Source organism: Poromitra crassiceps (assembly GCF_964638095.1).
Source record: "Poromitra crassiceps genome assembly, chromosome: 6".
NCBI classification, from domain to species: Eukaryota; Metazoa; Chordata; class Actinopteri; order Beryciformes; family Melamphaidae; genus Poromitra; species Poromitra crassiceps.
The window spans coordinates 25,541,346-25,829,703 of NC_139627.1; the positions used below are offsets into that span (position 1 = coordinate 25,541,346).

General features: G+C 43.4%; 6 protein-coding genes across 10 annotated transcripts in view; 3 read left to right on the forward strand and 3 right to left on the reverse strand.

The window, feature by feature from the left end:
- osbpl6 (oxysterol binding protein-like 6) overlaps window positions 1-4,631 on the reverse strand; it is a gene marked incomplete at its 5' end in the record, with an annotated part of 45,602 nt that extends 40,971 nt beyond the window's left edge. For all 4 annotated transcript variants that reach the window (XM_083638761.1, XM_083638762.1, XM_083638760.1 and 1 more), the window contains one exon: window positions 4,473-4,631. In XM_083638761.1, the coding sequence (XP_083494887.1) occupies window positions 4,473-4,631 (159 nt within the window). The remainder of the gene's footprint in view (window positions 1-4,472) is intronic.
- A 23,769-nt stretch (window positions 4,632-28,400) lies between these two features.
- LOC310778918 (cytochrome c-like) lies at window positions 28,401-31,175 on the forward strand. The gene is made up of 3 exons (XM_083639391.1): window positions 28,401-28,496; window positions 30,114-30,290; window positions 30,384-31,175. Exons 2-3 carry the CDS (start codon window positions 30,119-30,121, stop codon window positions 30,527-30,529), a joined length of 318 nt encoding a protein of 105 aa, XP_083495517.1. The 5' UTR covers window positions 28,401-28,496; window positions 30,114-30,118; the 3' UTR covers window positions 30,530-31,175.
- A 2,035-nt stretch (window positions 31,176-33,210) lies between these two features.
- Window positions 33,211-106,970, forward strand: pde11a (phosphodiesterase 11a; the record flags this gene model as incomplete). Its single annotated transcript, XM_083638170.1, has 21 exons — window positions 33,211-34,038; window positions 35,047-35,205; window positions 51,816-51,905; window positions 53,036-53,176; window positions 53,468-53,532; window positions 59,599-59,731; window positions 61,663-61,738; window positions 68,427-68,494; window positions 68,608-68,700; window positions 71,264-71,314; window positions 74,428-74,574; window positions 77,001-77,108; window positions 80,547-80,656; window positions 82,761-82,851; window positions 88,918-89,018; window positions 89,274-89,351; window positions 89,468-89,531; window positions 90,111-90,185; window positions 92,563-92,646; window positions 104,675-104,872; window positions 106,965-106,970. 21 exons carry the CDS (start codon window positions 33,211-33,213, stop codon window positions 106,968-106,970), a joined length of 2,766 nt encoding a protein of 921 aa, XP_083494296.1.
- Window positions 106,971-108,220: 1,250 nt separating this feature from the next.
- On the reverse strand, window positions 108,221-153,706 carry agps (alkylglycerone phosphate synthase). The gene is made up of 20 exons (XM_083638010.1): window positions 153,513-153,706; window positions 148,989-149,078; window positions 147,534-147,624; window positions 146,417-146,537; window positions 146,128-146,202; window positions 145,058-145,129; window positions 142,601-142,680; window positions 140,938-141,018; window positions 139,351-139,476; window positions 138,906-139,014; window positions 127,877-128,004; window positions 127,066-127,117; window positions 124,975-125,051; window positions 124,776-124,888; window positions 122,715-122,784; window positions 122,315-122,376; window positions 121,298-121,387; window positions 118,928-119,027; window positions 118,720-118,777; window positions 108,221-110,612 (listed from the first exon to the last, which is right to left on the reverse strand). The coding sequence occupies exons 1-20, from the start codon at window positions 153,686-153,688 to the stop codon at window positions 110,491-110,493; spliced, it is 1,893 nt and encodes a 630-aa protein (XP_083494136.1). The 5' UTR covers window positions 153,689-153,706; the 3' UTR covers window positions 108,221-110,490.
- Window positions 153,707-157,689: 3,983 nt separating this feature from the next.
- nfe2l2a (nfe2 like bZIP transcription factor 2a) lies at window positions 157,690-166,761 on the forward strand. Its single transcript, XM_083638579.1, has 5 exons — window positions 157,690-157,864; window positions 161,537-161,803; window positions 162,452-162,547; window positions 162,635-162,823; window positions 165,113-166,761. The coding sequence occupies exons 1-5, from the start codon at window positions 157,826-157,828 to the stop codon at window positions 166,373-166,375; spliced, it is 1,854 nt and encodes a 617-aa protein (XP_083494705.1). The 5' UTR covers window positions 157,690-157,825; the 3' UTR covers window positions 166,376-166,761.
- Window positions 166,762-167,697: 936 nt separating this feature from the next.
- hnrnpa3 (heterogeneous nuclear ribonucleoprotein A3) lies at window positions 167,698-172,829 on the reverse strand. Of its 2 annotated transcripts, none has more exons than XM_083638451.1 (11): window positions 172,801-172,829; window positions 171,949-172,071; window positions 171,693-171,839; window positions 171,391-171,601; window positions 171,205-171,294; window positions 171,014-171,052; window positions 170,825-170,887; window positions 170,515-170,622; window positions 170,188-170,340; window positions 170,048-170,106; window positions 167,698-169,946 (listed from the first exon to the last, which is right to left on the reverse strand). In XM_083638451.1, the coding sequence occupies exons 1-10, from the start codon at window positions 172,804-172,806 to the stop codon at window positions 170,063-170,065; spliced, it is 984 nt and encodes a 327-aa protein (XP_083494577.1). In that variant the 5' UTR covers window positions 172,807-172,829; the 3' UTR covers window positions 167,698-169,946; window positions 170,048-170,062. The 2 variants fall into 2 exon arrangements, with proteins under 2 accessions (XP_083494577.1, XP_083494576.1); XM_083638450.1 differs by having other exon boundaries at window positions 170,978-171,052.
- Window positions 172,830-288,358: the final 115,529 nt, after the last annotated feature.

The window sequence follows — 288,358 nt, forward strand, 5'->3', positions numbered from 1 at the left end:
TGATGTATGGACTTTCTTTGGGCATAGGCTACATGTACCATGACTACATTTTTTAACGATACACCTGCCTCCATATTTGATATGTCAGGTATCTTGTGCTTCCCTGCACTATTTAGCAAACGTAATGCGATCATAACGCAGAACAGCTGCAACACTCAGGAAATAATAGCCAATTGCATTCTTATTGTGTCGCTGACTGTCTCAATTCACTGCTGAATTTGCATGTACAAAACAAAGTGAATCTATTGGACAACAATCTCATTTGTTGCTCTTATGAGCTACCGCTCTAGCTAGTCACTGACTTCATTAAGCACATTAAAAGAGATGAATAGGAAAGGAAGCATACAAGATGGCCTATTGCTTTCAGATTACACTGGCTTTGAGATCAGGGAGCATCTGGGAAATGACATTCTGAACCCCTCTACCCTTAAAGGGATAGTAGCTCTGGAAAGTTGGGCAAAATCAAATGCAAGGTCAATGGGGTCACGTTCCTGTATGTACAAGTTGACAGCGTAACCCCATTGACCTTGCATTAGATTTTGTCCAACTTGGCTACAATGAGAGAGAACTCAACAAATCAACATCATCATTGGTAAGGGCTAGACTTTAAAAAATGTGAACTATCCCTTTAAAGGCCTCATTATCTGAAGCAAGTAGGCAACACAATAGAGAGCCAAAGTCCCTCCCCTTCCTGGCCAGGCCCTATGTGAACCAGCCACGGGGAAAAATAATAATGTGGTAAATGGTGAGAGACAATACTTTTTTTTATCCCGTTTGAATTGTGCCATCATGGCCCATGAGCTACACATACTGTATGATGCTTGTCAATTTAAAAGATAACTTTGCAAGTCAAGAAAGTCACAGTTTGTCATAAAACTGTTGCACTATAAGAAATTCAGAAAGACTACACACAACCTGTACCATACGTAACGTTATAATTTTATCTCCCGCCAGGCCATGTTGGTGTTGGCGTTGGTGATGTAGTTGATTGAGCAGTTTCATACAAAGCTAAACGTTACATTTCAGTTTTACGACAAACTGTGACTTTCTTGACATGCAAAGTAATTGACAAAATTGACATGTGGACTCCATGGCACGTTTCAAACGGGATTAAAAAAAAAAGTACTGTCTCTCACCGTTCACCACCATTCATATTTTCTCCGTGGCTGGTTCGGAGCTGAAACAGGAAGGAGGTGGTCACTTTGGCTCTCTATAAAGGAGTGGTGAAGAGGGGGGTTGGAAGGGTTAACCGTCTGCCTGATAGAGCAGCAGACTTACTACTAACAACAAGAGTGAATTTTACACCTATTTGGGTTAGCCACTAGTTAGGCATGATAGAGGGACTACTGATGTACATGACTGCAGTGAGTTTTCACCAAAACGCATTAACATTAGAATTTTTAAACAATATTTCAAAATGGGCTTATTTTAAAGAAGAGATGAGGAGGGCTACGGCCTTCAAAAAACAGTGAGGCAATAGTCAAACGAAGGTGCTCTTTGGATGAAGCATGGGTGTGGCAGCAGAGAAATCCAAAAAATACAGAATCCAAGGCACTCTTCTTAATAAGTTAAAAGGCTTTAATAATAGTGCTAGTTCATACTGGAACAATAAAAGTATATGACGCTTTTATACTTTTATTGCTCCAGTATGAACTAGCACTATTATTAAAGCCTTTTAACTTATTAAGAAGAGTGCCTTGGATTCTGTATTTTTGGGGCTTATTTTAAAATGTGTTTTTTCAAATATCAACAAGAGTGAATTTTACACATATTTGGGTTCGCCTGCATGACTGCAGTGAGTTTTCGCCAACGCATCAACATTTGAATTTTTGAACAATATTTCAAAATGGGCTCATTTTACTGTTCTGTTGTAATGTGTGCCTCATTGATATGGGCAGACATTTCACAAGCCCATGAGCAGAAGTGGCTACTTTTCACATAACCACATCATCCATTGTGCATATTAATGAGCACCCATACTTGATAATCTCTCCTATTGATGTCTTCCAAGAGGCAAATCAGGTGAGGCAGCTATTGACCAGCGTGAAGTGGTCAGCAGGAGTTTTCTGTACACAGTCACCTTTGTATTTGTTCTGCTGGTCTATTTTCATTCAAACATTAAACTAGAGCTTCATCTTAGTGTTCTTATGTTCATTATGTTGGGTGTCATTATGTACATTTCTACTAAAAATCTAACTTTATCATGCTTTTATTCTGAAGGCAAAAAACTAAACCGGAAGTGAAATTCCTGCTGGCCGGACGTGAAATTCCTGCTCACTTCACGCTCGTTTCGACAACCTCCATTGTTGTGTGTTGTCACTGCCGCTCGCGCACAGACAGTGTCGTCACGTTGACGATGACGTTGCGGATGGTGTAGCTTAAAAAAAAATGATGACGCTATGACGACCAGTTGTGGGCAGGGGCAGATCGAGCAGCGGTGGAAGCAAAACATCCATTCGGGTTGAGACGAGTAGAGCCGAGTGGTGACGAGCTGTGTGCAGGGCTGTAAAATGTGGTGGAAATGAGCCATAAGTGCTTCACACAGGCCCCATCTCCTAGACCACTGAATACAGGCCGGCTCCTCCCGCGCAGCATGCCAGAGCACGCCACATGTTTAGTGGAGCCCCGAGCCTCCGCCTGGCCCTCATGAAATATTCATCAGGACCAACGGAAAAGCTGTGATGTCAGAGATCCCAGTGCGGTGTCCCGTTTCTGTATGGCCCCACGGTGACACAGCAGCCAGCTGAAGTAAGGAGGGCTGGGTGAGGGGGTGGGGGGTGTCTTCAAATGGCCGACTGCAGGGGTTAAGATTTAAACCCTCGCCCTGTAAGCTGCACTGACAGAAGAGCCTATCAAATTCACTGTCCACAGTATCTACACTATGCCTCTGCACGGCTTTCATTACTCAACCAGGGAGTACACTACAACCACACACACAAAAACGTGCTAAGGCTTTTCAGAGAGAATCTCTCAGAATGGTACCTGACTCTGACAGCTGTATTTTGGAGTAATGCATCTGGGGTTATTCCATTGGTTTTAAATCAAAATAAAAAATGAAAGTAATTTAAATGTTGAGGATGGATGATGGCAGCACATTTGCTGAGCGACTAGGTCATCACATCACAACACAACAGTTTTAAATGATTTTTGTGTTTCACACTTGACGCACAACTGCTGACTGACTATTTAGTGATTCATTATTTCCTGGCGGGCCCTGTTCCCTTCTCTCTGTCTGTCTGTCTGTCTGTCTGTCTGTCTGTCTGTCTGTCTGTCTGTCTCTCTGTCTGTCTGTCTGTCTGTCTGTCTGTCTGTCTCTCTGTCTGTCTGTCTGTCTGTCTGTCTGTCTGTCTGTCTGTGTCTGTCTGTCTCTCTGTCTGTCTGTCTGTCTGTCTGTCTGTCTGTGTCTGTCTGTCTCTCTGTCTGTCTGTCTGTCTGTCTCTCTGTCTGTCTCTCTGTCTGTCTGTCTGTCTGTCTGTCTCTCTGTCTGTCTGTCTGTCTGTCTGTCTGTCTGTCTGTCTCTCTGTCTGTCTGTCTGTCTGTCTGTCTCTCTGTCTCTCTGTCTGTCTCTCTGTCTGTCTGTCTGTCTGTCTCTCTGTCTGTCTGTCTGTCTCTCTGTCTGTCTCTCTGTCTGTCTGTCTGTCTCTCTGTCTGTCTGTCTGTCTGTCTGTCTGTCTGTCTCTCTGTCTGTCGCTCTGTCTGTCAGTCTGTCTCTCTGTCTGTCTCTCTGTCTCTCTGTCTGTCTGTATGCCTGTCTGTCTGTTTTTGTGATGCATAAACTGTCTTAGAAGGGCAGAGCTCTGACCGCAGACTGCGGCAACCCAAAATATGATTCTTGATTTTGATACCAGTGGGAAGAGACCCACTGCCCAGTGCCACTACTGTACCGTATTACTATTATTAGTCCTGTTTGTATTATCACTACAGTTGCTATCATTACTACTGTTGTCACTGTGCATTACTATTACTACTGTACTTACTTTGATTACTTTTGTTAATGGTATCATTGTTATTGCTGCCACTACTGTGCAACCCGGTCTCTCGCTCCCCCTCTTCTCAACCCAACCGCTCAAGGTAGAAGAACGCCCACCAAAAGCCAGACCTGCTCAAGTTTTCTTCCCTGTTAAAGGGCTCTTTTTCCCTGCCGCATCGCCAAGCGCATCTTCTTGTTGGGAAATAGTTTCAATTGCCACATGACTTGTGCAGTAAAATGTGAGAATTGTTTCAATTGTTGGATCTAAAACAAAATAGAGTCTTCCACCTGCTCTATTTGTAAAGTGCTGAGATAACTCTTTTTATGATTTGGCGCTATATCAAATTGATTGATTAATTGATTGATTGATAGATAGATAGATAGATAGATAGATAGATAGATAGATAGATAGATAGATAGGTAGATGGATATTCAACATTAATTCCAAGCAATGCTATCCTTTGAAAAAAAAACAGGACGGGCCTGTGGCTGAGGTGCTCACCTGCCGACTGTCGCGCTGCGAGGAGGAGGAGGAGGAGGCGCTCTTGTGGTGAGTTGGGGTGGAGGTCTTGTTGACCGGGGTGGAGCCTCCCCCCTCGGAGCTCATGGTGCGGCCGTGGCCGTGGACTCGCTGGTGGTGGTGTTGGTGGTGGTGAGACATGCTGGATGTTCCGGGCTGCCGTTGGCTCTGCGGTCCTCCCTCAGCAGCACTACGCCGCGCAGGGCCGGAGCATCCTCTGAGGCAGCTCAGCAGCAGACTTCCTCGTGCTCACTCGCTGCTCATCTGAAAAACAGTGGCCAGGCAGTTACACTCTCTCATCAACCTCGCTTTCCTCATTCCATCACAGTGCTGCTGTGCACTATCAACAATCAAACAACGCTAGGTCTGGTTTATCCTAGGGATGTGCACGACTAGTCGGTTAAACGTTTAAACGGGACGACACCACTCCAGAAAATACTAGTTTAAACGTTTCTTTAAACGGCACCGCCTCGCTCCAGAAAATACTAGTCGGTAATATGTACAACACCGGTCTTCAACACCCCCTTCCCGCTAATGCCCGGATGTAAACAAACCAGTGTGGACAGTCACAGAGATGACATCTTGTAAAACCAGCAAGGTTTGGCAGTATTTTGATCTAGTAAATGAAAATCAGGTTGACAGTTTCAAATGGTTCTTAAATACACTATATTTTTCCGTCTGTTTTCACCTTAAATTGTGCTAACTTTTGACTGTTTTCTGAGTGTTTTCTTACTTATAGACTAGTCAAGTACGGTAGTCTACTTTTTTTTTAACTTGTCGACAGGGAAACTAGTGGCTTTGGAGCATCCCTAGTTTACCCCTTTGAGAGATGAGTGGTTAGGCGGCCGCTCCCAGCCATCCAAAGCAAGCCATCCTCGCCCATCTCAATGTGTTACTCTAAGCCGCAGAAGCTCAATCAACAGGCCATTTATAGGCTATTGTTTGAAGCAAAGGTATTTAATAGTCTTCTCATTACAGTGTGCATTACCGAAAAAGCCTTTCATTATGTTTGGCACGAGATCGGTGACCCCAGGCCAGATTAACCAACACACTCCAAACAGCAGAGGACTTTACTGAACGCTTGTTGTCTCCACATCTCAAAACCCAAACTGAACCTATATTGACTCATTGAAGCATGCTGACATTAGCCTCCAGCCAAACGGCCCGCTGTGACAAACACAAGTAAGTGGACCACACACACACACACACACACACACACACACACACACACACACACTGGATGGCTCATGAACAATTCTCCTCCGCTCAACCTTGTTACAGTCAGGCCCTGCTGTGCGGCACATTGCCAATCGGCCGCCATCATCAATTTATGACCACAGTCTTTGTCTCCACTGCAGAAGATTGAGCTCATCCCGAGGGACTGCATTTAGCTTTGTAACATCAATCTTTCAACATCTAATTACCATTATGATAATGATGCCAATTGGGTGAGGATACGAAAATCAATCCAAGCAGCGTCTAGGCCTGTATTTGTAGGGTCTGACTGGGACTCAGACCAGTGCACGCTATGTCTCAGACCCTACACAAATGCTGCACACTAGCTTGTACTAGCTTATACTTATCAGAGAAGAACACCCACGGGTTTAGCCTATAAAATCTAATATTAATGAATAAATACATTCGCTTTCAAACGTCTGATTATAACCTTCTGTCACATGTCATTGGGGAATGCTTGTTGTTGTCATCATCACATCAGTCAATCATATCACAGTGTTTAGCTCCAGAGAGTGACAATCAAAATCTTGCCTGAGTGCAGTGTCATTGTGTGAGCTGTCACTAGCACTGATGCTTTAGGAGACAACAGCAGACTAGGTGAGTCAATATATGGTTTAACCCCAAAAAAATTGAAACAAAAGGTTTCTCAATGGATTCTAGTAGTATTGGGTCTCCTAAATAACATACTAAAAGTCTACCAAAATCTACCTCCCAGAAAGCCGCCGTTTCCAAGATGGCGGCCCAGATGGCGGCGAGGAGCTTAAAATGGCTATATCTCAAATTCAGAAAATGATGCAAAGGATTTTTCAACTGATTCTGTTACCCCTGGACATGCTTACGAACATACTAAAAATCCAGGAAAATACACCTAACAGAAAGGCTTAATTTTCAAGATGGCATCCAAAATGGTGTCCGACCAAGCTTAAAATGGCTATATATCTCAATAGAAAAAATATACAAATAATTTTGTCACTTGATTCTGGTACCCCTAGACATACTTAGGAACATACTAAAGAACTAGGAAAATGCACCTTCCAAAAAGGCTTCATTTTCAAGATAGTGTCCAAAAAGGCGATCGGGGAGCTTAGAATGGCTATATCTCAAATAGAAAAAAATGTTACAAATGATTGTTTTAACTTCTGGTACCTCTATACATTAAGAACAAGCAAACAATCTAGATAAATATATCTGCTAGAAATGTGTCATTTTCAAAATGGCTGCCAGTAGCTTACATTGGCATATATCTTAAAAATGGTTACTATTCAACCTAAAAAGCTGGTTTTGGTGTTGAACACAATAAATTGCACACTTATTGTGGTCTTTATTCATCATCTTCAAGATCCACTGGGTGAAACTTGTTATGTGGATTGTCACATTCCTGAAGTTGACATGGTCCACAGACAGTTGTACAAGGTAGTCCATGTTTCCTGCATGAGCAGCGGAGTGTCTTGCAGGCAGTGGTACAGTTACAATGAATGACCTTCAAGAGGCTGTCTGGAGCAACATTCATTGTTGACATGAGTGGGACAAATCTATTGTCCTGCAGGTTCCACCCCCAGTCTAGGGCATCCATACCATCATCTGTTCCCATCCAGACCATGACTTGGTAGTATGCTCTACGACAGTGAAATATGGTAGCCGACTCAGTTGGTGGTAGACGTTCAGGCGTTACAGTTGATGAAGCTGAGACAACCTTCTTGCTGAAAATGTTATATCGCATTGTCGCAAGCGAATCTGTGCACTTCCCACCAAAGAGGACAGCCATTGCTTGGCACCCAAGGTCATCGATCACATCTGTTGTCTGGTTTGGTACAGTGAATGCATTGGCACAAGCCCGAATGACAGGATCACCTTTTACAAGTTTCTGGAACGCAGTCTTTTTGCCAACTCCGAAGATCCGAGAAGTTGTGTCACAGCCAGTCACAGCGTGGATGAACATCAACTGAGAACACACTTCATATCCGAGTACTTCTTTCAAATGGTTTACGGCATACACTTTAAAACTGCCATCAGCTTTCGACTTGTCTGATCTGAAATAAAGGCCCTTACTATCTCTCTGTGCATAGTAAAGGAGTAAGACGAGGAGATCAGTATCTTCTCCAATCAGCGTAGTGGTGTGAAGAAGAGATGATCCCACTGCGGCCCTTACTATGTCTACATCAGCATCTCCAAGTGAATTGACCACAGTGCAATTCCGTTCTTTCAGTTCATCACTTATCATTTTGATCAGTCTCTGTTTATTCAGATCTCTTGACAGGAACTCCTCTTTCTTACCTGATAACTCTGTCTCAGCAGTGAAGTTGACAATGGGATGAATATTGTTTCCTCTTCTTTGATGTGTGTTGTCTTTAACTCATTGAGTGCCATGGACGAGTATGTTCGTCATTTTGTTTAGTAACGTAGAGTGCCAAGGACGAGTATGTTCGTCAATTGCGTTTTTTGACGGTGGGACGTGGATCAAAGCCTCAGGCATCTCATGTACAAATATGGGAGCTATTGAAGGTGTATAACCTATTTTACGGACTCATTAGGTGGCGACAGTGCTCTCCAGATTACAGAAAGGTCCGGAAAACAGGAGGAAAAAGCCATGGTCAAAGAGAAACCGATGCATGCTGCAGCCAGAGCCATATAGATTGCTCTGTCTGCAGCTGACGTTGTCTGCGAACCGCAGTCAATCCACGCACACAACTGAGCTCCTCTGCCTCTGTCTGTCTGTCTGCATATAGTTTCTCCACATGATTACCCGCCAGAAAGGCAGCACCCGACGTTGAAGGGCCAAACCTTTCCCTGCAGTCCGGTTTGCCATTTCCTTGTCGCGCTGGGAGCCGCCCGGCGCACAAAAACGAAGCGCTCCGAAAATAGACTGGGTGCGTGTAGGCTGTGTGTTAGTGTGGGGAGGAGTTTGCAGCTGAGGGGGGGGAGAGGGGGGTGGGGCACGCAGGCACCACACAACTACACCACGTCACTACATCAGAAAATATTAGCTAGAGTCAGTGAATGTGCTTGAAATGCTTCATTTCACAAAAGGCTGAATATCTCAGCTTATAATTTGAAACCTGTCTTTTTGCTCAAACAGCCTATCTTCTCCGGCTCATAACTAAAGAACGGAAAATGGTATCAATAAACTTTTTTTTGCAGATGATAGAAGAGAGTCTCATCGTTCTTTGTGCGTGTTCGGTGTTTATTTTCGGTGTGGGCCTCGAGAAATCACTGAAAACGCTCTGAAACTCTGGCACTGGGAGCGTTCGTTCTCCAAAAGTGGCTGGCACTCAATGAGTTAATGGATGGCCCTGATGAAAATGACACATTTCTAGCAGATATATTTATCTAGATTGTTTGCTTGTTCTTAATGTATAGAGGTACCAGAAGTTAAAACAATCCTTTGTAACATTTTTTTCTATTTGAGATATAGCCATTCTAAGCTCCCCGATCGCCTTTTTGGACACTATCTTGAAAATGAAGCCTTTCCGGAAGGTGTACTTTCCTAGTTTTTTACTATGTTCATAAGCATGACTAGAGGTACCAGAATCAAGTGAAAAATCATTCGTATAATTCATTTCTATTGCGATATATAGTCATTTTAAGCTTGGTCGGACACCATTTTGGATGCCATCTTGAAAATTAAGCCTGTCTGTTAGGTGTATTTTCCTGGATTTTTAGTATGTTCGTAAGCATGTCCAGGGGTAACAGAATCAGTTGAAAAATCCTTTGCATCATTTTCTGAATTTGAGATATAGCCATTTTAAGCTCCTCGCCGCCATCTGGGGCGCCATCTTGGAAACGGCGGCTTTCTGGGAGGTAGATTTTGGTAGACTTTTAGTATGTTATTTAGGAGACCCAATACTACCAGAATCCATTGAGAAACCTTTTGTTTCAATTTTTTTGGGGTTAAGTGCTTTTTTTTCATAGATTGATTCACCTAGACCCTCTTCAGTTTAATGAGACACCGGGGATCATCACTAGTAACCTCTATAAACGTTTCAATGTTTTTTTCAACCACTAGTTGAAACCAAAGACAAAATCCAAAGACTCGTGGAGAAGAAGAAGATACCCTGGCAGTGAACTGCACAAAACCAGTAGGCTTAATGAGCAACGCGCCACCACAGGCACTACAGTCACCACTCTAGATGTTCACCTCCCAGGCCTCCCTGGCCTTCAATGCAGACTAGTTTGTGTTCATAAGAACAGCTGATTCAGCAGTATGTGGTACCCTCCTGGTTTGACAACAGGATACATCTGTTAAGCTTCCACATGTGTCAGGGAACACATCCTTGAGTCCACGGCATCATGCACACTCTCACATGCAACTATATGCCACACACTAACAATGCAATCTATATCATCCCTGCCTTAAGCCAAGACAAGCTAAGACAAGATGCTAAGTCCATTCAGATTGTGTCTTCCACTTAGCCTATTTAATAGAGCCGCTCTCCTTGACCTAATAAGGAAGAAGACGTGAGGAGTACCTTCACGCATAAACTTTGCTGTTTTACGACAGTAATACGCAGGCTAGTGTTTGGTAACTAGAGATGGGAATTTGTTTCAATGGGAAGTGGTTTCAACGATCTGACTGTAAATAAGGAACATGAAACCAAATAGCAGACGGCAAAAAAAGATTTAGGCTTAAGGAATAGGATGAATTGAACTGAAACTTGGAACCAAATGACTTGCTCAGAATTATACAACTTTCTCACGCTCTCATTCATTGTAGTGTTTGGCCACTTTTCACTGTTAACTGAATATATTATTTTACCATTCGCAATTTAAGTGTTCTTATTCTGCACTCACATTATAAGAGTCAAAACAATTGTGAAAAAGAGGGTTAATTGTAGCGGAGATAAAGGTAAAAGAGCCAGAGAATGTAAAAACAGAGAGAAAAGTTAAAGTAGCACAAATGTCGGCATGCAAATTGAGCAGGTAATATACTGGCGACTTCTTGTGTGCTCAATACTAATCGTTGCTATGTGTGAACAATCCATAGGTTTTTGCTATGTAAACCAATAGTACACTACTGCTCTCTCCTCCCCCACATCCCCCCACTCTCCCTCCCCCTCCCTTCTCCTGCTTTCTCCTCTGCTCTCTCCTATCCACCTTATTTTTGAATGCCCCACTGTAAAAAATAATTGTGGGAACAAGGTCCGGTTTAACGTGACTCATTGTTGCCGCTTGCCATTTCCTTTGTTATACTCGGCTGCAGACCCGAATTATAAACCGGGAAGCTGGAGTCCGTTATAAAAGTTATAAATATAGTCACGTTATAAACAACTAACCAACGCTGCGGGTCCGTATGGAAACAGTGTTACTCGAAATGGTTAAAAGTTAAATCAATTTGGTCATTCAGTTGCGTTTTACTGCCATGTAAAGTAACTATTACGCTAGCCATTAGCATTAGCCACAGTAGCCGACTACCCACAATGCATTACGTTATCCCAGCACCCGAACGACACGGCTGTAGTAGAGCAGAATGGCTCTGCTGTAAAATCCTCAGACGTTTTTTTTTGTTAAGTTAAAACAGTGTAAAAATTACACCGGAAGCGGAAGAAGCACCCATCAAGCATCATGGCAGCTAGAAATAAGGTGGATATTTCTATATTTCTCTATCAATTGTTCAATGTGTTATCATTACTGCTGTAATTTGCTACTGTTGTGTCAGCTAGAATTAGCTAGACATATTCTCTGTGAAGCCCTCTGGGACGGGGACACCTCAGCATTCCGAAATGTCGGCACTCTGAAATACCGGCATTCCGACAAAATTGAGATCTGTCTCGCCATTGCGAAAGAACACTCCCCCAGACCCTAACCCTAAACCTAACCTCTCCCACCCCCCACGCCTAAGCCTAACCTCCCCCAGAACCTAACCTCTCGGCGAAACATTTTTTGGAGATAAAAAGGGCCGCCTCTCCGAAAGCATAGAAGTCAATGATCGGAATGCCGACACTTCGGAATGGCGAGCTGACCCCCTCTGGGACATGCTTGTGAATTAGGGCTATACAAATAAACTTGACTTGACTGACTTGACTACACACCTACACCGTAACAGCCAGACAGGTAACATAGTTCCATAGTCAACTTTCAGTCCACAAGGAAATAAAATGCCACTGAGAGCATTCATCTGAAATGTGATGAGCAGCACAGCCGTGAGAGCAGCGAGTGGTGTGTTTGAAGCCTGTGTATGTATGTGGAGAGCAGTGGTGCTCCTCCATATGATGCCAGTTAGCATGTTGGAGAATGCCTGCTCACGAGCTTAATCTTCTAAATCCAGTCACAGTGATTATGGTCCTAAGCAGGAAGACAAGGCCAGGCCCTGCCATGTGGACGGTACAACAACACAAACACACACTCTACTCACACAACGAACAAACCATCATGTCACCATGATGTCATGACAAACCTGCGCTGGTTAAATGATAGTGTGTTGCAGCGTGAGCAGGCACATGTCTGTACAGTAAGCTGTGTCATTCCATACTATTACAGTGGACTCATTTCAGGGTCACACACTCTTAAGATCAAATGTATGTACAAAAATAAAGAGGTCAGTGCTTTAACATTTAGTCACCTGGGATGAAAGCAGCAGTCTAGTTCAGGCTTGCTTGGCTATGTAGAAGCTAGTCTAACTTTAGGGGGTACTTTTTTAAATTATTATTATTCTTTCTCCAGATTTTATCCCATTTTCTCCCCAATTGTACTTCGCCAAATATTCATCCTGCTGCCCCGGTCGCCCTCTGCAAATCTGGGGAACTTTAGGGGGGTACTTGATCTATATCAAAGAGAAAACACGCACATCCAAAACCAGGTTGGGCAGGTGCAGAGCTCAAAGGTGGCCTTACACAACAATGGTTTCAGTATCTCTCAGTCTGAGGTTATAGAAGCTTCTGTAGACATTATTTGAATGCCTCGGCCCAGAGTGAAATGTCACCCGACAGAACTTGACAGCATTCATCATGACGTACCTTTTTGGCCTTCAAGTCCAGACAATTCCTCAGAGCAGCAGACCCAATATTGAATAGGGGGGAAGGGGGGGGGGGTACTAGGTAAAAGTAGGCTATAGGTTTACAATACAGCAGCATGATAATACATGATGTTTTGATACCTTTGATATCATAATGATAGTGTTTCCCACAGGATTTTGAGTATTTGTGGTGGGGGACCGCAGAGCAGTGTTTCCCAAACTATGGGTCGGGACTCAATTTGGGTCACGGACCCGTGGGGGGTGGGTCGCCAACTGGTCGTCATGGTCATGTCAACTCATTACCGTGTGTTTTTTTGTGACTTTGGGTCCCAGGGAAACACAGAAAGTTTGGGAACCCCTGACCTAGAGGTTAGAGAAGTGGGTTTGTGACTGAAACATCACCAGTTTGAATCGACTTGAATGACCAACAATGTCCTATTCCTCAACCACTACTGCCGAGGTCCCTTTTAGCAAAGCACTGAACCCCCAACTGAACCCTAACAGCGCAGACACACTAGAAGTGGATCCGACGTGGACACGAAGCGCAGGCAGTTTAATTTCGGCGTCCTTGTTAACAGACTAGAGGCAGCGAGAGTTTCTGCATCTGGTCTATTTTTGATGTGAGCCGCGAGCGGCCGCGTTCAACCAGGCATGAAGTCAGTACAAGTTGTGACCGGGCGTGGAGCAAAACAGAGCGCTTCTGGTGTGAATGGCCAGGCTCCTGCTCGATCCTTCCGTGACGTCGCTTCCATTCCCAGGGTGTCTGTGCTGTAACACTGACTGCTCAGTGGCAAACAGCAGAGGACTTTATTTACTGTCTGCATTTACTGTACATCCACTTTTTTATTATTTTGAATCTGACACACACACACACACACACACAAACACAAACACAAACAAAAGATATAATGTGATGTGATATACAGTATGACATAACATGACATGACACATCATATTTGATATGATGTGTCATGAAGAATGAAGATTAGAATGTGCAAAATTTGATCTTTTCCCTCCCTCCCATTTTCTCCCGTTGCACTTGGCCAATTCCCCCTGCTACTCCGGTCATTGCTCCACCTCCTCTAGGGAGAGTTGTAAACTAGCACATGCTTCCTCTGATACATGTGCAGTCACCAGCCGCTTCTTTTCACCTGACAGCGAAGTTTCCCCGGCAGGACGTAACGCGTGGGAGGATCATGCTATTCCCTCCAGTTCCCCTCCCCCCGAACAGGCCAACCAGAGGAGGCACTAGTGCAGCAACCAAGACTCATACCCCACCGGCTTCCAATCCCACCAACAGACACGACCAATTCTGTAAGAACGTCTAACTAAACCAGGCACGTCCAAAGTCCGGCCCAGGGGCCAATTGTGGCCCTCAGACTGATTTTAAGAGGCCTATGGCTTGTCTCTCAAAATATACTACCGTATATGTGGTTCTCCACACAGTACTGGTTAATCAAGCAAGTTCACTTTGCGTTTTTTCCGTTCACCTAAAGATGACAGCACAATCATACAGTTTGTAGACAAGCACCAACTAGAAACAACGCAGGCAGAACTGTTTTCAGATGGTAAACAGGTAAAATTGTATTGTATGTGATTTTTTTATGATGTGAGAAGCAGCTGCGGCCCCCCAGGTATTTTCACATTATCTAATCTGGCCCCCATTCAAACAAGTTTGGACTCCCCTGGACTAAACCATACTGCTGCCTACCCACAGTGGTAGGCGAGTGCTTTTACCTCTACATTACCGAGACACCCCCCACAAAATTAGATCTTGATATTATAAAATGTAATGTAATGTCATGGATGATATGATATATGATATAGAATAGGATAAAGCTCTACTCCATATCCATCCATAATGACCAGCTAAAACAGTAACATGTAGCCTCTCTTTCTTTGGGCTGATGCATTGCAATCTAAGAAATATTAGCATACTATTATACTATACTATACTATACTATACTATACTATACTATACTATACTATACTATACTATACTACTACTACTAATTCTACCATTACTTTATTCATTGATTTGGGGTTGCAAGAAAAAATAATCCTGACAATGACTGCTATATTCGAGTTCAGGGCAGCCCTGACTGCATATTAACTCAAAATCAAGCTTTTTACTGTATCATTTTAGAGAATTTCAAAGTTAAAGTCCCGCATTTGTAGTACCTTGAAATGGCTTCCTTTCTGAAACTGGAGGTGCTTTAAAAACACATTGCTCCATAAGTTCAGTCTTTCTTTACGCAGACCGATCATGATTACTGTCGTGCGTAGTCACCCCCCAAAGGCCCATTCTCAGAGTCATCCGGCATCTCTTCTGCTCCCCCCGACATGCACTCTCAGCTCAATCACACACACAAAACATCTCTTCTGCTCCCCCCGACATGCACTCTCAGCTCAATCACACACAAAACATCTCTTCTGCTCCCCCTGACATGCACTCTCAGCTCAATCACACACAAAACATCTCTTCTGCTCCCCCTGACATGCACTCTCAGCTCAATCACACACACAAAACATCTCTTCTGCTCCCCCCGACATGCACTCTCAGCTCAATCGCACACACAAAACATCTCTTCTGCTCCCCCCGACATGCACTCTCAGCTCAATCACACACAAAACATCTCTTCTGCTCCCCCCGACATGCACTCTCAGCTCAATCACGCACACAAAACATCTCTTCTGCTCACCCCGACATGCACTCTCAGCTCAATCACACAGAAAACATCTCTTCTGCTCCCCCCGACATGCACTCTCAGCTCAATCACACACAAAACATCTCTTCTGCTCCCCCCGACATGCACTCTCAGCTCAATCACACACACAAAACATCTCTTCTGCTCCCCCGACATGCACTCTCAGCTCAATCACGCACAAAACATCTCTTCTGCTCCCCCCGACATGCACTCTCAGCTCAATCACGCACAAAACATCTCTTCTGCTCCCCCTGACATGCACTCTCAGCTCAATCACACACACAAAACATCTCTTCTGCTCCCCCGACATGCACTCTCAGCTCAATCACGCACAAAACATCTCTTCTGCTCCCCCCGACATGCACTCTCAGCTCAATCACGCACAAAACATCTCTTCTGCTCCCCCCGACATGCACTCTCAGCTCAATCACGCACAAAACATCTCTTCTGCTCCCCCTGACATGCACTCTCAGCTCAATCACACACAAAACATCTCTTCTGCTCCCCCCGACATGCACTCTCAGCTCAATCACACACACAAAACATCTCTTCTGCTCCCCCCAACATGCACTCTCAGCTCAATCACACACAAAACATCTCTTCTGCTCACCCCGACATGCACTCTCAGCTCAATCACACACAAAACATCTCTTCTGCTCCCCCCGACATGCACTCTCAGCTCAATCACACACAAAACATCTCTTCTGCTCCCCCTGACATGCACTCTCAGCTCAATCACACACAAAACATCTCTTCTGCTCCCCCTGACATGCACTCTCAGCTCAATCACACACAAAACATCTCTTCTGCTCCCCCTGACATGCACTCTCAGCTCAATCACACACACAAAACATCTCTTCTGCTCCCCCCAACATGCACTCTCAGCTCAATCACACACAAAACATCTCTTCTGCTCACCCCGACATGCACTCTCAGCTCAATCACACACAAAACATCTCTTCTGCTCCCCCCGACATGCACTCTCAGCTCAATCACACACAAAACATCTCTTCTGCTCCCCCTGACATGCACTCTCAGCTCAATCACACACAAAACATCTCTTCTGCTCCCCCTGACATGCACTCTCAGCTCAATCACACACAAAACATCTCTTCTGCTCACCCCGACATGCACTCTCAGCTCAATCACACACACAAAACATCTCTTCTGCTCCCCCCGACATGCACTCTCAGCTCAATCACACAAAAAACATCTCTTCTGCTCACCCCGACATGCACTCTCAGCTCAATCACACACACAAAACATCTCTTCTGTTCCCCCTGACATGCACTCTCAGCTCAATCACACACAAAACATCTCTTCTGCTCCCCCTGACATGCACTCTCAGCTCAATCACACACAAAACATCTCTTCTGCTCCCCCCGACATGCACTCTCAGCTCAATCACACACACAAAACATCTCTTCTGCTCCCCCCGACATGCACTCTCAGCTCAATCACACACAAAACATCTCTTCTGCTCACCCCGACATGCACTCTCAGCTCAATCACACACACAAAACATCTCTTCTGCTCCCCCCGACATGCACTCTCAGCTCAATCACACACAAAACATCTCTTCTGCTCACCCCGACATGCACTCTCAGCTCAATCACACACAAAACATCTCTTCTGCTCACCCCGAAATGCACTAGTCTCAGCTCAATCACACACAAAACAAGCTCAGTCTCTTCTATCATTTCATGCTCCAGAAAAGCAACAGAATTTGAGACTCAAACGGTTTTCCTGAATTCAGAATTAATGTTGCAAACTATCTGATCAGAGATGTATCAGAGAGTGAGGAAATCAAAAACAGACTGGCTCCCTTGATTATTATACAAATACAAAAAATAACAAGTATTGGTATTCTGAACAGCCACACACCATCAAGAACAAAGAGTTCCTTGCACAGTTAAAATAATTAACCCCTTTCTGCAGCATTACAACTAGGTTCATTGAATTGAAATCTGGACTTCAATACTTGTTTTAACACTTGCCATTAAAACGAGCTGAGTAAACAACACTAATGACTAATGATCATCTGGCACAAGCAGTTCACAAATACAGTGCACTCCTCTTATAGTGATCACCTTGGGACGGGTCAAACCATAACCTTAACCGTCCTTAACCAAGTTGTTTTACTTGCCTAAACATAACCAGGAACCGTGGCACGGCCTCGCGCGCCCGGTTACCTCCCCCGCTGTCGTGCCCGGCCAGCCGCAGCACAATTAATGGTCATCCCAAACCCAAAACGTCCCAGCTGAACAAGTGCTCCAATCATGCTTTCAGATTTTGGATTTGGTTATTTTCTCCACAAAGTACCTGTCACATGCTCCTGCTATATGTGCCCTTTGATTCCAGTGAGGAATGCAAATGATGCTAACAAGCCATGTTACAGAAGCTGAGGACATAGTTTTTCCACAATGTCAAGTGTCTGGTGAGGGAAATACACAGCTCAATTCAAAATTCAAATGTTTCCTGCTAAATTCCATTTGTGCATGAGAGTCATGGGGGGCAGCTTAATGATAAAATCAAGTTTGTCAGAATCATTGAAGATCATTTAATGTAATATGTGAGACATGGCCAGGAATTTGTAAATAAACCAAAATATTCCACTGTCCTCATATTAACAGCGCAATAAAGAGTGGACAAAATCATTTGAGATGTGTTAGGTGTTCAGGGCAATGTAGCATTAGTCATGCATGATGCAGCTTGAGCTGAAGCCCACAGGTCCCGCAGGATGTCAGCTCCATTTGTGAGACATTCAGTTCTGTAACGTTGGGGTTGCCGTAAATCTTCTGTTTTTTCCGACAAAAAGCCCAGCAAAGATGCTGGGTTAAAAAAAAAAAAAGCTTCCTGTCCTGGTGACAGTGGATGGGAGAAGACTTGGTGGACACAGCAGCCATCCCTCTATGTGTCTAAGATCATACGAATAACATTTTTGTTTCTCTTGCTTTAAAAGAATGCAGGTGTAAGGGCCTTTTTAAAATGAACAGGTTTGAGCAGGGTGGCACAGCGGCAAGCAGAAAGTTCTGCTTCAATCATCTGCGATCAAACCGTGGTGAGAGTGAAAAGTTCAGATGCCTACAGTACACTGTCTCTGCTGTATGAGATCTGAGAGGAGAGAAAGAAAATTAACTGGAGATTGAAGTGCCCTTACGACCCAATATGACAAGCAGCTTAGTGAGACCCACAGAGCAAAACAAACCGGGGCTTCGATGTCGGTGCAAGAGAATCACACGTACGTTTCTGTTTGGTTAAGGCTTTTGTTGAGTACAATGACATAAATCCTACCCACAGCGGATGCAGAAGTTTCACACAAGTGATAATAATTCATTACACCACTCATTACAAACGTCAGGCCCTATTGTTATTGTGCCTTAGCAGGGGAAGAAAGACATCCATGTTGGTACACACCTGCCAGGTCACAGCCACCCGCAATATCACATTATCGACCAGCGTTGTACACCCAGTTTGCTGATCGCCCCTTTCTGTTGCATAATTTAAGTGGGCCAACAAAAGCAGACTCGTGTCACAAGATTATATTACCGGGTTTTTGTTTCTGTTCGAGGACAGCTATTGTCTGAACTTACACAGCTGTAATGATGCATATCGATTGACATACAGGAGCGGTGTTTTTGACTCTCTAAACTAGGTGTACAGTAGCAGCAGCTTAACTCTATAGATCTTGTGTGACATCTGGAAGCAGTGAGCACATTTCTTTAAACAGGGTATATGCATGAATCCTGAAGTTAAATTCAATACCTTTTTTAAGAACTTTTCAATGTATTTCAACTTAAGACCTCAATGCCACTTTCGTCACTTTTGATAGGGGTGTAAATCACAAGTTTCATCACGATACAATGTTATATAGATTATTTGGACAATGATTAAATATTTCCTGATATCATCACAAAGTCTGCCACAATAGATATCAATTAAATTGATCGATATGAGACTCAATTAACACAATCACCACGATAGCTACAAAATGTAATACCTCTCAAATGGCAATTAATACTTTTTAATACTTTTCAAGGGCCTTAATTTTCCCTAAATTGATTTATCAACTTTTAATACTTTTCAACACCCCGCTGATACTCTGTTTAATTTGACCTGTGTTTTTGCAACACTAACTGGAAAGAGGCAGGCAAACTGCTGTTTTAATAGAAAAACTGAGAAAACAATTTGGGCTGCTTGAAAGGAATTTGGAAATATCTGTATTAGCTTTTGCACACATTACATCTTCCAGGACAGAGATCCTCCCACATGCTACGTCCTGCCAGTGAAGCTCCACGCTGTCAGGTGAAAAGAAGAGGCTGGCAACTGCGCATGTGTCGGAGGAAGCATGGTGCTAGTCTAGGGTTCTCCCCAGATCGGCAAAGGGTGGAGCAGCGACCGGGGCAGCAAGGGGAAATTGGCCAAGTATACAATCGGGGTGAAAATGTGGGAAAAATCAGGAATAAAATAATCTTGCAGGACAGAAAAAGAGAGAAAAGTCTTTATAGATAGTGCATAACATTACAATAACAAGAGAACGAACATGAACAAGTAATGTGCTGGTGATTATTGAGTGCCAATCATTATCAAAGCCAGGGAAAGGGACAGATGCAGATGAGTCATGTAATAATAGGCTATAGTATACAGTGTAGGGCTGCCTGCATTTTGTACTGAACTTTAAGCTTGGTTGATTCATCTAATTAAAGGAGAATGAGTAATCACATTGCCCTGACCTGTAGTATTAATTACTGTAGATATTAATCACATTTAGTTGATAAGAGACAACCTGGATTTAATATTTTGAGCATTAAAGATGGCCTGTCTTCTACTACTGAAGGATGAGGGTGCATGAGCTCTGCAAAGACTTTATCTAGCTAAATGGGACAGGGACACCTTCAGGAGGAGGGCTCCTCAGGCCAAGAAAACATCAGAAAATCAATCACGAGTCATGACTGTTGTCGATCAAAGCAAACGTTTATGCAAGAAAGCAGACTGGAAATGCATCCAGCTTCACAGTCCCCTCTCCTCTTCTTTAATTTGTGTGATCGAGGGCTATTTTTTAACAACTGCAAAGTCACTGACTGACCTTCAGTTGAAAAAGAGGCAGAGTAATATAACGTTAGTTGGCTAACTTTCAATTAGTTGGCATTCTCGACACCACTGACAGCATGATGAGGCGGATACAGAGATACAGAGTGAGCAGCAAACAGGTTCATCGAGATTCATTATTGAGGCAATTATCAAATGTGGCAGGAGCAGATGCGCGTCAAGCTTATCAATTAAGAAGGTGAAAATGTCAGTGACGCATTAAGTGTCTGTCATCGAAGTCAGTGAGGGAGCTGACCCGGCCGGCTAGCTTGCTGTTCCACTACTGCAGCGACACGGCTGCACTACTTCATATCCCCCGTGCTCTTGGTCCTGTCATGGTAGCTAGATGGTCGGAGCCTCGGAGGCTCGTCTCATTCCTCTGGCAGACTAGCACTAGCAGACGAGCTAGCTAGCTAAATTAGCCCCGGAGCTAGCTGGTCGTGTCTGACTGGTCCTCCTCGGTGGTTCAGTGATGCAATACAAAAGGATGAGATGCTGTGATCATCCGGATGAGCAGCTGGAAGGTGCCTCAAAGCATTACATGTACGTTATACCCCCACATTCAATATGGCACGTTTGTTTTCCACCATATCAGCAAAACTGGCGTTTGAGGTTGCCTTGGGGAAAAAGGGCAAGAAAAAGCGTATTGCCTTACCACATATGCGGAGTATTAACCATGCCTTTACTATTCTTGGCGCAGGAAATACCGGTAACAGCCTAGAGGTGGTCTCCCTTGACCGGGCAGATTCCCAGCTATTCACAAACAGACGGCTTTCGGGAAGTCCACGTCGGATATCATTTTGGAGATATTATGTACAACACGAAGACTAGAACATTATGGAGAGTGCAGTGTTTCCTTGAATGCGGGCTGTGATGCTCAGCTCAGCGGCACTCCGCTCCGCTCGCTCCTCCCTGCCTGCAGCAAGATTGGTTTTGAGCGGGAAGAAATCGCCGGACTGGATCAAACACGGCAGAGTCAGACAGACCTGGTTGCTCACAAAACACGGCAATAGAATTTCAAAACCCCTCGGAGTCGGAGTAGCCGATTAGGAGCGCCGGAGCAGTAGTCTCTCCTTGAGAGAGTCAAGTGACGCTAGGTTAACCAGGCAGTAACCACCAGTAGTAGTTAAAGTTGACTTTTATGCAATCTTGTAGTAGTAGGCCAGGCCTACATGAGAGTTATAAGAGTGCATCCCATTCACATGCGGGATGACAACAGTGTAAAGCAAAACAGTGACCCCCATACTATTCTTCACTGTGCTATTTACTAATGAAAGTAGTAGGCTATAGCCTATATATATATATATATATATATATATATATATATATGCCGCCCCACACCATGATATTGTAGCGTTCCAGGTAATCCAGGTATTACCTGTAATGTGAGGTGCAATAGAAGTGTCTCAACTGCACCTAGGAACTAATGTGTGTGGGTGTGTTCCTAGGGGAAACGGGGTATATAGGACCAGCGGCCGTGGGCCGGATGTCAGTCAAGCTATGGAGTGAGCGAGACCGGTTGTTGTGTGTAGAGCTAGCGGTGTGAAGCTAGCTGCTAGGAGCTAAAGGAGCCTGTGAATAAAGACCCTGTACCAACTACAACTCTCCGTTCCTTGGCGTATGAGCGATACGTTACATTGGTGTCAGCAAGTGAAGCGGTAGCGCCTCTGATTCGGTCGAGAGGAGAGAGTGAGGAGGAACGGCGGAGGAAAAGTTGGAGATCAAAGGCTCGAGCGACCTAGCGGTAGCAAGCTAGCTGCGTGAGCTAGCTGCTAAGACCACGTGTGATGGTGCGCGAGGAAGAATGGCCATCGGTGAACGGGAGAAGAGAGGAGCTGACGACGGAGATCAGCTCGATGCTGGCGGGCATGGAAGCCCGTGTGTTGAAAGAAGTTAGACGGCTGGTGGAAGAGACTCCTGCCTGGGCAGTAGAGGTGATGCGGACGCTGCGAGAAGTCATGCAGCGGGTGGATTTGATGAGCGCGGAGGTAATGCAGTGTGGAGAACGGCCGGAGGAACCACAAAATAGACTGTGTTGGAGCTGTGGAGAACCGGGCCACATGGCGAGGTGGTGCCGAGGCGGTCCCGGGAGACGGACCGGGTATGCGGGACAACGACATGGACAGCAGGGAGCCTGCTGGGCATGCGGCGCGATCGGACATTTAGCCAGAGAATGTCAAGAAGCTGTCGGGGACTGGAGAACAGCGGGAGAGGAGAGACGTGCAGGCGGCGGACAGGTGAGACTTTGTTGGACGTGCAGGTCGCCTGAACATTTAGCTAGAGACTGCACTAAGAGTGCGAACGCTGGAAGAGACACACAGCCGGGGGAGCAGCCGGAGCAACAGGCAGAGGAGCAGCGGAGTAGCGGAGAAGGGGAGCAGCCTGAGCTACAAGCAGCGGAGCAACGGGGCAGTACAGAGCCGATTGTTCTGGGCAGGAGAGTAACTGTTGAGCCGGCCCAGGCTAGCTGCTCTGCATACCAGCCGGTAGAGGGGGACATCATCATCAGCGACGAGACCATCAGGAGAGCGGGGATCGTTTTGAACAGCCAGAGGGAAGTGAGCGACATCATCTGCAGAGCTGTTACAGTCGGGGGAGCGGCGCTCGTGTCCCCGAGTGAGCGAGAGGGGCCAACGCTGGAGGAGCCGGCCCAACCAAGCCGCTACACAAACCCCACGGCTGCACTGCAGAAAGTCGAGGTGGAGATCGACGCCGATGGTGTCCGCCCTGCTGTCCTCAACACGCCGCACCCTGGGGGAGCGGGACGGGAGGACGAGCGAGTGCAAGAGGTGGACCTGACAGACGAGGACATAGACGCCATCATGGATGTCGACGAGGAGGAGTGGAAACGCAGACAGATGGAGGACGCGGAGATCGGTCCGGTGTACGGGTGGGTAGCGGCCGGACGCCGGCCCCCTGTGGAGGAGATTCACATGTTTTCCGGTGCCACGAAAGGACTGTGGAACATGTTTACCGACCTGCAACTGGGTGGAGATGGGGTTTTAGAGAGAAAGTGGCACGGGAAGAGCGGGAACCAGTGGGTTGTACCCAGCTACCTGCGGGGGTTGGTGCTACGGGGGAATCACGGGGGCTGCGGCTGGAAGGGTCATTTCGGGCCTGAAGTGACACTCCGCCGGGTTCGTGAACTTTACTACTGGGGCAAACACGAGGAGGATGTGCGGGACTACTGCCTTCGTTGTGTTGACTGTAATGTGCTTCAGGTGGGACAGAAGCTTTGAAAGGGGGGATGGAAATGATGGTGGTTTAAATGAATGTGTAAAGAAGAAAAGAGAAATAAGGTAAATGTTGGGGTCAAATGTTGAACTGAAATGATATGTGGGTTAAATTGAAAATTAGTGTAAAGAAAAGAGGGAAAACGTAAATGGGTTTGAGTTAAATTGAAATGTGTGTAAAAAGAGAATTGAAATGTGGGTTGAATTTAAAGGAATGGGAAAAGAGAAGAAATGCAAATGGTGGTGGTGGAACGGAAATTGAGAAGTGTGCTGAAAAAATAAGAGCCTATTTGGGGAAATGCGAAAAATGTAGTGTTGGTGTGTTTTGGTACAGGGGGATATGTGTGGGTTGTGGGTGTCAACGTGGGCGTTGACTAATGTTGGGTGAGGAGTATGTAGCGTTCCAGGTAATCCAGGTATTACCTGTAATGTGAGGTGCAATAGAAGTGTCTCAACTGCACCTAGGAACTAATGTGTGTGGGTGTGTTCCTAGGGGAAACGGGGTATATAGGACCAGCGGCCGTGGGCCGGATGTCAGTCAAGCTATGGAGTGAGCGAGACCGGTTGTTGTGTGTAGAGCTAGCGGTGTGAAGCTAGCTGCTAGGAGCTAAAGGAGCCTGTGAATAAAGACCCTGTACCAACTACAACTCTCCGTTCCTTGGCGTATGAGCGATACGTTACAATATATATATATATATATATATATATATATATATATATATATATATATATATATATATATATCATGGTGTGGGGCGGCATCTCCATCACTGCAAATCAAGGCTTGTCACCATTGAAGGCTATCCCGATGCAGTAAGATAATCAGAATAAGATTCTGCAGCCAGTGGCGATCCCACATCTCCACAATCTGGGACATAACTCCATCCTCTAAGGTGACAACGCTTGCCCCCACAGAGCCAGTGTTATTATCACTACCTCCAGAATGTGGGAGTGGAGACTGAGAGAATGGAATGGCCTGCCAACAGCGCAGACCTCAACACAATTGAACACTTGTGGGATCAGCTCGGGCATGTTCAGCTAGAGTGACCAATGCAGAGTTTGTAACCAGGCCCAGGGCAACAATAGAGTCAATACCAACAGGAGAATGCACTGTTTGACATTGGCAGGGTAATTTCCCACATTTCACTTGGGACCAATGCACATAATCAGCTGTGCTGCTCATCCCACAAATGCATGATCCATACAAATGGGACATCATTGTAAAGGGAAATGAACACGCTTTCCAATGAGATAAGATACAATGCAGAGGATACAGTAACAGTTAAGCAGCAGAGATATGATAGCCTGGTAAATCAGCAGTCATGTGAACTCACATTTCATTTCTTTCTACCTGGTATATCAGGGGAGAACTTTTCGTTCTACCTGGTATACGAAATTAAATGTGACATTCTGCCTGTTCGACCAGGTAGAACGAAATTAAATGTGAGTTCACATGACTGGCTGATTTACCAGGCTAGAGATATGATAGACCAAAGACAAATTTCCAAACAGTGAAATTAAATCACCCTTGATTTTTCTGAGGACCCCCTGGAGGCCCTTCAAGGACCCCTGGGGGTCACACCCTCTTACCGCATTAACAAAACAAAAAATGACTGCCATCTAGTGGCTGGTTGTGCTGAACCAGCCTCCACCACACCTCTCTGGAAGGCATTTGGAGAGGGGAGAGAATAATGCTGAGTAGTACCTGAATGATTGACATGATTTTTTAGACACCCAGACATAGCCTACCACTAGCAGCTATATCAGTTTGTGAATAAATATATCAGAACAAGTAATCTATTAGACATAATTCGATTTCAAAAGACTATTTCAGGATGAGCAGGTCAGGGAGGGATGCTGAACAGCCTTGGGGACAAAGGTTGCCCTTCTCCTCTGTGTACTGCAGGCCTGGGCGTCCTGAGGAGAGCTACTGAAACACAGGGAACAGGGTGTGTGAGGGATCCTGAGGAGAGCCACTCAAACACAGGGAACAGGACATGTGTGAGGGATCCTGCCAGCTGACCTTAGCATCTGCTGCTCATAGGGTGGAGAGGACAGGGAGGGCCCAACCCCCTACACTCCCCATTGCAGAAAGCCACATGAACCCCAGACTGAAGCTATTTTGCATCAATGATCAAGGAGACCTGAGGAAAATGCATCCTGGGAGAATCAGAGACCTCTGGGACAATTGGGGAAGGGTTGTAGCCATCCGAGAGGGCGAAATAGCGGAATATTTTTGGAAGATAATCAGTTGTGAAGGGGAGGTTTTCCACGTTGTACATAATTCCTGAAGCTGAGAAATTAAATTTCATTCAGACCCATCACAAAGCACTAGGACATTGTGGATTGTCCAATAATTTTGGAGCAGACTTTGACTGTGCTCTGCAGGCAGTTACTGCTCTGAAGGCTGATAGGTTTATGATTATGAACTTATAAGGTCTATGTTGTTTTATTTTGTTTTGTTTTTGTTGTATCTGTGACTTGTGTTGTGCTTTTCTATTGATGTTAAGTTGTTAATAACAAAACATTGTCGCAAAAATATTATGATTTAACTTAATATAGCTCTAATGTTCCACAGGGAATAAGATGTTTAAGAGGGTAACTGGGGTAGCCTATATAATGATGGTAGTGGAAAACATCATTTGCTGTTTGAGGATCTCCCATAAAAGCTAAGTTGGGACCATTATATCACCCTCAGCCTTCTCACTCTGATAAGCTGCACCAAATAGGACACATTCTCGGACTCCTCTGCTGTAGTGGGTTGCCACATCACCGCTATTTAGTGTGTACACACACAGTTGCTGATTTTCAAGTTACCCAGTTCACAAAAACCGATCACTACTGCAGACAATGAGTCATGTGGCCATTTGTTTACAAAGCAGGCATGCAGTTTCTGTCATGAAAGGGCAAAGTGAGTGACCTGAATGCCTTTGGTGTGGGGTTATTATGCTTCTTCCAGCATCTCAGAATCCAATAGGATTTTGGCACATAGTGTCTAGGGCAGGGGTTTTCAAAGTCTGAGACTGTGGGTCTCCCCTCACACAAAGCTTGGAAAAAGGTGACCCCCCCCCCCTCCCAGTTTACATGCTTAGTTTTGCTCAATTCCTGTAGGCCATGTTATTTGATCCCATAGACACTAAACAATTGAGCCAAAATATACTGATATTGCTGTTTGACATACACCAAATAGCAAATACATCTGCCTGAAAGTATTTCAATTCAATTCAAATTTATTAGTCCCGCAAGGGGCAATTTAAGGCATGAATACTGCAAACAAGCTGTACTTTGTACACATCCAAAAACAAAACAAGAAACACACCTGTGGCATGAAAGTCTCATCTGTCTGTGTCTGTCTCAAAAGAGTGGATATCAACTTTAAAGACCAGTGGGCTGGTGCCATTTATACTGACCCATGACCTTCTCTAATTTAAGCTTTTCCCTGTTCCGCAGCTGGTCGTTGTCCTATAATAGCCCTTGACATAATATAAGACTTTCATACTAAAGCTATTCATTCTTTTAAGAAATGGCACCATCTATCTTATAAAATTACTGTTAGACTGGAACCGGGGCTCTCATATTATGGAATAGCCCCTTTCAGGACTGTGTTGTCACTGGCTATGCTGCGTAGCCATAGCCAGTGACAACACATTCCTGAAAGGGGCTAATTATGGAAGATTCTAGGTTCTCAGCTATCTGAAAAACGATGCTTACATTAAAACTTTGTGTAGTATAACCTAAGGTTATCAAATGGAGTGAAAGCTGACAGTTTTCCATAATCTCAAACAAAGATCCAACAACTCCACTGATCTCCTGGTAAACCCCTGCATCGTCAGCAAGGACAATATTATGCATAATGACCTATACATCCCACTATTAACTGATCAGCCAGTGACTATACTTGGCCTTCATTAGAATTTAGAAACAAGCAACAACCAAAAGAAAAATGAAAAATGAAAAAAAAGTAGGCTAATAACTAACAATAACTAACAAGGCATGGAGATCAAAAACATGTCCCAAATCAAATTAACCATAATCTATTCTGCAGAATGCAGTAGTAGTAACATAATAGTGGATGTTATATTTTACTTTGTAACACTCTAGCTCTTTTCTTTTTGTCCATTTTATGTAAAGTACTTTGAATTGCATCTGTGTATGAAATGTGCTATACAAATAATTGCCTTGAGCCTACTCTGGTGGTTTACACCCCCCCCTTCTTATTTAGATACTGACAACAGTAAGGAAATAAATGCTACGATACAATTAATCAATAACATATTTAATTAAACTAGAAAATAAACAAACAGATAGGCAAACAAGGGATACATAATCAAATGATAAGTAGGCAGGGGTCAACATATTAACATAAAATAATAAATACATAGAAAATAACTTAATTGGGGGGGGGGGGATTCAATTGGGAGCACAGTTTTCTTGCAAACACGAAATTAGAAAATTCCATTGCAACATCAGCGCACGCTTCCGCCATTTTGGCCTAAAGGAGACTACCTCTGATTAGCTGTCATTGCGGTTTTTTTCAGGCCAGAATGACGGCAGCGCTGTTGTCAAAAGGCACCACTTCGTCTTTTGCCTTCAATACTCTTTGAGCCTAGTCTGACGTAACCTTACGTGATGAAACGTAACCGGTTCTCACGTGAGTAGGCGGAGACGTCGGGCAGTGACGTCACTTACTGGAGGAAGGAAGTGCTGTTCACTGGTGACCTAACCGGCAGAAGGACGCTCAAAACGGAGGCATCTATTTTCAATAAGTCGTCGAAATATACACAGAAATAAGGTAAGGAGTGTTTATGAAGGGTGTAAACCTAATGGGAAGCTTTGTGTAAGTTGCTGTGGTCTGTGTAACTGCCGCAACGACTTTAATTTAGCTTTACCGGGCGGTTATAGTAACGTTACCACCCGTGCAACGTGGTCTCTCTCAGTTGTTCATGACATATTGTGAAATAAGTCTACATTTTAATGAAATGTTTTGTTGAATTAGCTAGTCCCCTTTCTACCCATCGCGCATAACATGAACATTAATCTGATCACCTAACTTTGGTTAACCTTAGTTACACCGTCACATTAGATTAATTGCCAAAAAAAAACACCCAACGTTACTTCATTTGACGTTATCCAAGCTATTGCCGTCTTTTGTTGGAAATGTTCACAACAAGGCCCGGGTGATCTAAAGGCATTTGTAAAACGAACTCAAATATTAGAAGTGGAATTAAAAGTCAGTTGTAACCGTGCAATGGACAAGCCGGGGCGATCTCCCCCTTGTGGCCAAATGAGGGAATAACCATTTTACGAACATTTGCAAATATTAGAGCAGCCCTAATTTCAGTGGTTCTCAAACTTTTTCATGCCAAGGACCTTTAAACTGACACAAAGGGACCATGGACCCCCATTTGATACGATGTTGTTCTGGGGTCCCCCATCTGATACGATTTTTGCTTTTAGATTTGTTATTACACAAAGTGGATGAAACCCATGACTGAATAGTCATACATTCTGCCATTGTGTTACTTATGGATGAAATTAGTGAAAATAAATTATTCCCCCATTTGCTGAGGGCCCTCTGGAGCCCCCTCAAGGGTCTTTGGCCACCACTTTGAGAACCATTGTCCTATACCAGTTGTATGTGGAAACACCACACACCTGTAACAGGAATTGTCTGATGTCTGTCTTGTTTAGGGCTACAGCTATTGATTATTTTAGTAATTGAGTATTCAACCGATTATTCTATCGAGTATTTGGATACGAAATTATTTTGCTTTATTAAAGAGCAATACTAAAAACTTTTTTTAAATGATCTCTGGTAGCCTATAGTCTACAGCTGTGTGACTAGGCTTGTACACATTGATGCTACAGTGTTATCATTGACGTTTGTATGCAGATAGATAGATAGATAGATCATTAGAGTACTTAATGCATGTATTTATATACGGTATGTAATATTTGTAATAGTTGATGGTTTATTTTATGAAAATGTAAGCAATACTGTTCAGCTAATATTGATTAAGTAGACTGAATTGAACGGAAAGAGAAATACATATTATATCACTAAAATGGAGAGATGGGGGGATTCAGGCTGAACTAAATGTATAGCAGAAGCGGAAATGTTAGACTCCCGACGTAAAAAATTGAATAAAACGGGACAACAGTCCACACCCCAAAGATAATCAGTTTACTGTCATAGAAGACTAAAGAAACCAGAAAATTGTATTAAAAAAAAAAAAAAAAAATTGTCTGTCGATCGATTAATTGTTGCCACTCTAGTCTTGGCACACATGTAAAACCACTATACCTACTGTTCTGTGGTATAGAAATGACCCAATAAAGAGTTAATGTGAGCTGTGCCTGAATAAAACTCCACTTCCCTCTGTATTTATTTATTTACTTCTTTGAGAAGACACCATGCCTGGAGATATTGCCAAAGGAAAGAAAGCATTTGTCCAGAAGTGTGCCCAGTGCCATACAGTGGAGGACGGTGGGAAGCATAAGGTTGGGCCCAACCTGTGGGGTCTGTTCGGACGCAAGACTGGCCAGGCAGCGGGCTACTCCTACACAGATGCCAACAAAAGCAAAGGTAAGTACAGTACATGTGTATGGATGGTCTTGTGATAGGCCTAGAGAGCACGCGGTTTGGTTTGCATCAACTCTGTCCTCGCTTCCGTTCCAGGCATTACCTGGGAAGAGGACACCCTCATGGTTTACTTGGAGAACCCCAAGAAATACATTCCAGGAACAAAGATGATCTTTGCCGGCATCAAGAAGAAGGGCGAGCGAACCGATCTTGTAGCGTATCTGAAGTCTGCAACTTCATAAGGAACTCATCATCTACATGTCTTTGCCATTTTCTTCAACTTCATAAAGAACTCATCATCTACACGTCTTTGCCATTTTTGTGCCTTCTTGATAAACTGTTGGCTGAAGGATTCCCCCCCCCTGAAGGATCCCCCCCCCCCCTCCAAGAATCTAGGACCCTGCATCAATTCATTTCTTTCTTTTAAGGCCTTACATCTGGTGCAACATTGAGATAGTGCAGCTATCCCAATACCAGGCAGAACTGCAGACACTCTGGGTGGTGTAAGCATCATCATAAAGTTGCCATATTTGTCACAGTTGTACCTCAGTTTTTACTATGTCCCTCCATTCTGGTGGAGTAAATGATGTCCCCTGGTTTTATCAGGTTCCTTTTTAATATAATAACTTATTGAACCATATACTGTGTACCGGTATTCAGAATGTGAAAGCTGTGTGTAATATTTGTGTTTTTTTTCCTCTCACAAAATGGTTACTTGGTTGATGATCAAAATGTCTTAATCATTCAGTCCGTGTCTGTTTCAAGAATGCCTTGAAGGTTCTGTCTCCAGATTTGGGTAATGTCTTACTCATGTCATGACTGATACCTCAGCTCTCTTTAACAATGTCTGTTTGACAGTTGAATAAAAGTAATGACGCTAACCACGTCCTCTTGCATTAGTTTGATTGTATGCTTACCCAGAGGTGATATATGGTTAGTTTTGAGACCTGGTTATAATTATGTGCTTGAATTGACAATTAGGTCTAATATGGGAAATTAGACTAATTTCCTACTCTCCCACACTGTAGACTTTGGTTGAACCAAAGTCTACACTGTTACCTTTGTGTTGGTTTTATGTGTGTGTATGAGATATATTTTGGGGTAGTTTACTGAAGAGTAGTTCTACCTTTGAATGAAGAGACTAGAAGTTTGGTTGTGGATTTGGAAGCTGATACATAGTCCACATATGTTGGTTATATTTATACAGGAGGAATTTGTGACCCTACTGTAAATTAACTTAGGACAAGAAAGTGCATACCGTATAAACTAATAGCACCTATAATGAAACCTTAAGAGTAATTTTTGTTGGTTCATTACTTGTGCTACATGATGTAACCCATATAAAAGAGGAGTTTGAAGCAGCATGGTTTTGAATTGTCTTGATATGCTTGTGTCGATGACTAAGAATACTTATATTCATTGCAAGTTGTGGAGTTTACCTCCCTCTAGCGTTCAAAGACTACAATTGCACTCATTTTCTAAACCGTGTAATATGGCTCTGGCATTGCTTATTGTTGCATCAAGGAATTTGACTGTCTGACCTCTTCCCCAGTAACTGTCGATGTTACATACCAACCACTGCAGTTTCTCAGTTTGCCAACGCTCTGAGTTTAGGACATTGTTTTATACATACTGTATATGTGTGTGTGTGTGTGTGTGTATGCAAATTAATATATATACACACATATACACACACATATTATATATATACAACAACGACCAATTTATTTGATTTTTTACACCGTTGTTCAATCATATCAATTGTATTCACAAATAATTTCAGTGTTTTGATTATTACTTTTCAGTAATTGTGTGTGTGTGTGTGTGTGTGTGTATATATATATGCAAATGAATATATTCACATGTGTGTATGTGCATATATTATGTGCTATGATATTTTTCCCTACAGGCGACAGTCTTTCAGGCTGCACTATCATAAAGGTACCAACACGACTGTAGCCTACAATCTACAAGGCCTTGTCAATGAATTCAAATGAGGCCGCTGTGTGCCAAATTTACGCAAGTAAAGTCTAATTTACACCATGTGTAAATTAGACTTTACTGTGTAAGGGGGGGGGGGGGGGGGGGTCAAATAAGTCACATCACATCATGTGATGCTAGTAGTGGGACCACCTTCAGTCATTGATAATCAAGCTAACATCCACCATTATAAGAAACATAATATGATACTAGCCTATATGAACATAATTGGCCCAATAATGATTATCTTAGTCTTATGCATGCTATGAATTTATAAAGATGAAAGTTGGGCAAAAAACTATAAATAAAAAGTCGAATTTATTGTGTTTAGTTGGATTTACCCTCATCTACATCTCTGCTCTCAATAAAGCCCTATTAGTTGATGCTGCTGATGTTAGGTTAATATCATCATTATTATTATGAGGCTATTATGATGGAGTGTCTTGGAGTGCAAACCATTCGATTCAAATGGAATGACTGCTGAAAACAGCTTGAGCTCCTGTGTGACGAGGCGAGCGTCAGCGGGACCGAGCCAACCACAGCCAGTGTCATTTGCACACAAGAAGACCCACACGACGGTGATCCTGCTCGTGGCTCTGCATTCATTTCCAATGCCTGTGATACGTGAGCCTCAGCCCGTACCTGTCATACGTGAGCCTTGCCCGTATTTGCGCCCCCATCGCTTCGCATAGATGTGCTTTGATTTGTTTACAGCCAACAGCGTGGAAATGTGCGCAAAGGGAGTCTCCATCCTTCTCCCCACTGAGTGCACACTGGAGATGTAGCCAGAGCTCCAGGGGGACTCCCCAGCGTATGCGTCTTGGAAGTTGTGGTATTCAAAGGATTCTCTACTTTTCTTTGACCAACATCATAGATAGATGCAATTTTCCCGTTTGACTTCATGGATTCGGTTCACTGAGGAGGACCGCCTGAAGAACAGATAATGGCCGTGTCAAATATGGTCTTCTCTGACGTGGAAAGTTTTCTGGACACGCACCCCGAGTTATTCGAGGACTACCTGAACCGAAAGGGAAAGCATAGCATGGTGGAGAAATGGCTCAAAACCCACCAGGCGGTCAAAACGACTCCGGTGTTAGCGGCCGCTGCTTCCGCGAGTCCCGCCGCGGAGCCCGGCGAGAAGAGCGACACCAAGCAGGCGCAGCAGGACAGCAGCTGGGCGAGCGCGAAAGGGGACGGCGGGCTGCAGCGGCGCGCCTCGCAGAAAGAGCTGCGCAAAACTTTCGCCCGCTCCAAGGCCATCAACGCCAACAGGACCTACGATGAGCAATGCAACTCCCGGGCCCAGGAGCCGCTCACCAGCATGAGGAGGAGAGCGCTGCTGAGGAAAGCCAGCTCTCTGCCTCCCACCACGGCGCACATCCTGAGCGCACTGCTGGAGTCCCGGGTCAACATCCCGCAGTACCCCTCCACCGCGGTGGACTTCAAGTACTACCTGAAGGAGCACAACGAGAGGGAGTTTTTCCTGGAGCTGGTCAAAGATATCTCCAACGACTTGGATATCACGAGTCTGAGCTACAAGATCCTGGTGTTTGTGTGCATTATGGTGGACGCGGACCGCTGTTCGCTGTTTCTGGTGGAGGGCTCGCCCAACAAGAAGACGCTGGTGTCCAAGTTCTTCGACGTGCATGCGGGCATTACGGTGCTGCCCTCGCTGACGAACTCAGATGAGGTGCAGGTGCCCTGGGGCAAGGGCATCATTGGATATGTGGCCGAGCACGGGGAGACCGTCAACATACCTGACGCCTACCAGGTGTGTGTGTGTGTGTGTGTGTGTGTGTGTGTGTGTGTGTGTGTGTGTGTGTGTGTGTGTGTGTGTGTGTGTGTGTGTGTGTGTGTGTGTGTGTGTGTGTGTGTGTGTGTGTGTGTGTGTGTGTGTGTGTGTGTGTGTGTGTGTGTGTGTGTGTGTGTGTGTGTATATGTCTGACTCTGAGTGTGAGTGAGTTGAGTGAGTGAGTGAGAGAGAGAGAGAGATAGAGAGGAAGAGAAAAAATAGACAGAGATGGAGAGAGAGAAATGGACGGAGAGAAAGAAATAGAGAGAGAGACAGATAGAGAGAGATTGTTCAGTCTGTCATTCAATCAGTCAGTCAGTCAAACAAACAAACAAACAAACAGTTAATTGATCATCAATCAAGTGGTGTACCACAGAGAGAAAAACGACAGGACCATTCCAGCAGATGCTGTAGGTCTACAGTGGCTGTGTGTCATGTAGGAGAAAAAATACATTACTGACTGACTGTTAGTTACAGCAAGCTAATGCATTAGAATTCCCATTCCCTTTTCATAGTTGTTACAATTCCACAGTAGGAGGCCTGATAATTATGCATTGGACACAGTACTCCTACAATAAACCATGAAAGATGTTTCATGATGCTCATTGTGAATCAAAGTGACACCAAATGATCCCACTAAAGACACAGGTAGACAAATGAAGTATGTTGCCATTGCTACAGTAAGTAGACACCTTCTTGGTTACATACAGTAGAAATCAAGAGTAAACCAAATGCAGTGACATCACTCCATGCCAGACATGTGTTGCACTTCCCAGGGTTCAGGACATCATTTTACAAAGCAAACCTGTGATAACGTTGTTGTCTTTCATAGCCTTTGCCTCACACTTCTCCATTTGAACAGCTGTGAGTCATTGCATGACTTGAGGTTGTCAATATTTACTGCATTGCCATCTGATAATGAGAACGGATCATTTTCCAAACAACTGCTCACATGGTGTCTTTATGTTACATGCCTGTGGATTGCAGGATCGACGCTTCAGTGACGAAATTGACAAGCTAACAGGCTACAAGACCAAGTCCCTCCTGTGCATGCCCATTCGCAGCAGTGGTGGAGAGATCATTGGAGTTGCCCAGGCCATCAACAAAAGTCCAGGTGGAGCCCTCTTCACTGAGGACGATGAGAAGGTAATGTAGCCCTCTTCAATGAGGATGATTAGAAGACAATGTCAGTGTTACATGGGAATAATGGGGGGAGGGTTACAAGCTGCTCTAATACCTATGCTGCTGCTGGCAACTTGGCATGTGGAGAATAGATCATGGATAATTCTCTTGTCTTTCTTTGTTTCACTTCTATATTACATTGTCTCATCTCACCACTGCTTAGTTATCACCGTAGTCCTCGCCTCATATGTATTTAAAGGTATGAAAGTGTGCCTCCCTCTTTACTGAAAATCCACAGACCTTAAGGGACTGTGGATTTCAGTGTATACAAATTCAGTGTATACAAATTAATTGAAAAACAAAAACATTTTTAAGGTAATTTAGCTCATCAATTTCATAGCCTCTTGAACTGTCCCTGTTTTTGCCTTGAATGATTTGAACGAATGAATGAATTCACACCTTTATAATGCTTACAAGCTAAAGTGTTAGGCAGTAAAGCAAGGTAAGGTGGCAGAGTTTCTCATTTCCCTTTGTGTTAATGTTATAAATTAAAATCGCTATATGGCAGTTTGATCACATTTGGAATGACTGTGGCACAGTAAAGTGTAGCGCAAAGGAAAGAACAGGCCTAAAGTCAAATAAATGCTCATAGACCCGATACATGTGCAGCATTTCAAGGACATTTGCCAATTGTTTTGTAGGCAAACACTTTTTGTGGGGTTAGGAACTTGGGATTCTACAAGCATTGTAAGGCTGGAGTGATGCCACTTTTCATTGCTGTCCATGTTATGTAATACTCTTGAGTTTGCAATAGCTGTGCCTGTGATAATAAACTAAGATGGATGTCACTGAACTACAGTAACTGGTTTTCCTCATAGTTTGCACCCTTAAAGGAACACTCTGCCCATTTTCAACCAGCTTTATATCATTAGAACATCAGTAGTATGTATAACGGTTTTGAAGTCTGTCATTTAATTTGACAGTTATTGAGTGTTAAAGTGTGGACCAGTGACATCACTGGTCCACACTAACTCAAATTAATAACTCATTAATTCAAATCAACTCTCAATAACTGTCAAACTAGATGAATGATGAATAGTTTGACAGTTATTGAGAGTTGATTTGAGTTAATGAGTTATTAATTTGAGTTAGTGTGGACCAGTGATGTCACTGGCCCACACTTTAACACTCAATAACTGTCAAATTAAATGACAGACTTCCAAACCGTTTACAGTTTTCTGATATACTACTGATGTTCTAATGATACAAAGCTGGTTGAAAATGGGCGGAGTGTTCCTTTAACTTTATATCATAAGATTACTGTTTTGACCTGCAAGCAGCTGGTATGTATATGATTTTCAGTGTTGTACTGTAGCTTGTTTTTCTTTTTCTTCGTGCGGGGGGGGGGTTGGGGGAGTGCGTGCGTGACCATGTGTGTTGGCCTATGAGTCCTTAGGGTCCATGAGTATTCCAAAATACAAGTTTGGAAAATGTGTTTAGCACAAACCCCAAACTTAAAATAATGTTTTCTGAGCAGTCCTTCATAAAATCAAATTCCTAATTATAATTCAGGGTTGTTGTTTTTTGGTCACTGTAATGATTGTCTTCCTTTAAAAATATGCAAGTGACGTCACATGCCTTCTCAGCAGGGCAAAGACACATGACTCAGCTAAACAGTGAACAGGTGCTGTGGGGTTGAATGGTCAAACACACTTTCCTGGGACCATGTATGCATTCTCCTTAGAGGTCAAAACACTGTCTGTAGACACTTCAGAGACAGTCTCCATTTTTAAACCACTTCAGAATCTCTGATTGTTTAGCACTGATTGTTTACTGGGACATGTTTCATCATTTCTAGGATTTATGATGGTTGCACTTGCCAAGGCATTAACACCTTGCCTGGGTCCAGACCTTCCAATCCGCCCACTCCACCGAGCTGAGTTTTGGCTAGTCAAGAAAAAAGTCCTTATTTTTCTCCCCAATTGTACTTGTCCAATTTGTCCCCCTGCTTCCCCGGTCGCTGCTCCACCATCTGCTGATCTGGGGAGAGCCGCGATTAGCACCATGCTTCTTCCGACACATGCGCAGTTGCCAGCCGCTTCTTTTCACCTCACAGGGCCAGCTTCACCGGCAGGACGTAGCACGTGGGAGGATCACGCTATTTCCACCAGTTCCCTTCCCTCCGACCAGGCGCCCCGACTGAGCAGACCAGAGGAGGCGCTAGTGCAGCGACCAGGAGACATAACCCCAATCCGGTTTTCCACCCGCAGACACTAGCCAATCACGCCCGACCAAACCGGAGGTAACACGGGGGTGCAAACTTGCAACCCGCTACACTACCCGGGCGCCCCTTTCCCTATCCAATGGCATTCTAACAAGTAGAATGCAAGCCAATTTCCACAGAGGGACCTGAAAACAAAAAATAACAATATTTTTTGTTTTTGCTCCAAGTTAAATGTTTTATGGTCACTCACGATTCAGTCGGTCACGGGTTGGCTTGGTTCCAGCCTTAAAACTGGTTATATAAGGATTTTTTGGAGAAAATGAATGGGGAACTCTCTTCCAGGGCTGGAAACGTCATGGAAAGTCACGTGACTGTTGAGCTCTATTTTTTTTTTCTTCAATTTTTTTAATGGAACAATAAACGAACAAGACAAACAGGCTCAGACACAGGAAAATAAAAATAAAATAAAATACATACATCAATGACATTTGGCATCATTAACGTGGTGCTACCAGCTACAAAAGGTGCTTATGTGCTTGTGAGGGATATTACGCATAGGACCCCACCAAAGGGGTCCACATGAAACAGACCGGGCAAGCTGTCCATCACCCCTAACCTTAGTCACCGCTCACTAATCATTTTTAACCTCGTCAAAGTAGCCCAGAAACGGCTCCCAAATAGTTAAGAACTTTCTAAGCGAGTTGGTTCTCCAGAACCTGAGTCTCTCCATCTGTATAACAGAAACCATGTCCATCAGCCATACTTGAAAAGAAGGTGAAGAGGAGGACTTCCATTCCTTCAGGATGAGTCTTTTGGCGACAGTTGTCCCCAGTGTCAGAGATTGTTGCACAGCTGTAGGGAAGATCAGAGAGGACTCCGAGCAGCCGAAGATGGCGAGTTCCGCCTCTGGCTGCAGGGTTATTTTGTAGGCCTTAGAGTACCAGTCAAATACTTTGGCCCAGAATCCTGTTAGTGAAGGGCAGAACCAGAAGGCATGAGATTGTGTGCCCTCTGACACATGTCACACAGTGGTGAGACAGAAGGGAAGATCCTGTGTAGTTTCACTGTTGAGCTCTATTGAGGGTGTTTTAAACCAACTAAAAGCACCACTTACATGACATATATATTATACTCATATACTTACAGCATATGAGTGTTTTTGCACTCATATGCCCTGTTATATTTGTACTATGTTGTAAACGGAGTCCACAGCACAAGAATTTCACACGTGATACTTGTACCACGGAGTGACAATAAAAATCGTGAATCTTGAATCTTGAATCTACATTGAAATGCGAACAGCACTCTGCTTTGAAGGCATTTATTCAAAGGGGAGGTGTTTTTTGCATTCTCCAGACTGGTTTACATTCAGGCCAATACGTTGGTCTCTAGTGATTGATTATGAAAATGGAATTCCTCGGGGGGATTCCCCTCATGGAAATCAGTTAGAGTGGAGGCAATGTCAGACTAGAAGATGTAAATGGAGTGTAACGAGTTGACAATTCAGTCTGATATCAGCCTAATTAACACCAGCAATATAGGGCCGATTGGTCACAGAAACAGCATGGAATTCATATCATTGACAGACATTTGTCCTGCGATATAGTGTTTGAGCAGAAATCTATCCTTCCATCCATCCTCAACCGCTTATCCGGCATCGGGTCGTGGAGGTAGGTAGGTAGGTAGGGGAGGTAGGTAGCCATTCCAGCAGAAATATTTGGACATAAATGTTTGAGCAGAAATATCAAGCGATATTCAAATTCCTTTAGAGCAGAGTCCAAGTATTTGGACCAGTCGGCTTGTTGTTGCATGCTCTTGGTCGACACGGCATGCCTACCGGTTCAGGATGTTATTGCTTTGTGAATCAGCTCAGCCTGTAAACAGATGAGCACAGTTGACATTTGCAACCAAGACATTGAATGAATATATAATATGTCAAAGCAGTGGGTGCGTGTCTCACATCTAGCATCTGTTTCTAAATTACTCTATATTTGGCTCCTTGCCATGCTCAGCGTGGCAGGAGGAGCGCTGGTGTGACCCATTGGCGATGCCAGGCTGTCTTGTTCTGTCACTGCAGGCTTCAGCCGCTTTTATGTTAGAGACAGTTTTCACTGTGTTATTAGTGTCTGTAGTTTTTTTTTAATTACCAGCCACGACAGCGACACTGGTATTGTTTTCACCACCTTATAGCGTCAAAACCATGCAAGATGCAGTCACAAAACTAGGGGTCGACCGATATGGGTTTTTCAATGGCCGATGCCGATATTTAGGGAGCAGGGTGGCCGATGGCCGATATATAGACCGTTTCACGGTGGATGTCACAGGGTTAGTTGCGCACACATCGCGGTATCCCAAACTCTGCGGAGCTCAAGCCGAAACGAGAGAGATCCCCGGAATACAGGAAAAAGACGTCTTGTGGACATTCCCACTAGGAATATGACGATGTGCGGCACTGCAACTTTGGCGATGCACTGGCTCCTAGACCCTGACCCCTAGACTGACAGTGAGTACAGGTCAAGAAACCTCACCCCATTGAAAGAGTTAGCTTATTTGTGTAAGGTAACCTGTCTGTTGCTGGCAAAGCTTTAAAATACGAGGCGTCGGGACCTTCCATATTTCTATGACAGCTGAACCGCTAGTTGTAACTATTTGCAGCGAGTTCGGCATCGCCCACAAAATACGTCATCGCTGTTTACAAACAGTAAAAAGGTCTATAATGCAGATTCTTTTATTATTTTATTTTATTTCTTTGCATTCGATAAAATACAATGATTTAAATATAATAATGAATAAGTGACTTTGGGTAAAAAAACAAGTAGCCTATAATTCCATTATACATTATTCATTCATGCACATTGAGAAGCTAATATAATAAATACGTCTAATATAAGATGGTTATCTTAGCCATATGCTTTAGATTTATTTTATTTTATTTTATTTTATTTTATTTTATTTTATTTTATTTTATTTTATTTTATTTTATTTTACTTTATTTATTAATTAAATAAAAAATACATTGGGTTATGCAGTAGATTTCAGCAGTGACTGGTAGGCTATTTAAGGGAGAGCACGTATGTCAGAGACCTCATTCAACTGCATTATTCTATTAACTGAGAATAATCTCTCAATATCTCTCAATATTATTACAAAAGAGTGTGGGCCTGAAATTCGGCGCGGGATTGCGGGAATCACGCATATTCCCGCATATTTTGAATTTATAATGCAGGACTAATCCCGCATCTGTTTTACTACATGATCCCATCGCAAGATGGTCTCTAGTTTTTTATAGTATGTTTTTCTCTCCTGCAACTGTACAAACCTCAGGTTAGATCTAGAGTCATATATCCACTGTTTATATGGAGATTATGACTGTTTTTTCCTTCCTGTGTTAGTAGGCTACGCATCACATTGTGTTACCATCACACTAATGCTTTGGATGGCTACAGCTGAATTAGTAATGAAATGCATTGTTTGCATCAGAGAACACAGTCGGCCCCCTGCAGAGAGAATGCTGCTCTGCTTTTATGGGAAGACCTTGTAATAAGAAAATGTATCACACTTTTCAAAGCATTAGATGATACGGCTGCAACAGCAGATGCCATTAGCTGGAGATCTGAGCCTGCTGATATTAAAACAAGCGCTGTTCTCTACATAGTACATACTGAAAGCGTATAGGATCGTTAAACACATTATATGGCGAGTTCTAAATGCCACACTGCCTTAATTATGTTGTGTTGATATACCCTGCAGGATTGGAGTCCTTTGGGGAGCTCAGATAGTGGTTCAACCCATGTATTTATTTATTTATTTATTTATTTATTTATTTATTTATTTATTTATTTATTTATTTATTTATTTATTTATTTATTTATTTATTTATTTATTTCGGTCATAGGCAATTAAAACATTTCATAAAATAAAACAAAAAAAGTACAAACAAAGCAGCACAAGGCTGTTAGACCGAAAAGGTGTAGGCTGAAGCTATAGCTATGTATAATTGCATTGTCTCATTATCTTCTGTGGAAAAATATGCAGATTGAATTAGTTTAAGCTGATAAACTGACCTCATGATGCAATCTCTACATCTTGCATTATTATCTCCATCTTGATTTTCTTTCATGGAGCATGGATTCTTATCATTTTGCAAGTTGCGTATTATGTATTTTAATTTACAGTGAATTTTCCCTCAGTATGACACGAGTTCCTCCATGTGGGCTCCCTGCAATTTAACACCTGTGTGGGTAGATTGACAGACAAATAGCACTCGCACCAATCTCTCATTGCTTTGCTGCTCTCCTTCACTGCCATCTCAAATTGATCTGAAGCAATACTATTATAACCACTTTCACACAATTTCCTAATGTAAATACACAGAAACAAGAGAGAACACAATTTCTGCTTTGTCCTGGGTTTTTAATACATTTCTGCAGGATATCTGCACTTGGGGGGAATAGCATGATCCTCCCATCCGTTACGTTCTGCCGGTGAAACTCCTCAATCATTGTCAGGTGAAGAGAAGCGGCTAGCGACTGCACATGTATCTGAGGAAGCATGTGCTAGTCTACGGCTCTCCCCAGATCTGCAGAGGAGGTGGAACAATGACTGGGACAGTTTGAGGGTTGTTTAATTAATTAATATGCACGATCGTTAATAGCGGGCACTTATCGTATCATGACGTGCTGCTAGACCGCTCTCTCTCTCTCTCCTGCTCTCTCTCTAAAATACAATACAATAATTAAAATTCTTATGCACACTAAACACCCAGCTTGCTGCCATGCACGGCAGACACATGCCCAGTGTAGGTGTATGGTCATGTACTGTAGCATGGTTTTCAGGGGAGCTGTATGGACAGAGGAGAAGTCTTTAAACCTGTGTGTGGACAGAGATAGTTTATTTTGCTCCGTTCATGCAAACACATTAGTGAAGATGTAGCCTCAGTCAGTCAGTCAGTCAGTCAGTCAGTCAGTCAGTCAGTCAGTCAGTCATGGACGTTTAGTGAGTTTAGTTGGACGACCCCACGTTGAAACATTTTCACTTGGCTAACGCAGAAGATTGGACAAGATTGTTTCCGTTCAAACAACAAGCAAGAATGTGTGTGTTTGTGGATATAGGTAAAGGATTGTTATGCAAGTTTAAACTGGTTTTCAATGTTTCACATTACTTCTATAACAGCTGACACACAATACAGGCCACCACTGGTTGTAATGTGTTAGGAGGGCCTTCTTGTCACAAACAAGGCTTCGCAGCCGCTGTCTTTGTCTCTGAATGTGAATGAAATCTAAATGAAAGCTATTGCAATGATTGAGGCTGTCTTGTTGAGCCACGTCTTATTGGAGCCTGAAAGGTGGCCTAATGAAATGACAGCGAGACACAACATAGGCCAGTTTATTTATCTGGCAGATATCAGGAGGCCTGGCCGCCCTCCTCTTCGTACAGCCTTCAGTGACAGAGAGTACCAAATGCTGCTGTGTTCTTTTGATTGGCTGCATTGATGTTGAACTGATTTTGAAGTGATGAACTGTGACTCACTGTCTAGGGAGCAGCTCTTTGAAGAAAATCAGAATAATTAGTGCCAATTTTGGGCTAGAAGTGATCATCATTATGAACGGTTGGGATTTCAGTCATTTTCTCTCTGCCTTGACAGTGAGAAGAGGGCAGTAACGGACATAAATATGTGAAACCCCTGCTTGTTTGTGGGGTATTCCCCCCCTACCAAGTTTGAATAAATGGATATTTAATCTTCACCTGTCATTTCAATTGAACACAGCATTATTTATCCCACGTGGGGCAATGTAAAGGCAATTATAAGGTACAAAAAACATCAACACAGAAAACACACATCACATAAAAAAGACAAGGCAGCACAGATTACCACTTTGTCCATTTGCTTATTTGTGATATTAACGTGCAGTGTATGCAGAGGTCAGCAGTCACATGCATATAATGGAAATTTACTTGACAGTTGAACAGTATTAAAAACCTCACGATTCTGATTTAAAAATGTTTGGGCATTATCAAACTTGTTTGTCACAGAGTCTGTAATTTTCTACATAGCGTTTGTCAGCGTTTCTTTTTTTTCTGCATGGAAAAAGCGCTGCGTGGAGCGCTTTGTGAGGAGAAATAAAAGCAGATGTTAATGTCACCTGCTGCTAGCTTACTAACCAGCTAGTTAGCACATGTTCTTACCAGGTATTTCCAATATACATGTCCGACTCCAGTGTTACACTAATGTAAATATTCAATAATTACAACGTCCTATTTCTCCACCACCAGCACTTTGACTTTCTCCATATTGTTGTTGCTATGGACGATATGAGAAATGTAGCCTGGTAAACCAGCCGGTCACGTGACCTCACATTTCATTTTGTTCTACCAGACCGTCTGGCCCATAGACATATATAAAGGCTAGATGGCTTAAGGCGGAGTCACCAGCGTCGTTGAAGCGCCGCCATCTTGCTACGGCAGGCTTTCTGGTACGTTCTATGGTAGCTGTTGGAGGGTGCACAGACAAAAATACTCATAACTCGCTGAAATCTTGACGGATTTACAAACGGTTTGGTTTATTACAAGCATATTCCGTTCCCGAGATACGGCAACAACAACAACAAAAAACACTAAAAACACTATTTTTTTGATGGGCTCCAAATTACACCAAAATTAAACCGAAGCATCTATGCCATGAGAGGGATTCAGGCACAAAGTTTCATGCAGTTTCATCCATTTCCCTAGGAGTTATGATCATCTGATGTGATAATACTAACCCAACAACAGATGCTCATAGCTCCTAGCAAAATGGATGAAACTGCATGAAACTAGGTGCGTGAATTCATCTCATGATGATGATGCTTCGGTCTAAGTTTGGTGTAATTTGGAGCCAAAAATAATAATAAAATGTTAGCGTTTTTTTAACCCATAGATATATATAAAGCTGTGGTGCCGTAGCAAGATGGCCACCATGCGACGACGTCGCTCTCCATTGACCGGCAGCGCGGGTAAGCCATCTAGCCTTTATATATGTCTATGGTCTGGCCTCCAGCTTTCACCCAGTCTTTGCAGTGGGCGGAAGTTGGGCGGGTGTACTTGCCTTGACAGACAACTCCTTCAGCCAATCAGCGTTGGATCCAGTCAAATCCAAATCCACACGGGAGAACGGCGAAAACATCTTTTCCTTCGAGAAACTCCGCTGTTGCATACTCCTGTACTTCCTTAATTGTTGTTATTGAGTCTATTTCTGCAATAACTGCACTTTATGGCTGTTTGAACTCGACGAACGTTGACATTACTCCTCGAGGCGGACAGGCACGGAGGCAGCCATTACGCTTTTGTCAGCGGCGTTCCTGATTGGCCGGTTACGATGTCAACTCCGAGGCGGGTCGCTGATTGGCTAGTATGCTTTGCAGTTTCTGCAAACTCCGTCCCAGGGCCTGAGGCCAGACGGTCTGTAGAATGAAATGAAATGCGAGCTCGCGTGACAGGCTGGTTTACCAGGCTATGGGAAATGGCTAGCGTCTCCGTCGTTGCAATTGGTTTGCTGGAAAAAGCGGTTCATGTCTCCCGGCGCTTTTCTGAAAAGTTGTACATTTCTGAACCTTTGAAAGCGCTCTGCTCGGGGGAAAACATCTCGGGCTGCAGCACTTTTGCGGCCACCTTTTGCGCACCTTGCGACCGCCTCCCGTTGCTTTTAATGAGGAACGGGCGCTGGCGCTCAGAAAATAACGCTATATGGACACACAGCCTTAGACTTGTTCAGGAGGGAGGGGAACTGGTGGGGAATAGCGTGATCTTCCAATGTGCAACGTCCTGCCGGTGAAAGTCCTCGCTGTCAGGTGAAAAGAAGCGGCTGGTGACTGCACATGTATTGGAGGAAGCATGTGCTAGTCAACGCTCTCCCCAGATCGGCAGAGAGGGTGGAGCAATGACTGGGACAACAGAGCAATTGGCCAAGTACAATTGGGGAGAAAATGGGAGAAAACTTTCAGACCAAAAAAAGCAATATAAACAATTCTGCACACTTAAATCCATGCAAAAAGCTTCACCTTATTGCTTTGCTAAGCTTTCGGTCTATGAGACCTTTGATGAAAGTGATTCATGGATTTACATTAAGTGTGCAGAATCCTTTCTTTTTATTTTGTACTCATACGCTTCCAGCACCTTAACAAAGTTTGAACCGGGTGTCATTTATTCTGCAGAAAAACAAGATATAAAAGAAAATAAATAAAATTCAAGAAAAGATTTTTAAGCCAAGTAGCTTAACTGTACTTTATTCTCCATAGAAGAGCTTATGGGTCTTGTACTTTTGTGCTTGTTTCATGATTGACAGGTATAATCTGTACTTGGAGTATAGCGCTAACTCTGGAAAGATACCCCTGATGTAACCTGTGAAACTTTCACATTTACTATTTTAAACACTGGAACGAAATGAACTTGTTACAGTAGAATGTGATAGCTCAAGAAACTATGATACAGAATAATAATACAAAAAGCTGCTGATATGTAAGTGATCCCTCATTGGTTAAATCTTACATAGACCACATTTTGCTTCCCAAAACTCACAGAGTGGTATACACACTTGAGTTAGTGATTGACTCAAAGTCCAAACAGAGAAGCCCATAACTATCACATTAAGCATAGACACTGTGCTGTATGTTGATAAAGGGCAGTTCATTAATTAGTTAATTCTTAATAATGCTAATTGGGTAGGCTAATTTTCTCAGCCAACAAATTAGCATGGTTGAACAATCTGTTATCAGTGTGTGAAGCATGGTGGCAGGAAGTTTATGTTAATGGACTAACTTGTACTCAGATTCAGCCATCGAACCAGCAAAGTGTTCCAAACATTCTCAAAAGGTTCTCTATTAATGTTTTGATATGAGTAGTACACTATAATGCATTGCAGTCTTGATGAGTTATTTGTCACATAATAATAAAATAACAACAACAACAACAACAATAATAATAATAAAAAACAAAAGATCAACATTTTGTTACAGTTTGTTTTATTACATAATTTGTAAAAATCTGATTCACTGGATGATCATATATTTTTCTCACCACTGCATGCTGCTTTGAGTTGCAAAAACTGAGGTTGTCACATCTGACCATATTTAAATTATATTGAATTTGGAGACTTATGTGTTTGCAAGTAAATGTCACATGAAACATGGCATTAATATAACTGATAGAATTCATAAAGTCTTTATTATTATGCCTTTGTCTCCTTATAACCGATTCCAGTTTATCTTTTGCAAGCAAAGACATATTTCTCCTTGGTTTTAGTGTGCCCCCTTCTCTGAAAAATACAAGAAAACCTCCAAAGAGTCACTACAACGTAACTGTTTTCATCTATCTAGTGGAATTAAGCTCCCAGAATTGTTTATGGCCAAAGCACTTCAGGGAGATTCGTCTGAGGAGCAATAAATGTGCATAAAGACTTGATCTATCTTGACCATACTGCACTGATGCAACAGCCACTGTTGAAAGGTGTCGTGTGACCTCTCTTTGCTCCTGGCATATTTCCATGTACTTGTGAAGCACACAACAATTTAATTATTCATGTATCACTACAATAGCTATAATGCTACCCCCTTGCTATGATAGTGTTTATTCTCTGGTTTCATAGTAGGCGACCCATAAATTAGAGCCAGTCAACTGTGTTTTGGATTATAAAACACACACAAAAAATGCTGTCTCCTATTTCAGGGACTACATCTGTATGAATTGTAATCGACTTACAACCAACTTGTATAATATGGTGGCATTCGAAAGCTTGTTTCATCCGATGAACAGCGGCCTGCGTGAAACTGGGTCCATTCAATGCTGTTACAGTGTTATTGTAGGAAAGTAGGCCACTCAGTGACGCCATGCTGCTCCACCGTCACAGTCAATGAGCCCACATAACAGCTATGGAAGACCCGCACTCAAGGCAGCAACGAAACAGGATCATTCATTCTTTCACCTGATCTGTTAAGTGTCTGGAATTATTCATGTCCTAATTGAATAACCGAGTCAGTTGCATTGTAAAATTTGTCGTGGTGTGGATTCCTCTTGTATAAATATTTGATGTCACTTCCAAAAAAAGAGCAATCATTGGTAAATGTATTTGCAAGAGTGATATGCACTTTGCTGACGCAAGCGAGGGAGTCCCACATGAGAAACTGGAGAGCTTCACTTTATTGCTCGGGAAGAGCGTTGGTGGAACACTGTGGTTTCACCGTATCACACCTTTATGTAAAGTCACAGAAAACACAACGTGTTAACTCCACATAAGTAGAGATGCACCGATATGAACATTTTGCCCGATACCGATAACCGATATTAACATTACTGTTATGGCCAATAACAGATATTTACCGATGTTGATATATGATGTGTATAAAAACAAGTTTATTTTATAATCCAATTTTATACATACTGAAAAACACATGTAAACAATCAATCACCCCCTTTTCTATCATCTATTTTACTCCAATCGGGTGAGTTTGATGACAAATAACCCCCTACAGTTGTTATGAAAAGGTGAAGTTAGCTATAGAGCAAAACCATGTTTTGCCCCTCACTGGAAAGATGTTAATCCCGTTACAAAGGGCATTTTAACATGGGAGGAATGCCTACTGCCCTGACGCCTAGTGGCCATTCGAGGAACTACAGCTTTTCAATTAACTTCCGCATCATCAGAGGGAAGGGGGTGGGCTTGCCCACTGGTAGCACGTGGGAGGATCACGTTATTCCCACCAGTTCCCTTCCACCCCGACCAGGCGCCCCGACCGACCAGAGGAGATGCTAGTGCAGCGACCAGGACACATACCCCCAATCTGGCTTCCCACGCACAGACACCAGCCATTCATGCCTGTATGGACACTCGACCAAGCCGGAGGCAACACGGGGGTGCGAACCTGCGACCCTTGTGTTGGTAGGCAGGGAATCTACCGCTACACTACACGGACGCCATATTTTGAATTTGTGAGTGAGAGCAGAAGAAGTAGCTCAAGGGTCTGATGTATAATATATGTATGTAGTGTTAACGGTTAGGAGTTATGGTTATTTTTGTGTGGATTTAGTAAGAAGCACAGCCGGCTAGAGTGAGACACACTCAAGGCTGGCTCCATAGGGTCAAGGAGAAAAAACACGCATATCCAAGTCCAGAAGTGGGCAGGTTCCGAGCTCAAAGGTGAACCAACAGTGAACAAATGAATAAAAAGCTTTCACACTGCATTTAGTTTAGCACCCAAAGTGACATTTTAAAACGTCACTTTTTGGGTGCTAAAATAAATCACTGGAAACAGGTGCCCATGCAGTGACCACCAATATGAACATTGCTGTTATTTTGCTCATCGGACCGATACCGATATATTTGAAAATGACTGACATCGGCCAATACTGATATGATTGCCGATATATCGTGGATCCCTACTAGGAAGGTAGTTGTTATAGACATGGCGAGTGGAGAAAGAACTGTAATTTTCCTTTGGCTCTCTTCATATGAAATTCCAGCTATGGAGCGTGAAGCCATCGAGGTTAGAGGACAGCATGCTGTGGAGTCCCTGAGGCCTTGGCCAGTTTGTTTCGTTATTAAACCACTCTACTGGTCAACCCTACAGGTCTCAAGGCAAAAACGTCTTGTTTGTAATGCAGCCTTGTATAATAGCCTGCCTGACAGAATGCAATTAGAAAGAGCAGTGCTATTCTCGGGTTTGCCCGTTACTTCCACGGGCAGATCCATAGCCAGGTCCCTAAAGTCCTGCTCACTAATGAATCTGCTCCTGCTGGGGCTATTGATGGCCACAGCCTTTCTGGAAGATCATTATAGAATTCCATAGGACAGCTGAAACAGCCTAATGTACCAGCTTGTTGCTCTGCATCATCTCTTTTCCACGGCTAAAGACAATTGCATAAGGCATTTGATCATAATGACTGAATGAAGTGCCCAAAGTTGCTTTACTCATTATCAATGTTAGTGATTTTGTAATTTGTACTTAACTTGAAGCGCATGTTAAACAGTGTTAATATGCACATCATTGCGATACGCAAGAGCAGAAGAATTTCATTTTTGTTTGAGAAGCACCATTCTTTTGCTTCTTATTAGGGCTGGGGGGGATCGATGCAGTGTAACCAGTGAACTTTTGCATTGTGTCGTGTATATCTTTGTCATCCGATCCGTGTATTCTGACAAGAAAGAAAATAAAGCAACATTTTGCTCCACTCTGCAAAGCTCTCCAACACAATCCTCTTCCATCAAGCCACAGAGTAAAAGGGAAGAGGTGAGGGCAGGAAGTTTAAGGGTTCAGAGAAGGAGGAGTAACATTGCTAGACAGCAGAGGTGGAGGTGGAGGTAAAATAAAACTGTATAAATTAAAATAACAGATTTAGTGTAATTATACATGTCATAACAACTCTGGTTACAACAGCATATATCGCAATATTTTGTGCGGCAATATTTTGTATCGCACAAATGTATCGTGTTATTTTATTATATAAATTGTCAGGTGCATGCAACATTTATGAGTTTATGGTTTTTATAAGTCTGTCTACTTGACAATTTTGCTGTAATAAAAATGATTGATGTTAGATGAACAAACTAGAAAATGTATCTTACATAAAACAGATGTTGACAAAGTTTTCCTTTAGGAACATAATTTGCAGTGGAAAAAAGGTAATAAATTGCAATATATCACAATAGGACGAATCAGCGTTAATCAAACGTTAATATCTCAAAAACTATACATCACATCGCTTATATTTTGACATTCTGAGTGAGAACAGGAAGTAGCTCAACAGTCTGATGTATATGCATGTCGTGTTAAAGTTGTGTGAACTGTCGCAGTTTTTAAAATGAAGTGAATTTAGTAAAAAGCACAGCTGCTAGCGTGAGACACTCAAGGCTGGCTCCATAGGGTCCCATTAAAAGCTGCCCATTGTTTACCAACACTGATCCCTCATATATCGCAATCCCTCGTATATATCTCAATATTGCAAGACTAGCATATCGCAATACTATTGTATTGTGACTTAAGTATCGTGATAATATTGTATCGTGCGGGATCTGGTGATTCCCACCGTCACATTGTCTCATAGGTTTTGCAGTGTACATACTTTATTTTATAAAGTTGTTTATTTATATTTTCTCTCATTTTCTCCCCAATTGTACTTGGCCAATTCCCCCTTCTGTCCCGGTCGTTGCTCCAGCCCCTCTGCCGATCTGGGGAGAGTTGTAGACTAATAGACATGCTTCCTCCAATACATGTGCACTCGCCAGCTCACCAGCCACTTCTTTTCACCTGACAGCGAGGGGTTTCACCGGCAGGACGTAGCGCATGGAGGATCACTCTATTCCCGCCAGTCAGACACCCCCTTGCAGTGCGCATACTTAAAAAGTCTCCTATCATATTCCTCATGTCTTCAATGGTGGTTGATGAGTAACTGATACATTCTAAAGAGATACTCCTGTATCAGGGGCCACAGCTGAGTAACTTCCCATTCATGTATTGTTGTAGTGTCCCTACCCCCAGGTCAGGCCGAGGGCTGGTAAATATGACTAAGCTGCTTGTTGTACTGATTTTATTGTTTACACAGCAGCCAGATGCTAAAGATAGATAAGTAAACAAAGAGGCGGAGTGAGGAAGCAAACAGCCTAAATTCTATGGATTCCTTGTTATGGGGCTGAGTGTCTCTCAGATAAGGCTACATGGTCAGTTGGAATCCTATAGATTTCAGCCTCTTCAGTCTCCAGCACAGTTATCTCTGTTCACACCACAGCTGTCTTAATAGTACACAGTTACATCCACCTCTTAATATCTTTTGTAGTGTGAGCTTGTATACTTTGTAAAAAAAAAGTGCAGCGTGTTATCGATCAACAGTGGTGAGGAAGAAAAGAAATACGGTTCGATTCCAATGATTATGTTACATAAAAGCAATATGAATTAAACAGGAAATATAATATGGAATTCATGTTATGAGCCAGAGGCACTGTGGGTCAGACTATTCAGTCAAATGGTAAAATGTCAGCTGAATTGATTTATTTGTTGCAGCAAGTAATGATGCCGATGAAAGGCCATTTCTTATTTGTTCCAATTCAAAAGCGAAGTTTTTCATGGATGGAAACATTACTTCACTCACATTTATTGTTTTTGCTTTCCCAAATAGCTTTAATGTTATATATAGCCAGTCATAAAATTGACTACAACATTAAGCCTATTTGGAAAAAATAGCTACACATTACACAAATTTAAATGATTGCTGTACAGAAAAGAAAGATATCACATCCTTTTTTTAGTTGTAGCTGTTTGGATACCTCAAAACAAATTTGTCTGTACAATAACAGTTATATTTAGCGCCAAGGACAGTGATTTGTGTATGTAGGTCAGTGATGTTAGATGTCTACAAAGTTGACGACGAGGGTTCGATGTGTCCACAGGTGCTGCAGATGTATCTGCCCTTCTGTGGCATCGCAATCTCCAACGCTCAGCTCTTTGCGGCTTCCAGGAAGGAATACGACAGGAGCCGGGTAAGAACTACAGGGCCAACCGCAATACCCCCCCCCCCCCCTATTGATCAGCAGCGGCCCACTTGCTGCCACAGGAGATCAGCGAGCAGCCCCGCCTAGACGTTTCCTCTGGTCCTCCAGAGGGGGAGGGGCCAGGATCCGGGGGGTGGTGGGAGGGGGGGTTGGGTCGCCGTCTAAAGGCTCTGTCTAGAGATGCACTAATGCATGTCACACACATTGATCCCTGATGGAGGAGAATATAATGAGAGCAGGGATCAGTGAAAGGAGGAGAGAAATGAGTAGAGCCTTTACACCATAAGATTTTCATGTACTTGGGTATTTAATTAGATTGGCATCGCCTAAGTATCTAGTTTCCGTCAAGCCTTAGATGACAGACCTAATTTACTTTTATTGGGAAAAGCTATCATGTTATATTATATATATGTTTATGCTTTAAGAAGTGTTGGGGGTAACTCATTACAAAAGTAACATATTACATGTAATATATTACTTTTAGCAGTAACTCAGTAATATAACTTATTACTTATAGGATTTCAGTAATATTATACCAGTTACTTTGTCAAGTAACTCAAGTTACAAATTGAGTTACATTTTATTAAATCAAAGCACATATTTAAAAAAGATACAATCATTTCCTAATCAAACTGTGTTTTTATGCAAACAACCACTATAGATGACAATAACAAAGGAAAAGAATAACATTTAGAATTTTGGACGGTTTACACTGACTTCAAGGCGGTTGAAATAATTTTTCGGGATGGTTCCGGCCGGGGCAGCGATGTCATTCTGCTACTGCTGTTATTTTGCTGAAAGTAATGCAAAAGTAGTGTAATAAGTAACGAGTTACTCTACACAGAAAGTAATATTGTAAAGTAACTTATTACTTTCAAATGAAAGTAACTAGTAATATGTAGTATATTACATTTTGAAAGTAACTTGCACAACACTGTTTAAGAATAATAACAATCATGTTCTAATAGCTTAGCGAGGCCAAACATCTTTATTTAAAGGGCCTTGAGTAGTCCTTGCTGACAGATGGCTTATTCATTGGTTCTTGCAGAAAGCTTGTGGCTCAGGTAGGCAGGAGTGTTGCCATTGCCAATGGTTTCTTGTTTGTTGCCGGCTTGCAGGCTCTCCTGGAGGTGGTGAATGATCTGTTTGAGGAACAAACTGATCTGGAGAAGATTGTCAGGAAGATCATGCACCGAGCGCAGACGCTGCTCAAGTGCGAGCGTTGCTCCGTGCAACTGCTGGAGGACATTGAGTCACCGGTACAGTACCTTTCGTCCTCTTGACTGAGAGGAAGTGCTGCTGCTGCTGCTGCTGCTGTGTGTGTGTGTGTATGTGTGTGTGTGTGTGTGTGTGTGTGTGTGTGTGTGTGTGTGTGTGTGTGTGTGTGTGTGTGTGTGTGTGTGTGTGTCTGTCTGTCTGTCTGTCTGTCTGTCTGTCTGTCTGTCTGTCTGTCTCTCTCTCTCTCTCTCTTTTTATGTCTGCCGGTGTGTGTGACTGTACACTATGTACTATGTACGTTTTAGTGATTTTACCCCTTTCGAACCTCACAGGTGGTGAAGTTCACCAAGTCATTTGAGCTACTGTCGCCCAAGTGCAGTGCAGACACTGAAAACAGGTATGTATGGTGTGCAGGTGTTCAAATCTACCCTTAAGATGCTATAGGTAGGATTATCTCACTACTATAATTAGGCAGAGAGTTACGCGGTGCATGCACAGTTGAGCGCTAATGAGCACGCAAAGCTAGAAGCTAGAAATGAGCGGCTATTTCTAGTCACACTAATATGTCACTTTAATAAGTAGACACAATTCTAAATGGGCTACCTTTAATAACCATGTGACTTGGCTTTGAAGGGTACTGCACATATCTATGTATGGGTAATGTGCGATGTATATATTTTATATTGGTTATGCACATGCGCACAGACACACACACACACGCACACACACATATTCAGCTCTTTGAGAACGTCATCTGTCCTTCCATTTTCCCTCTGCTGCTGACGTGAACCCTTTCACTGAATAGTCATATCTCTATGTATATTCTCTTCGCCTTTGTCACCACTGACTACACCTGTAAATTCCGCACAGAGCCTTGGCTTGGTTGAATATTTAGAGCCTCCATCAAAGACAAATTCTCTGAAGGTTTTTGTCTGTGAAACCTCGGAAAAAAGAAAGAGAGTAAAAGTGAATATTCTGGAGCGCTGTGGAAGTAATATGTGCTGATTCTGAATGGAAGGCGTACTGTAGCAGCCCTCCTTAATTGGGTTTGCGTGCGTCCCTCTACTGCTAGGCATGGTTGAGTGGAGAAAGAGAGGCTTAATATTGTGTGGGTTGTTTCTGGATGAAAAACAGCACCAAAAGGAAGACAAATGATCCTGTGCTCGCCATCACTGACGTGGACACAGTCATTAAAAAAAGCATCATAACAGAAGAAATAGCAGATGTAAGAAATAAGTAGCGATCAAGGAAATGTCTGGCCAGTTTACTCTCTCTGACTGGACACACTCACTGCTGATTTGTGTTGCAATTGTCAGACGAAATCCACACCGTTTTATAATAGCAAATACATACAGTTTTATAACGACAAATAAATAGCCACATTGTAATTCCAACGTAAAGTACACAACAGAGCTGTGAGTGTGTGATGACTAGTCTTCTTAAAGGTTCACATCTGAATAGCAGGGACGGCTGTGCAAGATTTATGTGTGTAATTATGTGAATACATTTGATGTCAAAAGCCGAGCGTACTGTAGGATTTCTAATGCACCTCCGAATCCCCACCCGCCCCCATGGGGAGAATAATGTTGAGCTGCTACATGCTGCTGCTAGTGTGTCTGTGGAGAATAATGTTGAGCTGCTACATGCTGCTGCTAATGTGTCTGTGGAGAATAATGTTGAGCTGTTACATGCTGCTGCTAATGTGTCTGTGGAGAATAATGTTGAGCTGTTACATGCTGCTGCTAGTGTGTCTGTGGAGAATAATGTTGAGCTGTTACATGCTGCTGCTAATGTGTCTGTGGAGAATAATGTTGAGCTGCTACATGCTGCTGCTAGTGTGTCTGTGGAGAATAATGTTGAGCTGCTACATGCTGCTGCTAGTGTGTCTGTGGAGAATAATGTTGAGCTGCTTCATGCTGCTGCTAGTGTGTCTGTGGAGAATAATGTTGAGCTGCTGCTAATGTGTCTGTGGAGAATAATGTTGAGCTGCTACATGCTGTTGCTAGTGTGTCTGGGGAGAATAATGTTGAGCTGCTACATGCTGCTGCTAGTGTGTCTGTGGAGAATAATGTTGAGCTGCTACATGCTGTTGCTAGTGTGTCTGTGGAGAATAATGTTGAGCTGCTACATGCTGTTGCTAGTGTGTCTGGGGAGAATAATGTTGAGCTGCTACATGCTGCTGCTAATGTGTCTGTGGAGAATAATGTTGAGCTGCTACATGCTGCTGCTAGTGTGTCTGTGGAGAATAATGTTGAGCTGCTACATGCTGCTGCTAGTGTGTCTGTGGAGAATAATGTTGAGCTGCTACATGCTGCTGCTAGTGTGTGTGGAGAATAATGTTGAGCTGTTACATGCTGCTGCTAATGTGTCTGTGGAGAATAATGTTGAGCTGCTACATGCTGTTGCTAGTGTGTCTGTGGAGAATAATGTTGAGCTGCTACATGCTGCTGCTAGTGTGTCTGTGGAGAATAATGTTGAGCTGCTACATGCTGTTGCTAGTGTGTCTGTGGAGAATAATGTTGAGCTGCTACATGCTGCTGCTAGTGTGTCTGGGGAGAATAATGTTGAGCTGTTACATGCTGCTGCTAGTGTGTCTGTGGAGAATAATGTTGAGCTGTTACATGCTGCTGCTAGTGTGTCTGGGGAGAATAATGTTGAGCTGTTACATGCTGCTGCTAGTGTGTCTGGGGAGAATAATGTTGAGCTGTTACATGCTGCTGCTAGTGTGTCTGGGGAGAATAATGTTGAGCTGTTACATGCTGCTGCTAGTGTGTCTGTGGAGAATAATGTTGAGCTGTTACATGCTGCTGCTAGTGTGTCTGTGGAGAATAATGTTGAGCTGCTACATGCTGTTGCTAGTGTGTCTGGGGAGAATAATGTTGAGCTGTTACATGCTGCTGCTAGTGTGTCTGTGGAGAATAATGTTGAGCTGCTACATGCTGCTGCTAGTGTGTCTGGGGAGAATAATGTTGAGCTGTTACATGCTGCTGCTAGTGTGTCTGTGGAGAATAATGTTGAGCTGTTACATGCTGCTGCTAGTGTGTCTGTGGAGAATAATGTTGAGCTGCTACATGCTGCTGCTAATGTGTCTGGGGAGAATAATGTTGAGCTGCTACATGCTGCTGCTAATGTGTCTGGGGAGAATAATGTTGAGCTGTTACATGCTGCTGCTAATGTGTCTGGGGAGAATAATGTTGAGCTGCTACATGCTGCTGCTAATGTGTCTGGGGAGAATAATGTTGAGCTGTTACATGCTGCTGCTAATGTGTCTGTGGAGAATAATGTTGAGCTGCTACATGCTGCTGCTAGTGTGTCTGTGGAGAATAATGTTGAGCTGTTACATGCTGCTGCTAGTGTGTCTGTGGAGAATAATGTTGAGCTGTTACATGCTGCTGCTAGTGTGTCTGTGGAGAATAATGTTGAGCTGTTACATGCTGCTGCTAATGTGTCTGTGGAGAATAATGTTGAGCTGCTACATGCTGCTGCTAATGTGTCTGGGGAGAATAATGTTGAGCTGTTACATGCTGCTGCTAATGTGTCTGTGGAGAATAATGTTGAGCTGCTACATGCTGCTGCTAGTGTGTCTGTGGAGAATAATGTTGAGCTGTTACATGCTGCTGCTAGTGTGTCTGTGGAGAATAATGTTGAGCTGTTACATGCTGTTGCTAGTGTGTCTGTGGAGAATAATGTTGAGCTGCTACATGCTGCTGCTAGTGTGTCTGGGGAGAATAATGTTGAGCTGTTACATGCTGCTGCTAGTGTGTCTGTGGAGAATAATGTTGAGCTGTTACATGTTGCTGCTAGTGTGTCTGTGGAGAATAATGTTGAGCTGCTACATGCTGTTGCTAGTGTGTCTGTGGAGAATAATGTTGAGCTGCTACATGCTGCTGCTAGTGTGTCTGTGGAGAATAATGTTGAGCTGCTACATGCTGCTGCTAGTGTGTCTGTGGAGAATAATGTTGAGCTGCTACATGCTGTTGCTAGTGTGTCTGTGGAGAATAATGTCGAGCTGCTACATGCTGCTGCTAGTGTGTCTGTGGAGAATAATGTTGAGCTGCTACATGCTGCTGCTAGTGTGTCTGTGGAGAATAATGTTGAGCTGCTACATGCTGCTGCTAGTGTGTCTGTGGAGAATAATGTTGAGCTGCTACATGCTGCTGCTAGTGTGTCTGTGGAGAATAATGTTGAGCTGCTACATGCTGCTGCTAGTGTGTCTGTGGAGAATAATGTTGAGCTGCTACATGCTGCTGCTAGTGTGTCTGTGGAGAATAATGTTGAGCTGCTTCATGCTGCTGCTAGTGTGTCTGGGGAGAATAATGTTGAGCTGCTACATGCTGTTGCTAGTGTGTCTGTGGAGAATAATGTTGAGCTGTTACATGCTGCTGCTAGTGTGTCTGTGGAGAATAATGTTGAGCTGTTACATGCTGCTGCTAGTGTGTCTGGGGAGAATAATGTTGAGCTGTTACATGCTGTTGCTAGTGTGTCTGTGGAGAATAATGTTGAGCTGTTACATGCTGCTGCTAGTGTGTCTGGGGAGAATAATGTTGAGCTGTTACATGCTGCTGCTAGTGTGTCTGTGGAGAATAATGTTGAGCTGCTACATGCTGTTGCTAGTGTGTCTGTGGAGAATAATGTTGAGCTGCTACATGTTGCTGCTAATGTGTCTGTGGAGAATAATGTTGAGCTGCTACATGCTGCTGCTAGTGTGTCTGTGGAGAATAATGTTGAGCTGCTACATGCTGCTGCTAATGTGTCTGTGGAGAATAATGTTGAGCTGTTACATGCTGCTGCTAGTGTGTCTGTGGAGAATAATGTTGAGCTGTTACATGCTGCTGCTAATGTGTCTGTGGAGAATAATGTTGAGCTGTTACATGCTGCTGCTAGTGTGTCTGTGGAGAATAATGTTGAGCTGTTACATGCTGCTGCTAATGTGTCTGTGGAGAATAATGTTGAGCTGCTACATGCTGCTGCTAATGTGTCTGTGGAGAATAATGTTGAGCTGTTACATGCTGCTGCTAGTGTGTCTGTGGAGAATAATGTTGAGCTGTTACATGCTGCTGCTAGTGTGTCTGTGGAGAATAATGTTGAGCTGCTACATGCTGCTGCTAGTGTGTCTGTGGAGAATAATGTTGAGCTGCTACATGCTGCTGCTAGTGTGTCTGTGGAGAATAATGTTGAGCTGCTACATGCTGCTGCTAGTGTGTCTGTGGAGAATAATGTTGAGCTGTTACATGCTGCTGCTAGTGTGTCTGTGGAGAATAATGTTGAGCTGCTACATGCTGCTGCTAGTGTGTCTGTGGAGAATAATGTTGAGCTGCTACATGCTGCTGCTAGTGTGTCTGTGGAGAATAATGTTGAGCTGCTACATGCTGCTGCTAGTGTGTCTGTGGAGAATAATGTTGAGCTGCTTCATGCTGCTGCTAGTGTGTCTGTGGAGAATAATGTTGAGCTGCTGCTAATGTGTCTGTGGAGAATAATGTTGAGCTGCTACATGCTGTTGCTAGTGTGTCTGTGGAGAATAATGTTGAGCTGCTACATGCTGCTGCTAGTGTGTCTGGGGAGAATAATGTTGAGCTGCTACATGCTGCTGCTAGTGTGTCTGTGGAGAATAATGTTGAGCTGCTACATGCTGCTGCTAGTGTGTCTGTGGAGAATAATGTTGAGCTGCTACATGCTGCTGCTAGTGTGTCTGGGGAGAATAATGTTGAGCTGCTACATGCTGCTGCTAGTGTGTCTGGGGAGAATAATGTTGAGCTGCTACATGTTGCTGCTAGTGTGTCTGTTGCAGCAAAATTACAGACCAGAGAGAGGGAGAAGAGAGACCTATCAGGCTTATTCCCCTCTACACTATGTGGGTTTCACATGCACACAGACACATCACAGTAGATCAAAGAGATTCAAAAGTGTCTCTCCACCTATGTTCTAAACTTGAAAGATGGAATAAAACAAGCGTTTGAAGGTTAAATAAGCAAAAAGTAAATGACAGCCTACTGCAGTGAATGTGAATGGGGAGGGTCGGAGCAGGGATGCAGGTGTTTCTGTGCCAGAGTGTGGGGAGCTGGGGGCGTTTGTTTGGTGAGGAGGCAGACACTCAGACTATTAACTTTTCATTACTTCATGAGCTGCTGGAGAAGCTCACTGATATCTACTGTATGAGAAGTTCATTAAATGCACATCAAGGTAAAACAGAGTCCACAAGGAGAAATACCAATAGCTTTTTGCAAGCTTGCATTTCAGAATCAGAATCACTTTTAAGGTGTGAAAAAGGAATGAAACCACTTTTTTATGTAATTATAATAAAAAAAAAGATTTGCTTTACATTTACATAAAGTTATCGTTTGAGAAAGATTTTGGCAGAATCCAACGTCTCCCGAGAAATGGCAAGTGGAGACATTTGGTAGAGTGCTATATCGCTTCCTTTCTGTTCCTTCTGTCATCCTATCCTCTTCTTCTACATCCCCAGTTTCAAAGACAGCATGGAGAAATCTTCGTACTCAGACTGGCTCATCAACAACAGTATCGCGGAGCTGGTAGCATCCACAGGTCTGCCTGTGAACATTAGCGATGCCTACCAGGATCCTCGCTTTGATGCTGAGGTAACCACTGATACAATCTCACTGAAACAATACATAGGCTACCTTACAGAACTGACAAAACTGGTATTTTTTCCCCCGATTGAATTACCATATCCCAATTTTGGAGGGCTGTGTATGAAGTGTATGTTGGTCTTTTATTGTGAAGGTGTAAAATACGTAAAATATTGTTGTAGCGTCCTCTATGGGTGCACTTTCTTTTTTCGTGTGACCAAAGTCATGCTAGACCCCTGAACAGTGTTTTGGCAAATTTTGGAGGTGATGGGAGCAACGGTGCACCTTGCAACTCCAGACAGACAGACAGACAGACAGACAGACAGACAGACAGACAGACAGACAGACAGACACACAGACAGACAGACAGACAGACAGACAGACAGACAGACAGACAGACAGACACACACACACACACACACACACACACACACACACACACACACACAGACAGACAGACAGACAGACAGACAGACACACAGACACACAGACAGACAGACAGACAGACAGACAGACAGACAGACAGACAGACAGACAATGCTGCCAATTCTAGTAGTAGGATTCCTAGATTCTAATGCTGCTATTGCCTTTACACCACAGATGAGGTCGGTATGCATAATTATACCATGGTCTGTGTGAATACTCGATTCTGATTGGCTGCAGGGTGTCCATTATTTTGTGATAATGTACACCTAGCTAAGTAGTTCCAGGCAAATGGTCTGTTCATCGTTCATATCAATGCGCCATGGTCTCGACAGAGCCATTTGAGCTCTATACCACCGTTAAGGGTTAATATGGCACTTTTATAAAAATTGAGTCGGTCAAAGTAACTATTTAGATTACCCCTGTGTGCTCAGTTTATCAAAAATAACGGCTATTTAGAAATCTGTCATTTTTGGAGATCATATGTTTATGTTAGTCAGCTGACAGAAACCGGCTCTCAGCTGTCAACTGTCAAACCCTCTGTTTACAACTTTTGCAGCAAGCCAGTCAGGCGCGCACTGTCTTTATCAGCGATACAAATCAAATCGAAGAGGGAAAAGATGAGATCAACACAAACAAAACAACGAAATGGACAGTTAACAGCAACACACTGAGAGACTTCCTTGTACAAAACATACCTGGACTCCAACATAGAAAGCTTCAGATGGTTTTCAGTCTCCTCCGAGCGTGGCGCGCACCACTTATATCTTAAGACCTGCAGACGTTAACGTAATTCCCTGGAATACGAGTTTACGAGCCAGTTACATGGCGTTGTATTCTTAGACATTGCCATTTGCTTTATTTTGTATGTTACATACAATTGGCCAAAGTATTACCGGTAGTTCATTTATGGGCTAGAAATTCCGCCAGGTGCAGGCACTAAGCGGCCATTTTCTCCAATGATAATCTTCAGCAGCCGAGGGGACTATTTTGTCTCGCCGGTTCTCAACTCATATCCAAGGTTATGAAAACTAGATTTTGATTGCCAAAATGCATGAAAATATAAATGAATGGTCTTGTTTTGTTTCTTTGGCAAGTGACCACGTTATAAGTGGGTTAATACATTTCGAGGTGTCCATTATCAGAAAATGATCTATTATCAGACTTCATGGAGGCAACATCTTCAACTCATATCCAAGGTTATGAAAACTAGATTTTGATTGCAAAATGCATGAAAATATAAATGAATGGCCTTGTTTTGTTTCTTTGGCAAGTGACCACGGTATAAGCGGGTTAATGCACTTCGAGGTATCCATTATCAGAAAATTATCCATTATCAGACTTTGCGGATGCACATTATTTTCTGATAATGGACACCTCATCATGCATTAACCTTTACTTAATACTTTCTGGTTGTGAACATATAATGTGAATTATGCATAGTTTAATAAGCTACTTACCTCTGTGCATGAATCACAGCATCCCTTCTCTTATGTTTACACTCCCCTGGTTTTTAGGCAGACCAGTTCTCAGGCTTCCACATCCGCTCTGTGCTATGTGTCCCTATATGGAACAGCAACCACCAAATCATTGGTAAGTCAACATATAGGACTTCTCCTGGACTTACTTGATCTATGGGCTTGGGTGTGTGATGATGAATGTTTTGGACATATATCAAATGAAAACATGAAGGACTTGGCAAGAGTAGTGTCATAAATATGTGCTGTGCAGTTCTTTGATAACTACGATACACACAGCCCAGCACATTCTACAAAACTATACATTACGTTGCAGTTCATAATACAACATAATACTTTTACCACTGACATCATGTAGCACTTGGTTTCTTTTTCTTCTTTTTTTACATTTCCAATGCATTGTAGAGATTCAGCATGTTGACCGGAGTGTGAGTTTGCATGTGTATCTAATTAGAGCCATGCTGCACCATCACTCCCCACTCAGAGGAGGAGTTCCATGGCTTCTCCTGGCTGCTGTGTGCTCTGTGCTCCAGAAATCAGCCCCAGGCCAACACCACTCTGACACTGATAAATCATTGATCTCTCTAGCCTGGTGTTGGCGCTGGATATTGCAGGAAGAGGCAGCGCTAGCAGCTCGAGTCGGCCCACTGAGATCTGACGCGGGAAGTCATTACTTTTGTTTGAGCGCAAAATGATCAGTATAGCCACCGCAGATGGTCAATTAAAACCTGTGTGTGTGTGTTTGTGTGTGTGTGTGTGTGTGTGTGTGTGTGTGTGTGTGTGTGTGTGTGTGTGTGTGTGTGTGTGTGTGTGTGTGTGCGTGCATGCAGGGTTGTGTGTACGTGCATATTTTTTGCGTAGGTGGGTGTGAGTGCATTTGTCGGGGAAGGGAGAGAGAAAGGAGAAGAGAAAGAGCGAGGGGAGGAGAAATGTTCTGTGTGGGTGTGTGGGTGGCACCTGAGGACCAGAGTTAAAACCATTATCTACACAAAGCAGCAGCAGAAAAAACTCTCCAGTCAACAATACATTCAATCAGAAAAGTGATATCCCTGTGTCATCCACCAAGGTTAAATCTAGTAGCCAGCCGTAGATGCATCTCGCTGGAAGCTTGCTGACGTAAGACGACGGGTCCAGACTCATCCAATCCAGCTCATGCAAAGTCTTCTCTCCTGCTATCACAAGAAATCCTGTAGTTTCAATCCTATTGTTTTGAAACAGATTTCAAGTTAATTAACAAATGCCAGTGAAATTCACATGACTGTTGCTTGACTTCATGTGATTTGACCAAAAAATGAATGTTCCTGCCGCCTCTTTAAATCCTGTTCAGTTAACATCAGTAATGATCAGTAATGACGCTTATAAACTCTGAATGTGTTTGGGTTAGGGTTGTGATTTGACGACTCCCAGGTCAAAAGAAGCGCCTGACAATACAAATGCAAATACCTTGAAGCTCACGATCCAGTGGTGTGGCCATTCAGCCTCATGGCACTTTAAGCAATGTTTTGGGGGTACCTCAACAACACAGCTAATCATTTTCAATATGGAGAATGCTGGTCCTATCCCTAATCTTACGCATAACTCCCCCACATCCCCTCAGCTACTCAACCTACCCACCACTTGAACCCCGACTCTCTATGACCTTCTTATCCGAAGCTACGACCCCTTTGCCCTAGCCCCGACCCTCTTCCTTGACCAAGCATCCAAGCCTATAAGCCTATATTGTATTTCAAACCAAGGCATCTGTCAGACTGAACAATGGTTTTAGGTACATGATTAATTCTATTTTAGCATTATGGATTTGTAGATATATATCATAGCGAGGCATAAATATTGTAATGTACTCTCTGGGGACATTTCTTGTTAGCATAATTTCTCTGTGACAATAAATACATGTCTGCTCTCTATAAACAGTTGGCTTTAACCACAAAGTCCTCTCTCTCTTTTACTTTTATTAGGAGATAAACTAAGATGAGATAATCCTGTGTTTGTAAATCCAAACCAGGGAAGATAAATGAAAGGCACGCCCACATCAGTGTTGTGGACAATAACTGGATCTCCTGTCACATATAACAACATTAACCAGATAGTTTGGATATCACCACTGCTACATTTCCTTCATTTTCGTGCAATCTTTTTTTTTATACTTTATTTTTCAAGATTTTGTGTAAACAAGATACATAAAACAATAAAGTGACATGTGTACATCAAAGGCAAAGATACAATATAAACAGCAAGTACAAAATAAACTGAGTAATAGATACACACCAGCACACAAAAAAGGAGGAGGGGGGGAAGTATGGGAGAGGGGAGTGTGAGTAGGTCGCCGGAGAGACTATAGCAGTATTATATAATTATTTCCTTTCATTAATTTATTAAATATCAGACAAGTTGTCACCTCTTTGTGTGAGGTATGTTTCCCACATTTCCCAAAGAGCATCACCTTTGTCCTTTTGCAGCCTTAGACTGAAGTTAACTGACTGATAATTAATGATGTCCATCCATTGGTTGACAATAGGAGGTTCCCAACAGAGCTACCGCCTTGTTATGGCCTTTTTGCTCGCCACCATAAAGACTTTCAAGAGATATCTGTCACCTATGGATAATTCCAGGTCGTCTATGTTCCCTAGGTACAGTAGAAGGATAAACAAGTAAATTCAATATCATAACATAATAGGCTACTTCTCTGATAGTACTGTGCACAGCACCCCAAAAAGCTTTAAGAACAGGACACCCCCAAATATATGTGTGTGACCTGCCATACTGTCACCACATTTTGTTTTGGTGTGACACAAAAATCTAACACAGTTCTGGCTGTAGTGTAGAGGCTGTAGTGGTGATTTGTGTGTTGATGATGTTCAACCATACATCAGAATCAATAACAACTCCCAGTTCTTCTTCCCACTTTGTCTTCACATAATCGGTTGTATGACCTCTTAGTTCAAGTATGTGTATTTAGGCCTATAACTCACCAATAATCCCTTTTGACAATTTTGAGTCATAAGCCCTAATAAACATTGGAGTATAATGTTTGACATATTCCCTATAGATCCCTTAACACACTTATCAAAGTAGTGTCGGACTTGGAAATATCTATATAGGTCATGTTGGGTAATCTCTCTGGCATTGTCTGAAAGTCTGTAAATTCCTACTTATCAACCTGGACCAACAGACATAGTGCTGTGATTCCTTTCTCGTCACGTCGGGGGTCCCTCAGGGGGGAGTGGTCTCACCATATTTCTTTCTCCTGTACATGTCCACTCGGAAGACCAACTTTGAAAACACACTGGACATTGGGTATGCAGATGACATAGGACTGTCCCGAGCCTTCCCCGTAACAAACGTCCACAGCGACACTTCAATGAAAATAACATGCTCCTCAACGGAGAAAAATCAGTGGAGCTGAGGATCTGTTTCTCCAGAAACCCACCACAACCTGCTCCTCTGTTTCTGGGTGGACAGGAGGTCCTGGTTGTGACCACCACCAAATTCCTTGGCTTCCATCTGGACTCTGACCTCAGCGGGAACACTCACACTGAACAGATGGTGAAGCAAGCCTCTAAGCGGCTCCACTACCTGACTGTTCTAGCCAGGCATGGCCTACCACGTGAAGATCTTGTCACCATCTATACTACTCTGGTTAGGCCATGTCTGGAATATGCTAGTGTTCTTCTGGTGGGATGCAATAAACATCAGGCTGCCCTGCTGGATAGGGTGCAGAAGAGGGCCCTCAGGATCATCTCCAGAGGCTCTACCACACTGCCACAACTCCCGTCGCTTCAGAGCAGGAGGGAACAAGCAGCTACTCAGCTGGTCAGAGACATGACACATGAACAGCATCCACTTCATGACATGCTCCCACAAACAACAAGAGCAGAAAGCACACAGAGACTGCTACAGAACAGAGGCAACATCACAGACTTTCAGTGCAGAACAAACAGGCTGAAAGCAGCAACTCTGCCCACAGCTGTAAGACTGTATAACACAGTCAAATGGATAGCTAAAGTCCTTTAGAGTCTGCTTTGTCTTTGTGCCTTTGTGTGTGGGTGTGTGTCTGTCTCTGTGTGTTTGTGGGTGTGTATGTGTGCGTGTATGTTTTTTGGCTGTATTTGTTCTTTTAATTTTTAGAATTTTTTATGGCTTTTATGGCTTTAGAGTTTAGGTTTTATTAGAGATATTTCTTGTAAATTCTGCCTTCAATTCAGTTTAATACTGTGAGCATGAGTGAAATAAACTCGAACTCAAACTCCACCCATTGAATAAATATTCTGTCATTTACAGCTGGCTCAAAATCTGGATCATAGCTTGGCCACATCAATATTCTGATTTAGTTTTGAATGTTGTGTTGTCTCACTAAACGGGACCAGATATCAATAGAAAACTACCACCCAAGGTGACCACATGATTTGGTGTATGTCGATCTTGTAGCTTATTGATAGTTATCACTCTGTAAACAAACCTACTCCCATAAAATATAAATGACAAAACCCGGATTTCTGTGTATTAGTCCAGATGATATGTGAAAATGATGTTCACTTTTTCATAAAAGCATGAAACTTGGTACACTTATAGTTTAGGGCTCTGAACATTTTCTGAAATTGCGACATCGCAAAAATGCCTTCTGGCAGCCATTTTAATTCTCCCATAAGCAAATGTACTTTGCATCATATCTCCTGAACCACACATGATAATACACAAGAGGTGATGTCTACCCCTACATTTTCATGGTCAAGGATTACAATGATACTCTATAGAACATCATAAACCGTTCAGGTGAAAAATCAATGGTGAAGTCAATGACGTGAGAAGGAAATCATAGTATCTGATGCTATAACTTAAATTCCATGACCCTTCTCTGGCTAAGATTTTTTGATGAGTGATTTGACTTCTATGGCCCCTTTGTTAAAATAGTCGCCAGGTCCCTCCCCTTTTTGGCAGATGACCACATCCAAGATGGCCACTGCCGCCATCTTGACAATTTGACTTTTGAACCAGAGCACCTAGAATAATGTATATGAAGAAACTTTTCGGTGTAAGTCAACCACAAATAATCTGATTCTGACATCAGTTTGACATTTTGTCATAATTTTGACCCAGAATTCTAAGATGGCTGCCATCCAGTATCGGGGAAACGTAACTTTTGATTGGGAAGGTCATATGTGGTCAGTGGCGTGCCTGACCAAGTTGGTGCCCTAGGCAAGATTTTTGCTGGTGCCCCTACCTCCCCCCTCCCCCAAAGAAAATATAATAAAAATTATATCGCAGCTAATTCCACCACTGCAGTGCAGGCTCAGAATCGCCCTTCCCCAGTGAAGCTGGAAGTACATTTAGGTGGCGGGTGCTGTAAGGAATGGACTCTCGGTGCTGCCCGCGAGGGAAGCGGCGAAGAAAATTTGACGTTTTTTGGACTTTCATCCATATTTAGAAGAATATTTAATTTTAAATTAACATTAGGATTATACTGTTGTGATGTCATTATTCAGTATCTTCTCCTTTTCTCACTCACTTTCATGTAAGCACCTGCTCTCCCTTTAGTCGTTTTACACTACAACAGACAGCAACACAGGCATAAACACTGAACTTATTATTATTATTATGGAAAACCAGATTATGATGAAAATCACTTTTGAAGAGAGAGCGTATGAAATAAGATTAGAGCTGGGAAGCACAAACTTTTTTTTTTTTTTTTTTTTTTTTTTTTTAATGTTTTTTTTCCCGATTTTTTATCCCATTTTTATCCCCCGTTTAGTGCTCATTTGAATTACTCAATCCTGGTTGCTACTCCATCCTCTGCCGATCTGGGGAGAGCCGAGACTGATTCCATGCATCCTCCGAGACATGGGCAGTCAAGTCAGCCGCTTCTTTTCACCTGCCCGAGGAAACTTCACCGGTAGGACATAGCACGTGGGAGGTTCACGCTATTCCAACCAGTTCCCCTCCCTCTGAACAGGCGCCCTTAACGATCAGAGGAGGAACCATATAAGCAACCAGGATGTTGCATGTTTTTGTGAAGGGGGTTCCTATATGAAGGAGACCCCCGGGAGGCACGGGGAGAACATGCAAACTCCACACAGAAAGGCCATTTTGCCGACCCCCACCCGGGTGGTGGGCACTCGAGGACATGCGGACGGGCACGCATTCCTTCAGTGTTCACATCGGCCCAGGTGGGAATCGAACCCACGACCTTCGAGCTGTGAGGCGATAGTGCTTACCACTGCACCACCGTACCTCCCGCACAAACTGTTTTTTAATGCATCTTGTTGGTGGTGGTATAAACACAAGACAGCCAAATCCAACAATTTCAAAAATCCCATTTCTTGCCACCAATAAAATAACTAATGAATGTATGAGAATATAACTACCGGTAATTATACTTCATATCTAGCAGTCACATTTCAATGGCTTTCCATTTTGCAAAGTAGTCATGGTTACACCAGAGTAGAATCTTATTCTAGGTGCATTTTCATGATGCAATCTTGTGTCGTTATATTAAATGTAAAATATCACTCTACAGTATATAGCCCTTTTCATCAAGTCCATTGAGAAAGATTTTTTTTTATCGATGTAAAAGACCATCACTGTTGTGGCATGTACTACTATCTATGTAAAAGGGAGGCGTGTCTCTCCTTTATTGACATTAATAATGTATTTCGATCAATGACTTGGAGTGTGTGGGTTTGATCCTCTGTTAATTATAGCGGTGGCTTTGGTGCACCAGAGCCCAGCCAATATCAAGCTTGACAACCCCCACATCAGCATTTACGGCTAAGTCCTCATTGTGTGGATAAACTGACTTTGTGTAACAGGCGTCGCTCAAGTGCTGAACAGGCTGGACGGGAAACCATTTGCCGACGCAGACCAGCGCCTTTTTGAGGTATACATTTTTGTTTTGCATATGGTCTCTGGGTATAGTGGAAAGCACTGGGCTGAGCTTTGCTGTTTGTGCACAGCTTAATCAGTGTGTTTCATGCCCCTCCCCATTCCCAGGCATTTGTGATCTTCTGCGGGCTGGGCATCAACAACACCATCATGTACGACCAGGTGAAGAAGTCTTGGGCCAAACAGTCGGTGGCTCTGGATGTAAGAATCAAAAATCACATTCAATTTCCTGCCTCTTATCAGATGTTGAAAGAATATAATCAACCCTTATTAGATCTATGCACAGAAATGTAAAACCTTTTTATTATATACACAATTTAATATTTGATATTTTGGTGGGCTGACGTCAGGTGACTACCTTTCTGTTTACTTTCTTTGTGCCTGCGTCTTCCTTGCATCCATGTCTCTTTGTGTGATTGTGTGTATAGACCAGGGGTCGGCAACCTTTTTGATATGAAGTGCCATTTTCAATTTTGCTTGTCAATCAGTGTGCCCACACCAAGATTAATGAATCGCACATCAACATTTAACGTTATTCCTTCCAAAATCAGGACATTGAAGTATACACAGCACGAGCACGGTCCTTCTCTGTCTTGCTCGCTGGCATTTTTCATCTGCTTTCTGCTGCCGGCAGAGCAATCTTGTAAGAGAGTGGCGTCTTACTGCTCTGCTGCTGCCATGGAAGGCAACCGATCAGAGGCAGAGAGTGAGTCACTCCGGTAAATATCCTAAATAACATGCTGCGCAATTGCAAATGGCTGTGAAGTAGGTAATTTGACAGGGCACTTCAACATTTCTACGAAAAATCTCAATTGCGCACTTATTGCTGCTGTGCGCTGCCGTGCCAGTGGTTAACCCTTCGCGTGCCAGAGGTGGCACCCGTGCCATAGGTTGCTGACCCCTGGTATAGACTATAGTGTGCCTTCTTCCGGGTTCGCCATGAGACAAGGGATTTCATTCCCCATTCATTTTTCCATAGATGTTTAGCAATATGCTTATGAAAAGACCCAAAAATGAAAACATAAATAATAATAATATTATTATTATTAATAATAATAATAATATGAATGAATGAATGAATGAATGAATTTATTTGGTGATAAAAAGAACACAACAGTATATAATAGTAAAAACAAAAAAAACAGACAATATATCAATCACCGAGGATAAAAACACAAAAAAGGCTTATTTCCATTGTGGAAATAAGCCTTCGGGCTTTTTTGTGTTGTCTTGTGTTGTTGTGATTTTTTTTTTTTGTCTGAGTGAAATGTTCTATGGGCTCCCGTGACTCTGAATATAGCTGAATCGCTTGGTTTGTCCAAGTAAAACTCTTTTTATAAGGAGTTTTCAATGTCTATGGGGAAATGAATAGAGTACTCACTTCCTCGGGTCCCATGGTCAATCTTGTGATGGCGAGACTAGGCACTATTGTGTGATTGTTTGTATATCTTCTGTTAGCTTCATCCCTTCAGTCCTCTCCACCTGTCCTCCTCTCCCATTAGCTATAATAGCATTTTACTTCATTCTTCTACTACCCTCGTATGCGGTGTTGAAACAACTAGCCAGAAGTCACAAAAAGCAATGACTGCTGCATGGCTAACACAAACCCTGTTTTTATTACTGATTCCAGCCCAGGGGTATTTGTGGGCTTTTTGTTTTTAGCTCCTTTTTTTAGTAGACTATCATATTTCTACAGTAGTGTACGTATAAAAAAAGTGTTGATCTCTCTTTGGAGATAACCTTCTCACAAAGGTTTTATTGATAATTAATGAGAGGCAGTGAAAAGCAATGCTTCATCCTTGCTGCAGTAGTATGCAGCCATTCAGCGTGCAGCCTTTGCACTATGTACTTAAACGACTGTAGGGAGCTTCCAGGTGCATTGTATTGTGTAGAGCCCGACCGATACTGGATTTTTGAGGCCGATGCCGATACAGATATTAGGGAGTAAAAAAATTCCGATATCGATATATCGGCTGATATTCTCCCCCCCCCCCCAATTTTTTATCCAATTTTTATCCCCCATTAGTGCTAATTTTTTATTTATTTATCCTGGTTGCTGCTCCACAAGAACACAAGAAATAGAACAAATAGTTAAGAAAAAATATCAAATATACACAACATGCCATAACTTAAAAAAAAAAAAAAAAATCGGCAATATCGGCCAAAATATCGGCCGATACGATATATTGGTGATCGGCAAATATCGGCCGATAATATCGGCGAACCGATATGTGTAGTAGTTAGTGCCGCTCAGTTTCAGGGTAGGAGAAGTAGAAAAACGGAGAGATAGCCATGGAAGCATGGAATGAACTAGTATGTGGATGCATTGCTCCTGGCAGCGTTGAATAAACATGAGTGTTTCTGCTCAAATAAGCCACTGCAGGTCTGTGCAAGGTATTTCTCCCAGGGAATGAGGGAAACACAGGGATGGAATCGGGGCTGACATCTCTGTTCTGTAGAGTGTTATAGAGCTGTGTGTGTGTGTGTGTGTGTGTGTGTGTGTGTGTGTGTGTGTGTGTGAGAGAGAGAGAGAGAGAGAGAGAGAGAGAGGGAGAGAGAGAGAACCACTTCCTCATCTGGTGGATACACTCCATTGAAATGCAGTGGTAGTGGTGATGTGCTGTATTTTCAACTGTAGTCTGCAGTTGTGCTTCTGTTGGAGCCCCACTGGTTGTTTCTGTAAGTGTAAATGATTATTTTTTTTGGGGGGTGGGGGTGGGGTATAGCCTACCTTGAGCAAAAACATTTGCTTTTGTCTGTGCAGGTTCTGTCTTACCATGCCACTTGCTCCAAGACTGAAGTCGACAAATTCAAGGTAACAGATATTTACCGCTCAGATCATTACATTTTATCTAAAAAATCTGTCCGCTTCAGTAGTCGGACACAGATATTAAAGTGACAGCTCATTGGGGGTGTCCTGGTGGCTCACCTGGTAGAGCACGTACCACGGGGGCTTAGTCCTTTGCCGGCCAACTTGGGTTCGAGTCCGGCCCTTCCTTTACCGCATCTCATCCTCTCTCTCTCTCTCTCTCTCCCTGCCTCTCCTCTCTGCCTGCTGTCCTATCAAATAAAGGCAGAATGCTCCAAAAATAAAAAAAATAAAAGGAAGAAGTGACAATTCGTTGTAAAAATCGCTCGTTATTCCAGTGGTCTTGTATTGACTCATTAATATTTGTGAATACTGTTGTCTCATGATCAGTTTTAAATGATGTATTCGTAATTCCATTTTGAAATACACTGTTTAAATGATGTTTTAAATGATGTATTCGTAATTCCATTTTGAAATACACTGTTTAATGGATGTTTTTGAACTTCCTTTTCCAAATACGACTTTTTAATGATGTATTAATACGTCATTTGTGAATTCTTTTTGAAATTACTCTTTTTAATTGTACGATTAGATAATTATTAAAGGAACACTCTATTCATTAGCTTAAGACTCTCCAGGGCCTACAAGGTATGTCAAATTTAAAATTAAAGTACATGTCTAATTTGCATTGTTTTACACAGTTTTTCTAGGCTAAGGCCAAAAGTGTCATGCAATGGGTAAATGGCATTTCCAATCGTTATTTCGAATCAGGGATTTAATATAGTGACTTCAAATACAATTCCAAATGGTTATTTCGAATAGGAATAAGGAAACAATGTATTAAATGATGTTTTAAATGATGTATTCGTAATTCCATTTTGAAATACACTGTTTAATGGATGTTTTTGAAGTTCCTTTTCCAAATACGACTTTTTAATGATGTATTAATACGTCATTTGTGAATCCTTTTTGAAATTACTCTTTTTAATTGTATGATTGGATAATTATTAAGGGGACACTCTATTCATTAGCGTAAGACTCTCCTGGTCCTCCATAGATCAGTTCATGTAATCAGTTCCCAGTAAAGTTAGCTCTTAAATATACCCGTAACCCCCACATATCCCCCTGTGTAATGCCAGTGTCCACAAAGACAGTGTCCACTGCTGTTAATATAAACCTGCAAACCAGACCAAAATCATAGGAATGACACGTTGATTCTGTTTTGATGTCGATTTTAATAGAAAGACACAAAGGCCAGTTTCAGCTCTGAATAACACTAAAATCTGGAATTATTTCACAATCTAGGAGAAATGATCCAGAGCCATTTCTTACCCCCTAGTTGCCTGGAATATTCATTAGACTTTTCAGCCTCATGCACTGTACACACTCATTTCTCATTGCTGACTGCAATTTGTGGTGATCAGGTTTGCTACGGCGGTGGAGGTAATTGCCATAATATAATTTTGTTGTTTGCCCACTTCACTACACCTGTTCCTTAGTATCTAAGCTTTATATTCTGTTGTGATTGTGCTGATCCCCTCTATCTAACAATATGATGTAAGGCAACAATTACACCCTGATATACTGTGGCAAAGTAGAGTAAGATGTGTACTGTATGCTTCTGAATTCTGATACAGAAAGTGTAGCCAATGGTTCACAATGAGATAAAAAAAAAGATCTTGGATATTTAGTTCAGAATGCAGCTGGTTTGCTGATTGGCCCTTTAATTAAGAGATCTAATTAAAGCACCGGCTCTCATTAACTTTAAATGGGAAAGGGGGGGAAAATCTATGGAACTGCAGTAGTATACAGTAGATATGGGTCGAAAATTCCCAGGTGGAAATCAATTAATTGCATTATTTGAAATGGATTACTCTACTCAATAGGCAATCAATTTTCATTGCATTATTTATAAAGTTGAGGAAATGAAAATATCTACATTCCTAATTGATGTGACATTTCTGAAATGTAGATATGACCTATTTTCCTGCACTTTCATGTGTGAGGTTTTCCCCTGTGGCCGTTAGCACAAAGCAGGAAGCAGGAGTGTGCTGGTGCCGATCTCTCAGCGGCCTCATCGCTCTCTGCCTTTTCCCACTTCTTTCATAATCCCTCTACATATGACTGGAATCCCACCCAATTGTAAATGTCAGTGGCAAACAAACCTGGTGAATTGAGAGACGAGAATACCTGCTGACCTGGCAGGCAAACATTTGGGCTCTGCTGGCTTTCATGAGGAGAGGAAGGGGAGAAACACTCTTTCAGCAGGGCTGGGCGATAATTCAATATTATTATTATTATTATTATTATTATTATTATTATTATTATTATTATTTTTATTATTATTATTATTGTTTATCGTCTTTCAGTTGAATCGTATCATGATGATATGCTATCGTGACACACAATTTTGCTGTAGAAATTGATGATAGCAAGCACATTTGACTCACTTTACTTACTTTAGGCTACTTGACAAAATTAAGTATGAAGCATTTTTTTAAAGAATATTATTTGAATATTTCAATTTTGTTTGACACCACACCTCACATTACCATTCAATTCAACTGGATTGAAGAAGATTTAGCGTGTGTGAGCCATATATCGATACAGGAAAAAAATCGTTGTGATGATTGTAGGCCTAATATTGCTTTGAACCATATTGCCCAGCCCTAGACGGTATCACCGACTTGTGGCGCACTTTGAGATGCGAGTTAAGACTGCATTAAAACGTACCATACCATACTGTACATGCTGACTGGAGGCAGAAACAACATGCTACAGTACAAATCCCCTCATGTGTTTGCTCAGATAGGACCTGAGCTCATTAGACCATATCAAACATAGCGCTACTGCACAGTATGTTTCATCATCTGTGTCATGTGTTTCCGTGTTTGAGTAATTGTTAGGAAAAGACGCTGATGACTACAACTAAGTTTGTCAATGAGCTCAGAGAGAGTAAACAACAGTCAATTCCTTTGGTAAAGCTCCCCTCATTAATCTTAACCCTCTCCGGATGAGTCCTCAGAGTCTTAATTAGAATGTTTCCATATTTTCTGCCCTTTTCTGACCTCTCTCCTCCTTTGCTCTCTGAACACCTGCCCCCCACCCCTCTGTAACAGGCTGCTAACATTCCCCTTGTTGGCGAGCTGGGCATCGATAAGCTCTCCTTTGATGATTTCTCTCTGGACGTGGACGCCATGATCACGGCGGCTCTGAGGATGTTCATGGAGCTGGGGATGGTGCAGAAATTTAAGATCGACTATGAGGTGAGACTTCGTCTGTCTGTCTGACCGACCTGACTATCCGGTAACTAGGGCATTCATCACGACTACTGCATTTTAGTAGTCATCAACTACTCCCAAAAAATAGTCGACTAGTCACGGGAACGGCACAGGCGAGGCTGGTATCGAACCCGGGTCTGTCAAGCGCAACACCTTAACCATCAGACTAAAGGGACAATCCCATTGGCCAAGGGCCAACGTGCACACTTTATACCTCGAGACCGGATCGATACACTACCTCCACCTGTGGGAAGCGCAGCCCCTGCGCTTCAGCGTACTCCGCAACCAACCAACCACAGTGGCGCCCTTCCGGTCCCTCATGCATCCAGGGGGCCTGCGCCTCCGATGACCTTGCGGCCACCCCATCCCACATCTGACACTAGTCATGGGAAATACAGTATATCATATTGTAACGGCACAGGCGAGGCTGGTATCGAACCCGGGTCTGTCATTCCAAATTCCGTTAAGCATCCGACTAAAGGGACAATCCGGTTGGTCAAGGATCAACATGCGCACTTTATACCTCAAGACCGGGTCGCTATAATATTTTTTTCACCCAATAAAAATGATTTTGTTTTTCTCCGAAACATCTCAAATGCAGCCAGTAAAGGGTTAACTAATGTAGGCGGGACCAACCTGGGGGTGTGTGAAATGGCAGACTCCTCCATTGGCTCTGAGAAGCTGATTACAAATGAGCCGCTAAAGCCCAGTGACTTGTCTGAGCTGGAGATAGCGACTGTTTGACTGCAGTAAGCAGTCTTTCCCTCTCTAAATACCTTCAATTCTGCTTATTTAACATGGCATCATGTAGAAAATGATTGTTCAAACAAATCTATGTTCATTTTTTGTCATTCTTTATTTTAGTACAACAGCATGTAACTAAGCAATAGATCACACACCTAAGGGTCGTGGTTCTCTGAGATTTGTTCAAATTATATTTTATGCTATATTAAAATCGCTACACTTCTTCTATGACCCGATTTATAGGATGAGTAATACACCTTTGAGATGCCCATTCTTTTTGTTTTGTTTTTCATGTTCTGAAGGAGTGAGGTGTCCCCTGCAGGAACACAACCCCAGCACTTTTTCTTTTTCATTTTTGACGGCATTTGACTTCTCTTAGCTGGGTTTAAAATCCTATTCACTTTAAGTGAATAGACTTGCTTATTCATCGTCTCCTACAACAATTATCACAAATCAAACCTCTCCCTATGTCTCTGCTGGTATCAAATTTGTACATTAAACGTATCTCTCCCAAGAAACGAACATAAAACAAGAACCAAATTGAAACAATTTTGAACAAAACACCCAAAACAGTTAGGCACAGTTGTTTCCAGTGCTGAGGCTCATTTCAAAAGAGCCTTGTGGGCCTTTGTAATGTCAAAGCCCCCAAAAATGGTAAGTCCCATATTGCGACAGAGGTGTGGCCCTTAGATATGGCCACATGCTAGCCAAAGTAATTAGGATGGAAATAATATAACAAAGAAAAAAAAAAAAAAAATACAAATAAAACAAAAATAAGTTGTGGATAACTTGCCAGTTAACAAGTCCCAACTCCTTTAACTCCACTTGAATAGAGAGTAGAACTATAGAGACACTGCATGAAATAGGCCACACCCATCACGGGGAAAGCCCTCCATTCACTCCCATACACCAGCGTCATTTTCCTTGAATTAAACATAGCTAAAAGCTGTTGTGTGGTGGGCTGTGCAGACAACAAATGTAAAAAATCACCAATTAAAGTTTTTTTGTATACTCCTGACCAAAACAAGGAAGCCGTTGAGAATTTGCAAGAAGAAAAATGTGGATCTAGCTGTCAAGGAAGTAAGTTGGAGTGTTCATCTTCCGGATATATGATCTTTGTGTGTAACAAGCGACCATGCACGCAACATAGGAGAACGGCAGGATTGGGGGTGAGTTTTTGTTTCCCCCCATTTTGGGCGTGGTTTCTGAATGATAACGCACTCCGCAGTGTCTCTATAGGATTTTATACTAGAGATATTAGAACACAGAGACAGCCCAACCCCGACACTTCCTGTATGTTTTGCCATTGCTACTCCCCCTGGCCAATGGAGATCCATAACACTGAACGGACCGCCAATCACAAGCCGCCATTTAGAGAGGGCAATTTATTTATTTATTTAAATTGTTTATTTCTAAAACCAAAGATGAACGATTAGTCGAATATGATGCAGTGTCGACTAGTGGTTTTGATAGTCGACTAGCGTAGTTGACTAGTCGACTAGTCTGTGAAACTACCGGTAACTTCGCTCCTGAGTTTTGGATTGTGCCACTTCCCACAGTATCTCGATGGCAATCTCAGACCGTTTAATTTCAGATGCTTTGTTTTTCCGTTAGTAGCCACTTCCCACAGAGTACCGCGATGACAATCTCTGACCGTTTCATTTCAGACACTGTGCAGATGGCTGCTGACTGTCAGAAAAAACTACCGGATGGTCCTCTACCACAACTGGAGACATGCCTTCAACGTCTGCCAGTGCATGTTTGCCATGCTGACGGTGAATACACACTCACTCTACACACTGTTATTCAATGCAAATACTACATCAGTGGTTCTCAACGTGGGGTCAGTAGACCACCAGGGGTCCTCGAGAGATTCCAGGAGGTCCCCAGCAAATTGATGAATTGTTAAACTTCACCATTATTTCATTTACAATAAGTTAACATAAATTTAGAGAATGTAGAAGAATGACTACTATTGTGATCATATTTTTACTGTTTTCTCTCTGCCTACAATCCAGATAGTTATGGAATTCTGGGCAAACAATAACAACTAGAATATGCTAAATTTCCTAACAAAAATTGAATTGTGCTTGCTGTCCTCGCAACGCCCCGTCCCCTTGCAACGGCCTTGCCCATCCAGCCCCAATCAGCAATGTGTAGCTAGCTAGGACGTCTCTAGGTGGTTGCACTAAGTAGGCCCATAACTAAGTAGTTATGGGCCATAACTATTCATTCATATCTATGTGAATAGAAGCAGGAGGAGCCAAGGAATTCAGGGGCGAAATTATTTTGATTGTAGACGGTAGTAAAGTTCAAAAGTTATGGACCAAAACGTAAAGAGGGCTGTTGTAGTGCCACCATCAGGTCAATAGGTGTAATTTTTTAGATCACAGCAATGAGTAAAAGTGGGGCGAGCCAAGGAAACCTGGGAAAAAAATATTTTGATTGTAGAAGCTACAGTTCCAAAGTTATGGACCAAAATGTAAAGATGGCTGTTATAGTGCCACCGTCTGGCCAGTGTAGAAGAGTACTCTATCAACCTATGGACCCAATTTGGGAACAGTCACTCTTAAGCCCTTTTCCCACATGCGCTTTGTACCGCAAAATGACCGGAACATGGTCTAATGCCTGCATGTGAGAAAGGCGCCGTGCCGGTATAAGCGCGACCCCGTCGTCCCCGACATTTCACCAGTTTCGATCCAGTCAGAAGAGCGGTATGCTCTTAAGGGGACGCAAGTGGAAACGGTTCCAGTCATTTTCCGCGACAGCGGTCCTTCAATCATGGGCGAGGAGTAGCCTACACACGTTGCTTAATGTTCCAGCGGGCATAATCTAATCATTCGCGCACATTAAAGCAAACTGGCGAAATGATCTTGTGATAGCCTAATAAGAGCAGTATGTCAGCTTGCTGATCTAATCATTCGCGCACATCAAAGCAAACTACTTCCACATTTCGCTTGTGCATTTGCTTTCTCTACATACATACAAGCGTTGAGCAGCTTGCAAGCCTTTCTCGCTGTGTCTGTCCGTGGCTGCTGCTCTCGAGCAGAGAGGGGAGGGGGGAAATCGGCTGTGTTGATTACGCTGGCGGCTTGACGCTGCTCTTAAGTCAAACGAGTGTGATTTATTGTGTGACAACTGACAAGCGAACTTATTTCGAGTTTTGCCGACCCCCCAAATAAGCTCCCCCCTCCCCCCGCCCCCCCAACATACAGGAAAATTCGCTGATAGATTCCCACATGCGCGAGCCGAAGTGTGAAGGGAAATGTCCGATATTGACTTACAGGTAATTTTCCGGTACGCATGTGGGAAAACGGCTTTATGGTTTGCGAGTGGGTACTTGATGTAGCTATAGCGCCCCCTATAGGCGAAATGACACAATATTTTTCCTATCAGCTCAGAGTAGATCGCTACACACCTGTACCAAGTTTGGTTAGGATCTGATGATGCGTTCCGGAGTTAGGGCGATTTTTGTGAAATAGACCCCACCTACAGAAGTTTGGAAGTGGATTATATCGCAACAGTGCAGTCTTTTCAAAAACCGCAAAATCAGTGTTGTGCACGACAGTCCCCACATGATGTGTGCTTTGGTTTGGTGAAGATCGGACAAAATTTGAAGGAGGAATCTAAAAAAAACAAAAAACTTTTTGGACAAAATTCAAAACGGCGGAAAATCTAGTTTGACGGAAATGGTCGTGTCTATATCACTAGATGCGGAAGGACCCAAGGAATCCAGGGAATCCAGAATTTTGATTGTGGACCCTACGGTTCAAAAGTTATGGACCAAAATGTAAAGAGGGCTGTTATAGTGCCACCATCAGGTCAATTGGTGTAATTCTCTTCTTGGATAGTAAAAGGCCCATCTGTGAGTCATATGGTTTCTGAGATACAGCTAATTTAATGCAAGATTTTTCGAAATCCCATTCAAGTGAATGGGAAAACTCGCGCTTAATTGCGAACAGCGCTCAAACCGCTTGACACAACTCTTAGCAAATTCATAGCACACCCGTCATCAATGAGCCGCACGTTTTGAGTTATTACGTCCCAAATTTTGTGGCAGATAGAATAATAATAAGTTTGGGGGACTTTATAGATTGTGCCTTGGTTTCAGCAAGCACAATAATAAAAATGCTCTCAGATTTGGGTCTGAGAGGCAAGATCTCATCAAATGGGGTTTATGGCCCTAATGTGGACTAAATTAGGGGTCTTTGATATGAAAAGGTTGAGAATCATTGAGCTACATTGTGCATGTATGGCTTGCCCTTGCTCGCACTTGTTTATTAGTCTAATTTCTTCCTCTTTGACTTATGTTCATTGTTCACATCACTGAGGTTCAAGTTAGAAATTCCCACACAGGCCTGATAGGTCAAGTGATTTGGGTGCCTTGAAAAGCGCTATAAAAATCCAATCAATTATTATTATTATTATTAACTCTGTGTCTTACTAACTATACCAACAGCAAACTCGGTGCAAAGCCAAAACCAGTGATGTTTGTTTGAATCATTGGTTTGAATAGAGACCCCAGAGAATTACCTCACATGGTCCCTGAAGCCTTTTACTTTATCAGGTCCTCAGGGCAACACGCACGCACGCACGCACACACACAAACACACACACAAACACACACACACACACACACACACACACACACACACACACACACACACACACACACACACACACTTATACAAACACCACAGCATAGTTCATTTAATCAAGCACAGCATTAATGCACGGTGTCCCCTCTGAATTGATTATTGGCAGAGGGAAATGAAAGAGTTGTGTGTAAGCTCACCTGTTTTGGGCACATCCACTCCCCTGCCATGTGTTTTAATGAGTGGGCTGAGGAGTGCCTTATCTTTTGCTGCTATCCCCACAGTGACCTATAGTGACTCACTCAGCACATGGCCTCTAGCACCCATTCATCCAAGCCATAAATCTCCCCGATGTGCCTGCGTTACTGCAGTCCCAATGGCCTTTCAGCGAGATACAATGACACGCTGGTTTCTTAGGACCATGCTATTGTTACCGCAGCAATGTTTTCCAATATATTTGAATGTGGTCCTCGTTGCATCATAGAATAGGGATGCTGTTACGGCCCTCATAGTGTTTGTGTGTGTGTGTGTGTGTGTGTGTGTGTGTGTGTGTGTGTGTGCGTGTGCGTGCACCTGTTTTTTTCTCTCGTTGGCATTGCAATGTCCTCGGCCAATCAGACGGCCGGCTTCCAGGAGACACTGACAGAGGTGGAGATCTTGGCGCTCATTGTGGGCTGCGTGTGTCATGACCTAGACCACCGAGGCACCAACAACGCGTTTCAGGCCAAGTAGGTGTTCCTGTTCTCTCTCTCTCTATCTCTCTCTCTCTCTCTTACAGTATCTCCCTCGCATGCACGCACACACACATACTGTAAACACACTAATTCCCTTCTACACATCCTTTATAGTATGTTTCCCCACCTGCAGCAGTCTGCAGTAGTCCAGCCCAGATCAGCAAGACTCAAGCCGCAAGGTGCATAAGCCTTATACTGTGTAAGTCTGTTTAACGAAGAGACTGTAAACACTGCTGACTCAGAGCACACTTAACTGTACAGCAGCAGGTCAAATTGCTGTTGTACTTCTTGAGGTTAGTGTTATCTGTCCACACCAAGCTTGTTATTGTAAAATAAAACTGAGACAAAAACTAGGCATTAAGGAGCATACCCTTTTATTTTATTTTGACAAGTTCCACGCACTCAATTCCCAATTGTACTTGGCCAATTCCGTGTCCCGGTCGTTGCTCCACCCCCCCGGTAGAGGGGGTTGTAGACGGGAGAGTTGTAGACTAGCGCATGCTTCCTCCAATACATGTGTCAGGAGTTTCACCGGCAGGACGTAGCACATGGGAGGATCATGCTATCCCCCCAGTCCACCCTCCCCCCCCCGACCAGAGGAGGCACTAGTGCAGTGATCAGGGCACATGCGATTTCCCACCCGCAGACACGGCCAACTGCAACTGCACTACCTGGACACCCAGAACATTGTCATTACTGAAATAAAAAATAAAAACCACAACCAGTCTACGTGTAAACCGTATATAGAATACATTTTTGGTGTGTCATTGTGTCTATTTTTGCTGAATGCTAACTGCATCACTGCTCTCTGTAGACCACACTGTTCAGGCCCTTGAGCCCCTCTTGCTCTCAGACGAGGTGCCAGTGTTGTCAACACAATGTGTTGAGTCCCCTTTGGGATTATTTTGACCTAATGCTATTGCTATTGCTATTACATTTCTATTGAATATGCTAATGCAATTCACTTGTGTAGCATCAACGCAATTGCTTCCAGCTTTAAGTTGGTTGAGGATTTATTGAAAAAATTATCCTTTATATAAAAGGGAGCAAGTGGGCAATATCTGTTTGTTTAAATTTTTGTCCCACTGATGATGTCACAATGTCTATGACATCATCAGTGATGTCATCAGTGACATCATTATTGACCAAAATCATCTTATTACATCACTGATGATGTCATAGGCACTGAAGATGTCATAGGCATTGTGACATCATCAGTGACAGGCGAGGCCACACAGCAGCCGAGCTGCGGGCGAGCCCGGAGGCCGGATGGATGGATGGATGAATGAATGGTTGGAACATGCTTCAGACTGGAGGAAGTTCGATGCAGGCGATTGGAGAAATATGAGCGGATGTCCCGCCTTTAGGTGGGGCATTCTTTCTTTCTCCAATCGCCTGCCTTTAGGCGGGACATCTGGGACATCCTCCCTCTATCATCGCTCATTCTTTTCCCTGAGTTTGCCTTTCCGTTTTCACCAAGTTTTCTGAGCTCGAAGTACAGATGTTTTAGGCTGAAGCATTTGAAAACTGCGGGAGACAACCGTCTGTTTTAAGAGACTACTTTATGGATCCATGATGTGCTTTGCATCTAAAAAACACACCCCTATCAAAACCAGAATGTACATAAGAAAAACTAAACTACTAACTAACTTAACATTTCTAAAGTTAAAAACTAACTAAGCTACACTGAAAAGTGACTAAAACTAAACTGAGATTTAAATAAAAATGTAAAACTAGATATAAAAATAAAGACAAATAAACTCAAAGCTCTAATAACCCCAATACACTGAGCTTAGTTCTCCTGTGTGTTTTCCCCTACATTGAAAGATGTGGATATTCAGTGTTGAACACCAACATTTGAGCTGTAGTTTACATGATGCCTCCCTAGCTTCTTTCTTATTGAGCCATAAGTCGGCAACAGAGCACAGAGTGATTTGGTGAGGGAATTAGAAAGGGGCTCAATGGCAGACTTTCCTTTTCAGATTGTGTTGAATGCTGATTATGTTATCCCTCTTCTTGATCCCTGTTTGTGTGTGTGTGTGTGTGTGTGTGTGTGTGTGTGTGTGTGTGTGTGTGTGTGTGTGTGTGTGTGTGTCAGGACGGGCTCAGCCCTCTCTCTGCTTTATGGGACCTCTGCTACGCTGGAGCACCACCACTTCAACCACGCCGTGATGATCCTGCAGAGCGAGGTGCGATGTTCCACTATCTGCTGCAATGCAGTTGCCAGTTGCCTGGGGGTCCTGCTTGACCCAACCCTCTCCTTCCAATCTCACATAAAATCTGTCACTAAATCTGCATTCTTCCACCTCAAAAACATCTCACGCCTCCGTCCCTCTCTCTCTGACACCTCCGCCGAAACCCTGATTCACGCCTTTGTCACCACACGCCTGGACTACTGCAACGGAGTGTTGTTCGGGGTCCCCGCCAAGACCCTTGCCCGGCTGCAGTATGTGCAGAACTCCGCTGCCAGGATCCTCACACGGACCAAACCCTGGAACCACATCACCCCCACCCTGCAGCAACTCCACTGGCTTCCCATAAAACACCGTATCACATTCAAAATTCTCCTCCTCACTTATAAATCCCTGCATGGTCTGGCCCCCTCATACCTATCTGACCTCCTCCACCCATACACCCCTCTACGTAGTCTCCGTTCCTCCGACACTGGACTTCTCACCATCCCCCGCACAAATAGATCCACCATTGGTGACAGAGCTTTTTCTGCTGCTGCACCTAAACTCTGGAACTCCCTCCCACTTCCCATCCGCGACTCCGGTTCTATAACCATTTTCAAAAGCAAACTCAAAACCCATCTTTTTCGTCTCGCTTTCCCTGAGCATAGCCTGGGCTCAGCATAGCTCTACTGCTCCCTTTTAGCCCCTTTTTCTTTCTCCTTTTTCTTTTGTTCTTATTGTACAGTGTCCTTGAGTCTGAGAAAGGCGCTTTTAAAATTGAATTTATTATTATTATTATTATTATTATTATATTATTAAGGCGTCATTAATGCCTATAATATGGCTTGCGTGTTATATTTGTGTAAAACCTCTAATTACACGTTATTGCCGCTTTCCAAACCTATTATAGTTAGGGAGATAGAGTTCCTAGGTCACACCCTCTTCCGGGTTCAGCATGGTGTCTAAGAGATTTCATTCTTTATTCATTTTCCCATAGACATTTCTTAAAATCCTTATAAAAAGAGTTGTAGGCTACTTGGACAAAAAAAAGTGATTGCGCTAGATTCAGAAACATGAGAGAGCATAGAACATTTCCCCCGGAAAAAAAAGAAGAATAAAAAAGAAAAAAGGTCTTTATTTTTGGTCTGAGTGAATGTGAATATAACTGAATTTGCCCCCCCCCCAAGTACAAGTACAACTCAAAAGTTCAAGTACAACAAAAAAGGATTTTATGAAACGTCAATGGGAAAATGAAAGGGGAATCTCTTAGGCCACATGCTGAACCCAGAAGGGCGTGTGACTTAGGCACTCTTGTCGAGAGGTACAGAGTCCCGCCTCTGGAGCCATGCATGCTCCTGCTGGCCCCAAATCAAGCTTTTCCCTGACTCCCTCTCTACTTTCCAGTCTAAATAAATAAAACATGCTAAAAGCAAGTGGACTGCCCACATAAAGAAAGCACAGAGGTTGGTGAAACTCTAACCTCTGCTGACGAAATCAGCCCAGAAAAAAGCATGGAGGTTGGTGAAACCCACACCTCTGCTGACGATATCACCCATATATTATGCTAAGAACAGAAGGCAACTACTTGGACAGCTTACCTTGTGCCCAACTGCAACCATCTGGTGACTTCACATCTACTATACTGTAGGTCAGTGGTTCTCAAACATTTTTGGCTTCAGTACCCCCTTTCCCTGATTTCTGAATCCAAGTACCCCCCCCCCCCCCCCCCCCCCCCCGACTACAACATTTTGATTAGAAAATTGCGAGAGAAAACTATTGCATATGATGCAATGAATGAATGAAACCCACCTTTTGAAGAATATACCATTACAAAATAAGAAATGGAGTGGAAGAGTTGCATTCAGTGCATCCTGAGCAGATTTGTTTCAATGTTTCTTTTATTGAAATGAAAGATGTGACGTAAGATTTATGTGACGTCAAAGTAGGGTCACAAGCCAAAAAAGGTTGTGAACCCCTGCTCTAGAGCCTTGGGTTGACACTGCCCTAGGGGTACGCGTACCCCAGTTTAGGAACCACTGCTGTAGGTGAACAAGTATAAACAAATAGCTTGTGCTCAAGGCCGGATTAAAGTAGCCATGGGCCCCGGGCCTACGACTTTTTCAAGGGCCCCCCCTTACTACTTTTTCACCCCACCCCCACCCCCCGACACCATCACGACTCAACAATTACCACATCCGACCTGCACAAACATCAGCCATGCTTAATTTGCATACAATAATGCTATAGTGCGTTCTCCCTAGGTTTGTGGAGGACTTAGGTGCATTTGGGTCCTCCCCCATGAAAATTTCATATTTTTCAATTAAAAACAAACGTGCAATTTCACATACTTTTGGATTATTGTTATTACCATATCTGTGTTAAAAAAATGGAAATCTAGAGCAGATGATAAATAAACAACACCCAAAAAGCTTAAAGACAAATCTTGCTAAAGAAGACCACTGGGAGTGGGAACCAACTATAACCATCAGATCTGGGAAAATACATTTAGTTTGTTTTGATGCTCTCCACATTGATTGGACATTCAGCAGAGGCTCACTGTAGGCCAATATCCATCTCTCTCACACATATTCACCTTATGTCCAGACGCGGGGGTGGGACAAATTCTTCATCGTGTTAACACTTCCGGCGGTCACGGCGCCAAATATGAAAGAACGTCATGAAGAGAGTTGTTTTTGTAGCGGACAGTGAAGGGGTAAAATAAAGAACGTAGCCTACTACTTTGAGCTCGGTACACAGCAAGCAAGCGAGTATCCACTGTTAGCCAGGTCAGATAACGTTATCATCGACAATGAGGAGCACTTTCTTGTAAAACATACCTGGACTCCAACAAAGAAAGCTTCAGATAGTTTTCTCTCCTCCGAGCGCACGTTAACGTAATTCCCTGGAATGCGAGACTTAACGAGCCAGTTACATGGCGTTGCATTCTTAGACATTGCCGTTTGCTTTTATTTGGTATGTTACATACAATTGGCTAGATTATTAGTTAATTCAGAGTTAGATGATATTGGAGCAGCCAGCCATTTTATTTTTATTTTTTTCTAGCCGGAAGTCATCACACGACCACACAACCGGGTCAAATGGGCGTGGCTATATAAGGTGAATAGCACGCATATGAGAGTGTGCATGCGTGCACGTGCGTGCACACACACACACACACACACACACACACACACACACACACACACACACACACAGACACACAGACACACACACACACACACACACACACACACACACACACAGACACACACACACACACACACACACACACACACACACAGAAAAACACAAAGAATAATAATCATTTGCACTTCTGGTTTCCACTTTAGAGCAGAGATAATAAACAGGAAGACAATGTCCCACTCCACTCTGAATCCAGACACCACAACTGCACAAGGGGCCCACAAAAACATTCAAACGAGGCAGGATTTAGATCGAAGTGGAACATCTGTCCTCCTGAATGTTATCTCTGACTGCTCCAAATTGAAAGAAGTCACACCTCGCTCCAGAGACCACAACCAGACGGGGCCCACGAAAACATACAAACGAGGCATTTCCACAGATTTTTTTTCCCCCTCCGAGCCTCGGGCCCCTTCACCTCCTGGGCCCTGGTGCTTAGCCCCTGTAAGCCCGTGCATTAAACCAAGGCTGCTTGTGCTGCCCTCAAATCAATGTCCTTATAGAGCCAATAGATTTGTCGGTAATTGGTTGAGAGAGACATTTTACCAGGCGACTGGCTTTGCATAAGGCTGTAATTAAAGATGTTTGAGGGAGCAGCTGAGACAAGGCTTAGTAGGGTAGGTTCCATTAGCTTCATTATCATGGTGCTGACAACACAGTAAGCAGACAAATGTTTGCTTGGAATATCATAACGGTTTCTGTTGATACTGAGGTTGAACTACCGTGGTCCCATTAGCATATAAATGAATAGTGTGGCTAATTCAAGGAGAAAAGAAAGCTCACGATTCAGTCCAACCTGCAGCAGCCATTAATTAAAAGTTAAACTTCTCAACAGCACTCCCTCCTTCTATCTCAGGGCTGTCAAACAGACCAACAGCACTCCCTCCCTCTATGTCAGGGCTGTCAAACAGACTGGCCCGCCAGAGGGTCCAATCCGGCCCACAGGATGACTTTGCACTGTGAAAGTTTGAAGTGTGAAAATTGCACTGAGAATCCAATTTGATGCACTTGTGAAGGCTAAGAGGTACCAGGTTTCAGGAGCAAGTTAAATATTAAGTAGCTTATTCATATTTTCTGTATTCATCACTAATGGTAAACTATTTTCATTACCCTTGAATATAGAGAATTGCACTGTGCCGTCAATTGTAATGACCAGTTACGGTAGATTTGATCATTTGTTTGATAGCCCTATATATGGTAGCTGAAATAACCCTACAGTATGTGAAAACGCGTTCTTAAAATGTAACGTTACCTGTAATTCTTTACACTAAAAGAAACAGGAAAATGTGGAGGTGTTGTTATTTATAGGTTATTATGCATTGATTTTCTTTGCCTGGCCCACTTGAGACCAGATTTGGTCGCATGTGACCCGTGAACTAAAACTAGTTTGACACCCCTGCTCTATCTTTCCACTTCCCCTCGTCGTCCTCGCTTCCAACAGTATTTATCTCGCTCTCTTTCTTCATCTGCTCCAATTAAGAGCGAATGAGAGAAAGTCCTATATGTCTCCGTCATTAACGCTGTTCAATATTTCATCATGGGAACACATGAGCCGATGGCTGCTCTCCCACAAGGCTCGCTGAGGAAAGGGAAAACCGGAGCTCTGTATTCTCCCCTGTCCTTTTCTCTCCTATCTCCTCTACAGTACATCTTCCATTTCTCCTCCCAGCCTCCATAGACATCCAACCCCCCACTCCCATCCCTTCCCATCATCCTCGAGAGTAGGGTGACTAAGTGGTGGATGAATATATAATACATGATAGAGATAGGGCTGCTTTAATGATAGGAGAGCTTCAAGTGAGAGATGGTGCTTACTTATTAAGAGCTGCTCCTCTGATCTCTTGATGGTTCATCTTATTGAGCCAATGGCAGTGTTGCTCACACTCCTCGTTCCTCAATCTGATGTGACACACAAGGAATCCCTCCACCCAGAGACTGAATGTGCTGACATCTCATCTTGCAAGCTGGAGGAGCTCCGCTGATAAGGCTGGCTGTTACTGTAAGCAGTGCAGTGTGGATCTATCTGGCCAAATAACTGCTTAATCGTAACATAAAGATCAGAGGGAAACAGAATGTACAACTCATTATCCCTATTGTACTTTTAACTGATCTCTAATTTGCACCCAATATATAGCGCAAACCCTTAGACAACGTTGTCTAAGGCTGTGCAACATTGTCTAAGGCTTAGACAACGCTGTCTAAGGCTTAGACAACGTTGTCTAAGGCTGTGCAACATTGTCTAAGGCTTAGACAACGCTGTCTAAGGCTTAGACAACGTTGTCTAAGGCTTAGACAACGTTGTCTAAGGCTGTGCAACATTGTCTAAGGCTTAGACAGCGTTGTCTAAGGCTTAGACAGCGTTGTCTAAGCCTTAGACAGCGTTGTCTAAGGCTTAGACAACGCTGTCTAAGGCTTAGACAACGTTGCACAACGTAAATTCATTGCTTTCTTTATTCAAAATTGAGTTGGAGGTACATTTGTCGTTGATACAGCAAGTAGTTAATTTGATTGACTGAGACCAGAGTCCACCATAACTATAGTGGGCTGAGTTACAGTATACATTACCAGGCAAGTTTGGACAGTGACACATGCATACAAAATAACAATAAAAATATTAGGCAACAACTTCACTATTTATATTTGTATATTTAAATCAAGCATTTAATCATAGGAATTTAGATCAAAATGCTACATTCAATGCAGATGTGTCCAAACCTGTGACTGGTAGTGTACAGCTATGGTAAAGGCAGATGCTACCCAAATGATTCAGTGCCTATTAGTGCTAAATGGGTTTCTGTATGAAGTTGGAGGGGTTACATGATGTGTTTAAATGGTGTCATCTGCTTGACGATCATGTCTCCTCTGCTTGTGTCTCCACAGGGTCATAATATCTTCTCCAACCTCTCCTCCAGGGAGTATGGCGACCTCATGCAGCTGCTGAAACAGTCCATCCTGGCCACCGACCTCACGCTTTACTTTGAGTATGTTCTGCTACACACACTTTAGAAAAGCTGTGAAGTCAACTGAAACTGATTTGCTCACGGAGCTTGGCTGACTCTCACACACTGACTTATTTATAATGTAGCATACTGACTCCTACTGATCCTACTGAACCCATGCACTGTTTACAGTAGGTTTGTAGGCTGCCTGCACACAAATCTTCTAGGTAATACCGCCCCCTTGTGGATTTGCTATTGTTTACACCTACTTATACAGCTATCCGTCTTTCCCTCTAGGAACAGGAACACCTTCTTTGAGCTGGTCAACAAAGGAGAGTACAACTGGAACGTGAAGGCTCATAGAGACATGTGCAGGTAATACAGCTCTTTCTTTGTCTGCTTACCTTGCAATAAATACCAAATGCAGACTTTAATTGAAATCGGTGCTGTGTCTTTAATACATAACAAATGACTGTCTGAACTCATGTTAGATCCATGTTGATGACGGCCTGTGATCTGGGAGCTGTCACTAAGCCTTGGGAAATATCACGCAAGGTGAGAGATGCCGGGTAAACAAGTCATTCTCTTGGTTGCAAAATCTATACTGAAACCTGTCAATTTATTTATTTAGTTAGTTATTTAGTTATTCATTTAGTTATTTTTTTCTGATTCCCCCCCACACACTTTCTCCCCAATTGTACTTGGCCAATTCCCCTGCACCCACCCCCCACCCCCCTCTGCCGATCTGGGGAGAGCCGTATACACACACATACCTCCTCCGATACATGTGCAGTTGCCAGCGGCTTCTTTTCACCTGACAGTGTGAAGCTTCATCGCCAGGATGTAACACATGGGAGGATCACGCTATTCCCACCAGTTCCCTTCCGCCCCGAACAGGCCCCCCGACCGAGCAGAGGAGGCGCTAATACAGCGACCATACCCTCGACATACCCTCATTCCGGCTTCCCATGCGCAGACACAGCCAATCGTGCCTGTATGGACGCCCGACCAAGCCAGAAACCTGCGGGAACCTGCGACCCTCGTGTTGGTAGGCAGGGAATCTACCGCTACACTACCTGGACGCAAAGCCTGTCACTTTATTTCAAACCTCATTGATCTTTTGTCTCTGCTCAGGTGGCAGAGTTGGTGACCAATGAGTTCTTTGAGCAGGGGGACAGAGAGAGATCAGAGCTGAAGCTTACCCCCTCTGTGAGTACACTGGGTTACATCTGAGGCTGTGGTGACCTTCATGAGCCATCTGACTTCTGTATTTGTGACAGGGACTGGTGTTTTGGTACTGTGTAGGCCAAGGTCATTTTTCAGTTTTGTACAGATTATGAAAGTGCAGATTGTAAGCTTTGAAATTATGTCATACATTGAAATCTGAAAATAGTTGAAGAAGATAATGCTTATTTGAATGTTCGTACTCCTAAGCAACATTCAGAGAAAATCACCCTGAAAATTGCAGGGTTCCTATGCAAGTATGGAAAAGTATGGAATTTGATTTTAGTATTTTCCAGGTCTGGAAAAGTATGGAAAAATGAAAAAAGAGTATGGAAAAATATTTGTTTCCAGACTATTGTCTATTGTGACTATATCTGACTATTCATTTGTCTAAATAATAAAATTCTGAATTTAGACAAAATAAATTGATAATACAAGCAAGTGTTTTATCATGGCATCAGAATGTAACATACTGTACATGTTAACAGTTGGATTTTAAAAACATTTAAAACAGCAAGATGTTTATTAGTTACATAATAAACATCTTGCTGTATTCCCAACCCGGTCTCACTCCCGGGGAGTCAAAATACACCGATTTGTCACGCCCCCTCGGCGTCATTATTGCCGACGTGAAAGGTAATATGCCGAAGGACCGTCTGGAGGTCGCCTTGCGGTGACCCCCAGTGGTCTTGACATAACAGTCTGAAGTTTAAGTAGGTTAAAGTTGCACTAGGCAGAAGGGGTGGACCCACTCGAGACCTGGTTCGAATCCCGACCCAAACCCTAACCCCAACCAAGTTGCTTTGTTGCCTAAACCTAACTGTTGTTTTATTTAACCTACATAAACCTAGAACTTGGCAATAATTAAATATTATCATTCATCATCTTTAAGTGGAATCATATTGTGATTATATGAAGATATTTTGTTGCTGGCATCTGTAAGATGCCAGCAGTGATGCTTCTTTATCATCAGTAGTTTGAACACTGATAGAAATGATGAAGGAGACTGGCCAGTCCCTGGCTCTAGCTCAGTGAGATAAACAGCTGCTTGTTGTGTACTTGTTGACTGGTTAAAATCCCACCTGTCTCACTCTTTACGATTTCAAATCATGCCAAAGTCGACAGTCTTAATGTGTTTGGTGTTGTTTTATGCCTGGCGGCCGCATACGTTTTTGTAAGATACGATTTTTTTTTCTTTATTTAGCACAAAAAGGTAAAAAATATTTCCATAAAATACACAACAACATGAAATGTATGTGCTAGGAAGACCAGGGAAACCCCAAGGGGCTTATAAAATGTCTCCCTGAAAAACTTAGTAAATGATACAATATAGTGTTAAGATAAGATAAGATAAGATATACTTTTAATGTCCCACCGTGGTGGCGATAAAATGCATTCCCACTTGGGAGTAAAAATAACATAGAATAATCGCAGGGAAAGACTTTGGTCTTAATGAAGATGTTTGTCTTAATTCAGAACATATTGACATTGTCCTCAAAGCCATGGCAGCATTAGATGAATACTGTGTGTTTGGTTGTAGAGCTTTGACGGCCAAACGTCTTAAAGGGAGAAACCACAGCATTGTGTGTGCACTAATGGAGCCTGGCCACATTGCCTCCCCTCTGAAGTAACTCATGCAGTAGCCTCAGGTGTGCCGTTTGTGTCAGACCTTTACCACTCTGCGTGGGTGTTGGGAATTATTCAACTTGTACATCGTAGCCAAGTAACTATCTCTGAAGCACAGCCTCTGTGGAGCCTCTGAAGTTCAGGCTGCAGAAGACTGAGGCAGAAAGGAAAATATAACGGAAATAAACTTTGTATGTCTTGAAAGTAGAGGGGGAATAATCTTTACTCCATGCAGTCGCACATTGACAAACCCAGCGGTTTGCACTGTAAGCCTGACTGTAGCCAGATTATAAGCATGATCATATTTTATGTAATACAAGGGATCAGCCGAGCAGCATTTTGGTAAACAAACCACGTCACTGGGTGGCAACGGCCACCGAGTTTGAGCGTCTGACTCTAGCCGGCTGACCCTGTATACATTTAAAAAACTGCGACAGTTCACACAACTTTAAGACGACATGCATATATTATACATCAAACTCTTGAGCTAATTCTGCTCTCACTCAGAATGTCAAAATATAAGCGATGTGATGTATAGTTTTTGAGATATTAGCGTTTGTTTGGCACAACTCATACTAGTTAACTGCCGCGGGGTTCCGTATTTCTGGGTGGTAGTGATGTCACACTGATTCGTCCTATACCCGTGTTTCTTGTGTTTTTCCAGTAGGAACACGTGTCGGCGTAAAAACAGAAAAATTGAGGAATCATGAGGCTTATTCTAATGTTTGTGTTTCAGGCCATCTTTGATCGAAACCGGAAGGACGAGTTGCCGGGGCTTCAGCTGGAGTGGATTGATGGAATCTGCACGCCGCTATATGAGGTAATCCACTGCCTATATAAGATAATATACATACAGTCTATATGAGGTAATATACAGTCTATATGAGGTAGTATACAGTCTAGGACAGGGGTGTCAGACTCATATTAGGTAGAGGGCCGGATTTGTTCAACTGAGACCTCATGGGGGCCAGATTTTTTTTTTTTACTAAAATCAATTCGGCTCATTTACCCATTTACTTCACAAAATAAATACTGCTCTTTTCATTTCTCTTGAAACTGCCTGCATTCCGTGTCAACCTTTCTCTTTTTCGACAGCATCTTGTTCAGGGGCGGACTGGGATCATAATTCAGGCTGGGCATTAGATACCAAGCAGGCCAGGCCGATACGGGCCGACGCGCGTGCCGGCGTCCGAAAAATTTGGGCCGTTTGAAGCCAGATTTGGGCCGTTTGAAGCCCAATTTGGGTCGTTTAAAGCCAGATTTGGGCCGTTTGAAGCCCGATTTGGGCCATTTAAAGCCCAATTTGGGCCAAGTCCAATTTTACAATGAGATGCACCCACTTTAACCCTGAATAAAGTAATAAAACCACTAGTAAACCAGTAGGCGGCGCCTGGCCTGCTGTTCAGTGAGTGGCCTGACTGCGGGCACAATTCTTTTTTTTTTTTTTTTTTGCAGGCCAGGCCAGGCCAGGCCACCGGGCATTTGCCCGACGTGCCCGATTATGCAGTCCGCGCCTGATCTTGTTGATTCTTTTGTTTTTTGGTAGGTAGCTGAATGCGCGATTCAATTCCAGCGTGGCATCATGGCGGCTTTGTTTACACCTGATGACCTACTGACATACTTCCTTGTAGTGCAGGTTAATTAACTTATGAATTAACTCTTAGCTTGCTTATTAGCCACACGTAGTTCATGATAATGTTTTTTTTTTTTTTTTTTATATTCCAAAACATCTCGCGGGCCGGATGAAACCTGCCTGCGGGCCGTATCTCTGACATCCCTGGTCTAGGAGGTCATATACAGTCTATATGAGGTAATATACAGTCTAGGAGGTAATATACAGTCTAGGAGGTAATATACAGTCTATATGAGGTAATATACAGTATATGAGGTAATATACAGTCTATATGAGATAATATACAGTCTATATGAGGTAATATACAGTCTAGGAGGTAATATACAGTCTAGGAGGTAATATACAGTCTATATGAGGTAATATACAGTATATGAGGTAATATACAGTCTATATGAGATAATATACAGTCTATATGAGGTAATATACAGTCTATGAGGTATTATACAGTCTATATATTGTAATATACAGTCTATATGAGGTAATATACAGTCTATATGAGGTAGTTCACTGCCTATATGAGATAGTATACAGTCTATATGAGGTAATATACAGTCTATGAGGTAATATCCAGTCTATATGAGGTAATATACAGCCTATATGAGATAATATACAGTCTATATGAGGTAATATACAGTCCATGAGGTAATATACAGTCTACAGTATATGAGGTAATATACAGTCTATATGAGGTAATATACAGCCTACAGTATATGAGATAATATACAGCCTATATGAGGTAATATACAGTCTATGAGGTAATATACAGTCTATATGAGGTAATATAAAGTCTATATGAGGTAATATACAGCCTATATGAGATAATATACAGTCTATATGAGGTAATATACAGTGTATATGAGATAATATACAGTCTATATGAGGTAGTTCACTGCCTATATGAGATAGTATACAGTCTACAGTATATGAGGTAATATACAGTCTATATGAGGTAATATACAGTCTATATGAGGTAGTTCACTGCCTATATGAGATAGTATACAGTCTACAGTATATGAGGTAATATACAGTCTATATGAGGTAATATACAGCCTACAGTATATGAGATAATATACAGCCTATATGAGGTAATATACAGTCTATGAGGTAATATACAGTCTATATGAGGTAATATAAAGTCTATATGAGGTAGTTCACTGCCTATATGAGATAGTATACAGTCTACAGTATATGAGGTAATATACAGTCTATATGAGGTAATATACAGCCTACAGTATATGAGATAATATACAGCCTATATGAGGTAATATACAGTCTATGAGGTAATATACAGTCTATATGAGGTAATATAAAGTCTATATGAGGTAATATACAGCCTATATGAGATAATATACAGTCTATATGAGGTAATATACAGTGTATATGAGATAATATACAGTCTATATGAGGTAATATACAGTCTATGAGGTATACAGTCTACAGTATATGAGGTAATATACAGCCTATATGAGGTAATATACAGTCTATATGAGGTAATCCACTGCTTATATGAGGTAATCTATTACCTATATGAGGAAACCACTATTACCTATATGAGGAAACTGTTGTTGAATGGAATTTCACTACTCCTCATCCGCTATATGATATTTATAACAGCTTATATAAACCAAATTGAATGAAGCCAAGAGCCAGAAAGATGCCTTATAAAAGTGTATTAAAGCCATAACAAACTTCTGCTAACTGCATAGCATATATTCACTTCTCAATGAACACATGATGTATGTAATACAGAGGTTACAGAATGCAGTAAAGATCTCACAATTGTCATGTACTCTTATACAGTAGGCAGAGAGGAGAGAGAAGGGAGAGAATCTGACTGAGCACACAGATTGTGTGCGTGTGTATCTGTGTCAGAACACGATGCACTGTTCAATGCCACAGAGAACAGATAAGCTGTCTGTATGTGTCTCTGCATGTGTCTGTATATTGCGTCTGTCCATATGACGTGCATTTATGCGATAACTCATACCAATTAATTATGCGTATGCGATTACAGTTTATTGAATATGAAATGACATTTTTATCTGTCATCAACCTTCAAGGCTCCTGTGGCCTTTCACTCCACAGCGTGCGTCGCACATCTGCCTCCCACATCAGTTTCAGTTTCATTTATTAAAATTTGACTAGGCAGGGTACAACGGTATAAAAAAACAGTTTTTAAACAGTGATCGTGAAATGCATCAAAACTTTACAGTGATCAATCATCATAGATAATAGCTATGAATTTAGCAACATAAAGCCTGAAGGGCAATGTAAATAAGTGAAATAAGATACAATCATTTATAAAACAGTTTAAGGGGACATTCACACCAAAAGCATTTTTTTAGTCAGAACGCTATGAAAATCATGTTGAGAGTGCTTCCATTGTGCACAAAACACAGCGCACGGATCGTTTTTTTGTGCACCGTTTTGTTTCCCCCTGCAGTCACGTGCAGTACAGATCAGAACACAACGACCACACGGACGGTAGCCAGCTAGTTTTGTCTGTTTGATGTTGTTCACTGTCAACATGAAAGCCAGATTATTGCCAATTCTGGCAGCAGCGGAGGTTGAGGATCCCTCGGGAGGAGAAAAGGTAGGAGGAGTGGAAAAGACGAGCAGCGCGCTTTTCCTCTAATATTCAACTTTTTTCAGCTTAAAAACGCCCATAGCGCTCCTCCAAAAACAAAAGACGCCACCAGACGCCGCCACCAACTTAACTTAACTAACTTTTGGTTCTGCTTGTGGGCACAACGTATTCTCTACGCTGACGGAGAGAGTAAGTAGAAGTTGAGGCTGGATGGAGGAAACCATGCAGGAGTGAGGAACTATCCTTGAGTATGTTGGTGAGGGCACGCGGGGTGGTCTCATCACGCCTTTCACTCAAAGATGGAAGAGAAGAAGACAGAATTCCAATGATCCTGCAGCATCATTTCTGTACTATCTCTAGCTCCTCAGAGAGGCCTTTTGTCAACCCACCGCAGACTGAGCTGGCATACTCGAGGATTGGGCGAATGAAGGTCAGCTACATTTGTTTTAAAACATCACATGGAAGACCAGCTCTTTCGGCAACACTGAGGTAATGGATCCTTGGCCGTGCCTTGTGTTGGTACATTTTTGGCTAGTGCAGTGTAATTTTCTGTGTTCGCATTGTTATAAATGTGATATAAATGGTCAAATGGCGATGAATTTTGAAATTGGGTGGGGGATTGGGGCATATATCAAGGATTTTCACACTTCAGTGCCTCAGCTCATTTTTGGCCCCGGGAATCAAAAATGTTTACTGCATTTTTGTTATATCCAGAAATGAATAGATAATTCCCCATTGAAAACCACTATAAAGTGCAAAAAAGTGCTATTTTTGAGCTCCAAGACACTTTTTACAAAAAAGCATTTTTTTTATGACTTCCTCCAGATATTTTGGACATAAGGCTTCAAAATTATGGTTTTTAATATTTTTCAGCAGATTGCAACATTTTCTCAAGTATGGCATGCATCTATTGCAATCAATTTAGCTGGTTTCTGTTTGTGCTGCATTATGGACCACTACAGCCCAATGGAATAAATAATTTCAGCTAAAATGGTGTTCATATGGATGTGTGTGTGTGTGTGTGTGTGTGTGTGTGTGTGTGTGTGTGTGTGTGTGTGTGTGTGTGTGTGTGTGTGTGTGTGTGTGTGTGTGTGTGTACACACACACACATCCATATGAACACCATTTTAGGGATGGGGTTTTGGGGGGAGGGAGGGACAAAAAAAACATGCCTATATTGAAGTCAGCTCAAGTTGTGTGTGTGTGTGTGTGTGTGTGTGTGTGCGCACACACACACACACACACACACACACACACACAAGCAACTTGAGCTGTCCCCCCACCCCCCCACCAAAGCCCCATCCCGATGTGTCCTGATCATGCACATACTAGGCTAGACAGAGTCTGTTTATGACCTGCATCAGAATGACAGAATGCACCCTTGGCCGGTCAAGGAAATGGTCAATTACTAAAAACTGGCATTGAAAGGGTTGAAATTCTGAAAAGTAATGAACATTGAGACATGAGATTGAGCAAACATGAGATTGAGCAAAAAAGGAAAAAAAGATTCTCCCTCTATTTTTGTTGTTGGCCAAAAATGGTTAGTACTTGCCCAGAAGGACTCACTCTAATTGCCCAAAAATGGTCAATTAGATGGTCTAAAAAAGTATACAGTGCATTTGTTTTTTAAATTGTCACTGAATAAAAAGTAAGAATGGAACAAAATAAATATTGGTAATAATCTTTTACATAGACCCCACTGTGATAATCCCACCCAAAAACATTCCCTTTGGATTATATTTTGTGCAGAGATTGTGGAAATCTGAAAAAGCAGCAAGTGAAACTGTTTATAGTCAAGACAAACTGGCTTATAGAGGGTTACATTTCTGAAAATGAATAAATATTTTTGGTATGTATAGCTTCATCTGAAGGTAAAATGTTTGGGAAAAAAAAGAAAAGAAAAAAAAGATTTTTTTTTACCTTTCTTATCATTAGAAAAATAATTGACCAAAACTGGACAATGGGAGGGGCATAAGATTGAGGGGTAAGTATTAGTTAACAGTGTACAAGGGTTAATGTGGGCGTCCTATGACAAGTCAGATGATATCTGAACTCCAAGCAGTTTAAAGGTGGAGACTCTGCTGATGTTTTGCCCAGAGATTGTTGGGGGCGGTGAACAGGGGATGTTGCCCTCTCTCCTGGCACTGATTACCATATCCATGGTTTTATCTCCATCCATTGCCAGTGAAAACTCCTGACCCCATTCAGCCACAGAGTCCAAAGCCTTCTGAGACAGGTCAGGTAAGACCCCATCAGAAGATCTGTCATTGTGAGGTCAGCTGCATATTTTACAGGGATGACAGAAGGAGGCAGATATAAATCCAGGCTGTTAATGCAGATGACAAAGAGCACTGTGGATAGTAGCCCCCCCCCTGGGGGACACCGGCTGGGATTGCACAGGGATCAGACACACAGGAACCCCACTGCACCCTTTTCTCTCTGTTACTAAGAATAAGCCAAAGGGGGCGTCTGACCGACATGTCAGCCACTGCATGAAGCAATTGACTATGTTTTGTTGTGTCAAAAGCACAGGAAAAATCAAGAAAAAGAGCATGCCAGCATTGCAGGATCTGAATGAGAGCAGTGACAGTTGATCTTTTAGCCATAAAACCATGTTGTGATGGGGCAATTTTGTAATTTGTATCCTCCAGAAGGGCATCCCTCAGGACCCCTTCAAACACTTTGCCAACACAACTGACTGATGGAATTTGACGGTAGTCGGCAGTAAAGCTGGGCTTTGGTTTTTTGGGAACAGCTTTGACCAAGGCTTCTTTCCATTGATTTCGAAAGATATTGTGTTGGATACATGAATTAAAAACATCGCACAACACAGGTGCCAATTCTTCATGAAAAGTTTTTAATACCCAAGAGGGAATGCAGTCAGGTCCGGCTGCCTTCCTCGCATTAACTTTACTGAGTCTAGGTTTGACCTGCCCAATGCTCAGGAGAGGAATGACACCATCTGCCAGCTTGTGATTAACATCTACCTCAGTTGGGATAGAATTGGTAACTGAGACTCTCTTTAGTGGAATAGCTTTATCCAGGATGGACCCAATAGTGGAGGTGAACACTATGTGAATGCTTTGACCTATGACGTGATCAGAGGACACTGTTCTCACACAGTTTGATTGTCCCTACTGACGAACGCCAGCAGTGAACATTTCACCTACAGCCTTTCTCTCCTCCTTCCTAGAGATTCTTCGCTGAGAAGAACAACATGCTTCTTATTGAAATCTCTGAAATAGCTTGATTCGCCTAACACCGCGGAGACGGGCTCGCTCCCCCTCACCATTAAAAAGGAAGAAAAAAGGTGGCCTTCTGTGTGTAGCAGAATGGGTCTTCATTTTCTGATGGAGAGAAAGCTCGGCAAACAAGTGGTGCTGTGTGAATAGAGACGTGATGTTAGTTCAGTCAGACACTGCACTCTGGGCTTCACATGCATTCAAATGCCAGTTGGTGATGTCAAGGCTCACCTGCAGCAGTTTGTGTGGGAGACAGAGGAAGGCTGGCTTCCTGAGGAGATCAGGGCCAGTGAGAGATGAGGCGTGCTGAAGATGGATGGATGAAAGGAAACAAGAATCAAGGACAAGATATTTCATTCTTAAATAAGACCAGCTTGGTGATTCTCCTTTTGTACTGTTAAAGCGTGTTCCTTTATTGTCATATATATATATATATATATATATTCTTAATCATAAGAATATGGTGGGGAAAGACACTAATAGATAATCAAATCTGTTGAACTATTGCAAACTATTGCAGCCGGATCAGTGTCAAAATCTTTGTTGCCCGTTGTTATTGCCTGTGCAGTACAGATGAAAAGCATCAAAGGCGTTTGTCTCTATGCTGCCCCCTTGTGGCATCATGTAAATATCACGTTTTCAGAATGCAGACCATGCTGCTGCCAATTAAAGTAGAAAGGGGGGAGAGTCGAGGAAGTTCAGAGGCGGCAGGATTTGTGTCTGTGGGCGGAAAAGATCTGCTTCTTGATCTCGCTGAATCTCCTGCTCCTGGTGGCTCGCTACTGTGTGGAATATTAATCCCCCTATTGTGTAACCTTCCATCTTCAAAGCCCACCAGACGACAAAGTCTCTCTCTCTTCTTCTCGCTCGGCCTCAGTGGAATAGCAATACAGTGGAAACCAATGAGAGAGCTCAGTCCCACGGTGAGGGGAGAGAGGGAGGAAAATGGTTCTCCTTTTAGAAAATCCTCCTCTGTGTTAACCTGGAGACTAGGAGTGAATTCTCCATTCATTTCTCCATAGAGTTTCACTTGGACAAACCAAGCGATTCAGCTGTATTCAGAGTCACAATACCCCATAGTGCATTTCACTTGGGGGTGGGGGGGATCACCCTAGTTTTGGTCCGAGTGAAATGTTCCATGGTCTCTCTCATGAGTCGTAAATAGAAAAAAGGAGCTTCTTGATGCTTATAGAAGGATTTAATAAAGAAGTAATGTACAGTTATACTTATTCAGTTAATACAAAGTACATCTTCGAGAATCGAGATAGGACAAGGGCACAAGGGACGCAACGCGTTTCAACCTCTGGTCTTCGTCAGGCTGTAGAACGAAGACGAAGACCAGAGGTTGAAACGCGTTGCGTCCCTTGTGCCCTTGTCCTATCTCGAAGATGTACTTTGTATTAACTGAATAAGTATAACTGTACAATACTTCTTTATTAAATCCTTCTATAAGCATCAAGAAGCTCCTTTTTTCTATTTACTGTTTATATTGGCCTGCTGAGCTATCTTGTCGGCACTTTTTTGACTTTTCCTCTCTCATGAGTCTGAATAATATAGATGAATCGCTTTAAGGGAAAATAACTAGACAACACAAACTACAAAAGAACAGAACAGCAAGTGCATCGGTGAGGAGGGAGAGAGAGACTGAATGTTCTCTGAAGGTCTTAAGCCCAATGGGCCTTTTTCACCAGCCGCCATTTTCTGTCTAAAATTCAGGAAGTAACAAGCAAACATTAAGGGAGTGTCCGATATGCGATATTTTTTTCCGGATGATGGCGAAGGCTGGAGGCACCCTCTCTGCCTGTGATTGGCCTAGCGTCAAACGTTCATCCAATCACATTCGCTTGGCTATCCTGCGTCTCTTTCTACAGTCTGTGGTCAGACAGACAGCAGTTTCGCTTGCTAGCATGCATGAAAAAAGACGCCACTGTGTTTATGTTTTTGATATAGTCTGGTCTCTGGTTTAGAATGCTGCCGCTACTCTTGGCAGTGCACATATGTAGCCTACAGACAAATAAAAAAGAAAAGATAAAAGATTCATGAGAATTGATCAAGGGTTATATAAAAACAGTGTCAATGCCCATTTACTCATTCTAACGCAAGAGTGACATGTATTTGAATTGAAATATGTATCAGTATGTGGTGTTTGCCCAGCCCTTCATTGGGAAATCAGCTTTATGGAGTGGGATCACGTGGAGATGGTCTTCAGAAACTTTGATGAGATTGACAGTAAGTAAACATTGTTTCAGATACATGGTGTAGTTGTGGAAAAGTGTGTGTGAGTTTGGAAGAGGGGTGCACCACTAGGTGGAGACATGCATCCATAGCAGTGTTGATTTCGTAGACGAAAACTATGAGGAAAAATGTTAGTCGACTACCTATTTTTCACTGGTGAAAACTAGACAAAAAATGTTAGGGAGGGATGAATTGGGAAGAGATCCAATCAGAAGAGAAGAAGTTAAACATCTGTGTCTGTATTGCACATTCAAACCTTAAAACAATTTCAGAATAACAGATTAATATATTTACAATAAGTTTGGAAATTCTAATGAATAGTTACGGTTTTCTTTGACTAAGATGAGATGAAAATACTTAGACACTTAGTTGATGAAAACTTGATTAAATAAAATCAGGATGAGGTTGACTAAATATGATAAGAGCTTAAGAGAAACTGGATTATAGCTCACTCAGATAAACATGTGAATGTTGTGTGATATGCAAAGGTTGTTGGTTCAATCCCAGCCTCAGGCAATTTCTTAAAAGGTATAAGCTGCAGCAGTGATCCTTCTTTATCATCACCAGTAGTTTGAACACTGATAGAAATAAGCTGATGAAGGAGACTAGTCAGTCCCTGACTCTAGCTCAACTCACTGGTACAAATCTCACCTGTCTCACTCTTTATGCTCTGTGTTATTGTCAGTGTGAATACAGTGTGTAGAAATCAGAAGCTTAACTCCCAACAGCTCATAGCTCAGTCGGCTGAGTGGCTCTGTCACTGTCTCTGTCTGACAGGTAGACTGTTGGTTCGATTCCCGATGGAGGAGACATATTACAGCACTGCCCTGTCTTTAACATCACCAGCGTAGCGCCTCCTACAGGCAGATACACAGAGCGACACAGCGCCTCCTACAAATCCACAGAAAAGGACACTGTGGACAGACTGCAAAGAGATCCAGACATGTCATATACACTGAGTCTAGAGCAGTTTTTCAAAAATATTTTTTTACGCCTAGGGGCAGCCTGCAAGCAGCAATACAAACAGAACACATATTTCCAATATCAGTAAAATTTCAGCTCTCTGTGGTTTTCTGTCTCATAACCCTCAGCTCATGTCTCTGCAGAGGTCGGGGGGGGGAGACAGCCCTCCCCCTTAGCTCCAGGTAGTGGCAGCGGAGCGGGAATCAAACCCACAACCTCTGGCCCCAGTGTCTCTGTGTGTATTATTCCTTCACACCACCAGCTGCCCTTCACACTCACAGCTCTTCTCCGGGCGCTCTTGTCTCTTCCCTTTGCCTGTCACCATTCAAAACTGACTGAGGCTCGAACCCACGACCGCAAAAGTGGCTGAGGTCTCAATATTGCCAGGCAGCAAGCCTACTCTCTGTGCCACCAAGTCAGACTGATTGAATGAGGTTTTCAAAGGGCTTTAAATGACTCTTTCCTCTGGCTGTCGCCATTCAAAACTGACTGAGGATCGAACCCACAACCTCAAAAGTCACTGAGGCTCAAACCCACAAGCTCCAAACTGCTAGACAGCAATCCAACTCTCTGAGCTAGTGGGTCATAGTGATTAAGACTAGAAGATTAAAGTATAGTCTTTATGCATCTTAAAATATGTTTTGAAGGGACCTTTTAAGTTGAATAGTATTTGAATTATATTAATATGACGAAGGAGATAAGAGAGGAATATGAGTATGTGATTTGAAAAAGAAAGTTACGCTTCACAATTAGGAAGTTCTTTACCGGACTTAAGAGCCTGAAAATCTTCAGTAAATATCCTGCAGTCTTCTTTTTTTTAAGATTGTTTTTTTGGGGGCATTTCTGCCTTTATTTAGATAGGACAGTAGGCAGACAGGAAAGATGAGGATAGAGAGAGAGGGGATGACATGCGACAAAAGGACCTCGGGTCAGATTCGGACCTGAGCCTCCGTCGTATGTGCTACTAGGCGAGCCACGCACGGTATTCTGCAGTCTTTGATATGTCACCTGACCAGATCTTTCCAGGTACTAAATCGGCTGGGATCCAGTAGATCTGGATGCTGATTGATCTGTGTGAGGCTATCAAACAGGTTTCCTCAAGTCAGGGAGTGGTGGGTGTGTGTGGTGAACACGCTATTGTTCAGAGGGCATAACGAGTAAAGCTCTGTTCCATCTGTGAGCTTCTGTCAGCTGTTTTTACTCTGATGGGTTTGGCTCCAGTTTGGATCTCATTATCAGTTTATCATCTTGCTGCTGATTCCTCTGATCCATGTCCACTGCCAAGGCTATAAAGACCATGTACTAAACTGAGGGACTGCTGGTTACACTTCAAGCCTTGGCAAGTGGCACACCCATCAAAGTCTGAGGACCCAGAGGGGTATGTTTCAAGGGTGTAGTTGATGTGCAGATGATTCAATGGCAAATGATGACAGTGTCATCGTCATATCGTCACAGACACCAGCTGAATGTATTGCACTACCATTAGACTTGTGTGCTATGTTAGGATGTGGAGTGTACTAAAGAATGAAAGATTTCCAGTTTTGTATGATGATGATTATTACTATTATGATTATGATGATGATTATTGTAGTACTGTATTATATATTTTTTAAGAATGTCCACATATTCCACATGTAGGAATACATTAAAGTGTACACTTATTTTGTGAGTGCATTTTCTATCTATTTCCATATGAAACGGAGTTAATGAAACACTAACTAATTACACAGAGCGCCAATAGGTGCAGTGGAGCTATAGGGAATAGTATAGGGAATGTGGAGAGAATAGAAGGAGCTGAATCCCCTTGTCTCTGAGGTCATTCATTAAACGGTGCGTGAAAGCTTGTATGTCAACGTGACTAAACTGCCATTTATAGCTCAACACAGCAAAACGACAAAGGCAACTAATCACAGTCATACATGTGCTTCTAATCTTTCAAGAGCAGCCATTTCAGGGCCTGCAACTATCAGGGGAGGTTGCTGCTGTTGTAGTCAGCTGTTCTTTGCATTGTTTCATTTGTCTTGTCCATACTGCGTTTGATGAATAATGCCCTGCTTTTCATGCTAATGCTGTTTGTTTGTCATTGTACACCATATGTATTTTTCATTATCATGTATTCTCACTGTTCCTCTCTCTCTCTCTCTCTCTCTCTCTCTCTCTCTCTCTCTCTACCCTCCCCACCCTTTAGAGTCTAGTCAAGTTGAATCCCAAACTCCAGCCGATCACCGACATGATCCAAGCCAACAGGGCCAAATGGGAGGAACTGAACCAGGAGAGACAACGCGGGCAGAGTGTGTGTGCGCCGTCGAGCCCCTGCGCCGCTGATAGCACAGAAACAAGTGGTTGCACACCTTGCTGTAGCGCTGACGGTGACCCATCCAAACCGGTTAGCTAGCTTCTGCTGCCCGTCTCCAAGCTGATCTGTTAGCTTCTTTCCTCTTAAATGCAGCCTGCAAAATAGGCAGTGCAGTGCATGCAGAGGTTCTTGGGCTCTGCTCTTCGCTTTTGCTACTACTAGAGACGAGCTTTAGGACTGGAGTGCGGCGCTACCTTAGGGGTTTCTCTGCATCTCCTGTGCTGGAGGCTGAGAGAACTGTGATTGAGCAGCTTGTCGGAGCAGCTCCAAACCATCTGATGACAACATGTCTGAACGAAAACTCAAACCACTGTCAACATGTCAGCCAGTGAGCGAACACAAACTGTTTGGGGCATTGCAGCAGTTTGGAATCTGCAGTCTCACAACAAGGCATGGAGACATTTGGACTGGAGGAATGTTGTTTGTCTCTGCTGTGATTCTTTTTGCTCTTGGGGTTTGTACCTATTTGTTGCTAGCATTTTGTCTGGGGGAACGGGGTTATTTTTCTGTAAATCTGTACATAAGCTATTGAATTTGAAAAAGATGTTATATGCAAAGTGCTGTTTAAAAATGTAAGCCCTTAACCTGTGTAGAGTTTCTGAAGGTTCAAGAGGTGCAGGAACAGCAAGACCTGTGGCAATGCTCGCAATGCAAATTCAGTGCTCCTCTCCCTCCCTTCCTGTGCCTTGTTTAGGAAAACGCATGGCATCCTCCCCCAATTCCTTAGATAGTATGGGAACCCATGTTGAACCATGTTCTGTTTTGCTGTTATTAAAACCAACTAATGCAGTATGTCTTAAAGGAACACTGCCCATTTTCAACCAGCTTTGTATCATTAGAACATCAGCAGTATATCAGAAAACTGTAAACTGTTTTGAAGTCTGTCATTTAATTTGACAGTTATTGAGTGTTAAAATATGGACCAGTGACATCACTGGTCCAGACTAACTCAAAATAACTGTCAAACTAGATGAATGACTTCAAAACCATCATCTAGTTTGACAGTTATTGAGAGTTGATTTGAGTTAATGAGTTATTAATTTGAGTTAGTGTGGACCAGTGATGTCACTGGTCCACACTTTAACACTCAATAACTGTCAAATTAAATGACAGACTTCAAAACAGTTTACAGTTTTCTGATATACTACTGATGTTCTAATGATACAAAGCTGGTTGAAAATGGGCGGGGTGTTCCTTTAACCCCATTCTAGCCATAGAGCATTCAAGTTATATCCACATTATGCCCCATGCAGCATCTCACGTGTTGTCTCCACAAACACAGTTACACACACACACACACACACACACACACACACACACACACACACACACACACACACACACACACACACACACACACACACACACACACACACACACACACAATGTGCCTTGACAAACTTTTTCTGATAATATCACACTTCTAAATGATTTTCTAAGGAATGCCAGCATTCGTAGTTTGCCATTTTCTTTGGTTTGTCAGACAGCTAAGAATTTTATGCAGAAAACTCCCTTTTGTCCATAATTGATATCGGAAAATTGGCTAAGAGAACCTAATGTAAAGCTAATTTACATGCCTTTTCTCATCGCTCACAAATGGTAGCCTACTTGTAACCCTTTTTATTTCAAAACACAAAGACATTGTAACACTGATACTGGTATTACCGAAGTTCCCATGTTGTCAAAAGCTTTTATTTCTAACGTTTGTTTGGGGTAGCTACAACTGATGACTTGTGTTGTAGCTTTGTTAATTGGAGTTCAAAATGTGACTGTGCACATTGTGTGGCATGGATCTGTGTGCTACTGTATTTTGGTTGAAGAGCTAATTGAAGCCGACTACAAATTTGAAATGCATGTTTTCTGCAGTATTGAATTCAACCAACTGCTTTGGATGTAGCCAACGTGAGTCAACAAATACCTCGTATTTTGAATTGTATTGGTAAACACGGATTATTTTCATTAAAATGCATGATTTAAATTCTATTGCATCATGTTAAGTGAATTTATTAATATTAACGTTATATTTTTCTATTAGGTTTCCAATGTGGCCAACTTCTACTTGGTACTGTCGTTTTTGCAATGTAATGTGCTTCTTGTGTTTCTTCATTCTTCTCCCTGTCAGGAATAGTTTGTTTATGGTTTATTTTATTCAAATTGGTTAAATTGAAGGAAACCCAAGGCATGCACTGGCAAATGTGCAATGTTTCTGTTTCTGACTTTAAATAAAAATATGCTGCTAAATGTCTTCTGATTTATTCATAGGCTATATGAAGTGTTGGGCAAAATGTTACTTTCAAAATGTAATATACTACATATTACTAGTTACTTTCATTTGAAAGTAATAAGTTACTTTACAATAGTATTGTCTGTGTAGAGAAATTGTTACTTATTGTGCTACTTTTGCATTACTTTCACACACAAAAAACTGCAGTAGCAGCATGTTGTCCTTTTCCTTTGTTATTGTCATCTATAGTGGTTATTTGCATAAAAACAGTTTGATTAGGAAATTATTGTATCTTTATTTAAATATGTGCTTTGATTACAAAATAACTCAATTTGTAACTTGTGTTACTTGACAAAGTAACTGGTACATTACTGAAGTCTTATTGGTAATAAGTTATATTACTGAGTTACTGCTAAAAGTAATATATTACATGTAAAATGTTACTTTTGTAATGAGTTACCCCCAACACTGTATGTGAAACGCCACAATGGATTATGTTGATCCATTTTCACTCACAATTGAGTTTTCCCGATACAGTGCTGACCTCTTGTGGACAAATGTGATTCTGCAAAGACTATCTCAACAGAGAAATACAATGTGCATTTCATTCAGACATGTTTGAAGTCAGATCCTAATTCATAGAGGAAATGAAGGGAGAGCCACACAAGACTTCCATAGGAATTTGCTGGCTGGCAGTATATCAATAACCAGCATTATACTGTTATACAGTATATAACATTATTCTCCCAAACAGTCCCCATTAGAGATACGGTTTCAATTAGTCCTGAATCCTCCATGCTGTTTCTAGACGATTCATGTAATCTGCAGTATTAAAATCTGAGGCACATTATAGCTGTATTTCATAGTGCAAGGCTGAGCTCCACTGCTGTTGATGGGTGGTGGTGACATCAGCAGCAGTGCGTGGGTGGCTGTGTGGGTGAAGAAGCCTCCCAAGGGAGCCTGTGTGTAGAAAAGCCTCTGACAGAGGCAAAGACAGACGGTTTAAAACTCCTTTGTACTGGATTACATTGAGTTCAGTTTAGTGAGGGGGAGAGAGTGAATTGACAATTGCCACGTTTTTATTTCAATTTATTGCACAAACAGCTTTGACAAAATGTACTTGAATGTTAGTACATTATTAATAGGAGTGGAAAATAAAATGTACTGTACAACCATAACATTCAGATTTCAAGCTCTCACACAAGGTTTTTTGACACAAGGGTAAAATGTTACGAAACTGTTCAGATTGAGAGGCGGCAGGTTCCAGAGCAGTTCCTTCTCTGGAGCTTCCTTGAGGAAATATCATGAATGAATCGTAGACACTTGAGAAGGAAAAGGACACAGCGGTCCAGGAAAGAGGAGGGGAAAAATGCAATGAAGTTCAGGTTAAATAACCTGTGTGTTAAAGTAGTTTACCCAACAAATGGCTCTCGAAGCTGAAGACCTTGCTTGAAAATCGACCATTAATAGTGTCAAATGGTACAAGTCTGGTATCAAACAAATCGTAGTACAGAAGTATCCATTCCAAAAATACGTACACAATACAGGTAGGCCTACACTTTTTTTTCTTTTGTGCTGAGGAATTTCTGGGCAACTTCAATTCTGCAAAACTTCAAAGCAGAAATAATTCAATACAGTGCATTGAAAATGAGCAACATAATATGTTTTAGTACATGTAATAGTAACAGTCACAAATATCAATATATTGTATAGCTCTCAAGAGGGTGTCTTTGCATTATGCTGATTAAAAAAAATACAATTTAGCTGTGCATGTATTGTGTGTGCAGATAGTACTTATATAGAGCGCATGTACAAACCACTGAACTATATTAAATAGGTACAAACACTAGAAAACTCACGCACTCGATTACTAGGCTCGGCCACTGTGTGGGCTCACCTGCTCTATTGACATGTGCAGTGCACAATTTGCTCAACTTCGCATCACTGATGACATCACAAATGCTCTTATGACATCACTGATGATGTCATAATGCCTATGGCATCATCGGTGATGTCACAATGCACAATTGCTCAAGTGACATCACTGATGACATCACAAATGCTCTTATGACATCACTGATGATGTCATAATGCCTATGGCATCATCACACCCGCAGCTCGGCTGCTGCATGGCCTCGCCTGCTCTATTGGCATGTACACTTGCCCAACTTCGCATCACTGATGACACAATTCTCTTATGACATCACTGATGTCACTCGCTCATGACATCATCCAATGATAACTTCACATCACTGATAACATCACATTTACTCTTATGACATCAATGATGTCACAATGCCTATGACATCATCAGTGATGTCATGAGATGATTTGGTATATACTGTAAATCATCGATAATGATATCACTGATGTCATAGGAACACAAATTGAAACGGACAAACAGAGCCCACTCTTGCTCCCTTTTATATGATGTTAAGTTCTGTATAGGTCATGATCAATAGGTTGTGTCTTCTTGAGTCTTTGGTCCAACGTGAGCACCGGGATCCAAAGGCCTTTGCAAACGTGGTCACACTTAAGCAGGCATGATCTAAACACGATGGCTTCTGTCCGCTAAACGTTCTCACTAACAAACCATGCAAGGTCAAAGCTTTCAATACAAAAACTACATGGAATTTATTTGTTGCCATATTATTCTCACTCACTCAGACAAATTTGTTGTTTTTTTATCAAGGTTTTGGGGGAGAGAGGGGGAAGGGGCTTTAGTACAACAACAAGGTACCTTTTTCAGTAGAGGCACGCACAGTCCAGAAAAAATATATATCTCTTGTGGCAATAGGTCAGTAAAACAAAAAAAACCATGGCATTTTGGGTTTACAGACACTGGATGTGGTGAAGTGAGTCAGAGGAAGGCAGACATATAGCTTTAGAAAGGCACAGAGCTTTAGAAAGCACATTCATCTAGAACTTACTGCTAAAGTAGTGCCATTATACACAGAAGAAGAAACAATAGGAGATTCCACAAAAAAATACATACAAAATAATCAAGTTAATCAAGTTGGCAAGGATTTTCTTTTTTAGGAAACCGTTAATATTAAGCAAACATGACAAGATCAAAGTAATACTGCATCATGTCCAGTGTGTGGCGGTCATGAATATATAGCGTTTATACAGAGACAGAAAAGAACTACAGTAAACATTGACCGTATTCTGACCATTTCACTTTCGACCACAGACCGAGGCCATGCCGCAATGGCAAACATGAGCTTCAAAAAGAATGACACTGATTGTTATAGCATATTAAGTGCAATATTATGTAAAGGAAATGTGGTAAGTTTAGGTGAATCAATAAATGGCACCAAATGACACTTTCACAAAAAAGAAGACAAGATTTGTGTCCGTTTTGAATTCACATTTAGTAACCATTAATCCAGAAAAGGTGAGAAAGATGGAAAAGAGCAGGAATTTAGAGGAGATTCCTGTTGCCAAAGATGTTATTGGGATCCACGTATTCCTTGACAGACCTGAGCATCCCAATGCCCACATTAGAGATGGCCTCTCTCATCCACTGCTTCCGAAGTTTCCCCACTGAAAGACAGAGAAAAGAAAAATAAATAAATAAAACGCAAGGAAGAAGAGCGGGGGGGGGGGGGGGGGGATAGGGGAATCGGCACGGCTGATTGCTCAGCAGGCTGCTGGGAGCCAATCAATCTTGTGAGAGTGAGTGAATAAACAGAGGGTGATAAATGCTTTTATTCAGAGAGGAGAAATGTTTTGCATGGCATGATTTATGGAGCTCAGCAGACTATCAAACTCATTAGGCCCTGTGTGTTCCCAGAGGAGGGGCCGGCTGGCGGCTGTAGCGGGCCGTCCCAGGCTCCCTCTCCCTTTTCAAGCCACCACTCCCCTCCAATCCCCTACCTCCTAAGCCACAGAGAGCCACTGAGCATGCTCGTCCAGCTGACCTCCAAGGTTGCCGTGCTTGCTTGCCCTGAACACTGCTCTGTCCCCCCTGACACTGGCCTGATCACCGACAGGGTGCCACGGCCAACAGAGTGGGGACACAATGGCCCCCTCTGTCACCGTGACTTTGGCTTCCAGCCACTCTTCCACGCCCGCCTCCAACCTGCGGAGCTAGTGTGGTTATGGCATGGTGAGGGTGCCCGGTGCTTTGCCAGCTGTCCAGCCAGACACACTCCAGAGCCTCTGTACCTGACAGGTTCTTAGCAGAGGGTCTGGAGCCAGCGAGCGGTCTGGAGACTATGGAGGCTGCAGGGCAGAGGACTGGTGAAACTGATAGGAGAGTCAAACTCTGCCATAGAACTTCAACTAACACAGAAACGTACATTTACAAAATAGCTGCAGCATTTTATGACAGAGTTTAAACCGAGGGGGCAGGTATTCTTGGTCGCATTGACTCAAATGCGGTAGTACTAAAAACTGTAGTTCCTTGAATGGCCACTTGAGACTGGCTGCAGAAGCGAGTCAGTCCCCATTTACCCCTGTGTTAAAATGCCAGGGTTTACTGCATAAATAAACATGTTTACAGCCTGGTTCAAAAACCAGTTTTGATCTATATAGCCCATTTCACATTTCATGACAACTGTAGGGGGGAGGGGGTTAAGCAGTGCAGCTGCAGCCACTTCTATTATGTGACATGTGTCTGTCTGTGCGACCCTTCTCCCCTGAGGGGAGTATGAAATGCAGCTTAGGCCCCTCCCCCGGCTCAACAAGGAAATGAGAACGGAGACAGAAAGTGGCTCAAAGCCGGTGAAACACGCACGCATACACACAGGCACACATATGAACACATACACACGTGCGTGCACGCACAGTGCCAGAGAGGGGGGAGAGGGGGATGGGGAGAAGGGTCCGATCTGCGCAAACCTGCACTGCGTACTTCCGACACGTGGGTGTGATTCTTATATAACTCACCCGTTTAGAGTAAAATAGTGATTGACAGGTCGCCTGTCCAGTGATCACGCAGCTCGTCGATCAAGGACCAATAGCAGGCGGAACTGCGGCTTTGTGAGAAACCCCTGGTCTCGCACGAGCTGTACGAAAACCAAGATGACAGCGGCCAAAACACCACACTTTTTACAGTCTATGGTTTAAACCCAGGAACAATCCATATGACAGATTGTTGAGTTAACTCAATTGTCAATAAAACAATGGAGGAGCATGCCAGCTGAATGCAGCATCCTGAAGTTTGAATAAGCAAATATTATTATAAGCAAATATCAACAAGAGAGTTCTCAATAGATGCAAGGTGCTTCAGTCAAGTCAAATTTGTTTGTATAATCGTTAATCAGTCTCAAGGGCTTCCAAAGCCCAGATTATAGAACAATAAATGAAAACGGTCAAAGGGATAGTTCGGATTTTTTGACATGGGGTTGTATGAGGTACTTATCAATAGTCAGTGGCCTACCCACAGTAGAAGGGTCGGCGGCCATGTTTGGAAAGTTTTTTCCTTCCAAAAAGAACAATTATGTGCATTTTTGATTAATATTTCATCGTGTGGTGAGTACCCGAAGTACAACATGTATTTTGGCGCCGTGAGATGTGTGTTTTGGCAGATTTTTAATAGCTGTACCATTAGCCTCCATTCTATGGCGATAATTACTAACTTCACGACTGTAGCTCACTGTAAACTGAGCGGACAGTGCGAGACTTGGAGCTAGACTTCTCCTTGAGCGAGACTTGGTTACACACAACAACAAACAGAGTGGATCCAGCGAAAGGTAAAGAAAAACATTTTATCTCTATGTAGGGTCCTGAGGATCTGAGCCAGTCAGTGGCAAAAACAAGCACTTTCAGTCGACGTACATTGATGGTTCGCACATGCTCTGTCGCATTACATGTACATGTAATTCAATTTACAATGCAGCCTGTTTCATGGCTGCCGACTGAAGTCATTTTTTTGTCCCGATTAGTCACTTAGAACTTAGTCACAAAAGGTTGGGAAAATAGGGCCATATTACAGAAACTTCCTAACTTCAAATCCTATTTTAACGGTTTAGTAACCATGATAATTAGTTAGGACCTCATTTAGGAAAATAGCCATTACAGATTAAGAGTTCCAAAATCAATGTTCTTATCCTAATTTAAGATAGGAAAAGTGTATTACAGATTGAAGCATCCCATCTTCCCAAAATCTTAAAAATACCAGTACTCGCTTTGATGAGTTTCTTAGAGCTTAACACCACTAAAAAATACTTTAAGCATGCTGTTTCACCAAATTCTCCGAACTGAACAGCAACTATCTGAGCAGCCAAATAAACTTCAAGAACTTTAAACTTGCTAACTAACAACGGCTAACAACAAAGTCACCCTTTGGTAAGTTAGGTAGCACAAGATAACCGCATCAAGTACAAGTAGCTAGCAAAGTTATCAATGCAGGCAATGACAATAGGCTATACTATATTTGAACTCCTATATTTTTCTCTTTTATTCCAGATAGTTTAACTGTCTCTCATTGAAACTATATGGCATGATAAAACACATATTTTTGCCCTGTTATGTGTATGAGATGTCTCTATTGTAGGTTATTATTCACAAATATAGCTCCACCAGTTGAGAAAAATAGTGTTGGTTGAAGTTGATAAGAGAGTATTTAGGATTTCCTAACCAGATATAAAATTGGATTTGGTAAGATAAAATAGTTTTCCTAAAGTTAGTTAGGGTTAGGATTTGCTTCTGTAATACGAAATCAGGAAAAATCCTGTCTTAGACTTGTCCTAACTTAACTTAAGAGAGGAAGTTTCTGTAATATGGCCCCAGGTTGAAAAATACTGAAGTTACCCTTTCAGATAAAAGTCAATCTGAAAGGGGCAGCATGCCCCTGAAGGGAAGAATGGAGATGATCTTGGCTCAGCTCTGTGTGTCTGGATACACATTCACTTTTAGAGGTCATGATAACTTGGGGGGGGGGGGGGGGGGCACACACAGCTATCTATATTCCAAGACTCAAAGATAGACCTGAGAATAGAGCCCTCTAGAGCAGGTGCCGCTGACTGAGTAAACACACTTTGTTTTAAAACCAGTGGTCTAATCGCCTCCCTGAGATTAGATAGAGAGGCAGGTACAGTAAGGTGTGAGCTGGGAGTGTTCACACACCACTCACTGTCCCATGTGGATGTGCTCACACCTCTTTAGAGAGGCAGGTACAGTAAGGTGTGAGATGTGGATGTGCTCACACCTCTTTAGAGAGGCAGGTACAGTAAGGTGAGAGATGGGAGTGTTCACACCTCTTTAGAGAGGCAGGTACAGTAAGGTGAGAGATGGGAGTGTTCACACCTCTTTAGAGAGGCAGGTACAGTAAGGTGTGCGATGTGGATGTGCTCACACCTCTTTAGAGAGGCAGGTACAGTAAGGTGAGAGATGGGAGTGTTCACACCTCTTTAGAGAGGCAGGTACAGTAAGGTGAGAGATGGGAGTGTTCACACCTCTTTAGAGAGGCAGGTACAGTAAGGTGTGCGATGTGGATGTGCTCACACCTCTTTAGAGAGGCAGGTACAGTAAGGTGAGAGATGTGGATGTGCTCACACCTCTTTAGAGAGGCAGGTACAGTAAGGTGAGAGATGTGGATGTGCTCACACCTCTTTAGAGAGGCAGGTACAGTAAGGTGAGAGATGGGAGTGTTCACACCTCTTTAGAGAGGCAGGTACAGTAAGGTGAGAGATGGGAGTGTTCACACCTCTTTAGAGAGGCAGGTACAGTAAGGTGAGAGATGGGAGTGTTCACACCTCTTTAGAGAGGCAGGTACAGTAAGGTGTGCGATGTGGATGTGCTCACACCTCTTTAGAGAGGCAGGTACAGTAAGGTGAGAGATGGGAGTGTTCACACCTCTTTAGAGAGGCAGGTACAGTAAGGTGAGAGATGGGAGTGTTCACACCTCTTTAGAGAGGCAGGTACAGTAAGGTGTGCGATGTGGATGTGCTCACACCTCTTTAGAGAGGCAGGTACAGTAAGGTGAGAGATGTGGATGTGCTCACACCTCTTTAGAGAGGCAGGTACAGTAAGGTGTGAGATGTGGATGTGCTCACACCTCTTTAGAGAGGCAGGTACAGTAAGGTGAGAGATGGGAGTGTTCACACCTCTTTAGAGAGGCAGGTACAGTAAGGTGAGAGATGGGAGTGTTCACACCTCTTTAGAGAGGCAGGTACAGTAAGGTGTGAGTGGGAGTGTTCACACACCACTCCCTGCCCCATGTGGATGTGCTCACACCTCTTTAGAGAGGCAGGTACAGTAAGGTGAGAGATGGGAGTGTTCACACGCCTCTCCCTGTCCCATGTGGATGTGCTCACACCTCTTTAGAGAGGCAGGTACAGTAAGGTGAGAGATGTGGATGTGCTCACACCTCTTTAGAGAGGCAGGTACAGTAAGGTGTGAGATGTGGATGTGCTCACACCTCTTTGCATCAGCGGTAGGGGAAGCCCAGCACGCCCCCATGTTAATAGGACATGTTGAAGGTGGGGGCAGTGCTGAAGCATAAGAGCACCATGTTACCAGTGACAGTGAGTCCAGCCAGGGAACACAGATGGGGATCAGCCATGGGGGCTAGCGAGACCCATCTCCTGACAAAACAGGACAGACAGGGGGTCACCAGGGACCCTGGCACCACACACATCCAGATGGTGACGGAGAGACCAGTCATTCACCCAATCAGCAGCTACCCAATAACTAAAAAAGTCTTGTGTTCTTCTAGCACCTCCTCCTCCTCACTGGCTTCCCCTTGTCCCACCTCGATCCCTCCCTCCACTCAGGGAGAAGAGAGAAAACAGAAGGTGCTGGGGCTGCATCATTGCCTCCATCACACTGATAATTTACACATCTATCTTGTCATATTCTCTCTTTTTTGCCTGCTATTGCAATCAATCTCACCGGGCTTGGTCTGTGCAGCTGAGACATGCAAAGAAGAGCAGGTAGTTATTTCAGAAATGACAGATACAGAGAAAAAAAGAAACTGGTTTTCAAGTGGTGGCAGATTTCTCTTGTGTACACGAGTGGGCAAGTGCAGGGCGAAGAGAGGTAAGGTGAATGAGTAGAGAGGTAAGGTGAATGAGTAGAGAGGTAAGGTGAATGAGTAGAGAGGTAAGGTGAATGAGTAGAGAGGTAAGGTGAATGAGTAGAGAGGTAAGGTGAATGAGTAGAGAGGTAAGGTGAATGAGTAGAGAGGTAAGGTGAATGAGTAGAGAGGTAAGGTGAATGAGTAGAGAGGTAAGGTGAATGAGAAGAGAGGTAAGGTGAATGAGTAGAGAGGTAAGGTGAATGAGAAGAGAGGTAAGGCTAATGAGTAGAGAGGTAAGGTGAATGAGTAGAGAGGTAAGGTGAATGAGTAGAGAGGTAAGGTGAATGAGAAGAGAGGTAAGGCTAATGAGTAGAGAGGTAAGGCTAATGAGTAGAGAGGTAAGGTGAATGAGAAGAGAGGTAAGGTGAATGAGTAGAGAGGTAAGGTGAATGAGAAGAGAGGTAAGGTGAATGAGTAGAGAGGTAAGGCTAATGAGTAGAGAGGTAAGGCTAATGAGTAGAGAGGTAAGGCGAATGAGTAGAGAGGTAAGGTGAATGAGTAGAGAGGTAAGGTGAATGAGTAGAGAGGTAAGGTGAATGAGTAGAGAGGTAAGGTGAATGAGTAGAGAGGTAAGGTGAATGAGTAGAGAGGTAAGGTGAATGAGAAGAGAGGTAAGGTGAATGAGTAGAGAGGTAAGGTGAATGAGTAGAGAGGTAAGGCTAATGAGTAGAGAGGTAAGGTGAATGAGTAGAGAGGTAAGGTGAATGAGTAGAGAGGTAAGGTGAATGAGTAGAGAGGTAAGGTGAATGAGAAGAGAGGTAAGGTGAATGAGTAGAGAGGTAAGGTGAATGAGAAGAGAGGTAAGGCTAATGAGTAGAGAGGTAAGGCTAATGAGTAGAGAGGTAAGGTGAATGAGTAGAGAGGTAAGGTGAATGAGAAGAGAGGTAAGGCTAATGAGTAGAGAGGTAAGGTGAATGAGTAGAGAGGTAAGGTGAATGAGTAGAGAGGTAAGGTGAATGAGTAGAGAGGTAAGGTGAATGAGTAGAGAGGTAAGGTGAATGAGTAGAGAGGTAAGGTGAATGAGTAGGGGCCAAAAACAACAAAACACACTGAATCAAGTGATTTTTCTATCTCCTAAGTGCAGTGACCTGTGTGCCGGGGCAGCTGGCTGAGTGTGCTGGAGTGACGCTTGGAGGAGCCACAAGGTCAGGTGGAGACGCGGGGTGGCGCTCATACAGAGGAGGCGGTAGAGAGCTTCAACCCCTTTGAAACGCTGCTCGTGCTCTCCCTGGGCCGCTTTGACAAATGGGGGTCAGGACATGAAAGACGGGCTAAGGTAGTGGCCCTGCGCTCCTGTGATATGGCAGAGCCAGAGTGTTGGCTGAGACGCCGCGGTGCAGCGCTGATGGATGGATGACTCTCCCAGTGATGGATGTTCAACAACTCTCCACTGCTGCAACACCACTGACCTGGTTAAAGAGGACATCTCTTCCAATGTTCTGGCTTTCAGCTAACAGCCAGTGAAGAACCAAACACCTAACAAAGCCCTTGCCTCTAAATATTTGTGATGAATATGACCCCTTTCAAAAGTTAAAATCACAATCGTTCGTGTCATTGAAAGCAGTCAACACAATGTGTTAGTTTGAGTATTATGTACAGTGGAGAGAAGGTTGAGTCTTCCACATAGCCAGCTTCCCTTCCCCACGCCCACGCAGCATAAAGCTGACCTGCTGTAAACACAGGGCCACAAAAATGTATATTTCCTCCGGTGCCCTCCCACCTCACCATCCTTGACTACATCTGTTTTCTTTGATACACAAAACCCAGTGAAACTAGCCCCATTTGTCAAGCGCTGATTGTGGGCAGACAAACCGGCCTGTCTGCGCCCAGATAGCGAGCCCCACTGTTATTAATCACAATTACAGAGTGGGCCTCGCACACAGGAGCTGCATCAATATCCCCTCCTCTCCCCCCCGTGTCACCTCCCCACGCTGCACAGGGTGGCCAGGCCACCGTTTGGAGGTCAGTATACACCCGGCGATAACGGCAGCATCATTTACCCTGGCCCACCGCCTCCTTTTTATTAGTAATCTTTTAATTTTGAACCCTTCCCCGCCTTCAGGAGAAATTGTGATTTAATATCGCAGCTGATTCACTGCATGCTGTTTTTGACAGGTGTGATGAATAGCCTGAAGTGATGTATGAAAACAGCGAGGCGGATGGCAATATAGATAAGGCAGCCATTTCGGTTAGCCCTGATGGGGCCCAGAGAGTTGTTTTGCCTCCCCTCCCCTGCTCACGTTTCATTTGGTCACCGTTGAAATGAACAAATAGCCAAGTCAGAGCCATTCATCTGTGCTGCGGCAACATATTCTAGACGTGTGAAGGAAGCAATGAAAGATCTCCCACCAAATAGGCATTTACAAGACGACTGGGCGCCCACTGCCTAACATGGAACAGCACGTTGAAACAGCTTGCCATGCTACTTTGGCAACTCGGTACGAAATGTCTTTTCAGAAATTAGAAGTGAGGAGAGGGGGAAAAATTTAGATTTACCGGTTTTAAGGCTGTCACCCAAATCTGTGCATAGCTCATGAATCAATTGCACACGTTTTTCAGCAGAAAGTTGAAAAAGAAAAGTTTGGTTATCAGACCCAAAGTTGATGTGTCAGGTTTTAGTAGTACCTCCATGGTGATGTGACAAGCTCCCTCCATTGGCAAGGATCTCATCTCTAGCTGAGTGCTGGGAAAGAAAATAAACAGTCATTATTATAGAATAATTATCTTATCTTAAATTATTTGTCTGACATACTAAAATCACCATCTCAGGTGTAATCTTTACGAGGAATGCTGTAGATATCATTTTTTTTAAACCAAATTAAACTGAGTTTACCTCCACTTGTTCATACACGTGCACCGGATCACTGAGTCCCCGGTAGTTGAAGGCAAAGTAAAAGTAGACACAGGCACCAGCATCATATGTCTGAGTCACCCTGTGAAACACCACAGATGATTAAGCAAAGCAGAGAAGACCATTTTGGCCCATGGTTCCTCAATGTTTCTCCTTCATCTGTCCCTCTGAAGATCAATTCTACATGAATCCAAAGAGCGTCGTTTTATCAAGGCACTCCATTTTATTTTTGTCCTTTGTAATTGGAAGGCAGAGTGAAGTGGGAGGCTGGGCTTTCCCTGTGAACCCCTGACCTCAATTCCGCTCATGTTTTCCAGAAAGCAGAGGCAGCGACGAGGCCGTGTCAACTTGAATAACATCACATTATCGGGACATTAAATGGCCATTGCACGCTTTCACTGAATCCTCTGAGCCGCATTTGCAGCTGCTCAGTATGTTAAGATGATGACTCAAAGATGTCACTTCCAAAATAAGGGGTGGGCGATATGGCCCTAAAATAATAATATGATATCTCATGGCATTTATGCAATAACGATATTCTTTAACGATAAGACAAAAAAAAAAAAAAATATATATATATATATATATATATACCGTATATATATATACATATATATTAGGGGTGTCACGATACACTCAGTTCACGATACGATACACGATATTGGGTTCACGATAACGATACGATGTTTTAACAATATTTTTTTGCGATCGATTTCTAAGTTGAGGGGGCATCCTCCACGCTAATTTGAGTAATTTAACCATTTTCATCCTCCGTGTCTGTAACGTCCCTCGTCTGTTCAAACAAAGCAATGAAAAGGAGAGCGACCATGCAATCAGATGCAGATCAGTGCCACCATGTTCAGCTTCTTTTTCTCGCGATATGAGATTTCATCTCAATGATACATATTGTCACGTTTTGATATCGCGATATATCGTGGGACGATATATTGTGACATCCCTAATATATATATATATATATATATATACAGATCCTTTCCAAAAAATTTGAATATCATGGAAATACCATGGATAACCGTGGGCTTCAGCGGATTGTCAAGCAAAGATGATTCAAACATTTGGCGGAGATTCAGCGGGAGTGGACTGAGGCTGGAGTCAGTCATAACTCAGAAGTAACTGCTGATTTTCACACTATTCTAATTTCTTGAAATACTGTTTTGGGGGTTTTCTGGAGCTGTAGGCCAAAATTATGAAAAATGAAACAAATAAAGGGAAGAAATATTTCACTTTGTGTAATTAATCTATAATCTATGAAAGTTTCAGGAAAGGAAAGGAATTATGGAAAAAAAAACGTGTGTGTGTGTGTGTGTGTGTGTGTATCTATATACCGGTATATATATATATATATACCGTATATATATATAAATTACTATTTTCAAGAACATACAACTGCAACAAAAGACATTTTATAGTTTTATATGTGAGCGTAAACATAACGGTTTGCCTTCAAATGTTCAAATATGCCTCCAAATATTACCGTGGTGTGTGCTCTTTTGTGACCAATCCACTTCCACACTATTGAAGCCACTCCCCTTCTTGGAATTAACCCCTCCACTGTGGAGCCACTTTCATCCATGCTTGTTGTTGCTGTGCGTACGTTATGCCGTTACGCAGCGCAACGGTGTGACATCATGACGTCAACAAGTCGGAATATTGCCATTATCACGAAATGAATTTTTGACCATATGATGTACCGGTATTATGAACAATACGATACGGCACACCCCTAAACAAAATATCTGCACTGGTCATGAGGCAATGCCGTGCTTCTAATCAAATGTATGGAATTTATACATAGGCTCGTCAAATCATGATCAAGCTGAATCCAACATTATGTGTAAAAAACCTGGAAAAACAAACAAACAAACAAGATGACAGCCTCTCCAGTTTGTATTGTCTCTCTCTGGCCTCTTTCCCTTTGGAGGAACTGAGTGCAGAGCTCTTGTTCATTTGACATGGCCCATCACCTAGCACACTGACTGTTCTAGAGGTTAAATGGACAGATCCATCATGTGACAGACTGCAGCCGGGAAATGAATGGCTGTAGCATAATCAGGCTGAGGCCTAATCTGTCCTCAATGAGCAAGCAGCAGCCTGGTGCTGCTCACTGCCTCGCCTTCTGTCTGTCTGTCTGTCTGTCTGCTGGCCGACTGTCTGTCTGTCTGTCTGTCTGTCTGTCTGTCCGTCCGTCTGTCTGGGGCTAGGTAACTCACAAGGGGTCGGGAGAGTTGGGGGGTTTGTCTACGATCAGGCTTCGTTTAATAATGGAATCAAATTTGAATGCTTCCAAATAGTAATAGTAATTGCGATTGTACTGCGATGTGCAAACATTACCTGCATGTGGCGAATGGTGGAAACTGCACTCCTCTCTCTTTACTCTCTCTAATGATGCGCTCTTTGACATTGCGGCAAAGGTCCAACACCCTGGATATGCAACAAATGGGGGACAAAAAAAGAGAGAGAGTCATTTATGAACTTGATCAGTTCTGAACAGGATAAAACAGGATGACAAAAGGACTTGTCACAACATTGTTTTCTCAGAGCGGCTTTGAGGGAGCTGGCCAAATTGGGTGCGAGTCAGCCCTAAGCCAGATGCAATCGATTTATTTAAAACATGATACCCATATGTATACGGATACTACTTTAAATTGAATTAAAAAGTTGTGTGAAATGCAAAATGCAAAATAAAAAGAATGGAGGAAAGCGAGAGGCCAAGAAAGAGGGGGAGGAGAGACTGAATAACATGAAGACCATTGCGGGAGAGGTTCCCACTGGTGTGGAAATGGCCGCCAGTCCTAGGCATGTGCAGCCGAGTGTGGAGGATGGGGAGGAGGACGGGTAATGAGCCAGGCACATATGCTCGCCTCAGTGCCTGATCTCTTGGTCTCCCCCGTCAGGCATCTTACACAGCGAGGAGCTCTGCGTGTGTGCGTGTGCAAAAATATTTGGTGAAGAAGATGACGTGAAGATACATGAATTTGCCCGACATGCCGAAAGTGGATGCGAGATAAATGTGCCGCTCACATTGTGTGCTCCCCCCACACCAAACACGGGCCTCTCCCTGTGTCTGTGTGTGTCGCTAGCAGCAGGCTGGAGGCTGAGAAGACAAGCTTCCACCAACGCTGCTGAGACGCTTAATGGGGGGAGAAGGCAGGCATGAAGGTGAATGTCAAAGACAGAGGGGAAAAAGAAAGAGGAAGAGGAGCGAGAGGGAGGAAGGCAGGGAAAGGCTGAACTGTCTTTCCTCGGGTCTCTTCACACGGACCGCGTGGGAAGCCAGTAAGAGGAAACGCTTGCAGCTATTCAAATTCAACTGAGAAAAAAGGCTACAGCCAATATTGATGCATTTACCTGTCCCAAGGCACGGAGGTTTCAAACGACTCCCCGATCACATAGTAGTCCATCCCCAAGTCCTGTTCAGAATGCAAGATTGATAAACGGCCAATGTTCATGGGTTTCTATAGCAATGGTGTGATTAGCAGACGGGTCTGTGAGACGGTGACAGGACTGATCTAAAACAAAGCAGCACTGTCCATTGTGATTGTGACGGCCAACACTGTGCACTCTTCACGGTGTAAATACCTCGTTCTCCCCGACAACATCTGTGACTAGATCAAACCCCGGAGACCCTCGGAGGTCACATTCTACGGCCTTTTTGTGTTGCGCGCTATCCTATCTGCTGTCAGAGGTCCCCTCGCCACCCCACCCCACCCCACCCGCCCAGGGAGAAATAGGGAGAGGAGTGACCCACCCGGAGGTAAGCGATGACGAAGGTCATCATGTAGCCCCTCTGCCCATTGTCCTCTCCAGCTGCCAGGCCCCTGGAAGCAGATAACAGGGTTAATATTTAACAGCTCTTTCTTTGGGCTCTGTTGGCCCGAGCGCTTCCCCTCACAACAGCTGCCTGGGAGCTGCGGTGCGCCTGTCAATCCAACAATGTACAGATCAATGAAGCTGTGCTCCATGCATCGGCCCAGGTCAGCCACACATCCATCACCTGCAGTGGCTAATCAAATTTTCATCTACTACCCAAACTAATCAGGACACGCTCATTAGGAAATCACTATATTGATTTCCTAAGTCTTTCCCCCCACTGCCTGTTTCCTAACACCAAAAGCAAATATTCCTCACAGAACCACCACAATCCATCACTGGCACTTCATTTGATAGGTGACCACAATTTATTTGAAATAATGCAATAAAGCATAGGATGCCACGTGTAACTGACAAGTTTCTTATGATTGAACTGCTGTATATTACGAGGGTAGTACTGCAGTGACCTGCAGATCTGGGCACCGAGCCAAACAGTTACACTCATATATAATCCATGGGGTTACCCAGGAAGGAATCACTGATATCTACACCCCCCTTCCCCCCACAAAACTTGTGTTGTATTGTGTTCGAATGCTTGTTCTTCTGACTGGTGCGTGTTACATTCCACAGGGTGACTGGTTGAAATATACACTGAACGGAATGGACATACCACATTCAAATCAATACACATTCAAAACCTTCATTTGGCGAGCCATGTTGCTGGGAAATTTCTTTTCACTAAATTTCTATTTAGTGAACTATTTCACTAAAACGGAACTGTTGCAGGGGTTTTCAAAGTCTGAGGCTGTAGGCCTCCCCTCAGACAAAGCCCACCCCCCTTTAGTTGACTTGCTTAGTTTCACTCAGTTCCTGGATGCCTATGGGATGATTGTGTTATTTGATCCCAGGCACTCAACAATTGAGCCAAGATACAGTAGCCTGATTGCTGTTTGACATACTTCAGACTACATGAAATACAATAAAAAATGTCTATCCGAAGGACTTTATTTGTTTCTGACTCTGGGGAAGTGGGAAAACAGTATATTTCTGAACTATCTCTTTAACCAAATCATACACATTTAGGATATTTTGATACGGTAACTCAAGTAATATTTTTTCACTTCCACTCACTGAGCCTCCCCTGAAACTGTTTGGAGCCCCCCTGGGGAGGAGCACCTCCAACTTTGAAAACCTCTGTACTATTGCGTTCATGTAAACACAAACAAAACTTTTTGGAAGAAGAAGAAGAAAAAAGCAAACCTAAAGAATAAGGAAATGTGTCAATAAACTACAAATGACTATTACCTGTTAAGCATGCAAAAATATTTTCACGTTTTTTTTTCTCACGCTGACAGTGTGCCATTTTAGAATTAAGTTCAAGTTTATTAATTTGACGCATGAATACTAATCTCTCTTATATTATCCAGGTGGATTTGACATGAAGGTTGTTGGGGGTTAAAAACAGGCTGAGGGTGGAGATAGCATCCTTCTCAGGCTGATAGATAACTTATTTCCACCAAAGTCCTCATCGATCTGTTTCATGATCAATCACCGCAGCAAAGCACTCCCAGGCTCTGTCCTATCAGCTTGTCCTGAGGGGAGCCGTGCCCTACTATCAACCGCCCACACCCCACCCACTTTAGCACAAAAGCTGGCCTGACAGGCGGACATCCACAGGTGATCCATCACTCCGCACTGAGACAAGACTACTGAGTGGAAGACCAGGTCTGAGGAGCAGAACAGCGCGTCTCCATTCTCCCCACCGCTGCCACAGACCGCTTGGTTGGCTGATTGAATGGAGTAACATCACGGCCTCCGGCGGCTCCCCTTCATGTTCAACGTCCCACCGGAAAAAAAAAGTGCTTTGTCATTTGTGCTCGACATGGCCGGTGATCTGTGAGTGATCTGTGTGACGTGCAGGTCCTCGTCCTGCCACTGGATTCATGCTACGGTATGAACCAGAGAGAAATGAGAGAGAGGGGGGGGGGGGGCTTCTTACCCAAATTTAGCAGCAATGTCATAAACTTGCTTCTCGTGCTGCAAGACCTTCTCACGGTCCCCCTCGAACAGCAGGGTGGCCACACACAAGCACTGGGGGTCGAACCCTTTGAACTGAGGAGAAAAGAGGAGAATTCATTTTTCCTCTGAAAAACACTCTGGCAGGAAATCTGGTGATCCTCACCTCTAATAAACTTTACCTTGGTGATGTAAAATTTCTTCAAGCCATCCCAGAAGGATGTGAAAATTGAAGACACTTGAGGCTTCAGGGCATGACCTGTAAAAACATCCGCAAGACTCAACTCTCCTTTATTCACCAATAAGTGGCCCTCTTGAACACTTTGGAGTGACAATAGTTATGATCTTTTTTTCTCCACACATTAGCCACGCCCCTCCTTCTGCTCGCTTCCTCCAGCGTTCTGAGAGGGCAAAGCAGTCACATTTATTTGGGGTTTCAAACAAAAGGAGGAAAAATAAATGGTAACATTTGAATAACTTTACAACTGGCCAGTGGCTGCCAGCGACAGGGCCTATAAATCAGGGGCTTTCCGAAGGGAAGTGGGGTTGACACGGCGATATCCGTCTTCCTCAGCCACACTTTTTGATTTATTCCTGATCGGACGCACAAAAGCGCCCGTGGACAAGTGAAAATGAGGGGCTGGGGCCAATGGGATGGTTATCAATCACAGCAGGAAAGTCACGGGTGATGTCGCCGAGACTTAACAGTTCATTTATTTCCCCCCATGCTCAAGTCTCTTCATCACTTAGTGTTCTAATTGTTTCCATTCCAAAATTTGATTGCAGGTCTTTAGGTCTCTCGCTGCCATCATACTCGTTAATTAAATACTCAACATCCAGAGAAAGAAAATTACACCTACACTGTACGTCATTTTACTTTAACCCCCCCCCCCTGTGGTTTCAGTTTGCTCATGTTTCCCCCGCATATCAATAGGCACTACTACAAACTACAACATTCTCATTTTTCATCTTGTGTATCATCAAGACAGGCGCTGCTAAATTGTAGTCGTCGTCCCAATCTGAACAGGAGGTGTGAATACATCAACTCTCCTTACACAAGAGCCAGCGTGATTAAAAGCGAGGACAGGCCACTAATAAGCCCAAGAAGGCATCATAGAGCCGTGAGTTTTAGTTATTAGTGAAAAAGCCGCTCGCTTCATCTTCCCTACTTAATGCTAAGAAGTGCCGACTCTGTGAAAAGTGGAAATCTAGGGGAGCTAATGAGACCCCTGGAGACTGGGGAACTTTACACAGATCTCTGGCAAATGCCCCATGCATTCCCCTAGACCTGAAGAAACAATATCATAAAACGTCAATGTAACAACTACTTCATTTTTGCCACGGTCATTTTTCATCTCGCCTCAATTCTTTGGGTGTGTGTGTGTGTGTTGGGGAAGGGGGCTATTATGCTGGTGAAATAATGATCAATTTAACAATTCAACAATGCTGTAGATTGTAAATGGTAAAATCATCGCATGCTGTACCATCGCCAGTCATTGTTCTTTTCTCAAAAGGTATACAGCAATAAAAAGGCCCATTGTACATCTAGCCAAATGGGTTATTGTGTGTGTGTGTGTGTGTGTGTGTGTGTGTGTGTGTGTGTGTGTGTGTGTGTGTGTGTGCGTGTGCGTGTGCATTTTTTTTAAAGAATAAATTGTGAGGTAGAATTAGTCTAAGATGATGACTACTGTGCTACTGGTTAAAAACAAGCAGTGTGCCACATGTTGCCAACCCCTCCCATCAAAGCCAGAAGTTACAGCGGGGGTCTAAAGGGAATAACGGTTTCCTGAAAATGGAAACCAGGTCATATAGGCCTACTTGTACAGTCAAGGGTAGCACAAAGTACTCAGAGGGCTTGTATGAGAGCACTGCTCCGTAACAATCCGTAATTTTCCACAAGAAGGTATGGTGTGTGTTTGTTTGTGTGTTTGTTTGTTTGTTTGTTTGTTTGTGTGTGTAATATACAGATCCTCAGATAATAGGACTTGCTAGAACATAATCTCTTCAGAGCGGTGAGATCCCACCATGACTTAAAATATAAAGCCATGTTGCTTCACAGCTTATAAATCAGAAAAGAATGAATAAAATATTAAAAGCTTTCACATAGTTATTTTTTTTTTAGTTTCTAAAGTTTTAACAACAAGAATGAAACAATATCTTCAAACCAATGACACACATAAACAGATCAATAATGGCAGCGGTAGTGACGCAATACTTAACTTCCAGCCTGGGCTGTGTTTGGATTGGTAATAATAATATATAGTCAAACTTACCAAACTGAAACTGTTTATTATCCATGAGACGTATAGATGCTGGTGCACATCTCTGGAAAAAAGATAATTGACCAATATTATATTTGTCTTTATCTACATGGCATTATTAAACTTTATCATTTGCCCTTATAAACCTGCCAAATGATTATCACACACTGAACAAAATCAACAAATATTCATCAATGTCAATGATAATAACTGCAATTGTTGGAGGTTTGGCTCTGCAGCGTTTGCCCTCTTGTTCAATCATAGTGTGTGTGTATAGGCTTTACAAGGAGGCACTTCTGTTCTGTGGGTGAAGAAACTGGAGTCTCACACACTCGTCAATAACAGTTGCATCAGCACTAGAAACAGCCCCAGACAGCAGAGGAGGCAGGCCAGTAATCTCCATTGCCTTTATCATCCACAGTCATTCCTTCTCATTAACTGTGCAACTGCCAATCCCACTTGAGCACTACAGTAGCATTGATCTGAACAGCAAATATCTACAAAGTTTGTAACCTGCTCTGTGATTATGATTAACCTCCTGACAACTACATGGTCAGCATTTGCCAAGATGTGTGGATCGGACACAAGTGTTTTTAAGAGATTTGAACATGTAGCAGAACGTGGTACGAGGAGTGACATTTACAGTAGGAATTTTTATTACACAAAAGTCAAATATTCGTAATTCATTAAAGGTAAGAAAATAAAACCAGAGGAAGTGGAATATACAGGGCAAACAACTCCAGGGGTGTCATCACGCTACCAGAACGGTCCCTTTACTGTTTAGGGAGGTCAGGATATGTCGAAAGATGCATTAACATGTTACCTGTTTGGCAATCTCTCGTAAGCAGGCGACTCCCTGCTCAAAGTCTGGGAAGACCACCGAGCCGTACTTCTGATACTCTGGCAGGGGACGGATCTTCATGGTCACCTCGGTGACCACACCCAGCGTTCCTGCAGAAGATCACAGAGGAGGATTTGAGCAGGTCAGAAGAGAAGCAGCATGCCAGTTCCCACAATCTATACGAGCGAGCCCCCTCTCTCAGAGCGGAACTTCAGAGCGTTTTACAGGCCTCTGCTACACGTCCCCAGGGCCCTTTGGCTGACCTTTGTCTCACGTTTCACCTTGGAGATCTGGTTTTCCCCAACACACTGGGGGACAAGCAAGATTTATCAGCCAAGAGCATGGAGAAATAAAGCAGGGCTCTCTCAAAGGCAGAGCGAGGTGCCACATATACAGGTATACAGAGAGCTCCAGCTGGCCTCGTGACCCCGGAAACTGTCGGCTATTAGCTTCTGCTGCTGAAGGAGTGGAGCAGCATGTTGCAAAAAGCTGAGCGGAACACAAACTAGTAGAGTGGCTTACAATCATCTGCTTTTTGCTCTCTCGCACATCGGCTACGCCTGGGACTAACAGGAAGTGTAAACACAATCCTGTTTACACTTCCTGTGACTCATAAACTTAGTCTGACTCATATGTGAGTCAAACTAGGTTTGGCCAGGTGAGTCAAGACTAGTTTGAGCAGGTAAAACAGCCGGCATTTTGAACAGGAAGTCGTGACACAATGGGTTAAGTGGGCGGGGCTACATATTAAGGTGAATACAGATATCTAAGTTCACAGTAAACTACTTCACTGGTAGCTAGAGAATGCTGCTAAGTTTCAGTTCAATTTTGGGCATTAATGCGATACCCTTGGGGCGCGGGTGCAATATGAATTTCTGCCATTTTCAAATAGGAAAGGCTGCAATTAACTGCTTAAAGTCGAGGTGAACCGGAACGGAATGCACTAGCGTGAGCGTCGGAGACTGAAAACAAATTTGGTCAATCATGGTGTGTTCCACCCCCAAATCGAGTGGGATTCAGCGTGTTGTCGTGCTACGCGAGTGGGATCCGCAGAGTACCAGGCAGCCACCTGCTTCGTGCGGAGCGAGCGGACAATCCGATGCATGGGTGCTGCCCGCCCGCCTGGAATCTCCGACTGGCGACCCCTGTCAACCACGCGCCATTTACGCTATTTCTGTAAATACGATATTCCTGGAATGCGCGTTTTAACGAGCCAGTTACATTTCTTTGCATTCTTAGAGATGATAGATTTTGTTTTTTGTTCATGTTTCATACAATTGGCCAAGTTAGTAGTTAGTTAATGGGATAGGAATTCTGCCAGATGACAGGCACTAGGCGCCATTTTCTACTTCATTTGGAAGAGAAAATTATCCTGAAATGAAGATTTGATTGACAGCTGCATGTCGTGATATGATTGGTTGAAATGGGGTAGAAATTTGATAGTACTGGGTGACGTCAGCAAACTGTAAATTACTGTTATCAATGAAATCTTGAAAAATTAACTTTTGATGTGAAGAAGTGTGAAAAACTAACGAAATGAGATTTTTGTGATTTTTTGCATACATTACTAAATAGGTGCACTGCATACCCAGGTATTTGAATTAAAAGAAAAGAAAAGTCATTTTTGGGTTCAGCTCGACTTTAAGGGAGAGGGCCAGCAGACATGGTTTTCTACACAAGGTGTTTTAGAGCTCCAGGTAATCTTTTGGTCCATGAATCAAGTAAACTGTGTGTGTGTGTGTGTGTGTGTGTGTGTGTGTGTGTGTGTGTGTGTGTGTGTGTGTGTGTGTGTGTGTGTGTGTGTGTGTGTGTGTGTGTGTGTGTGTGTGTGTGGTGTGTGTGTGTGTGTGTGTGTGTGTGTGTGTGTGTGTGTGTGTGAGTGAGTGTGTGTGTGTGTTGTCCATATCTTTCAGCCCTAATTCAGGGTCTTCCCAATCGCCCAAAGAGTCGAATATTTTTCAGCTTATCTTGTGAAAAGTAAAAGCTATTAATGAGCTATTAATAACCCTGCTTGCAGGCCCAGGGGCTGACCATGTAACCCTGCTGGCAGGCCCAGGGGCTGACCCTGCTGGCAGGCCCAGGGGGCGGGGCTGACCTTTGGGGGAAACTGGGCAGCCATTGACATAAGTTACATGTTAAACAACCAAGCATTCATCCTCTCACAGGACAGAGCTGCACAGACAGCTGGGACAAACTGGCACAATAAAAGCCCGACAGAGGCAGGGATTACACTGATGCTTCTGTCTTAAAGGGATAGTTTGGTTTGTTTGAAATTGGGTCCTATCAGCTAGTTCGATACACTAACTGAAATAGGTACAGTGTTCTGGACGCTGAGCGCACCGTCTATCGAGACCCAGCACTCTGAGCAACAGCCTCCACAGCTCTGTCTCTCTAGTACAGGGGGCCAAGAACTAAAACGTAATTTAGCCACCTAAAACAACGCCCACCTAAACAAATCAATATCAGTGTACATGCACACTCTATTTTGACAATTTTCAGCACTTTACTTTACCATCAAACAGCCCTCTCATTCGGCACTATTTCCTCCCAACCGTACAACTACCGTATTCCTCCGCTAAACGCATGCACAGAGCCGCGGCGCTGGATTACTTCGCAGATCAGCAGTTATTTTGTGTTATTTCTCCCGGCTTGTTAGTGAAGACAACAAATAGAATACACGAACGAAAATATGAGTGATTTTGATAGCGAGGACAATATGCCATTCACCTTGGTGACAAGAGGATACAATTATCAACCAGAGAGAGTAATATACAGAAGAGGAACTTTTGCAGAGTGAACAGGCAGAAAGAGAGATACGAGGAACTGCCATAATATGCTGCCTAAATGCCGGGGTGTCCTGCAGACCTTTTTCACCATTCCCAGGATAAATTGTGGAAAACATCCCAGACCAGAGAGGCCAGGTGACTTGTTGTCTCTAAAGTAAGTCAGTGTTTTGTCTCTCTTCTAAGCCTTCCTGTTTTGTAAACCGCGGCTCTGTGCTCTGTGCTGGCTTTTAGCGGAGGAATACGGTAGTTGTACGGTTGGGAGGAAATAGTGCTGAATGAGAGGGCTGTTTGACGGTAAAGTAAAGCGCTGAAAATTGTAAAAATAGAGCGTGCATGTACACCAGTGTTGGGCAAGTTACTTCCAAAATGTAATATACTACATATTACTAGTTACTTTCATTTGAAAGTAATAAGTTACTTTACAATATTACTGTCTGTGTAGAGTAACTCATTACTTATTACACTACTTAAATTCAACCGTCTTGAAGTCAGTGGAAACTGTCCAAAATTCTAAATGTTATCCTTTTCCTTTGTTATTGTCATCTATAGTGGTTATTTGCATAAAACACACAGTTTGATTAGGCAATGATTGTATTTTTTTTTAAATATGTGCTTGGATAAAAAAAATATATATAACTCAATTTGTAACTTGAGTTACTTGACAAAGTAACTGGTATAATATTACTGAATTCCTATAAGTAATCAGTTATATTAGTGAGTTACTGCTAAAAGTAATATATTACATGTAATATGTTACTTTTGTAATGAGTTACCCCCAACACTGATGTACACTGATATTGATTTGTTTAGGTGGGCGTTCTTTTAGGTGGCTAAATTATGTTGTAGTTCTTGGCCCCCTGTACTAAAGAGACAGAGCTGTGGAGGCTGTTGCTTCAGAGTGCTGGGTCTCGATAGACGGTGCGCTCAGCGTCCAGAACACTGTACCTATTGCAGTTAGTGTATCGAACTAGCTGATAGGACCCCACTTCAAACAAACCAAACTATCCCTTTAAGGAGATAACAGTAAAGAGTGATAACCTATGTCGTCAATTGCTTTCATAATTCTGTCACCAGTTCATTATTCCAAACAACAATCTTTTTTCTTCTTCTCTTTTCTTTACATCCAACACAACTATAATTACTGCTTCCACTAAAAAACACAGATGTCTGGCAAATCGCTGTATGAATGTTTATGAATCATGGCTAATGAGCGATAACATCAAACATAATCAGGAAATGACAGACCTTAGTTTAAGCATATTTTCTATATGATAGTGATTGATAACATTCATTGATAACATTACATTACGGTCATTTAATGTTTCTGACTTTCTGAAAGGTCCCCCCCCCCCCTCCCTCCACACACACACAACTAAATCTTATGTGCGTTAGTGAAGTTAGACACTTCCTATTTCGGGATACATCTATCCAGAACATAGCCAGTTCCATTAGCAGGGTTCCTCAGCCTGCCACGGCTGTTAATGAGCCCTCTAACGTGACACTACATGCCACATGCTGCTCCCTAGTGGCCCAATGATAGCATGCGACTCCATTACGCCTCTGCAAATATCCCCAGGCCCCTCCCACCCCCCATGCTATGGAGGAGGAGCCTTAGAGATAGAGAGAGAGAGATAGATGCCACGAAACAGGGAGGAGGAGCTGGATTGATGGAGCTTGAGAGAGAGAGAGAGACAGAGAGAGAGAGCAATATGGCTGCAAGGAGGTAAGAACAGCAAGGTCAGAGAAAACACTCCTGAGAAAGAACAAAATACTAGAGGGCAGCTTAAGTCATTTTTAAGTTACAGTAACCTCTTGTTAAGGAGAATTATCCAGGGAGATGGACTGGACTGCTCACCATGAAGAGTCCCCTTGCCTTTTATATCAAATAACCTTCTTTCTGACAAATATAGCAGAGAACAACGTCATACTTGGCGGCGGCCAGGCCGCACTTTTGGAATCAAAGCATTAACTCGGCACCACATTAGATTAGCATTGGTGGGCTTCACATACCTACATTACATTCTCCACGGTTGAGAGGCCTTTGAAAGAGAAAGTGATTATTATTGATTATTCCAATCATTCCCTTTTTTACAGCGGTTGCTGCGAGGTGGAGGAGAAATACTTTGCATTCCGGCTATTTCAAGGTCAGAGAGATAGGGAGACCTGGTTGCTGTGCGGTGAATGAGAAGCTAGCAGTAATTTTCTAATAAAATGGATGTGTTCCACTTAACATGCAGAGCGTGGTTGAGGGCTTTGGTGCTGGGCTTTGTTGTTGTGGCCTGGTGTCAGACTGCAGGGTGGGGGGAAGGCTGGGGTGAGGAGGCAGATAGCTCTAATGAGACCAAGCAGCAACCTGACCTCTTCCTTCCAGCATTAGGCCTCCCGGAAGTGCACGCACTCCCAGAGACGTGTGGTCCTGTCCCATCTCTCCTTCACCACACAACTCTTTCTAGTACAAGCAGCGGGCTCACCTTCAGCCTTTTTTACATTTCAAGCTATCTGTATTATAGAAATATTGTTAAGAATAACAGCAATCTTCATTATTATAATTAATAGCCTCCAATCCACTGCAAAATTTGTCCATTAGCTGCTCTATGAAATGAGAATGTAAACTTGCACTGTCCCAGTGTATACCGTGCATTGGTGTTGGAAAATATATTGTTGGCTGGAAGGGAGCCAACTCCCACAACTGTAATAGTTAAAATAATAAAACATGCTGCCGTTTTAGGCTAATACACCCAGGGGTCTGTAAGCTTGTTGTATTTGTGCTTGTTTTTTTTTTTACATGAAACTAAATTTCTTCTGATATGGACATGCTACAGAAATGCTATTTTACACAAAGATAGAAGACACCTCCTGGATTCTACAGCAACATGACCCCAATTGGCCTGATGGGGGCACTATTATTAAAGCCCCAATCAGTAACTTTTTCACCGTAATATAACAGCTTTTTAGTCATTGAGGATGGTAGAGTGACTTGTAACAGGGAGAATGTCACCTCTATTGGTCACACACCGCCCTCCAAAGGCCTCTCCTGGGACTAAGCAGTTTGGTGCCTGCGTCCAAGATGCGCACATGTGCTGTACAGCGGGAGCGTTGTGTTCATGAAAACAGGGAAGTAACTCAGTGTGGATTTGCTACGAAAATGACGTTTCACGTAACTATGGATTATTATTTCATCACGTGGTGAGTACCCGATGTCACAACATGTACATAGAGCTTTCTGCCGCTGTGTTTTGTTGACTTTGAACTGCGATATCGATATCGATAATATTGCACGCAGAGGGCGCAGTTGCCGGTGCTGCGGCTCTAAACTACAGGTTTGGGGATTCTAGAGCAGAACACAAGACGTCTGCTCAGATGTTCGTTTACTGCGGTGGTTAAATCCCCAATCGTGTCTGCCTGGGCTGGGCTATCAGCTAAATTCTAACTTTGCTGAATGGATAGAACAGGGTTTTTTACCCCACCCTGACCACGCCCCCAGCCAGGCTGAGCCAGCTAAACCAGCGTGTATGACGAGACGTGGCCTCAACCTATAGCAAAACTTGCAAAAGTTGCTGAATGGGGCTTTAAATGTTCACTTTAGCAAGTCATATCTTTCAGACTGGGGGTCATGTTGACAAGAACCTCTTGGCTCTAGAGCTGCACTGATTAGTCAATTATTCGATCGACAGAACATTAATCGCAAACAAAGAAATAATAATAATCGATTTGTGTGTGTGTGTATATATACACACATACATACATACACACGCACACACACACTACATACTACTAAAATTCTCTCGTTTCAGCTTCTTAAATGTGAATATTTTCTGGTTTCTTTAGTCTTCTAAGACAGTAAACTGAGTATATATTTGGGTTGTGGACTGTTGGTCAGGACAAAAGATGCAACTTAGGGTGCTTTCACACTCGGGACCTGGGACTGTTTCTGAGCACACTTGTCCCCAAATTGACGCCAGGTGTGGTTTGTTTCACGAGTGTGAACGTTGCGTTCCGTGGCCGGGTGCGGAACAGTGTACCGTGACAGCGTTAGTCTCTCAAGCCAGACTGTCTCTTCTACATTCTGCGAATGCATCATACTTCTCGCTCACAGAGCCTGGTCAAAGGAAGTTTCAGACTGGAGGAAGTTCTAATCGATGCAGGTGATTGGAGAAATCACCTCCAATCACCTGCCTTTAGGTGGGCCATCCCCTATCATCGCTCATTATTTTCCCTGAGTTTCCCTTTCCGTTTTGACCAAGTTTTCCCAGCTTGAAGTACAGACGTGTAGGCAGAAGCATTTGAAAATTGCGGGAGCCAACTCGTCTGTTTTAGGAGACTATATGACACTATGACAGGGTCCACTTGAAAAGGTGGTCTGGGGAACGCTTGGGCGTGCCCGGGCACGGAACACTTGTGAATGTCAACGCCAACCGTACCGAACCACATTGACAACACACCGGCGAGGATACACTCCAGGCAGGCGTAGTTGATGACGCAAGTGTACTCTGCAACTTGCAAGTGTTCCGTTCCGGTCCTGAGCGCGGAAGACATTTTGTAATGTGAAAGCTGACCAGCGTGGGAGAGGGGAGGGGGTGGCAATTGTATGCGGGCATGGAAAGGAATGGAACGGAATGAAAGCAATCGTTCCCAGTGAGAAAGCACCCTTAGTCTCCATGCCTGGATTTAAAAGTCCCAGCATTACCTCTGAAAAGCAGAGAGCCTGTGAGAAAAGTGGATCCTAACCTCATATTGTCTTGGTTGGCAAGGACAAAACACCAGATTACAGTCCAAAGCCAGTGACGGTGAGGCTACACAAGCCAAGAAAGGGACGAAACTGTGAATAAGAGATATGGGGAAGTGGAAATAAAAAAAAAAACACACTTGCAGAATTAATTCACAATAGTGCATAATTTAAGATATACCGTTAAGTATGCAGTATGAATTAATTCACAAAGTAAACAAATTACCGTATGCTAATTAATTTGCACTGAGACCTTTTGGATCTTATATTTTACCTTGTAACTATGCTCTTTTATTTTTATCAATTTTTTTTACGTTTTTTTTTTATATTACCGTAATTTCCGCACTATAAGCCGCACCGGAGTATAAGCCGCAGCAGCAAAATTGCCTGTTTGTTACATATATAAGCCGCAGGTGTTTTAATGTTTTTTTTTTTTTTTTTTTAATTGTGTTTTAATGTTTAATTACCATATGTAAGGGTTCATGCACAGAGGGGATTGTCGGGAAAGAGATGGCTGTTTGAGGAAGCTCCCATTTATTAACATTTCAACAAAACAACATAACACAACACCACCTTTGTTTTTTTTTACAGTGCACACAGTGTCCGCGGTGTGGTGAAAAGAGGGCAAGAGAGGAAATTAAAACAGAAGTGGATTTATAGTTAGAAAGAGTGCTAAAGAAGAGAGATTTTTTTTTTTTTTTTCTGAAAAAATCCATAGATAAGCCGCACCGTTATATAAGCCGCAGGGCCAAAAAACGGGGGAAAAGCCGCGGCTTATAGTCCGAAATTTACGGTATATATAAAGCACTTTGAATTGCCTGTGTGTATAAAATGTGCCATACAAATAAACTCGCCTTGGATTTGGAAGCCTGGTGTTTAACATGTTGAGTGCCAAGGACGAGATATCTCGTCTTACATAATCCAACCGTTGAGTGCCAAAGACGAGATATCTCGTCTTACATAAACATTTTTTTTTTTTGACGGTGGGACATCAATCAACCCCTTTTACGTCTTCTATACCAATATTGGAGGAAGAGAATGTGTATAATCTATTTTACCGACAACTAAGTGGCGACAGTTCTCTCCAGACAGAGAGAAAGCCGAGCAAAAAACAGCCACACGTCCGCTGGAGAAAGCCATTCTAATTTTCAAGGAAATAGCTGGGCGAAAACTCTTTCGATTTCACACACACACAAACACACACACACACACACACACACACACACACACACACACGCGCGCACACACACACACTCGAGTACCTTTGCGCATAAATAAGACCAGAATCGCAAAAGCTTCTTCAAAGCTCTCAGCCGACACCTCAAGAAACGAACGAGCCCGTTTTACAGTAAGCCAGACTGCCCGAGAGCCGCCAGCAGCACCAGCCCAGAGGAGCAGCAGCAGCAGCAGCAGCAGCAGAGCGGAGTAGGCTGCCTCAAGATTGGAAGAAGGGGATCGCGAAGGAATTTCTCTCCCGTGTCTAACCCCCCCCCCTCGCCTCTCCTCTCCTCTTCCCCGCTCCTGCGATTCCCTTCTCTTTTTTTGGGATCTGTGAGGCAACAGAAACTCGCCTGTGACAAAACACTGCAAAGCCACACCTACGGAGGGAGGAGTTTGGGGAGACACACACACACACACACACACACACACACACACACACACACACACACACACACAAAACAGTATACAGACTTGCCCAAGGGCACCCATAATCACAGGCACGTGAGGTGGTTCTAAAAATCCATTTATCTCAAAACTCTCTGAAAATCTCTGAAACCATGCTGTACTCAACGGCTAATATCTACATAACTACTAACTCTACAAACGAACTCTTTTAGACAGAGAAAGCACACATTCTATTAGTTCTTTTTAGATGATTGGTGTTCACGAAGTCTTAACAGAAAAGAATCCTCGGCTCTTGTAAAATGAGCCAGAATCCTCAAAAAAAAAACTGGCACAACTTACCTACAGCATTGAAAAAACGGCTGGCACTCAATGTGTTAACAGAGTATGCAGAGGGTTTATTGGTATTTAGTAGAAAAAAATAAAAAAAAAAAAAAAACATTTGTCGTCTTTACAATTTCCATAATAGCCTGAAACTTAGATTTGCACTGGCGACTATATTTTGAATATATCTGATTAGGAACTTATTGACAGATGTGCATTTGCTATCCGCCGAAATCAGTTCTAATGAGTACAAATGGAGATCTCTGCAGTGATCCTGGACTAGCCAGCGAGCAGATTGCAGAGCCTTGTAGGGCGAATATACAGTTTGTATCCACAGCTGTTTAACATAGCGATGCCAAGAGTCTCTGCACCTCCTCATTATGTAGGGGGGAACCTGGCATATGGCAGTATTCTCTGTGGGCACTCACAAGGACAGGGCACTGCAGAGGGGGCGGAGAGGACACTTGCTGGTTCCTAACTAAGGGGCCCTTTACACGAGGACAGTTTCTGAAAGAAACGACACAATAGCGTTTCCTTCACACCTTTTCCTTCACACCTTCTCCCCGTTTACATGAGCGCTGTTGAATTTTTAAAACGCCGTAATGTACATGCCAGGTCACTAGGTGGCAGTGTGATCACCTTATTCTTTGCCCATACAAGGACGCTTACTGCATGACGTAATTTCGTACTCGTCTTTCCGGTTTTAAACGCGGAAATAGAGTACGCTTTCCGCAGTCATTTAGACTTGCCAAAAAGCTTTTTTCAAGCTAAAAAAACCCAAACTGTTTTAAAGTTTTAATATTTGTCGGGTGAGAATGTAACATATATGTGACCAGTTTATCAGAATAACGCCTATTGGAAATCCTTAACGAGCAGCGAGGACCGGGAGCGCTGACTGTGATCTGTCAAACCCTACTGCTACTGGCAGTGAGAAAACACTGTCGACGTGCTTTTGTAACTAACGTTAAATGCCGACCGGGTACAGCCATCGGCTCCTCGCAGCAGTAAAGTTATGAACATGTAACTGAAGTTGGCCGCAGTGTAGCTTAATTCTGAATGTTGCCAAACTTCATTCATACTGACGTTGTATTTGGTTGTCAACTCGCGCACGGCTATGGCGTAATCGTGTGTGTCGCGTGTGCAGGCACGTCAGAGTTTCTGAAATGTGCCGTTCCAAAGCGATTACATGGAGCCCTCAGCGGGAAGCGTATCAAACAATTCCACTCTGGAGGGTGGTTCCAAAATGTCTCGTTTCCTAAGCGCGATTCCGCCGTCGCCGTCTAAAAGGGAGGCACTAACGATAAAATAATTCCCCGTTTCCATAGGAAACCGTCCTCGTGTAAAGTGCCCCTAAGACCCCTCTAGATCACTTTCCCACCAAAGCTGCTTAATGTTTAACAGGCCTGCAGCCTGAGAACTGCCCTGGTGTTGCCACTCTATCAGTCGCCAACACACATTGACACACATTGACACACGTGCCCGGCCTGCACACCTTGGCCTGCACACCTTGGCATATCAAAGTCACAAGAGAAAGTCAGTGCAGTTAGCAAACCTTCTGAGCCCATGATGAAGTGGTGAATGTCTGGCCCGGTGGACATGCGTGGGCCCTGGCAGCTCTTCTCTATCACCCCTCTAGGGGTCACCATCTTTACATGGACGACCTGATCAGAGAGAAAAGAGCCACATGACACGCCGCAATTAGAAACTCACAGGACACAGAGATAAACAGCAAGTCTGCCGTCAAAGATTAACCAATTTTAACCCAAATTACTAAACTGTAACATTCGCCCACGCCATGCCACACATACTGTATGAACATATATCACAATTGATACTTTGACCACTGCATTTTAGGCCTGATGGGTAAACTCCACTAAGTGTTGCTAATCATTTCCTTCCTAATGACTATGCAGTAACTCTGTTATGTCCCGAGTCAACTGTTACGCCTTGTTCTGAACAAACACAAGCAGGAGGGGGAGAGGGGGGGGGGGACCCACCAGGTCCTCAATGTTTCCATAGACGTTCTTCTTCATGCCCGATGCTCTGGTGGCCACCCAGCCCCCCAGGGAGCTGAACTCCATGGAGTCGGGTTCATGTCCCGTACAGTAGCCGCTCTCATTGAGCTGAGGAGAATCAAAACAAAACACAAGTTTGATTTTGCATTTGAAAGTAAGCCTAGACGGTTTGCAAAACAATGAAGCTGTAAACGCACAAGAATGTTTTTATGACAAGCAAGAAGAATAAGGCAGTGAAGGCCAGGAAAACAAAAAAACACAAATTGCAGCTCTGCTGGGGAATTTCACTGCACTCGTTATGCTGTAATGCTCAAACTCAGCTTTTATGGCATCATAGATTTTTACAACAGCCTCAAATAAAGCAAGTGGAAAGAGCAGGAGAAGAAGAAAAAGAGGCATGATGGGAGAGATCAGAGCATTGTGTGGACTGTGCCAAATTCCACTGCTTGGCTGGAGCACTTGTGTCATGTGCAAAATAATGGCTATACTCCTCCAGGTGACGTGCTTTAGCCTTCCTCCATGAATACTAGTAAAATACAGAGAGAAATCCTAGCTCCTACACACTAAAACACACTACACACCACTACATACTTGAATCTGTGCTTGTGCTCTGTCTCAGAGAGACTGCTGGACATTCAGATTCCGCCACACCCCTACCCACACTTCAAAATAAGTGACTTCTTGTCTTGAACTTCTTGCCCCATGGCTGGCCTGGCACACTGGGCCAATGTACTTTGCGTTTTTTAATTTTCTGTGGCACACAAACAAGAGCCCTGGAGCACCTCAGTAACCCCGATCAGACTGCAGACCACTGCTTTGCCCTCAGAAGCCTGCTCACTCTCCTGAAGACACCCAAGGCCCTGAAGGCCCAGAATGCCTGCATCTCCAGGACGCACATGTATTAGTAAAAGAAAAAAAGAGCCCCAGTACCTCAGCGACTCCCAGCAGAGTCACTGATCACAAGACGAGGGTAAAGTCAGGCCTTGTTTTATTACAGCACGCCCCTGGAAGGCAGCTTTTAATGCAGACCCATCTGCTCCATCAAAATGGCCCAGACTAAATGCAGAGGTAGAGTCTGTTTTAGATGCAGCTCACGCATTCCTCTGCATCACACGCCCGCTCCTTCTCCATTTTTCTGAATTAGCTTGATGGTGCCATCTGCTCATAGCCGGTGCCGGACTCTCTAATCTCTACCCTACAGCACTCTGCTCCTCGGTGGAACTCCTCACTAAGCACCCACAGACCCACCATGCACAGAGAAGACACCCACAGACCCACCATGCACAGAGTAGACACCCACAGACCCACCATGCACAGAGTAGACACCCACAGACCCACCATGCACAGAGTAGACACCCACAGACCCACCATGCACAGAGAAGACACCCACAGACCCACCATGCACAGAGTAGACACCCACAGACCCACCATGCACAGAGAAGACAAGGTGATTGAGCATGGCAACCTGCATGTCATGTGAATGGTCAAACACAGCATAGCAATTTGCACACAGTAAAGTATGCATTGTGGATGAGTATGGATATGGATGGATGGATGAATGGCACTTACTGATCTCTCTAATTCCTGACCAACGATGCCAGCTTCAACATGGGCCGTTAAATTTTTCTCATCAATCCACAGTATGCGATTCTGCAGATGAAAAACAAACAACAGCAGCAACGTGAACGATGAGGATTTAAACATTTCTAGTAAAGGCGTTGGCCTGCATAGTTTAATACACGGAGCATAAAGAAAATCCTCTGAAATGCTTTTAGAGTTTCGCTAAAAGGAAAAGGCACGATTGATTGACGTTTTCTGTCAACTTGATTTGCACAGATTGAAAATATTTTAGTCAGGCATTATTTTGAATCCTTCCTTTAGACATTTTAACTTCACACGTGGAGTTAGAGTCAGTTTGTTGAAGAGGCACTATGCAGTGTGCACCCTAATGTACCGGTACATCGTTTCATGTCAATTCTGTGAATAATTATTCACATTCTTTTTTCCGCTCCAGTTACACAGATATCGTGATGTATCGTAGATTACATTTCTTGCAATGTATCTGTTATCGCAGAATCGCTGACGCTGTAGCATGATAAAGTATGGTGATAGTATTGTATCATGAGTTACTCTGCGTTGCCCACCCCTAATTCTAAGCATCTGTGTGAATCATTTTAATTTTGTTTAAAGAGGAAAAGCTGCTCATGAGGAAAGTCCCTCGGCAGTCTGTTGCTAACAATGGGAGCATTGCACCAGCATGTCCTTCAGGCCTGACAAACACGTGTCGCAGACAACTGAACTGTGTGCAGAGGGAACAGTTAGGTTCCTCAAGGTTAACCTCAATTTCACATTCAATCCTACAAATACGCCTCTTATTTGAGCCCCTGCACTGCAGGAGCTACCTTCACACCTGCAATCAATTATTCTCCAGAGGTAATAAAGATTATGTTCCTACCATACTGCTCCTTTCATGTGCTTCCTTTGGAGTGGCCTCAGCCCTGACCCTTGACCCTTGACACGGCACACTGGCCACTGGTGTCTATGTCACCAACTCCCTGACTCGTAGTTTGGCAGTGTCCAGACGGCTTATATATCACCTCCACGTGGGCCTGGATCAAAGGGCCGTACTGTACTGGTAACGGCACGCACCGTTTTCTACCATATCTAACAAACTTGAGTCTTATCATTTTTATGCCGAGAGCTACTGGCTTCCGTCAAGATTACCAGCCGATGCCAAAGGAGCGTATTTGTTACATTATATGAAATATTTACATTTTTACAAACAAATAAAAATAATAATATCACAAATAATATAATCAAAAACAAGAAAACCATCACAATGCTTGATTTGTGAGTGCATACAATCCACAGCAACAAATTCAAAATCTGACTTCACATATTTCTGTTTTGACAAACGTATAATGCACAAACCATCATAAAGATTTACACAGAAGGCTACACAGAAACAAATAAGAATGATTTATTTCCCCGATTTTTGAGTCATAACAACAAAATGTTTAAGTATGATTCATTCAGTCTGAATAGACTTCTCGCTTCAAGCTGAGGTGCACTTTAGGCTGGCAGGAGATCATTTCATATGGGCAAGCAGCGCCTGGTGTCTCTGAGTAAGAGCACCAATATAGAATTAGTGTCACCCTTCAGACCATAATGCATTGTGTGATTGTAGAAAAATGCATCCGATATGTGCAGACACAGGTCTTTCATTACGTACCATCTGTGAGGTATCCAGAGAGACGATGGTGCGGGTCTCCTCTGGGGGGCACTCTAGGGCACTGGAGACACTCGTCCCTCCTGGGAGAAAGAACCAGGAGTTGCAGTACAATAGTAAAATATTCAAAATGAGAAATGACCCATGTGAATATAGTAGACAGTTTCCCGGTTTCCAGTTTTTGCAAGTCTCCACACCCCCATGTCCGTCGCTTAGTGCAAAACTTTCTGTGATTTCAAAAAGCACTGTGGAGGAGCTGCTGCAGAATGTTATATAAAGTATACTAGAAAGATTGCATGCTCATTTCTACCCTCACACACTCACTCACACTCACACACACACACACACACACACACACACACACACACACACAAATAAACAGACATTGCAATATACAGTATTTTGTTTCTGCGATATATAATTGCGATGTGGAAAAATACAGAAATGTTCACCAAATGGCTTGAATAGCTCAGCTCTATCATGTCTTGCCCATTTAAAGGGGGACTGACACCCCCCCCCCAGATTTCTTGCAAAATGGTATTCTACTTGAGTTGAAAACTCTGCAGGCAAGATGGCCACCTATACTCCCTTCTTTACCCTGGCAGAAGAAACTATCATAACTTGGCCAATAAGTATGTAAGATACAAAATAAAACAAATTGTAATGTCTTTATTTATTGTAGAATGCAGAGGACATGTAACCGTTTAGTTAAACTCGCATTCCAGGAATATTGTATTTACTGCGCTGCTCTAAAGATAACGTAGTTGGCTCGAGCCTGTTTCGTCCTGGAACCCACTCGCTTTGCGCCAGAACACAATCGATTTGGGGGTGGAACACGCCAGGATTGGCCAACGCCAACGCCAGTGTCCAGAACTGTCAAATCAAATCATCGACAGAGACGCTATGGCCCGCCTCCCAGTATTTTCAGTGTATCGGAGATAGAGAACGATAAATGATAAATATAGCCACGTTATAAACAACAAACTAAAGCTGGAGATCCGTATGGAAACAGTGTTACTCGAAATGGTTAAAAGTTATATCAATTTGGTCATTCAGTGGCGTTTAACTGCCATGTAACATAACTAGCTAGTCGCTAACATTAGCCACAGTAGGCGATTACACATGATGCATTGCTCTTAAAGGGCTCGCGCCGCTTGAACTACAGTAATAATCACATGGGGAAATAAAACATTTTTCACATGAGTGGGGCATGCGCAAATACCACCGTGACGTAACGATGTACCAAATCGGCCATTCATTTGAGGGCACAAAAAAAAGCAGGTTTGAACCCATAGAGGGCACTTATGCTGCTGAAATGATAGGGGTTTGTAAAATTGTAACAGATTGGTCTCAAATGTGGAGATTTTGACCAGAATCCTTCACATACCACCCCAAAAGCCATATTGGTTAAAAGCTGAAAAAAAGGTGTTTTGGGGGTATGTTACACTTTAAGAAGGTGGGTAATCTGCACAGGTGATGTAGTAGGAAGGGCAGGAGTGTGTAGCCCACAGCCAGGGTGAGTTGCAGGAGGGTAATGTTACCATAGTTAGCGTGAAAAGACTAAGAGCTTAGAACGTCACTGAGAGGCCATGCATTATCTTTGCTGCTGTAGTGGAATAAAGTGACAGTTCTCCACTGCAGAGTTGGTCCCGACTCTTAAAGCTTGTTACCAGCTATGAGCCAGGCTAAGCTAAAATAGACTAGCACAACACCGGAGGCTTCTCACCTACGGTTCGGAGCCGCGAAAGCTGGGAAGATAACATACGCACACTACTCTTAACAAATCCTTAAATCAGAGTAAATTATGTTACCGTAGATCAGACAGACCTCTCTTGTAGATTAGCCATAGAAAATTAGAACTGTTTTCCTTTTGTATCAAGCAGCAAAACAGTTTTGAGGTGTTTGACCTCCATTTACCTTGTCATTGCACGTCCTGCGATGTGACTACTGCACATGTGCACATTGCAATGACGATGCTGAAACGCTATATTGTGAAGCCCTATATTAAAGCATAATAGGCTAGGCTTCAGCAGTGAAAATAGCTCTTCCTCAGACCATGACATGGTAGCCTGGGGGTTTAATTGCATAAATAGCGAACTGAGTTTACTTCATAATTGCATTTTCCATATGAACCTGTTCATAAATCGCTCTAATATTATAATATTAGAGTACACATCCAAGACATGAAATTGTGCAGGGGGTGCACCGCACTGTGGGATGATCAAATAAAGCCCAACTTGACATCATCAAGGCAGCCGCCATGTTTTACGAAAACAGCTCATTCATTAACAATGTGGCTTGAGGCTTCAGGAATAAAAAAATAAATAAAAAAATCAGCATGGGATAAGAATAGCTCATATATTATATAATGTGCATAACGGCATTAAAACAATGTCAAGGCACATCTAATGGCTTGTACATACATAACCACTTATTATGCCGATTAGAACCTAGACTCACCTCCATATGGTATCAAACAAACATTATGCTTGCTTGCCAGTTCCACAATTTTCTCAACATCATTGTGGCAGTCTGTAAACACAAGAAACATCATTTGAGTGACTAGACAGCATCACGTAGGTACCCATTAACCATCCTCTACTGCGATCATAAATTAAGTGGGCCCACAATTACAAGAGAACACATGTTACAAGGTGGGACATAACACTAGGCGTCTATAGAAGACAATACATAAATTCATAGGGCCTGAGCCGTTAGAGCAGGGAGACAAGCAGAGAGGAAGGGCGGGCGGTGATTTGCCTGATGGCGGTGATTTGCCTGGGGCATTCCTGAGATGGAGTCAGAGAGCATGAAGCTATGCTCTCTGGGGTGGGATGTGCTGGATCAATATGACGGCGCTCTGGCCAATCACAGGTCCCACGTCCATTCACACCGGAGCGGGAAGAGCGGTAATATCCACCTACATGGCTCTGCTTGACTGGCCTCAAGTGCTTTGTGGGCCAGAGAGAAATGCCTCCGCTCCAACACGTTCTGCCATCCAATTAAACACACAGCTTTGGCCTGTGGATTACAGCTCCAACAAACTAACCCTCCACTTAAAAGACACAACCGGACTTGGAGTGACTACTGTGAAATGCAAATTATGAGTTAAAAAAAATCTATTGGATACACATTGAGTGAGATTGCATTTGCGGGGTTCGAAAAATAAAAATTAGGGACTGCTGCTTATAGTTGCTTGGTGATTTGCTGCCCATTTGGGAGGCTGCTAATCAAGTTTCAACCATCAGTCAACACTCATTTGCATGATAAAATAGTGCCAGCCATAACAGCAGCAAACCAATCTCAGGCTCATAATTCATGGGTGTACAGGGCCAGACCGTGGAGTATTGGGTGTCAACCGTCCTCCCCCTGACACCTCTTATTAAGCTTCCACTCATACATATTAATATCCCTTCGCCTCTGCAGAGATTAACCCTTTAAATCACCTAAGCCAGGGGGGGGCAGCTATGCAATGTGGGAGGAGAAAAACAGACCAATGAAAACAGTGACGACACCGTTTCTGAACTCACTTGGCCATACCACCAGATCTGGCACACGCCCAAATTTCCCTTCTCGTAGAGGAAAGATCTCATGGATGCAATGGCCTGGAAGAAAATTCAGAATCAATCAAATGAAATCAAACACACAGAAATGTAAAAGATGGTCATCGCAAAGAAACACGCTGCTGTTGTATTATTAGGCTCGCAAATCAGACTGTACACAGGTTTATAAACATGACAGAATATATGGGGGAGGACGGGGTTGCGGATTTAGAAGTTTGTTTCAGTATGTTTGACGCTCTCAAAAAGCACGCCTCACCATGGCCACGGAACGCCCGGTCTTCTGCGTCGTGAGAGAAGGGGATGCCGGTGGATTTCAGATCGTCCACGAAGGCCTCGTTGAGCATGGGAGGCTGCACAGCACTGCTATTCAGGAGCGGCTGAAACAAAAGAAGGCATTGTGATATCGTAGGTAACTGTGATTTAGTAGCCTACTGAGGTTTATAGTAAGTAACTGTGATTTAGTAGCCTACTGAGGTTTATAGTAAGTAACTGTGATTTAGTCGCCTACTGAGGTTTATAGTAAGTAACTGTGATTTAGTAGCCTACTGAGGTTTATAGTAACTGTGATTTAGTAGCCTACTGAGGTTTATAGTAACTGTGATTTAGTAGCCTACTGAGGTTTATAGTAAGTAACTGTGATTTAGTAGCCTACTGAGGTTTATAGTAGGTAACTGTATGTAGTAGCCTACTGAGGTTTATAGTAAGTAACCGTGATTTAGTAGCCTACTGAGGTTTATAGTAGGTAACTGTGATTTAGTAGCCTACTGAGGTTTATAGTAAGTAACTGTGATTTAGTAGCCTACTGAGGTTTATAGTAAGTAACTGTGATTTAGTAGCCTACTGAGGTTTATAGTAGGTAACTGTATTTAGTAGCCTACTGAGGTTTATAGTAAGTAACTGTGATTTAGTAGCCTACTGGGGTTTATAGTAGGTAACTGTGATTTAGTAGCCTACTGAGGTTTATAGTAACTGTGATTTAGTAGCCTACTGAGGTTTATAGTAACTGTGATTTAGTAGCCTACTGAGGTTTATAGTAGGTAACTGTATTTAGTAGCCTACTGAGGTTTATAGTAAGTAACTGTGATTTAGTAGCCTACTGAGGTTTATAGTAGGTAACTGTGATTTAGTAGCCTACTGAGTTTTATAGTAGGTAACTGTGATTTAGTAGCCTACTGAGGTTTATAGTAACTGTGATTTAGTAGCCTACTGAGGTTTATAGTAGGTAACTGTGATTTAGTAGCCTACTGAGATTTATAGTAGGTAACTGTGATTTAGTAGCCTACTGAGGTTTATAGTAGGTAACTGTGATTTAGTAGCCTACTGAGGTTTGCCATTTGCAGAAGATGCAACAAATAAATATGAATCACACTCACTGTTGCTGGACTTTTATTTTGTACGCTGATTCCAAATGTGCCTTCAAACCAGTCTTTCAGACTAGGGAGGATCAGACCACTTAGCCTATACCTGGAATGTATAAAACAAGATAAAGCCAAAACAGCCAACAACAACAACAACAACAACAGCAGCAACAACAAAAATCAACAAAGTTAAGTAAGCATTATGTGTCGGTTATTTCCATTACTAGGATTAAACCAAGTCTTCTAAATCGTATCTAAATGCACAAGTGGGTTTATTCAGCTGGAAAGCAAGCCCTGTGGCTAATATGAATGGAGTGTGGGATTGGAGTGCAGGGAGGTTATTAGGCGAGCAGAGCTGCAGTGACAGTGCTGTCCGTGCCATCGCCCCAGCCAAGCCTGGCATCATTGAGCTGCTGGCAGAGGCTGGGCCAGCACATCAGGGGACTGTGCTCCGCCTTTGTCCAAGAGACCATGAAACACAGTCTGTAATGAAAAAGCCTCTGTCACAGTGAGCTCAGAGGCAGGAGAGGAGAATATCCTCTTTGACTTCCATTCAACTGTGCCCCCACCTGGCCTACTGTATGCTGTCCAGGTAGCTGTTCAGCTGAGAGGGCACAGCCCTACAGCCATGCAGTTTAAAAGAGGAAGCCGTTTGCTGCGCAACATCCTGTGTTCAGTTTGACCCATTACTCAAAATCCAGCTCCTCATACACCCTGCAGCAGTCCCCTCTGTTTACAGTGTGGCAGCCAAGGCTGTCTGTTCTAAAGCCATACATCATGATTACAAAAGCAAGGCCCATCTCTACCTCCGCTTTGTCACAGGAGACGAAAGATAAAGGTGTAGAGAACAGATGACACCAAATAAAAGAGCTATTCATTCTGGTGCCAGTGTAAACTGAGGCCATGTTCAGTCACTTCACATGGGAGACAATAGGCTTTGCTATTGTACACCCACACAAATTCAGACTAAAAAATGTCCCCCTCAGCAATCTGTGAAACCACATGTTTAACCACAACCCCCAGAGACATTATGAACAATTAGTAACATAATATGTTTTTTATTTATGAGCAGTGTGACTGTGTGAATGGGAGGTGTGGAAACGGTTCTTCCTATTAATGAGCAACAGAGCTTCAGAAAGCTGAAAATCACAACCAGTGACCTTCTCGGGTGTCAATGAACAATTCAAATGCCAACCACTAGATGGCAGTAGCACCACATTCTTGTGAGTGTAGGAGAAGGCAGATTTCGAGCTGGAAGGATGGGCTGTGAAAATGTTAAGTTCATAACCTGATGATATTTTAGTATATATATGTTTTTTTCCTGCAATAAGCCTAAAGTCAAACAAAAACGAGTATGCCGAAGCCAACAAATGTGCCAAACTAAACTTGATTAGCATCTATAAAGAAGTGCTCGTGTTAATCTCCTCATAAATCACTAAAAAAGAGCAGTAATGTGAAATCATACCATACCTTTTTCCAGTAAATTCTGCTTGACCTTTTTTGTTGAAGAGGAATTTAGAATCGCTGTATCCCCATCCATTCCATTTCATAATCTCCTGCCTAAGGAAAAACAAACATGGGCTTTGGTTAAGTTAGCGACTCATAGTATGCATGGTCTGAAGTCAAGACAGGACATGCAAAAATATCAGAAGCAGTTGCAGAGACACATGTGAAGGTGCTTTTTGGGGGTGGATGATATTATCAAATTGTTACCGCAGCTCCTTCTGTCTGTTATACAGGCTATGCAATTCCTATTCAAAATATAGGTCATGTAAGGATTGGAATATCAGCCAAGACCAAGAAAATAATGCTTGCTGAGATCATCTGATACATTGCAGTGATACTTGAACATTGCTGATTTATTTTTATTTTTACAACTAACCAGACCTACATTATTTCACTACGGAAAATGTCCTGCTTTTCTCATTTGACCAATCAGTCATTCCATAACCTTTCCATTCATTCAAGGCAGGGCTGGATATCAGTTGGCAAATTTACAGTATGGGAGGGTGCAGGCAGTAACACCTACAATATCCCCTGGGTGCTATCCACTGCACAGCCCTCTGCACACAGTCAGGGCAACCGCAGCTTGTTGTCATGGTGATGTTAGAGAGCAGGAGCGACACATTCAAACAACATACCCATCAACAGAGGCAGCTAGCCTGATCCAACAGAGTCCCTTTGCTCTCAGCTGTTTCCCGGCATGCCCCCAAAATGGCTGTGTTTACCATTAGGGGCTATGATACTCAAAGCTCAAATAATGGCTTAATGAGTATTCCATTATTATCACCACTGGTTTCACATCTAAAGACGACACTAAATAGCATATGGACCATTGCTGTCCAAGAGCTCATGCGCTCTACTTACACTTCTTGTGGAAACACCACTCAGACAGCGACCATAACTCATGGGTCACTTGGGATGGGATGCTGCCCCCATAGTGGAGTAAAAGCCATAATAAAGATTAATACCTGCCAAAGTGGAGTTTCTCATCAATTAGGTGCATGAGCGGAAACGAGACACACTTTGAATGAATCCTCGCCACTCAGATGTCATAGCTGGTGATGTCCTGTCATAGCTGGTGAACGTACTGACGGAAAATGTATCAACAACAAGAGAAAACTGTGCTAGGTGAATAGAGTAGAGACTGCGGTTATCAGCAGACAATTTAGTGAGCGAGGGCCTATTCAGAAGAGGCAGGTCCTGTTGAAAGGAGCTACTGTAGGTCCTGGGTGCCCTGGTGGTGACTCAGTGGCCCAAGGGGCATACCATGTAACTGTGACATCCTCCTGGGCTCAAATCCGGTCTGGGACCTTTGCTGCATGATGTCACAACCCCCTTCTGCAAATTCTTTCCTGTTTCTCTTCACTAAGCATGCTATCTAAGGCAAAACAGCCCCTGCCAAAAAACAACAAAAATACTATTGTGTAGATGCTATTGAAACTCTAATTGTTTTGATAAATGGAGGTTCCTAAACCTGCCAAAGTGTGTGTGTCTGTGTGTGTGTGTGTGTGTGTGTGTGTGTGTGTGTGTGTGTGTGTGTGTGGCGATCACACAAAACAAGACTTCACTTTGTGAATTTGAGTCTGAGAGGCATTGCAGCTCCTTTAGACACTGAACTCAACAATTGCAATAATGCTGAAAATGTTGTCGGTGTACATTTTCCCAGTGAATGTTTCTTTAACAGCTGTTGTCCATCATACTGAAAAACACAGTGGTCACACAGTGAAAATAGAAGAACAGGGCCACTTCAAGTTCTCACTGTAGACAACGTACTATCTTTTGCCTACTAAGTAATCTCCCAATTTGTGTACAAGTTCTTACATCATCGTTGTAACGTAATTAGTTATGCCGATGATGGCTCAAGGCTGAAACGCGTATGTTGCTACATTTGCCCTAAATAGATAAAAACGGTTGACTCGTGAGTACCGGCTTTTTGTTCTTCTTCTGTGTATTGCCGAAACCGCACACCTGACACAATCTTTAAACTTGGAGCGGTGTGCGCTGCAACCTTCTACAGCAATATAGAGCTCACAAGTTGTATCCGTAGTTTAGGGTTGTGCGAGGTCACCCAAATAGCCATCGCGATGGCTCCACAGCAGAACATCACGATGGGCGATGGCATCGCCGTTGATGGGGGTTAAGTCGGTAAAGTCGTTGCGGTGCCGTTTGGCTGTGCCGCTGTAATGCACGTTCACGTTTACAACAGGACAGCTGAGCGACCAGCAGCCTTGGATAGGCTATCGACAGCACAGAGCCAGGTGACAAGCAGTAGGCTATCACTACCAGCAATATTGAAAGGTGCAAAAGAAACATTAACGTCACAGATCCTGACCAACAGTGTGTGTTGAATTTAACTAGCTGGCAGAAAACGGGCAGAATTACTGGCGGCTATTCGGCTAACGTTAGATTCGTGTGGGCTCAGTTTTGAAAATAACTATGTTAAGGAGAGATAGAAACACAGCAGCAGGCAGCCTATGTAATGGAGTGACTTCATGGAAACAGGCGGGTTGAATTCACAGTTGAAGACTTGTAAGTTGTAACATTACTCACATTGGGTTGAAAACAGGAAAAAACCACGTAAAGCTTCTTCTTTGTCTCAACATTTTCACAACAACACAAATGACCTCTGCTTATCCTCCCCTCCCGCTCTCCACTCTACCGCTTCTCTGAACTGGGGATAGGGTACACTTGTTTAATGGCGCCCACGCATCCCACGCTTAGAGGTCGATGCCATCGTCCATCGTGCCAACTGCCAACCCTACCGTAGTTTTACATTCTAGTAATATATATCACCAATTCAAATTATCAACAAACTGTCCAAAGAAATGCTGGTTTTCCAAGACACTTGCATATTTGACGGTGACTACTGTTTCAAAAAACAGGTTGAAACTTTGAAAACCTAATAATAACCATAGAGTGACTGAATCTCCAACATGTAACAGAGCTGCATATATTGATACAGTGACCACAGGTTCAAAACAGGGTGAATGAGATTTGGTCACATTAATATATGTAATTGTTTTAGCATTTCAAGAGTTCTTGGCACAGAAAATTTGTTGTGGGTACTTTTAATCATGGCCACAGTCTGTGAGCTGAAATATGATTACTGTAACCTAAGAGGGCAAGTACTGTACATCTGAACTCTATTTTTCACTACAGACTAGAGCACTTATGAATGATTATGGCAAATGCTCAGGGAGTTGCAGACAAATCTATAAATGACTTTCTCCAGATCACACAAGAATATAGAGATATAGTTATACAAGGGGCTCTCCACTGATAAAACATGACTGGATATATCCCCTTTTGACAGATGGATGAGAAAAGAAAACCAATGATTTGTTTGTCCCTCCTTTGGTTAATTTTGTATCCATACCAGTTTCTTGTTGTACCATGGAATTATGTATTACTTACATCTGATATGTATGGGACCAGACATAATGTTGACGTAACCTTGTAATGCTGTTGTATTTTTGTTAACTATACAAACTGGGTTGCAGAATCAGCTGAAACAGAAAAAATGCAAAGATTAAATGTTCAGACTGCTGAACATAACCTTGGATGGATAAAAAGGCTGCAAGACAAAACATTTAATAGCGGGGGAATTCCAATGTGGTATCTGGGACTGACACTAGATGTCAGTACAGCGTGGTGGCATTTCCTCAAAAGGAGTTGAGCTCCTCATAGGTTGAAAGTCAGGCCACCACTAGTCCTGACCAATCAGATCAAAATACAAGACGGAAAAGTTCTACTTTCTCCTCTGTCAACTGAATTGTTACAAATTACATGGGAATCCTGTGCATAAAAATCTAAATAAAGAAACATACGGGCTTCTCCGGATAAGCCAATGCTTTACTGAACATAGTATGTAAATGTCATATCAAATCGACTCAAGTACAGTTATAAATCAAAATGGGTCACATTGGCTAAACTACTAACTGTTTGAACGACCAATTCAGGATGCAGTAAAGAAAGGGGGTCACAAGTTGAATTGAGAAATCACACTTGTCAAATCTAATCAACCTCAGTAACGTTAATGAGTTAAGATGCAACCTCAGTAACGTTAATGAGTTAAGATGCAACAGAATATGCCAAAAGATAAGCTAACGTTAGCTCTAACGTTAACCTTACACAAACGTCACTGACTTGACTGAGACTGCCAAATGACAGTCATATCACCAAATTATCTGCAATGTCCCACAAAGAGAGCTGTATTTGAACAAAGTTAAGCAAACACTGACTGAATGTGAATACAGCCGCACCCACTCCAGAGTGAATTGCTACTTTGAGCAAACTAACGTTAGTTAGCAAGCTAACTAAAAATCTACCCGATTTGGCAATGTCTTCCTAACGCTACGTTATTCAAGCTTGAAGGAGAGGGGTGATGCGATGTATCAGTGCATGACACTCCAGTGATTCGTGTTTAGCTAGTACTTTCAGCTAGTCTCTGCAACCACTGTGAGTCTGTGACTGACTGAGGATGGAGCCTACCTCCTCCTCGGCATGGTCCTCTCCGTAGTTGAGACATTTGGCTTGTTCTCCTGAGCTTTGCATTCAACGGCTAGAATGGCCGACTCGTCGTGCACAGGCTTCTGTAAATGTCCGGCAATTATCCTCAGTCTTTGCTGTGCAATCCGCTGCCTATCGGAGCTGCTGTTGGACGCCATGCTGCTTCCGTGTTTGTGAAGAGAGGCTGGGAGCGGCGGCTGTCAGAGGTCAGCACCATGAGCGCAGGGAAAGTATGCAGTCTTCACGGACTGTCGGAAATATCGGAATTAAAACTTAAACACATGCAACGCAGACGAACCACCTGGGAACATTACAGTGTAACATGATATAAGTGGCGGAGAGCATCAGAAGGCGTGTCAGCAACTAATGGTAAAAAGCGATGTGATGTGTCATTAATATATCTATATCTATTTGGTTGGTGGTGTTCTGTGTAATTAATTAATTTGTATTAGTATAAGTTTTTATTGGCACTCTTTAGACGATTTTGTTAAAAGAATGAATAAAAAATCAATTGCATACCTGTTGCATAGGCTATTTATTTACCCACTTGCCTCTGGAACTGCAGCACAATTTCCAAAATAAAGCCCCTCCCCCTTTCTTCTTCTTCTTTTGGCTTAATATGTCATCAGTTATTCTCACGTGACCGAACTGAACAGAACTTGAGTGCACGAACTGACTGTTCCATAGTCGTATACGACTTTGGACATCAGAAATAGTAGCTTACAAGGAGCAAGTGAAGGCAGCATTTCACGTACGTCCCATCATGCATTGCGATATATGACTAGTATGATCTCCTGATGATCTCTAGGGAGCCTGGTAGAATCAAAGTAAGCTTTCATTGTTTTTAAAAGATATCTCCGATAATTCAGCTCTCCAACTATAATCACTTGCTGATTAAATGGGCTGCACATTTACAGGGACAATGGGATTGTAATATAGTTATATTAAACGGAATTGTATGTCATGTTTCCTTTATCAACAGCTATCTCCATGAATCCTAAAATGATGATGCATGGGCAAATCTGAGGCAATGGAAATTAGCAATGCCTTCAGCTGGAATGGGAACAGGATAATGGAATAAAATAAAAATAGTGTGCCATATGGAACCAAAGAAAAATGAGAACAATACAATTGGTCAAAACTGTCAGCAAAATAGCACATCTAACCGTTCTTCAAAGATCACTTTCATATAAATTGTAGCCTATGTGTGTGAGTGTGTGTGTGTGTGTGTGTGTGTGTGTGTGTGTGAAACTGATGTGATAAAACTCCATTCTTTGAGTTGCATTGACTGTCTGCCACCTTGATAAACACAATCTCATCCATCATCATTTCATCATCACTGACTTTGACTGAGGTTAATGCATGCTTAAAATGTTTCCATTGGACTGTCTTTGTGACAGTTTGAAATTGAGGATAGCCTGAAACCATTTCAGTTTACAGCTGTTTACCTTTTTACCTCACCTCCACTGAGTTGCACGACCAGCACGACTACTCTTTCCATATGGTATTGCTCGTTTTAATGGTGTAACACACTGAGCACAAGCAACCGCTATTTTTGCAATATAACCATGGTTATATTATCAAAAAGATAGAGCCTGAAAGAAACACTTAATAAACAACCAAACTTTATTTGAGAAAACAATCATTTAAGCAAAAATACGCTGTGAGCTGAATGTCCAGATGTTTGAAGATTTGTGTCCCACAGGCCAAAGTATTAACTCCCAAAACAAAGTTCTGTAATGCACTGACTGCAAACAATAAAGAGTCTAAGTGTATCACAGAACTTTATTTGGAAAGCCACGGTGCCACCTCATACGTTTGTCCTTTGAGCAGCCACCTCACCACTGAGTGATCCTTTAACCTGCAACAAGGCAGAGAAGACAAGGCACAATAATACATTTCAACTGCCTAACAAGGTATTGAGTTTCAATGAAAACCTTTAATAATGTTTGAGCAATCCCCCTCCCCAGTATGAAACGTGTGTCATTCAACCTTCACACTTGGTAAGAGTAAAGCATAACAAGTGGCCAACACTTGAATGCTTTGAGATCCGGGCCTTTGCTGTGAGATGAGGCCCGAAGCCACAATAAGATATATAGGCCTATGGAGATTCTTATATTGTCAGCTCTCTTCACCAATGATCGAATGACTAAATATCATTTAGGCCTGGATAGCAGTTGACCAATGACCCTTAAATGTGTTTACTCTCCACTTCAACTTTGACCATAGGCTATTGCAGGTTTGTAAAGTTAACATTTTGGGCAGTCTGTGTATCAGCTGACATGTTTGAAGACTCCAAATTTGGAGACACGTTTACCTTTATTAGAAGTAGCCTATTTCACTCCAGGGGCTAAACGCCCTTTGGGTGTAATGATCCTCCTACCTGTTGAGCTTGAACAACTTTCTGAATTGAATAGTGGAGAATTATGTCCAATAAACAATGCAGGCAATGGTGGTAATGAAGAAAATGCAGTAGACCAGCTGAGCTCTCAGGAGGATTGAGTTCTATATTAGTTTGAAGGTAGTTGGGACACTTGCCACTTCAACAGCAGTTAATTGGCAGTAACTTCCAAAGTGCAAAAAGATAACGACAAAAACAATCAATCATATCGTCACCATATTTTCTACGACAAGAAATAATGTAAAAAGCAAAGTAAGTTCTGCAAGTAATACTGTACCTGATAGAGGTAGACGCAAGGGGCCAGCTGCAATCCAACACGAGGGGCAAATCTAGATCATAAAATGCAAAAGCAGAAAGCGATCTGAAAACATTGCAGGCCACGGCCAGATTAACAATGCAGAAGATTATTCTCACTGCGGTTGAGGTCCGTCTGCGGACTTGCAGTACACTAATCGTATAAGGTGCCTTATGCCGCTTTTACCTTTTCTTCCTCAGTCCTGTGCAGTTCACTATCTGCAGCTGGAAGAATGTCGACGTGGAGCTGCCAAACGTGAACGCGTGTTCATGAACGCGCTTGAGGGAGGGAAAAAAAACCTAGGCTTTTTAGTGTAATTTCACACAGTGGGCTGCACTATAGTGTGAGCTTCTTTACAGATAGGTGCTAGACCGAGTAGGTAAAGTAAGACTAGTCTACCTTATTACCTTGACATCTTTCAGACGGGCCTTAACTTAACTACATCGCCATCCAACTTCTTGCTTAGGCTGAGGTGTCAGAATGCTTATGGATTTCAGCTCTGTAGACAACTTTTTTAAATAGTCTTGGTTTCACCAACTAAAATACATGAGACCATACATTGACATTAAGCACGGACATCAAGCTATTAGATAGATCTGAAATAAGAAATGAATAGCCTACAAAAACAATAATAACATTGTTATAACACCATATAGCGACAATATAGCCTATGCGACCTTATCATGAGTGTTTTTAATCTCCCATGGTATCTATTTATATTAGATAGACCTGTCATATTATGACAGTCATAATATAGTTTAGCTGTGATATGTCTACAGTTTGCTATCCTTCTCAAATGCATAGGATTTTGTAGTATATACTATAGGCTATAGGCCAGTTCAAATAGAGCTTCAAGTGTTCTTTCCCCGGCCTAAGGACACCCGCCTGCCCTGGGCAGCTCTGTGTCCGGATCCTCCGGTGGGAGTGGGTGCAGTGTCTCCACGGGACACTGGGGCCCCAGGGCCTCCATCTCCACACCAGGCACAGCAACCAGCGGGGGGCGCTCTGCACCAGACAAAACTCCTCTGATGTTGGCTTTATGAGAGGAGAAGTGGACTTTTATAATACTAGTCTGAGGCTGCCTTATTAACGTAGAATGAGTGGAAGGCTAGAAAAAAACAACTCAGACTGTATCCAGGCCTTATAATTCCTCGTCTGTCGTCGCCTTGTTGTTTGAGGCTCTGGCATGCAGGTGCCAGTTTTATTAATCTATCAAGTGTATTCTAACTTTTAGACTAGCACATTAACATATTAACTTTGAATTTGACGCAGATCGAAAGTATGTGTTGTGTAATCTTTCTGGTGTGGTATCAGCAGTGGCAGACAGGGGGCTCCTGCATGCACAGCTCTTATCAGGCCGGTGAGGGGAGGGCGGGGCTGGGGGCCGTGCTGTGTCGCAGCTTGTGGGCAGGGCCAGCGTGCTGTTTGGGGCTTTCCGTAATATTCAATAGAATAGAGGAAGCAATATTTTTCCCTCGCCGTCAAACGGTGTCGCGACGGACTCCTCGCCTCCGGGTGGCAAAGCCTTTCTAATCTGAGGAATACATTACACGCATTCGCATCATACGGCGTTTCTTTACGCGAAGGAAGAGCTCCATAATGATGGAAATGGAGGTGCCCGGACATGCCAGTCAACAGGTAAATATTTATTGCCTATCGAAAGTGAGTCATTGGCACAAATAAACCGTCTCGTCTGGCATTGACTGTTGTTCTGCCTTTAACGTTACCCGATTTGACAAGAAGACAGTAGAGTGTTCAGTTTGGCAAACTTTTGATGTTTATTGGTTATTTTTGTTCCACTATCTAATCGATACGCAGTTATTACATGTGTATAAGCTACCCAACAGTTCCGATGTGGCCTAGGCCATCATAGGAAATGCGTGGGCACTGGGCAGCTTCATTAAAATGTATATTTCATGTATCCCCTGTATCTTTCAATTCTGCAAGTCATTGGCGTCTGTACCGTCTGGTTTAGGCTACTCGACAGGGGGGAACTTAATATGAAAACCCGGCTGGACTTCGAGCTTTGGGCTGATTAAAGAATTACAATAAAATTATATTATTACCTACATCCGGATAAGCTGCTAAACATAAAACTGGTGGTCTCTTAAGCCTGTCCCCCTCGTATAGAGTCTGTCAGTCAGCCCTCCTCCCCTTCCTCCCCATGCATGTGATCCCATGTCTGTCATGACCTATCTCCTAACCATTCAAAATTATATCTTTAGGCTACTTCGGAGGGGCTTATGCTAACGTTGAAGCCTGAATTGTTTCCCAGTGTATACCGGTAGCCTCCAAATTGTGCTAACTTCTTCTCAAACACAGGGTAGACATACGATTTCCAGTAATCTTAATAAGAGAAGAGTGTGTGTGTGTGTGTGTGTGTACATAGGCTATATTAAAAAAAGTTGAGGCCTTAGATCTTCAGTTGTTTAGAGGAGGTTGTCATAAGAAAAGGGTCAGTGGAAAATACACCGTTGATGTATGTGGGCCTATAGAGCTGTTTAGGAAAATGTGCAGCTGTTTCATCATCCTTGGTCAAGGGTGGATGTACACTGAAGTCTGATGCAAGGAGGCATAATAAACTACAACATGGCTCTTGCCTGTACTCTGAAGAGTCAGGTCAATGAACAACCCGTACTAACCAGACACCGCGTTGTATCACACTGTCAAGGTTGTTGGCCTGAATCTCTTTTATTTTTGAATTTTCTCTGGATGAAAGATGCCTTTTGACTGCTCGCTGTACTCTTGTTATGGGGAAACTCAAAATATGTTGTTTGTTCATGTAGGTCAAGGTGTTTTTGTTTGTCTATCAGTGAGACCCAGGAAATTGAAAGTTATTTTGTGAGCCAGTTTCCTTGTTCTGATGCCAGCTCTGAACTTGTGACTTACTGACACCCGCCATGTTCACAGACAATGCAGTGTTTATGGCGTTAGGCCTACTACTATTTGCTTTCATTACAGAATATGAGCGGTTTGTCAGGCTATTAGGGATTCTAGCACAGCAGGCTACATATAACAGCTTAATAGATCAGTCCTTCTCACTAACACACATTCATTTTCCATCAGTGACAATAAAGCAGCAAGCTGGTTGAACCTCTCTTATGTAACTGACAGGCCTTTTCTTTTAGATTGGATTGTTTGTAAGATAGCTTGTCTGACGAGCCTGTAAGGTGTGACCAATGGATACAATGTGGTTTTTGAATTTGGAAAACATGGATGACCTCAAGAGGTGTTCTGCCTGCCCACTGAGACATTTTAGGCCACTTCCTCATTCCTCTGGCAGCCAAAATGTCTGGTTGTGTGCTTATACCTCTTACCTCTAACCCGGTGTGTGTGCTTATACCTCTTACCCGGTGTGTAGGCAGTCTCACTGACGTCTAATCCTGCGGTGCTCATGGACTGTTACAGCCTCTGATGCAATACTGAGGCAAAAGAGAGGCTTTAGTGGGATTATTTTGCAGTGCCACTGTTTGTAGTCAGACAAACTCCATGTCAACACTTCCTTAAATATGTACAGGTTTGTTTGACGCACTGCCTGTTTTGCTTGATATTTTAATCAAAGGACAGTAAAAACATGTATTTTTTTTCATGATATTGAAGAATGCTTTCTGGTACTTTGTTCCCGTATAATGTTAACGAGTACATCTTCTCAATTTCACATCCTCTTCCTTCTGTTCTGCTTTGTGCTTTAAATGGTTTTCCTTCGGATCCCTCTCTACTTCCTCTGTTCTGGCCATATGACCTGGTAGCTTTAAGCAGCCTAGGCTATAGGTCTGAGTACCAAACAGTCACATGCTCTGAGGTTTTCTTGTGATCTTGGGTTTATGCAACCACCAAGGGCCTTGTGAAAGGTTTGCTTCTGTAAACAAGTTCTGTGTAGATGCTAAGAGGCCCAAGGGAGAGAGTAACAGTTTATCTCTGGGCATTCCTTTGGTAAACAAAGGCAACTAATAACATTCAGCCAGTGAGGAGATCTACAGGAAATGGTATAGCTGTTACATACTGGATACACTGTGTCTTACATAGCATACTGTCATCAGCACTCTGCTTTAATTAGTCAGCCACACTACCAAGTCAACTTCCTGTGTAAATGTTAGGGAGGAGTTAAAATCTGTTGAGTGTAATATTATGATATTCAATTTCAATTCAAACTTTATTTCAGACCCAGGGAGATCCATAATATAATAAAAAGAAAAACAATAAAAAGGCAGTACAATAAATAGTAAGTGTTGATAACAGCACACAGGATACGAAGATACTCAGGGTCTAGTATACAGACATTTTCGCCAGTGGTTCCACAGTCTGGAAAAGAACTTGCCCGAGCTGCGTTCATGATTGGTCAGTACAGCAATAATGTCATTCACAGATTCAGATGCCCTGCACATAAATCTATACATTAAATTTCTGAGAACGGCAGAGCAAGTCGGTACCCCGATACTGACAAACATAATGCTTGCACTAGAGCTCCTCTGAACTTTTAGCAGCAGCCTCATGCAGTCATTATAAGCCACAGTAAGTTTTCTCATTGCCAGATACTCTGGCAATATGCTGAAATCAGTTATCAGTCTTATTTACTGTGAAAAGTAGACTAAATAAAAGACGTTATATTCTATTGAATGCTGTTACTGAAAATGAAAAAAGGAAAGAAAGGTCTGGCAGTAAATTTACAGCTTTGTATTCCTAATTTTAATTGACTAACATTTTATCGACCTTAGGGATATCATTCTTTTGATTGTTGTATGAAAGGGAAATACATTGCCTAGTAATGTTATATAATGTCAGGATTTCTGTCAATTGTCACAACTAGAAAAATAAATGTATATACTTCAGACATCCTGATTGTGTACATAAACGAGTGGGATCTGAGTTTAAATCTGTTGGAGAACTGACAATTTGAAGCTGTAAAATCACATCAAGCTAAGCTGATAAATCAGCTGTATTTGTGAGTTTAATTGTAAGAAATTATTTTACAGCTCAGTGTCTAACCTCAATGTCCCCATGTATTTGGATGGAAAATGATCAATTCCCGTGGCGTGGAAAGAGTATCAAATGATCTTCTACTGGTGTGTGCTGGTAATAGGGGAAATGGAGAAGTACATCTATTATTCATGCTTCTTCCCCATGGCATTATTGCCAACGTTGTCGCCAATGAACAGATGATAAGGGACAGGGTGTGGCAGGTGCAGCAGGCAGCAGCCACGCACCACAGCAGAGCAGGGACAGTAGACTTCCTCGTTGCCGGGCTGATCACAGGATAGCATGGCTACGGCTCACGTCTCTCACCCATCGCATCTGCGCGTCTCTTTTCAGGACATGGAGCTGATCGACATCCTGTGGAGGCAGGACATCGACCTGGGTGCCAGGCGCGAGGTGTTTGACTACAGCCATCGGCAGAAGGAGCACGAGCTGCAGAGGCAGCGGGAGCTGGCGGAGGAGAAGCGGTTGCAGCTGCTCAGGGAGCAGGAGAAAGCCCTGCTGGCACAGCTCCAGCTGGACGAGGAGACGGGCGAGTACATCCCCCGTCCTGCACCCAGCGCCCCGCTGCGGGCGGCCGCCACACCCCTAGAGGTGACACAGGTACGTCCTGCACACCGCCATCATTACTCATGTCAGGGGCGGGACACTCCCCCCCTCCTCTCTTCATTGGCTGCAGCTGTGTTGTAGCTAGGTAACCACCTCATCCTGTGTAATTAGGGAAACAGGTGGGTCTGTAGTTTGCATTGGTGTATTTGACTCTTTAGAAATTACTCTGCAAAGACCTTTAGAGAAGCTCTATACATACCAAATCATGCTGTTTCGTTTAGTAGATTGTGTGCCACAAAGGATGCTAGTGTATACATAAGATAGTAGGGGTGTCACGATACACTCAGTTCACGATATTGGGTTCACGATAACGATACGATATTTTAACAATATTTTTTTGCGATCGATTTGTAAGTTGAGGGGGCATCCTCCACGCTGATTTGAGTCATTTCACCATTTTCATCCTCCGTGTCTGTAACGTCCCTCGTCTGTTCAAACAAAGCAATGAAAAGGAGAGCGAGCATGCAATCAGATGCAGATCAGTGCCACCATGTTCAGCTTCTTTTTCTCGCGATATGAGATTTCATCTCAACGATACATATTGTCACGTTTTGATATCGCGATATATCGTGGGACAATATATTGTGACATCCCTATAAGATAGCATTCATTTGAATCAATGTATCTGAACCTTTCTTGCAGAATGTCAGCTTCACTGAAGCAGATGGAGATGGCATGTCATTTGATGAATGTTTGCAGCTGCTGGCAGAGACATTTCCCCTCGTCGAGGCGACTGAGGTAACAATTGACTAAATTAATACCATACATGTGATATTACACCTTCAACGACATTGTTTCATTGTAAACTGTACATTTGTGTTGTAGAGCACCTCTGTTTGCCTGGACACTGCTGCTGTTCCAGCCCCCAGCAGCACCCACATCATGATGTCCCCTGAGCAGCCACCTTTGCCCCAGACCGCCACCCCTCTTCCCCCAGCTCCACTACGACCACAGAGGACCTCCGCAGATTTGGAGCAGGCCTGGATGGAGCTTTTGTCCCTCCCTGAGCTGCAGGTATAATACATGGATTCTCAATAGCCCGATGGCCTGTGTGACGGAACAAACAGCCAAAGAATGCATCAGGGGCAGGACTCGGGCATTAGAGGACAAACACACTTGTGTTTGCCCGATGTGAATGGGCTCTCATATTATGTGCAGACAGGTGTGCCCGGCTCATTCCACTGTGATTGGGTTTGAGTGTTGAGAGAGGAGACTCGGAGCAGTAGGGGGCGCGTTAAGGTGTGATGTCGTTTTTTAGCATAGGTAGCCTCTAGCCTCGTCTGGCTGAACAGCAGGGTCTTGTTTAGTGATTGCGGGCGGCGCTCTGACACAGTTGCTTTCTGGCAGGAGCGTTTGGATTTGTGCTCAATAGCTGTAGAATTAGCAGTCTCATCGGTTTTATTAATAATAATACATTTTATTTTGAGGCGCCTTTTAAAACACCCAAGGTCGCCGTACAGTGCATAAAAGAAGATAACATACTAAAAGATCATACTCGGATAAAAACAAGCCTGGCAAACACCAGCATAGATAAATCAACACAAGCATAGATGAAAAGACAGGAGATGCTTTCTGGCAGGAGCTTTTGGATTTGTGCTCAATAGCTGTAGAGTTAGCAGCCTTATCAGTTTCATTTGAAGGCAGCCGATGGAGGGAATTGCAATCCTTTTTGTTTGCATTAGCTTTTGTGTGGCATTCGTTGCCTCGCCCTCACATCTCAGAGCAGGCGGGACTACAGTCCCCTCCAGGAAACCATACCCTCAAGCAGCTTCTCATTGGATGCTGACATTACCTTGTTAAAATGACTGTTGCTTTCAATTGTGCATATTTTTTGTTACACTGTGGTAGGGAGTAGATTTGTGTGGTTGTGGTTTTCCTTTGAGTCCCTGTTGATATGGAAGGAAGGGCTCACAGGCAGTTTGTGAAGAGTCTCTGGTCCATTTCCCTTTTAACCAAAGATAAAAGCTGTCTTGGAGAATCCTGAGCTTTCTCCAATTTGTCTTGGAGTTTTATTCTGTGAACCCACAGCTCCTTTGGTAAAGTCCAGAACTCTCCTGGTACTTCATCAATGTTAGGTGCAGGGAAAACCTTTCATTTGGAGTTCTTGCCTTTTTTTAATACTGTATACAGCCTTTCTTTTTAATACATGGCAGTGCAGTGAGTTCATGGGCATTATAGCATCTATAAGAGGATTCTTTTCTTTTTACATAATCTAATTTACTTTCAATCTCATGTATGGATGGTGGCAGCAACCTTTTTTCAAATTTATTTCAGAAGATTTATGTTCACCCAAAACTGAAAATTCACTCATTATCTACTCACCCCCATGCCAGTGGAAGGTTTTTTAGTCCACAAAACAGCTGAAACTTCCCAGCGAAACAGCTTTGCAGTATCCTCCTAACAACTGAAGTGAATGGTGACCAACTTTCAAATGTACAAACATAAAATGGCTCCATCCTGCTCCCCAGGCATAATCCAAGTGTTCAAAAGCCCCGACATGCCAAGTAGACTTGGAAAAAATGTCCTTTCCCCCAACTTTTTAGCCAAAATCCTCACTGCATCCAGGTAGCTCCCAGCTACGTTCAAGCCTGTCTGAATTGGGCGCATGAGCGCAAATGCTCGCCATGCGCCACATGCACTCTTCATCTGGATATCAACTGCTCCGTTGAATCCCTCCGTGCAGCCCAGGAAAAGCTTTTCACCAGAGGACGACCGTTCAAAAATCCACGACAGAAAACCGGAAATACTTCTAGTGGCACATGTACATGCCTAGCTCGTGCACGGTGGTGCACCCACTTCAGTGTGCCGGGCTGCATCTGGACGTGTACGCGGTTGAGAGCCAAGCGCTTACAGTGAAGATTTAGGCTTAAGAATTGGGTAAATTATCGCTTTTTGAGTCAATTTTGCATGTTGTGGCTCTCGAAGACTCGGACTACACCTGATGATCAGTGGAGGCTTTTTTTTTTTCTTCTCCAGGGTTTTGTTAATGTTTGAAAGTTGGTCACCATTCACTTGAGTTATTTTGGAGAATGCTATAACTCTGTTTCCCTGGGAAAGTCCAGTTTGTTTTTTTACTATAAAAAACATCTGACCTTCTACCAACATTTTGGCTGAGTAGATGACAGAATTTTCATTTTTGGGAGAACTTATCCCTTTAAGTAATCAGACACAGAAATGTTGGTATCTTAGTTTCTGATGTTTAAACTATATATATATATATATATATATATATATATATATATACACTGGTATCAAGCTGTGTTGATTGTATTTTTGAATAAATATTTTTTCCCTTCCTTCTAGCAATGCCTGAACATGCAGATGGAAGACACTCTGGAGACTACGACATATCCTCTCACAAACAGCCCCGAAGTGCAGGATCCAAACTACACTTTTTACCCACTGTCTACTCTCCCAGACGTGGGGGCAAACAATGTAGATGTTTGCCCCCCTGAATTTATTAATGCGTTTGACGCCACCTTTCCCAATATGGCCCCACAAGACGGCCTCAGTCAAATGACGGCAAAAGCCCCTCAATTAACTACTAACTTTGGTGCAGAGAGCTTCTGTGACGTATTTTACCCCAACCCCATTCTCAGTCCAGAAGACAGCAGAGGGGGTCAACCTGGCCTTGAGGGGAATGGAAGCACTGAGATACCAAACAAGCTTCCCTTCAAACCAATGGACATTCACAGCCTCTCACCGACAGAAACATTTCAAAGATGCAAACAAGAAGTGAAGGCAGAACTGCCAGACTCTGATTCGGGAATATCTCTGAACACAAGTCCAATTGCTAGTTCACCCGAGAAGTCTGTATATGGTGACGGGTCCTTTGGTTTTAGTGATTCAGACATGGAGGAGACAGACCTCAACCCTGGGAGCGCAGAATCTGATTACTCCGAAATGTTCTGCTTGAATTTCCAACCTGATGATTTCCAGCAAACAGCGTTTCTGTTGGGACCGATCGGTCAGACACAGCAGCAGCAGGAAAAGAAACCCAAGCAACACAAGACAGAGCCAGCAGAGGAGACTGGCCACGACGACGCCCCCTTCACTAAAGACAAGAAGAAACGCTCGGAGCTGCGTCTCTCCAGAGACGAGCAGAGGGCTAGGGCCCTCAAAATCCCTTTCACTGTGGACATGATAATCAACCTGCCTGTGGATGACTTCAACGAGCTGATGTCAAAGCACCAACTTGGCGAGGCCCAGCTGGCCCTGGTCCGAGATATCAGACGCCGCGGGAAGAACAAGGTAGCTGCCCAGAACTGCCGCAAACGCAAGATGGAGAACATCGTGGGGCTGGAGTATGACCTGGACTCGCTGAAGGAAGACAAGGAGCGCCTCCTGAGAGAAAAGAGCCAGAACAGCAGCAACCTGCGGCAGATGAAGCAGCAGCTCAGCAGCCTGTACCTGGAGGTGTTCAGTACGCTGAGAGATGAGAAGGGGAACCCCTACTCCCCCTCTGACTACTCCCTCCAGCAGACAACCGATGGCAACATCTTCCTTGTCCCTCGCATCAAAAAGACACACATCAAGAGCAAAGACAAGCACTTATCTTCTTTGTAATATGGTACTGCATTATCATAGTAATACTACTATGCAATAACTTTGTAGTTGCTCAGCTTTAAGCCTATGTAGATCAGCAGAACTATTATATAGTTTTTGCTTACTCCTCATGAATGTTGTAATATTTTTGATATTTTACTTATTTTGTACTGCTTTCTAATACCCTTTGAGATTATTTTATCAATATCATTTGTAAATATAAACATTATTTGCTATTGAGACTAAGAAAGTGTATTTTACTGTATATAATGTTTCCTTATGCTAATGATTTTTGTTTTGATTGTTACTTTACTTATGTCTGTTTTATAACTACCTTTTGATTTGCTGCCCGTTTCTTTTTTTAAATCCCCACTTCTGTGCTTTTCAATAAACTATCCGTATAGCCATTCGGTCTCCTATTTTCTGAAAACTGAACATTGTGTGGTATACTGTGGTTACAGCCACAGCTTGTAGTAGATCGATGCCAGATGGACATATAGTCTGAGGAATGATTATATAACTTGCCACATGCTCATTTTGGCAGGCTCTGCCATGAGGCATGTAAAGTAGCAGAAACCTCTATAGAATCTTGCACAGAAACAAAGTAGCAACGTTAAAGCCTTGATCCCCTTTCACAATCACCTTCCTTTATCAGGTGAACAAAGTTGTATTTATAGGGAGCTAAATCTGGTCTGTGACCCAAATCTTGTAATACTGTAAAACTCCAGTATATCCAGTAAGTCTTACATCCCCCCCCCCCCCACACACACAAAAAAAAGAAAAAAGAAATCACACAAACTGCATTCATTGTTACACAACAGTGAACACAATTGTTTAGCTAGTGCTGTACACTCATGTGAACCATGCATGACAACTTCACAATGGTCCACCGGGCAAACTCGTTCAAAGGCAAAGCCCTGCACAATCAGTATTTGCTCTTTGTGCACTTTCACGCAAACACTACCTTTGATCACAAGCCCATTTTCTACTCCCAGATCAAACTTCAGAAGGCGTATCGCAAACAAAACCCGTTACAGTGTACAGTAACACACTTTAGAAGGATTTCTGTGAGCCACGAGTAAATCAAACAATAAAACCTTATGAGATCTTTTGACATTGTTACAGTTGTAGTGTGCATTGGGATGCGAGACAAATACTTTACTGCTCAGTTACATCTGGGTGCAATTTCCAAACACTTTATTTGCAATTCAGAAATAAATCACTCACTTTATGAAAGATATTTTTTATTTAAGAACTCAAGGTCACATTTATACTTGCATAACTTTCTGTTAAGCCAATGAAGTTCACCCAGACGGTGGTCCCTTTGTCAAGCCCAGGTTTATTATGTGAAATGAAGTTGGGCAAACACTCCCCTCGTAGAAATACTATTCCTCAGCTGATTGTGAAACATTTACATAATATGTTAGCAGGCGCAGGCAGGGCCTTTTGAGTTTAAGGGTGGGTAGAGTGTGAGACTTGCGTGAGTGACTTTCATGCTATGTAGAAATAATTGAAAGTAATTTAATCTGTAGTAGGTGATCTTGTGGGTTATTTTGAATTCATATCCTTGGTATGATGCATAGTGAGCATAGAATAGCAATGTCCCTTCTGTCTGCTGTTGCCACTGCTGTGGCCTCACTACCCAGAAGTGTGGTATGTATAACACTTCAAGGTATAATGATCCAAAATGTATTGTAAATGAAGCATTTTTTTTTATGAAAATTACATTTTGATGTACCGGTACCCATACTTAGCTTATTTGATCTCGTTCTTTTGAACTTGCGTCTAGTGACTTGAGAGAAAGACCCCCAAGGTTCTAATCTCTGTAACCATTCATACATGTCCGTGTTTTTATATTCCATGACTTAAATGTAGCCTTGGAATTGTAGTCTTTATATAAATACAGATTTTTCCAGGGCTGGGAACCCTGTAGCTGGGGTGTTAATTAGTAACAAATATGAAAAGTAACAACATACAGTATATTTTTCCTTCAAGGTATACCAAGCAGTGATAATATAGTAGTAGGTTGCTTCTTGTCAAAGTGGAGCAATATTAGATCATCCTGCTCAGTCTACCTTAAAAGGACCCTTGAACCTCTTAAACTCACTTTCAGGGGTGAGGGTGAGGTTACAATGTGAGAGCAGCCTGCAATAATATTTTGAAAAACAAGTCTTACCCATCCAGAACCTTCCATGTTATCAGGTCTTTACAGATTTCAGCAAGAAGAGAATGCCTCTTTCCAAATCTGCAAATCAAGAAAAGTGGTTACTCTTACCTGTTCCATCTTCTCAAGTATGCTTTTGTGAAATACTCACTCCCTTTTCCTGTTACGTCTGAAAGCTAGTATTTGCGGGTAAACTGCAGTATCTCTGACTCAACAGGATCTCCAGCATTGTGTCCAGGAACTAGTCTTTCTTCGCTAGCACCAGCTGCTGGGAGGTTGTTTAGCTAGCCTGGAGAGAGAGACGCTCACTACCAGGCACGACACTGCAAGCTTTCTTCCATGGGGCGTTGTGCTCGATGCTGCCTTGTCTTTTCACTCTCAACATGCTGACTGGTCCACTGTGCTGGGGCTGGAGACGTCCTGTCTGACAGTCATGTGCAATCCTCCACACTAGCGACGCAGAGGGCCCAACTGCAGGAGTTGGCGGCTGTTATAATCCTACTTGCTCAACACTGGCATAGGTGGGGTACGGGCCCTTGCCCTAGGTCTACCCAAAACTCCCTTGTCATTGAGCCAGGCAGGTTAAAAAGGAAAATTATTTAAAAAAATACTTGCAAAAAATTGAGGGGGGGGGGGGTCTTCAGGAGAGGCTGATTTGCTCAACTTCATAGTTACAACAAGCAGGCAGAAGAGAAATTAATGACTCTTTTAATCTTTTTTTCTGAACCAATGACGCACTGAACCTCAGAGCACTTTACTACACAATTTTATTCCGTCGTTTTCTTCTACTCAAAATATTTGAACAATCTAGAAATTACTAGAATTAGAAGCATTCCCTTAATTTTAATCCTGACTGCTAATAATTGTTGACACTAGTACTATGAAGGAATTACATCATACTGTGCTTCAAATACAAAATCAATACAATTGACACTTGCAATTTTGCAATCAGAATATTTGAAAAGAAAAAATATTAATTCTAGCTCCTCTGAGGGCCTGATATATCTACACCATTTGACAAAACCAGGTGAAAAGACAAAAGATGAAAAGACTAGCAGAAATCTAAACCACAGGAACAAAAATAAAGAAAAAGTTTATATTAAGAACTGACTTCAGGTAAAAAAAAAAAAAAAAAAAGTTTAACCTTACCCCTGATAACAGGCACAATACACACACTTTAGATGCACAAAACGAAAATTGTTTTAGCAGGGAAACATCTATCACAAGTAACGAAATGTATCATCTGCACTCATGATTTGCGTGAACACTTTTGGACAGTCCTTTTTATTCCAAAAACATCTCCGATTTAGCTGCAGTAAACATCTGCCTTCTGTGTTCATCTAATGCTCTCAGAGCCTCAAAGTAACCTGCAGCTTTCCTGACAATTCCTTTGCTCACCTCCTCGCCTCTCCTGCTAAGAACTGAAGCCTGTTGAATGGATACAGGATAGAACAAATAGTTATTCTACACTTTTATGTGCTCACTCTGTACTGTGCCACTAGGGTGGTGTGAAATTGAATTTAACTTACCAAAACATCAAATAATTAATATCGTCGTGAGCCATAGCCACCTCCGCCACCACTGCCACCTGCAATGAACAAAATGACATTAGTACCCTGATGTCACTCTTGAAAGTAGTGCAGTTTTGAAGTCTCGCCGTGACACTCACCACCATATGGTCCACCCGAGCTTCTGCCACTGCCTCCGCCACCGCCACCAAAGTTGTTTCCCTTCATGGGGCCATAACTGGACTGCTGTCCACCATAGTTTCCAAAGTCATTGTAATTCCCGCCCCCTCCACCTCCGCCTCCACCAAAGTTTCCTGAAGTCACAATTAACTGATTTCAAGACAGCGTTCCATTTCAGGTGTAAAATACTGCACTTTTGCTATGGATTAAAGCTAGCACTTGATTGTCTTAAATACAGAAGAATTAGTATACAACCATCTTATTCTTATTCTGGTGAAAATAGAGTGGGGAAACAATGAAAGCAGTACCTCCATCGTTGTAGTTGTTATAGCCACCAAATCCACCACCCTGGTTCCCATATCCTTGACCGCCACCTCCATAGTTCCCTCGGCCTCCTCCGTAACTGGGTCCTCCACCTGGAGACAAAAATACATGCAACTCTTATGCTGTGATAATACAAACATACAAAAGAAACTCATTCATTACATAACTGAGTGGGCAATGCATACTTGATACCATTGCATGAATGCAATGTTTTGTAAATGTGTAAAAAAACAAAATAGTGAGAAGTTTAATCCATTACACTTGTTAAAATGTTGATTCACAACAGCAGCTCACCATCTCCTCCATATCCATCAGAGCTATCACCACCATAGCCGCCTCGTCCTCCACCATAGCCACCTGCAAAACAAGGGGGTAAAGTACATTATGTCTTCAAACTCACCTGCTTTTTAAATCCTGCAGCTCCCACCCTGTCCAAATGACATTCACCTCGGAAATTACCACCACCACCACCACCATAGTTACCCCCTCTGCCCATGAAGTTTCCGGATCCTCCACCACTGTCTGAAATGAAGAAAAACACTATGTTTAATGGCATTTCCAACACAGCAGTGCACTGCTTTTATGCCTTAAAAAAAACAAAAACAAAAAATCAGCCAAGTGTAGAATAATTAACCACTGTGTAACTCTTTTCAGTCTATTCTAATGATGCTTACTCCTCTGACTGGATGCAGCCATCATTTCCTGTTTGGAGAGAGCTTTCCTGACCTCACAATTGTGGGAGTTGATTGTGTGGTATTTCTGAGCTGTAAAGTAAACAAGGGAAAACATTTAGTCTTCATTGATATTCCCTGGTGTTTAATAGCAGCTGATCTAACCCTGAACTGTAAGCAACCACATACCAACAATTTTATCCACAGTGTCATGGTCATCAAAGGTGACAAAGCAGAACCCCCTCTTTTTCCCAGTTGAGCGTTCCTCCATGATATCAATGCAGTCAATCCTTCCATACGGCTCAAAATACTCTCGAATGTGGTACTCCTCTGTGTCCTCCTTGATGCCGCCAACAAAGATCTTCTTTACAGTCAGATGCGCACCCGGTCTGGAAGAGTCCTGAAACAAACAATAGCGGTGAGTGCACAACAAACAAGAGAAAGTTATTAACTTGCTAATAATTTCTGCCTACTTCTCTGGGTTTGTTTACCTCTCTGGATACGGCCCTCTTGGGTTCAACGACACGGCCATCCACCTTATGAGGCCTTGCTGTCATGCAATCATCCACCTCTATTGCAGAGGAATATGTTACAAAGCCAAACCCTCTTGAACGCTTGCTGTTGGGATCTCTCATCACCTTAAAAAAATAAAAATAAAAAAAAGTTTGGCAATGGGGGTTGGGATAGAGTTAGCAACAATTAACTTTTTTTTGCCTCCACTTTGTGGAAACTCAAACAAATACATACCACACAGTCCGTGAGTGACCCCCATTGTTCAAAATGAGCCCTTAAACTCTCCTCAGTTGTTTCAAAACTCAGACCCCCAATAAACAGCTTTCTGAGCTGTTCAGGTTCTTTAGATTCACGACTCTGTAGGAACAACATGAGAAACGTTATTCAAACACAACTGTGAATTCAGTAAGCTTAGACTAAAATAGTAAAACTAATAAAACATGCCTATACACCAGCCGACCAGCGTATTTTTTTTTATGGCTGTATCCCTGTTGTGTCAGCAGGCAGAGGCAACAATGACAACGATTTTACGTTGATTGACAAGTGATTCAAGAGCACAAACTATTACAAATAGCATGTTGTTCAAGTAAGTAAACGTTGTTAAACCGGTTCAAGCCGACAGAGGCCCGCGGCAGCAGGAAGCGTTAGCGCTGGGCAGATTTCAGCTAGCGTTAGCATTAAGCTAATGTCAGGGGTCTCGCAGGTTGACCAGTGTGCTGTTAACTATTGCTACTTGTATTAAACCAACAGCTATCAAACCCAAATCTATTTACGCCAGCGTCAATGTTGCTTTTAGCCTCAAACCAAACATGACCCCCAGCAGAGGCTGTCAGCTAATATATCCAGTGTTGTTAGCTCGTTTTGATTAACTAGCGTTGTTAGCCTAGCTGTCTGCGACGTGACTAGCATTAACTGAATAGCTGACGTTCTCCGTTAACTCCAGTCCAGCCACATAAAAGCGGCAAATTACAATGCAGTGCTATGCACATTTACACACTCGTATCACCGGTATTCTTAGATAACGCCCACCGCATTACTAAGTGGTATGTATGTATATTTACATCGCAACATGATAACACACATCACCTCCATTTTGCAGTTGTCCCAGTTGTCCACAGGCGCAGAACGGAATTGACCACGTGATGCGGAAACTCCCGTTCTGCCTAGTCTGGGCACCTTTCACCCCGCTTTTTGTCATGGGGGCGTAAACCAAGGAACTGGAAACAACACCGGAAATAAGTGCGCCAAAAAACGTCTTTGTTGCCGTTAGCTTGACGCGGCGAGGTTACGTTAGCTAGAGCCTGAAAAGAACAACAACAAAAGTTGTATAGTAGCGTTAGCACATTTCTAGTAACTGCCGAGGAAGGTTTCTGGAGAGCCAAAGACAATGGAGTACTCGCCATGTGAAATCTTATGATCAATGTCCATGTCTTTCCCAGCACAGGCAGCAGAGATGCTTCAACTGTTGTACTCTATCCTCCATTATGATAACAGCGGACAGACAACTAGCGTTATAGCGTTAACTATTCCATCAACTGGCCATTTGTTTGAAAAGTAAAGCTTCTGCATTGGCTTAAATGTGTGAGCTTGTGAATCCGCAATGTTTCTACAATAACTTCTTCAAAAACTTCGTTCGGTACGTCCATCTTTTGTTTTGTCGTTTGCCGTTTTATTTTCTGATTCGTTGTGTCTAATTGTCAAGTTAACGAGCTATTTCCGCTGTTGTTTCCTGTCTAGGGCGGGCTCTAGTCCGGAAACAGGCAGGGTGACAAAATCACTTGTGAACGGAGGCCAGGCTCTTTCTCGCCGAGAAGAGCCTGGTGACGCGAGGTTAGTTCTGCCACTGCCATTGAGTTTGGGATTTATTTGTCAAAAACTAAAACTGTAGACATTACAATATAGCCACTAAGACATCTCTATGGAAATAAACAGGACCACCACTGTTTAAAATGTCAGATGATAATGGCATTCTCGCTATGCTTCTTGCAATGAAATTTAAACATGATCCTTCGCGCCATCTATTGGTTAAAGTGGAATACCACTCAATTTAGAATAGACCAAATCACCGTGACGTCACCATGTAAACAAATTTACTTCCGGGTACCACTTGGGGAAGGCGGCAAGTTTAAATGTGCGTGTTGTCAAATAAATGCTGTCAAACCCTCTCGTTGTTTTCGGCCGACTACTTTCAATTTAAATGGTTAAACGGTTGGTAAACATGCTTGTCCGACGTATCTAGCCTTTCTTCTGTGTTTGTTTTATGTAGTGTTAGCTAGCTAATAACGTTTGTTTGTCTGTCAAACTCGCTGTTTTTTTACGTTACAGACAGAGTAACCTCGCGTCACCAGGCTCTGGTACAGACAGAGCTACTGACGCCACGTCAATTTAATTTAGCTTCAAGTCTACTCTAGTCTGGTCCAACAGGTAAATTAGCTAGTCTGGTCTCCACTAACGTTAGTGAAAGTGTTGTTATGAATGATATTAAACAACAACACAACACGGACGAACCATTTTTGTCTTCTTTGTCTGTTTTTGTCTTCAACACGTCAGTTTGTGCCGTCCACCGCCATTATAATGTGTGGACCTCAGGGGTACCCGGAAGTAAATGTAAACATCCCGCTGATGCGTGATTTCTAACCCCACATAGGATAAGCAATAACCACGCCCTGTGGCGCCGGGATTGGCCAGGAGCAACACTGGAGGGCACGCAGCCCAGCGATTTCATGAACCAACTGAATAGCTCTTGAGAACGGACAGCGATTTCGAGAGCGGACATTGAGAGCGGACATTGAAATGAATTATGGTCACCTACCTTCCTTAGCATAGTAATAATAATAATAAGTAGCCTATAATAATTGTAATCTACACAATGTACACAATCTACAAAAACATGCAATAATATAAACGGTGTTGTGTTCACGTTCATAGTCATATAATATAATGTATCATATCGTTAATTTCAAGCTCAATTCTTACCCAGAGAAAAGGTACAGCACTGAAAATGTAACAAGCAATAGTTTTTTAAACATCTTTATTTTAAAAGATGAAAAAACCCAGGTGCTTTAGTCCCAAGCTTCAATGCTCCTGGCCAATCCCAGCGCCACAGGGCGTGGTTATTGCTTATCATAATTATGTGGGGTTAGAAATCACGCCCCGCGGATTTGGTCTATACCCATTCATGTCCATTGTCCACAGCTGCGAATGCTGCACAGCAAATCCGCCATGTTGGCCTGAAGCAGACGATTGGCTGTCATGTTCTGTGCTGTTGTCCCATTGGCCAATGAAGCGGGGTTTCTTTTCAGGCCAAAATGGCGGCAGCGCTTTCATCACATTTCTAAAGAACGAGTTGTGACAACCGTTGCCTTCAATACTCTTTGTTAAAACTGCAGTCAGTAGAAGATAGTTACTTTAAGACATCTCTCTATGGAAACAAACAGGGCCACCACTGTTTAAAATACCAGGTTATGTTATTTGGTCAGTTTGCCCCCTCTTACCTTCTTGCCGTCTAAAAAAAATCTTGCCGTCTTGCAATGGAAAAAGGATCATTCGCCCCATCTACTGGTTAAAGAGGAATACCATTCAATTTAGAATACCGATTCATGTCCACCACAGCTGGTGCCTGGTGCAGTCCAGGAAATTACTGAGAATGAAAAATCTTCAGCCAGCCCCTTAAATTATTATTGGGTAGAGTCTGAGTCTACTACAATGAGTGGGATAGTGAATTTAAATGAGTTCTACTGTAGCATTGTTAGCTTCAAAACATAAAATAATATTCTGTGCCATAACCTCACCGTGGTCAGCTTTCAAATGTTTTTTTTCTTTTCTTTCTTTTTTAATTCTCATTCTCTATGGTAGATACATTAATGGTGCTTTAATGGCAAATCAAGGAGCAATTATACTATTCTGTTTTCTGGATATGGGGATACTTAACTTCAGCGGAAATTTTCTCATAACATGAATTACATTATGACAATATTACAAGGCTTATGTTCAGAGGTATTCGGGGGCATATCATTGCCTACCTACAGCCTATGTTTTCTGTTCAAGTTAGACCTTTCTCACTATAGGCCTCTTTGCTTGGCGAGTAGGCTAGCCTATGATCTATGTGCCAGACACTGTTGAACCTTGTTGAAGCTGACCAGCATCTCCAAATTTATGACTGTTTTATGGTTTTAGACAATGTCTGTCATTAACTTTATTGTAGTGTGTGAGAAAATACAGCCCCAATAAAAAGGCTAATGTTTTTCTGACACCATTAATGATGAGTATTTATTATCAATCCATAGTTCAAATTCAAGGGACTGTCTGTGGCTCTACAGTTACTGTATTTGCTTAGGAGAAATGAATACATTTAATATTCAACGTTGGCAAAGATAATGAGTAAATGTTCTATTCATCTTTGCTCACAATGTTGAATGAATGGAAAATCTAGCAATAACTGAATCACAGTAAAATCATGTATATTAGGCTATCATTTCAATAAATTTAGCAATTACATTTGTTACAGCACATTTATTCCTTAATTAAATTATTAATGAGGGTGAGGACCTGGTGATATTATTTCTGCTTCAGGGCGTACTCTTAATTAGGGAACACTGTAGCATGCAGTACCATGAAAATCCAAATGTCTTGTTTTTAGAGAAGTTTGATCATCCTGCAACATGTGAGCATGCATGAAACAACCAACATTTATTGTTTATGGAAATATGCTTGGAGATACAGTAGTATAACATTTCTTATCAGCGCTTTAGCTAAATATGTTATTGAATGGACAAAAACCTCAGATCCCACATCACTGTTGGACCATTTGAGGCTGGTATTGGAATCGTTTATGCATATTACAGAGTTATATTCTCTACTCATTGAACAGTGCCTGTTCAGCATTGGAAAGAAGTTGAGTCTTTTTCTTTATCCCAGCTGAAGCCTGTGTGAGGCACTGTTGTTTGAGTAGAGCAGATTGAAAGGACCTACCAGCATATTTCACTTCATTTGATGGCTCTGCGATGGCCATTACACTTTGCATCTTTGTTCTTATATTTCTTCAGAATTTTCTAGCCATTTAAAAAAATGCTATTATTTATTACCATACTGTAAACTAGCTATAGTCTACCGACTAATATTTGCTTTCATCACTTCCTTACATAACAAAGTTTTGCTTGCAATAAGATTTTGCTTCTTCACTGCCTATATCAGTTTTTAGTAATGACACATATGGCTGCTGTTGTAATGCAGAATGCTAGACATTTGTTTGTCAGTTTGCTCTAGAGAACAGTATTTGTTTGTTTAAAAAAGCGGGAACAGGACCTTTTATGCATTTACCAAATCTCTGTTTCTGATGAGTCTCCGCATGTCAGAAGTGCAAGTATGTTTACATCAGCCTGGTCCCAGGGAAAGTAAATGTGTGTCTTGCATGTTGCTGCACTATAAAGCATGCAGAACAACGTTGCTGTCGATGTGAAACCTCAGCGTCTGCCTTATTTTGTAACCAGAAAAAGAAAACAATGAACCAAAGCCTATCACAACTGTGGGGATTGATAAATAATCTCATAATTGAATGCCAAAATGTGAGATTTGTAGGGAGGAGCTGAGCTGAGTGCAGAGGTGTGAGTGAACGCTACAGTATCAGTCTCCCACAGATGTAGTTTGATTGATGCTCTGTGTACATCTCCTTGCCCCAACCTCTGGACAACATGTTTGTTTGGTTGTTGATCACACCCCTTAGTCTTTGGACGTAACTGCCCCCCTGACACAACAATATATCACAAGCCCCACACTGCCACCTGCTAGGGACATTTCTTTTCTGTGTTCTGTGGAGACTACTTTGTCCTTTTTATATGGCATTTTGGGAAATCAACATTTGATGCAAAAAAAAATGTTTTTATTACACAGCCAAGCCTCAGCTTCTTTTCACCACATCAAAGTTATGCCAGTAGGGATAACATGCTCCAATGCTAGAGCACAGGAATTTAAATGCAATTAGCAGTTCATTTACATCAACTGTAATAAAAAATTAAAACTTGGAGAAAAAACATATATATTTAATGACACTCGTAAAAAAGTCTTGGTTTGATCTGATTTACCATACAACTAATCTTGGTCTTGATTATAATTTTGGCTGAGACAAATGAATGATGTAACCATCTCCTGAAATAGAGGGGGATGACATCCTTGTATGGTCTAAAAGGCAGCACTTAGTTAGGACAGTGATTAAATAATTAATACAAGTTTTATACCCATTTTAAACCTCAAAATTATGGTTTGCCATATATCTGAGGGTGAGTCACTGAAGAGCACCCTGTCAGCAAAAATTTCATGTACAGTAAATCTTTGTGAGGGAGGAGCCAACAGCTGCAAATCATCTGTGAGGTGAGGGATGGCATACATATAACCTTTTCTCCCTCTATTCTTTTCAGGTATAGGCTAATGCTTGAGCAGAACACCACTGAAAACTGAAAATGTGCTGCGCTGAAAAGGCAAACAACAAAATCTTTTCAGCTCAGGGATGACTTTAATTTGTGGAGGATTATATCAACACAGAGCACTAATCGTCTTTTTCAGTGCTGAGGTCAGCTTGAGAGATGCAATAATAGGTGGCACCATAACCCTTTAAACAATGTGCCAGTCAGGATCATGCCCCAAACAACCAATTTCTGAGCCGGGTTTTCTGGTTTTGTCCATTGTGCAGAACAAGCTATGCAGTGACATGCTAATCAAACCTGACTGTTACATAATGGCCTTTTCCTTGGAGCTATATGGACCCATAAACGCCTAAACATAAGCCTTGTTATCTGCATAAAGCAAAAATGATGATTACATTAAGAATAACTTTAACTGATCACACAATGACTTTGTTGCTATTAAAGCATAACCTTCCCATATCCACAAAATATTGCACACATGCCAAGGATCATCTTTTGACCAGCTGAGTCTAAACTGGTTTTCAGTCACCTCTAGATGGCGCTATTGTCCATGAAAAGCTGGGCCTTTTATTTTCAAAATCCACATCACCTTGTAAATGTCAAACAATAGTCCTAGATGCTAAATTATAATCCCCCCCCCCCTGTGTCTCACCATTTGATGAGCTGCAATCATCTCAACCCCCTGATTCTATTTGTGTCTATTTGTTTCTTTAATTAATGTAATTGTGAGGATTTTTTTTTAATTATTGGTCTACTGGCTACAGTACTTTATTAGTGGGGCGATGACAAAATGAATGATCTGTTTAGAGGGTTTACTCACTAACTTTTTGAGTATTTATGTTGGATAGACGCCGTATATGAATCAAGTGCATATTTGCAAGAGGAAATACAGTAGTATATTGCATCTGCTTTTGTTGCTTATTTTTTTGTTAGCAACCCCTGAGCATTCTGTGTTTGGCTCATCATGTGTCATTGAAATATTTTGATGACCTCTCTGTTCTTCACACCCATTGCCTGTGGTGCAGCGGGTGTTCAGGTTGACCTTGTCCTGAGAACGCGTAGGCTCGGCTCTGTAACTCCATGAGGGAAGCGTGCCTGTCATGACACAACCTGGGCTTGGGCAGACGGACTTACGCAAGTGGAAACTGTGAGGAAATGGACATTCAGAGCTGGAAACCAGGGAGTCAATTTAGTCACTGTCTACCACGTTTTTCACATGCAAGTACAAAGCCAATCTCACACATCAGTGTTGAGCAGAATCTCTCTCAGAGGAATTCAGGGAAAGAACAATTCGTAGCATCTGTTTCCTGCTCACTTGCATAGAGGAAACGGTGTGTAAATCACACCAAATATAAATAGAATCAGCATTCAATTTACAGGAGCTAAAGTTGGTTACTGTGGCCTTGCCTTTTGCTCTCTCTCTCTCTCTCACACACACACTCACACACACACACACACACACACACACACACACACACACACACACACACACACACACACACACACACACACACACACACTTCTGTGTGTGTGTCCCTCTCTCTCTCTCTCCACATACCAATGAATTAGTTGCGTCACAAGGCACACGTGTTTTTTTATGCATAGGCTACTAAATGCACAAGGCAAGGCTATGTTATTATTCTTATTGCATAAACACTACAACATGTTTCGCAGGAAAATACTGAAATTGTAGGCTACTGGAAATAAATGGCACAAAATAGCTATTGTCAAAAATATACATACAAGTGCTCCAAATGTATGCAGAGGATTTTACAGAGGTCCTGCAAGATTATAGTTTAATAACAAAAACATATATGAGGCAATAAAAAAACTGATAAAACATAAATATATTTCACTGGACATAGTGACTCAATTGATCAACACTGCATTCATTACTATTACTATTAGTATTACTGTATATATGGAAATATGTATGCATAAATATTTGTTTTCTGAGTAAAAGCAAATCATTGACAATAATGCTTGACCCTGCAATGAAAAATAGCGAAAACTCAAATCACTGAACATTGTTGCTTGACGAGAGTCATAAACATCTCAGCATGCTCTTCCCTCCAAGGCTACTAGACACTAGAGAGATGGACTCGTATCAGATATTCAGAGCTATTAGGTTTCACATGAACACACAGTGTTCATGGCCTTGAACAAAGTATTCAACCAAAGGAAGCCGCATTTTTTCTTTTTATGTGTCAGTCAGTCTCCTGCATACCAAAAATTGATACTTCCCTTCAAGCCTGTATGTTAACATGGAGTTGCATCTTATTATAGATGCATTTCACATTGATCTACAGTATGTCACTGTAATTGTTAATTATACAGATTAACCCCTGTCTTTGTCTCAGTGGAGTATTTTGGGTGTTTATATGAATTAGCAGTACTAAAATACCTTATTCTGCAGACATGATTGTTGAATCTGGTCCCCCATATCCACCCTTCCTCATGTATGTGTTTTGCTTGGATTTGCGTCCATAAGGATTCAAGAACAACAGTTCTCATAACTCTAAACATGAATCAATGCACTTGGTTTGATTTTTTCATATTGACCGGTCCTTTTAGGCTGATACATGGTGGCAATCACACTGCATATTGATACTGTCAGACAGGCTTTTTAATGAGCCAGAGGCCACGCTTGAGCTTGGAGTATTTTTCTCCTTCTCCTAATATGGACAGGTAACAGCAGGCTTCCTCCTAATGCTCTCTGGGAGCAATAAGGCACTTTAGGTTGTTTGTTTCAGCTTGTCAAAGACACGTATAATAATGTTCCAGAGGAACAATAATAATTTCAGAATGATTTTTTTTCAAGGCATTTTGTGTGAGGGTAGAAAGCAAGATGGTAGGGAAAATAGAATATATACATAAAAGCAGTGCAGTTGGTGTCACCTTTTTCTTTTCATTTTTAAGCAGTGACCGTGACCTTTTTGTCTTGCTTCTTCTTGAAAAATAGCAGGAGGACGGGTGATTACACTAGGAAACAATCCAATGCATCGGCCTATTGACGTCCAGAGAAGAGAAGCAGATAGTAGTGAGCTGTAATAAAACCCTTTATTTACAGCTCCTCAGCAGACAGCTCTGTCTCCCTCTGGCTAATTGACTGGTTGCAGCAGGAGAAACATAGACTCTCACCCTTTGCTGGCGCACCTCTCTCAGATGTAATAATAACCACACTAGCCTACTACGCCTTCTATTAATGTACTTCTGAAGCCATCCTGCTCTACAGCTATCATAAAAGACCATTCACTTTGAAAACCTATGGATTGTGTAATGAAATGAGGATTTGGGGACTGTATTTATATGGCGTGGAGCCTATGGTGATGCAGGCAGCTCTGAGGCAGTTGTGTGCGGTCCATTCAGTGCGTTTCCCTTCTTCCTGGGCGAGAAACAAGGGAGGGGGAGGGGGGGGGGCAGGTGTGGGAGGCGAGGGAAAACCATCTCTCCCTTCCCTAATTTTTGTGTACAGGCGACAAACGAGCAGAAAAGTGCTGCTTTCACAGTTTTCTGCGGCCCGACGTTGAGCTCCCGGCAGAAGCAGACAAAGGAATGGCGGGATGATGAAGTCCCGAGCAGTGCAGGGCAGGTGTTTCCTCCGTCTCCGGGGAGCCGGGGACTACACCTGCCCACTACTAACCCACGGTGATGGATCGATGAAGCAGTCACTGACTCAGCACTTGGGCAGCTCTACCTGGGATTAGAGCACAGAGGACCTGATTGAAACACACTGTCATCGCACAAACAATAACACACATCCATCTTTGGAGGGCCGGCTCTTCTCCCCTCCCCTGTGCTTTACTATCACTGAGAATGATTGCACTGTTGATGATGAGAGGAGCAATCTACTGGGCGAGAGGCAACAGCCAAATTTCAGCGGACATGAGATGTCTAATGGCACCGCTTGGATACAGTAAACACTAAACACTATCTGCATCACTAGCAAGAGGCTGAATAACGACCTTCACACCTGGTGGTACAATATTGGTTTACACACCCACACCCACCCACCCACCCACCCACCCACACACACACACACACACACACACACACACACGCATACACGCATACACGCACACACACACGCGCACCCACACCCACCCACACACACATACGCGCGCACACACACACACACACACACACACACACACCCACACGGATGCACGCATGCACGCAGTCAGATAGATAACATTTCTGTAATATTTTGAATGAGGTGATCCTCCATTTAGAGAAGAATACCCATACAACCATAAGGCCTGCATGGTCCCAGGAGGCACTGACTAATGTAGTGTAATAGCCAATGCTGGCACGGGTCATTTTGCAAGTCGACCCAGGCAAATCCTCAATGGTCTTTTATCCAGTTAGAGAAATTATGACTATCAAAGCATTTCAATCAATTTGTAGACTTTATAGCTATCCATTTTCATCTCTCAATGCCCACAGTAAACATACTGCATCTTGGGCTAATATTTTAATGAGAGGTAAAAGGCTGGAAATATAAAATAGTATAGTATTTCACCTCAAACAGTTAGTAGCTAATGTGCAAAAAAATGATCATGCAAACATTTTTTATTAATTAAGTGATAACTGGCTTGCTTGAAGAATGAAATTATCACAAATATTCCTTTGACCAACTCTCCTCCTGAGGATACCTCTTTATTCAACTTTAGGCTACACAACTGCAAGATAATTTGCAAAAATATAACATAACATATCTTTGCTGAACTGACTGTGACATCCCTTTTTTGTATGTTATTAATTGCTAAGGTAATTCATTCATATATCACTTCTATAACCCAGTTCAATTGCAGAAAGGGCTGGGAGATTGATGCCATTTATGACACATGTCATGGTGTGTGGATGTTATAGTAAAGTGTAGATTCCTGAGATTCAGGGGAAAAACATAAACTACATGCAATGCTTAAAAACAACTTAGGAGGGAGCCTTAAGCATGAGGTTGGAGCTTATCTGAAAGCCTCCTTACCATCAGCCCTTTTCTCTCCCCCTATACTAACTATACATGTTCAATACAAATACCCAGGAAAGTGTAGAGCTCTCCCTCTCGATATTATTTGTGCTATATGAAGCTATAATTATAGCTTCATATAGCACAAATACTCCTTAAGGAGTTTAATTCAACAAAGGAAATATTGATGCTACTGATAAAACACAACACGCTCTATATAATATAATTGTTGATTTGGAAAGTGACAAGAACTCCTCTGTTGCCACTTGCCACAGTTGATAGCCTCTCTCATTAGTATCTTAATTGGATTTTTCCAACAACAAAACATGTTTTGGGAAAAGCAGAGCGATTCAGCTATATTCATTTTCCCTGCACTGATCAGAATGGAGCAAGATGGGGAAGGATTATGAAAATAGTGTTTCTAGAGGTGAACAACAGAGCAAATATTTAAAAAAAAATAGAGTGAACGCTGTTTCATCTGGTGGTGCCATCAGAATATCTGGCTGCACTTTGCTGCAGCCAGCAATGTTTCCTTATCTTGTCCTGTTGTGCTTATCTGGCCGGTACAGAGTTTGGCTCTGTAAGGAGTGTTGTGCCTACACCCCAGAACCATGTGGATGGAGCGAGCGCTGTCCCACACATCCGTCCTCACATAAACTGGGGGGGGGGGGGGGACTGTGAGGGTGTACTTGTGTAACTCCCTCCACATGTGCCACCCCACACGCACGCACTTCACGCTGCAGCAGGGTGGCTTGGCTGAATGGGACCCTGGCCTATAGGTGGCAATGACAGATTTAGAGGATGTTGTGGACGGAGCGGCACACAGGCCGGGCCTATATGGAGGATACGTGTGACATGTGACATGCAGCGGTGGCGTGGAGTGATGACATCCTCTGTTTAATGAGCAGAGTTAACGCTGCCCACGTTACAGCGAGCTGCCTGCCACAGAGAGCGGTAAATCTGCCTGCTATCACTGTTGCCCCCACTAATACAGGAAGTATTATCTAATAACTGCAACTAGAAGGACTAATTTTCTATTGAGCCGATACCCCCCATGCACAAGCACGATCCAAAAGCTCCTCGTGGGCGGAGACGATAACCCAGATAGAAAGTTTGATCATTCGGAAGTCTGGAGTTAGTTTAGCGAACAAGACAGTGTGGGACAGGTACTGACCAGACACATCTCTCCCTTTGGAGTTATTGTCTTGATGTTGGGGTTAGAAAATCAAATAGGGTGCCAGACAAATCCCAGACGTCTGGCTGTTCTGCCCCAGCTGCCTTGGGTCTGCCACATTCCTGGGGCACACTGGAGCTCTGAAGGCCCTCTGTGTCAGTGCCCCCTCCCTGGCCTGTCCTTCAGCCCTGATTTGTTGAGTGCTGGTGTCAAAGGGGACTACTTTGTAGATGGTGTGCTCTGCTTACCTGTTTCCTCACAGCAGAAGCAGTAAATGTCACTCTATGACACTCTCTGGACTGTCTCAGGCTGACCGTTACAAGGCTTGCGGGATGATAGACACACATGCACACACGCACGCACGCACACACGTCCGCACTACGCACGCATGCACACAAACACAAATGTCAAACATGAAAGTAAAATTAAACTAGTTAACAAAACCCATCTCCTTTCACCAAAGTAGCAGTTCTGTGGCTCCTTCTATTCTGTGAGAGTAAGAGATGGCCATTTTCTCGTGGTGTCTGGCATGTTTCTGCAGCTGTAATGCGATTGTGTTTCTGAGTTTTCCTCTACTGAGCAGGGGGTAATTGCTGACTAGTCTCTTAACCTTATTAAATCATCCAGAGGCAGTGTTGCATTGTGTTGGAGTGAAGATGGAGTTGATGATACTGCACCTCTCCTCCTTTTAGGAAAAGGAAAGATGCTGACTACACTTCGTCCAGGGGATTATACACTGAATTCAAGCAAAACTGCTATAGGTAATTAGAGAGTAGACGCAGCAATGTGACTATCACCAAGAGATGAGCCTCAGGCATAGTGCTGTAGTTTTCACCATACCTTTTTTGTACAATGTACAAGTCAGCCTGGTGGCCAGAATAAGATGTTGCCGTACATTTCTGCAGGGCCGGCCCTATCCATCTGGCAAGATACAGGATATAGATTAGGGGCCCCCTCCCAGGGGTGGGGGTTTGGGGGCATCCGTGCTGGAGGTACTTTTAAGTAGGGGGTGCTGTAAGGAGGGGACTCTCGGGCAGCGCCGAAGAAAATTTGAAGTTTTTTGGACTTTTAGCCATATTTAGAGGAATATTTAAAACAAACAAACGTGACGATGATGACGCTCGTTTGTAGCCCTATCAGTGTCAAGCAAGCGTGTAGAACCCAGCAGCCATAGGGGTTTCCAGGTCAGTTAAACCAGGGGTTCCCGACCTTTTTTGTGCCAAGGACCGGTAGATACATGCAGGACTGGTTGTAAATTTTAATGGTTTTAGTTACATATATATTTACTCACCAGGTGGCGACAAAGGGTAAATAACAGCCTTTTGTGTTGTACTGTATGTAGCCTACAGTATTTATGTTTTTGTTTAAACTACAAACATAAATAAACGTCAACCTATGTTTTAACTACCACACACAGCCTATAATATTATCAATCCACGGATATGTAGAATATGAACTTTTCTGAACCATATCACACATATCACGTTTCGAGATACGTGAATATTAACGCTAATGAGTCTGCTATTCAAAGAGCGCAAGGGCGAGGGTGTTTTGGCCGGGTTGGATGGAGGGCGTAGACACTTGCTTTTCAATTTCCAGTCATGGTCACAGTGTTTTACCAAAGTCTACATTTCAACCGTGAATCACATTTAACCTTTTTGTTATTTAATTCTAACCTAAACATATTTTAGGCATAACCAAATATTAGGCATATTTGGTTATGCCTAAGCATAACCAAAGATGTTTTACTCGCCTAAACCAGAGCAATTTAGAGAGAGAGTGGCGTCAGCAGAGGACCAAAATGCGTGACTCATTAGCCAATGAACAGCTAAGAAGGGGTCTTGCGCTACTTTTGAATGCTAAAATAAAGCTGATAATGTACAATTTGATTAAAAAAAAAAAAAAAAACGTTCAAAGTGCAACACAAACTGTCCATTTTTCTGCAACTCAACAGTGCTGCTTAATCCAGAACCTTACTTCCTGGAACTCTTGAGAGTAAAAAACTGGTCCATTGGAGTGAATGGAGATGTCGCGACTCTTCTATATACACAGCTCTAGCCTAAACATAGTCTCAATGCCAGACCCATAAGAGTTCTTACGGTGATGCAATACGTTAGCATTCTGCAGATCTCTCTGTGGGTCTGGGACACTTTAGGCTCCAAACTGGTGTTGGAATCCTGGCCAGTGATTGGTTCCCCCGGAATCGTGGATCGTGGATCGTGGAGAATAGCCTAAACATAACCAAAGTTGTTTTACTTGGGTAAACATAACCCAAGTTGTTAAAGGCAGCAATTGTTTTCAAATTAACCAGCGTTTTGTTTGAAATTTACATTAATTATAGGTTTGCAGAGACTTAAAATGCCACATTTTAGAAACTTATTTTGCCAATGTTTTGTTTCAAATTCCTGTTGAGATACATATCCCTGGTTTGCAGACACACGTAAAATGCCAATGTTTTCTTCTGCCGATTGGGTTGTGCAAGTTTACTGGCAGAACCATTATTGTGACTGTTTAATACACATTGCATTTGTTGTCATTAAATGTATACAGCCCCTTATGCATAACAATGCTTTATTTTTATTACTATATATTTGACAGACATTATTATACCACTGATATGGGTCCATAAAACACACGTCCATGATCGCTCATGGTAATTTCTCAAAGGCTGACATTCACAATATGGCAGCAAAAACTCCAAAGGGGTTTGGTTCTGAGCCAAAGGAGTTTGGGTCTGAGCTTAATTAGATTTCATGGAACTAAATCAAATCAGTCTAAACGAGAGCAGAGAGCCAAACCCTCTCCGTACAAACCTGTGTGTGTTTTCTGATCTGTGTGGCTCCTGATCGCTAGCTCAACTGGACTGTGTGTTTGAAGGGTGGAGCTGGGTTGCTTCAGCACTGCCACCCCTCTCTCTCTCTCTCTCTTCACCCTCTTCTCCTCCCTCCCTCCCCCGCATCTTTTCAGTAGTCAAGGAAAGAGGGAGTGAGAAGGATGGAGAGTTTTTGCCTCCCACTCCTCCCCCTGCTCACACTGCTTAACCTTGACAAGTCAATATGATACAGGCTCAATTTGCTTATCTCCTCCTGACATTACCACTGTTCTCCCTGCTGCGGGGGCATGGGGCCTGTTCCATTAGCATAGCTTACAAACACATCACTCTCTCTCTCTCTCCCTCCCTCTCTCTCTCTCTCTGAGGAGTCACGCTCATCTCCGGATGCTCACTGTATAGGCCAGTGGTTTTCAAAGTGGGGGCCGGGGCCCCCTGTGGGGCCTCCAGGGGTCACTAGGGGGGCCTCAGCAAATTAATGAAAATGCTTAAAAAACATATTCGTGGGGAAGGAAATATTTCAGTTATATTTGTTAATACTACAGTATAATAAAGAATATATTGTATAGTTATATTTAGTGTAGTGTTAATATAATTGAATCCTTCCACATAAAAATCATATTTGCCATGCCCATCTGTCTAATTGCCTGCCAGTCATTCTTGTCATTTCCCCCTGGTGTGGCTACTGGGTAATACAGTAGTCTGACTCTGGAACAATGTTTATAATGGAAAACAGACAAGAAAAGATTTGAGATACAAATGTAATGATTAGGTTATTACATTAATACAAGTAAGGAAATATATTCTGAGGTTTTTTGATGGCCAAAGGCTAATGCTATTTGGGGGGTCTTTGCATGGAAAAGTTTGGGAACCCCTGGTATAGGCCACAACGCAAACACAAAATGTTGTCTAACTTTGGAGGGTTATTTAGCCCCTTTCCCGACAAGCTAGCACGACATGGTTGATGCCAATGGATGCTTTAGGCTTAGGTCTTCTAGTTTTATATGATACCAGGATCTTCACTCTTGCAAATCTGATCCCGCTACAGCCTCTGAAAGACAGTAATGTCGGCCACGAATGCCGGCGTCCTCAAGGACTCACTCACTATTCTATCCACTTTTGGGTCGCGACCCACCAGTTGAGAACCACTGGTTTAAGAGAATGCTGCAACTCTGTTTCCCTGGAAAACTCCACAAATGTTTTGTGGACTAAAAAAAATTCACCTGTCCTTCCATCGGCATGGGGGTGAGTAGATGATGACAGAATCTTCATTTTTGGGTGAACGTATCCTTTAATATAAATATCTCTGATATCTCACTCAGATCTTTCAATCAAGCCTCTTCTTAAGCAATGCCTTTCTATCTGACACAAAAACAAATGGATAATGATACTGCGGCAGTCTGAATCCACGGCTAGGGTGACAAAGTCTTATTCCTCCTCAGTCTCTGACTAAATGACCATCCAGCTCCAGAGTGCACAGTCAAATGTGTTGTGCAGGTATATGTCAGGCCAGTGAACTAAGCCCCCCAGCATCTGGCTGCTGCTCCCCTGCCAGAGAAGCAGGCATCTCCCTGGTCTGCAGCTGCAGGGTGGATCCAACCCAGGTCCATTAGTCAGCAGACCCGGGACACCTCTCGCTCATCCCACCACATAAGGTAGCGTAATTGATACCCATCAGCCATGGCTGTACCCTCCTTGGTGGGCAGCAGTGCGGGTGTGGGATGTGCACCTTTTGTTTGGGTAAGAAGGTGCCGAGCGGGGTCCAGGACTCCGGGCCTGTCTCTCTGCCATCACTCCACTTGAAGGTGAGATGATTTAGAGGCCGGGGAGAAAGTTAATTTCTCTTGATCATTGTGTGCAACCTGGAGCCTTAATGGCGGGCGTAATTAATTCTGCTGATGTTAATCACCAGGGCTGGTCCCCACAATTATCAGCCCTGTGCAGATGGGGCGCGGCGCAGACATGAAAAATTAGGAAAAATGAATCTGTAATGGGGTGGCAGATCTAATCTGCGTCAGAGAAAACAAAGTTAGGAAGAGCAAGGAGCCCCAGGATTCCAGGTGAGAGCCACCAATACACACAAAACCTGTGTGACAGAGCTGAAAAATGTTGCCGCGTCCAAAGTGTTTGGTAATTACTGGGGCATTGAATTGTTCTATTGTTAATTCATCACTGTAGCAGAGGTTAGGTTCAACATCTCCTTCCATGGGCTTTGGGTTGGAGAGGAGGGGAAGCAATGGTGGTCACATGCTTCTGGAGTCACTGTAAGGTTAATCAGGTTCCACTCTTAGTTGTGTGGGCTTTGCCATCAACTTCCATACACTCCTCCAGAAGAAAAGACGATGACGCAAAAGATGAATGAGAGACTGCCGTGCACATATATGTACAGTGCATAATATTAGTGCATGTAAATGCTCTCATGTGCATGCACACTCCCATCTGCAAATTACAACCACACACACACACACACACACACACACACACACACACACACACACGCGCACACACACACACACACACTTGATTGTTTCAATCATGGTCTTACTGATGGGAGAATTACTAAGGCATTAGTGGTCAAAGGACAGATACTCCCAGAGGACGTTTCCTTTGCCAACGTCAAACAAAATTAAGCAAAATACAACTGATTAATTGAAATTGCAGAGGAGCCATTTTTCAAGCTCTTACTTGGCTCTGGCAGTTGGGCCTGCCGTCATTCCTATTTGCTCTGCTTAATTAGTCTTCTACCTATTTTGTCTTTAATAAGGCATGCCATAGGTTCTCAGAAAATCTACAAGGTTGGAATGAATCATTATTCATCATCATTGTTGCATTTGAATGGTGAAAACTGAGCAATAGACTGAACTGCTGGCTATGATTTAGTTAGTGTGTTATTAATGAGTTGAATAACCAGCTCTGTTACATTGTTGTTACTCATGCAATTGGTGCTCCTCTTGAATATCAAACCAATTTAAATATCAGACTTAATGGTGAGCAAGAGAACACATCTAATGGACTAGTGTAATGCTATGTGTTTTCTGTGTTGCAATTTATTATGTCTCAATATACATCTTTCAAACAGCAGAACCACCCACCGCTGGATTGTCAAGGTATTTAGTAGTAATTACTATCACAATCAATACACACATATTGACAGTATTATACTTCACTCCAAGTTTTTTCCAATATACATCAAAGGTCAAAGTCTCATTTTCTCGTAATTACTCACAGGGGGCAAAAGCAATTCTTGAGGTGAACCTCAACAAACAATAATAGATGGACCAGCTGGCTGTGTTCATTGTTCTGTGGTCAGAAGATCCACAGCAGCGGTGGTCAGGTGTTTACATAGGGCAGGGCAACACCACCTCCAGGAGAGCTGCAAAGGTCTCGGATCACAAGAAATACATATAGCTATAGGCTAACACACATGTACAGGGATGAAAGACATATAGCTATAGGCTAACAAACATGTACATATAGCTATAGGCTACCACACATGTACAGGGATGAAAGACATATAGCTATAGGCTACCACACATGTACAGGGATGAAAGACATATAGCTATAGGCTAACACACATGTACATATAGCTATAAGCTAATACACATGTACAGGGATGAAAGACATATACTGTAGCTATAAGCTAACACATGTACAGGGATGAAAGACATATAGCTATAAACCAACACACATTTACAGGGATGAAAGACATATAGCTATAGGCTAACACACATTTACAGGAATGAAAGACATATAGGCTAACACACATTTACAGGAATGAAAGACATATAGCTCTAGGCCAACACACATTTACAGGGATGAAAGACATATAGCTATAGGCTAACACACATTTACAGGAATGAAAGACATATAGCTATAGGCTAACACACATTTACAGGGATGAAAGACATAATAGCTATAGGCTAACACACATTTACAGGGATGAAAGACATATAGCTATAGGCTAACACACATTTACAGGAATGAAAGACATATAGCTATAGGCTAACACACATTACAGGAATGAAAGACATATAGCTATAGGCTAACACACATTTACAGGGATGAAAGACATATAGCTATAGGCTAACACACATATACAGGAATGAAAGACATATAGCTATAGGCTAACACACATTTACAGGGATGAAAGACATATAGCTATAGGCTAACACACATATACAGGGATGAAAGACATATAGCTATAGGCTAACACACATATACAGGAATGAAAGACATATAGCTATAGGCTAACACACATTTACAGGGATGAAAGACATATAGCTATAGGCTAACACACATTTACAGGGATGAAAGACATATAGCTATGGGTAGTGTCCTCTAGTAAGAGAGTGGCGTCAGCGGAGGACCAAAATGCGACTCATTAGCCAATGAACAGCCAGGAATGGGTCTCGCGCTACTTTTGCATGCTAAAATAAAGCTGATCATGTACAATTTGATTCAAGGGATGAAAAACCCTTTCAAAGTACAACACAAACTGTCTATTTTGCTGCAACTCGACAGTGCAGCTTTTTTTACTCAAGAGTTCCACTTTCTACTTCCTGGAAAAAAACTGGTCCATTAGAGTGAATGGAGATGTCGGAACTCTTCTATTATACGGCTCTGGCTATGGGCTAACACACATTTACAGGGATGAAAAACATATAGCTATAGGCTAACACACATTTACAGGGATGAAAGACATATAGCTATAGGCTAACACACATGTACAGGGACGAAAGACATATAGCTATAGGCTAACACATTTACAGGGATGAAAGACATATAGCTATAGGCTAACACACATGTACAGGGATGAAAGACATATAGCTATAGGCTAACACACATGTACAGGGATGAAAGACATATAGCTAAAGGCTAACACACATTTCAATCATGAGAGACTTGTAAGACATTTTAACAATCTTTATTGAATCAGAATAGACAGTTTGAGTATGGCGTATGACTCCATGATGTGACGCTCCTCTTGCTATGAGAGAGGGGGGCGTCAGTGCTGTATGAGATAGAAAATCCCCCTTAAGGGGATTTGTTTCCAACAGGAGTCATGACATTGGTGGTGATCTGGGGAGGTGGTGGGGTGAAGCTTTTGCTCTGGAGATGCTGGATGAATGCGGGATGCTGGCACGAGGTGAGTGATGACTGCACAAGTGTGATTTAAGCTGTGGTGATGGGGGCTTTATATAGTACCAGGAGAAGGGCATTTATGATGTCATAACTGATGTCATTTGGGAGAAGGGCATTTATGATGTCATAACTGATGTCATTTGGGAGAAGGGCATTTATGATGTCATAACTGATGTCATTTGGGAGAAGGGTATTTATGATGTCATAACTGATGTCATTTGGGCAACTGACGTCACCCTGCAAAGGTGACGTCATAGAGATGGTGACGTCATTTAGTGACGTCATTTGGGCTGAGGGGTATGACAGCATGGGGTGTCTACCTATGCCTTTTGGTCTTCCATGATTGAAATTCAGTCTAAGACTACACATACAGTACAGGGATGGGTATCGTTTTGTATTTTTCCGATACCTGTGATAAAATGATATTTTTAAAATGGTCCCAGTGCCTAAATGGTGCCTGAACCGATACTTTTTCAAATTTAAAGTGAATTTAAAGCAGATTTTTTTGTATTTAAAGATGATTTCAACTACAGTACAAATGATAATGTTACTGAAGGTGCATGTGGCGCCGGGTTCGGAGCACCAGAGGGCAGATATTTCACTCAGCAGCTCCGAAATGAGACACCTAAATCTGCATTACAATTCAGTGGTACTGGGTTTCGGTACCCAACCCTACACATGTATGATCCACAGTGGAAGAAATACTACTACTTTTTAGAAGTGACCAGCAGCTCTACGTCACGTCTGTCAGTCGGGCGATCCACAAAAGGTTCACCACCTTTTAGCAAGCCCAGTTTTCGCCATAAGAGACTGAAATTTGGCATGGAGGTCAAGTGTGTGTGTGTGTGTGTGTGTGTGTGCGTGTGTGTGTGTGTGTGTGTGTGTGTGTGTGTAAAGGTGTGTGTTTGCATACATGTCAATTGACTAAAAGGGGGGCGGGGGGCAAATTTCAAAATGCAGAATGGCAGAGGGAGAAGGCTGAAATTTGGCATGGAGGTCAAGTGTGTTAGTGTGTGTGTGTGTGTGTGTGTGTGTGTGTGTGTGTGTGTGTGTGTGTGTGTGTGTGTGTGTGTGTGAGAGAGAGAGAGAGAGCATACTAACTGGCTAAAAGGGGGCGGCAAATTTCGAAATGCAGGGTGGCAGGGGCAGGAGGCTGAAATTTGGCATGGGGGTCAAGTGTGTGTGTGTGTGTGTGTGTGTGTGTGTGTGTGTGTGTGTGTGTGTGTGTGTGTGTGTGTGTGTGTGTGTGTGTGTGTGTGTGTGTGTGTGTGTAACGGTGTGTTTGTGTTCATGCCAATTGGCTATGGGCAGTGGGGGATTTCAAAATGCAGGGTGGAAGAGACAAAGTATCGGGTAGGCTGCCCCTGCCATCCTGCATTTCAGAAATTCACATATGTGGTCGTAGCTATTGCAAATTCGCGCTTGTTTTGATCATAGAGTAATAACTGGGTTACTAATACCCTGCTTGGAAAACGGAAAACCTCCTGTCCTTGAATCGTTGTTTTACTCAATTTTCCTCCGCATTCGGTAACATTTTCTTTTTTACAAATGCACCTCCAGAATTCCTCCAAGAGGGCACAGTGGTGGAGATTAGCACATTCATAATTCCAGGGGATTATATGCTAATGTGCTCTCGCCTGTTTGTCTGAGAAAATTGCATTGTGGTTATTAGTGTGACACCAGAGCTCAGAGATGCTGCTTGGCAAACGTCCTCATCGGCTCCCGGATGCCCTCCACGGATTTACATTTTTATTACAACCAGAGAGGGAAGCCGAAGTGAAATAACGGCACACGCACAGACCAAACGCCCTCGTCTTGAAAGATTTAATTGAATGTATTCAAATGTGATTCATAGAACAATTACACTCTCATTCCGCAAGCACACATCAGTGCAATTGTTTTGCCTATACTGGGCTCTCCGCCCCTTTCCTCATCCTCTTGCGAACACTCCCACTCCCTTTAAATTAGAAATCGGACTGGCCTTTGTAGGAGACACTGAGGGGGAATCAATAGGTGCATTAATTACAGCAATTCATTACCCAAATAAACATGGGACTCAACCTTTGCTGGATACAGATTCGGGGGACGTAAGCGTTTGGCTGGAGACAAAGGCCTGGACCAGGAATCCCTATTGCATTAATCTGTGGGATCAAACTCCACTGAGTGCCAGGGATCCTCCAGGGAGTGTCCAGCCTGGGATCAATCTCCACGCACAGGCAGTGAGTTATGGCTACCGAATACAAAGGTGGTCATGTGACATGCAGCACCAGCACTGCTCTGCTGTTGCTGTGTGTGTGTGTGTGTGTGTGTGTGTGTGTGTGTGTGTGTGTGTGTGTGTGTGTGTGTGTGTGTGTGTGTGTGTGTGTGTGTGTGTGTGTGTGTGTGTGTGTGTGTGTCTCTCTCTCTCCTTCTCTCTCTCTCCTCTCTCTGGCACTTAATGGGAGTCATGCTGGCCCACAATGCAGTGCAGGGCGAACAGGGGCAGGCTCCAGCTCCCCAGATCCCCAGCTTCCCTGCCTATTCCAGCGCTGCTCTCTTGAATACAGGGCCACAGAGGCTCCTGGAAGCTCCTGGCAGAGGACGGAGGTAAAGGACATCCCTCTCCCTCACTGTCATCTCTACAGAGTGTGCCTATTTGTGAATTATATCTCCAACGGTGGCCATAATAAAACATGATAATGATGGATCGCACCAATAAATTACCGTTGAGTGGATTGTTAGGTCAGATGTGTTAGTGTGTGTGTGAGCTGCAGCGGCTGTGTGACACCGCTGGACACCCAGGAAAGTATAAACAACCCCCCGAGCAAGGTAGGTAGACACACACACACACACACACACACACACACACACACACACACACACACACACACGGACACGGACAACAAAAACAGAAACAGAAACAGAAACAGATGTGTTTACATTGCAATGAAAACTGATGATTCCATACAATACTGTATTATTCATCATCATCGCAATCAATTTCCAGTGAACCAAACACATTTCCTTGCTAAAACTTGAATATAAACAGGCCAATCTAACTATGGTATCCCACTAAATTTACAGCAGGACTGTGTTTGTGTGTGTGTGTGTTTGTGTGTGTGTGTGTGTGTGCGTGTGTGTGTGTGTGTGTGTGTGTGTGTGTGTGTGTGTGTGCGTGCGTGCATGCGTGCGTGCGTGTGTACGTGCGTGTGTGTGTGTAGGTTGTGTGAAAGTTATAATGCAGTAAGTGAAGTTCTCTTCTCAGCAGAGCGTTACAATAAAATGTGTGTGTGGAATGTGTGTTGGCCATGTTCCCCCTGAGGTCCTCTGGATTTATGCGCCCGCTGCACATACATGCCTTCACGTCAGGCGTGTTTCACTCCCTGTCCTTCCCATCTCTCTCTGCACATTCTGACACATTTTCACATTTAGCAGAACGTTTACCACACCTCATACTGTAGATGACATCAGCGAGGCTTGGAAACCTGGAAACAAAGTGGAAGTATTACTGTACTATAGGCAGTGTTGGGCAACTTACTGAAAATGGGTAATTACAGTTACTAGTTAGTTCTCTCAAAAAGTAATTTAATTACTTTAAAGTTACTAGTTACTTCAAAGTAATGAGTTACTAGGGAAAGTAACTTTTGTGTTACAAAATTGTACCTGCATGGGATATGTGAACATTCGCTTATTGGGGAGGCTTGTAGCCTGCCCAAGGCCATTAGCCTCTGGGGCTTATAGCCTACTCAAGGTCGTCAGCCTCTGGGGCTTATAGCCTACTCAAGGTCATTAGCCTCTGGGGCTTATAGCCTACTCAAGGTCGTCAGCCTCTGGGGCTTATAGCCTACTCAAGGTCGTCAGCCTCTGGGGCTTATAGCCTACTCAAGGTCATTAGCCTCTGGGGCTTATAGCCTACTCAAGGTCATTAGCCTCTGGGGTTCTGGAGCTGTGGCGTGTGGAGCATTTTGGCCAGGCAGGGAGGCGGCGTCTCTCCCTGGACTAGGTCTGATGTCGACCAGAAACCGGATAATGATCTGACGTTGTCTGCTATTTTCATGTCCTAAAATAACTACGGTAGTAACAGTTACTATTTCAGTAACTGTAATTGAGTTACTAAATTTGAAAAAGCAATCAGTTAGATACTAGTTAGTTACTGCAAAAAGTAGTTAAGTTACAGTAACTTGTTACTTGGTAACTAGTTACTCCCAACACTGACTATAGGCTATATAAATATGTATTAACAGCAACATATTTCCTGACAACATTCTCACAAAACAAAAACAAGAAAGTTTACGTACATTGTGGAATTGCTATTCACTACAGTGCAGATCCAGAATGATAGCAAACACCAACATACCTTTTACAAGGTATGTCGGGCCGACTTTAGCGTAGAACACGGTGGGGAAAATGGCATTAGCAAACATGCCAAACACAGACCAGCCGTGGAAGCACAGAGGGGAACTGCTAATATAGGCACGCACGTTCCTCATGAGAGATGTCAGGCTGATCAAGTCAGCAAGGCAGAGGTGAAAATGGTGAAAATGTAGATTTTTATCACATCTTTTGTAATTTTGTATATTTATTTCATTATTATTTATTTGACTGTGAGCTGCAAGTCATTTACTTTACATCCTTGTATTTATTCTATAATTTGTAGTGTAGCATTATGGGGTAGGGGGACGTTGAGGGTAGGCCAGTCACCGATAGATACTCCAGAAAATACTCCCTCTTTTTCACAGCCCAATGTTGGCAGGTATGTGGTTAGCTCATGTTAGCTCCTATTAGCTTTTCCTCTGTCAGGCAGCAATATATTTGCAGGAGTGGGAGAAATGTTGCGCTACTGTTTATGTCCAGTGTGATGATGGAGACACTGTTGCTGTGTCGCATGTACTTTGCCAGCCAACCAGCTAGGGGTAGGACAATACATCAATATATCGATACATCGTCGATATTGTATTGCGTATCGATGTGAAAACATGGATACATAGCATCATCATATCGCTGTACACCTTGTAAAATGTGATGAAGCATAGATGTGCATGGCTTATGTTCACAATTGAAAAATCATCCGCATTTAAACATGAGAAATGTGGCACTTTATAGTGAACAACAGGTCTATTTTTATAATTTTTATTAAACCACATAAATAGTTTTTAATTTAAATGTCTGAAAGCGCTCAGAAATAAAATTGTCAAATCATGTTTTAGTTGCTTTTGTGAGTTGATATAAATGTAACTTGTGTTAAATGGGCATACGATAGTCTCTCTGAAAGCAGCACTTGCATACTCCAAAGCACACCAGGTGAACTAAGCTGGTAGTTAATAATCTTATATGTAAATCACACTCCAGTCCTGTTCTTCCTTTTCTGATTGTAACTAGGAGCTGTTGCTAGGTAGTCTCGCTTGCCAGACTATCTCCCTGCACCGGGAGAGTCTGGCTGATAATACCTCCACTCTGGGCTAGCAGGAACAAAGGCTCAGTTTACCTTTACAACCATCCACCAAAAGTACCAAGCAGGCGTGCTTTATTTGTATTTTTTTCAAAGTATTAATTATTTGTGAATCATTAATACTTTTTTGCATGTTTTTAGCAGGGGGTTCCTATCAGGTGAGCACGGGGAGAACATGCAAACTCCACACAGAAATTGCCCTTTTTGACGACCCCACCTGGGCCATAGGCACTGAGGACATGAGAATGGGGACACACCCTCAGCGGGTTCGATTCCGATTCCCAGGCGGGAATCGAACCCAGGACCTTCTTGCTGTGAGGCCCCCCTTATATATTGCACAATCCAAATCTTCCAATTTTCAGTGTGTAGCAATACATTCAGGCGGTGCCTCGTCATAGACGCGTGGTCAATGGGTCAGCTAGAGATATTACATGTACTTGCTTATACTAATGTGCAGGAAATAGCATTGGTGATTCAGAGCATCACATTGTAGTCATGGATGCTAGCTGTTAAAGAGAGAGACCACATAATAAATATGACATCTTACAGAGCCTGTTGCGACCAAGAATATAACAGTAAGAACAACGATAGCAACAGCAACAACAACCACTATAATACTAATAATGATACTAATAGTAATAATTAGGCATGTGTAAAAATGAATCCCTAAAATTACTTCAAATAGCCTACAACTTCAAGAACCTATGACACCACTGTAAGGCTTCATTCCTGAAGCTCCTTTCATAGTGTAGCCTAATTTGTGGGAGTGCCACATTAATCAGAGTGTGCACATGTGGTTCGAGTGTGCACATGTGGTTCGATTGTGTACATGTGGTTAGTGTGCACATGTGGTTAGAGTGTGCACATGTGGTTAGAGTGTGCACATGTGGTTAGTGTGCACATGTGGTTAGAGTGTGCACATGTGGTTAGAGTGTGCACATGTGGTTCGAGTGTGCACATGTGGTTAGAGTGTGCACATGTGGTTAGTGTGCACATGTGGTTAGAGTGTGCACATGTAGTTCGAGTGTGCACATGTGGTTAGTGTGCACATGTGGTTAGAGTGTGCACATGTAGTTCGAGTGTGCACATGTGGTTAGTGTGCACATGTAGTTCGAGTGTGCACATGTGGTTAGTGTGCACATGTGGTTAGAGTGTGCACATGTAGTTCGAGTGTGCACATGTGGTTCGAGTGTGCACATGTGATTACAGTGTGCACAATGTGGGTTTAAAAGGTTGCAAATGTTGCTTGTGAGTGTCTCTTTCCACCATTATAGCATCAGAAATACTGGCCCAGTTTATCAGGCCTGGGTACAGTTAGATAATGACCTTATGCCAGATTAACTCGCTGGGCACAACATTTGTTTCTTTTCTTACAGAGGTCCCTTCTGACCTGCTTGTTTAATGTGGACTGACACTTCATTGGCCCAAAATATTCAGCAACCCTGAGACGATATCTGACCTGACCCACTTCTCATCTCAGTAGCTCCTCTACAGCAGTCCTCCCAGCATGGAACTTGAAAAGCTCTAAGGTCATCCTTGTGCTCTGTTTGCCGATAAACACATTTTCTCCTTGAAGTAATCAGGCTGCCGGTGTAAACCACACAAACATGAGCTTGTGCGTGAATAAGGCTTTGTCGCTTTCTTTTCTTGTAAAAATCCGAGCGTTGTTAAAGCTGCAGACCATCCACTTATAGACGAGACCTTTCTGCACCTAAAACTAAAAGGTGATTAGTTATTCATAAAAGTCCATTTGAGTTGGCCACCATCCAAAAGTGTTACTAATTAAAAATCAATCTGTGGGCCATTAGCGCGAAGGTGTGTGCCAAGGTTGTGTGTATCAGAGGATCATTTGTAATGAGGCTGGCTTTAGATCTGGGTGGAGGAGGGATGGGAGAGCGAGGTAGAGGAGCGATGGGAGAGCGAGGGGGAGGTACAGATCCGAGATAATCTGGGGACCTGCTGTTGCTCAACTTAACAATTGATACTATGTGTAAAGATGCTGAACTTGTAGTCTTCACTAATTGATCCACTTACCCTCGTCGGGAGAAAGCAGAGAAATAAATGTGGGTGTTCATTGCATGCGAGAGACTCCATAGATAACTATTAAAGCTGGATTTGTTGCCCTGATTCTGATGGCTCACGGAAGGGCTTCCAGAGCAGGAAGGCATTTGTCTGCTTTAGCAGGAGTGGTGTTAGATGTTTATGTGATAAATGTTAGCTAACTCAGACCAGCACCTTGGGAGCAGCAACCCGGAGCCCAGCACTCTGGAACTTATTAAAGTTGCAGGGGTGTATTTCATAGCACCTCTCTAAAATCTGCCCAATTACAGAGGTGTAGCTGGTACTGATGCCTATACCAACTTGGCACCTGAGTCCAACCTGTAAAGTACTATTGTCAAGGTGGCAGGACAACAGCACAGTTTACTGCGTTATAATATTGAAACTATGTTTGAACAGAACCAATAATGTGAGAGGCTTGGAGGGCTATGAGCCTTGCTTCTGTGTCATTATGTCAAATAAAAAGGCTCTACTCAGTGCGTATGTTGGTGGCCATTTCCATCGCCTGCATCGTTCTTTATGGCAGAGCAGTGGCTAATGTGGCATAAAACGGTGCCCTCTAGATCATTTCTGGCAGTAAAAAAGAACTGACTTTATTATGGCGGTAATTGTTGAAATTACTTTGGAGGTGGTTGGTTTAGCCTCTCTCTCTACATCATATTATGTACTCTCTACATTTATACTTTTATAAGGCTCTAGGATATATTCCAAGTCTTCAACAAGCCAGAAAATCTCCATTATTTTAACTTGCAATGTATGTTTGATTATGAATAATAATAATGTAAAAAAAAAACTCATTGTCAGCGTGTTCTCTTTGTGTGTGTGTGGTGGTTGCCATGTTTGACTGTGCATTTGCATGTGAGTGTCAGGCAAAGAGAGAGAGAGAGAGAGAGAGGGGGAGAGAGAGAGAGAGAGAGAGAGAGAGAGAGAGCGAGGGAGAGAGATGCTGTGCTTTTGATAATACACGAGTCTTGAGAGAGATCCGTGGCTGCTGTGACAGAGGAAGCTCAAGGAGAGCTCAATAACAGAGCTGTCAATGTATTCCCTATTTGAGTGTATTTTTAGTGCAGGCATCACGGGCCTCATGCATATTTCAATAGATCTTTTGTATATTAGGTGCGAGAGCACACACAAACTGGAGTGAGGACTAGCACAACATGACTCCAAGAAATATGGGCTTGATTCTTAGATTTGACAGAACAGCTCAGAGTGGCCCTAGATAGGGTTTGACTTTCAATGGATAGGGTAGGAAGACCTTCATTGATTGCATTTGGAGACAACAAAGAGATGACATTCAACCAAGAATGAGACCGAAAGATCTACAACATATTAAAGTTGCGGCGTCAGTCTAATGTGTAATAATAATACTACACAAAACAGAAGCAAATTAATTGATGCCCCGACAGACAGACATCCACATGCACACACGCACACATGGTTATGTGATATAGATTCTTTTGGAACTGCTTCCTAGATTGGATTCCCAGGATTCTAGGCAAAGGAATGAATTCTAATCAGAGCCGTCGTGCATCACGTCCGAGATATATCATCACAGAGTTGTAGATTATCTCATATAATGGTTCAATTTCCCCTGTCTGATTAAATCAAAGTTTATGAAGCTGTCATTGCCGTGCTGATGATGGGACCATAATTTTGCGGCTATATATGTATTTGGTGACATCAGCCCCCCCCCCCCCCCACACACACACACACACACACACACAGAGGGAGGGTACGAGTGCCCCTGTCCCCCTGTGACCACAGCCAGACAAAGAGCAGCAGTGAGCCGCCTCTTCAGATTCCACATGAGAGCTGGGAAGATCAGGCCTGCAGTTTTTCCATGACATCGAGGTCTTGGAATTTGCTCTTGATGATGGCTGGATTCTATTAAAGAAGCAGTGAGGCTTTACTTTTATATGCATATATCACATTATGGAGAACGTCTTCTATAAATGATTCCTGTGATGAGACAAGTGGCTGACATCTCCTAGGTCTGTGCAATGTAAAGGAGACAGCTCTATCTTTTGGAGCGCAGACATCTCCCTTGCAACATGGCGGAAATTTGGCTACAATGAGCCCTCCTGGGTTAAACGTCCTCAGATGTCAGGGGGTGTTACCTCACACTATGGGTTGTACTACAGAGGGCTGCCAGGAGAGGGAGTTTTTTTTTTCTGTCAAGCATCTGATTGGTTCCATAAAGTCCATGGTGCATTACCTCTCAATAACTTCAAGGTTGTCCAACAAGCTAAGATTCAGATGTTGGAATGTCCACGAACACACTGCAAAAGAAACAAGCGGTTATACTTTCAACCACCAGGTGACTAGATATGACTATGGTAAATCACAGGGTTCAACAACTGCATCGTCCCTTCATCATTTAAAAAAGTATATTTATGCAGTTCTGCTAAAGCAGACATTATGGTTTGTTTGGTCTGTTGCAGTGTCACAGAAATGAGGCTGATTTTTGTTAGACCAAATCTCTCTATTGGGAGGCAAGATGACTCTTTGCCTGGCTGGTAGATATTTGGGGTGTCCTATATGAGAGTCCCAGTTTCTCATGCATGATTACAAAACTACCTCCATACCTTATTTGACAATTTACATTTACAATTTCTAACAATTAATTAAGGATCATAAATAATTTAAAGTGCCAGAGGCCACTTACTTGGACAGTTTGGTGGTCTCAGGCGCAACCAAGGCGACACTCGTTGAGGGAGGTACCTCCCTCAACGAGTGTCGCCTTGGTTGCGCCTGAGACCACCAAACTGTCCAAGTAAGTGGCCTCTGGCACTTTATTTTATAAGTGTTCCCTTACCAAGAGCACCTCAAACAAACAAACAAACAAACAGACACACATACGACAGAGCACGCCAGCTCCCCCATTTTTCATCATAAATAATTATTTGAATTTTTGCAGTGATGACTTCACACTGACCTCCAACGTTACACCCATTGCCTCATCAGAAATGTTTCCAACTTACCTTAAAGATGCTACCTCCTAAGTTTTAATTAGATAAATATGAAAATAATGTTGTTGCTCTGTCAAAAACGTATTTGGAAGTTGTATTGTTGTGTCATTGTAGAATTCAACTTAGAATTCGGTCACGCCCCTGGAGCTCAGTTTTGCTGTCTCTGCTAATGCAATCCATGCAAGCTGAAGTTGATCCAATATGATCCTTTCCTGCTGGTAGCTCCATAACCTCCCAGTACCTCCATGGACATGAACATAATGTACAAACAATGCTGTGCAGTGCCAACAGCAAAAGTATTTGCAATGATGGAATACCCATGTAGACATAAACTGAAGGCTCTTAATGCATAAACTGAAGATGCTATTTGAGAGGCATTTTAAATCATACTTGTGTCAGCGGGAGCTGAGCGCTAAACACAGCCTGACACTTAAATATTGACTTGTAAATGAGCTGAAACAGTCAACAGTTTGTATTCATGTAACGAGATGGACAAGTATGATGAGATGAGGATTAAACATGTCAAATGTACCTGACGAAACCTTTAAAGAAGACTGCAAAGGACAGGTCCTGGTTTACGGCTGCAACCTTACTGAGAGGTGTAATTACACAGACAATACCAAAGTCAAAATATCCCTGCACCATTGGAAATCTATGGTGTCTATGGATTGGCCTAGAACTTTCAAGGTGCTCTAACGAGAGAGAGAAGCGGTCACATTGATGGCAGAGGGGGCATCAGATTTCCATTATTGACTGCTGCAGATATTGCACTGTAGCGGTGTGTAAATTGGTTCCTGAGGGGTTTTCAGCTCTCTGAGCTGGGGCGGAGTGTGCAGGTTCACCCCCACCCCCATCCTCTGTAAATCGTAGTGGCGGATCGCTTCCAGTCCCTCACTGGCGCCGGGCCCCCTCCTCTGATCAATACCTAATTCCACCCTGTGCAATCAGCTGGCGTTGCCGGGGCAACGCTGATGTCACGCAAGTTGAGTGCTGGCTGTTACAACAAATCATTTCCTTTAAGCAAGCATAATTGAGTATTTGTACAGTAGGCTGTCAAGTGAGACTATTTACATCAAGCCTGAACCTGCAGGACATTAGTTATGCCTGTTCTCTGAGGCCGGGGCTCACCAGAGCTGGTGACCTTACAAAATAGCCAGGAGGAGGTAACTATGGCAACCAAGGCTACTTTGGAGCAGAGGAACTCCGAAGAGGATAGGGGTCACAGAGGTGCAGAGGATGGGCTGGGGCTTCTCTCTTTTTGGGAGGGGTAAGCTAGGACACTTGTGAGGAAAATTAGTCCCTTGTCCTCATTCCTATCCAGAAGATACAGGTACAGAAAATGAGTGATGTACAGTCAGGCTTAGTATGGGAAACGAGAGGACTTCTTTTAAATCAACTTGTTTTATTGTCCCCGCAGAGCCTAAGACAGTTTAATTTAACAAATTAGCATATTAGGAAGCAGTTTTAATAAGTTATATTTTCAGATAGATACATTACTGCTCATAACATGTAATGCCCAATTGGCCAATATAATAAAAACGAAAATCTACAACTAATTTAATTGGATTGCAACATCACTCAGAATTAAAACAAAGCGACTGCCTGATTTACTGTGTCACAATGAAATGATTTAGCATACATGCCATCTCACAATGTTTTGAATTCACAGCAAAGCATCAACAAAAGCATCCTTGCCATTATAGGGGCAGAAACTGAGAAAGCATTCAGCGATATGAATGATCCTTGCAAGCATGTGATATGAATGATCCTTGGGCATGTATAAAAAACTTAGGAGCATGTGCTATTTGTGTGTGTAAATCAATGCATGTATGTATCCATGTGTATGCATATGTACTGCATATGTTTACATATAACGTAAAGGAATAAGGGTAAGGGCATTTAATAAGCTAGCTAGCTTCAGCCCTAAAACCCTTTCGGTCAGCCTTATGTATCTTTTTTTTTTTTCTGTGTTTTTTTTATATTCTGTGAATATTCTTTTCTTTCTGATCGAAATAAATAAACTAACTAACTAAAAGAGATAATGATAATACTGTTATTCAACATTCTGTCACATACTGTGTGGCAAGTCCATATATGTTTGCTTTATTGTAGTGCTGCCATAAATATTTACATTGTCTTTTTGTACAACAAGCACCTGTCTTTTTTCATGTTGTATTTTATACCGTATATTATATTGTCAAAAGGACAGTGCTAATTGCTGCATGCGCTTGATTGGCTGCACTTCATATCAGAAGTGGTATGCACCATCCACTGACATCTTTCATTTCTTTAAGTAGCTGTCAGGATCCTTCTCCATATAGATATAGCCCTAACTCATTCATCCTATGTGTCCAAGACCTTTAACAATCATTCATCAAGGATAGAGATGAAATGATCAGCCCAACATGATTTTCACCAGCAGTGCTGAGCGGGTCATTTCTCAACTCATCTCAAGTATTCCAACGGTCCAAATGCCAGCAGCCTATATTGATAAAAGAATAAATTAATTTGCAATATTTACAAATGATAATCCTTTATTAACCTCGCGTCACCAGGCTCTTCTCGGCGAGAAAGAGCCTGGCTTCCGCTCACAATTGATTTTGTCACCCTACCTGGTTCCGGCCTAGAGCCCGCCCTAGACCGGATGGGCAGCGTTTCTAGCTCGTCAACTTTTACATTAACTTGACAATTTGACCCAAGTATCAGAACGGCAAACAACAAAACAAAAGATGGACATACCGAACGAAGTTTTTGAAGAAGTTATTTTAGAAACATTGCGGATTCACAATCTCACATCTTTTAAGCCAATACAGGAGCTTTGCATCAGACAATTAATCGAGGCAAGAGACGTCAAGCTAACGGCAACAAAGACGTTTTTTGGCGCACCGCCTTCCGGTGTTCATTCTGGTTCCGTGGTTTACGCCCCATGACAAAAAGCGGGGTGAAAGGTGCCCAGACTAATCCTTTATAGAAAAGGGAGTTAAGCTGCGTTCACACCGACCTATTAAAGTTTGTTGCTGGCGTCGAGTTTACATACAAAGTCAATGCAAACGAGCGATTGAGCGTATATTCGCCTGGGAGAATAATCGCTGGGCGTCCGAGCGGCAGAGACAGAGCGACAGGGAGAAAATACGCTCGTCGCTCAAGATGAAATATTCCAACTCGAGCGAAAATACGCTGGCATCAGTCGCTCGCTGTTCAATGCTGATTGGCTGCCGTGTGAGAGCGAGTCAAGGATCACACTGGCTTGGAACAAACCGCTGGTTTATTGTGTGGCAACAAACCACATTGACAGGCTGACAGCTGACATGAAGTGAAGTCTGTACTACCGGTATGCAGCTCGCATTAGGAGCACGCTGATAGGCTTAGCTTGTAAACAATGACGGTGGCTCGTAGTGGACAAACAGCATGACATTGCGTAACGTTATATCCCCCACATGTCCGTCATTTCATGTGCCTGTTGATGAGCGATTTAAACAGAGCGACAGAGCGATTCCAAAGGGTTGACTTGAGCGACAGAGCGAAAAATAAATATCTCGGTGTGAACGCCCCTTAAGTGGGATTGTGGTCACCTTTTTGGTTACATTCGAGCAATTGTGATGTCACTTATGACCTCATCAGTGATGTCACTCACTGATTATGTCACAATGTCTATGACATCATAGGTGATGTCACTCAAGCAATTCATCATGTCTATGATGTCATCAGTGATGGTAAGTGGGCTGTGTCTGCGATTGGTCCGCGACCTCGAGCAATTGTGATGTCACTGATGATGTCACAATGTCTGGTCACTCGAGCAATTGTGATGTCATCAGTGATGTGAAGTTGGCCATTGTGTGCTGCGCAAGCCAATAGAGCAGGTGAGCCTACACAACACCTGAGCTGTGAGCGAGGCCACACAGCAGCTGAGCTGCGTATGCGAGCTGCAGGGCGGGCGAGGCCGCACAGCAGCCGAGCCTAGGAATCGAGCGCGCGTAGCGTGTGAGATGCCTAGTTCTCTATAATTCCTATTCCTGACATTGTCACTAATAGACCCTTCTCACGGGGGCCATTTTGTGTCAAAAAGGCAGGGTAAACACAGGTGCAAGCAAAACACTAATGAGGGCTTCCAACTTCAATGATTGGAATTTGGAAACCCTCATTAGTGTTTTGCTTGCACCTGTGTTTACCCTGCCTTTTCGACACAAAATGGCCCCCGTGAAAAGGGTCTATACTGCTACAGTTGGTGATTCTTCTTTGCCAGCTGATGGCGGGTCAGTCGTGACGGATGAAGCCCTCGATGTTTAGATGTACACAGATAAGACTCCCACTCATATCACCCTAATTACATTTCCACCCATTATCTTGCAACATAAACATGCAAGCAATGTTAATTCCAGGGGAAATTATTTTTCAATTGCATTTTTATGGATTTGTCACCTCACCCTACATTCAGGAGCTTTTGTCCAAAAGTAGAAAATGTGTGATGGGAAAAATGACATAAGCTGATTAATTATTGTATTTTGACTTTCAAGATTTAGTTTCATAACTTTCAAGGCAGCTGAATCCAAATACCGTCAAGTTCCACAACCTTGAATGATAGTATTATCGAGTATCAGTGTAATTTTCATTATAATTCTGAAAATCTGATTTGTACTAGCTCTATCTTAAATGCTATTACAGATCCATCTATCTCAGGTATTGGTCATTTATCCTGGAGGTAAAACATTTGTTTTTGTACAGTAAGACGTATCACAGTTGTTGAATACTTCATAAAGACACTGAAGAACAGAGCGACGGCCATAACTACCTTATTGGTTATCCACCCCCAGAAATTAAATTATAGTCTCTTCATTTTTATATCAAATATCTATTTTGAGCCATTGGAGTGAGCAGCAATGCATTTACTGCTGGCTTTAAACTTGCCCTGCATAGCCAAGTCCATGAATGTCAAAGAATGCATTTTATATGCTTCATTTAAAATGCTGCATGCTTTATGCACTAGTAGTTGCAGAAAACACTTTGTTAAACTTAAGTGGCCCTCTAGCTTCACCATAAATTACTGCAGGTCTAAAGCCAACACAGATTTGCTATTGTTTAGTCTGGCATTACCAGCAAACCACATTTGATGTGGATTTACTTAAAAAATAAATCCTGATCGTCTCCTCATGTTCTTCGTCAGAAAGAAGTTGAATGAATGACCTTGACGTCCTTAAACATCGTTAGAGCAGACGTAGTCAGGGAAGGGGGGGGGCGCAGTATCCGGCGTGTGTTTGCTGCTTTAGATGGAGGCAGCCTGCTGGCTTGGTATAGATGAACCCTCCCCAGAGCCTCCATGGCCCCTGATTCAATCAGTGCGTCTCCACGTCCACTGCTCCCTGGCACTGATGTATTACAGGGTACAAGCGCTGGTGTGCTGCCGTCACTGCGTGGATCAACTTATGTCACAGCCATTTCACAGCTGCTGTGATTTTATTCAGTGGGCGTTCAGAGACGCTGAGGGGTGAAGACATTAGTTTGATCTGCCCGGTGTGATCCCTTTATCGGAATGTGGATTGAGTAAGGCGAGATGAAGGTCGCCTGGATTTCTGAGTGCGCACACAGAGACAAAGAGGGCAGACTGAGGGACTGTAGCAAGCATAGAGTGAGTGAATGGAGAAAAAGACAAATGGCTTTCCTCTTAATTTCTACATGTGTTATACAGTGTTGGGCAGTAACTTACTGTAATTGTATTACTTTTCCCAGTAACTGGCAATGTAAGGGATTACAATTTCCAAAAAGTAATTATATTACTGTTACTAATCCAAGCAACTTCAAGTGACTGCATCTTTCTCCATCACTGGCACAGCGCTACAACACAGTGTGGAGATACTGTAGTAGGCTTTGCTATGCGAGACTACTGCGTTGCCAGAACGCAATTAAGTGGATTCAGTTCTAAAAGGAAGGGGCATAGCAAAAGGAATATTGTAATGTAACAAGTGAAGTAACCTAACTAAATACTCTTGAAACCAAGTAATAAGTAAAGTAATTGTACTTTTTAAATGAGTAATTAGGAATAAGTAACCAATTACACTTAAGTAACTTGCCATAACAGTTAGTTGAGCAGCTTGCCCAACACTGGTGTTATAGTAGACAAAAGCTTTATTTAATCAGCCAAACTAAGCACACATTCTGATGACCCACATGCAAACACACACCTGGGACCTGCCCAGCGTAACACTGTGTTGGCAGCTGGCCGCCTCCATACTTCAGCATTAAGTGCCTTGCTCAAAGTGCACGTTGGAAGAAGTTGTGGAGGGAAGAGAGATCGTCTTGTCTCGACTCTGAACTTCTGATCTCTCCAAGCCCCACATGATGCTTGGAGGATCATTAATGGTCAGTGGATTTTAATTTGAAATGTCTGAGCAGGATTATTATCTCATTGAGTCAACTCAACTTGTCCAGAGGAGGTGGAAGTAGTTGTTTTCACATGTGTTTTCAGCATTACTGTACTTTTGATTTGACAGATGTCAGAGCTACTCCTTCTTTCAAATATTATAACTTCATATTAGGGAAACTGGGACAAGAAGTGGACACAAAACATATCATCTGATGGAGTTTGAAAGGCAAGCCGACTGAACGTGTTTCAACCTTAACACAACTTAACGCTCTCTATCAGCAACTATGAAGCCACTTTGATTCAAATATCACATCATTCTCAGAAAGGGAGTCATCCTCAGAATCTGAGCAGGACCAGTGTATGGTTATTAATATCATATACACAAACCTCACCTGAGACGAGAGCGTAAGTTTTTGTGACAAATGCAGGTCTTTCTTGTGGCTACTTCTCCTCAGTGTTACTCACTGGCATCTACGCCCTCTGACTAACGCAGAAAACATGAATTGTCCCTCCTGAGAGGGTTGGGTTTTGTGGCTCTGATTGTTACTTTGTTCAGTGGATGTTGAAAGTGTGAACTTTCACCAGAGCGTTCGTGACACAGATGGCAATCATCGTTTAAAGACAGTCATGTTATACTTCCCATGCAGTCCCAATAAGAATCTGGCTCCATATTTCTAATAAGGAGCTGCGTAAACAAAGAAATCTGATTTAAAATAGTTTATATTCCTGCTTTGTTGCACACCACAATGGTTATTTATAGTGTTCTTGTTACATGTTACTCATGTTACACAAATCTCAAGGAACAAGTTAGGTGGCACTCAAACAAAATGAAAGAACTTGTGATAGCCTATGTGAAATAATGGTAACATGCCCACTGAGATGTTGTTGCTTCTGTGAATATTGTGGCAGCCACACTGTGACAGAACTTGCCAGAATGGGGTGCTCTAGATGCCCGCATGTCATGTGCTACACAGCGACTACGCCAGGAGCTCCTGTTAGGGGTTATTTTTACCCAGGCACCTGGAGGTGTTACAGACTTGCTCTGGCCTGCACATTCTTTTCCCTCAGCACAATCAGGTGTGAGACCAAAGCCATCTTCGTTCACTGCAATTAAGATTCTGCCTTCATCTTCTCCTGGTACACAATTACTGCTCTGCTGCTGTTTGCTCTAATTGCTCTTTCTGCAGGGAGTGGTGGGAAGCCGGTGATTGTGATGGGTAGGGGATTATCTCCTTTCCTTTACTCTGGCCCCTTAAAAAAAATCATTTGTAAACTCCCCGGTGTAATTACGCAGCCTCATGATTAATTGTCCATTGAAATTAGCCCGGGTCTAGCTTTCATTTTTACTGCGACGAATATTAATTAATGTTAGCTCTCCCCCTTTCTTTTTTTCCACCACCCTTTCCTAAAGCACACATCTTTTGAATATTCATTGTGCTCTTGAAAAATGGACACAGCCCAGTACCTTGAATCGGTGTGCTGACACTTGGCTATCACTAAAAATACATATCTGGAATTAAAAGATGTGTTTTAAGGCCATAAATAATATTTACAGGGGGTCGACAGGTGAAGAAAGCAAGCTCTTATTTAAATCACGTCTCATCTGTTAGTCTGGAGGTGTCAGGGAATATGCAAAGCAGGGCCTCAGCTTTTGTTTTCCTTTAGAGAGGGAAGAATAGTCACATTTAATTCAGTTTGTATTTATTTAACCCTTGTGATAAATGACAAGTTGAATAAGTGCTATATAATCACATTCAGCATATTGTCATACTATAATGTATAGAACGCAATGTCACCTTGAATAAAGCATCCACCAAAAGAATACATTTGGGTAATAATATGGAAATTTACACTAAGGTCTGAATCAGATTAACATTAGAATATCTCCATATTCCATCAAGCAGCAAACCATTTCATTGGCCGCCGAGGGCTGTGGTTCCCTGGACCACAGAGCATGGAACGTGATTGGTGGATACAGTTCAAAAGAATTTCCACATTTTCGCAGAGAGGCGTTTACAGTAGCTTTAATACATCTTTAAAGTTGTACAGTATCAAGTGTGTAGCAAAGCTAGTTTTAGCCGATGATCATGATTAAAGTGTGAACTGTTCGCTGACTCCAGATCAGCACTCATACTCTAGAATGCAGAAATAAGTCCAGGTCCAGTTTGCACAGAGCCATGCAGAGTGTGTTTATGGTGAATCACAGTAGTGAGTCATAAGGAGAATTAAGCCAGGTCACTCTTAGATGGCGTTGAAATAGAGTGCTGTCAGCACATTACCACATCACCTCCCGACATGAAATTGGGACATACAGTACAAGGCCTAACCTGTTACCACAGTGTTGTTGCTGGCTCCCTCCCCACTCTGACCAGGACCAGCACTGAGCTGAAGCCATCCAAGAGAAAACACTTAGCGATTATTTTAACTGCACTACTTCTTAATAAATACATAATGTGTTATTTTTTATCATAATATTCATTGGTCTATTTATCAAAGCAATGATCCACATACAGTCAACAGCTTAGTCAATATTGAGAAAGTCTTAGGTTTCATCTGCTTGGAGTTTAACCAAAGCTCAAATCCCAGTGCTCACAAGCTTTGACCTCTGCCATTTAAAGTCTGAACAGAAATATATCTTTAAATGTTGCGTTTGAAGTATATGACAGTTTTGCTTTAGAGTCTTCCAGTAAAAGTAGTGATTGACACATATCGGCACGCAACATGACAGCTGGATTACTGTGTACCTGTTAGTAAAATACTGTGGGGCTCTGGAGTGAAACCCCACTTGAAATGTCTCAAACCCAGAGCGTAATGCCTTGTTTAACACACATTTACCATGAGGCGCAATTTACAGTAATCTAGTAGTGAACTGTGAAAAGTATTTGACATTCAACAATATTGTGTTTGAACTTACAGTTCCTTGTTTTGTGTCTGCACCTGCTTTATTAGTTGTGAGGAAAAAGTGACATGATTAACACATTCACTGCCAGCCGTTTTTCAAAACTGTAGTTAGCTTCTGCCAGAGGGTTTTTTTGAGGATTCTGGCTCATCTTTCAAGAGCCGAGGATTTGTTTCTGTTAGGATTTTGTGAACACACAATATCTCAAAAGAACTAATAGAATGTGTGCTTTCTCTGTCTAAAAGAGTTAGTTTGTAGAGTTAGTAGTTATGTAAGCATTAGCAGTTGAATACAGCATGGTTTCAGCGTCTGTAAATTTATTCTGAGATAAACGGCTTTTTGTGAAATTCGATAGAACAGTCACTTTAACCATTCATTTTTGGCATCAGTAAGACGTCAGACATCTAAACAATAGTTTTGAACAGTAATTTCCTCCATAACAGCAGGAAACACCCCTTTCCTTCAAACTCCTCCCTCCGTGTGTGTTCTTCTTGGCTGCAGCGAGCGTGTCACAAGCTCGTTGCTGCTGCTGCTGTAACCTCGCGTCACCAGCTCACTGCTTTGCTGCTGCTGTGCCTGTCTGCCTGTCTGCCTGGCGGCCGCTGGGCAAGTCTGGATGGATGGGCTCGCTCGTTTCTTGGGGTTCTGAGAGCTTTGATGAAGCTTTTGCGATTTTGGTCTTATTTATGCTGCGTGTTTCAAAGTGTGTTCCACCCGTAATCTATTATGCAAATTTGCAAAACCCCACCGCCAGCTCCCAAGCGCGAAAGCGTTTTCGCCAATCCATTTTCATGAGAATGGCTTCCTGACACTGCTTTTTGCTTGCCTTCCTCTAGAATGGAGAGCACTGTCGCCACTTAGTGGGTCGGTGGAATGGGTTGTACACGTTCGGTCGCTCCAATATTTTTATAGGAGACGTGGGGGGCATTGATCCACGTAGCACCGTCAAAAAAACGTCTCAACTCGTCATTGGCAGTGAACCGTTGGAATTTTTTTGACGAGTCAACTCGCCATTGGCAGTGAACGTGTTAACTGCACATCAAGTTGACATTACTTTAGATGTTAATGGCAACTTAAATTGTTTATTGACTGTGATATCAAAGAAACCAACTTTCATGCAGCTTCATTTCTAGTCCAGTTGACATAAGAGAGTGGTAAGAAAGTACTCCACTTGATAATAACTCACAGTGCTATCCACCTTATTTTTGACTGCCCCACTGTACAAATAATTGTGGGTACAAGTTCCCGTTTAACGTGACTTATTGTTGCAGCTTGCCATTTCCTTTGTTATACTCTGGCTGCAGACCCAAATTATAAACCGGAAACTGGAGTACGTTATAAAAGTTATAAATATAGTCACGTTATAAACAACTAACCAACGCTGAGGGTCCGTATGGAAACAGTGTTACTCGAAATGGTTAAAAGTTAAATCAATTTGGTCATTTAGTGGCGTTTTACTGCCATGTAACATAGCTAGCTAGCCGCTAACATTAGCCACAGTAGGGTGGGGTCTTAAAGGGATATTTATCGACGAGATTTCTGCCAAGCTGGACCTGATTAGTGATTTGCTCCGTTGACCCAGACGGGTGTCAAGCTGTCAGCAACAAGGCTGGGAGGATCACACCGGAAGAAAAACGCATAGGCATCATGGCCGCTAGAAAGACGGTGGATAGGACGAATCAGCGTGACGTCACTGCCACCCAGAAATGCGGAACCCCGTGGCAGTTAATAGTATGAGTTGTGCAAACAAATGTTAATATCTCAAAAACTATACATACATCACTTATATTTTGACATTCTGAGTGAGAGCAGAAATAGCACGAGAGTTTGATGTATAATATATGCATGTTGTGTTAAAGTTGTGTGAACTGTCGCAGTTTTTAAAATGTAAACAGAGTCAAGCTGGCTAGAGCAGACACTCACGCTTCGCGCCACTTGGGCTCCATAGGGTTCCATTGCCGTTGACACCCAGTGACGTGGCTTGTTTACCAAAATGCTGCTCGGCTGATCCCTCGTATTTTGTGATACTGCTTTGTGTCTAACATTCACACAAACATACGCAACAGCTCCTTTAATACAAATAGATCATTTACACATTTACCCAAAATACATCCAAATTCCTTTTTGCAAACAAGTATATTTATTAGCTAGCTACTCACAAGATCATCAATAGATTTATAATAATCATTGATTCTCCAACAGGTATATTGTTAGAAAGAGCTTTCCAAAGCTTATCTGGCACTCGATAGATGGAAAATTCACAACATGCACAGTCACTGTGATCACAGTTCATCATGCCATGTCTATTGAGTTAGTGGACAGAGATAGTCAAGTTAATTGCACACACAGCTGAGGATGCTAATCAATGGTAACTAATAAAGCTGGACACATGAGGATGTCTAACAGGGATTTCTTGTGATTATACGTTATACTTTGTCTCATAGACATAGCAGATTATCGGGAAGTGATCTATTTCGAGAAGTGTGTCCAATACAGGAGAGCATGATAATCGTTAAGAAACGAGTTATACCTGCAGTGAGTGATCAGTGCTGCCCGTGATTTCAGGGTCAGGCCTCCTGCTTTAACCCCAGCTTCCTGTGTAACAGTATAGCATTTCTGTTTCACTTTATAATCAGGCCTTTATTAATGCGATGCTTTTCTTCCGCCTAATAATGCAACAACACAAATAAAATAAATTGTGATCAATGGAGGTGAGTAGAGACAGATGAGGAGTCTGTCACACTGGGGATGATACCAATTTATCTCTTTAATGCATCTCCATGGGGTTCTCTCACTAAAGGATACAGATTACTGAAGCCCTTGTCTCAGAGGGAAATGCGTGAGAAGAATCCATATAATATACCAAGATGGAGAGCCCGCCTTTCAGCTTGTATCATTCATGCTTCTTGGCCACTCTCTACATCAAATGCAAGAATGTCCGACAACCATGTGTATGCATATTCGGAGAAAAGAGAATGCTTTCTTGTAAAGCCTGGGGTTTAAATCAATATAAAACTGCAGTGATGTAGCGTAATTTAGCAGCATGTGATTGTGTTTACTATTAACTATTAGCGTTTATCGTACCATACGCTTTCCGTGTAATACCCACAATATGTGTACAGCATGCCGCCACACGCCACTACAAAGAAGTTCATCATGGAGGCTCCTTGTGTAAATATTCTCATTAGTTTCAGTTTTGAGCTCAATAAAGCAATATTTTTCTTCAAAGCAAAATGCTTGTTTTTGCTGTGAAATAATATTCTATAATGTAATATTTTGGTAGTGTACCATACCGTATCATACTGTGAAATTGAATATTGTTATATCCCTAATTGACAAACTGTAGCTTTGGGTTTTTCATTTCCCATGTTATGAAATTGATGATTGTTGAGTGAGAGACTTAAGTGAGAAATTTAAAATGGGAAAAGTGAACGAGGCAGGGTGGGGCACAGCCCTGCAGTAAATAAGGAATTCCCTCCAGCTCTCCTCACAAACCAGAAGGCAAAAGTCATGCAGGTCACTGTGTTCCTGCACTAACAGCACTAATAAAAAGCCAACGACCAGAGAAATCCTCCATTTGAAGTCAGACAGTGAAAACAGTCAGTACCTGCCTGAGGCCCGCGGGACAGTACAATCATCTCTAACCTGGGAGCTTTTATCCTCAAATTCCATCGTACATACAGGCATGAAGACGGGCATGTAGAAAACGGATCCATCACAGAGCGAGTTGGGGGGAAAACACATTATGTGAGCACAACGCTCTGTTCTCATTTAACGCCGCGGCCGTGTATTCACATTAGAGATCAAGAAAGCGGCTCATGTCTTTAGGTATACTTATATATCTTTTCATTCATAGGCTTTCTCCATTCGCCGAGGGCAATTGTCTGGCATTTCAAGAGGCCCAAGGTCAAATTTAGACGAGGCCATAAATTGTTTTGTTTGATGGCCTACATTTGCCTCAATAGCAGGGGGAAGGCCAAGCCCATAAAACCGTAAAAGACAGGCCGGCCGACTCTGGGCTCGGCTGCCAGCATTGTTGTCCTGGGGACTAGGAGATGCTCCCAGTGGAGGTTTCATGGTGAATAAAGACTGTTATGGCCCACCATTGGCACACACAGAGGGCTCATAGAGATCATTACTGCCAGCGCTCTGTCTGTGAGGAAGCCACAATGGCAAACTCAAAGCTGAGCCATTCTATTGTCAGCAGCCAAAGGGGCTCGTCACTAACCAAGGGCTGTATTGCTCTTTACGGACGGCTTCAGGGGAGGCATTCAGGGGCAACTCGACAGCCAGCCGCATGATAGTTGTATGAAACGATGTGTCCCTCATATATCGAGGTGCTCATAAGTGATTTCGCACTTTTGATTGAAATTGTTCCCTCATCTGTGGCGGTTATGGTTTGACTTCAAAACCTTAAGTTGAGCAGATTGATGTCTTTGTGTTATATCCATTAGCCACTTTTAATTAAAGCCAGCTACTTAGTGAAGGACGGGCTAATAATCGTATAAGATCAAATGTGCAAAAGATTGGTAAAGCTCGCTTTCCTGTCTAAAGACTAATCAGATCGCTCCCAAAAGCCCCAACAACCTTATTCAAATACAACTTAACTCCAGCTCCAAGGTTCCTCGCAGTTTTGCATCGTTTACGACCACAGTAATATCCCCATAACCCATCAGCGTAGCCAAGGATGAGAGGGGGCTTTGTAAATCACTGCGGTAGGCAGTTTTCAGTGTTTGCTAATAGCACTTGCTGAGTAGATATTAACAGACCCAGTGCAGGTCTGCTGGTTCCGGTGAGAGGGGGATACGGGGGGTATCCCTGGACAGGACCTCCGTGTAGGCCTGCCCTGGACAGGCCACACCTTGCACCCCCCACCCCCACGTCCTTCCCGCACCCCCATCCCCCCTTTCACTCAGCTACATCTGCTCCTCATTAACACCATTATAATGAGCCATGCACCTGAGGTAAATAAAACTCTGGTCTGGCTCAGGGTCTGGGTCTGCTCCCTCAACCCTTTCTCATACGCATCAACAGATCCAACACTGGTACTCTGTGTGCGAGCCGAGGGCTGCTGGTGTCAGAGAGGCTTGGATGCATGTGCCCTCGCCCCCCCCCCCCCCTTCTTCTTCTTCTTCTTCTGAGAGGACATTAAATGTGGTCAGCGGAGGAGCTACTGGCTACGCATAAAACCCCCACAGGTTCTCCATTCACAGCCACGGCCACAAAGCGGATAATGAGTTCCATAAAACTGTCAGGAGGAAAGAATAAATGTGCATCGGATACACCAACCGTAATTCAGATGTGGCTCTAAGTAGCTGGAAGAATGATAAGAAATGGTTTTCTCTGGCATTGATCAGACACTGCAGAAATATTAACGTGTTAAAAACCTGGTAAGACGCAGCAGTAACTCTTTGGCCTGGGAGCGGCCATGGCCTCTGGGGGTTTGGACTCAGGCCAAGCCCAGCTCTCTTTATGTAAGGAGGTTAAATGCTCTTTAAAAATTCAGGCAACATAGTTTTGATTGTAATAATCTTTTCCTTTGCCTTCACAGTGAACAGGGCTGTAATTGTTACATTTTGGCAAGCGATTCATATTTCGTAAAGGCCGAGGATATACAGTATGTGCAGTAGCCGTTTCTTCAAAATGATGTATTCTGGGGACTGATTACATAACTACTGACTGAAGGATTCAACTGTTCATTCTCACTTTACAAATCCAGTCATTAGTCCAAATATTTCCTTAAATACATTAAGACTTCGATAAATGGCATTTAGAATTTTGCAAAATTTTATTATTCTAACATTACCATAAATATAACATCCAAATAAAAATCCCTCCAAATCTGATTTAGTTAGGACGTGAAGCAGTAGGCAACTTTGAACAACGCTGTTTTGACAAATGCACATGACATGCAGGGGGGAAATAATTTGACAGGTGACAAATGTTGAGCAGTGATACAATCTGAAAAACAGGCCACCTGAAATATGACTCACTCTATTAAAATCATTCATGGAGGATATTGAATAGTTCTTTAAAGACCTCAAATATCTGATAGGATTTACTTTCATTTGATTAAGTGTTTTATGATGATTACATTTAAGACAAAAGGGACAGGCATATGTTCACTAAGGCTGCATTTAGCTATTAATTTGCTGTATTATGAGTTTGTTTGTGGAAGAACATAAATCTCTTTGTGGAATTATGTGTGCATCACTTGATATTAATGTAGCAATACTATAAGTCAAAAGCTGTGCAATCTAAACAGTAAACAAATTATTATGATGTTGAGCTACACTGTCATCGACCTTGTGTTCTACACATTCAGGTTCTTTGTGTTGGTGTTGGTTCAAACTTGCCATTTAATCAAGAAGCTGCTCAACATGTTGGAATTGGCTCTTGTTGTGGAAACTTAGGTTTAGTTTCCTTCCTTCAAGGGATAGTAACATCTTGTCCTGTGTTTTAATTAATAATAATGAAATCCCATCATGCAGAGAGTAGATGAGACTCTTTGGGTGAATGCAGAGGCATTTTGTGTTTTAGTATCCTAATTACCACAACATGTTTGCTCTGCCAGGCTGGGACTTTCCAGCAGCTGCTGCCTGTCCACCAGCCCTGGACCCAGTAAGCACTGCCTGTCCACCAGCCCTGTGACCCAGTAATCACTGCCTGTCCACCAGCCCTGGACCCAGTAATCACTGCCTGTCCACCCTGGACCCAGAAAGCACTGCCTGTCCACCAGTCCTGTGACCCAGTAAGCACTGCCTGTCCACCAGTCCTGGACCCAGTAAACACTGCCTGTCCACCCTGGACCCAGAAAGCACTGCCTGTCCACCAGTCCTGTGACCCAGTAAGCACTGCCTGTCCACCAGTCCTGTGACCCAGTAAGCACTGCTTGTCCACCAGCCCTGGGACCCAGTAAGCACTGCCTGTCCACCAGTCCTGGGACCCAGTAAGGACTGCCTGTCCACCAGCCCTGGGACCCAGTAAGCACTGCCTGTCCACCAGTCCTGGGACCCAGTAAGCACTGCCTGTCCACCAGCCCTGGTACCCAGTAAGCACTGCCTGTCCACCAGCCCTGTGACCCATTAAGCACTGCCTGTCCACCAGCCCTGGTACCCAGTAAGCACTGCCTGTCCACCAGTCCTAGGACCCAGTAAGCACTGCCTGTCCACCAGCCCTGGGACCCAGTAAGCACTGCCTGTCCACCAGTCCTGGGACCCATTAAGCACTGCCTGTCCACCAGCCCTGGTACCCATTAAGCACTGCCTGTCCACCAGCCCTGTTACCCAGTAAGCACTGCCTGTCCACCAGCCCTGGGACCCATTAAGCACTGCCTGTCCACCAGCCCTGGTACCCAGTAAGCACTGCCTGTCCACCAGCCCTGTGACCCATTAAGCACTGCCTGTCCACCAGCCCTGGTACCCAGTAAGCACTGCCTGTCCACCAGTCCTGGGACCCAGTAAGCACTGCCTGTCCACCAGCCCTGGGACCCAGTAAGCACTGTCCGTCCACCAGCCCTGGGACCCAGTAAGCACTGCCTGTGCACCAGCCCTGGGACCCAGTAAGCACTGCCTGTCCACCAGTCCTGGGACCCAGTAAGCACTGCCTGTCCACCAGCCCTGTGACCCATTAAGCACTGCCTGACCACCAGCCCTGGGACCCAGTAAGCACTGCCTGTCCACCAGCCCTGGTAGCCAGTAAGCACTGCCTGTCCACCAGCCCTGGGACCCACGACCCAGTAGGCAAACCTTGAGGCGAGGAGGAAAAGATAAAGAACACAGTCAAACACTCAGTTTACACTTTTCAAGCTTAAACACAATCCATGGCACTGTGGATTGTTGAGTGTACAGTAAAATATATTGTGTCTTCCTTGAACCACACTGCATCATCACAGCAAGGCTGAAGTATAACATCAGTGTTTATTTGACTTCAACACTGGTATTTTATTTCTAATAATCGTGAGATGACTCACTTTCTGGGCCCTATAGACAGAAGTACATTTATTATTTCTACACCAAATGTCCCATATTTGGGGTCGGAGGAATAACATTTCCCTCCCTCCACCGCTAGGGGCACTATAGCCTGGTCCTATATAGAGAGCCAAAGTGGAACGTCACTTCCTGTTTCAACACTGTACCAGAGATTTTCCCATAGACATTTCATAAAATGCTTATAAAAATAGTTTTACTTGTTCAAACCAAACGGTCCAGATATATTGATAAACAGGAGATATCACATAACATTTCACTTAGACCAAAACATTAAAAAAAATGCGGGTTTAAAGGAAAAAAAATCTATGTTGTTTTTTTAAGTTCTGAGTGAAATGTTCTATGGTGTCTCCCGATTCTAAATGTAGTTCTAAATGTAGCTGAACCGTTTGGTTTGACCAAGTAAAACTATTTTTATAGGCATTTTATAAAATGTCTATGGGAAAATAAATTGCGGAAGAAAATCTCTGGTAGAGTGCTGAAGCAGGAAGTGACGTTCACTTTGCCTCTCTGTAGAGATAGCCAAACTGGACGTCACTTCCTGCCTCACTCTGCGTACCAAGGTCTTAAAAAAATATGAATGGTGGTGAACGGCGAGAGACGATACTTTTTTGATCCCGTTTGAATTGTGCATGAGGTCCACATGTACATTTTGTCAATTTAAAAGATAACTATACGGGTATGTCAAGAAAGTCGCAGTTTGTCCTGAAACTGAAATGTAACATTTAGTTTTGTATGAAACCGCTCAATTAACTACATCTCTTGTGTCGCACAATATACGTCACACCAATAACAACATGGCCTGGCTGGAGAGACATCACTTACGTGACTGGTTGTGCGCATGGTCTTTCTGATTTATAACTTATAGTGCAACAGTTTTACCACAAACTGTGACTTTCTTGACTTGCAAAGTTATCTTTTAAATTGATAAACATGTGTTTACCCCGTGGCACAATTCAAACAGGATTTTAAAAAGTATCGTCTCTCTCCCTTCACCACCATTCACATTTTTTTAAGACGCCGATACGCATGGGGTCTGACCGGAAGGGCATTCTTCTCACCCATGAAGGAGCACATCAGCCCTGCTGCTAGATAGCTTAACTGTTCAAAGTGGTTTAGCACCGTGCCAAGCATTAGTTAGTGACAGAGCCGACACCGCTCTTAACGTTACAGAAACTATCCCTCGATGAAAAGGAAGACACTTTTCGTCACTCGACTTCAGCCCGAGTCACCCAGTGACAGTAACAAGCCAGTCACCATTGTTGGAAAGTGTCCAGTGCTATCAAGCCTGATTTCACAGACACTATGGCTAGCACCCACATGATCCAAAACAGAGAGTCCCCCCCGGGATCCTCCGTGCCCCGCTCGTGCCTGTGTGTGGAGGATATCTGGCCAGGACCCTCATCCCCTCTGAATATAGTGCCTCAGCGGGAGTGTTGACTCGTTATACTGGATGCGCTCTGTAGTCGCGGCTATTGGTAGCTGACATAGCAGCTAACATGGTAAGCCATGCTAAACTAGCTTTCTCCCCCGGCGGTGCTTCACAGAGACCACAGTAGGAGGACTGTTTATACTCGTCACACTTCCTTGCTAACGCTATGGCTAACGAGAGCTACCGTACTGGTAATTACAGTATGGCGTGCTCCTATATAATGACAAAACAGGTGCTCCCCTCTCTTACCTATCGGAAAAACAGGGAAAGCTACAGGCTGACAACAGTTGAATAGCACCTCTCTCTACTGCCCCTCAGTGCCCCAGGCTGTGGGTTTAACCATTCTAGCCTATGGCTCCCCTCAGGTTTGCTTTCAGGGGGAAATGTTATCAATATTGCGTACGCCCATTCAGCCTCTTGCTATTAGCCCGAGGGTGTTTGTCCGTTGTACGGAGGCAGCAATAGCCCCGCTCAGGCTCTTGGGCATCCGCTTGGCGACCTGTTTGGACAACTGGCTGTTTTTTGCACAGTCGGAACAGGAGGCGGGAGCGCACACCAACATTGTTGTGATGCACCTAACCAAGTTAGGCTTTGTGTTGAATGAGGAAAAAAGCGAGCTCCCCACCCAGAACATAGATTTGATTGGTCTGTCTCTGTGGTCAGCCAGCTTCACAGCTCACCTATCGGCGGAGCGGGTGGAGTCTGCCTCGCCCTCTTTCATGGGGCAGGACGTCCCATTCAGAACGTGCCTCCGGCTACTGGGCCTTATGGCATCAGTAATCCTTCACATGAAAGAGTTCCAATGCTGGCACTCAGGTTGTGCCTTATGCATCATGGCGCACGGAGAGTGAGGGGTAGACACTGGTTAGCCCCATCCTTTCTGACCCAGGGAATGCCTTTGGGCACAGTCCAGTCCAGGAAGGTGATCACCACAGATGTGAGTCTGATGTGAGACCTTGGAGCCAAGCGCACCAGGGCCCCCACATCAATATCCTGCAACTCATGGCAGTCTTTCTCTCTCTGAAACCCTTCCTCCCATCCCTCCAGGGACACCACATTCTGGTGAGGTCGGACAACACAATAATGGTGGCGTACATAAACCACCAAGCTGGCCTGCGCTCACTGAAGTTGCACATGTTGACTCGCAAACTCATCCTTTGGAACAGTGTGCATTTCCTCTCCCTGAGGGCAACACACGTATGTACCGGGGACCCTGATGTCCAGGGGTGGGCCGATTTACAGTACGGGGGATGGCATCGCCACCCCCAAGTCATGGAGTAGATATGGTCACGCTACGGTAGGGCCACGGTGGACCTGTTTGCGACGAGGGAGAACACTCAGTGCAAGTTGTTCTTCTCAATCAGAAGCATGGATGTGCCCCTGGCCACACAAGCTGCTTTACGCATTCCCCCCACTGTCGCTGATTCTTCCCACTCTGTCCAGAGTGAGAGAGAACGGGCACAAACTCATTCTCATAGCCCCGCTATGGCCAGCAATGCACTGGCTGGTGGAAATGTATCTGATGCTGTGCACCCCGGCGTGGAGACTCCCGATGCACAGCAACCTGCTGTCTCAGGGGGGGGGGGGGGGGGACTGTGTTCCACCCATCTCCAGAGAGGGGCCTGGCCTCTGAGTGGCTAGATCTCCCTCCTAGGGTGCTGGCCACTATCCGGAACCAAAGGGCTCCTTCCACCAGAACCTTATATGGAAGCTGTTCCCAAATTGATGCCAAAAAGAGGGCCACAATCCTTATCTCTGTTCTGAGAAAGCCACTGTGGTTTTATTTCGGGACTTAATTGATAAGGGCAGATCCTTTTCCACATTAAAGGTCTACCTGGCAGCCTTATCGGCAGGCCATTTGGGCTTTGGAGGTAAAATCATCAGCCAGAATGATCTGGTGCACACTTACTGTATATGGACAAGACGAGGGGGCTCAGGAGGAGTGATCAGCTGTTCATCTCCTGTGCTACTCCATGTTTGGAGCAGGCCCATCTCTAAGCAACACCTCTCACATTGGGTTGTGGACGCTATTACCTTGGCTTATACGAGTCAGGATGCACAACCTCCTCCAGGGCTCCATGCGCACTCTACTCGTGGGATGTCTTCATCCTGGGGCCTCTTTAGGGGAGTGCCTATTCAGACCATTTGTACGGTGGCAGGTTGGACCTCGCCCGTCTCTTTAGTTGGGTTCTATAGACTGGATGTGTCAGCCCTGTGCGTGGCACAGGCTGTCTGTCTTGGGACACAGTTAAGGAACCTAGCAACTTCCCTTCGGGTCAGGGCAATGAGCTGTCTGGCATATGGGAGCTCCCATAGTGAGTCATCTCATGATTATTAGAACTAAATCTTAAGGTTCTGAATATAACCCCTTTTTACAAATAATATGAGTGAGATGACTCATCAGACAACCCTTCTTGCCAGGGTGGGCGAGAAGAATGCTCATCAAGAATGGTATTATCCTGCTCCTTGCTCCTATATATAGGGTGGGGCTAGTGCCTCTAGCTGTGGAGGGAGGAAAAATGTATTCCTCCGACCCCTATATGCAATATTTGGTGTAGAAATAATACATGTGCTTCTGTCTAGGGCCCAGATAGCATCTGGTCCCATAGTGAGTCATCTCACTCATATTATTGATAAAACCAGGATTATATTCATAACCTTACATTTTTTTCTATGTTCTCAAACACCTACATTTATCGGGTTACGGTAGACATGTCATCACACTGTTTTTTTATTTGAAAAAAAAGAAGAAGAAAAAAGCTAATGCTGCATTGCTGGCCATAAGCTATTACTTGGGTTTATTTTTCAATACTTGTCTCACGCTTTGGCAGTGCTTATCAAAATGAATAATCTGCAATGCAGAATCGCAAAATAGCAGTAAGTCAAAGGTTTTCTGATTTTACGGTTTTGTATATTTCCATAAGAATGCATTTTAACATTTTATATGTCCACAGCTTTAACGTTTTGTATTGAGTATTGAAATCGAATCCATGATTTATGTTTGAATATGTGGAAGTTGGGTTCCACAGACTCTGTATTGCTTTGATTAAACTATGATACACATTCCAACACAAACAGGGTTGAGCGTATGGTGAAGACCATTCTCTCAGGATGAATATCAGATGTTTCCTTTCTCTGCATGTTAGGATGTTGCCACAAACAATCTCTTTACTTAAATTACAACAAACACATTGCATATAAATGGTCAGTTGTTAGGTATGAAATCTGTTTGCATGTTGTTTGTTGTTGTTTCGTCTCTGCAATCACTTATATTGTGGGTAAAAATAACTAAACTCGTACAAAAATGTTGATTGGTTACATATGTTCACAGCCTAATTATCTTTATGCATTGCTTTCTTTTTCCTGTTTTTTATTTATTCTTCAGAACCCAATAATATACTGTTCATGAATTTATGCAACAGGGATAAAGCAGCCAGTCCTGGGGGCCATAACTCATAGGCTAAAAGTTGGCCTTATTTACATTGTTTACAATACAGACCTGATTTCTCATTGTGTCTTAAGCCTGCTGTGTAAATCTTCAAGGGAGTACATGGGGCCCATAATACTGCACAACTTTTCTTTGCACAAGAATCACAGTCAACAAGTAACCAAGTAAAGTAACACAGTATATCGGGTCAGTCGTCCTTGCTTCTGCTTTTACTAAGAGATGATAAGATGGCTCCCTGTGTTTGTTACAGTGGTGACGATCAATGATCAATTAACTGGACATTCATAGTGGCATTTCACGTGAAATAAATGACTCTGAATATGGATTTTGGCTGCATGGCACAGGTTTGACAATGGCTTGATCATCAACATAAATAGCAAAATGTATTTGTCTAAGTATGAAGTGATGCAATTGAGTTGCTTTGGTTTTATTACTGTAGTCCAGTGTGCGTTTCAGGGGGAATGCATTGGCACTGCGGGTCTGACCGTGTGGGAGTAACAGTGAAGACTCTTTTCGGAGGTTAATGGATAAGCTTAAGGTCTCTCTCACCCAAATGTTATTTTTATGGCTGGCTTTGGCAGGGCGCCTTTTGTTTCATTAGACCACATCTTAATCATTTATGCATTGATGGGAACACAAGGTTTTGGGGTTAGAGACACTTTTCTCTAAATGGCATTTCGCACATTCAGCCACAGGGCAAGGCTAATGGAATCTGCTGATCCCTACTGTTTTAAATGGCTTCGGAAAAGAAGTCAGCAACCCAAATTCTGCTTGAGATTCTGGGCACAAGTATTGCCAGAAGTAATACATTAAGCATTGCACATTCAAAATATTTGATGGTTGTCAATAAACTTAATAACAGTTTTCATAGATCTATAAAACTATCTTTCTGTTTGTTTGCATTTTCATTTGCAATGAAATCCCCATTTCCACAGGCTATGAAGGAGCATGGTGGATGTGTTATGTATTTCCTATTGATTGGGTGGGCTTACTTAATTCAATTGCTGCATATCCTTACTTGGAGGGCCAGTGAAAATCGTTTGAGAATCAATGTGCGGAAGCAAGCAAGACAAAAATAATTGACTGTTTTCAAACTCCTGCAGGCAGAAAAATAACTAACCAAAACAGCTCCCAGGGATGTTTGAAAATTGGGTTTGCAAATCCTCCAGCCACATACTGCATGCCTATCTGAACCGAGAAAATGGTAATCCACATATCCATTTTAAAATCTAGTGTACATGAAGTTTATCTTCAGATTTCACGCTTGGATGCTAATGGTCAGTGAGGTCTGCCTCGGCCATAGGGGAGCGGCAGGGTACTGTCGTTTCATCTTGACTGTTAAGGAACCTACAGAGCAGATGCAGTGAGGTGCAGCTCTCCCCCATGGAGCTGCCTCCCTAGGTGCCTGGAGGTCCACTTCCAATCTATTTGCTGTAATTGCCGTCAGAGTGTACACCTTGGAGTCCTCTAATTCCCTCTTTTATTTCAGCCACCATGAGGGAGACCATCTGTCCTCCTGCCTGCACCTCCCCCACCCTTTGGCGTCAGGTCTCTAGACTACACGCACACACACACACACACACACACACACACACACACACACACACACACACACACACACACACACACGCCAAGATTCCTTGCCTTTGTCTGAGACACTGGGGCTTTGGTACATCACACCTTAGCCCAACCAGTGTCTCGTGACTGCAGCGGCGGGCATTAGCCTGCTTTTACGAGGTGCCAGTGAGGATGGCCACGAGGCTGGAACATAAAAGGTGGAAGTTGTCAGGAAAAGTAAAGTAAAGTGACACACTCCCCCATCTGCTGCTACGTGTCTTTTTTTCTATTCATTCCGTTTTCCAGAAAGTCTGAAGGAATCTGTACCTGATCAAACATAGTGGCAAAATGAACACACGCACAGCCACACATTATATACACACACACTCTATAAGCTACACTGCTGAGTACACACACACGCACAGCCACACACATTATATACCCACACACACTCTATAAGCTACACTGCTGAGCACAGACTGGCCTTATTCTCCTTCAAGGTTTAGCTTTTATTAATGCTAGCCTACAGTATACCCTGCTACATTTCCCCAGTCCTGCCCCCTGGGAGAGCAGACTCAAGCTGTTGTTTGCAGCCAACACAGCTGAGTGTTTCCTCCTGAGGTGGCCACATTTTGTGACTACAGACTGCAGCTTTGTTCCAGACCACTGACGACAGGCAGGGCGCGACCCCGGCGCCTTGGCAGGACAGGTGCTGTGCAGGTGCACATCTTTACCTCAGCTTTATATCTGGCTTTGGTCCACACAGGTACTCTCTGAGCCCTCAGCATCTCCTGGCTGCAAGCTTCAGCCTCCTCGGCATCAATCTCCATTATTTCAATCAAAAGTAATTCAAGGGTGCAGCGGCAAATATATTGTGCTGCGTAAACAAAGCAAACAAACAAACAAATAAAACAATAAAAAAAGGGATGCAGCTCTGGCAGTGGTTCCTTAAAACAGAATAATATGTGACATTTTCTGTATCTATCTCGCTGCCTCTGTGCTCTCTCACTGCGTCTTTGTTTGTGGTTTTCTAGACTGCAGCCACGGCGTCTGGGGTGCGACTGATTTAAATACCATCCCATCTCATTAACATGCACAGATAGAGCTGCGAGGGCCAATTACATTCATCTTGTCATGTGGCCGGGCTTCCGAGTCGTTAATATTTTATGGCAACGTGCTCCCCCAGCCGCGGCAGCAACACACCAGTGCGCTTACATTATTCCACAGCTCAGGACATGAGATCAGAAACATCCCCCTGAAAACACATGCTTCTGGGGCATGACAACGTGAGCATGAAAAATGAATGGAGCAGGAAACTGATGGAAATTCTCATATGGATATGCCGCTTCTATGATAACTGATGATTATTATCAGACAACAAATTCCTTAAGCAATAACGCCGATCTAAACATGCATTTATTTCAACCATTTTTCCAGTCAGTAAAAGCTATGCATCACAACAGGAAGATACAACAAATGCGTAGGCGGTAAATTCAAATGGTGTTTTGGAGATATTCTAATAATTAAAACATGAGTGAACTGATATAGCATGATAATTACACTGAGCAGTCAACAGAGGAATTAGGGGTCCTCCAGAAATTATGAATGCATCAATGCAACTGCATCACCAGGTTCGAGAGGGAATCTGTGTCAACAAAGCAAAACAGTAAAGCAGAGAACATTTCTACCAGTAGGTAGAGGAGCCTGAGCTACAGAGACAATAATAAATAAATAAATAAATTTCATAGCACACATCTGTCAATTTATGACATCGTACCAATCAAGAGACAACGATTAAATCCCCCCATGCATTTCTCTGTCATTGTGTTGCATCTCTTTCCAGTAGCACGCGTATAAAACAGCTGGGATGACACAGACTTGATTGTTGGGAGGTGAAGGTTTTAGTCTAAATTATGTTTCTTAGTCAGTGTCATCTCATTGGATGGGCTAATGCAGTGGTTCTCAAAGTGGGGTCTGGGGACCCCAGGGGTCCTTGAGGGGGTTACAGGGGGTCCCCAGAAAAAAGGGTAATCATTTATTTTCACTATATTCCAACCATAAGTAACACAATGACAGAATGTATGACTATTTTGGTCATGGGTTTCATACACTTTCTGTAGTAAAACATCTAAAAGTGTGACGTCCCTCCCACCCTGTCTTGACAAACAAACAGAACAAAAGGTGCATCAGTGAGGAGGGAGAGAGACTGGTCTTCTTAAGCCCAATGAGTGCACCTGCCCAGGTGCACCCAATCAGCACCATGCTCCTGCAAGATAGGGTCAGGAGAGTGGGAGGGTCGTCACAAAAGCTAAAATCTTATCAGATGGGGGACCCTGGGACAAAACCTTATCAAATAGGATCTTATGTCAGTTTATGAATCTGTGACTTGACCAAGTTTGAGAAGAACCACTAGGAATGATACTGAAACTAAACCTAATCTCTCACGTTTTCTTATAAAATGACAAGACAGGAAGAAGAAAACAATCTTTTCCAAAAAGCTGCGTCAAATCATTTCAGCATTGCTTGAACTTAAACAAGTCTCATCTTCCTAATTGTCTATATAAAAATAACTAATGTTTTAACAAACATTCAGTACTCACTTCATTTGCTGCTATACCACCTTGTTTACACAAATGGCTTGCCCCTCCAGACAGTGAGCCAGCCAAGTATAAATAAAGCGCAAGTATAAAGAATGTAGACAGTTCATCATGGGCATGGTATGATTGTCGGTGCCAGACACAAAATGACTGTCGTCCTGGGATGTTCAGGAGTTTACCTGGAACGGTGTGATAAACAAAAAGCATCCAGTCAGGATGAAAAGCTTGTTGATGAGAGAGACAGAATCAGGAGGTCAGGGGAGAACATTGGGCAACCTAACAAGCAAGCCACAAATATGCAAATAACAGCTCAGTACATCCGTAGCATGCAGAAGGGTGTCTCAGAACACACAGAAGGGTGTCTCAGAACACAGAGGAAGGACCACACCGGAAGAAGACCATGCTTCATTACACTCCTGTCAGCTAAGAACAGGAAGATGAGGCTGCAGTGGGCATGCGATTCCCCAAAATTGATAACTAAAGAGTGGAAAAACTGGTCAGATGGCTCCTGGCTTTTGGTACATGTAGCAGGGTCAGAATTTGGCATAAAGAACGTGGATCGATGTGTTCATGCTCCCTGCTGTCAATAGTACAGACTGTATTGGTGTGGGCACGCATTGGGCCCCTTAGCATGAATGGAAAATCATTTGAACATCACGGTGTGAACCTAAACATTGTGGCTGACTATATGTGCATCACTTCATGGTCGCAGTCTATATTTGCAGAAGGATATTGTGCCATCATCTCAAGATGGTTCCAGGAACAAGATCTACAGACCTGTCGCCTTGACCTCTGTGGTCATGAAGTCCTTCGAGCACCTTGTTCTATCCTACCTAAAATCCATCTTGGACCCACTCTTTGACCCCCTGCAGTTCGCCTACAGGTATGTAGATGACGCAATAAACATGGCCCTCCACTACATTCTCGTGCACCTGGAACCTATGCCAGGATACTGTTTGTGGACTTTAGCTGTGCCTTCGACACGACCATCCTGGCCCTGCTGCATGAGAAGCTCTCCCAACTGGGTGTGCCGGAGTCCATCTGCAGATGGTCCACAGACTTCCTAACAAACAGGAAGCAGCTGGGGAGCATATCACGGACTCCCCGACCATCAGCACCGGAGCTGCCCAGGGCGGCGTCTTTTCTCCATACTTCATCTACCTGTACACAAACAGCTGCACCTACAGCCATCAGTCCGTCAACCTCCTGAAATTCACAGATGACACCATCGTCAAAGGGCTCATCGCTAATGGAGACAAGTCTACGTACAGGCAGGAGATCGAACACCTGATGACCTGGTGTAGTCGAAACAACCTGGAGCTCAATGCCCAAAAGACAGTGGAGATGGTTGTGGACTACAGGTGGAACTCAGCCCCACCCTCCCCATCACCCTAGGTGACTCTCCAGTCAACACTGTGGAGTCCTTTTGCTTCCTGGGCTCAACAATCAGCCGGGACCTGAAATGGGAGTCGAACATCAAAGCTCTCACTAATGGCCCATTTCCACCGCTGGTATCAACGCGGCCCCGCCCAGCTCGTCTCGCTTTTTTGTCTCATTCCACCGATCAAAAACGGGGACAGCCCAGGTTGAGTCGGGGTTGAGTCATGCTAGTTTTGGTCCCTGCTCTGTTGAGGTTCCAGCGCTGTGAACCCGGGTTCATACGGTGACGTGAAAACACTGCAGACGACTGATTGGTCAGGCAGAATCGTGTTTAATCTACTGACTGAAGCTGCATACCAGTTTAGTGGGGCAGGGGGCTTACCTTCTTCTGTTATGTTATTCCATCAGTCTTTTGTGTTGCTGCCTTCGGCTCTGGTGAAATAAAAGCGATCTCCTTACTCAGCTTAACATGACAGTGGTTTTCAATTGTTTTGAGAGAAAAAAAAATCCGCTCCTCAGGAAGCCCTTTGTAGCTGTGTGCAGCGTCGGCTCCGCTAAGCCGCAGGCGGGGCTTTGGTGAAGCCGCGCTCTTGCCTGGTGAGAGGCCGCCGGGGTAGAGGCTTCACTCTGTAGCGCAACCCCCGTCCCTCGTGCAGCGCATGCATGTGAGTTTGACTAACAACAAAGTGATATCCATTCTCCTGGCCGATTGTCACATTTGTACACTGTAGGTCGTTTAGAGGCACGAGTATCTCATAAACAGTTTAAAAGTTCTGTGTATGGATTTAATTTTAACGTTATATGTTATTCATAGCTTTCAAGGGGCGTTACGTGCTGCCGGGAACGCCCACCTGGCGGTCAAAAAACAAACTTGTTCATTCGCTGCCAGCCAAGTCGACTAGTTTCTCACGCAGTGTTTGTTCAGCCGTTTGTACACACGTCTTTGCAGCCAACATTTCCTCAAAGGTAAGCTCAAGTAACGTTACAATAATGATTAAAATACCCCGTTAACGTTACTTGAGCTTACCTTTGATGAAATGTTGGCGTGTGACGTGTGTACTTTGATGGTGTGTGTGAGTTTTCTTTCTCCGACGGCATTCTGTAAAAGCACAAGCCAGGCGAAAATGCCGGATACCTGTTGTGCTATCGGTTGCACTAACCGACGAGGAGACACGCCTGGCTTGTGCTTTTACAGAATGCCGTCGGAGAAAGAAAACTCAGACACACACACCCACACCCACACCAGTCCCCTTACGAGGGAACTGCTTTTTACTGGCAGAGCTGTGCTGCGCGTTTCCAATATGAAGCAGACACTGGAGTCACGGTGCAAAGTGAATCGATTCACCGTGTCAGTATGTCACTAATGAAACAGAGCTGTGCTGTGTTTAAATATTCCTGACTGGAAACTGGAGGAAAAAAGACCGCTTTTTGCTGCGTCTGGTCAGTGTTCAGCGCCATTGTTGTTTTGAGTTTTGACCGCCAGAAGGGGCGTTCCTTGTACTTACGTAACGCCCCTTGAAAGCTATGAATAGCCTACTTTGGCTATAGGCGGAGGGAAGATATGCGGTCCCTATGATGACCAGGTGTGGGCGGGGGCAGATGACCAGCGGTGGAAGCAAAACGTCCATCGGGTTGAAACAAGTAGAGCCGAGTGGTGACGAGCTGTGCAGGGCTGTAAAACGTGGTGGAAATGAGCCATAAGAATGCACAACAGAGGATGTACTTTTTTCAGCAGCTAAGGAAGTTCAAAGTGCCAAAGGCAGCACTGGCACTCTTCTACACCTCCACCGTCGAGTCCATCCTCACCTCCTCCATCAGCGTCTGGTATGCTGCTGCTGCCTGCAAGGACATCTGCAGACTGCAGCGCATCATCCGCCCTGCTGAAAAGGTGGTTGGGTGTAGCCTGCCATCCATTCAGGACATACACACTGCCAGGATGCCAAACCACCTACTGGCAACACAAAAAGCGCTTTATCTCCATAGCCATTCATCTGATCGACTTCAAACTCTGGGAGTGCGTTTAGGGGGACTCAACGGAGTGCAGGGAGCTGAATTCCGTGCAATTTGGCATAGCGCCACCTACTGGCAACACAAAAAGCGGGTTATTTTGATAGCCATTCATCTGATCGACTTCAAACTTGGGGAGTGTGCTGCTGGGAACCTGACATAGAGGATTCCCGAATTTTGTTCAATTCGGCACAGCGCCACCTACTGACAACACAAAAAGTGGTTTATCTTGAGAACCGTTCATCCGATTGACTTCAAACTTGGGGAGTGTGCCCCTGGGAACTCGATGTAGTGCGGCGCTGCATTTCTTGCAAATCTTGCAATTTCCCATGCCACCTACTGGCAACACAAAAAGCAGTTTATCTCGAGAAACATTTGTCCGATTGACTTGGGGAGCGCGCTGCTCGGCCCCCGATGGAGTGTGGTGCCGCATTTCATGCAATTTGGACTTATTCCAGGACTGTCTGTATGTCTGTCCTTCACGTATCTAGAGAACCATTTGTCGGATCAACTTCAAACTTGGGGAGTGCGCTTAGGGGGACCTGACAGAGTGCAGTGTGTGCGGGGGGGGAGCGCCCACGGGGTGGTGCATGGGGGAACGGGCACTGCACTAGTAAATTATAATTTGAACATTGTCTTTCTGTCTGCTCCATGTTTTGTATTGCTGTGATCGCTGTGCTGCATACTGCACAAAGACACATTGCTCATTTGTAACATGCTTTCTTACTATGGCCATTAAAATAATCTTGAATCTTTAATGACAGTGAATTTAGTTTAGCCCATAGCCTGTAGAGTCCCCAGATCTCAACCCAATCGAGCATATTTGTGGTGAGGTGGAAAATGTGGAGGAACTGCAGCACACACCTTGTTGAATCCATGGCTTGAAAAATCCAGGCTGTTCTGAAGGGAAAGGGAGGTCCTACTAGCTTTGTGTACCTACCTACATTACATTACATTATGTCATAGCAGATGCTTGTGTCCAAAGCGACTTACAATATCACATCTCGTCAAAACCACAGAGAACAAACATGCAACACAATCAATGACAGTCAGACATCTAGAATAGCACTTGTAAAAAGTAGTCTTGGGCAGAACAAGCAACATGTAACATTAGTAACTAGGCTGAGAAGTAACAAGTACGTTAGTTTTTTTTTGTTTTTTTAAGAAACGGTGACAGTTCCAGAAGGGTCCAAGTGTAGCCCGAACATGTGAGTTTTTAGTCTACGACGAAAAATAGGTAGCGATTCAGCCGTTCTGACCGAGAGGGGGAGTTCATTCCACCATTGTGGCGATAGGGAGGCGAAGAGTTGCGATCGGGATGAGTGACCTTTGAGACCACGTAGCGGTGGAGGGGCGAGGCGATCTGGACGGGTGGAGGAGCGGAGGGAGCGATGCGATGATTGGAACCTGACCATAGATTGCAGATACAGAGGGGCTGACCGGTGGTCTGCCCTGCAGGCCAGTAAATGGTAAAATGGTAAATGGACTGCATTTATATAGCGCTTTTATCCAAAGCGCTTTACAATGTGCCTAAATTCACCCATTCACACACCGAAGGCGGCCAGCTGCCACGCAGGGTGCTGGCACAGCCATCGGGAGCAATTTGAGGTTCAGTGTCTTGCCCAAGGACACTTCGACATGGGGACTGGAGGAGCTGGGGATCGAACCACCGACCTTCTGGTTAGTGGACGACATGCTCTACCTCCTGAGCCACAGCCGCCCAGTACCAGTGCAGCCGCCCAGTACGTGTCCTGAGTTTGATGCGTGCCAGGATGGGAAGCCAGTGAAGGTCGTGGAACAGGGGAGTGACATGAGAGAATTTAGGTTGGTTGACGGGTTGCAGCATTTTGGTGAAGAGGTCGGATGGCTGAGGCAGGTAGTTGCAGTAGTCCAGGCGGACTCGACCAGGAGTGCCTGGACCAGGAGTTGAGTCGCGTCCTTCGTGAGACGGATTTTGCGGATGTTATACAGGGAGAACCTAAGTGGTTATTGAGTATAGAATCAATTTATTAATACTTTTCCTCTATTGAATTGGGGACATTATGTACATTGCATATCATATTGTATATGTTAAGTTAAGTTATCCTTTATTAACATGGGGAAATTCATCCTCTGCATTTGACCCATCCTCTACTAGGAACCTTCCTAGAACTAGGAGCAGTGGGCAGCAGCAGTGCAGCGCCCGGGGACCAACTCCAGTTCAACTGCCAGTGCCTTGATCAGGCACTGACAGGAGTATTAACCATAGCGATGGTGGGAGGAAACCGATGCACCCAGCGGAAACCCACACGAACACAGGGAGAACATGCAAACTCCATGCAGAAAGGACCTGGGACGGACCATGGTTCGAACCCGGGACCTTCTTGCTATGAGGCAACAGTGCTAACCACTGAGCCACCGTGCCATATTGAGGGATAGCACAAGGAAATATGCCAAGGGGTGTAGAAAAGTCAGAACAAACTTAACACATTCCGACATACCGTACAATAAAATAATAAAATGCTTTCTCTCTGCTGCCATCTGTGGCTTTATCTACTGTATCAGGGTCTGTCTCTATTTCTTTCTCACTCTCTCATTCTCTCTCTCTCCCTCACTCTCACACACACACACACACACACACACACACACCTTTGCAACAATCATTGCAGCATTTCAGTTATCATGCTTGATGAATTGAGCTAAATCCAAGTACAATAATCGGAGAAAAATCTATGGCTGGGCTCCTGTAATGCCTTTAATGACTTCTCTAATGAAAGTGACCAGTCTTCAGAACGCTGGCTGCAGCTATGTGCCTCTACTGTACAGAGCGGGGACAGCCTGAGGTAGACAAGCTCAGTGCAATTCTGACTGGTAGCAGCAGCCTACATTGGCTCGCCTTCTGGCTCTGTGGCGATACACACACTAAGATTGATGTGTGTTCCTGACAAATAGCCGGGATGGCCATTTATATGGAGAGATGCTGCTTGGCAAAGTGAAAGGCAGAGTCACTTAGCAGAACAATTTCCTCACACAGCATGCTCCTTTCACTTCATCTTGCCAGCAGACATTATATTCAGAGGAAGGGCCTTGCTTTCAAGGTACACCGTTTTTGTACCTTGTAATGTATTGCAGGTCTGATTTGAGAGGGGGGGAATGATCTGTTTCGTTGGCTAATTAATTCCTATGAGATGAGATGAGATGATTCATTGGGGAAATTAGAAGTATATAGGTGAGGTAGCAACTAGCAAGGTTCTCATTTGCCATGTCTGTCATATCTAAGTATACAAGTTATAGCCTAGGACAAATGCTATCAGTTTTACAAATTCCTTCACCTAAAATATGATCTGGTCTTGTCAACATCACATTGAGAATTCTAAAGCATGAACATTTGAAGGTATTCGGTTAAATACGTTACACATCAAATTGGAAATTAATAGCTTTTGAAATCAAGAAACAATAAACAGAGTACTGTGAAATTAATCTTATTGTGTGCATGATGGCGTTAGATTAATTTAATTTCGATGGAATTATATGACACCTTGAATATACTGACATTTGGGTTTACAATGACATTGCATGGCAGGCAGTAATGGTAGGAATGGTGCAGATTTGTGATAAATAATTGTTCATTAATATTGTGGCTGAATGCTGCAAATTAATTCATACTCCAGTGAGCACCGCAATAAACATTCCCCATTGCAATTTAGCAGGCTCCCCTTCTCATTTCATTGTAATTTTGAGATTATTATTTTTCTATGAACAAAATAGATCCATAATTTGATAAACTACTGCAGCTGAACAACATTAGCAAATGCAAAAAGAAATCCTCTATAAGAAAAAAGGTTTTGGAGAATAAGTTTGATCCATTATTATTCTCATAGGATCTCTTTTTAAGCACAAGGACTGCTTTTACAATGAAAACATCTATCTAATCACTATTAGAGTACAGTGTTTTCTCCCCATTGACATCATTCTTTGAAACATACTCAGGTACAAATAAAAAATACAATAAAGAGTAACAACGGCAAAATCTTCTGAACATTACTCATTTGTCTTATCTGCCATGTCGTAGCAGGGCAATCCTCATATCTCATTTCTCAAACAGCCAGGATTGCTAAAGCGTGAGCTCCAAATTTTGCATATCAACCATCTTCCTGCTGACAAATGTTAGCTTTAATAAAAGCACAGAGCGAAGACATGGCTGGGGAGGGAAGCCCACCAGGACAGGACTGAAACTGAGACAATTCACCAGGAAATGAAAAAGTAGAATTGTCTGTGGGAAATATCATAATCATCATAATCATTTGTCAAACCATGATCTATATCTTTACGGTACCGGAGATTGTATAGGCTAGTTGTCGCAACGAGGACTTGCACAGTTTCAAAACTTTTTAGATGTTACCAGCCTGCATCCTTCCAGAGACGTGGTCCTGTATGCACCAAACGGCCGGGCCCTCTGGACCATGTGTTGATGTACTCATTATATTCTGAATCAGAAGTGAAAAGTAACAAATATCTGAGGTGTATCTGCTTTTTTAGAGCTGGTGACAGAATATTAAAATACTCCAATAAATACTTTGGGATGATGACTCAGTAAACAGTGTTAAAAAACAGACAGGTGGGGGCACGGTGGCGTAGTGGTAGCGCTGTCGCCTCACAGCTAGAAGGTCCTGGGTTCGATTCCAACCTGGGACGCTGTGAGCGCTGAAGGAGTGCGTGTCCGTCCACATGTCCTCGAGTGCCCACCGCCCGGGTGGGGTTGTCCCGGGGCTCTAATCAATAACTTGCTTGCATCTGCTTTACTTCCTGCCTTTAGAGACAAAATGGCAGATTTGGGTGGCATGTGAAATAGGCCTATAGCATTGCCAGCGGTAGAGCGCTCGGTATAAGGGGAATGAGGTGCAAAAGAGCATGCAAACTACTTCAGTATGTGTATGTGGAGTATTCACATGCTGCTTATCAAAGCAACAGCCACAACACAGGACAGAATGTGTGTTCGATTACAGCTTGGAGTCTGTGATAAGGGCGTGCTGACCATAGACATAAATAATATGGACGTAGCTATCCCATTAAAATTATTCTCCCTGGCGGAGTTCAAACGTTGGCCGTCACCATCTTGATTTTTTGTCAGCAGAGTGGGAGGGAATGGGTTGAGTCCTTCCGCACCTCATGTGAGATGGGAGTTTCCCAGAAACGCAGCTCCGCCTGCTATTGGTCCGTGATCAGCAAGCTGCGTGATCACTGGACAGCCGATCTGTCAATTACCCCCTTTTCTATCATCTATTTTACTCCAAACGGGTGAGTTATATAAAGAATTACCCCCCTACAGCTGTTATGAAAAGGTGAAATTAGACCAAAACCGTGTTTCGGTCCAGGCTATAAAGATGTTTAATTACTGTTACAAAGTGGGGCATTTTAACATGAAACGACAGGACTTCTGAGTCCTGCCTCAAGTGGCCATTCGAAGAATTACAGCTTAAACAAAGACTTCCGCATCTTCAGGGGAAAGGGGGTGGGCTTGCCCACTGGTGCTGCCCAAACAGCCTGAAGCCTACAGCCAAGCAGGTGAGTTCCCATGTCTGCACACTGGGTCTTCTTTTAATTTGCCATAATGGAATGATGAGCTGCGAGTCTGATGTGTGAGCCATCTGTTTCTCTGGTGCAGCAATCTACCTCCAGCACAGCACAAGGCAACTGGACACTGATGGCAGGAAATGTAGTACAGGAAAAGTAGATGGCTAATAGAAGAAGTACAGTTTTGTAGTCATGAAAACAGTTCTGATACAATTATGTACTAAAATGAACTGAGAAATCAATTTGAGGGAGAAAAGGCTTTACAGAAATAGCTCTAAAGCTCTTGTAAGTGAATGATATATGATGGATAGTGTTACGGCACGGCTTTGAAGGTGCTTCTCTGGTCTATTATCAAACAACTTTGGTTACGTTCTAGTCGAGGGGTAAAAAAAAGACCAGCCACCGCAAACTGAAATGTTTGGTTTGGGCTATTGAGTTAGCATCGGTATGACCATAGCTTAGTAGTGAAGGCTCTTTGGCCCTTACTTCGAAGTAGCTCTGCTCCAGCCTGTGCCACTCTCTGGGTTAACCCTTCATGATAGACTGGTGTGCCGGCTGGGTCCGGATCGCTCCCTTGTAGCGCAGTCCTCTGCTCGGCAGGCACCCGGCTGCCTGCTCAGCTCACCCTGTTGTTTGTGCTGAACATGATTCCATGTAGGAGGGGACAGTCGAAACGGCCCATAGACAAACAGCTAGATACATAAACTAGTGAAACATCTACTGGAGTTCAGTTTCACTGTCGAAGAGTCATTTCAAAGTTTGCAATATCCCCTCACAGTCCACATAGCAAACATTCTTTTCACCATGTGCGCGCTTCCCGCGGCTCCCATGGCTTCTTTGTCTCTATATTCCAAAACATCCCCGCACTACCGCTTAAAGGGAAATGACGTCAGACGCACTCTGTAAGGGCCGCCCTCTAGCCAGGACAACCAATCAACAGCCCAAACCCCCTGACATACGCGAATCCTTAGCCCATCATTCCAAATGGTGGCTATGATTGACAGCTAATCTGACCAATGACAACTTACAAATGCATGCCATGACGGATCTTGTTGTCACAATAGCCAGTGATAAAGTCACTAGCACACTGAATGTAGTGCTATCTCTTTCCAAGGGGTGAATCACAGAGAAGTTTGAAATATTTCACAAGCAGAAGGAAGCACTATATGTTAATCAAGACAAAAATAATCACATCAGAGTCGGCCAAATTGGATTTCTGTATTAATTATAACCCAATATCATCAGCTCTGGGCTCAACGTCCAGACACACCTTGGCGGCGCAGCGTGCCAGGGGAAGACCCCGTGTGGTGAGAGAGAAAATAAATCCCACCAACTCCCTCCTGCTGTTGTCCCTCTCCCACTGTGCTGAGGAGACGGCCTATTAGAAAGGGCTGGCCAGGCTCTGCTCTTCAAAATGGCCTCTGACAGACATGCCATGGGACCAAGGACATCCCTCCTGCAGCCTGCGTTGCATAAATGATCTCATTAGTTTAAACTACACTATTAGGCCTTTTGCTGCTTTGGGAACCATTGTGGGGCGGGAGGCTTCAATGTTAAAGTATAATAGCAAAGAAAATTGGGATTGGCAGTTTTCCAGCACAATATATTACTTTCTTAAAGAGGGACAAAGGGTCTGAAACAAACATTTATACTGGGTAGAAACACTGCAACTTAAGTACTTTCAGTTTCACTCTGCACAAATTTACTGAACTGCAAAATATGGAAATCCCTAAACAGCAAAGAGTTGCTCCCTATTTTTGGCGCAGTCTCACGTTTTCTCATTCTCCAGTGGCTACTTATATTTAGTTATATTGTTTTCAGCATACAGTAGTTCAGTAAAACGTTCTAAATGCATTGTTTCTGTTCATTCTCCAATATGTCTGGCCCAGAGAAGACGATTGTTATAGCTCTGCTTTAATTGCTCCATCTGTACTGGATCCCATTGGGACGTTGTTGCCTCTGGTACTTTCCTACATGTACAGCCCAAGTAAACAACTTTCATACAGAACCGAGCAGAACTGCAACTGCAGCAGTACACTTCATTGAAGCAAAGAGTATACCGGCAGCCACTGCTTGCATAATCACACGTCCCGAGCAGATGAAGCATGGCGGAGAATGCTGCACTCATAATGCCATATTTATTTAAAGGATGTTTCCAGTGTTGATGCGTCATCTGGAATCCCTTCCATGATCCCACCGCTCCATTCCAAACCAATTAGCACTTGATGGTCTGTGTGAAGATGCTTTCCACCCTGATGAAAGCTAATCTAAACAGTCAATACTTTGCCAGGCTGCAGATCTTTAAAGTTCAAGTACTAGAGAAGCCAATGTCCAAGTCGTGCACAACAAGCAACAGCGATCATGTGCTAAATGCGTTGTAACATATGTGGTTAAAGTTATTTGTACATAGTATAAATAACTTTTGATTATTGACCATTTGGGAGAGCTATACACACTGCAAACGTATGCAAAGAGCACAGCCACAAACAAACATTTAAGCCTATCTCTTTCAAAGCAAACAGATCTGTAAACAAACTGCACCATGATTATCCTCAGACGCATCGTAACTGTCCTTTTTAAACAGTGAATGAGCAATAGATTTGATTTAGCGCACACATTGATGACTGTTATCCTGTCTGCTGTGGAAATGGCTTGATTATCACCTCATTTTGACAGGATGAATGCATTATCAAAGGCAATTAAGGTGTCACTAGTGTTTGCACAGAGAGATGGATGACACTTTGATGATGATGATGAAAAGCTATATATTGACCTGGAACTGTCATCCTATCTGCCAAGAATTTACAAGGCAGTTTCTTCCATCCAAATTACTGTATTGTTGAAGGGAAAAAGACTATGACTGGTACAATTCAAAAAAGTCAGCTGTAATGTTATGCTAGTTTGGTTTTTCACATAATTGCATTGATCTGACAGTCTTGAAACAGTCCACAGAGAGTGAGGATGGCTATTATGAGTTCATAATTTGCCAACTTTTCATATTACTGGGTATAAACTCTTTATGTCATGGCAGCACATGCACCTACAAAACGGGCAACCACAGGTCTGGTAAGGAAGGACTAGTTGTGGCGAAAGAGGAATGTTCAACTTGCGTTCTCATTGGCTGCAGATGTACACACCCATGTGTTTCTTTTAAGGGGAAGCCATTTCCTCGAGGCTTACCCATGCAGTAAGTACCCCATGTCTCCCACGACTTTGTTATTTACAGTTACAAACTCTTAAGCATGTGCATTAGTGAGGGAGATTTATCACTCCAGCCTGTTTCATCGGAAAGGTGCTGTAACTCTCTCTCTTCAGACTCGCTAATAAGAGTGCGGAGAACACGCACTAATGTAGCCGTCAGAGGAGTTTCTATGAAATCTGCACAGATCTGGACGTCTGATGGCCAGTGTGGAAGGGAAGTGCAGAGTAATGGCACTAGTAATTGAGAAAATAGGTCACCTGGGATATGAGGTGTTTGCAGGTGGAGTTAATGGAGGGGTTGCGTTGGTTAAGGGCTAATATGCATCACCGATAATACGCTCAAAATGCCATAACCGTCACCCCATCTCAAACAGCTTGGATTGATAGGTTTACACAACTGGCAGATTGAGGTCATCGCTTTAAACTAATATAGTCCTTACATCCTAATGGAAGTTTCAAGGAAATGAGATGAATCCAGGTACCACCAGCTTCCATATTATGAGAATACCCACAGACTGGGACAAACGTTTATCGCTGACTTTGTGTGCATGTTGTGGTTAATTATTATTTCCACAGGAAATCCCCATATCCCTCCATAATCCCCTCCTCCTCCTAAGAGACACACACACGCACATGCACACACACATACACACTCACACAAAGACACACACACGCACATGCACACACACACACACACGATATTGAATGCAGCTGCATCTCCCAGAGGGGAGAGGGTAATTTGTCCAGCTCAGAAATAAGGGTCTCTCCATTTCTCTCAGCAGGATGATGAAAAACATGAAACCGTGCTGCTAATGAAAAGAACACTCAGGATGTGTATTATTATTCCATCAGTCTCACCTAGTGAGCCCTGGCCCAGGTCCACGCCAGAGGAAGAGGCCATGGCTTCTCCACCCTCTCCTTTCAGAGGATCTCGTGGTGGCTGCCACTCGCACATTTCCTCTTCATTCATTCCACAGGAATTTGGCTGCCATTTCCTGAGCCGAGGAGAAGGCCTGACTGGGCTTCGTGCAGGGCCAAGCTGCTATTTATCTAACCACACACTGGGCCTGATTCATGTGAAACAAGCATGCCCTGTAAACAGTCTCATTACTGAAGCCCAACACTTCATTACTCAACGGGCCGAGTCACTGGCTGGAGAGGGAGCCTATGACGGTGTAAAGCGTGGTTTGAACACGTTTGCCTCCATATAGCCCGGCAGAGGCAGATGGATTTATCTCTGAGGTAATATGATCTTAACATGCAAACTAATGTGGGTTACGCCAGTTGCGTAATCGCTGAGCGAGCAGAGCTGAAGGAGTGCGCCGCATGACTCAGCCAGCAGAATTTCGCTGTACAGCATTATGCTTCGCTATGACTTCAGCTAGCGCCCAGGTTAGCAAACGATGACTGAAAAGCAGAGGTGTCGGCTAATCTCGACCACAGGATCAGGGATTTCTACTGAGGAGGACGATGTTTGTTGCTTCAGTCTTCGAGCACTTATACCAGTAACAAATCCACGCCTGCAGCAATGCTAACCTCATATGCTCATTAGCCTTTTGCTAGCACAGTCAAGATGACAATTTGCAATACAACAAATCAATGTAATGTAATCTAATACCTAATTTGATTTAATTGTGTGACGGAAACAGACATATTCATTGCCTCCTAACCGCATTACGTTTATCACAGTGGGAATCACAAATTATTTCCTAATGTCCTCTGTCATTTAATCTCTTGCTTTTGCACAACAGGAATCTAAGAGGGAATCATTGCCCCTCTAAATCTATTTGTCACAACTCTCAGACTCACAGCTCTCCTCACTGTGTCTCCTCACTGTGTCTCACCTGCAATTTGTAACATTAAATAAAGGGCACTTCATTTCCTGCAGGGCTGAGCCGTAGCCCAGACTAATACTGAATCAGCCACACATTCAAATTCATTACCCTCGACTTCTCCTGTTCACACCTGTGTGTGCAGCCATGGATATTACAGTATTCAGAGTCAACATAGTCAACACATTACAGCAAAGCTCTTTATATAGTGTACAGTCGTAGGGCACGGTAAATAAAGCACTAAATCATTCAATAGAGCAGGATAACAACACCCTCAACAGAGTCTGGCCTTTTAGTTATTATTATCGCTGATCATATTTAGAACCCTGGTTATACTTTCTTTCTGAAATATACAGTGGTACTTGCTAAAAATAAATATGTTTACCTGAAGTTAGAACTAATTAAACTACTAAAGGTAGAAGCTTGAATAACCTGTGTGACAGGTCAAGTCTAGTGAATATGCAAAGCCAGTGTTTCTGAACTGGTGTGTTGTCAGTCACGCAGAAATGGGTTAGATACTGTAGTGTTGCATCAACACTATAATCAGATAGTAGACCTAAAGTCAATATCTTAAAACTGTGGGAAAACTGACAATTTCCTAACAGTGGGGATTCACCAAGATCACTTGAATTTGAAACTTAAAATTTGGTGAGCGTCCACTATTACAAAATCATTGACTGCTCTATAGGCCTGTATAACTTCAACTAAAACCTCCCCCGTTAATATCATTCTTACTTTAAAGTGTCAACAAAACAGACAATTGAAAGGCTCTAACGAACCTTCTATATGCATGTATTTGTTATCACGATAAAGATGCATTCCCTACCTTTTATTGCACATAATTCTGTGCAAGAAAGGCTCTTTGAATTTATCATTCCTTCCTTCTTTCCTTAATAACCATTCTCAGCTAAACTGCAGGCTATTAGTCTCAATGTATATATATATATATATATATATATATATATATATATATATATATATATATATATATATATATAAAAAAGGTAAAAAATATATAGGTCTATTAGATACAGTGCTAGACATGTTTCTTGTAAGTTATCAGAAAAGCATTTTACCAGTAGCAGGGTACAGTATCTGAGCTGAACTTCAAAAAGTTATTTGAGGAATGAGTGTCCAGTAGAATCTGGCCATAGTGCAAGCCCCGCTGCCGAGGCGGGCCTGTGTTGCTGTCTGGCTGTGTTCACCTGAGCCAAACAAATGGTTGTGTCAAGCTATCTCCATTCATATACCCCTCCAGTCCAGAAAGCTCCATTTTTCAGCTGGATACTGCTGGCAAACGACTATGGAGGGAGGTGTGTGACCCTGATGACTTCAGTGGCACTGCAACCAACTGTGAGACACAAATTGATTTTGAAAATACACGCCATGTGCCTGGAAACTCTGGGGTGTTTCCCAAGAGCTCTCCGATCCGTAATCCAAAATGGGAGATTTACAAAAATGTGGTTAGCCTTAAATTATATATATTTAAAGTCGAGCTGAACCCAAGAATGACTTTTCTTTTGTTTTAGTTCAAATACCTGGGTATGCAGTGCACCTATTTAATAATGTATGCAAAACAAATCACAACAATCTAATTTCTTTAGTTTTTCACATTTTCACATCAAAAGTTCAGTAATTTACAGTTTGCTGACGTCACCCAGTACTATCAAATTTCTACCCCATTTCAACCAATCATATCACAACATGCAGTTGTCAATCAAATCTTCATTTCTGGAAAATTTTCTCTTCCAAATGAAGTCGAAAATGGCGCCTAGTGCCTGTCATCTGGCAGAATCCCTATTCCATAAACTAACTACTAACTTGGCCAATTGTTAGAAACATGAACAAAAAACAAAAACTATAATCTCTAAGAATGCAAAGAAATGTAACTGGCTCGTTAAAACGCGCATTCCAGGGATATCGTATCGTTACAGCAGCGATAATGGCGCGCGCATCCGAGAGCTTGGTTGTCAGGGGTCGCACTTCGGAGATTCCAGGCCGACGTGCTGCACTCTCCGCTCGGCAACACGAAGGCAGCTGGCTGCCTGCGGGTCGCTGACATCCACTCCTCCCGTCAAAAGGCTCTTCCCGAGGGGAGCGCCACAACACACTGAATCCCACTCGATTTGGAGGCGGAACACGCCAGGATTGGCCAAAGCCCAATCCAGTCCCCAGAATTGTCAAATAAAATCATCGACATGATACTATGACCCGCCTCTCAACCTGTCATCTTAGCCAAACTATGTTTTCAGTCTGAAACGGACTCATTATGCACGTGACAAACAGGTTCAGTTCGACTTTAAGCCAAATTATTAGCAAATCACAAGCCTTATATTATATATATATATACTATATGTGTGTATATATATATATATATATATATATATATATATATAATCCCCCCCCCCCACCCCCAAGATTTTCTACCATTTTCTCCCCAGTCATACTTGGTCAATTCCCCCTGCTGTTCCAGTCATTGCTCCACTCCCTCTGCCGAGCTGTACTAGCACATGCTTCCTCCAATACATGTGCAGTCGCCAGCTGCTTCTTTTCAAATGACAGCGAGGAGATTCACCGGCAGGACGTAGCGCGTGGAAGGATAACGCCATCCCCCCCAGTTCTCCTCCCCCTTAATAGGCGCTCCCACTGACCAGAGGAAGCACTAGTGCAGCAACCAGGACTCATACCCCACCAGCTTCCCACCCACAGACATGGCCAATTGTGTTTGTAGGAATGTCTGACCAAGCCGGAAGTACCGCTGTCAGACGCCCCAAACAATGATTCTTGAATATAAAACATAGACTCTGAATAAACATTTTCATTAATTTGATTACTCACATGTCTTTGGTCTACAGAAATATGACACAGATGCTGGGTTTGACGTGGGAAACATCCCAATCTTGACATGTTTCACTATGGTTTGACTGGACAGAGCAAAAGCTATCAGAGTGAAGAAGAGAAAAGATAAGTGTAAGTGCTCCTGATGTCAAACTTCTTAAACTCACAAAGACAGCAGGCCGGCGTCCCCCCCCCCCACAGACATACCCCCAACCCACCCCCATCATGTCACTTTAAAGGACTTTATCATTTGCACTTTATCATTTGTGATTGTTTTTGTGTATTGCTTCGTCTCTACTATTGATGTGACCGCTGCACTGCATACTTGCACTAAGTCAAATTCCTCGTTTGTAATCTAATTACTGTGGCAATTAAAGTGAATCTTGAATCTTCAGTTCAGCGGGGCCGGAGGGTGGAGTTTAGAAAGGCTCGGGGCCGTGCGGCAGCGTTTGCCTGAGCCAAGGCGAGCTACAGTGTGCCTTCTGTTAATGTAGCATAAAAATGATTATGACAGGCTTCATCAGTCCTTCTGATCTTGGAGAAAGGCTGCATTTAGCGCGGAGTGCACAGCGGTTTCCAGAAATGTTCCTCGTTTTCCTGTTCCTATTTGCAGCTGGGATCACAGAGTCATATTCTGCCCTGTGTTTACAGTTCCTATTGCTCCAAAAGGAGAGACAGGCAGATGATTGAGGGGGGAACAAGCAACAGCGTGTTTCTAAAGTGGTTATCAAAGGAACTGGGTGGAACTGTTTGTATTTGTGGAGAAGTAGTAAAATCAATGCCAGCTCCATATGTGAACACATAATGTTCACACTTGCATCTAATGTGCCTATATTAGTCTGTTTGAGAAAGATGTCTGTCTGAGAATTGACTCATAATTACTGCAAATGAAAATCAAATGTAGTGATAACAACATTGCACATGCAACATTTTTTCTATACAATATTATACATCTATTTTTTTATTAGCTGAATTGAATCCCATCCTGAACTTATCAGAGGAGAGAAACACAGATACAGATAAACATTTAATTAAGCAAGTAAACTTAAAAAGGAAGGAAGCAGCTGGACAATGTCAGTGTTATCCTCCCCTGACTGTTTGGCATTTCAGTTATTTCAGGGTTTTCCCGAGCACTCTGTCCCCTGCCAGCAGGGGGAGCAGTTCCTGCAAGACTCACCTTCATTGTCATGTCCAGCCCCTCTGTCTTGGCCATGCTGCTTGACTTCCTAGACAGCCTGGAAATCACATAAATAGACAGGCAGCCATCTGCAGATATACAGTACTGCTGTGGTCATGTTACATACTTTGTGGTAATAAAAGCCAAATAGTTTTTGACAGAAAAACGACACAGTTAAAAATTAATATACTTTATAACGAATGATTGATGGAAACAATATGGCAGTATGCTGGAAAAGTCTGTAGTCATGAACATTTATTTAGTGTTGCAAAAACAACATACAGTTACAAGAAAGCATAATCGAGGCACATCATTTTGTGTGTTTTGAAAATTAAATAGTAAATTCTAAAAAGACAACATTTTAATAAGAATTAAAATGTAGTGCATGTGTGGAAGAAGTGGTCAAAAATAATAAAGATATGCCACATTGCTACTAGTGGTCCTTGTAAAAAAAAAATTTTTTTTTAATGTGTTCAATTTGAATCAAACTCTTTTGTGATAAATGGCATTGCACCAGTCAATGATTTCAAGGGTCATAGCAGGCACCTCAATCTGGCCACAAGGTGGTGCTACAAGAGGAGATTTGGATGTTTTGACATGGTTTGCAGCTATAGGGTTGGAATTGTGCTATTGTATTCGTGTGTGCAGTGTAATGCATGATGTGTGTTACTAGATTACCACATTATGATGCCTATTTCAAACCTCATAGCCGGGTCATTTATTATTATTATTATTATTTATCATCCATTGATCCAATGCTTTGACACATCTCTCTTTATGCCCTGCAAGAATCTTCATGGTAAGAACAAAGCAAACGACCAGCCTGGTCAGGATACATGTCGTGTCTGATGACCAACAACAACCTTTACTGCCAATAAAAGGACAGGATACACAGAACACAGGGAGAAACCAATGAAACGAGGTTGGAATGGTGGTGGTGAACAATGCAGCTGGGCGGTTGCCAGCTTTAATGGTCTGGGATCCTGCTCCCAACCCCCACCGGGTCCCTCTTCCTTCCTGCTATGTACTGTAGTTTACACTTGAGCCACTATGAACCACGGCTGCTGAAAGAAGCCAGGCAGAACAATGAGACAATGCGGCTGTGTGGAGAGCGCCGGTGCCACTGTATGGCAATGGCCAAAGCTTTACTTCAAATATGGTTTATAACACCTTCATGATGTGTGTACATTACCTATACCAGCTACAATACACATTCTCACATGCTAATTACATCCATTTGTGTATAGTAATATTTATGTCATTTGTGAAATACATGTAGAACTGTGTATGGCGGCAAAAAAAATAATCTAAATGAGAATTCCCAGTTCATGGTGAATACACTGTGACTCAAATATGGCTCTATTTTACACTAACAAAATAATTGTGCAATATAGGGGGGGGTGACTTAAATAAAAAAATATATATAATTCAAATGTTTGTGTTGCCATTCAGTAAAGCCTTATTGAACCAATCATTTTCTATGAAAATGATATACATGTCTCTAAACATATACAGTATGTTGATTTTCTGCCACATTCTGAATTTAGGAATGCACCACTGAAGTCGCCATCATGGGCAAAATTGAACTAATTAGAGCTAAAGATTTGATGAAATCACAGAAGAGATCGCCTGAGGAACTTTTGTTTTGACATCCTGATCTGCCATTCCACCTCCATCACAAATTACGGATGTGACATGAAAACACTGGCAAGACTGACAGTGACGAATGCAGGTGCAATGACAGTATTATGCTCTGTAGGTCACATGTTGTGGTGTGAATATGTTGCATACAAGCTTTTACCATACAACTCAATATTTCATTTGTATTGCTTGCAATACCAAATGGACGATGCTGAAAAGAGACGTTTTGAAAATATTTGATGCTTTAAATGTCATGCAAACTATCAGATAAAGGATTGTTTGGCCATGTAAGGTAATAGAGAGTGACGTTTCCAGCCCCGGAAGAGAGTTCCCCATTCATTTTCTCCATTATACATTTAGAAAAATCCTTATATAAGGAGTTTTAAGGCTGGAACCAAGCCAACCCGTGACCTACTGAATCAAATTTTCGATTTCCCCCATGTTTGTATTTTTTGTTTTTGCTCCAACTGAAATGTGTTATGGTCACTCACGATTCAGTAGGTCACGGGTTGACTTGGTTCCATTAAAACTCCTTATATAAGGATTTTTCTAAATGTCTATGGAGAAAATGAATGGGGAACTCTCCTCCGGGGCTGGAAACGTCACGGAAAAGTCACGTGACTGTTGAGCTCTATGCTGACAGCAGCAGCTCTGTTTTTGTTTACAGTGGTCAAGGCAAACTGAGGTTGACCATGGCTGTGCAGCCCAGTTCCAAAACACACACACACACACACACACACACCATGTGTGTGACAAGTACTGGAGGAACCCGTTTGTGACAGTGCCGTAACAGCTTGAACTATGGCCATCCATCAGCATCGGGTTTGATATTAGGCCCGGCTCCCTGGTGGGTCATTGACACAGATGACAGACCCGTCTGACGGAGTTATAGAGCTGCCAATCTCTTCACTGCTCGCCACTTACTCAACTGACATTCATCCAATCACAGGCCGAAGACATAATTGAACAACCCACTTCCACTCAAGTCTAAATACTGTGACCGCTAATGGCATTTCCTAATAAAGTTTCAGAATCGACGCTCTGCTGTTGGGTTAAAAATGGTGTTCTGCTGAAAACCGACATATAAAAGATTTGATATGACTTGTTTGTGAGGTTTGATGAGATGTACGACTGTGCACATTAGCAGTCCACACCTCTGTCTGGTGAGAATACTGCGCGTTCCCCACAACAGAAAACAATGCACAGCCAGACAGGCATTTACAACTCCAACTATATGACTGCAATAAAAAGCATGGCAAATGAGCCATTCTGGGAGGCCCAAGCCAGCTGTTGAGTGAGTGGTGTGCGTAATAAGGCTTAATGAAGGGTTGGAGTTACCAAAGTGTCCAGGGAATGAGAGGGAATAAACACAACATAAACAAGTCCTAAAACTTCAACTTGCCAGTTTGAAACATGTTGCTTGCAATCATCGTTCCAGAGTAGAACGATTTTTTTTTATATGAACTTTGTGATCAAAGGCTCTGATCAGAAATAATCAGTATAGGTTGCTGCTGTTTTCTGATCTATAGGTCGAAGTGATGTTTCCTACATACAGAATGTGTACCATCTTGGTGGGAGTTCTGTGTTGGATCTATCTACTGAGGGCCACCATCTTTTTAAGGCGAGTACATCTACAACGAAAGGAGACTTCCTGGATTGGGAGCCTCTCTGGTTCACAACTTCCTTCTTGTGGCGACAATCCTACCAAAATATGTGTCAGGTTGTTGAACAAGAGTGATGAAGTCCGACACAATGTGAAAAGCCGTACTCCTGAGGGAGGTGCAGTACTTATTCTTTTCAAACTGAAACGCAACCAAAGCATTTGCTATCATTCCCCCCCCCCCTCTCAGCAGCAGCCAGAGTAAAACCACACTGCTCTCTATGGCTCACGCCCATCAGCTTACCTGCTAGAGTTATGGAGGAGACATTCATTGTTATACTTGGCTCTCATTACAGCACTGCATGTTGGTCAATCCTGCAAACACTTCCTTTCTGTTACAAGCGAGGAGGGAGGTCATTACCAAACACTTCCTTGCTGTTACAAGCGAGGAGGGAGGTCATTACCGTGATCCTGAGATAACGTTTCCTTATCAGCTCTTCGTTCAAACGGGGTTGAAACGCAGTGTTTGATGCTGGTGTGTGGCGGAAAGGTGGTGGCTGTAAATCACGGGCATAGTGAAAGTTGCAATAACTTATGCTGCTTTATTAAGCGCTCATTTGAAGGTGCTAACGATGGCACTCTGACAACAGGAAGCGGCGCGTGAGGCCACGACGTTGGATTCATTTTCCGATGTGATATTTCTGCGAGGGCGATGGAGGAAACAGCTGCGTTGGCTCTAGCAGCGAACGCACGACTGAACAATACGACAAATACTGACCTTATGGATGCCTCACATTTTCAGTATCTGATGTTGAGCCCACACTTTCAGCTAGAGATGAAATGGTATGAAAATTTCTTATCACGATTATAGTGACCAAAATGATCACGGTTATCAGTGTCATAGCGGGATTGTTCAAATGCGCTGAAAATGTTCAAAAAGTACCATTACACACATTTCACCAAGTTTCATATTAAATCTCAGACCCAGCAGCAACTGTCTCCCAGATGCAAGCTGCACGCCTGCGTCTAGGAGACGTCTGGGAGACTCTTGCTAACTTTGGTTAATGATGGACAGTATTTACAGTGTTTTTCAAACGACAGTAATCAAACACGGTTTTATTGATCAATAAAATGTGAAACGGTAATACTAACCATCAGGAATTGTATCACACTTTATCATTAGACCGGCAATCATTCCGTCTTGCAGTAGGGAGTGCTCATAACAAGACAAGACAAATTAAGGAAAGGTTAAGACACACTGCTCGCTGCACAGAGGTCCACTCACTTAAAGTGATGCATTGCAAGATTGCTTTCCTATTGGGCAGAACATTTATTTTGTGTGAAGTGTGTAGGCTTACTGTCTGTGTCAATAAACAGCCTGTGTGTGTGAAGTGTGTAGGCTTACTGTCTGTGTCAATAAACAGCCTCGCTACCTGTATGTTAAAACATGCTGTTATTTGTATAGTTGGGATTGCAGATGATTGCATACTTGTTTCAATCATGAGAGACCAGTGGGTAAAATTTAACAAGCAAGCTTTATTCAGCAAATGGCATGGCAACTAATTTGGCGTATGACTTCATGATAAGATGTCGCTCCTCTTGTGGTGAGAGAGGAGGGCATCGGCTCAGACTAGGATAGAGAATCCCCCCCGTAGGGGATTTCTTCAGGAGTCAAAACATTGGTGGTGGACTGGGGAGGTGGGTGCAGCGAAACAACCGCTCCAGTGAAGACGAGCAGCCCGAAGTGCGACTAGCCGCTGAGGTGATCAATCCGGAAGAGGATGGTGACGTGGTAACCTCGCCATATATACTGCACGCTTCCCCTTGGGTGATTGGCTCAGCAGACAGAGATGGACAACGTCATAACAGACGTCATATTTGCCAGATGTCATGGGCTGATTGGCTATTGAGGGTGGGGTGATATATCTGGTGACATGACTGGGTCTTCATGCTTGAACCTCGGTCAGAGAGACCCATGGCTTGAAGGCTATGACACTACTTCAACTTCAACTTGTCCATACATGGCATAAAGATCACAACAATCATCCACACTGCATTTAGAGTGATTTCAAAACACTTTGAAAGCTGGGTTTTTTATTAAGCTCTAAATATGTTGTCAACACATAGCCCATTATATTACATCAATTTGGCAATTATGTCTGGATACTATAAATTAGGTAAGTATTAATAAGAATAGTTACAGTTACAGTAGTTGTAGTTATAGTTATATTCGTCAATACACTGTGCACAGCCACTTATAATAATCAGGAATACAAAATAGTCTATAAAGAAATCATCCAACCGGCAATCGCACACAGCTTTGCTGACAATATACTGTAGTCACATCACATGGCATCTTTAGTTTTGTTATAGCATTTGCAAAAAAGGCAAAAGCTACAACAAAAATAAAGTGTCAATGTAGCCATGTGTGTGCAGTATAAACAATATACCGGTACTCTCGTCTACTAGATTCAGTTGCATGCATAAAGTCTAGGTTCCACTTTAAAGCAAACGCCATTCCAAAACACTGCAAACTGAAACGCTTTGGACTAAACGATCCCAAATGAAAAATGCTGGTAATCAAGCGGCTGTGAAGTGACCAATGCTGTGCCAGAGAGACAAGCCAGAGGCGAGAGTCAGGCCTGTCCAGTTGGCCAGGTCGAGGCATGTGAGTCAGACACAGCAAATGTCCCGCCGTCTGTCTCACCTTCCCACTGTCAGCGAGAAGCTTTTCACCAACACCAACACAGCAGCCAGCTCTGCACATGCAGGAGCAGCGTACAGGACAGGAAGTACCTCATCACCAAACCGTTTCTTGCTTCCCGCTGTTACAGCCAATGAGCACAATGCTCCTCTCTCCTCAATGGACTCATACCTAGATGGTTTTGTTCGTGAATTGTCCTGACAGCGTGACATAAATATCTCAGACTCACTCAATCACACGCACGCACGCAGAGAGAGAGAATGAAAGAAGAATATGTCCACACTGTATGAAAAAGCAACAAACAACGGTCTTGTTTTGTTTTTGTCAATGGCTAACTGAAGTTCTAACTGCTGTTAGTCTTCTTATTTGCATAGCAGACATGCAAATTCAAGCTATATGGCAAACCATAACACTGATATAGTATCAAAAGTGTTGTACTGTTGTCAGTCCCTGTACGCCAGCTTGATTTAACCCTCACACGTCTTTCTTCAACATAACGCAGACCATGTCAGTAATGTGTAGGTCAGAGCTGAAAGGACGCCTGCCAGAATTTTAGTAGCCTTGTAAACATAAAAGTCTGCTTGTAAAGTTTCATTAAGTGCTAAAATCTCTAACAACTCTTTTTCTAACAACTTCTTTTACTGTCACTGCCCCTGAAAATGACCAAGCTGATGATGTAAAGTCGTGTGCAGATGGACAAATCATCTTATTGCATGTTAAAGAGCTTTCCTATAGGCTGCTGTTCAGACAGTGTGCCCTGCCTGTCTGCTGTGTGTGTGTGTGTGTGTGTGTGTGTGTGTGTGTGTGTGTGTGTGTGTGTGTGTGTGTGTGTGTGTGTGTGTGTGTGTGTGTGTGTGTGTGTGTGTGTGTGTGTGTGTGTGTGTGTGTGTGGACTCTGACACAACGCATTACCACTAGAGGGCAAAGCAGCTCCAAAAATCTCTCTTGACTCATGCCACCCTCAGTTGTTTGTGACTGCTGAGATATTAGAGAGGGAAAAAAAGACTAACGTGCTTGGCAGGTTATTCTGTTATCAGGGTGTAAATGACTAATTACTTGATTACAACACACAATGCATAATACATAAATCCTCAATAAATTGAATGTGTTTGTTACGGAAACAAGCTGTTGCACTTTCCTTTATAAGACCTTTACATCAAGATAGCCTTATCATGATTGATTTTCGACGAGGAATAACCTCCTCTATCTTGGAATTATCTATGATAGCCTGTTTGTAATAGATGGTGCTTTTGCATAGAATAGGACAGGGTCAGCGCGCCCTCTTATAGTTTTTAGTTTCAGATCTTAATCTTTGTCTTGATGGCTGTGCGGCTGAAGTTGGATTGGAAAGAGGATTGTGAGGCCTATAAATAAGACAACATACATCCTTCATATATCCGGAGCGTGCTGAGATGGATTGTATGAAGTGCTTCCTGTCAGAGTGGGATGTTGGCATGGCTGTAGCACGGGGCTGGATCCCCTGCTCTGCAGCTGCTCCTCGGTGCTCCCCTTGGCTGTGCTGTGCTCCAGAGAGAAGCCCTGTGAGTCTGGGCCTCAGGCCTCACAGCCACCTGGGCCACAGGGAGAAGGAATGCGCTGACTTAATGATGTGCCGTAAATCAGAGGAGCCACACAACCATCCCGCCGCTGCCATTGGACAGCGCCGTGCCTAGAAAAGCCCGGCCCACTCTGAACCCCGGCGCATGTGGAAACACACAGTATGTGAAACCACTCCGAATCGGTTTGCATGAAGACGTGCTGCTATGTTCTTGGTTGTACGACTTCTCCGATCACCTCTGCGGAGGTGGATGGAGGAGGTCCCGAGCGAGGCGAGGCAGAGAGCAGAGGGGGACCCTGATCCCCTGAAGGCTGATGGGGAACTCGTTGGGGGCATGGAGGGGCTGAGCACATGGAGGGGCTGAGCACTGAGGCAGACGGCTGTAAGTGATTGCAGCTGGCGCTGAGGCCTTGAAGTTGGCTACAATAACATCCAGCCAAGTCAGGCAGATGACAAGGTGTGAGAGAGACTGTTTGTTCTAATCCTGCTGCAAGAAGGAAGACTCTTTGGGTCAACAAAAACAATAGTGCAATCCAGTGTTATTATGTGATTATTTTTGTAGAATTGGTGGTTAAGGATAATTGTACTTTTAGTCTAAGTTTGCAAGTTGTAGTTAAGAGTTGTTGCATAGGCATTTATGATAAAAGGGCTAATTGTAAACCGTGAGCCTTTACCGTCATTTCTGGTTGAAATTGGTTGAAATGATCTCTTTGCTTTTTTGTATTGCATAATTATAGTGGCACATCTGCAGCAGTGGTAGAACATTTCCCTGTGGTTGTCAACACTGAATCTAAAGGGAAACACAGAGGAAATGCTTTACATGTTGTGCTCAGCAAAGCACTAGTGCCCCACACCTGAGGATCCTTCCTCCGCATCTGTCATTGTCCCTACGGTTAGCCTGTGTGAGACAATTCTGTGCTTTTATTTTACACTCAATTATCCAACATTTTATTTCACCCCTTTTCTTTCTTTTTGTGTGTGTGTCCCCCCTTGGCAAAGTACATCCATGATGCTTCAGACTAGAGCTATTTACTCTATAATACAGTATTCTCTCCTCTCAGGCAGCGTGTTCTCTATCAAGTGCAACTGAGTGGTGGGATTCACTGTACAGTGGCGCTAGCTAGCAGCAGAGGGGCTGGTGCGCTGAAAGAGGCGTCATTTTTCTCCGCGGGACTAAGTTCTCCATGCAGGGTGGGACAGGACTAATGACAGTCATGTTAATGATGTTGACACTCCCACCAGCGCCAGCCAGCGTACAGTAATGAGGGAAGTAAATAGCAGGTAGCTGACAACACTGCTGCTTCCTCTGCCACACAACTAATGATCCCTTTCACACCCACTGAACATACTTTGTAAAGATGACAGCACACAGTTTAGGAGGCTAAGTCCTGCCTTTCTTACACCTTCACTCTACCTGTCATCGGACTGCAGCACACCTCTGTTAAAGCATGACGGACCATCACATCCGTACTGTCGTCACCTGGATTTCTGAGCTCAGAGAAGAAGAAAAGCCCCCCCCCCCCCCCCCCCAAAAAAAAAAACGAGCTGCTGATATATGGAGGTGTGATCTTTCATTAAGGATGAGCCCAGCTCGTCCTGTAAATCTCCATGGGTAGAGCGTGGCACAAACACTGCCAAGGGTTACAGATACTATTCCCACTGCGATCCATGCTAAATATATCCATGCTATTCTAAAGGGCTTTGCAGAGAAGCATCCACCACCGGAGAGCATGTGCTATGTGTTAAACGGTGCAAAAGCTTCTACAACTTGACAGTTTCGATTTTTTTGCCATTCACTGGCCAACAAAATGAATGGAACCCTTCCTTCAGATCTATACAGTAAGATATCAGTCCGCTCGCTGACTGGGAGAATGAAAGAAAGCTCGAGCAACATGATACCATGCCAAAAGAGAGAGAGAAAAATGAGTGGTGTAAGTCCTTTGGTTTACCTGCTGTGCTCCTCTCCTATGTGGGGGTATGTGTCTCCGTGACCCCGCTCTGAACTCCAAAGTGAAAAATACATTCACCTCAGGAGTGTCTGTACAGCGTGTGAAGATTGATGCATGTGGCACAACACATGAGTAATGATGTCAACAGTCATCTCAGCAGTGGCAGCCATTCTTATCGTCTCCACCATGCTTAATCTGATCCCTAAACAAAGCGCTACGCTCTGGTCCTACACGCAATGATTTACATATTGAAATCAGCTGGAATGTGAGATCTAGCCCCAGAATTAATGGTTCTCCCAAATGAAAATGATCTCCATGTTTCAGCAGCATACATCAACTGGGGGATATGGTAGATGTTCTGCCTAGCAGCATGTGATATCTCATGTGATGAGCATCGGGGCCCCCTTCGCCATTGGTCGTGCTCAGAGTCACGGAGCGAAGTGAAATGCATGAATCTGCCTCCACCAGCTGGGGTCCTGGAAGCCACGCCATGACACTCACTAAGCCCAATGCATTGATCAATGTTTAAAAGCACAGCGGGCCTCATTTTTACACGTAGAAAGATTCAGATCGCATTGATGTAACAACATGTAATATCAAATTATTTCATCTCCAAATGTGCGGCAATAAATGTCTAAAAGCTTGTGGAATGCATGCTCCGTGTCTACATCTCTTTTTATCTTGACCGCAGAATTTCTGCTTTTAATGTTTCACCAGGACAGATATACTGAAAAATGAGGCTCAACGTCCCGGAACAAAACAAAGCCAGAGATGAAATCTTTTCTCAACCTCATGCCAACAACGGCACCAGGTTGTATTTGTTTGGATCGTGTGTGTCTGAGCGAGCGAGAGAGAGAGAGAGAGAGAGAGAGAGAGAGAGAGAGAGAGAGAGAGAGAGAGAGAGAGAGAGAGAGACAGGCAGACAGAGGGGGTGGATGAGATGGGGGGGTGGAGCTTGTCTGCAGAGAGGCACAGGGACTCTCTGACCCTCCTGTGAACCTTCACGGGGGTGGCAGGGGCCACCTCAGAGGTCAGAGGTCAGAATTCATGCTCGTCACAAACAATGCACTGCTTTGCCCACAGCACAGACCGCAGGCCTCGTGTGAGGCTGAATGTGATTATGCTCCAGCCGCTTTCAGAAGACCTCTTCTTCTCCTGTGTGTGTCTCCATGCTGCTCACTCGTTTGCCTTCAAAACAAACTCCAGTTTATGTTTTAAAATGAATGTAACAAAGCTGACAAAAGAAGGGAGACGATGAGTCCAAGGTGCTGGACAGAAGTACAAGTGAAAAATGGCAAAATAAAGCCTGCACACTAGATACTGCTCCCATGAACATTGATTGGTGTACTACCACGTGTGACGCTTTCAGCCCAAGACAAGGAATTGCACCTGTAACCGTATTCTTTTACTCTTACATTTCTTTTGAAACCGTAATAGCATTTCAACTGAGGTCACCATTATTCAGTTAATATTATGCCAAGTTGGGGCATCTGGGTAGTTTAGTGTGGATTCAATTCCCGGCAGCGGTACTTCCAGCTTGGTCAGATGTCCCTACAGACACAATTATTGGCTATGTCTGCGGGTGGGAAGCTGGTAGCGTAGGAGTGCTGTTCGCTGCGCTAGTGCCTCCCCTGGTTGGTCGGGGCGCCTGTTCGGGCGGAGGGGAACTGCGGGGAATAGCGTTATCCTCCCACGCGCTATGTAACTACGTCCTGCTGGCACATGTATCGGAGGAAGCATGTGCTGGTCTACGGCTCTCCCCAGATCGGGAGAGGGGGTGGAGCAATGACCGGGACAGCAGGGGGAATTGACCAAGAACAATTAAAGGAGAAAATGAGAGAAACATCTAAAAACACTTGATCAAAAATAAATAAATAAATAATGATGCCAAATTAAAACGATCTCCCTTTCTTTATTTTTGACAGACTAAGTTAATTAAGGAGTTTGTGAGTTGTCTGTGTGTGTCTGTGTGTGTGTGTGTGTGTGTGTGTGTGTGCGCGTACGTGCGTGCGTGCGTGCACACCTGTACGTGCGTGTGTATGCGTGCACGTGCATGACCGTAATAATTTACTACTAGCACTATAAAGAGAGTGCAGAAATGTAACACGTCAGCATAGGCTCTCTCCATCAGAGTCTTTTTACATGTTGGGCGTACCTTGCATCCTTGAATAAAGAATTATCACAGCGCCAATAAATCACTGTATGGCGGCGTAAATGTTAAAGAGTGGTCCAAACATAGTGTGTGCTAGTGGGTGGTTAAAATGTGATGTCAGCAAGGAGCCTTGCTGAGAAAGGAGTGTAGAAACGTCCATTTTGCCCTTGCGGCAACATGTGCACCTGCTCTGCAGTCGCCGGCTCTGACTGGGAGAGGCTTGATGGCGGAGGGGCGAGAGAGAGGAGACATCGCTGCTGCGGAGAGAGTGAGGAGACAGAAGGACGCCAAAGGGATGTGTCTGTTGCGGAACGATGGGAGTAACTAGCTCAGCTTTGCATGGCCCAGTCATATGTCCCCCCTGTGTCCCCCCGAGGCCCTGGGAAATGCTGAGCAGCAGGAAACCAGCGCACCAGAACAGACAGGCCCCACAGTGCAGCCAACAAAACAGCCCGCCATCACAGCCATGCACGCACGCACACACGCACGCACATCTGCACATACTGTACACACACACACACACACTCACACACACACACACACACACACACACGCGCGCGCTCACACACACACACACACACACACACACGCACATCTGCACATAGAGACACACGTGCACACACACGCACACGCACACACACACACACAGACATCTGCATATACGTACAGACACAGACACACACACACACACAGACATCTGCACATACGTACAGACACAGACACACACAAGCCCTTTCCGGCTGCTAGCTGATACACTTCATATTGTGAAGATTAGGGATGCACGATATATCGGATGTCATGTCATATCCATTATCGGCCAATGTTTGTCATTTTTTTTATATATTGGTATTGGTCCGATGAGCAAAATAACAGCAATGTTAATAGCCGTTATTGTATCGGCCCAAATCTTCATATTGGGAGGAAACAATACGGTAAATCTATGATTTATGGGGCTTTTCAAATGTTTTGGAAATAAAGAAAGACATTACTTTTTCAATTTCACATTGTTTACATGTGTTTGTCAGTATAAAAATTTAATTATCATAGAAACTTTCTTTACAGATCATATCGACATCAGTAAATATCGGTTGTCGGCATCGGCCAAAAATGTCATATCGGTGCATCCCTAGTGGAGATGCAACTGAAGGGGACTGTGTGTCTCTTAAAAGAAACCTGAAACTTACTCAGACGATTCCAATTCTTTATGGAGGCGCTTTGTCTCTATTGCAGTAATCAGCACTGAAACACTCAGAGCACCAATCTCCATAATGTGTATTAAAAGCAGCTCGAGCCTGTGTTCCTCTCCTAAGCCACTAGGGGGTAAAGCGCCCCACAGTAGATCTATGCAGCAGGGCTAACTGCAACTAACCCTGTTCCCCTGGACCAGACCTCCCTCTGCTCTGTTATCCACCGGCCCAAATGAGCCAGTCCACCTCCGCTTGCTTCTCAGGATGTAACGCTCTCCTAATTGGATTCTCCGCAGACTGAGGACCTGCTATTCTAATGCCTTATCTCTTTTCTAGATTTCTTCTGCAGCATCTGGGAGATGTTGTCATTCCAATGATAAACACCATTTTCACTTGAGCCTCTATTACTAGACACCGCGCGCGGGAAATGGAGATAAATGAGCGTGAATCCCCGAGCTCAGATATGCTACTATAAGCTTTCACCTCCCGTATAGCCCCACGCTCTGCCAACGACCTCCTCTCCCCGTGGGAGATGCACCATCTAACAAATGACCAGTACGATTACACACTTTGAGCAAGAGGGAAAATAGTTTTGTAACCACATGTTGAGCAGGCTCCACTCGAAGAGAAAAGCAAAACAAATTGTTTCACTATTTGGCCTCCATATTCCTTATCTAAACAAGGAATAGAGTGCTTAAATCTAACTACTTCTGTACATACACAGTCAATTTATTTCATCATGTAGCCTATTCCAGTAGCCTATTCCAGTGCACTTCCGGCTTGCTCAGACGTTCCTACAGACACAAATGACCGCGTGTCTGCAGGTGGGAAGCCGGTGGGGTATGTGTCCTGGTCGCTGCACTAGCACCTCCTCTGGTCGGTCGGGGTACCTGTTCGGGGGGGGAGGGGAACTGGGGGAATAAGGGTGATACTCCCATGCACCACGTCCTGCTGGTGAAACTCCTCGCTGTCAGGTGAAAAGAGACTGCACATGTATCGGTGGAGGCATGTGCTAGTACGGCTCTCCACAGATCAGCAGAGGGGGGAGCAACAACCAGGACAGCAGGGGGAACTCATCAAGTGCAATTGGGGAGAAAATATAAGAAAATTCTGAAAAAAGAAATAATAATAATAATAATAATAATAATAATAATAATAATAATAATAATAATAATAAAAAATACAGAATGGTCAATACTCATGGTGCTGCTGTTTAGCTGTCCCACATCATGAGGCCCAGTAATATGATGAACTAATGCTAACTGAAGTTACCTTTTTGAGTTGACATGGGTCTTTTTGAGTTGACATGGGTCTTTTTGAGTTGACATGGGTCTTTTTGAGTTGACATGGGTGCGGGACAAGAGATATGAGGAAACAATGTAACATAAAGGGGCCCTAGGTGGCCTTCAGTATGACTGATTGTATTTGAATAGGCTCCACATCTCTTTTTGGAAGGGGAATGAGAGAATAACATTCGCTAATGTCCCACTCCCAATCGTGACCCAGTGCCCTGCTGACTCCGCCCTGAGCTCAGACTCTCATGTACATGTTTGACAGCTGAGATGAACATAGGAAACCATCATCCTGCATGCAAAGCGACCGTCCGTTGCCCCAGTTAAAATAATCTTTTGACATCATGAGTCACATCGGAATCTAATAAGAACTGCAATTTTTGGCCCACCTTAACCCAGTGTTGAACTCTATAGTTAATACGGAGCGGTTATTATTTTACCATCCATCAACCGGCAGGCAGGCAGGGTGCTCTCTCTCACCTCACAGCGCTGCCCTGCAATCTAATTGTGCCCGAGCGTCATCAGTTTCCAGAACAATCAATTGGTGCTCTCTCTGGATGCAGCCGGACGGCTACACAGCCTTTAATATGAGCTCCATCTTCCAGGCCTCCTAACCAGAGAGCCAGGAGGCTGCAGGGCCCTGGCTCCCATCCTGTGTTCCGTCATCCTTTTTTGTGGTATCTCTCCTGACAGGTCCAGTCTCTCCATAAAGCTTTGAAAATCAAGATGTGGTGAGAATGTGATGAGACCCTTGAGGAAGTGGCTGAACTTTTGAACCGGCGTGTGGGGACGGTCAGGGCTACACAGACAATATTAAGTGGCCTACTGCCTCGGAGCTGTCACTAATGGGGTAAACATTGACATACGAGCACCGTCTCAAACAACCATTCATCTGACCAACTTCGCTAACCTTGAGAGGGGTAGCAGAGAAACAGCCTCCATGTTTGTGACAATTCAAAACAAACATAGAATAGATTATTTCCATATACTGTTACAACACATTTCCAGCAGGAATAACACTTCACTAAGATGCATGGGGCCTGAAATCACATACTGTTTGTAGCATCAAGCTGCACTGTAAAGCTCATGATTGTTTTATTATATTGTATTTGTTGCAATATAATCAAAAACACACCTGTCTAATATGGCGTTCATGTATATTTCAATAACAGACCCCTCCCCCCCTCTTAGTTATGGATGTGCTTGTCAGGAAAATGGTTTATATTCATTTATTTTGCTAATTCATGCATGAATCGGACTATAATGACACCAGATGTAATGAAGTAACCCTGTGATGTGTATCAGAACCCTAAAATGTTGCCTTCGGGTCTTCGGCTTACACAGTGTAGTAAACTTATTTGTTATACATATGTCATTGTTGAAGATGAAGACACATGGCTCTTTTAAAGCCGCTAACAATACCAATCAATAATCATGACTGTCTCAGTATTGTCATATTTCATAAATCAAGTCCATTGTTTTGAGGTGACAGTGATCATTCTCTACAGAGTCGCAGCATGAATGCATGCAAATAATCCTTATTTTAATCACATGTCATCTGAACTGACCACAGGGAAATCAATTATTGCACGAGCGGCGAGCGCACTGCTGTTCCAAAGAAAAGTGCATCTGATGCTGATGCTGCAACTAGTCCTAAGATTTTAGGATGTCAGACCTGCAAATGTGCTATACGAGCGATCAGCCGAGCAGCATTTTGGTCAACAAACCGCGCCACTGGGTGGCAACGGCAATGGAACGCTATGGAGCCTGAGTTTGAGCATCTGACTCTAGCCGGCTGACCGTGTTTACATTTAAAAAACTGCGACAGTTCACACAACTTTAACACGACATGCATATATTATACATCAAACTCTTGAGCTAATTCTGCTCTCACTCAGAATGTCAAAATATAAGCGATGTGATGTATAGTTTTTGAGATATTAATGTTTGTTTGGCACAACTCATACTAGTTAACTGCCACAGGGTTCCGCATTTCTGGGTGGCAGTGATGTCACGCTGATTCGTCCTATATAATAAAGAAAACCTTCATGTGTGACAGGAACAGTAAAGAATGGCAAATAACACGCAGGTTAAGGTTACAGCTAAGTGATTTTCTGGACCTCAACATTAAATAAATGTGTTCATTCAGGCTACATAGACCAAATTATCTGAATGTCTAGCAGTTTGTATTTAACAGTAGATTTATGTTTAAGAGCACAGCAGGCTAACCTGCTTGGCAAACTGAGCTGGTTCCCAGCCAAGGCTATCTGTAGCAGTCACTTGGAATCAGAGGAATAGGTTGAGCAGGAAAACATGCCAGGAAAAAAAAAATCACAATACTGTCACAAAGCGTGTATTTTTTTTGCACTAAATGAAGGAAATGTTGGTAGGGACACAAACTGGCCCCTGGGCCCGATGAAAGGTGCGCTTCCTCTTGAATACAGTAGGCGATGATGGACAAAAGTGAAATGAATAGGGGCTGTCCCAAACAGACAACACCTCGCCGACACATTCATACACCAAAATAACAGAGCGAGGTCTCTTCCTCGTGCTGCTACACAAAAAGCACAATTGAGAGTGATGTGCGCTGCAGTCAGGCAAAGGTTGATGTACGTGGGAAAAAGCACAAGCGCGTAAGTGCCGAGAGCTATTCAGTAGGAGAACTATCCGTCACTGGACTTCGTGGCGCTGTGACAGAGCAGCTAAAAATGACAATCTAATAGCGGAGATGACATTTTGTTTAAAAACGTGATGACAGAATGATCCCATGTCTCTGTAACTGTAGCTGCTGCCAGGCCAAGAGGTGGCCATTATTCTCTACTTAGCCGCTGTCCGTCTGTCTGTCTTGGTGGTCACCGTGAGTACTGCGTGTAATGGGCTATGATGAGTTTGTATGACTTATGATAGGATCTAGCATGTCAGCCCATGTCATGCAAATATTTATGTCAAGCAGGAGCAATTCGGTTTGTGAGCACAGCGGAGGCAAATGACCTGATAGATGTCTATTCCCTGTTGGCGCTGGAATGATAGAATGTTTCTGAGGCTGTGGCCTACTTCCTCTTCCCCTCCCCAGGCATTGGCCACCAGCACTGTGCCAGGGCACTGCCCCCACTTCCTCTGAGAGATCCTGTGATTGAGAACAGTGAACACGGTGTTTACATTGGCCGCACCTCAGAGAGGAGCAGGCGGAGAGAGAGAGAGAGAGAGAGAGAGAGAGGGAGAGAGACAGAGGAAATAGATGAACATAGAGAGAGAGAGAGAGAGAGAGAGAGGAAAAAAGATAGACAACAGCCAGGCAGGCAGACAGGCAGGACTCATTTCAATGTCATTTCTCAACAATAAGTGCCTTCTCAGAGCGTACTTATGCCTCGATGCAGTGTTGTTTCAAATCAACGTGTCATGAATGCTTCACTCAAACAGCAGGCAACTAGCCAAAAACAAGAGACAGTGATATTATACACACAGTGATATTATACAATGGCGGTCTGAAATCAAACCCACTGTCGGTTGGTGGGACTCTATGAGTCAGCTGTATTTATTTGCTGTTTGAACGGCAGTTAGAGGGAGTAATTTAAAGTGTAGCAGCTGATAAATACTAGTTGTATTCCCCCCATTGTGAGGGAGCGGTCTGAGTGGTGAACTCTCTCTTTCATCCTCTTCCATTGCCTGTGGCTTTCTCGAGCGTCGACATTCTTCCACTTATCTTTATAGCCATTAGCGCTGTCAGCTTCCCCGCGTCTCTGCTTAGCCTCACCGCCAAAGCCCGCGCCCAAATTCCATGAATATCACTTGACAAGCGGATGCCTAAGATGTAAGGTGCAAACAAATTGAGTTATTTGTGTTCTTGAGGAGTAAACAATACAGAACACGATCTGGAGGGCTGAGTGTGTCGGCCTTTTGCCACACCCCTGGTCCACCCGCGTACGCACGCACACACACACACACACACGCTGCACGTGTGCACGCACACACTTCTCAATGTATCTGCAGTGTGAAAGAGTGTGAGGGACGTTCAGCAACTAGCCAGGGGCCTCGGGGTGTGTATGTGTGTGTGTGTGGGGGGGGGGGGGGGGTGTCCTAATGTGATGATACATGTGATAACTGTTGACCTCTGCATGCGCTCTACCGGGTATTACAGTTCTCAACGGTCACCCTAAATCTACATGACAGTGTTCACTGTCAAAACCTCATCCAAGAAAAACATGATTCAAAAGGGAGGTAATTTTGATACGTTTAGATTTAACCCTTTACTTGCAAATACATTGCAGAATGCAGACCAGGCTAAAAATACTGCACCAAAACAAAACATACTTAAAATAGGACTTACAGTAATAACAAAATAAGTATATAAAAGAGACAGAGATGGAGAGAGAGATGGAGAGGGAGAGAGAGAGAGAGGGGTGGGGGGGGGGGGGTGGGGGGGGGGGGGGGGGGGGGGGGGGGGGGGGGAGAGAGGTCATCACTATTGTGGATCTACCTGACAGTATCAGTGAGGACTAGCTGCCTTTGCTGTTTTGCAGCCCCTTTCCTCTGTCGTGCAGCACCAGCAGCATCCTATAGGGGGAGTCTGGCATCACCTCTGTGTGTCAGCAGAGGAACACAGAGGAGAAACACACACTGTGGACCACACACTGACACACTGATGGAATGTGGATTCCTGTCACCAGCTGGTAATTACAGACTTTAACCACAATTCTCAGTCAAATGCAACCTTCAGAGGTTAAAAACAGAAAGAAAAAGAATCCTCTAAGGTGGTGATGTCATCCGCACCTTCCCAATGCTCATTGATTACAATAGGACGTGGCATGCCTCTTCATTTTGGACAACGTTGTGATGCAATCCATTTAACTCCAATTACTATGAGGACCAGCATATCTTTTACAAAGCCTCTTACCTCAGCTGCAGTCAGCTATTGTTGTCTAATCCCCAGGTGTAATAGAATTTGGAGCAGACAACACGAGGATTTGGCTAATCCCCTATTAAGGACCTCCCTAATCCTTGAAAATCCTTGTGTATACACCAGGTTAAGTACTGTAATAACAACACAAGTCCAAGGGATTAACCTTGACTGAAATCTATCCTGGTGTCTTGAGAAATATAGATTAGAGCTAATCATTTAGTTCCACGTTGATTCTTGGCTATAGCAGCCTACGTACAAGTACAAAAATAGTATAGATTTCATAGGAATCATAGATGTAAGTGATTCAATAATAGAACTGCATATACATTGGCATATAAAAAAAATTGGCACAGCATCACCTATTAAATTCCTACATCGACCGAGCTGCGTGAGCCTAGGGTTTCGGCCCGAAGGGGAGAAGAATGTGGAAGAAGAATGTGCTCCAACATAAAAAAGACATATAATGATGACAATAGTGAATATTTCGCTTTAGAGGTGTATATTTTTCGCTACATGTATTACTAATCTTTCGCCTCCCTTAATCCACGACCAATCTTTTCCCCCAGTAATATAAATCCCTGTGAAATGTGAAAGTCCCTGTGAAATCCTCGATGGATGGAAAACGTACATGCCCCATATGCTTTCTGGCTACTGATGTCAAGGTAGAGTGATTAGGTGGAAGTCGAGTTTATGTAAGCAATGGTGAGCGCAAATCGCCCCCAGATCTCCCCACAAAATGCTCACACTCGCTGGGCTCACATAGCACTACACGGAGCAGTGAGATATGCGATATTAAGTAGAAAGGCCATAAAACCTTGTCTGGACCCATGTGGTTGACTACAAGTAATAGGGAACAGTCAAATATGTATTCAAGTTTTCAATGAAAGACTGTTGAAAGTGTAATGATGTTAAAGTGCTGTCAGGGGAGCCCCAGCCTGATGTTTTATTGGCTGTTTATTTTATTGGAGGACTAGCCATGAATCTAGGTAGCCTTCAGTGATATTGCCACACTGTGGTTGAGCCCCCTCAGTCTGCATGGGAGATTTTATTAGCCAAACATTTGTTTCTCCATACTAAAGCACCCAGGACCACATCTCTCCAGTTCACTGGTGAAAATAGCAAACAGATGTGTGTTCAGTCTTTACTAGGGGTGTCACAATATATCGTCCCACGAAATTTCGCGATAGTAAAACGTCACGATATGTATCGTTGAGATGAAATCTCATATCGTGGGGAAAAAAAAAAAAAAAAAAAAAAACTTTTTTTTTTTTTTTTTTTTTTTTTTTTAAAGTAGACAAAGAAACGTCTTTGTTTGTTGAAGTTCAATGTGTGGAAAGTAGTTCAGTTGAACAAGTCTCTGAAGAGACACATGAGAAGTTATACAGGAGAGAAACCATTCAATTGAGTTTCTGGCAAAACTGTTTACTTGACAGGAAAAACTGAAGATGCATAAAAAATAGACTAAGAAAAGTCTTGTTGTTTGAGTTTGAAGAAAAACTGAAGATGCATAATGAGAATTTATACTGCTGAGAAACCTTTTAGTTCAAAGTAAATCTAAGTGACGGTGTAACTCATTCTATTTCAAGATAAGCCTTATCTCCAATCTCATGTTTTTTCTAGTTGTTATTGTAATAACAATTTCCCACAACAGCATGTTTTGTATTTGTGCATTTCAAATAAAATACTACTTTTCCAGTCATATATTGTCATTATTCAAGTTTAAAAAAATATTGTTAAAATCGTATCGTATCGTATCGTTATCGTGAACCCAGTATCGTGATACGTATCGTATCGTGAACTGAGTGTATCGTGACACCCCTAGTCTTTACCCTCCTCTACGCATCAATGAGTGTTACTTCAATTGTGCTTTTATGATGTTTCACTTATAACGCTAAATTTCATTTTTATTACCAAAAGTTTAGGCTACTACTTTTGGCTGCTTTTTTAATCGACGTTTTTTCTTTTTTCTTTATTTTGTATGACCAAAAAAAGCCAAAGTAAAATGTATGGTGTAGTACAGCAAACACTTACTGTATGTATTGGGTGTAATTAATTCTTATAGAATAACTGTACTGCACTGAAGCCCAACCAAGCCTGAGTTAGTATCATAGCCAACATGCATTTCTGCTTGCATGGAAGACTGTATTATTATTTACGAGTGCTTCAAAGCCCCAGGGATAAAATAATCATTTCTCTCAGTGCAGAATGCACAGTTCCACACATGTGGATGAGAGCTTGGGCCATTTCTGTTTCATTTTCTCAGCTCACTAACTGTTGGCTACACTGCAATATGTGATAACTATGCCAGTAATATTTGGTCTATGGGACTAAATCCATTAGAATAAGCATTTGCATAATACAGTGTTCTCATTGAACAAATGAGGAATTTGTAATGATCCAATCTGTGTGAGCGAGAATGAACGCTGCGAGTAAATCTAATGGTTTCCACATGGCTCCACATCCGGCAAGAGGACCGAAAAGCCTCCCTGTGCCTTTTGCGTGACCCTAATCAGAAAAGTACCAGTGGTCACCACCACTCACCACTACTGAAGAGGTAAAAGCACTCGCCTACCACCGCAGAGACCCGGGTTCAATTCCCGGCTTGGTCAAACGTTCCTACAGACACAATTGGCCCTGTGGGTGGGAAGCCGGTGGGCCATGAGTCCTGGTCATTGGACTAGTGCCTCCTCTGGTCGGTCAGGGTGGGGAACTGGGGAGAACAGTGTGATCCTCCCATGCGTCATGTCCTACCCAGTGGGCTAGCTCGGGCTTTGACAGAGGAAGCCGCTGTAGTTCCTTGAATGGCCACTTGAGGCTGGCTCCACGGCTCCATGTAAAAATGCCTGAGTTTGCAACAGGATGAAGCATGTTTACGGACTGGTTCAAAACACAGTTTTGGCCTATATAGCTAATTTCACTAACTGTACAGGGAGTGCATTTTTACATAACTTGCCCGTTTAGAGTAAAATAGATGATAGAAAAGACTATGTTTTGGGGGTGATTGACAGGTTGCCTGTCCAGTGATCATGCAGCTTGCCCGACGACGGAGCAATAGCAGGCGGAGCTGTGGCTCTGGGAAACCCCTCGTCTCGCACAAGCTGCACAAGAACCCCAAGATGGTGACGGCCAGACTAGGCTTCAAAACAGGAGTACAAAAAAACCAATGGGTGGCGTCACGCTGCCTTTGTCCATATGTTTACTGTCAGGTGAAAATAAGGGGCTGGTGACTGCACATGTATCAGAGGAAGCATGTGCTATAGTCTATGGCTCTTCCCAGATCAGCAGAGGAGGTGGAGCAACGACCGGGAAATTGGCCAAGTACAATAAAGGGGAAAATGAGAGAAAAATCAGAAGAAGACAAAAAAATATATATATATAAAATTCTGTATCTGTATCACATCAGTGCAGCTATTGGCAGGAGGTGGGGGGGGCAAATTAAGTAAGCGTCAGGTGTGCATCTTCAGAGAATAGCCTTTGGCAAGGCAGTGCAGGAGAAGTAATCAGTACAATAAATACATGGTGTTTGTGCACAGTGACAGGCCGATGACGGATGTTCTTCTAAGAGAGTGGGCTGAATGCATGGCACAGATCAGACCTGTGAGGTCACAAAGCAACGCTCTCCCTGCATTTGGCCCCAGCTGATCTCCAATTAAACAGGGTGATGACATCACACAACAGAGCAGACCATGTGAGCCACCTCTGGATCACTCGCCAAGACATGTCACACACACCTCTTGGCTCTCCCCACAAGCCCGGGACGGGGGAAAAACATGCATGGAGCAGCTTGTACATATTAAACGAGTCATGGTCGCTCCTAGGTTTGTCTTTCCATTCAGTTTCCAAAAGCCACTGGAAACATGCTGGAAGTTCATCCCAGGAGTCGTCTGCTCTGATGTTGGGAATATGATCTAGTTTCTGTGCAGGTCTGTGCTGCTCAGGCACTTCCTGTGGGGAGGGAATAGAGAAAGCCCTTTAAAGGCTTCCTTGGCTATCACATTTCTCGCCTCAAAATATGGAGGCCCCCAGTCAATATATCTATGACTATTATCTATCAATTAATACATCTGTCTCCATTGTAGGGGTCCACTGCCCTGCTAGCGGCCTGACCAGGCAGTGAACTCTTGCATTCCTAAAAAACACGGTCATCCAGCCTCTGCAATTTGTCATGTTGGAAGTTGACAGTGAAAGGTCATCCACTCCCATCGCTGGAGGCAAGAAAAGGCACCAGGATGAAAGTGCACGTTCAGACCATGGCTATTGCTGTGCTCCCCCTATTTCTATAAGACTGGGAAGACACACACACAGCTTTATCTAATCTGGGCCACCTATCTGTCTCATACGTCCCACACTATCTGAAAGCAGAAGCACTAGCGGGTGCATGAAATAGAGCACTCCAGCTCCTAATAATCCAGCTATAATAGGCCTTAAACAGAATGTTCTAAGAAGGTAATGGCCTTGAAATAATTATGAGTGTAACAGCATTTATAACAAATGATGCAGACATGGAATGATGCCTTTGCTGCAAGTCACATTGTCTTCTATTTACCTATAAACTTCCCTACTTATTTTTATTTATTTTTCCCCTCACAAAGACAGTCCAAGACAAACACCTCCCTTGAGAGTAGTCTGAGTGGTGAAGTGGGCTATGTAATCCCACTCATCTTGCTCAGGTACAGTAGATACTGTATGTGTAGATATCATGACATATCACTAAGTCAACAACACCTTCCGCGAGCTGCATGTTTTATGTTGCAGTGTAGTTGCACGTTCAGGTTGGACGCCAACAAGCTATCCATTAAATTGGGCCACCTCTGACACCACTCCAAAGAGAGGGCAGGTCTGCCAACAGCTCATCTATCATGCACAATATCAATTGATTTCCAAACATAAACAGACAGAGCATCTTTGATATAAGGCACCGCTGGATCAGGGGCGCGGCCGAGGAAACAGACTTACGCATCAGGCTCCTGTCCGATGCCCTCTCCCCCCACACAGACTGTCTGATGCCCTCTCCCCCCACACAGACTGTCCGATGCCCTCTCCCCCCACACAGACTGTCTGATGCTCTCTCCCCCCACCCAGACTGTCTGATGCCCTCTCCCCCCCACCCAGACTGTCTGATGCCCTCTCCCCCCACCCAGACTGTCCGATGCCCTCTCCCCCCAAACAGACTGTCTGATGCCCTCTCCCCCCACCCAGACTGTCTGATGCCCTCTCCCCCCCACCCAGACTGTCTGATGCCCTCTCCCCCCACCCAGACTGTCTGATGCCCTCTCCCCCCCACACAGACTGTCTGATGCCCTCTCCCCCCACACAGACTGTCTGATGCCCTCTCCCCCCAAACAGACTGTCCGATGCCCTCTCCCCCCACCCAGACTGTCCGATGCCCTCTCCCCCCACCCAGACTGTCTGATGCCCTCTCCCCCCCACACAGACTGTCTGATGCCCTCTCCCCCCACACAGACTGTCTGATGCTCTCTCCCCCCACACAGACTGTCTGATGCCCTCTCCCCCCACACAGACTGTCTGATGCCCTCTCCCCCCACACAGACTGTCTGATGCCCTCTCCCCCCACACAGACTGTCTGATGCTCTCTCCCCCCACCCAGACTGTCTGATGCCCTCTCCCCCCACACAGACTGTCTGATGCCCTCTCCCCCCACCCAGACTGTCTGATGCCCTCTCCCCCCACACAGACTGTCTGATGCCCTCTCCCCCCACACAGACTGTCCGATGCCCTCTCCCCCCCACACAGACTGTCTGATGCCCTCTCCCCCCACACAGACTGTCTGATGCCCTCTCCCCCCCACACAGACTGTCTGATGCTCTCTCCCCCCACCCAGACTGTTTGATGCCCTCTCCCCCCCACACAGACTGTCCGATGCCCTCTCCCCCCACACAGACTGTCTGATGCCCTCTCCCCCCACACAGACTGTCTGATGCCCTCTCCCCCCCACACAGACTGTCTGATGCCCTCTCCCCCCACACAGACTGTCTGATGCTCTCTCCCCCCACCCAGACTGTCTGATGCCCTCTCCCCCCACCCAGACTGTCCGATGCTCTCTCCCCCCACCCAGACTGTCCGATGCCCTCTCCCCCCACCCAGACTGTCTGATGCCCTCTCCCCCCACCCAGACTGTCCGATGCCCTCTCCCCCCACACAGACTGTCTGATGCCCTCTCCCCCCACACAGACTGTCTGATGCCCTCTCCCCCCACCCAGACTGTCCGATGCCCTCTCCCCCCACCCAGACTGTCTGATGCCCTCTCCCCCCACCCAGACTGTCTGATGCCCTCTCCCCCCACCCAGACTGTCCGATGCCCTCTCCCCCCACCCAGACTGTCTGATGCCCTCTCCCCCCACACAGACTGTCCGATGCCCTCTCCCCCCACATAGACTGTCTGATGCCCTCTCCCCCCACACAGACTGTCTGATGCCCTCTCCCCCCACACAGACTGTCTGATGCCCTCTCCCCCCACACAGACTGTCCGATGCCCTCTCCCCCCACACAGACTGTCCGATGCCCTCTCCCCCCACACAGACTGTCTGATGCCCTCTCCCCCCACACAGACTGTCTGATGCCCTCTCCCCCCACACAGACTGTCCGATGCCCTCTCCCCCCACACAGACTGTCCGATGCCCTCTCCCCCCACACAGACTGTCCGATGCCCTCTCCCCCCACACAGACTGTCTGATGCCCTCTCCCCCCACACAGACTGTCCGATGCCCTCTCCCCCCACACAGACTGTCTGATGCCCTCTCCCCCCACCCAGACTGTCTGATGCCCTCTCCCCCCACACAGACTGTCTGATGCCCTCTCCCCCCACACAGACTGTCTGATGCCCTCTCCCCCCACACAGACTGTCTGATGCTCTCTCCCCCCACACAGACTGTCTGATGCCCTCTCCCCCCACACAGACTGTCTGATGCCCTCTCCCCCCACACAGACTGTCCGATGCCCTCTCCCCCCATACAGACTGTCTGATGCCCTCTCCCCCCACACAGACTGTCTGATGCCCTCTCCCCCCACACAGACTGTCTGATGCCCTCTCCCCCCACCCAGACTGTCTGATGCCCTCTCCCCCCACACAGACTGTCTGATGCCCTCTCCCCCCACACAGACTGTCTGATGCCCTCTCCCCCCACACAAACTGTCTGATGCCCTCTCCCCCCACACAGACTGTCTGATGCCCTCTCCCCCCACCCAGACTGGCGATATTTAGCCGAGTCCCTCGCTTCCTGCAATTATTTCACTTCCGAAGCACAACACTGGCCGAGTGTAGTGCCATGACACGGTGAGGGTTCCTCTAATGACTCGTCCAGTTCATCTATGGCTGGACAACTATTAAACCCACTGACGAGCCAGGGACCACACCATCCATTTAATGCAAATGTTGCTGTATATTTAACAGATAAGAATGATGAAGAGGAGACTGCGATGAATGGAGGATGGAGAGATGTAGGCCAATCATCTGTGGTGTGGGGAAGGTGCCCTGGCTCCTGGGCATGGCAGCAGACCCCCCCAGGGGGCCCTGTAGTGGAGAGGAAGAGAGAGAGAGAGAGGGACAGAGAGAGAGAGATGGAGAGAAAGAGGAGGGAAGGTGGGGCACGTAAACGAGTACAAACCACTACGCTGGGCAAGTCGGCATTTAAAGGGGAACGACAGGAAGTGGCGTGATTGAGGTGTGGTCCAGCTCCCGAACCTCAGCTAATATAGCTCCAATTACCTTCACTTGAGCGCCTATAAAACAGCATAGCTATGCAAAAGCAAGATGGCTGCTAATAGCATGGAGGTTAAAAAGGGTATGTCTTCCAGACACCAGTACAGACATAATAGTAGTGCATTATATATGTATGGAGAGACACAGTAGGTGCAACTGTGAGCACTCAGGAACTGTGGTTGAAGATGCTGCAAGAAGCATCCTTCGCTGGGAGTCAGGTAATCACGCTGCGTTTAGTAGTAGGGGACATGTAGGGAAACAGACAGGTTGGACAGATGGATCGTGGACAGATTGTAACATTGCAATCCATCATAACCAGTTCATAACATAAATAACTTTCAATTCATTATACAGCAAACTAAACCGATCAATTTGTCATCATCAGTGAGTGAATAGCCTGCACTCAAACAGCTTATACCGAGGGTATTACTTTCATAGTCTGCATTTGAACATTTAAATCTTTGGCCATTACTCCCACAGTCCACACTCCAGCATCTAATACTCGTTTCTTTCAATCATGAAAAATGTGTAAGGTTGATCAATTATTCATCGATAATCCTCTTGAACATCATATGGAGCAATTCCGTTAAGCTACATTGAAACATTATCAATGATCATGTTTTAATTTTGACTCAAGTGACCCCGCCCCCCTACACTTACATTAGCCTCCTCTGCTCTTCTATGCAGCATTAGAGAGGTGTCATTAGTGAGGAGGACCAGTGGGAAGGCTGCCCGGCCGCACTGGAGCAAATGGACGTCGTAAAGGAGCACTACTCATCGCATGGACATTACACACTGACCCTCCCAATCCCTCAGACACTGCAATTGGCTGACAGTGTGCACCAATGACACGGTAAACCACAGGCTTTTCAAACTCAATTTAGCCCAGCGTTAATTATTCCACTAAGTATTCTATGCCCCCGCTCATATTGAAATTCATAAATGTATAAGGTTAGGGGGGGGAACATGTTGTAGTACACTTACCAACGTGATGATACAATTCCCATTTGATTTAATTACTCCAAGACTCATATATCTCTGTTATAGCACACAAACGCTCCCCTTAGTTCATGACCAGAGCAAGTTCAGAGAGTTCTTTGATGACTGAGACTGCCATTAACCTTCATTTAAAATGCACTCCATGTGAATGAATGTCCATCTATATCTACACTGTACATGCCGGGTAAAAACATAATAATGCATTAGCCAGCCATGGTGCTAAATTGAATTTGTTACTGCACGGCATCAAATACTCTGAATGTTTGGAGTCATAATTTGGTTAAAATCTGCCCGTTGATGTACAAATATTCAATACAAATAGTGGGATTGTCAGTTGTAGGGAAACACTGCACTGCCGATGCACTTCAGCCTCTGTCATCGTAGGTGAGAAGGGTTGAGATTTGCCCTAGGGTCCAGTTGAACCCCTGACCTTTGGCCAAGGGTTCAGATGTGCAGACCCTGCTCCATCTTAGACGCTCACCACCACTCCACTCTGTACGGCCATGACCTGATCTGGGGTCTGCTGTGGCTGCCATGCTAGTATTTAATAAATACGAGGGATCAGCCGGTCAGCATTTTTGTTAACAAACGGCGTCACTGGGTGGAAACGGCAATGGGACCCTATGGAGCCTGAGCTTGACCGTCTTACTCTAGCCAGCTATGCGGTTTACATTATACAAACTGTGACAGTTCACACAACTTTAACACAACATGCATATATTATACATCAAACTCTTGAGCTACTTCTGCTCTCACTCAGAATTTCAAAATATAAGTGATGTGATGTATAGTTTTTGAGATATTAACGTTTGTTTGGCACAACTCATACTAGTTAACTGCTGCAGGGTTCCCAATTTCCGGGGGATTCGCGGGGATTGTGATACATGTCACACTGATTCGTCCTATAGTGTATATATAGCCTTAATGTTCGTATTCTAAATCAAAATGAAATACAAAATTATAACATGTCTTTTAAGCATTGTTGTCTTTGTGGTATGCTCACTGTTTAGATGAATACTCGGCCTGCAGATGGAATGAGCCTCAGCTGGTCCCAAACATGTCGCAGTCACAGCGAAGAGGCAGTTATTTATAGCCATAACAGAGCCGGTTCCTCTTACATGACCTTTTTTAGAATGCTTGAAGTAGATGACACAGAAGCTGCCACGTGCTGTGACAACACTGACTTGAGTTCAGTGAATCAGTCACATCCAAACCACGACTGCTCAACGCTATGACAAGATTTCAGCACACACATCCCCAGTCCGGAAGTCCCCCTCCTAATGTCAAGCATAGTTTTGTGCTTAAATGAGCCAAGTGTTGCATTTTCTTCACGATTGTGCATTTTATTTTGTGAAGCCCTTTGAGGCATGCTTTGCTCTGCGATATCGGGGCTATAAATAAATACAATTCTTAATATAGCTTTATTTCATTGCCTTGTTTCATCCAATAGGCATGCAGCTAAAGATACAGATAATTATCACATGGCATTACACATCTGCCCTTGCAATGAATCAGTATATTTCCAGTATGTAGAGGAGGGAATGAGGCACATTTTCCTTTCCTTCCATCCAGTCTGTGGGGATCGTATTCTGCAATAATGGTGTAAGCTTTGTGACATTCAGTGCTGATAGAGGACATCATTTCACAGGAGACCTCACAGAGCAGCTAGACCAGGAAGAATGTGGCCAGATGGAACTGGGCTGAACTGTCAACATTTCCCTGTTGACTAGCCAGCTAAGCAAGTTCTACAATGCAGGCAGATTCTAAGAGGCAGCAGAACCCCAAAAAAGACCCAAAAACCCAAACTAAGGTGAATATACACGTCCTCCTGAGTATCTCGCCTGAGAGGGAGAGGACAAAGGTGAGAAGCGGCTGTAATAAAGCCATATGCCCGCTGTTAAGAAATGAAATGTAAAGCCATCGCCATGATCCATCTTCATTAAACACTTTCCCTCTGCCTTGCTTGTGAGAGTATCAGTTTGGAGGGCCCTGGGTCAGGTGCTGTTTCTCCCCCTCTTGAGTGTCAGTGTGTGTTTAAATATACTGTCGGGCGCAGCAGCAATGCGATGCAGTGCAGCGGAGGAGCGGGAGGCCAGAGCTTGGTCCCGTGCCGATTGGCTGCCATTCAAGGTTACTCTTGGAGGGTTTCCCATCACCCCCCTCTAAGTGATACATTGCAATCTGACAAATGCAAACTGTGACATTTAGGAAAGCACTGGGAGAATAACTACTGTTGTGTTGCTAATATGGTTCCTCGCTGCCAAACTAGATTGTTGGGCAGGCGGTTTTACAACCCCTGATTACACAACAGAATCATTCCATAATATTCCATTATAGCGTCTCTGTTGTTTCCTAGTCCACTGTCCTCGAGCATTTTATTCCTTTTTATTAGCCAATTTCTAAGGATTCCCATGTGGTCACAAGTGCACAGTATTTTTTGATATATTCCTCCCCCCCAGATTCTTCTCCCATTTTCTCCCCAATTGTACTTGGCCAATTCCCCCTGAGCTGCCCCGGTCGTTGCTCCACCCCCGCTGCCAATCTGGGGAGAGCCGTAGACTAGCACATACTTCCCCTGATACATGTGCAGTCACCAGCCACTTATCTTCACCTGACAGCGAGGATTTTTACTGGCTGGATAGATATAGTGCATGGTTGGATCATGCTATTTCCCCCAGTCCCCCCTCCTCCCCGAAGAAGCGCCCCGACCGACCAGAGGAGGTGCTAGTGCAGCGACCAGGACACATACCCCACTGGCTTCCCACCCGCAGACACGGCCAATTGTGTCTGTAGGAACGTCTGACCAAGCCGGAAGTACCGCTGCCGGGAATTGAACCCGGGTCTCCACGGTGGTAAGCGAGTGCAGCAAGTGCACGGCATTGAGAAATTGCAGCAAACCATCAAGAGACACCCTGCATTAAATGTTACACTGTGCAGATATGGGTTATTAGACTGTTTTTGACTGTTTTTGTACATTGTATTGGTTATAAAAAGTTCCAGAGACCCACATCAAAACCCGCTTTAACATCTGTGAAGGCAGATTATTTGTTTTGGATGCAAAGTTCATGTTCTGCTTATAAGTCAGGGAGCGTGTGGTGAGTATGAAAACTAGATTAATTAGGAACTTCTAAGCAGAGCATCAAGATGAAAGTATTTTTTATATGCAAAACAAAAGTGTGTGTGCAAAGATCAGATGCTGTTTTGACAATATAATTACAAGATTTATGTCGTTTTTCTAATCTAAGGCAATATTTTGCTGATTCATAGGGAAAATCCATCGGGACAGATCAGATGAATTGCCTTTTTCTGAGAACAATGTTTGTCTAAATAAAAACTCTGTGATCAATCTTCAGTTCCTCAGTCAAGTTTATTGTCTTGACTGGCTCCTTGTTGTCTGAGTTATAGCGAGGTATTTTAGGCTAGCTGATTACCTCATCACTCCGGGGCAAATCTGTTCTAATATGAGTAAGCAGGTACACATCTCATTGTGTGCAGCCAAAATAAACAAAGAAGATAAGATCCTGCAAAAGCTTTTAGAATCTCACTATATTTCAGGATGCACATCTTCTCAAATCTAATCCATGCCAGGAAAATTGCATTGTATAATGGATCATTTAGGCTATAAGACTGAACTGGAAGGGGTGGTGGGAGAAATTTCGGTCTTTTCTCCCCAAATCTACTGAGCTGCTCTCCCTGCATGGTTGCGAGGCATACATTAATTATACTGCTCATAGGAATTACCCTGGTGCCATTGTCTCCGAATTACTGCCTTTCGCTTCAGATGGGCTCCCTCTTCTTTAATGTGGCGTTTAATGCAGTTTCTCCTAATCCAGTTCATAGATAGAGGTGGATGGAAACGCTCGTGTGTGTTTTATGCAAATTGCAAGACGAGGTGATTAATTTCTAATGGAGGTTCAGTGCAATTGAAGGCAGTGCGGGAACTGATCAAGGCCAAGGACATTATGGAATGATACAGGCTGTATAGGGGTGGCTCTGCTTGTTCTGTGCTGTACCACAGCGTGACAGTATCTCATTGCATCTAGACAAAACGCCTCCCCCACTGATAATGAGCATTTTTCAACAGGAGGGACCATTCTTTTTTGTCTCTTGCTGTATTTCCCTGTGCTAGACTGCACATCATTCTTCATCTAGCTAAATCATGTATCGATCTAACGCTATATCTCATATCCATACACTGTAACGCGTTGTGTATTCTGCACGCAGTGTGGCTGAACTCATACTGTTGTCAAATAAAGCCACTCGGAGGTTTTCATATTTACTGTATTATATGCTACATAATGAAGTGCAATGCATCACCATCCTCTATTTAAAATATGTGCTAAAAAATCATTGCATGGCCTAACTAAAACATGTTCCATACTGACATAGGCAAGCTGTTGGAAAATAAACCAAGAACTCACATGCACATAAACTATCGCTCGCACACACACACAGAGACACAGACACAGACACAGACACAGAGACACACACACACACACACACACACACACACACACACACACACACACACACACACACACACACACACACACACACACACACACACACACACACACACACACACACACACACACACACACACACACACACACACACACACACACACACACACACACACACACACACACACACAGCATTATTAATGGAATAGCAGCCAGAGACCTGCCTGGGTATTATTTCCTTGCCCGAGGAAATAAGGCTGGAAAACTCTGTTAGTATGTTTGATGTCATTCAATGCTGATTCTGGACTGCTGAGCGGGCCTGAACACAGCCAGCAACTGTTGGTTGTGATTTTGGCTTTAATTTGGTGGCGCTGTACTGTTAAGTTGACATTTTCAACCCAGCTCTGTCACTTATCCCAAAAACATTGGTATTATGTATAACCATTTGTCTCTCTTTTCTTTGTAATGATCTCTCTTATAACTGTTTGGAGTTGTACAGTATCAATACTGTTACAGAGTCTAATGCTATTTCAACCAGCAGCCAGCAGTAGGCTAGTCGTCCCTGTGCTGTTTATGAGCATTAGATTAAGATTAAAGATTAAACCGGACAGACAAACCCCGTCTTTATTTGTCACAAACACCGTTGCATGCACACACACGTGCACGGTGGCCAGTACACACACACATGCTTTGCAGGTGCCATGAAATTTGTCCTTCGCGTTTGACCCATCCTGGCTCGTCCTCCTCCATGGGTCAGGCCAGGAGCGGTGGGCAGCTGCAGTGAAGCGCCCGGGGACCAACTTCTTCCAATCGTCGCTGGTCAGATGATGATCTTCTGCATCATGTTTGTTTTTTTTTAGTTGGGGGTTATAGATGGAGGAACCCCAGGGAGCACGGAGAGAACATGCAAACTCCACACAGAAAGGCCCTTTCGATGAGATAGCCCACCTGGGCGGTGGGCACTGGGGACATGGGAGGAGCGCACCCCAGCGCCCACAGCGTCCCAGGCGGGAATCAAACCCAGGACCTTATGGCTGTGACGCGACAGTGCTACCACTGCGCCACCGTGCCACCCCCCCCCCCATTTTTGTATTTAAAATAAAAAAAATTGCTCCTTTTAGTTAAAAGCATTCTACAACTTTCAAATTGCCAAATAAATAGGGTTATTTTATTACCACCTGGAAGAATAAAAGCAACCTTTGATTTAAATCTTTTGCTATCTGTATCTGTTGTCTCCCTTGTTGTTTCCCATGTTGTCAAGTAATATGCAATATGCATTTATTTTGTTTGTGCTTTTGAAAACAGCTAGTGCAAATCTCGTGCTCGGTGCGAAATTGAGCGAAATATGTGTCAGTCATTAAGGTACATTCAGTGATGTTTTTGTGTTAAAATAAGTGTAGTAAGTGTAATAATATATTCTGACAGCAATCACTGAAATAGAGTGTTTGGTCGGTGACTTGAAACCCCCAACCCCCCGCTGTCCTCTATCTCTCTCATATCTCCACAACCGTAACTCGTAGAGACTCAGGGATGGCGGCATTGGATTCCGGGGGGTGACAAAATACATATAGCCTTTTTTGGGCATCGCAATCTGACCTTCCGTTTCCCAGATAATGTCAACATTTCTCTGATTGGATAAAAATTGGTGCCGACCTCAAACTATCCAATCAGAGAAAAGTTGGCATTTTCTGGGAAACGGAAGGTCAGATTGCAATGCATAAAAATGCATATATGTATTTTTTCACCCCGAATCCAACGACATCATCGTCTCTACGAGTCTCTACGAGTCTCTACGAGTTACGGTTGTGGAGATATGTTCGCCCTGCATGCAGGACTACAGGAGAGAGATAGAGGACAGGGGTTTCAAGTCACTGACCAAACACTCTATTTCAGTGATTGCTGTCAGAATATACAGCCATTTAACACTTATTTTGCTGAATGCAGCTTTAATCAATAAGGTGAGGCACTCCTCTCTGTTATACAACAGTAGAGCACCATGGTTTAAATGCTGGACTAGCCTTGGATTGGTTTTTACACGTACAAACGCCAACACAGAAAACTCCACAATTTGAAGGTGCATGATGGGATTCATTGGAGCATCCTCCCAGCCGTGCTGCTGGGCAGAGAGGGAACAGCTCGGAGCCCACCACAGCCCAGGAGGCTTAGCAGACAGACACAAAGCAGCAGTGGCAGCACTCATACCTTCAGCTGACAGAGTGCTGATGATTATAGCAAGGACAATGCCCTGCATGTGTCAAACAATTGGCAAATAATTTATGTCATCTTTTCGACGGTTATTTCCGTGGAGGGCACTAACTGTGTTGCCAATATCAAACCTCCTGCAGAGGAGAGGCAAAAAAGGGGACATGCTGCAAAAGACGGATGGCGGCAGAGAGGAAGAGGGAGCAAGAGGAGTGGATTGGGGGAGGGGAATAAGTGCCAGGCTCAGCTTTTTCCTGACTGAAGATGCACAGCCATCTGTGAGGAGACAAACACGCGTATGGCCGTCATTTGTCCAACATCTTACGTGATGTGAAGGCTTTTCACTCGCCATGCCAACCTGTGTGGCAGATGATGTATGTGTTTCTTCAGTCCCGTGATTACTAGCATGGAGCTGCAGAGCGATGCTCTTCACCTCATCAGTTCCACAGGCTGCGCTCCAAGGTGGGTGAGGGATTCGCTGCGAGATGCCTTCTGACACACAGGCACAACCAAGGCGTACCGGCATGAATATTATCCAGTGCATTTTCACCACAGCCACCCACTGTGAACAGATCCACCCACTGTGAACAGATCAATCCAGGTGGATGAGGAGAATTAGAATTTTAATAGAGTTCCTAGGTGCACTAATTAAAAAGAATGATTATATTTTGGGCTAAATGTATGAAAGAAGTGGACGGTTCACTGGGGCGGGGCTAGATGCTAGAGTACATCGCCTGTTTTGTTATTTGATGGAAACTTTTGACTTTCGACACTGGAATGGTTCAAAATGATCTGTATTCTTTAGTTTCCTGATCATTGCTTGCTACCATGTGACAGTGGTTAATGTTATAGTTATTTGTATACACAATGCACCCTCCCCCCCCCCTCCAAAAAAAAGGCTGTGTGATATTATTGTCCTGAAAATAATGAATGGTTCATGTGCAAAACAGCTGACTTGTTTGCACATAATATTTTTACCTAAACTCCCCACAGCCATTAATCAATGAAAGGATGTTAGGCGAGTCTTATTAGGTTTCACTTAATTTGGAACATCGGGCCCTTTTGCTCGTCTTGGCCCAGAATTCCCTTTCAGGACCAGTGGGTGATACAGTACATAGCAGGTTTGCATTGCATATGATTAATACAGCACGACCAAAAAGGTAAATAAAGGAGGGGGGAAAAGTCGAGAAAATAAGCCAAAAGAACAACATGGTGTTATGAAACAAGCTGAGAGACATGTGGGTGATAATTGTTGTAGGAGCCGTGGGAGCAATAGGCTCTTTGAGAGAAGGCTAACAAACCAGCAGAACAACAGAGATGGATCATGCTGGATCTGCTGCTGCAGTCTACCTTCCACTGAGGTCCTATTAGACTCGGCTCACAAGCTTTATGTTACAGCTTTGAAACCCCAGGGTCCCACTGACAAACTGTAACAGATTCTATACCGTCAAAGCTATCACTTGTTTTGAAGGTTTCAGATAATGTAGCGGTCTTCTGTATGTTTTGTTGTTGTTTATTTCTGGTTTTCAGTAAGGGTCAGAACAGCTGACCTTTGTTTGGGAAACTGTTTTATTATTGTAATTTTAATTTCCCCATTCAATTATCTCTACAGAATGAGCCCTAATGATGAGAAGAAGAAGAAAACGCACAAACGTGGAGATCAGTGGTATTTCATCCTCTGGCTGACCTGCTGGTGACACAGACCCAGACTCTTGCTAAGTTGAATAGCGGGGCAGGAAGGATGTTAATTGCTTCAAAGTTCATTGCAAAATATTACCAAGTGAGCCAAGTGAGCTTAGCCTCAATCAGAGCACCATGGGTTGTCTGTCAACAAAAATACCTCCATTGTTTGGTGGCTACATCCAGACAGAGAGCAATGTTTTTGTAGGGTGACCTGGGCAACCATCCTGTGTCAATTGGTGTCAGGCTACATGTGCGATATACCAGCTTGCCTGCGGGCTAAGCCCCAAACAAGCCCCATTGTGTCCCAAACAACTCGGCCAAAGATAAGGTTCCAAGTCTCCTCCTTACCAAATACTTCTGGTTGAAAGGGCCAGAAAGGGCCAGAAGAGGCCACGAAGCCGCGGTGACTAGACAGGAAACGGGTCAGCCAAGCTCTCAGACTTTGAGAGGAGAGCCTGCATGAGGATGGTCACACATGACAACCATCTCCTAATCTCCTTGTAATCTCTGCACTTTTCTTAAGGAGTATCTAGTCCTGGGGGGGAAAAAGCGGTTTTGCCAGTTTAGGGCGACATCAGCTAACGTGATAGTCCTTGTATTCTTTGCTCTTTTGTTCCTCCAGGGCAGAAGTTGAGGTCCTTACACCACAGAGGAAGCTTTGTCCCTCATCAAAGAAGAGGAAGTTCTCCGCTGCTGTGCTGTAACTACGCTGCTGTAACTGTGAGGGGCCTCAGAGTGCACGTTACAGAGGCCACAGCATCTTTCATGTTCCAATTAAGGCGAAAAGGGACAAGTGAACAGCCCAACCTTTAACCCTCGCATGACTTTTCAGAGCATGTGGTAATTTATCTCGAGTTTTAGCCTTCAGAAATAATGGCCGATCATTCACTGTCCAGTGCGGCATGCAGACCATAATGAATTATTTTGCTTGGATTTGGAATTGGGTGGATTTTTAGAGGGGCTAATTAATTTCCCATGAACAATGCGAGTTCTTATTTTTGTCTTTCAGATACAAACCAGGCCATCCAGTTCAGTGCTTCTTGAAATGGGACGCAGAAAAACCCATTAGGTTCCCCGTCACCTCCCTCAGCTGTGGGTGAGCTGCAGCAGGTTAAGTGTCACTCAGAAATTAGCGTTCTCCTGGTAGAGCGCTGGACGCCACATCAGCTGCTACCATTTTTGTAACTACATTAAACAAACCCTCTGAAGGCCTCAATGATGCATGCAATCTTAATTTTTATTACAGCAATTTATTATACACTCCCCAAGCTTATGACAGCCCCGACTGTCATTAACAGATTAATTATAATTTCCCCCTGCGCTCAGAGTTAAAGGGAAACGTGAACGCATACAGACACCCCTTAAAAAAAACAATGAGAGTTGGGTAACGGCGTTTCATCATTCCAGCGGCCTTGCCCTTCACCCTTCTTGAAAGTAAATGAAATAAAGGAAGCAGGGGTATGGCTCCTGAGGTCGTCCCTGCAGTCACAGTGCAGAACAGAGAGAGACTGGTGCACCTCAAAAGGGGACCATCATCTCCTCCCAGCTTATCAGATGCAGAGGAGCTCACGGTACTAACAAATGGAAATAAACATGATAGAAAAAGCAGTAGAGAGCGTCGATCAGCAGCCTGGTCACCAGAATAAAATATCGGCATTGTACATTTACGCAATCCACAGATATGTAGAATATCAACATTTCTGGACCCAAAAATACGTTGCGCATCACGTTTCTAGATGCGTGTATATCAACGTTATACACATCATAGAGTCAGTGGCCAGTATGGGTGATGTGGTCGGGGTGGATGAAGGGAGTAAACACTTGAAACGCAAAAGGCAGATGTTTTGTTTCAAATTTATGTTGAGATTGTACATATGGATTGCAGAAATGTACAATGTTGTCATTTTATTCTGGCAATTGGGTTAAGATTAGACAAACACCTCACCTGCATCTATAGGGGCCCCTACCTTCCCTTAAGTTTTGGTGAGGTTGAAAAATCCAAACCTTTAGTAAAGGACCGCTTTACACTTACTAGCTCCCCCAGAAAAAAATTGCAATTTGAAATCAATTTCTCGCAATTCTAACACATATTTGTACAATTTATGTCCATGAAAGTGCAAAAATTACTTACTGTCCTGCAATTCCACTGATCACAACACCTCAGTTATTGCTTTTATTTTATTTTATTTATCCTTTATTTAACCAGATTGAGATCGAAATCACTTTTTCAAGGGAGCCCTGTTAAAATCACGTCTGGAAATTTGCCAGGAAGATCTTCCTGGGTATTCAGTGTGTTAAGCCCTGTTGGAGTCAGCTTACAGTACAAAGCATGTCTGTATTTGTAGGCCTAGCAGAGGAATCTCTTAGAAGGTATAATTATTATTGTACCTTTTGCAACAATTTATTGCTCCAATTGGTCACACTTGCATCGTTACAAGCCTGAACACTGAAACACTGATGAAGTGCTGTACTTGAGTAATATCATATTTCCCCGTCAATCCTCAGTAGGCCTATATGAATAAGTCTCAGTGTTTCCCACATTATAGACTTTACTGGGGCGGGCCGCCCAGGTAGATTAAGGGCCTGCCCAGGGATTATATGTGATTTTTTAAAGGCGAATGTTTTTAGGTGAATATAAACTACCAAATAGACCATACTTGACTGGAAAGCTTGAATAATCCACTCACAAACTAGGGTAGACCACCCAAATCTGTGTTATTTTACTGTATATACAACATGGCGCTAATGGCGCATTCTCCATCCACATACTGTACTGTTTAACTTTAGCATTTGAGCTAACGCTACTGTAACAAACATTACTAACATTGTGATTCGTGATTAGTAAGACATATTTGGGTGATGTACCCCAGCCTGGCCAGCTGTCAAACCATGTCAGGCTAATTTAAATCTCACCACACTAGAATTAGAGAGGGAATAGCGCGGCGCCACACCGCGGCGCACAATAACTCGACCAGTTGAGCAGGCAAGGCTGCATAGTGGCCGAGCTGCGGGCGAGGCTGTGCAGTGCCCGCACCGAGCTGTGTATGTGAGCCCGCGTAGTGGGCGAGGCTGGGCGAGCGCGCGTAGCGTACGAGCTGCGTCTGTGAGCCTGTGAAGCGGGCGAGACCTCAAGGGGAAACCAACGCAACGAGGTACATTAGAAATGAGCGATGAGGAGGAGGGGGGGAAGGAGGAAGAAGCATGGTAGGCTAGTGCGCTCTGTTTCTAGTCTAAAAGCAAAGAAAAGTGCATTGCATTGTTTTGGGTGGTAGGAGGTGAAATGCTTCTGCATTTTATTTTCAAAACAAAAGTCCCATGATGCTGCCAGTAAAATAACAGCAGTTCAGTTGTATTTGTCTCACGCCAAGGTACAATGTACAGTAAGAAAAGCAGTGACAGGAGGGTCAGACTTGGGAGCTGGGCATATATATATATATATTCAATATTACTGAAAACTAGAGATCAACTTGCAATGGTATCACACCAGCCACGTCCACCACAAGTAGATTTGAATTCTGGGGAAAACACGGCAAGTCCTATTTACACACTATAGAAAGTCACAACTAGACTATTGGCACAGAAGACATGTCAAGAAGACATACCCTCCTGGGTGAACAGTCCAGGACTCCAGTCTGTGCATATGGAAAGAAAAATTAAGACGCTAGACGCTAGTCCAGCCTTTGCAAGGCAATGATCAAACAGCACGGAGAGAGTGAGAGTAATCACAAAACAAAAAACAGCTCATCCCTACCCAGGCCCGGCTCCAGACCCAAGTTACAGAGGGGGCCTGCCCCTAACTTGGGGATGGCCAAGCTACCCAAGGGGGGTCCGGGGGGATTCTCCCCCGGAAGAAGATTTTGTACATTTTAAAGTAAAATTCGTCAACCTGGTGCATTTGAGAGCAAAATGAAGAGGCTAAATCTGTGAAGAACTACACACATCTCTAATGTGTTGTGACTTTACAAATAATTAGGCCTAAACAATTAATATTAAGTGTATTTACACATTGTGCACAAATTGCATTCATTGTGACAAATTTACAATAGTTAATATCCAGCCAGAATCATTGCAAATGGATGTTCAAAGTAACAGTTAGCAATAGCATTCAGTTAATCAATGCCTAATGACAGCCAGATTCCATGTTAAACTTTAAAACAGAAAAACGGAAAAACGTTTTTAGCAATGAATGGGGGGGGCAGTTTGTTGAATGGGGGGGCCCGGCCCGGTCAGGCCCGCCCCTAACGCCGGGCCTGTCCCTACTAGTTGGGGGCCCCGGGGAAAAAAAAGGACCGTTTGGTTCAGATTCTCGCAAATTCGCCAAATTTGGCACAGATGTTGTCCATACCGTACTTAATCATTTTAAGATGGGTGCCAAGATTGGCGCCCCATGGTACTGCCATATTGCGCAATCCAATATGGCTGCCACCCGAAAAAAACAAAAAGGCCTAGAATCATAAATGATACCACTTTTTAGGGGTTTTCTGGGCCGTAAAATCTAATTCTGGTGTTATTTAAATGATTTGAGGTCAAGATTACCCCTCAAGGTCAAGTTTACTCATCAAAGTTAGTATATAAAGGTAATATCGGGGTAAAATTCAGTATTTCTGGTGCAACATGCCAGATTCTACCCCCATTTTTTTTTCTCATTATAAGCTATACTTGTATGTATCAATGTTTCACAATTCAAAACAATCAGATTCTGCTTTCATCTCAATGATATGAGGTCAAGTTTACCCCTCTAAGTTAACATAAAGGTCATTTTGTGTCATAAAAAATAAAATGGTATCATTATTTATCGGAAATAATGTTTTGCCATTTAACCTATTTTCAAACTTGTCTGAGAGACAAGGCAGGAGTCAAACAGTAACAACATGTGCTGTGTTTGCTGAATCAGCCTGCCAGTTAAACCAGGTGAAGGTAGCCTAATGAGGCTGTACTGGTGATTCATGGTGCACATACAAAAGACAGGTAAGTTGTAATGTTAGCAAAAGTGCATGCACTACCCAACGCATTGATGCTGTATGGGACAACTACCCAGAGGAAAATAACCTAAAATATCTTACACAGAAACGGCGTGGGAATGGTTCACGGACAAAAGTCGGTGATGGTAGCACTCCAATCCCTAAGCATGAATGGAGTGGCTTCCTAAAAAACGAGGACAACAAAAAGGAGCTCTTCTCATTCATCAGCACACAGATCTCAAAGAATGACATGCGTGGAAAGCTCCTTCTGACTACCCGCTTTGAGACTGTGCTCTCCAACATGCCTCGTGATGTCACAAAACTACAGAAGTGCAACCATTCTGAGGCAGACACCAGGATCCTCCTGCATCTGGCAC

Coding starts and splice junctions, on each gene's coding strand:
- agps (XM_083638010.1), bottom strand. CDS start 153,688: ATGGCGTCCAACAGCAGCTCCGATAGGCAGCGGATTGCACAGCAAAGA. Junction 149,079..153,512: donor AGGACCATGCCGAGGAGGAG/GTAGGCTCCATC, acceptor GTTTTTCCTTAG/GCAGGAGATTATGAAATGGA. Junction 122,377..122,714: donor TCGTCATCGCTTACCTCCGG/GTGGGTCACTCC, acceptor CATTCTGAACAG/GACTTGGGGATGGACTACTA.
- hnrnpa3 (XM_083638450.1), bottom strand. Junction 171,295..171,390: donor CACTGTGGATAAAATTGTTG/GTATGTGGTTGC, acceptor TTTACTTTACAG/CTCAGAAATACCACACAATC. Junction 170,107..170,187: donor CTCGGGTGGACCATATGGTG/GTGAGTGTCACG, acceptor TGTTCATTGCAG/GTGGCAGTGGTGGCGGAGGT.
- LOC310778918 (XM_083639391.1), top strand. CDS start 30,119: ATGCCTGGAGATATTGCCAAAGGAAAGAAAGCATTTGTCCAGAAGTGT. Junction 30,291..30,383: donor AGATGCCAACAAAAGCAAAG/GTAAGTACAGTA, acceptor CTTCCGTTCCAG/GCATTACCTGGGAAGAGGAC.
- nfe2l2a (XM_083638579.1), top strand. CDS start 157,826: ATGATGGAAATGGAGGTGCCCGGACATGCCAGTCAACAG. Junction 161,804..162,451: donor CACCCCTAGAGGTGACACAG/GTACGTCCTGCA, acceptor CCTTTCTTGCAG/AATGTCAGCTTCACTGAAGC. Junction 162,824..165,112: donor TGTCCCTCCCTGAGCTGCAG/GTATAATACATG, acceptor CCTTCCTTCTAG/CAATGCCTGAACATGCAGAT.